General features: G+C 44.3%; 1 protein-coding gene across 1 annotated transcript; it reads left to right on the forward strand.

The window, feature by feature from the left end:
- Window positions 1-33,978: 33,978 nt before the first annotated feature.
- Window positions 33,979-235,277, forward strand: LOC138672002 (bile acid receptor-like). Its single transcript, XM_069760089.1, has 11 exons — window positions 33,979-34,113; window positions 156,048-156,177; window positions 199,789-200,151; window positions 213,393-213,533; window positions 214,986-215,125; window positions 215,404-215,511; window positions 216,439-216,538; window positions 223,474-223,599; window positions 232,757-232,873; window positions 234,251-234,364; window positions 234,473-235,277. Exons 2-11 carry the CDS (start codon window positions 156,084-156,086, stop codon window positions 234,709-234,711), a joined length of 1,542 nt encoding a protein of 513 aa, XP_069616190.1. The 5' UTR covers window positions 33,979-34,113; window positions 156,048-156,083; the 3' UTR covers window positions 234,712-235,277.
- Window positions 235,278-288,358: the final 53,081 nt, after the last annotated feature.

Consider the following 288,358-nt stretch of genomic DNA (forward strand, 5'->3'; position numbering starts at 1 on the left):
GTCAGACTGTTTGAGAGTGTGCACAGGTGTCTTTTTATACTGATAACAAGTTTAAACAGGTGCCATTACTACAGGTAATGAGTGGAGGAAAGAGGAGACTCTTAAAGAAGAAGTTACAGGTCTGTGAGAGCCAGAAATTTTGATTGTTTGTTTCTGACCAAATACTTATTTTCCACCATAATATGCAAAACAAATTATAAAAAAACAGACAATGTGATTTTCTGGATTTTTTTTTCTCAGTTTGTCTCCCATAGTTGAGGTCTACCTATGATGTAAATTACAGATGCCTCTCATCTTTTTAAGTGGTGGAACTTGCACTATTGCTGACTGACTAAATACTTTTTTGCCCCACTGTATCTCCACCATGTACCTTGTTCCAGGGGTCACTGTGTCCCGTGATCGCGCACCCCTGGGCTGCGCCTGCCCCTTGTGAGCTGGTTGATAGCGTTATTTGCACACTGCACATTGCACTTCAGTGGCGTGGCTTATCTACCTGATTGTGGCACATATTGTGCCCTGTAGGTACCTTGTGAGCTGGTTGATAGCGTTATTTGCACTCTGCACATCGCACTTCAGTGGTGTGGTTTATCTACCTGATTGTGGCACATATTGTGCCCTGTAGGTACCTTTATATTTGATTGATTTAGCACTTTTTGCACTTTGTTGTTATTACTTTTGTGGAAGCACACATTCATTTTGGGTATATATTTTTTGGTACTTATCTGCAACAATAATTAATTGATTTTTACGTGTGTTTTTATACTGTAGTGCACTTTATATGTTTTTATACAAAAATTTTTTCTTTATATATTTTTATGCGATGTTTTTTCATATCAACTATTTTTTGGCTATCACCAAATGAAATACACATATATCCATTAATAATTTTTCCAGAGGTCACCTATTTATATCCTACAAATTTTTTTCTTAATATATTTTTTATTGTCCTGTTATAATCGCGTACTATGAATTATTTTTAATATTGTGCCAATTGCCAACATAAATAAAGGCTTATGTTTAAATAATTCTCTGTGTGGGTACACATTCTTGGCTATCCGTGTTTAGGTTGTGGCTAAGTCCTCTACTTCTAGTGTTCAATCACTACTTATTGCACAAGGCACCACTTGGGTTTTATTAATATTTATGTGTATATATATTTATATATTTCATTGGATATCTTTTGGTGCTTTGTGTTATATAACAATATACAAACAACAATATATAAATAAAGAGAACATACATATATATGCAGTGTAAAGACAATGATATAATATAATAGGACTGATAAGGTGTAAAAGAACATGTGAACACAGTCCAAGTATCACATGTATGAAATACTATAAATAGCAATTATTACATACAAATGTTAAAAAACATAATACCGTGAACACATGTAATGCACATGGACACCAGCACAAGAAAAACAAAATAGACAATACCACTAATTATAGCCGTACACTAAATATATATATAACAAAAAAACAACAACTATAACGTAGCAGAAGATGTTGCGTTGTACAGTAATAACCACTGTGCCACAGGACTCCCAAGAAACCAGCAATGGCCCTAAAAAAGCAAAAAAAACACAAAATAAAAGGAACATAATGAGATTTTATTAATAAAACAATAAAACCAGCTAAAAACTAATAAAAACCACAAAATAACTGCACTATACTACCGCCATAACATATATGGTGAAAAAAACCAGGAGAATAGACTCAAAACAGAGAGAGAAAGAAGGAGAAGAGGGGGAGAGAAAACACATCCAATATGGCCAGAATGTCTAACATGGCTCAATTTGTTGAGACTAGGTGGACAAAAAAGGTGAAAAGCTATTATGATCATTGAGACCCATAGGTGTAATGGTATCTAGCCTATAAATCCACCTCGCCTCCTTCTGGGCAACATCTTTTTCCAGTTACCCCCTCTAAGTCCAATGAATACTCGGTCAATACCTCTAACAGACAGTCCCATAGGGTCACACCCATGTAGGGCCTTAAAGTGCCGTGGAATAGGTTTAAGTTTGTTAAAGTCGGCTTTTGTCGCAGCTCCCTCTATGTCTAACACATGTTCACGTACCCTCCGACGGAGTTCCCGTGTGGTCATCCCGATGTAGATAAGACCACACGGGCAGGTAGCATGGTAGATAACAGCCTTTGTTGTACACAAGATAGTATGTGTAATACGATAGACGTGATCACCCTTGGAATTCAGAGGCTGTCTGAATATTACGGCAAGCGACACATTTACCGCAGTTTGTACAACCCCACTTTGGGCCCTTAGCACCAAAAATAAGTTTAGAGTCAGATGCTTTGTGGTAACTATGCACCAACTGGTCCCTAAGATTTTGTGAACGTCTATAGGTGATAGAGGGATTACACCCAACACTTTTAGCAATGGTTTTGTCTATAAGAAGCACAGGCCAGTGTTTGGTGATAGCCCTCCTGATGTCCTCACTCCTTGAGTTGAAATCCAGAACACAACGTACCTGGTCTATGCTCTTATCCTTATCCCGTTTCTGCAAAAGAGCATTCCTTTGACAATGGTAGGCCTTTTGGTAGGAGCGGCAAATATTTTTCTTTCCATAACCCCGATCCTTGAACCGTAAGTATAAGTCCCGGGCCTGATTTTCAAACAAATCATCATTGGAGCATATCCTTCTGGCACGGAGGAATTGTCCCGTCGGGATATTCTTGATCAAGTGATGTGGATGCTGTGAGGATGAATGTAGGAGGGAGCTAACTGACGTTGTCTTACGAAACAAATCCGTATGGATAGATCTATCACTTCCAACCGTAATGGCGATATCCAAGAAATCAATTTTTTCGTTTTCATACCTATATGTTAGTTTGATGTTCTTGACATTCGAATTTAATACACTTATGAACGAATTCAACTCAACCTCTGTCCCTTGCCACACCATGATGACATCGTCAATATATCTCCACCATGAGACAACCCCATTGCTCAAAGGATGTGGATTGGTTTGAAAAATGTCCCACTCCCATAACCCCAAAAATACATTTGCATAAGAGGGCGCACAAGACGCCCCCATTGCAGTGCCTTGTAACTGAAGAAAAAAAGAATCCCGAAAAATGAAAAAATTATGCGTGAGAACAAAATCCAAAATCTTAATCAAAAAGGCACAAAAATCCTGATCCAAATCACTACTATAAAGAAAAAACGAAGTGGCTTCCAAGCCATCCTGGTGTCGAATCGAGGTATACAAAGACTTGACATCACAGGTGACTAGAACCATATTATCCTCTAGTTGTAGGCCATCTAACTTTCTCAGGACATTGGTGGTGTCTCTAAGAAAAGACGGTAGCGCCTCCACCAAGGGTTTCAAATAAAAATCAATGAGAATTGCGATGGAATCACACGAGCTATTGACCCCAAACACTATGGGCCTACCTGGAGGTGTGACTGGGTCTTTATGTATTTTCGGTAGAAGGTATATACTTGCTACCGTAGGATCATCATTCCACAACCCATCTCTCTGTTTAGATGTCAATACACCATTGGACACCGCCTCCTCGAGTAAGACCAAAAGTTCACTCCTAAATTTGGATAAGGGATTAAACGTAAGTTTTTTGTAACACAACGGATTTCTCAATTGTCTCATCATCTCTTTCTCATACGCAACTCTGGACCACACAACCACGTTGCCTCCTTTATCAGAAGGTTTAATAATTACCTCCTTAAGGTCTTTCAACTCTTTCAACGCTAGTCTTTCATCGTGTGTCAAATTGTCCATTCTGATGGTTTCTGAAATTCTTTCAATATCCTTCATGACCAACTGAACAAATAAGTCAATTGCCGGCACCGTATTAATCTGGGGAAATTTTTTAGATTTGGGAAGGAGATACTTAGGGTATTGCATGGAAGTATCCGCCTCCCTGGCTAACTCCTCTAAAATCTGGAGTACTTCTGTTTCTGTTTCTGTGGAAGACAAATCCGTAGATGGCTGTTGATAATACAATCGCTTAAAGAACAATCTACGTGCAAAAAGTAGCAAATCCTTCAAAATAGAAAAATGATCTGGAGCAGAGGAAGGGGAAAAGGTAAGACCTTTACACAAAACCGCCAAATGGGTTTCAGTTAACTCAACATTAGAGAGGTTAATTACCTTCATTTGATTTCTTAATGGTTCCTCATCCACCTCATCAGAATTGGCCATAAATCTCCTCCTAGTGTTATACCTCCGAGATCGATCATCCTTCCGCCTTTGACTGAACCGCATATGACCTTGTTCATCTATATTAACAGATGACATAGATGTCCCGGTACTCGATGTACTGGCCACTTCTGATGCAGGATCCCCTTTATCCTTCGTTTTAACGTGACTCCATCTGTATACTTTATTATCATTTTTATCCTGAAGGTCCCGTTGAAATTTTTTATTTTTATTTATTTCAAGAAATCCCTTGTCCACTATGCGTTCAAAGAGGCAGGCGGCAGACTTGCATAAACGGACAAGCAACGCGTCTTTCCAGACGGTAGCATGTCTATTTACGAAGCTTGGACGCTCAGTGCCCGCAGCATAAATTTCACATAGACTATCATTAGGGTATGTTTCCACTTTCATTATTTGCTGTGGATTGGATGCTGCGTACAGCCACAGTGTCGAATCCGCAGTGGCCAGATGTTGCAGCATACTGGAGGGGATTTTATGAAATCCCATATCTACTATGCGTGTACTGACGCCTCCAGCTTCCCTGCGTATACGCACATGCAGCACGTCTTTCTAGACCGCATCATGTCTATTTATCTTGTGGAGACGTTCAGTCTCTGCAAGATAAAAAGCACCATTCTATGTATAGAATGCGGTGATCCCGCATGTGTTCATTGAACACATATGGAATCACCACACGATCAAAAGCCGGCAGCACTTTGAACTGAGCGGGTATCTGCTGCGTTCAAAGTGCTGCCATTCTGGACCATGGAGACATAGATGCAGTAAAACTGCATCTAATTATTAGTCACGTGCGTATTATCTGTGGAAATGCAGCTTACTACGCATGTGTACTAATTTACATATGTTGAATCTTGTGTCACATCCGAAAGTATGTGACAGGCCTGTGTGACATTTGCGAGTGTGATGCGAGAAACTCACGTGAGTCTCTAGCATCAACACCCGGGCCGCTGGCACTCGGACCGGCGTGTGAGGCTGCATAGAAATACATGTACCCGCAGTGCCGGGTGTTGATGCAAGAGACTCACGTGAGTTTCTTGCATCACACTCGCAAGTGTGACACCAGCCACACAGGAAGTTCCTGAAAGCAGAGAGCGGTCAGTCATAAGTAATGTCCCTTCCTTTTTTATTTTTTTAACAAAATAAAAATTAAAAAAAAAAAAATAGCGTGGGGTCCCCCTTTAATTGATAACCAGCCAGAGTAAAGCAGACTAGTGGGACTGGTATTTCAGACTGGTAGGGATCCAATATTCATGAACCTTATCAGCCGTATAATACCAGGCCACAGCAGTCTGCTTACCTTGGATGGTTAGCAAAAATAGGGGGATCCCCTCCAAACAAATAGCGTGGGGTCCCCCTATATTTATTAACCAGCCAAGTAAAAAGCAGACTGCTGCGGCCTGGTATTTCAGGCTGGTATGGATCCAATATCCATGAACCTTACCAGCTGGATAATACCAGGCCGTTGAAGTCTGCTTGCCTTGGATGGTTACCAAAAACAGGGAGATCCCCTCCAAAAAAAAGACGTGGGGGCCCCCCCTATCTTTGTTAACCAACCAAGGAAAAAGCAGACAGTTGCGGCCTGGTATTCCCAGACTGGTGAGGCCCATGGCTTAAAAATAATAGCCAGCAGCCGCCCCACAATTGGCGCATCCAAAGATGACACTTTACCTGGCTCTTCCCACTTGCCCGGTAGTGGTAATATTTGTGGGGTTGATGTCACCTGTGTATTGTCAGGTGACATCAAGCCCGACTTAGTAATGGAGAAGCGTCTATAAGACACCTATCCATTACTAATCCAATAGTTGTTACATGCTAAATAAAGACACAACCAGAATAAAGTCTTTTATTGAAATAAAACACAACACAGTTTCCCATCTTTATTATACAGCTAATCCATCCAACGCCCTCGATCTCCTGTAATAAACATAAAATAATAAACCAACACAAATACTCCCTGGTCCGACGTAGTCCTAAATAACAAGTGTCCCATGACGAGTTGAGCTCTGCTACATCTGGATGCCTGTCTCAGCGTGTCATCCAGACAATAGCAGAGCTTGTAGATGACCACCGGAGATAACTCTCTGGCGGTCACCTGCACTGCAGTTCTCACGATAAGCTGACACTAAGAACTTACTTGCCTAATGACCGGAGATAACCCCAGCGATCACGTGCATGGCAGTTCTCGTGGTCAGCTCAGTCATTGCAAGAACTGCAGTGGACGCGAACTTCCGCTGGTCCCAAGGTAGGACATTATTTAAATTAGTACACATGCGTAGTAAGCTGCGTTTCCGCAGTTATTACGCATGTGACTAATAATTAGATGTGGTTTTACCACATCTAATGATAGTGTATGGGAGCGTCTCCACATCATAAATGGACATGCTGCGGTCTATAAGAATGCTCAGCATGTCCGTCTCTGCAGGTCTACCGCCTGCATCTCTGAATACATAGTAGAGATTTCATGAAATCCCCTCCACTATGCTGTAACATCTGGACACTGTGGGTTTAACGCTGCGGATGAACGCAGCATCAAACCCACAGCGCTTACTGACCGTGGAAACATACCCTAACAAAAGTTTCAACTTTTGTGTCTTGTTCAGTGGTAATCGGGTTTCAGTCATGTCATGTCTCTGACCACTGAACACTTTGTACTTCTGTGCTCTCCAAGGAGTTTGCAGTTCTGGAGTATAACGGCACTTCATGTTTGATTCTTCTCCCATGTTTTTTCTTAAAACGTTTTTCGCAAGCCTGTTGACTGTTTTCAACAAAACTTTTGTTGGTTCTGTGATCACACCCCGATATCTTATTTCAAGAATACTGTATCCCTCTATATGCCGTGTAACAATATTTTTTACTTTTCAGGGTCAGTTAAATCTCTTTTTTGACCCATTTTGCAGGAGGAAAATAAGTTGCCGAATAATTTTGCACACCTTGATGAAGAGTATTGATATCCTTAAGCCTCACCCTCCTTCATTACACAGATGCACCTCACCTGATGTGCTTAATTCAATAAACATTCAAGTTTATACAACTTGAAGTTGGATAATCTGCATAAAATGATGTAGTCAAAATACTTGCATATCTAATAATTCAGCACACTGTATATGTGTGCAGTGTTTGCTACCTGTATTGATATGTAAGTGGAGTGTGTGCATCATGTGTCTTACAAGTGGGTAGTGAGTATGTTTTTCTGGTATGTGAGTGATGTGTGTGCTCTGTGTCTCATGTTTGTGCTTTGTGTCCTATATTTGTCTGATATGTGAGTGGTGTATGTGCCACATATGGTAAATACGTGAATGACTTGCATGCTACTAAATCTGAGTAGATATTGTGTTGCAAATATCTCAGTTTTGAGTGATGTGAGTCCAATTTGTGTAAACAAGAAAAATAAACAAAAAATTTGCAAAACCGCCATTTTGCATATTATAAATGCTTTATTTTGTCAGTACACATAAATGGTTCATATGGAATTGTCCAGTCAAGACCAATTTTTGTTTATGTGCTTTTATTTTTTCCTAATCGTCTTACAAGAGCCATAACGTTTTTTCCACTTTTCACCTTACTAAATAAAGTGCTTAAAAAGAGGGAAAAAAAGTTTCATGAAATGGAAAGGGAAAAAAAAGCAAAGCCACAGTTGTGTTAATTGTTCAGTAAAAATCACCTAGCATCATGATTCTGCAGGCCAATATAAATACAGTGTTACCAAAAGTTTATAGTGTTTTTCACTTAAATAATTCAAACCAATTCATAAATTTGAAAATTTAAAAAAACATTTTGGCCACACTCTTTAGGCAAACCCACGTACCATTCATTTATACCCTTGCAAGAGGAGATGTCAGAGGGGGCTTGATGGCTCTGAGGGATATTCAGCAGACCTCTTGGGACAACAGACAGTAGACCCAAATTCAGGACAGTCCTTCTGTATCCAGAATTGTTGGGACCTATAGATTTATCTATTGTTTATTGGTCAGAGATTGTTTTTGCACAGTGTGGTGCAGAAAACTGGTGAAAATGTGTAGATAAAAAGTTGCAAAAAAAGCAGTATTTACTCTACATGTGAAGAGAGCCCCAGCATTACATTTTTATTACATTCAATCACGCTGAAAGTAATTACTATGTAACAAATTTTTTATTTTTTTTGGTTCCTGGGTACAAAGTGTATTTTCCTAACCTGTTATGCCTAAAACAAAGAGAAAATAGTTGTTCCGCAACTATGATCAGGACAATGAAATTTTGAAATTTGTCTGTTTTTGGGAAAATTCTCAATTCGTATTCAATACTGAGTAGTCTTCTAAAATATTATTGAACTGCTAGAATTGTGCAGAAGTTTCTTCAATTTTCCAGAATTATCTCAAAGTTTCTAGAAACTTTTAGAATTTTCCAGAACGTTCTCGGATTGTTCAATAGTTGTTATACAAGTATAAAAGCACAAGTGACTCAAACTAACATTACGATTTATGTTCTTGCTGAGTAAGAGAATAACGAATCATAGTTAAAGAGCATGTATTTATTTTAGATGGCATCAAGAGGTTGTTTGCGCCCAGCAGATGCATTTTACTACGTGTGTGGACAATTTATAAAGACAAGAGCGAGAAGGTATTCCATGAAAGCATGTCGTATGATGTGCGAGGCCTACGAGGCATATTTCGGCATGCCTGTCGAGGATCAAGACAAGCCCTGGGCACCTCATTTCACATGCGAATATTGCAAGAAAACTCTTGAAGGTAAGGTGAACAGTTGCTGCTCATTTAGATGGCAGTGCTTTATTTTTGTAAAATTTCAATGATTTAGATCTAGTGCAGTTTAAGGCGTTGCAATTGACAACATTTTCACATATGTCAATGCACTATAGTAAAATTCGTATTAAGAAATGTGTAAAATTTCCTGCTTTTAAATTTATATAATTAATTAAATCTGCTATGTTACAGGTTGGTACAGGGGAGAAAAGAGAGCCATGAAGTTTGCTATCCCGCGAATTTGGCGGCAACCGACCAACCCCTCAAGCAACTGCTACTTCAACATGGTGGATCCTGCCAAACGTCGCACAGGCAAAAATGCGCCTCAAATCGTTTATCCAGACATTCCTTCTTCCGTTTCCCCAGTACCACACTGCCCCAAGATGCCTGTTCCAACTCCCCCAAATAGGGATCAGCCATCTTCAGGAAAAAGCTGCAAGTCAGACAGCGAGGAAGATAATGGAGATCGAGATTACGTTTTCACAGATGCGGTTGAGGCCATACTTTCCTAACCAGAAAGACGTCAACGATCTGATCAGAGACCTTCCTCTTACCAAGTCCAATGCTGAGCTTCTGACATCCAGGCTCAAGCAGTAGAACTTGCTGGATGAAAGCGTGCAAGTTACAGATTAGAGAAAGTGTCACCAAACATTTTCCAACTTCTTCAGTCGGGAAGATGGGTTGTGCTTCTGCAACAATGTGGCCGGTCTTTTGGAGGTTATAGGTATCACCTGTAACCTGAGTGAATGGCACCTATTCATAGACAGTTTATCCCGGAGCCTCAAAGCCGTGCTGCTTCACAATGGAAACAAGTACCTATGGATGGGTGGTCATTGGAGAATTTAAAATGGTGTCATTCCTGATGGGCCTTTAAGGAGGTTTCACAAAATTTTCTTGTTTCCTTTGCCTCTGCGACAGCCATGACACTAAGGCGCACTATCACAGAAAGGACAATATCAGGAACCCAGCTGCAGACTTACAGCAGGAGTCTGCGCACATGTTCCAAACGGACCAAGAGTGTGTGCGGGGAGCTGCAGCTAACTTACCTGCCAGCGAGAAAGACCTGAAACCGGAGCCAGACTCTGAGTGGCGGCAGTGGCTGTAGATGCCAAAGAGTAGTCAGAAAGTTCCGAAGTCAAGCCGGGAGGACAGCGTAGTACAAAAGGGTGAGACATAAAGGGTGGTCAGGACATAGTAAGTGGTCAAGTATTAGAATAAACATGGCTGTAAGTATTCGGACAGAAATCCGAGAGTGGACCCTCTGGGTCGTGACTCTAGAGCCCCCGGGGTCGAGCGGACCAGATGGAATCACCCCCTATACAGGGAGTGTTAGGAGCAGGACCTCGGGGGAATGGAGACACAACAGCTAGAGCCAAAGGGATGACCAAAAATAAAGAAGGAAACCACAGGCTATAAGGATGGCAGGGAATAATAGGAAAACAAGACTTAACTGAAAGAATGTCTGGAACACGGAACGGCAGGACTCAGCAGGAACACGGACTGGCAGGATACAGCAGGAACACGGGCTGGCAGGACACAGCAGGAACACGGACTGGCAGGATACAGCAGGAACACGGACTGGCGGAATACAGCAGGAACACGGACTGGGAGGATACAGCAGGAACACGGACTGGCAGGATACAGCAGGAACACGGACTGGCAGGATACAGCAGGAACACGGACTGGCAGGATACAACAGGAACACGGACTGGCAGGATACAACAGGAACACGGACTGGCAGGATACAGAGACAAAGCAAGGACTGGGCTGAGAAAAGACACTGGTACAGGGGAGCCTAGGGCATAGGGACACTGACGGCAGACAGTGCACCTACAAAGCAAAGGCGTCTTACCTAGGAAGACGCCGGGAAGAAATACCCGATGGGCGCCGCCATGTTGGGGCGGAGCCACCGGGTCGCGACCTCCCAGAAGGCTCAGCGACGGGGGAGACGCGACCGCGCATGCGCAAAGAGAGCAGACGCCGAGAGCCGGCGAAGGAGGAGGCAGAGCGGCGCGGGACAGGATCGTGAGCGCGCCGAGGGATGGGAGAAGCCGGGTAAGTATGTGCGGGCGTGACAGTACCCCCCTCCTTAGTCCCCCTCCTTTTAAGGCTAGAAAGGAATCTTTTCATGATAAGGGGAGCGTTGATGTTCTCTCGGGGCTCCCAGGACCTCTCTTCAGGGCCAAATCCCTCCCAATCAATCAAAAAATAAGTTTTACCCCTAACTACTTTTTTGGCAAGAATATCTTTAACATTAAAGATTCCATCAGAAGTACAGAGCTGAGGAGAGGATGAGGTAGCGGAGTGAAAACAATTAAAGACTGCGGGTTTAAGAAGAGACACATGGAAGGCATTGGGGATGCGCAAAGAGGCAGGTAGCTTCAACTTATAAGAGACATCATTAATGCGACTCAAGATAGGAAAAGGACCAATGTAGCGAGGACCCAGTTTGTAAGAGGGAATTTTAAGCTTGATATAGCGAGAGGAGAGCCAAACTTTATCACCCGGAGAATATGGCGGAGCATCCAAACGCTTCTTGTCAGCAAACCTTTTCATATTAAGGCTAGCTTTCTCAAGAGCCACTTTGGTCTCATTCCAAATCGTAGAGAATTCCCGGGACAAGAAATCCGCTGCCGGTACCCCCGAGGAAAGAGAAACAGGAAGAGGAATGTTCGGATGTTGACCATAGACTACGAAAAAGGGAGATTTGGAGGAAGACTCGCTGGGAAGATTGTTGTAAGAGAATTCAGCCCAAGGGAGAAGAGAGACCCAGTCATCTTGGTGTGCATTGGTGAAGTGTCGCAGATATGTAGTCAGAACTTGATTAACTCGCTCCACTTGTCCGTTGGACTGAGGGTGATAGGCGGAAGAGAAGTCCAAGTTAACCTTTAATAGACTGCAGAGAGCTCTCCAAAAACGTGAGGTAAATTGTACTCCACGGTCTGAGACAATATGATGTGGAAAACCATGAAGACGGAAGATTTGGTGTAAAAAGATCTTTGCCAACTCAGGAGCGGAAGGCAGACCAGGCAAAGCGATGAAGTGAGCCATTTTAGAGAACCGATCTACAACAACCAAGATGACAGAGCAATTCAAGGAAGAAGGTAGATCAGTGATGAAGTCCATAGCGATATGACTCCATGGAACGGAAGGCACAGGTAGAGGATGCAGGAGACCGGAGGGAAGCTGCCTAGGGACTTTATTTTTAGCACAAGAAGGACAAGAAGCGATGAATTTGGTGATGTCTTGACGGAGAGATGGCCACCAGTAGTGCCGAGAGATAAGAGACAGTGTCTTCTTGACTCCTACATGTCCTGCAATTTTGGAGGAGTGACCCCAACGTAAAACTCTCTCCTTGTCTTGATTAGCCACAAGAGTCTTGCCAGGAGGAGTAGGAATCACTCTTAGAGGAGCGAGAGTGACGATCCTCGCAGGATCAATGATGTGAGCCGGAGAATCCTCCATGTCCTGAGGTTGAAAGGATCTCGAAAGAGCATCTGCTTTGACATTCTTATTTCCAGGTCGGAAATGAAGTTCAAACTCAAATCGTCCGAAGAATAAAGACCATCTGGCTTGTCGTGGATTTAGTCTTTGGGCAGACTGAATATAGGCCAGATTCTTGTGGTCAGTGTAAATGATGAATGGATGAAGAGACCCTTCAAGAAGATAACGCCATTCTTCCAAGGCTAGCTTGATAGCCAATAGCTCCTTATCCCCTATAGAGTAGTTACGCTCAGGAGCGGAAAAAGTTTTAGAAAAGAAACCACAGGTCACCAAACGTCCGGACGAAGATCTTTGCAAAAGTACTGCTCCAGCTCCAATAGAAGATGCGTCGACCTCAAGGACAAACGGTCTATTAGCATCAGGACGATGAAGCACAGGGGCCGTAGCGAAACTTTGTTTAAGGGACAAAAAAGACTCTTCAGCCTCAGGGGTCCAAAGGCTGGAATTGACTCCCTTGCGAACCAGGGCAGAGATAGGCTTGGTCATGGAAGAAAAATGAGGAATAAATTGTCTATAGTAGTTGGCAAAGCCAAGAAAACGTTGGATTGCTTTTGTTTCAAGAGGACGAGGCCAATTTAGGACAGCAGAAACCTTCTCTGGATCCATCTCTAAGCCAGATCTTGAGACAATATACCCAAGGAAGGGAAGAGAGGACTGTTGAAAGACGCACTTTTCAATCTTAGCGAACAGATGATTCTCTCTTAGCCTTTGCAGGACTCGGCGGACATCTCGCCTGTGAGTGGAGAGATCCGGAGAGAAGATGAGGATGTCGTCAAGGTAAACCACGACTGAGGAGTAGAGAAGATCCCGAAATACATCGTTCACAAATTCCTGAAAAACCGCAGGGGCGTTGCAGAGACCAAACGGCATAACCAAGTATTCGTAGTGACCGTCACGAGTATTGAAGGCGGTCTTCCACTCATCGCCTGCACGAATACGAACCAGATTGTATGCGCCACGTAGATCTAATTTGGTAAAGATTTGCGCACCCCGAAGACGGTCGAAGAGTTCCGGAATGAGTGGCAGAGGATATTTGTTCTTCACCGTGATGTTGTTTAGGCCTCGATAATCAATGCAGGGACGGAGGGAACCGTCTTTCTTCTTCACGAAAAAAAACCCTGCTCCGGCCGGAGAAGAAGACTTGCGGATGAAACCTTTAGCAAGATTTTCTTGAATGTACTCAGACATAGCTTGAGTCTCAGCAGGAGAGAGAGGATAGATTCTGCCCCTGGGCGGGTTAGTTCCAGGCACGAGATCTATGGGACAATCGTAGAGACGGTGAGGCGGAAGCTCCTCAGCCTCCTTCTTGTTGAAGACATCAGAAAAAGCGCTGTAGACAGAGGGTAAGGCGGGAAAGGAAGAAGAAGGAGAAGAATTAGAGGAATATCCCACAGGACGCACCGGCAGCAGACAACGTTCCCGACAAAGCTCACCCCAGCGCAAGATATTACCATTGCGCCAATCTAAAATGGGCTCGTGGCTCCGTAACCAAGGAAGACCTAAGAGCATAGGATGAGACAGACCCGCTAAAACATAAAATGCAATTCTCTCCTTGTGCAGAGCCCCAACCTGAAGTTCCACCTCAAGTGTCACTTGAGTAATGGTCTCCTGTAAAGGTTTACCATCCACAGATGCTAGAATCACAGGAGCCTCTAAGGTTCTGACTGGAACGGAGAATTTCAAAACCTCTTCCAACCTAATAAAATTCCCTGCAGCGCCCGAATCCACATACGCATCCAGAGAAACGCCCTTGCCCGCAATATGCAAAAGAACGGACAAAGTAAGGGGTTGAGAGGAATCACACACACCTAGGGAGGCCTCTCTTACCTGACCTAGGCGGAGGAGTTTTCCGGACGTTCAGGGCAAGAGCGCAATAAATGAACAGCACTTCCGCAGTAAAAACATAACCCCTGAGTGCGCCTCTCTTTACGACGTTGTTCGGACATTTTAAGACGGTCCACTTGCATAGGTTCCGGTGCGGACGCCTGAGAGGAGGTTCTAGGCTGTGAACTGAGTGGCTTACGGGTGGCAGAAGAAGGACGAAGAGACCTCCGCTCGCGAGCGCGTTCTTGGAACCGAAGGTCAATACGGGTCGCTAAGGAAATTAATTCCTCCAAAACCGTAGGGGTGTCCCGACCAGCTAACTCATCCTTTATGCGCCCAGAGAGACCCCGCCAGAAAGCACCCACCAACGCCTCATTGTTCCAGCCCAAGTCAGAGGAGAGGGTGCGGAACTGAATAGCGTACTGGCCTACGGATAACGATCCCTGATGGAGAGAGAATAGGGCTTCAGTTGTAGAGGCCAGTCGTCCAGGTTCGTCAAAGACAAGACAGAAAGTCTCCAAAAATTCAGACAACCGGGAGACTAGGGGATCGTCTCGCTCCCAGAGTGGATTAACCCATGCCAAGGCGTCACCCTCTAGATGGGAAATCAAAAACGCAACTTTGGACCGATCCGTCGGGTAATGCTGGGGCAGAAGCTCAAAGTGAAGACGGCATTGGTTTAGAAATCCTCGGCAGGACTTAGGATCCCCATTGTACCGAGGCGGTTTAGCCAAGCGGGGTGGAGGGTGGGAAGCAGGAGCAGATGTAGAAGCGGCTGTCTGGATGGAAAGCAGCCGATCGTCAATAGAAGACATATAACTAAGTATATGGGCTTGGGTGTCACGCTGCTGAGCTAACTCTTGCTGTAAGCCAATGAGTAGAGCGGCGTTGCCAGGATCGGAGGACTGGAGCGTGGACAAACGAGAATCCATAGCCTTCATAAAGGACATCATACGGGACTGATTCTCCCGCAAAAAGAGTAGCTCTTTTTGCGTAGCAGAGGCCCCAGCGGGGTCCATGGCCTTTGCTTCCTGTAAGTATTCGGACAGAAATCCGAGAGTGGACCCTCTGAGTCGTGACTCTAGAGCCCCCGGGGTCGAGCGGACCAGATGGAATCACCCCCTATACAGGGAGTGTTAGGAGCAGGACCTCGGGGGAATGGAGACACAACAGCTAGAGCCAAAGGGACGACCAAAAATAAAGAAGGAAACCACAGGCTATAAGGATGGCAGGGAATAATAGGAAAACAAGACTTAACTGAAAGAATGTCTGGAACACGGAACGGCAGGACTCAGCAGGAACACGGACCGGCAGGATACAGCAGGAACACGGGCTGGCAGGACACAGCAGGAACACGGACTGGCAGGATACAGCAGGAACACGGACTGGCGGAATACAGCAGGAACACGGACTGGGAGGATACAGCAGGAACACGGACTGGCAGGATACAGCAGGAACACGGACTGGCAGGATACAGCAGGAACACGGACTGGCAGGATACAACAGGAACACGGACTGGCAGGATACAACAGGAACACGGACTGGCAGGATACAGAGACAAAGCAAGGACTGGGCTGAGAAAAGACACTGGTACAGGGGAGCCTAGGGCATAGGGACACTGACGGCAGACAGTGCACCTACAAAGCAAAGGCGTCTTACCTAGGAAGACGCCGGGAAGAAATACCCGATGGGCGCCGCCATGTTGGGGCGGAGCCACCGGGTCGCGACCTCCCAGAAGGCTCAGCGACGGGGGAGACGCGACCGCGCATGCGCGAAGAGAGCAGACGCCGAGAGCCGGCGAAGGAGGAGGCAGAGCGGCGCGGGACAGGATCGTGAGCGCGCCGAGGGATGGGAGAAGCCGGGTAAGTATGTGCGGGCGTGACAATGGCACTCTGTGATGATATAGAAGTTGGTGCTCAAGTAGGGTATCCAGCCCGAACTATAATATCGAAGAATAACTTGGCACTCAATAGTTTATGAAATGAAAGTTATTGAATTTATTTTGTGTCCAGATGCCGAACCAGTAATTGTTGTTGAACGTTTTCGGTCCAAAATGGACCTTCCTCAGAACAGTTCAATTTATCTAATACAAAGATATTTACAAAACATAAAGACAAGAAAAATGTTAGTGTCTGTCTGGTATCACATATTTAAGCTATATGAGCAATATATTTATGAACTCATTATGGTCTATGTATGTCAAAATTAAATACTATACAAACAGCTATTGCAGCATTATACATGACCAAGGTGCAAGCAATACCTTGATCATTGTACAACCTGAAAATACGATTCAAGAAATCACCATAAACAGAACATAATCAAAGTGAAGCCGTAATAGAAAAAGGATATACGTGCTCCTTAAGGAAAGTGGTGAGGCTTCCTTGTGGACATAAATTCGAAGTTGTGGACGATTTCTTCCTTGTAATCTAGATATACTGTAGTAGTGCATAGTTTAATGTGCCTAAAGAGACAAATACAATTAAAGTGTATAAATGTGCCAAATTAAGTCCCTGCAGTTGGAAGAGAAAATATGGCTACAATGCAGTGATGACTGTAAAGGAAAGGGTGATACAGCATACATAATGTAAAGACCGTGTGTCCAAGCTAATGAATGTTACCATGTCATTTTAAGTCTACACAATTAAATTGGGGAACTATTATGTTCACCTGGAGTGCTGGGTTAGCCTGTGTAATCAGATCGGAGGTCCCTCTGATATTTTGAGTTATCACCGTAACTATTGCTCAAATATTTAAACAGGCAGAATGACAGTGAGATTTAATCAAAATAGTGGAGAAGCAACCACATGAATGCATCTATTCCGCTTACCGATATACGGGTTTGGGGCTGTTGGCATACTATGCCGCTTAGGAAAATGGTAACCCACACTGTATGTTATAAAGAAAGCAGACGATGTATGAGTGAAGTGTCCCCCGACAAACCCTTCAACCATTGTCCATTTTTTAGGGAGCAATCAAGGCCGGTCAAAAGGAAAACGAGGCGGGGAGCCAATACCACCGGGGACACCAGGACTCAAGTGACAACCATATCACAGGTAGGCAACTCCCTTTAGTCATTAAAATCTCCTTAAATTAGATTCCCACCAACTCTTGGTATTACAAAAGGGTCTTTCCTTCTGTCCAGCATACAAATTAATTTTTTTTAGCTCAATCTGGACCTGCAGAGATTTGTCCGTAATTTCAGACTTAAGGTACATTTCCAAGGTGTCCCGGGTACTTTTTCTCTCCGCGACAGTCCAGCTCTATTACAATTCAAGGCACTGGGCCTACACCGAGTTCCTTTATGCCACCTAGAAATAACCCCCTATCGAAACATTTATTTCCCTAGTTGAAAGGGTCATGGAGACATTCAATCATGAGGTTAATCAAGGAAAATTCCACCACCAAACTAATCTAACACCCATGGAAAAATTAGCAATTGACCAGTTATCATCCGATAAATCCCTCCTCATAAAACCAGCAGATAAGGGCGGAGCAATTGTTATCATGGACAAATCAGAATATATGTCTTAAGTACAGAGACAACTAAGCGACACTAATGTTTATGAGGTTATCCCACATAATCCTACCAGCAGTATAGCTAGCAAAATTCTGCCAGTTATAGATCACCATTTCCAAGAAGGCACTATAGACATGAAGCTGAGGAACTATCTATCAAATGTGACCCAATAACACTGTTTTTTATGTACTACCAAAAATAGATAGGAGTTTGCACAAACCACCAGGTCGCCCCATAGTATCATCTACCGACTCCATCCTTTCACCTCTAGCCATCACGTTGGAAAAAGTCTTGACACCATTAACCAAAAATGATAAATCATTCTTGCTCGACACAAATGATTTTTTGAAATTGATTAAAGCCTTAGGTCTGCTACCCACATCTGCCATTCTTGCTACTTGGGATGTGAGTAGCCTGTATACGTCCATCACACACACCAAGGGGATGGAGGCCACTGACCGACTTTTGGCAGAAGCAAATATTGATCCCAAGATCAGGCGGTTTTGTTCCAATATATTGAGCCTTGTCCTCAGGGAGAACCATTTTATGTCCCAGGACACATTCTATGTCCAACAGCAGGGGACCGCGATGGGCTCCAACGTAGTGCCACCTTATGCAGTGGCCTACATGGCGGCTTTTGAGGAAGATTTTGTATTTAATCATTCGTTGTTCAAGCAGCATACCAAAACATGACAAAGATTCATAGATGATATCTTCTGTGTCTGGGACGGGCCCGTTGAAACGCTTCTTCTCTTTGATTCCCATATTAACAACATTTGGCCTGAATTAAAATTCACTTTACATCATAGCATGGATAACATTAGCTTCCTGGACATGAGGGTATATAAAAATATTGATGGCACACTTTCCATTGATCTCCATACCAAGACCACTGACAGAAATAGTCTTTTACAATACAGTAGTTTTCACCCTACGGCCATAAAGAAATCTATCCCAATATCACAATTTCAGAGGGTTAAAAGGATAGTAACTGATGACATGAAAAATCAGAGATAAAACGAGATGGAAGAAAAATTCTCCAACAGGGGTTACCCTAAGAAACTTTTAACCTAAGCCAGACAATCTATTCCCAAGCCCAAAAATCCTGGGTCACGTATACCCTTTGTGAACACTTATCATACCTATTCCAGGCGGGTTCAGGCCTCACTCCATAAACACTGGAGTATTTGAATAAAAGTTATCCTAATGTTCCCAAATTTCAGCAGCCTTTCCTCTCCTGTTACCGTCGCCCCACCAACATTTAGGATAGGTTGGTAAGAGCGGACATAGGATCAAGCACCAGGGTACCTAGGCAGATATTTTTACGCACACAAAAACAGGGAACCTTCCCATGTCTCAATTGTCTACAATGTAATAACATCCAAAAAGGAGACCATATTTTCCACCCTCACACCGGAAAGGGTATCCCCATCAAAGGCTTCTTCACCTGCGAGTCCTCCTATGTGATCTATATGATCAAGTACCCCTGCGGCTTGGCCTACATAGGGGAAACAACTCAGGCCATACGCGATAGGATATCGCAACATAAATCAAACATACAGTGTAACAGGGACCACCTTCCCCTCCCACATCACTTTCGGAACATGGGACACAGTATTTCCCAGCTGAGATTCCAGGTTTTGGAACATATTGATCAAGGCAGAAGGGGACAAAACAGGGTAAAACTACTGAAAAAGCGTGAAGCATACTGGATCTTGACTTTACAGACATTGGAACTGAAAGGTCTTAATAGGGACTATGATATATCTAGTTTCCTTTAAAATCGTTGTCTTGGACTGTATATGGACATTCATTATTGAGATGTTAATACTGCCTATATGTGACAGAGGGCCGTTATTAATCCATGTTTCTTTTGTTTTTCCCTATAGAATCGTTAATCTTCTTCTCTATCTCTCATTGGGCACCCCGTGCTATCCACGGTATAGTATATATAGTATTGCGTAGTCCGTAGTGCACTCTATGTCTCATATGATTCATTATCTCTGTTCTAATCACCAGCTGGTACCCCTGTTTTATAAACTTGTCTATCTTTTCAAATGGACCAGGCAGTTTTTATACATTCCACCAGATATAGAGATTGAGTGTAAAATACCGCCGAGAGAAACATTTACGTTGACGTTTGCAACCCATATCCCACATACACACTATTCCTTTAGGGCAGGCTGCCAGGACTTCCCATGTCCGCACATAGCGCCATCTCAGCAGCACGCAATTCCTCATACATGTGACCGCAATGACGCGCAGTATCAAGTGACACACACTCCCGGATGCATAAACTCTGAAGTACACTCTGGGAACACAGTGTGTCTTCACTAGTGACACAGAACGCCACCAGCGCTGGAGTTGCCTGCACCGGTAAGAGGACCACTCATGTCCACGTCTGCCTTACCCGGCTATTACGGCTTCATTTTGATTATGTTCTGTTTATGGTGATTTCTTGATTTGTATTTTCAGGTTGTACAATGATCAAGGTATTGCTTGCACCTTGGTCATGTGTAATGCTGCAGTAGCTGTTTGTATAGTATTTAATTTTGACATACATAGACCATAATGAGTTCATAAATATATTGCTCATATAGCTTAAATATGTGATACCAGACGGACATTAAGATTTTTCCTGTCTTTATTTTTTGTAAATATCTTTGTATTAGATAAATTGAACTGTTCTGAGGAAGGTCCATTTTGGACCGAAAATGTTCAACAACAATTACTAGTTCTGCATTTGGACACAAAATAAATTCAATAATTTTAATTTCATAAACTATTGAGTGCCAAGTTATTCTTCGATAGCAAGAGGTCAGATAGCTGGAGATAGCGACACAGTACCAATGGGGCAGGCAGATGGGGAAAAAAGAGCACCAAGCCAAGAGTCAGAGCCAGAAATGGGTAACAAGGACAGAGTCACTAGGCAAATGCACAGAAAAGAAAACAGACTGGATAATACACTAAAAGGCAAACGGACGAAACAGTATGCAAGCACACCATGGGTCTGACACATAGTCAATAACGAATGTATCACTGACAAGGATCCCCAGACAGAGGCGGGTAAATATAGCCCTCCCCAAACCAAAAGGAGGCCATGCAAAATTAACCCTGAGAGGACAGGAAAGGTAATCCTGTCCACAACCATAACAACTGAGGTCTCTGTAGGGAAGAGCAATGTCAAGTGGGAGCTGTCTCTGAAGGTGTTGATGCCACTACTGCACATCAAGTTAGGCCTCATCAAGCAAGTTGTCACAGCTCTTGACAAGGAGACAGCAGCTTACAAGTACCTCCAAGATCTCTTTCCAAAGCTGTCCGAGGCAAAGGTCAAGGCTGGTATCTTTGTCGGACCGCAGACCAAGAAGATTATAGAATGTGACAAGTTCACCAAGCTGCTGAACAGGACGGAGAAAGCGGCTTGGAACAGTTTTGTTGCAGTGGTTCATGGCTTCCTGGGTAATCACAAGGCTGAAAACTATGTGCAGTTGGTTCAGACTCTCATAAAGAATTACGCCATAATGGGCTGCAGAATGTCTCTCAAAGTCCATATCCTTGACATTCATCTTGATAAGTTCAAGGAGAACATGGGAGTTTACTCAGAGGAGCAAGGCGAGCGCTTTCATCAAGATATATTGGACTTTGAACATCGTTACCAAGGACAGTATATCGAAAACATGATAGGGCACTACATTTGGGGGCTTCTTCGAGAAAGCGATTTGCAGTACACTCACAAATCTAGAAAAACTACTCATATCTGAACCTTTTTGATTGATTTTTGATTGTCTTTGTCTATTTACCATGCAAATGTTGTTTTTTATCAGACCGCATAAATGAAAATATAATAATTTCCTTTTTTTGTCATAATAAATACGAAATTTTTCTGGCCTGTTGTCATAAAATCCAAGTTTGTGCTGAATGTAGTCCTTTTGCCATAGTCTTTAAACATAACCAGTTGAAATATTACACTTGAGAGCCAGGAACAAAAATTGTGTTACATAGTGCATTTAGTTGTATCGATTCCAGAGATACATCTCTATGTACCAGTACAATGTGCCTGTGGAGAAGAAGATTCCAATTCACATTCAAGTAAAAAAATCTACAATACTTGCTTTTTATTTGGTGACTAAAAGGGATGAGTGCACACTAAAATGCTCGGATGCTTGTTACTCAAAATGAGCAACTCCTAATACTCAGATGCTCATTTCAAGTTACAAGGATAATGGACGTCAATGGGAAATCTGAACATATTTCCGGCAGACCCTACAAGGAAGTCTGGGGGGCAGTGAAAATGTTGAAATAAATGGAAAAAGTGCTGAATGGAAGGAGAACAGCACAAGGAAGAACCCTGGAAACATCTTTGACCCCAGATAGCTGTTGAGAACAATGGTGGCACACTTTTAAGAAAAGTTTTTATTTTAAAAAAAATAATTCAATTAAACCGAAATTGAAATCTTTACAAAATTGGAAATGTCAGTGTAATTTATGAAGTAAGCAATAACTGCCAACAATTTGATGGAAGATACACCCTGTATCTGTATAAAGGAGGGTGTCATACAGATTCTGCTCGCTCAAATTGTCATGTAATGGTACTCCTAGATTCAGAAAGGCTGTGCACTAAGTGCAAAGCCTACCAAAAAGTACAAGCAGAGTCATCCATACACACTTAAAGGCTTCAACTGGAGTGCCTCATAAAAAAATTAAGAAAGTGTAGTTGTTGAAATTATACACGCATAAAGGCTTGGAACACAGTACAAAGCGAGGAAAAAATTATAAGGAAGGTAATCCATAAACTCTTGAAGGCAACAACTGGTGGGCCTCATTCAAATATTTTGAAAGTGTAGTTGATGTACTTCCATAGTCATAAAGGCATGGTGCAAAGTGCAAAGCCAAGAAAAAATTATAAGGATGGTAATACAGCCATCCATAGACCCTTGAAGGCAACAACTGGGGGCCCTCATTCAAACATTTTGAAAGTGTAGTTGATGTACCCTGTGGTAGATCGGCTCTATTGGTTGCACACGGAGGTAGTCATGGGAACACTGTGTCTTTAAGAATGCACTTGGTTTATTAGTTACAGCATAAACCAGGTTTTAAGCAAAAAATAAACATTGCCCCCTGGGCAAAACAGTAAAACAAAATCAAAGTGGTAGCACTACATTCAGTCCTTGCATCAGTGGGGGTCAGCACACTCAGGGTTAACAATGTCCTTTAACAGGCACCAAGTGCAGAAATCACTCCCTAGAGTCTTTCCCTCCAGGCACTCAACAACCTAGACTACCCCTAGAGTGCAGCCATTTAAGCCCAGGTATAGGATTGGATTTTCATCCCCATCTATTTCCTGGGACAGCACAGCTCTCAAACCGACCTCGGAGGCATCCGTCTGGGGCACAAACTCTTCAGTCAAGTCTGATGCGACCAAGACTGGCCAAGTACTTTGCCTATTCTTTCCTGAGGGCGCACTTCTTTGGGTTTATGGTAAACCCTGCCTTCCTTAGGGCATGCAGTACCGCCTGAACTTTCTGCAGGTGACTTCCCAAATCCGGGCTGAAGATTACGATGTCATCCAAGTAAGCGGCAGCGTACTTGTGAGGGACCAGTATCCGGTCCATAGTGGAAGGTAGTTGTGGCTCCTTGTGGTTTGAACGGCATTCGGGTATACTGAAAGCAGCCGCCAGGTGTAGAGAAGGCCGTCATCTCCTTGGCACCAGGAGACAGGAGAATTTGCCAGTACCCTTTCATTAGGTCCAGGGTGGTGATATATCTGGCTGACCGTAGCTTCTCAATGAGCTCATCAACTTGGGACATTGGATATGCATCAAACTTGGATACCTCATTGAGCGTTCTATAATCGTTGCAGAAGCGCCACTCTCCATCCAGCTTCGGCACATGAACAATACGGCTGGACCTACCGCTCTCCACTCCTCAATGATGCCCAGGCTCATCATTCTCCTCATCTCCTTGGAGATCACTTTGCGGCGGGCATCAGGAATCTGATACTGCTATTGATTCACCCTCACACAGGGCCGGCGTCAGCACCAGGCACTCCGGGCAAATGCCGGGGCCCTGGGGAGAGAGGGGGGCCCACTTGTCATAGATACAGCTGGGAGAGCAGAGCAGGAGATAACATGCTCTCTCCGCCCACAAAGTCACTGCTGGCTGCCTTCTCTTAACCCCTATGTGCCAGCTCTGACACAAGCATCTTCTCACTTAGTCAGTGCAGCCAGGCAGGCACACATAGGGGTTAAGAGAAGGCAGCCAGTGTGACATTGTTTGTGGGCGGAGAGAGCACGTTCTCTGCTCTCCCCCTGGATGTGGATGGCTGCAGACAGTGCTGAAGTTTATCAGGCAGATTCCGGAGGAGCTCTGTCCTACCAGTGACTGAGTGAGTGTTATGGTATCCAGCAGTGGTTGCAGTTGTGGCTCAGTCTGCTGCTGTCTGTCTCCGCTGCCTAAAAATGTGGGTGATGTCTGGAGGAGCAGCTGGTGGGGTGCAGCCTGTAGCCACCCAGCTCACCCAGAACACATGCATGCTGCACCAAACCTGCACCAGTGGGATAGGAAGAAGCTTAACCCCTTCCCATCTGTATGAAGGTTATTGCTAAACCTTAAAGATAACAATCCGACCCGCATAAATGGGGTTAACCAGATGCCAGGAGGAAGGGGAGCTGCTGCCATGGATAAAACTGAGCTGTGGGCTGTATGTTGGGGCCCTGTGGCCCCAGGCTGGTGACTGGAGGGACTCTGCCCAGTGCTGGCATGTGGGTGATTTCTGCGTCTCAGCTTCTCTCCTCCACATCACACTGTGCAGTCACAGCAACATTGGTTGTGTCTGTCCAGGTCCCAGCAGCTGCCACTGCTCCCACCAAGGACATGGCATCACTTAACCCTTCCCCTGCAGCCACCGGCAACAAATCCACATTATTCCTTGATTAAATCAGGTTCCAACCCAATAGAGGAGCAGACATTTCCTGCTGCCGTTAGGGTCCGGGAGGGGGTGACCTGTGACATTGGCTGCCCTGCTACTCTGTAGTGGGGGGTGACAAGTGTAACATGGGGTAACGATGACGGAGAAATGCACAGGATAATAGTGAGCGAGACAGAGGGCAGTGTATGGTATGGAGCAGTCAGGGGGTGGGCTGCAGGATCCCCCCATACTGTACATGACTGCCCGGGACAGGGAGGCGTTTAATGAGCTTCTAATGACAGGGCACTAATTGGGTCATTAGGGTTTGTGGAAAGGATTCAGCATCAGGTCCCTCATTGATGCCGAGCCGCCTGTTACTTTGTAGCACAGATCTGTTAGGGCCGCAAAACCAAACAACGTTGTTTATGTAGAAAAGTCTTTGTTTCATAGAAAAACTCAAACAGAAAAGCACCTCTCCTGTATATATACACTGCACAGCACCTTTCCTCCTGTATATATACACTGCACAGCATCTCTCCTGTATATATACACTGCACAGCACCTTTCCTCCTGTATATATACACTGCAGAATTTACAATAGCTGTCACTCATGTAAGAAGTGAAATCTGGCATTGTACTATACATTTCTCTGCCGTATCTGTGCATCATAAATCGGGGTATGTGTTAAAGGGGGGGGCCCACTGAGACTCTTTCGCCCGGGGCCCTTGAAAACCTGGAGCCGGCCCTGCCCTCACATATGCTTCAGTCAGGATCTCATGCTCCACAACCTGTGTATAACCTGGTAGCTCGGTAAACAGGTCCCGGTTCCACTGAAGCAACTCATGGCACTGTTGTTTTTGCGTCGGCTTCAGTGTCTGTGCCACTGTGACATCCGAGACCCTGGCTTCAGGACAGATTCCAAGGTTCACAGCCTCCCTCGGTTCCCGGTCTTGCCACAGTTTGAGCATATTGATGTTGTACACTTAGCACGGCTTTCTTCTCCCTGGTTGGTGGACCTTATAGTTGATGTCACTCAATTTTTTGACCACCTCATATGGCCCTTACCACTTGGCCGGGCATTTACTTTCCACAGTGGGGAACAATACCAACACCCAGTCTCCAGGGCTAAATTGTCTTAGCCTTGCAGCTCCTCACCTTGGCTACTTGTGCTTGCAGGAGCCTCTCCTTCACATTCGGCATCACTGTTGTGAATTCTGCTTTTGGGCTCCCTCCGGTGGTTGTAGGTGGTAATGCAGTTGTCTCTGGGCTGCAGTCCTGGACAGGTGTATCTGCTGATTGCAGTTCTGACTGGGGTATTTAGGTTTGCAGGACTCATTAGTCCTTGCCAATTGTCAATGGCCACTCTAAGCTGAATGTGCTTACCCCAGTCAAATCGCTTTTTTGCTACAATCGCGCTAACGCATGGTACCATTGCGTTGGCATGCGTTAGCAATAGAGGTCTGTGCACAGCGAATGCATCCGTTCGCAGTGCGTTAGACCTAACGTCCCCGAAAACGCGGTAAACCGCGTTCGAGGGTGAGTCACAAAGTAACGCATCATTGCTTATGCATGCCGTTTTTTTTTTTTTGTTTCAATAATTTTTTATTTGAAAGATATCACAAAGATCTCCCAACATAGGAGTATTGAATGAACATAAATCACATAAATATCAACAATAACATGGTATTATATGAAGGGGTTATAAATGTTGATTAATTTAAGACGAGACAAAGACAAGACAGAAACAAAAGGGGTTATGCTCAAGATCATGAACAATATAAAACCACTCTACGATATTACAAAAAATTTCTCTCGTATCAACAAGTATCAGACGGACCTCAACACCAGCCAGATCAGGTACCCTCAGTCCACCAAAGAGGAAGAAAGGAGTCAACGCCTCATAGAGAAAGGGTGAGAGCCAACTTCATTTGATCATCCGGATGTAGTTCCAGCCATGGTGACCAGATTTGAAAAAAGGAATTCCAGTTATCGGTTCTCGTCGCTTGGATGCGCTCATATATCATGATAGTGTTCATTCTATCTTTGACAAGAGATATTGAGAGCGAAGGAGACCTCCATTTTGACGCTATATGTATTTTGGTCGCCATTCCCAACAGGACCACCAGTCTGTGTAAATTTTTGGATAAACCCAGCGGTTTTAATCCTAGGAGGAAGGTCAATGGGTTCATTGGTGTCTCTTTTCCATACATCCTATCCACCAAGAGCTTTACCTCCTGCCATAGATCAGACACCACCGGGCAGGTCCACCATATGTGACCCATATCTCCAGGTGCGTCACAGCCTCTAAAACATTTGTCAGAAACCTGAGGATATATGGCATGCAGCCTCGTAGGGACCAGGTATGTTCTATGTAGAACTCTGAGGGAAGACTCAACTAGAGATACCTGGTGGGAGCCTCTTGATAAGGCGTTACAACAGCCCTGCCATTCCCTCAGCGAGATGTCAAACCCCAGATCCTCCTCCCACTGTTGCATAAATCTAAGCTTTTTTTCCTCCTGTATATTAGGAAAGGAAGAGTATAAATAAGAGATTACTCCCCCCCCCCCCCCGCCCAGTGGATCACTTGAACATTTTTGCTCAAATCCAGTGATTCGGAAAGGCCTCCCACCCGGTACACACTTTCTAACAAAATCAAAGATTTGGTTAATACGGAATGCTTCTCGAACTGGCGGGTCATACTTTTGAATGAACTCCTGTTTAGATAGGACTATGTTTAACGGGGAGCAGAGATATTTTATTGTAGTTATTCCTCTCAGAATCCACCAGGAAAAGGGTTGGGGGTCAAGACCCGGGGGGAAGACTGGGTTGCAAAATAATGAATTTAGTGGCGTGTTCTTGGTTTGCAGCTCATTCCTAAACCTCTCCTTCCTCCAGAGGAGCAGAGACTGAGCCGCAAAAGGCGAGATATTAGCGATATGTTTAGGGAGCTTAGCTTCAGTCCACAGCAGGCCCATCAGAGAGTAAGGTTTCAATAGAAATGACTCCAGTTGGACCCACCTAGGTTTATCTACAGTTGAGCATATTCTGGTTAGCTGGGCAATCTGGGCCGTTTTAAAATAATTTATGAAATTAGGTAAGGAGAATCCTCCTTTTTTTCGGTGAATAAACATGATCTGTTGTTTGATCCTAGGCTTTTTCCCCTGCCATACGCATGCCGATTTTGACATGCGTTTGGATGTGTTACAATAATGTAAGTCTATGGGTGTGTTAACGGATCAGTTAGATTGCGTTAGTGTCGCTAAGTAACGGATCCGTTAAACGGATCGCCCTAACGCAATGTGAACCTAGCCTAACAGACCTACTTCACCATTTGACAAGGTACTGAAGCTTCCATTTTGGGAAATAGTAGTTGCTGAGCAGCTTTATCTTTAGCATCTGTACTGATATTGGTGGTATCAGTTCGACATTTGGTAGGCAAAACAGCAGAAGGAAATCCCAAAGTGTTGTGTGCTGGACTGCAGATAGAAGACCCCATAGAGTTTGCAGCAGGACTAGAAATAGTGGACCTATTATTGACATTGGAAGGACTCGAGAGAGAGCATCTTGTGTTTAAAATCCCCAGTGTCAAGTCCATTAAATATTGTAGTGAGGCCCAACGTATCTAGTCCTGGGAATATAAACACAAGATGCTCTCTCTCAAGTCCTTCCATTGTCAATAATAGGTCCACTATTTCTAGTCCTGCTGCAAGATCTATGGGGTCTTCTATCTGCAGTCCAGCACACAACACTTTGGGATTTCCTTCTGCTGTTTTGCCTACCGAATGTCGAACTGATACCACCAATATCAGTACAGATGCTAAAGATAAAGCTGCTCAGCAACTACTATTTCCCAAAATGGAAGCTTCAGTACCTTGTCAAATGGTGAAGTAGGTCTGTTAGGCTAGGTTCACATTGCGTTAGGGCGACCGTTTAACGGATCCGTTACTTAGCGACACTAATGCAATGTAACTGATCCGTTAACGCACCCATAGACTTACATTATTGTAACACATCCTAACGCATGTCAAAATTGGCATGCGTAAGCGATGATGCGTTACTTTGTGACTCACCTTTGAATGCCGTTTACCGCGTTTTCGGGGACGTTAGGTCTAACGCACTGCGAACGGACGCATTCGCTGTGCACAGACCTCTATTGCTAACGCATGTCAACGCAATGGTACCATGCGTTAGCGCGATTGTAGCAAAAAAGCGATTTGACGAGGGTAAGCACATTCAGCTTAGAGTGGCCATTGACAACTGGCAAGGACTAATGAGTCCTGCAAACCTAAATACCCCAGTCAGAACTGCAATCAGCAGATACACCTGTCCAGGACTGCAGCCCAGAGACAACTGCATTACCACCTACAACCACCGGAGGGAGCCCAAAAGCAGAATTCACAACACATCACCCTTGCAATCCGGTCCTGCATTTAGGCTACATGCTCAATGATGCTCCAGTGGGGTTTAACTTCACATCGCATGAGTTTCTCGCATTGCACTTGCAAGTGTGACACTGGCCTACCACTTCCTCTCTCAGTTTAGTGACTTGATATAGCAGCTCTCCATTTTAAGCAAAATGTGGAAACCTGGTGTCAGCCTCAGCTCTTGGGCAACCTCATTTATGACAGTCACATTTTCCAATGCCTCTTTTAGGGTAAGATCCCGCATTTAAGCAGTCCCCAAATTTTCACCAGAAACCCTCACTTCAAGAATCTCGGTCTCACTGGTCACCGTTTCATCCTCGTCAACAGCCAGGACACACCAGGGAAACTCGTCCACCTCCATCTGCGATGGAGTTTCATCAGGGTTGAGCTGGCTTCTGTCTGAGACACTTGGTATCTCTGTCTTCCCCCATAGTTACCAGAACAGGCTAAAGTCCCACCCTATTATCATTGGGTGTAGCAAGTCCTTAACCACCCCGTACTCATACGATTCAACCCCACAGTTAGTTTTCATAGTCCCTCTGGCAACTAGATAGTCTTTGAGTCTGTGTGGATACAGCGGACTCCCATGTTTCCCAGGGATTAACTGCTGGGGGACTGTGGCCCTTAGCCGGGTCTCCAAATTCCCTGAGTCCAAGAGTCCTGACACCAGCACTCTGTTTATTATCACGGAACACACCTAAGGTCCCTCACTGGGCTGATAGTCCACACTGCAGCGGGATAGGCATAGTAGGAGCAGCGCCTCCCTAGGCTGCAGTCCATCTCTTCGGAGGACAAGGGTCAACAGGCGGCTATGTATCCTGGACCACGGCATCTCCAGCAAAGCAAATCTTTAGCCATGGCATTTGACAACCCTAGGACTTCCCCAAGTGGTGGTTCTACTACCCCTCTTTTTGGGCTCAGGTTGCCTCTCGGTACTCCAGAATGGGGATGCACCACCCCCTGGCTTTCTTAGGCACTTCTCAACCAATCCACTAGGCCCACCAGTTCGTCCACAATTCGGGGATCTTCCTGAGCAATACAAGTCTGCACAGGTCTAGGAAGGGAGTGCACAAATCTGTCCATGACAATCCGCTCGACCATCTGGGCTGGAATGGAGGATTCCGGCAGCAACCACTTTTGCACAAGATGCAGCAGATCAAATATTTGGGATCGAGGCAGTTTGTCCCCATAATATGCCCAGTGGTGAATCCTTTGTGCTCAGCCTCTCACTGACATAGTCACTTCTGCACATGTCAAAATTTCAACTTTTAACTTCCCATATTCCTGCGCATCCTGTAATGCCAAATTATAATGGGCCTTCAGTGGCTTACCAGTCAAGTAGAGTCAAGTAGGGGGCCAGCACCTCTGCCTACTGGTCTGGTGGTAGCTTCTCCTCCACTACCCGCTCAAACACAGTTTAAAATGCCTCCACATCATCACCCATGGTCATTTTTTGCATAGATCATCTTACCAATTTCCGGACATACGTGTCGTCACCTGGACTTGGGGAAGGGGCTGCCAGCCTTCCACGAACTGCCTCTGCCAGAAAGTCAATCTGCTGCTGGTGTTGCTGGTGCTGCCACTGCATCTGCTGTATACACAACTTACTGGTCTCCTGTTGCGCCATCTGTAGCTGCTGTAATTGTTGTTGGTGTTATAGTTGCTGTTGCTGCTGCGCCTGTAGCAGATGTTTGAGCAGGTCCTCCATCTTGCCTGACATGTATGCTGGCTTGTGACCATCACACTTGGCAAACGCTGCCCGCACTTCTAACACCACTACACATGGAGGTAGTCACAGGAACAGTGCATCTTTAAGGATGCACTTGGCTTATTAGTTACAGCATAAACCAAGTTTTAAGCACAAAATAAACATGACCCTCTGGGCAAAATAGCAAAACAAATCAAAATGGTAGCACTACATGCAGTCCTTGCATCAGTGGCGGTCAGCCAACTCAGGGTTAGCAATGTCCTTTAACAGGCACCACGTGCACAAACATTGTCCTGGAGTCTTCCTCTCCAGGCACTCAACAACCCAGACTGCCCCTGGAGTTCAGCCATTTAAGCCCAGCCCATGTGATTCCTCACCCATGTGACTGATCACATCACTGTGACATCACACTGGTCCTGTCAGACATGGCAATGTTGGCTCTGCAGGTAGAGTGCTGGAGGAAAATACTCTGGCTTTATATCACTGATGCCATTAAGCAAAGTGACACATATCTCCCCTCCAGTACTTTACCAGTGACTCCATGACAACTCCTACACTCATAAAGGCTTTGCACAAAGTGCAAAGTCAGGGAAAAATTATATAGAGGGTAATAAAGTCATCCATAGACCCTTGAGGGTAGCAAATGGTGTGTGCCATTCAAATATTGAAGATTAAAAACTTTATATTCTGCTGTCATTTCGTGGTGTGGAAAAGTCAGGACTAATCTAGGCTTTGTTCATTTTTATCAAAGTGAGCCTGTCAGCATTTTTTGTTGATAGCCGAAAGCACTTGTCTGTTATCACCCCCCCCAGAGGCACTAAAAACCTGCTCAAGCAAAATGTTAGCAGCAAGGCAGCACAGCACCTCTAAGACAAAGAGGTACAGCTCATGCCAGTTGTCCAGCTTTGAGACCCAATATTTGTTGGTCACACAGGAATTAGGGAATATGCTGGTTTTGTCGGCCAGGTATTGCTTTGACCATTTTTAAAAACTTTTCTCTCCTTGTCAAAAATACCCAGTCATCAGAGCATGGATGCTGGGAGGGTGTCATGAAATTGGTCCAGGCCTTTGACACTGTACTCCTGCCTCAGCTGTAACTGGTGTGTGTCTCCCTCGCCTGTCCTCCTTGATAGGGCAAGGAAGCTTGACCCCTGCCACTAGGGTTGTCTGATGGGAGTTTTTTAAATATATATTCCACAATGGTCTTCTGGTATAGAAGGCAAGATGCAAAGTTTTCCATGTAGCATGGGTCTAGCAGGGAGTACAACCAGTACACTTTTTTGGCCAATATGAACGTAACGCGAGGGTCACAGGAAAGACAGAGGTACATAAAGTCAGCCATATGTGCCAAGTTCTCTACAGCCAACACTTCCCAGTCTCCACCATGATAACTACTCCCAATGTCCTCCTCCATCTCTTCCTCCATATTCCCCTCTTTAGCCCATCCAGGAGAGATGGGAAAAACATTGTGTGGGTACCAGCTTCTGTTGCGCTAGCCACCAGCTTCTGTTCCTCCTCCTCAGCCTCCACCGCCTTATTGTTACCCAATCTCTGCTGAGAAGATGAGATGACGCTGGGCTGGATAGTATCTACCTGTTTTATGTCTTCCTCCATCTCCACCTGGTATGCATACAAAGCTTCAGCTTTAATTGTGTGCAGTGACTGTTTAAATAGGCACAGCAGCAGTACCATTGCGCTGATTATGGTGACGTTGCCGCTCACCATCTTTGTGCAGTCCTCAAAGTCTTGGTGAATCGCAGAAATGTCAGACATCCATGGCCACTTTTCAGTTGTTATGTGCAGAGGCTACCCAGAATACCGATGGCCGTGTTGGAGCTGGTAATTGATAACTGACTTCTGCTGCTCCCAAAACCTTGCCAGCATGTGCAGTGTGGTGTTCCAGTGTGTGATGACGTCAAACACCAGTCAGTGAGCTGGCACTTGCATGTGCTGCTGTAGCACAGCCAGAGTGGTGGCAGCTGTACCTGACTTGTGGAAATGGGTGCTGATGCTGCGTACTTTAAGCAAAAGCTTTGGCAAATCTAGGTAGGTTTTCAGAAACCGCTGAAATACAAAGTTTAGCACATGGGCCAAGCATGGTACATGTGTGAGCTTGCCAAGCTTCACATCCGCCGCCAGGATACGACTATTATCAAACACTACCATGCCTAGTTGTAGGTTGAGCGGCTAGAGCCAATGATCAGTCTGGTCTGTTATACCATTCAATAACTCTGCGTCCGTGTCTCCTGGACAAAATAGTTCCGTAGAGCCTGTTGCCGCTTCACTGAGTCAGTGATGTAGAGCTTCCAGCTTCTGGTTGATGTGGATGACATGCTCTGAGATACCAAATGAGGAACTGGTGTAGGAGGTGGAGGAAACCCTGATATAAGTAGCCATCTTGCATAAGTGCTTTCAACAACAAATAGTAGCGCCCCCTACAGGGCTGTAGAGAAACTATTTCCTGCTGTCAGAGAGAACTATAATGATTGCTCATTGGTGGTTTGAAAAACTTGTATAAAAGCATGTAAAGAGGGCTTTAGATGAACAATAAATAGATTTATACCAACTTAACATTGAACCATCTGTTTGTATATAGTAAATATATAAATATTATTATTTATTTATATAGCACCACTAATTCCATGGTGCTGTACATGAGAAGGGGTTACATCAAAATACAAATAAAACTAACAATGACAGACTGATACAGAGGGAAGAGGACCCTGCGGGCTTACATTCTACAGTATATATAAATATATATATATATATGCAAGCAAACACCCAAAAAGTGATTTTTTTTTTGCTTAAGGCAGCTTATACTTGTAGATCTGTATGAAGTGGTTGCATACTTTTACCTATACAGTTGACTAGACCCAAAGCCATTACCTTTAACCATTATCCCTCCATAATATATTCATTCCTTTAGCATGTGGGTTGACGTTTTGCAATAATTGGGTAAAAGAGCATAACTATTTCTTCATTCTTAGCAAAGGGACTATGGGAATGTGTGACGCTTGCGTCCCTGTAGCTTCTGTCCCCAACCATCCACTTATTATTTGATTTATGTCTGTTTCGCTGCCCTTGCAGTGACCCTGAGGGAGGGCTGTGTGGGAAGTTGGTGTGTGAGATTATAGAGAGGGCTGATGAAGCTGTGGGCTCTGCCGAGGTCTGGAGCCTGAGTATATGCACAGAGACTGATAAATAGCCACCAGAAAGACATCAGGCTTAATTAGACTTCCAAACGTGCAGTGGTGCCTACATCTGGAGATACCAGGGCTCATCCAAGCTGTATGTGAGTACAGTGCTCGCTCTACCAATTACAACTTACATAAAATATATCTAAGTTTACTTGGTTACTCTTTTCATTTTAAACTAAAAACTTTTAAAAACTTTTTATTTATGTTTGAGATTTAGTTTTTACAAAAATTTAATTTCAGTTACAATTTATTTTTATTTATGTACTTTATTTCCTCTTACGCAATTAATATGCAATTTGCCTACATAAACTAGTTTTACAATATATAAAGTAATTCATACATTACTTTACGTAATAGTAGGACTTAATTTACTGCACTTTGCACTACAGTATTAAATGTAAGTAAATGCATATATATATATATATATATATATATATATATATATATATATATATATATATATATATATATATATATACACCCACAGTGGCCAATCAGCAAAAATCTACATTGGGCTTCTAAATAAGTCGAGTTCAGACTTATAAGTACTGGAGTATACTGTAGCATACATCACTTTTGAAATCCATTGCAAAAAAAATTATAGACATTTGTTGCATATTTTCTCTTACTGGATTCTGTTGTTTGTAATGGAGTGGTCAACAGCGCTGATATGTCCCTTACAATTGTATGTAGTAAATGTGCAAACTTCTGTTTTCTACATTGGATTCCTATGGCAATGTATGGCTTCCGTTCGAGGCACCTACTTAAGAGTACACATACTAGTATATAAATTAAAAGGATACCTGAACAAAACCTTATAATTGAATATTATAGTATATAAGACATTTTGTATTTATGGTTCAATTATTTTATATAATTGGTGTCTTGTGTGCCCTGAAATTTGCTAACGTCATTGTAGGCCTGTAAAGCCTTATTCTTAGAGATCCTAAATATTGTTCCATGATGTAACGCATATAAATTTACTTCGTAAATTCATCTTGTTTATATTTAAAATCTTAAGTTTCTTGAAATATATTTTTCTGCCACTTTTTCCATCACTAAATATATGAGTTAAATTGAAATGACTTGGTTTCCACATTTGGCATTTGATGCAGGTAAATGCTGAATATAGGAGTGGATGTACATAGTACAGTATAAATCCTGGGTTTGGCATCAAAAACTGTGTGAATCTACCATTAGGTTTGATTTGTGAACCATTATTAGTACTCAATGTTCTATATGTTTGGAATGCCAAGGAAATGGAATAAAGTATTCATTAATAGGAGGATTAGTGTGATGGCGTATTTACTGTCAAGGAACTTAACAAATAGTGAGAACATTCAGTTGCTTAAACTTAGGCATGACGTTATCCTATACAAAGAATTTATTGCTCCCGAAAAGGAACTGTTTAAAGTGAAATATATAGATTTTTTTCAAAGCCCTTACATACTGCACAACTGCTGCTGGAATGCATTTAATGTCATATAGTAAGGCATAGAGACTTGACATCTGGGCCAGGATCTTGCATGTAGAATACATAGTCATTCTGCTTGATGCCCAGTTTTGATTGTGGTTTTTATATTTTTGTTGTGCGTTAAAAAGTATTTTTAGGTTATTATAGATGGTTGAGGAAAGTAAATTATCTGCTTTCAGTTTTTTTGTTTGTTTTTTTAATTTATTTTATCCACTCCCCCTCCCAAAACCAAAACTGGTGAACCTATATTTTCAGTCGTGTTTGACCCTTGGAAACGCTGAAAGTCAATTGTAGAAGCACTTCCCTGTTTTCCATGGCTTCTTTCAAATCTAAACAACACAAAAATAATTTGGTTGAACTTTACACAGAAATATTAATTTTTCAGAGTATAGTGTAAAAGGTGAAAATTTAAAATCAAAGGTACTTTCAATTTTTTATTTCAACAATTAATTGAATTGAAGAACAAATACTTTAGTTCACAAATTATTTGGTTAACTTAACTACTCAGCAAACTTGGCCATCAAATATTCATATCCTATACCAGGTTGGTTTATGAGAATATGAAATAGCTTAAGCTAAGGCTATGTTCACACGTTACATTCTTGCTGTGTTTTTTGGCTGCTTTTTTTATGCAAACCTTAAGCATTTTACAGTACCAGCAAAAGCTATGAGATTTAAGAAATCTCATGCACACACATTGTTTTTTTCCTGACTGATTTGGAAAACTGCTGCGTTTTTCCGCATTTTTTCACCCATAGAAAACAATGGGTAAGTGCAAAAAAAGCAGGAATAAAAAAAGCAGGTTTCAGGTTTTGCTGCGTTTTTGGTGCCAAAAGTTGCATTATGATTTATTGGGGGGGCAATAAACTTTATCAGCATGCACAACAAAAATGCAGCAAAAAAGCAGCAAAACCTGCTTTTTGTAATCAGCTTCTTTACTGCCAAGAGAGCGGGTTTTGCCTGCAGGAAAAAATGCAACGTGTGAACATAGCCTAACACTTATTTTTATTTATTATTTATTTTTATACACAAAAATGGAGTAACATTTAGTAGATAAATACATATTTTGAGTGTAATTATTAGTTGAGATCCATCAGAAACAGGAATTATGATAGAAAAAAAAATGATACAAGTAATATTAATTTATAATATGACACTCATCCATTGAACGCCATAGTATGAAGATTTTAAAGGAAACTGTGAGGATGCCAGTATCCAGATTATCACCAACCACACTTTCATATATGTCAGAATATATAACTTGTCCTAAAAGTTATTGTTTGGAATAGGTTTTAGGTTGCGGGCATATGTGCGGCACCACATAAGTCTAAGGGTGAACACTTCCATACATAGGATTTGTACAGAATCTGACGTAAAAAAAAACTCTATGAAATCGAAAGCATGTTGAGTACAATAAAGTTGTCATGTACCTCATAGAAACAGAACGCAAAATACCGTCATGTAGGACTTAGGCTTGATGCTTAGGAAAAATGTAATACAAGTTTGAGATCCAACATGGTTAAGCTAGAAACATAATGGAGGAGTCTTGTGGTGAGAAGATGATATATACACGCAAGCTATTAAAGGCTGGAGAGATATAGTGGCTTGAAAAAAAGATCTACGTATAGTTCAGTCTTCTTAACTTACCGGCCAAAGATGCAGTTTTGAAAGGTAAAGAACATTTTTACAGTTAAGAAATTTCATCCTGGCCTGCTCTTTTGGCAGCAAGATAGATCTCAGGATCACATGTATATTTTCAAAGAAGACTTCAAAGCTTTTCATCCTCTCAGCTACTACAAGATCGAAAGGAAGCATGTTCTATAACTTTACCGCCCAAACAAGAAAGTAACTCTTTCAAAAGATACCTGTATCTGTAACGAGTGACCTCGTCTGGTCTGTGGAGGCCACAAATAAAAGGAATTTATCCAAAAGTGATATTTTGAAATATATGCTGTAGTGCACAATTAGAAAAGGTTTGTGCCAGAAAAGAATGGATTGAGTCATACCATATTCACAGAAATGTGCATGGATATGTTAGAATTTTAAGCAAGTGCTATTTATTTAGGAGTACACTCACCGAAAACCATTTAATGAGGTATATAACTATTTCTTCACAGATGGTGTCAGAGTAAAATACACAAAGTCAAAAGTTTATGAAGATACAACATTATAGGGTCCCATGCATCAAGGAATTTTAGGATATTTTCTGGCATAAAACCCTTGATATGTCGCAAAATTTTTGCACAATTCAATTTAGCAACTTTTCCTTGTCTTACACCAGTCCTGGACAAAGTTGTCAGTGGCTGAGTGGGACAGGGCATGGCAAGACCCTATCCAGCAAACTTATTCAAAATGTATGCCACTTTACTGGCGTAAATTACATCAGAAATGCACTCCAGTTCTTGACTTGTATGGCAGTTTTAAGATGCACCTAATTCATTAAGAGGCATGCGGTCTAACTCTGATTTTTTTTCAAAAGAATATCCAGCATGCTCTAAAACAATGAATAATAAGTCATATAGGGTCAACTTCCAAGCCTACTCTAGACCCCTGATGGTCTCCATACATACTATTTCAGCTAATCTGGCATGTGACCATTGTGGCCAATCACTAGATGCAGTTGCGACCAACACATCTCCCAAATTTTTGGGCTGAAAGTGCCCCTCTCGGCTTATACTCGAGTCACGGTGGGCGGCAGGGTCGGCGGATGAGGGGGAGAGGGTGCTGAGGCATACTCACCTAGTCCCGGCGCTCCTAGTCCCGGCCGCAGCTCTTCCCCTGTTCAACGGTCACGGGGGACCGCTCATTAGAGAAATGAATATGGACTCCACTCCCATAGGGGTGGAGCCACATATTCATTCCTCTGAGCGGTGCCAGTGACCGCTGACAGGAAGAGCTGCGGCACCCGAAGACAGTGTGACAGGCAGGGGCAGCGTCAGGAGCGCCGGGACTAGGTGAGTATTTTATATTCACCTGTCCGCGTTCCACCCACCGGGCACCGCTCTGTCTTCGCGTCCTCTTGCACTGACTGTTCAGGTCAGAGGGCGCGATGACGCATATAGTGTGCGCGCCGCCCTCTGCCTGATCAGTCAGTGCGGAGAGACGCCGGGAGCTGCAAGCAAGAGAGGTGAGTATGGCTTTTTTTTTTATTATTGCAGCAGCAGCAATGGCACAGCTTTCTATGGAGCATCTATGGGGCAAAAATGAACGGTGCAGAGCACTATATGGCACAGCTATGGGGAAAAAATGAACGGTGCAGAGCACTATATGGCACAACTATGGAGCAAGAATGAACGGTGCAGAGCACTATATGGCACAGCTATGGGGCAATAATGAACTTTGCAGAGCACTATATGGCACAGCTATGGGGCAATAATGAACAGTGCAGAGCACTATATGGCACAGATATGGGGCAATAATGAACGGTGCAGAGCATTGTATATGGAGCACAGGTTTATATGGAGCATCTATGGGGCAATAATGAACGGTGCAGAGCACTATATGGCACAGCTATGAGGCAATAATGAACGGTGCAGAGCACTATATGGCACACCTTTCTATGGTACATCTATGGGGCAATAATGAACGGTGCATAGCACTATATGGCACAGCTATGGGGCAATAATGAACTGTGCAGAGCACTATATGTCACAGCTATGGGGCAATAATGAACGGTGCAGAGCACTATATGGCACAGCTATGGGGCAATAATGAACTGTGCAGAGCACTATATGTCACAGCTATGGGGCAATAATGAATGGTGCAGAGCACTATATGGCACAGCTATGGGGCAATAATGAACTGTGCAGAGCACTATATGTCACAGCTATGGGGCAATAATGAACGGTGCAGAGCACTATATGGCACACCTTTCTATGGTACATCTATGGGGCAATAATGAACGGTGCAGAGCACTATATGGCACAGCTATGGGGCCATAATGAACGGTATGGAGCATCTATTTTTATTTTTGAAATTCACCGGTAGCTGCTGCATTTCCCACCCTAGGCTTATACTCGAGTCAATAAGTTTTCCCAGTTTTTTTGTGGCAAAATTAGGGGGGTCGGCTTATACTCGGGTCGGCTTATACTCGAGTATATACGGTATATAAAATTATAAAAATAAATTTTGCTTATGGGTGGAAAGTCACTTTAAAGTTTTAAATAATTTCTTAATTGCTTTGTCCACAATCCCCTGATCAACTACCCATTTTACTCAATGTTTTTTTTCCAGGCCTTTAAATAGAGTATATGATTTTTGGCATTTTTTGTGCAAAATAAAGCAATGGCTCTGCCTCTGTGTCAGTCAGCACATTCCAACAATCCCCTCTGCACTTTGTAATCTTAAAGTATTAACACACTCTAAATGTAATCTTTATTTTGTTGAGATGTTTCGGATTACTTACACCAATACCTCCTCACTGAAGCCATGATTGATTAGAGCCATATAATCACACATGCTGCACTGTAGTCCAGCCACTTGGTGGAATAATGTATTCTAGTGATCACTGTGGGTTCTGAAGGTGGTAGGTAGATGATAAATACCACTTATCCCAGGGACGGACACAGACAGAAGCTGGCTCCTGTTCAAAAACCATACATGGGACCTTTTCAGTCTAATAATAAGCACGCTTTTAGGTGCTTGCCTAACTGTTCAGCCCTGCGATGCAGCAGAAGTTGCATCAATGGTATGATTGACCTTGTCCTATCCCATGGATAGTTGATAAATGTCATTCATCAGAGAACCCATTTTATGGTTGTTAAAATTATTTTACTACTTGGGCCGTTACATTATATCACTGCATATAATAAATGACAATAGGCCTAAGTATCTACAAAGAGTTTAGTTTAGCGGATCCTTGTCAATTTCTGATATTGCTCTACTTCAGAATGTTTATTTCATTTACAACGCTATCATTCTTCGGATGAATTATTTGAATCTATTAAAATATTTTAATGTAGGATAAAAAAGTGAAATCTGATCCTAAATAGAAGAGTATCATAATTAAAGATTATTTATAACTTATTGGGAGCATGTTATTTTTTTTAAACTATTTTTCTATAGGTCTTTATTAGCAAATAAAACTTTGATCATCTAGGCATTTGGTATTTAAAAGGAAATTGTCAGCAGGATTTCACCTTCCCCCCAAACTATTCATATATGCATGTAGCTCATCAAAGACAAGTCAAGCAATACCTTTACCTGGCCAGTTGATTACTCTAGTACTGAGTAAACATCCGAATTGACATGCAAATGAACTGTAGATCTGAAGCCTCTGCCACTCCAGCTCTATTCTCCACTGCCTCCTCTTGATTAACTGATGGCTCCTGTGCCTGAAGTCACCCAGCATAGAGGCTGTGAGTCAAGCAGGAGGAGGTGACACTGGGCAGGGAACAGAGCTGGAGTGACAGAAGATTTATTTATATATCAATTCAATAGCTGACTAATCATGTAAAGGTATTCCTGGATTTGTCTTTGAATGAAACACATATAAATAGTTTGGGGTATGAAATTCTGATGACAAATTCCTTTTAAAGTAGTACTTGCATACATTTTTTGTCCCTCAATACCTGTTTAAATGTTAGTGACAAATTTAGTTAATCTGTAACAGTTTCATTTCAACTCTTTTGATATTAGAAAGTTTAAAAAAAAAATTAGGTCAATTTCTTATTGTTAAAGAAGCATTCCTGCTATTTTTTTTATTAACCTGTGCGAATGTTATTGAAGTGTAGTGTTTTTTTATATAATCTACAATCGCCGTCTTCTCTGCTACTAGCACCGTTCTGCTCCTCCTCGGAGTCACCTGGTAGCAATTCAGACTCTGGATCACACTGAGCTCTGTGGGACCTGGACGTGGCTTTTACACTGTAAGCCAATAAAAAATTTTATTGCAGGCCAAGGAGAACTACGGTCTCGCTCCTGTAATAAATGCATTAATGCACTATATATATAGATAGATGGAATACTCCCATAGAATTAGAAACACTAAAAGGATAGGAGTACGTAGAGCACCACAAAATGACTAAAATGTAAGAAATTTTATTAAGTCAATAGAATCAGTAAAAGCCATACATATTGGCTAAAAGGAGGAAAATAAGTGAAGAGACACACTGGTACAGCAAAGGAGATAAGCAAAGAATCATAAATAACCAGGGGTGTAGTAAGACAAAAACTCATAATAAATCCATATAATCAGCAGGATCAATGGGTGGATCACCCACACCAGAAACATGTACCGTAATTGAATCAGTTAGTCCTGCTCACCCATAATCACTGGCACAGTCCCTGCGTCTCCTTGCTGGCCCCCTGATGCGCACTTCGTGTAGATGCTTTCTCAAATAATTTTTTATTAGCTAAAGCTGTATAAATGTTAGTTTAGAGTTGTGTAATTATATTAACACTTTACTACACTAACAGATGAACAGGTTTAGCTAATGAAAAAAACTAACAAGAGTGCGTCTTTAAGAATAGGAAATTGACCTAGTATTGAAAAACACTTTCTAGACATTGCAAATTTATTCTAGACAGTTATAATACACCACAAAATAATCATCATTTCTCATGCTGTAACATTAATTTGATGAATCAAGAGGTTGTCTGAGTTCTCACCACCTATAGTTGGCTTACATAGTGTCAGAAAATTGGGTTTCAAATTTTGGCACATTTTTTGGAGCACGGCGTTTGTATATTAAGCATCACCGCTTTCCCATAAAGCTGTGTCCTCTGTCTGAACTGATGTGCTGAAAGTGTACAAAATATGTTAATATATACTTACCTTGTAATGTCTTCCCAACCTGTTCCGTCTAGATGTGTCCTCCGGATCCCAGAATTACAAGCGGCAGAAGTTCACCGAGCGCCATATTGGGACACCCAAGTGATGGGTGTCTCAATATGGAAACTGTTGGTGGTACCAGCCTCTTGTACGGTACCACCAGCAGAACACCATCGCACCACACACACACACACTGTATATGCCGTATGCACCACACACACACAAACACACACTGTATATGCCGTACGCACCACACACACACACTGTATACTTCGTACACACCACACCACACACACACACACACTGTATACGCCGTACGTAGCCTCTTGCTCGGTAACAGCAGTGGAACACCATCGCGAATACACCGCCTCCGGGATCAGTCGGATGATTCACTGACCGCCTCCATCTTTGTACAGGAGGAGCACATGGGCAGTTATAATGTGACCTCCACTATCTGTCTGCACAAAAATGGCGCGGTCTGATCCACTGTGCCTGCGTGAATTCTATGCAGGCGCAGTGAATCATTTGTCTGATCCCAGCGGCAGATGTGCGATGTGTCTACAGGCAGAGGAAGCCGGTCACATTAAAGGAGTTTTCCCACGAACGAAAGTTCATTTTAAAAATTGTCTGAGTCTGACCGTGTACAGAACATATCACAGCTCCTGGGCAGGGGAGGAAGCAAAAGACAATACTGACATTACAGCAGAGGCTCACAGTGGATTCATTTTGTGAGGTAAAATATTTCACTGACTGTTTTTAAACAATATTTAACCTCACAAAATATATCCTCTGCGATCTCCTGCTGTAATGTCAGCATTGTCTTTTGCAAGGGACAAGGGAGATAGCACATGGGTTAGGGTACCGTCACACTGAAACGACGCTGCAGCAATACGACAACAATGTCGATCGCTGCAGCGTCGCTGTTTGGTCGCTGGAGAGCTGTCACACAGACAATATATGTTTTGAGGGGAATGTAGAAAGTAATCTTTGAAACATAACTTGTACTATTTAACAGATCATGGGATTCTATAAAATATACAAGATAACGCTTAATTTACTTTAAATGTGTCAGGATTCCACCACCACTCATGGTGTCCTATGGACGCTGTGAATGACAGCTCTGCCACCCTATGGGATCGAGGACTTGCTAAGCTATCAGGATTGTGAGTGACAGCTCTAGCACCCAATCTGAGGCTGATGTTTGAGTATTGTGATTGACAGCTCAGCCATCCTCTCTGGCTGGGTCTGTGCCATCTTCTCCAGGTGTCATCCATTCTGGGTGATTACGGGACTATTTAGCACTTTGGCAGTGGTCATGCCATTGCCAATTGCAGCTTTGCTGAAGTGATGTGTGTTTGCTCTGTGCTCTGAGTAGTATTCTGATCTCTGTTGGATTTATCCTTGATCATCCGTTTGACTTACACCTTTGTCTTGATCCACTACCTTCCTGTTACTCTGACCTTGAATTGTGATCTAACTGCACTTTTGTCATTTCCCTTTGTCTTTTACGAGCCCTCTTGGCACTGACCCCAGACTTTTTGACTATCCAGCCTTACAGGAAGTCTGTGAGTACTGACTGGCGTCACATTGACTAGTGACTAGCATCACAAAATGGTTTGTCTAAGAAAATCTAATTCAGTTGCAGCTAGGATTAATCTGTAAATACAACTTGCAGTAACCACCGATCGACCAAACCGCTGCATGACCAGCTCTATCCTCACCTACTGTATTCTCACCCATCCCTTGCAGATTGTGAGCCTTCGCGGGCAGGGTCCTCACTCCTCCTGTACCAGTTATGACTTGTATTGTTTAAGATTATTGTACTTGTTTTTACCCCTCCTCACATGTAAAGCGCCATGGAATAAATGGCGCCATAACAATAAATAATAATAATAATAATAATTATAATAAATAGAATTCCTAGTAGTAGGAGGCTGAGCCTTTAAAATGTTAGTTACTTGAAGACACTGATCTGAGTAAGGGCCTCATACTTGCTTTTATTTTTAAAGGGAACCTGTCACCCCCAAAATCGAAGGGGATCTAAGCCCAAAGACATCAGGGGCTTATCTACAGCATTTCATTATGCTGTAGATAAGCCCCCAATGTATCCTGAAAGATGAGCAAAAGAGGTTAGATTATACTCACCTAGGGGCGGTCCCACTGCGCTTCTGGTCCGATGGGCGTTGCGTTCCGGTCCAGGGCCTCCCATCTTCATAGGATGACGTCCTCTTCATGTCTTCACGCTGCAGCTCTGGCGCAGGTGTACTTTGTCTGCCGGGCCTCTCTGACCATTCCCGGTGCCTGCACACTGCAGTACTTTGCTCTGCCCTCAACAGGGCAGGCAAAATACGCCTGCGCCAGAGCTGCAGTGTGAAGATAAGAAGAGGATGTCATCGTAAGAAGATGGGAGGCCCGGACCGGACCGCGACGCCCATCGGACCAGAACCGCAGTGGGACCGCCCCTGGGTGAGTATAATCTAACCTCTTTTTCTTATCTTTTAGGATACATCGGGGGCTTATCTACAGCATTACAGAATGCTGTAGATAAGCCCCTGATGCTGGTGGGCTTAGCTCAACTTCGATTTTGGAGGTGACAGGTTCCCTTTAATATGTACAGCTATAATCCACATTCTTCAACTCTCATTGCAATTAAAGTTTATTACCAAAATTTTACTGAGTATTGTATACTCAGGATTATTCCACTCCTTCATGACAAACATCTTTGGCACTTAGTAGAGTAGCTTTGGTTGCAAACATGATACATAGCCAGACACACGCTTCTAGCAACGTTTCTGAGGTATCTAATTGTAAATGACCTCTAGTTCACTAATATTTTATAATATTTTAATATATATATAATATTTTGGGTTTTTTTTGTGCTGTAACCATTCTTACACATATCACACCAAAACTTTCTATAGGTTTAAAGCAGGTAACCAAAAAGGGTAATATAAGTAATGAACCCAATAAAATGGGGGCAAATAAATGTATATGAATTGAATAGCTAAAGTTTGATAATTACTGATGTAAGTGGGAAGAAAAAATCCTATATCCCAGTTTATGATGATCGAATGTATATGAATCCAACTATGGATCATTATTACCATCTACTTTTTCTGATATTTGTTGTTCAATCTGACCTTTCCCTCCCACTATATATTTATTTGTATAAATGTACATTATAAATTCAATTCTTATACATTTGTTTGCCCATATTTTTCTCTTTTTTTCCTTCATTGGGTACATTACTTATATTACTATTACTGTCCCAATTGGAACATTCTTCTTGGCTTTATATATTGTGAGCTCAGAGGATTTATTTAATTTTGGAGACTCTATATAGGTTGGTAACTTTAACACCCTCTCTGGAATCTTCCAGGAGTTCTTCTGAAACTAAAGGTACCTTCACACTAAACAACTTCACAACGATATCGCTAGCGATCCGTGACGTTGCAGCGTCCTGGCTAGCGATATCGTTGTGTTTGACACGCAGCAGCGATCAGGATCCTGCTGTGATGTCGTTGGTCGCTGCAGAAAGTCCAGCACTTTATTTAGTCGCTGGACTTCCTGCAGACATCGCTGAATCGGCGTGTGTGACGCCGATTCAGCGATGTCTTCACTGGTAACCAGGGTAAACATCGGGTTACTAAGCGCAGGGCCGCGCTTAGTAACCCAATGTTTACCCTGGTTACCATCGTAAAAGTAAAAAAAACAAACACTACATACTTACCTTCCGCTGTCTGTCCCCCGGCGCTGTGCTTTCCTCTGCACTGGCTGTGAGCGTCGGCCAGCCGGAAAGCAGAGCGGTGACATCACCGCCGTGCTTTCCGGCCGCTGTGCTCACAGTCCATGCAGAGGAAAGCACAGCGCCGGGGACAGACAGCTGAAGGTAAGTATGTAGTGTTTGTTTTTTTTACTTTTACGATGGTAACCAGGGTAAACATCGGGTTACTAAGCGCGGCCCTGCGCTTAGTAACCCGATGTTTACCCTGGTTACCGGCATCGTTGGTCGCTGGAGAGCTGTCTGTGTGACAGCTCTCCAGCGACCAAACAGCGACGCTGCAGCGATCGACATCGTTGTCGGTATCGCTGGAGTGTCGCTTAGTGTGAAGGTACCTTAAGCCTTGATGGCCTTGAGGTAGGATTAGGATCAGATTATTCTGCTGTTAGAACATCCAATAACACCCAAGCTTCAGCTTCATCAGAGAAGTCATGATGTTTTCGTCTAGAATTTCCTGACGTTTGACTAAATCCATCTTGGCCTCCACATACTGCAGGTTTGCAGTGACAGAGATTGCAAAGCAGCCCTAAAGCACCAACAAGCCACCGCTATGCCTCTGTTTAAGCAGGGTGTTCTTATGAGCTTCATTCTTCCTCCTCCAGACATATTGGTGATCTATAGCTTCAGAGATGAAGATAGACATAAGTCCATCGAGTTCAAGCTATACCCTAACACGTATTTGTCCATAAAGTTACAGTTTGGTTTCATCACCCCATAGGACAGAATACCAGTTCTTCTGTGGATTATTTATATATTTTAAGCACATTGGAGCCAACATTTCTTGTGCTTTTGGGTCACAATTTGGGCATGGAGACCTTTGGCGTTTAGTAAGTGCCTTACTGTGCAAACTGAAACCTCAATGTTTGCCTTCACCAAATCTTGCTGCAGGTTTTTGAAGTCGTTTTTTTACTACGTGCCTCTTAAGGAATCTGGTGGCATCTGGTGATAACTTCCTCTTTTTACCACGTCCAGGTGTTCCTTTCAATTTTAACTTGTAACCTATGCTTCCAACTGTATCTCTAAGAACATTCAATACTATTTTTTTTACAATTTTCTTTGTTTATTCAAGGCAATAATTTATTCTTTGAACTTTTTGGACCTCTCTCTTGACAACCCAAGAATAGTACAAACTATTACCCATGAGAAATTGACTAGGATTCTTCAGTAACGCTGTCAGTCGCCGGTGTCTGGCTAAGCTATACGTTTGCAGCAGGTCATAGTCACCAAAATGACCTCTCCTAAATTCTAAGGCTGTTTGCCATCAAGGGATTAAATATCTATGACACTGCAGTAGTCATTATTTTTTGTTGCATTTGGTGAAACCCTTTGTTGTTTTAGATGTGTGGAGATATTTAAATTGTTTTTTTTCACTACTTTATTTAAACTGCAAAAGGTTTGTAAATGTTACTAATTTGCAATGGGGGATGAATAATTTGAATTGCAAATGTAATTATAATGTCGCCTCTCTTCTATCATCAATAGAGAGTTGATCTAAACATAGCTGTATAAGAAATTGGGACCATTAATATTAACTGGAGTTCATGAATCCAAATTTCAGTTGCCTTAGTGAGCCTTTAAAGTGATCTGAAAATGAAGGTACAAAAACATTGATTCAGTACTGATTCAAGTTGTGCCGGCTGCAGATTTCTAGACAGCTAGGTACTTGGGAATTCTGCTATGCAGGGATAGAGCAGAGAGGATCCACCACTGAATCAGAATTGCATGCCAATCATTCTAAATATCATTGGGCGTCCACTGGTCAGACTCCTAATGATATGTCATTGCTTTATGGGATATAAATATTCCTTTAAGTCCCCCTACATTGTAGGAGGAAAAACAATGCAACTGCCTCATGCAAATTTTCAGTTCAAAGCAGAGGTTATTACATCTACAACTCCCCCTAAGAGGGCATTCAGATGCCCATACAAATCGGTCCAAGGTCGGACCGCAATGTACGGACTGGCCACTGATCCCCCGACCCGAGTGTAATAACTTAATAGCAACATATGAAGCTATCGCACTCGGGTCTAGAGCAACCATTCTGTTCATTGCAGTCTAATTACGGACTGATTTGTATGGAGGTCTAAATGCACCCTAACCCTATATTATAAGAAAGCCTTATTATGGTTTCGAAGTTACAAGAACTTATTCCTCAGGAAAAATGTGGTCCTCCTTTTTCCTGAGGAAGAAGTTCTTGTAACTTCGAAACGTGTAGAATAAAGCCATAATTTATTATTTCCCCCTTTCCAATGTTTGGCGTAATAGTACGCCCACGTTGGAATCCTTCCCTTTGATGTGAGCACCGGCACTGAGCCCACATCTTTATTGGCACATGTCAGCTGGTTTGAACAGCTGACATATGCCTCTAAAAGCCACGGGTGGAAATGCGATCCATCAGCAGCTGTTAACGTATTAAATGCTGCTGTCAATCTTTGGCAGCATCATTTAACTCATGCTTATTGGAAGCGCGCCAGAAATCTCACCCATCGGTGACCGCGTCACGTGATCGCGGGTCACCGATGGGTTGGCATGACAACCAGAGGTCTCCGGCAGACCTCTATGGTTATCATAGCCTGATTGCTATGAGCACCGCCCGGTGCGATCTGATCATCGCCTGTATGTAGCAGAGCCGTTCGGACAACTGCAGCTTCTAGTCTTCCATTCAAATCACCCCCTTTCGCTCCATTCAAAATAAAACAATAAAAAAAATCAAATATACACATATTTGGTATTATATGTTCACAGTCGTACTCATGGACGACCTGGCGCTGCCGGCCCCACTACCGCAATCAGACTTCCCTTTTCATTCGGGTACCTGTCATTTGTGCATGCACCGATATCCCCAAGGACAAAGATAGTCCATAGATTTACACATATGGGTGGTGGCCTTTGAGCACTTCCGGTCTCCATACATTTCGTGCAGAGACTCAGGCGCCTGCGTTATGCACTTACGTACATAGTGGTTGTTCGTACGCCACTAAACACAGGAAGTCCTTACGCAGTTCTTCCGATCTCCGTACACTTTGTATGGAGATTCGGGCACCTGTGCAGTATATACACACAGATAGAGGAAGTCCGTACACCACCCTCCACAGGATATCCCTGCATGTAGCTTCCGGTCTCCGTACATTGTGTGAGGTAGAATCGGGCGCATGCGTGATATTGGTCGATCTTATTTTCCCCCAGCTGTTTGGCGGTATCTTGTTAATGTTGCCCAATGAACGGCGCACTATACGGTATATATACCGGTTAGCCCCCTGCCCTGACACGCCTCCAGAAGAAGCGAACGCGAAACGCGCGTCGGGGCAGAGGGACGCCGGGGCATTCACCCAGCACACACTACAAGGTAATTAGTCCATACCATCCTCTACATATATGTTATTTAGATCTGAGCCACTATTGTTGGGAGCATAAATACTAATCGGCTATTCCCGCTAGGGTGATTCACTTATCCCATTAAGCATTATTGTATTGCTTTCTATAGCTCTTAACAATGGGGAATTTTATATTGGCCTAGGCTGGTTTTGTAGATGGTTATCATTATTGTATGTGTCAGTGCATATTTGGGTTTTGAATTTGCCTATGGCAGTTTAGTCCCTCTTTTTGTGGATTTTGCACCTTTCTTGGCTTGTAGTGTAATGTATTTTTACATGTTTTATATTTGACCTTAATAAAATTGTTATATTTTTATCTAGTACCATAGTGTGGATCATTTCACTCTTCTGGTCACACTGTCTGTGAGGGACATATTTGGTATTGCCACATTCAAAATTGCCCAATCTCTCAATATAAAAAAAGAATTAACCCAATCACTAAACAGCATAACAAGAAAAAAAATCAAAACATCAGAATTACTTTTTTTGGTCGCCGCCACATTGCAAAGAAATGCAATAACGGGCAATCAAAAGATTGTATCTACACCAAATTTGCATAAATAAAAAAGTCAGCTCATCGTTCAAAAAATAAGCCCTCACTCAACCCTAGATCACGAAAAATGGAGACACTACAGGTCTTCGAATATGGCGCCTTTTGTTTTTTTACCAAGATTCGGAATTTTTTTTCACCACTTAAATAAAAAAGAACTTAGACATGTTTGGTGTCTATGAATTTGTAATGACCTGGGGAATCATAATGGCCGGTCAGTTTTAGCATTTCATGAACATAGTAAAAAAAAACTGTGGAATTTAACTTTTTTGCAATTTCCTTACACTTGAAATTTTTTTCCCCTTTTTCCACTACACAATATGTTAAAACTAATGGTGTTGTTCAAAAGTACAACTTGTCCCACAAAGAAACAAGCCCTCACATGGTCATTTTGGCTGAAAAAAAAAATGTTATGGCTCTGGGAAGAAGGGGAAAACGCAAAAATAAAAAATGAAGGGGTTAAACCACATATGGACCGATGTCTTCCCAATCATTCAGCAACGCAGAGCATTTCCACTAAACATTTCTTCCGCTATGATATACCGTATTTTGTGGATTATAAGATGCACCGGATTATAATACGCACCCCAAATTTTGAGGAGAAAAATAGGAAAAAAACCTTTTTTCTATAAAATGGTGAAGGTTCTTAGAGTTCTTGTGTCTTATTGCTTACCTGGGGTGGTGGCTGAGGTGAAGCGGGGTCCCAGGGTCGCCGCTGGAGGAGGCAAGAGTGGAGCATTGCTGCAGGCCGCAGGCTGGGATGAGGGGCTGCAGGTGTCCGATGCTGCAGGGGCTGTGGGCTTTCACAAGATGTTGGGAGAGCCCCCCGCAGTCTCATGGTTTCCTATGCAGTGGACAGGTTTCCAGGAAAATGGCTGCCAGCCAGGGGCAGCACATGCGCAGATGGAGATCTCAGCACCAAGATCGTGGGAGATGAGATCTCCATCTGCGCATGTGCCGCCCCCGGCCGGCACTTTCCCGGAGTCCAGTCCACCGCATACGAAACCATGTGACTGGGATGAGGGGCTGCAGGTGTCCGATGCTGCAGGGGCTCTGGGCTTTCACAAGATGTCGGCAGAGCCCCTGCAGCACCAGACACCCACAGTGGTTAGCCACACCGCATGGCCAAACACCCCCTCATCCCAGCCTGCGGCCGGTAAGGTATATCCGCATTATAAGACACACTCCCATTTTCCCCCAAAGTTTTGGGGAAAAAAAAGTGCATCTTATAATTTGAAAAATACAGTATATGTCCTAGTAGAGAATGTACATATATCATGTTATAATGAAAACCTTTTTTGGTCTTGCATAGAAAGGAAATGACAAGGAAATGAGAAAGCAAAAAAAATTGTAAATTCTAGCCACTTCTTGACCACTGCCATAGGCTTTCACTAAGCCACGTACTTGACTGTGCGCTAAACAGTTGTCTCCTACTTTGTCTATTAATGTTCATATTTATTGAACATATTTATCTCTTATCAAATACACGCACATGAAAAAAAATAAAAAATAAACACAGGGAAGGCATATAGATATATAATGGACAGAAATAGATCATGAAACGATGGATGATTTCTCCTTTTGTAAAAAATTCCATTTACTCGTCTCCAAAAAATGTAGACTTTGGACTTAACTTGCCGAACTGATCCGCGAGATAACGGTGATGTGATTCACTAACTAGCTTATGTTCCAAACCAATATTTGCTGTTAAAGATAACAGGATGCCAAAAAATCCATCACTTTCCCTTGCTACCTCCTATACTCCCACACTTTGCTTTGCAGGAATTGTAAATATGAAACAGTACAAAGTTCCTTGTAAATTGTAGTGTCCGGCTTAGATGCTAATTTTACTACTGTAGATTTATAGTAGTTTCCTAGTATGTCAGAAAAAAAACCTGTTTTCCACTGTTTGGCAACGGATAGCTTGTAAATAATTTGGCATATTTATAAATTTATGTGCAGGTGGATTTCCTAATTAAAATACAAAAAAAAAAATCTACAAAAAACATAAATTCTACACCAGTGATATAATCACACAAGAGTATGTAAAACACTTATAATATAATCTTTATTTATATATTGGAAAAGTTTTGCATCTTATTAGTGATATATAGTTTCAAACTCTTCTTTTTCCTGATTTTGGGACATAATGCGAAAATAAAGGAAATATGTTATTTTTATGATCATAAAGGACTGCTAAAATACATTTTACATTTTGTTCTACTTTCAGTTGTAACTATTTTTAGATATCGGACACATGGGATTTTACTTAACGAGACAGATAGTAACATCAACTAGGATCGGCAGCAACTTTGTTTGCTATTTATTTTCCTGCTTTTTTTCTCTTTATACAGTATTTTTTTCATTTATTTTACATATTGTTTCTCCAAGACCTTTTGAGGTATTTAATCACTTAATTACTTTTTTTAATATGAGTTTTTTCCTGTTATAATAATCCAGGTTACAGGGCAAATTCAGCCTCGTGGCTGCATAGCAGAGCAGACTGGGTCAGGGCCTAACACCTCCTACTCTCTACTTAACAGATTAAAGATCATTTATTTAAAACACGAACGTGTAAACAGCCCCATAAACTTTAATGAGTACGTGTTACCATTACCATAAAAATGCTTCTGTGGAGGTATACAATTATTTTTGAAGGAATAATACAATTTTTGAAGCTTGATGCTACCACTAGAGGGAGCTTAGAGGTTTGCTGCATACTGGTTTGCTGGTTTATCATTGAGTTTACTTAAGTTTGCATCAGGGCAACTGTATGAAAATCCAATATGTAACATAAGGGCCTTTGTCTGCAAGTATAAAGAGACAATCACTCCCATTTTCTATCACTGTCATAAATGCATCAGTACTCCACAATCAGATTAGGTCTTTTTTTATCTTTAAAGTAGAATGAGCTGTGCCCTCTGAGCTCTAAAGGTACCGTCACACTCAGCGACGCTGCAGCGATATAGACAACGAGCCGACCTAAACTAGATCGCTGGAGCGTCGCTGTTTAGGTCGCTGTAGAGACGTCAAACACAGCAACTCTAGAACGATGCAGGAGCGATCCAGTGACGTAACAGCGACTCACTTCTCGTTCTCGCTGGTTGTTAGCTCCATGTCAAACAGCCGGAGTGTACCGATCCGACACACATCTAGGGGCCCTATGCTCGTTGCTGGCGTCGTTGCTTTTGATGTCAAACATGACGATACACGCCGACCTGGCGACGAAATAAAGTTCTGGCCTTCTAGCTCCGACCAGCGATGGCACAGCGGGATCCAGATCGCTGCTGCGTGTCAAACACAACGAGATCGCTATCCAGGATGCTGCAACGTCACGGATTGCTGTCGTTCTCTTTGCAAAGTTGCTGAGTGTGACCTTTATCCCTACACTGTACAAGAATAAAATGATGCTTTTTGTCCAGCTCCCATCTATAATACCAGCTGTGATTGTCCTCCTGATTGGCTGCACTAAGCCATGTGATGTAATAGCTGCAGTGCAATATGGGGAAGCCCATGTTTGGTTATGTCTGACATCATTTGCCCACTTTCTGACTTCAGTGTGTGAAATGGCACCATCCATTTTTTTTGTCATCCTTGATAATCAATTTGCAAACTGTTTGAATATGTGTGTGGACAAGCGAATTTGGGGAAATATGATTCAAAGTCAGTACTCCGTGTCTTGATTCTCTTATCTCTAGATATCACAATATAACTCATCTGGATTCCAGCTTTAAAAGACGACATATCGAGTCAAAAGTGGCTAGTTTTTACTCGTATTGTGTTCTTGCTACCTCGAGGACTATTCCTTTTTTTTAAAAAAATCCGTCATACAGTTCCAGAGCTATAAACCTTTTTATTTTGTAAGAATTTTTATGGTCTTTACTAAGAAAAAGTTGTTCCCCAGGTAATAATACAGAGCAGCTTACAGACACACTAAAAGAGAATCTAGCGAGCAACACCCCCATGATAAAGTCAATAAAAATTAGCAGTGAATTAAAAGGTTCATATCTCTGGATCATATGACAGATTTAAAAAAACAAACAAGCAACAAACTAATATCAGATGAGCAATGAGAAAAAAATAAAAGTGAAAACTGACCACTTTTGACCTTTTGACTCTTTAAGTAGTAAGATAATGAATTTATAGCAACCACTCTATCTTAAAGAGAAACTGTCAGCAGGTTTTTGCCACCTCATTTGAGAGCAGACTGATGCAGGCAAAGAGACACTGAATCCAATGGTGTATCACTTAGTATACTGCGTGACACAATCAGAGTTTTTAAATTCAGCAATGCAGCAAAATTGAGAAAGCTGCGCCACCCACACCACAGCTAACCCCACCCACACCAGGATGTCAGTATATATAGCTATAGATCAGTGGTGGCGAACCTTTTAGAGACCGAGTGTGGAACGCCTGCAAGGGCCGTGGGGTACCCGGTGTCGGGTCCAGTATTCACAGGAGGATGTCACGGTGGCGACGACCCGGTCCGTGGCCCTGGGCACCCATGTTAAAGGGAATGTCCTTAAAGGGGTTTTGAATAAAGTTCCTGTTCATGACGCCACCTGTGGTATTCAGTCAGTGGGGACCGACGCTGCTTAAAGGGGTCCTCTGGGGTGATGTTATGGCAGCTAGATGGTATAACTTCCCACAGGTGAATGAGTGGTGCAGTAAAGAACGGAGGACACAGGTGTGCAGTCTCTTTACCTGGTTTACTGAAGACTTCAGGCAGCCACAGTCCAGGGCACCAGATCACAGATACAGGCAGGGTCCGGCCGGCTTGGAAGCGAATTCAGAGTCCCCTTTACTAGGTGGAGTTAAAAGCCTTCCTCATAGCGCGGTGGTGTTGTAGTCCCTTACTGCCTATGGCTTCTGATAAGGTCCTCACAGTTCTTTCTGTCCTCCATAAAGATGGGACACAAACCAGTATGACAGGTGACTCGAGCCTTTTTACAGGGTCTCTATCACGACCCGGTTCTATCTGCCACTGTGCCTCCTGGGTATTAGGGCAGACAGGTGATGTGTAATCCAGCTGTTCTGCCGGTTTCTGCTGTAAGTCTTAGAGTCCCTCACAACCTCGGTTTTCCGGCTACCGGTAGTCTGTGCTTCACAGGGAGATAGCTCACTCGCAGCTGTCCTCCCCAAATGTCACTTTCCTGTGCTTCGCTCTCCTACACGCTCACTAAACATCTTTCTCCAGGAGCTGTAGCTACTCTGGCTACGGCCCCTTTCAGTCCTTCTGACACTCAATGTCTGACTACTCTCTTCCTTTCCCTCCGAACTAAAATATAGGGAAGTTCCCCTTAATCTGGGTTCAGAGCTCCCCCTTCTTGCCTGGAGCGTGAACATCTTCTGTACCTGATAAAAGAGATCCTTCATCGCTTCCAAGCGTGATATCACTCTCCCCATGAGGAAAGCAATGCCACAGTGAGAACCAGGACCCTGGGGCGTCACAAGTGCCCAAACTGCAATCTAAAAAAACCACTTTTTTATCGCAAAGTGCCAACATGACAATTTAACTGGAATATTGAGGCTTTAGATTAGAAAAATAATGCCTACATTAGCTCACTGTAGCGTCTATAGCAATGAGCTGGTAAGCGCTGCACTCCAAGCTTAAAATACTAGCCAGCGATTGCAGTGACCCCTTCACAGTGTGATTCTCCAAAGGTAATCCCCACACAGCTTTCCATACAGTATAATGTGCTCAAAATGTCCTCCATACAATACAATGGTTCCACATAGTCCTCCATACAGTGTAATGGGCCTCACATAGTGCTCCATAAAGTGTAATGGACCCTACATGGTCCTGCATAAAGTGTAATGCGCTCCACATAGTACTCTGTACAGTATAACAGGACCCTGCATTGCGTTCCATACAGTATTATGGCCCCACATAGTGCTTGATACTGTATTATGCCCCCACATGATGCTCCATTCTGTATAATGGCCCCACATAGCACTCCATACTGTATCATGGTCCCACATAACGCTTCAAACTGTATAATAGCCCTGCATAATGCTCCATAGTCTACAATGGCCTCACATAGTCCGCCTTACAGTACAATTGCCCCACACAGTGCTCCATACTATAAAATGGCCACACATAGTGCTCCATACTGTATGATGGCCCCACATGACGCTCCATACTATATACTACTCACCTCTGCCCCTTCCAACGCTGATCTGGATCTTCATATATCAGTCCTACCTGTGGGCATGCACGCTATCTCAACAATAGCGCCGCCATTCTCCTCAGCCTGCGCGCCATCCCTGTCTTCAGCCCGTGCCAGATCCCCATCCTCGGGATGTGCGCAGGCTGATGGAACGGCACATGGCCTGATGGGAGAGTTAGGAGCAGAAGAGAGTGGCCGCAGCACTAGTGATGATGGAGATTACGAACGGGCTGAGGAGAGTGGTGGCGGCGCTAGTTTTGCCATAGGTTCACCACCACTGCTATATGCAGTGAGCTGCTTATCACTGAAAAGGGTGAAGTTGGATTTGTAAGCACAAGGCCAGCTAGTCACAGAAATGTTAATCACAAGGCGGTAAAACAGCACAGCCGGACATGTAATACATCACTGAATTCAGTGTTTTAACCTCTACATTATGCTGTCATCAGTTTACATAACAAAAACCTACTGACAGATTCACTTTAATGACTCGGCTATTTAACATAGAAAAGGGTGAAAGTATTCATATGCCAGCTGTTTAGGTATGTTCACAGATGGAGGATTTGATGTGGAACATTTTCACTGTGACCCATGTTGTATCAGCAGTAGAGTTGGGTAGATCATTTGAAACTTGAAATTGCCACCTACTCCAAATTTTCCATGAAAAATGTGTTTACTTACAGTTTAATATTAAAAATCTACTAATTGTCCAGAAAAAGGTGGGGGAGAGAGAGAAAGAGGCGAGATAGATGTATTCATCACAGGAATAAGAATCGAAAAGACTCTTTATAAAGGAATCACCAGGTTTTTCCAACCCCATCTGAGACCAGCATAATGAAGGGGCAGAAACCCTGATTCCAGCGATGTATCACTTACTTTGTTGGTTTCAGCAGTTTTAATTAACAAAATCCCTTTTTTATCTGCTGCTGATCTAGCAATTCTTTGAATGCTGAATTCTGTATAATGCTGGGGCCACACTTGTGAGTTCAATGCGAGAAACTCGCGCGAATCTCGGATCAAGTCCCAGCACTGCCGCCGGCACTCGGGACCAGAGCGTTCGGCTGCATGTATTTCTATGCAGCTGAACGCTCTGGTCCTGAGTGCCAGCGACTGTGCCGGGTATAGATGTGAGAGACTCATGCAAGTTTCTCTCATTGAACTCGCAAGTGTGACCCCGGCCTAACTCCACCGACATCATTGATTGACAGCTTTCTGTGTATGGGCAGAAATGTCATGATCCCAATGGCAGGGGATCACAAAAGGACAAGCACAAAAAACAAAACAAGCTCTAGGGTGATGGAAACTGAGCTGACCGCGATCCTGAACCTAAACACACAACTAGCTGTAGCCGGGGAACGTGCCTACGATGATTCCTAGACGTCTCGCGCCAGCCGAAGGACTAACTTCCCCTGTTAGAAGAAACACAGACCTCTCTTGCCTCCAGAGAAACACCCCACAGAAATAGCAGCCCCCCACATGTAATGACGGTGAAATGAGAGGAAAGCACATACGTAGTTATGAAAACAGATTCAGCAAAATGAGGCCCGCTAAAGCTAGATAGCAGAGGATACAAAAGTGAACTGCGCGGTCAGCGAAAAACCCTACAAAAAACCATCCTGAAATTACTTGAACTCATGTGCCAACTCATGGAACATGAGGAGTAATTTCAGCCCACTAGAGCAACCAGCAAAAAGGAATCACATATCTGCAAGCTGGACTAAGACAAAAATTAAGCAAAACGTGGAACAGGAAAATCAAAAACTTAGCTTGTCCTGAAGATTACAGAAGCGGGAAGCAGAGGAAACAAGACACACTGATTACATTGATAGCCGGCGAGGAAATGACAAGAAAGCCAGGTTAAATAGGAAACTCCCATATCCTGATAGAACAGGTGGACACCAGAGACCGCAGAGAACACAAGTCACCCAGTACCATCTGTAACCACCAGAGGGAGCCCAAAAACAGAATCCACAACAGTACCCCCCCCCTCGAGGAGGGGTCACCGAACCCTCACGAGAACCACCAGGGCGACCAGGATGAGCCCTATGAAATGCACGGACCAAATCAGCAGCATGAACATCAGAGGCAACCACCCAAGAATTATCCTCCTGACCATAACCCTTCCACTTGACCAAATATTGGAGTTTCCGTCTGGAAACACGAGAATCCAAGATCTTCTCCACAACATACTCCAATTCTCCCTCCACCAGCACCGGAGCAGGAGGTTCAAGCGAAGGAACAATAGGAACCTCATACTTCCGCAACAACGACCGATGGAACACATTATGAATAGCAAACGATGCCGGGAGATCCAAACGAAACGACACAGGGTTAAGAATTTCCAAGATCCTATAGGGGCCGATGAACCGAGGCTTGAACTTAGGAGAAGAGACCTTCATAGGAACAAAACGAGAAGACAACCACACCAAGTCCCCAACACGAAGTCGAGGACCCACGCGGCGACGGCGATTAGCAAACTGCTGAGCCCTCTCCTGGGACAACTTCAAATTGTCCACCACATGACTCCAAATCTGATGCAACCTATCCACCACCATGTCCACTCCAGGACAATCAGAAGGCTCCACCTGACCAGAGGAAAAACGAGGATGAAACCCCGAATAACAAAAGAAAGGAGAAACCAAGGTAGCAGAACTAGCCCGATTATTAAGGGCAAATTCGGCAAGCGGCAAAAAGGTAACCCAGTCATCTTGATCAGCAGAAACAAAACACCTTAAATAAGTTTCCAAGGTCTGATTAGTTCGTTCCGTCTGGCCATTCGTCTGAGGATGGAATGCAGACGAAAAGGACAAATCAATGCCCATCTTAGCACAGAACGTCCGCCAAAATCTAGACACAAACTGGGATCCCCTGTCAGAAACGATGTTCTCCGGAATCCCATGCAAATGAACCAGGTTCTGAAAAAACAGAGGGACCAACTCAGAGGAGGAAGGTAACTTAGGCAAGGGTACCAGATGAACCATCTTAGAAAAGCGGTCACACACAACCCAGATGACGGACATTTTTTGAGAGACAGGGAGATCCGAAATAAAGTCCATGGAAATGTGCGTCCAAGGCCTCTTCGGGATAGGCAAAGGTGACAACAATCCACTGACCCGAGAACAGCAAGGCTTAGCCCGAGCGCAAACTTCACAAGACTGCACAAAAGAACGCACATCCCTCGACAAGGAAGGCCACCAAAAAGACCTGGCCACCAAGTCTCTAGTACCAAATATTCCAGGATGACCTGCCAACGCAGAAGAATGGACCTCGGAGATGACTCTACTGGTCCAATCCGGAACAAACAGTCTTTCAGGCGGACAACGATCAGGTTTATCCGCCTGAAACTCCTGTAAAGCACGTCGCAAGTCTGGGGAGACAGCCGACAAAATCACCCCATCCCTAAGGATACCAGTGGGCTCAGAATTTCCAGGGGAGTCAGGCACAAAACTCCTAGAAAGAGCATCCGCCTTCACATTCTTTGAACCTGGCAGGTATGAAACCACAAAATCGAAACGGGAGAAAAACAGTGACCAACGAGCCTGTCTAGGATTCAGACGCTTGGCAGACTCAAGGTAAATCAGATTTTTGTGATCAGTCAAGACCACCACACGATGTCTAGCACCGTCAAGCCAATGACGCCACTCCTCAAATGCCCACTTCATGGCCAAAAGCTCCCGATTACCAACATCATAATTCCGCTCAGTGGGTGAAAACTTTCTAGAAAAGAACGCACATGGCTTCATCACTGAGCAATCGGAGCTTCTCTGCGACAAAACCGCCCCCGCTCCAATCTCGGAAGCATCAACCTCAACCTGAAAAGGAAGCGAAACATCTGGCTGACGCAACACAGGAGCAGAAGAAAACCGGCGCTTAAGTTCCTGAAAGGCCTCCACAGCCGCAGGAGACCAATCAGCAACATCAGCACCCTTCTTAGTCAAATCCGTCAAAGGCTTAACAACACTAGAAAAATTAGTTATGAAACGACGATAAAAATTAGCAAAGCCCAAGAACTTCTGTAGACTCTTAAGAGATGTAGGCTGCATCCAGTCACAAATAGCCTGAACCTTGACGGGATCCATCTCAATAGTAGAAGGGGAAAAAATATACCCCAAAAAAGAAATCTTCTGGACTCCAAAGAGACACTTTGAACCTTTTACAAACAAAGAATTGGCCCGCAGGACCTGAAACACCTTCCTGACCTGCTGAACATGGGACTCCCAGTCATCAGAAAAAACCAAAACATCATCCAAATACACAATCATAAATTTATCCAGATATTCACGGAAAATATCGTGCATAAAGGACTGGAAGACAGAAGGAGCATTAAAAAGTCCAAAAGGCATCACCAAATACTCAAAATGGCCCTCAGGCGTATTAAATGCGGTTTTCCACTCATCACCCTGTTTTATCCGCACAAGATTATACGCACCCCGAAGATCAATCTTAGTGAACCATTTAGCCCCCTTAATGCGAGCGAACAAATCAGTCAACAATGGCAAAGGATACTGATATTTGACTGTAATCTTATTCAAAAGACGGTAATCTATACAAGGCCTCAAGGAACCATCTTTTTTGGCCACGAAAAAAAAAACCTGCTCCCAAAGGGGACGAAGATGGATGGATATGTCCCTTTTCCAAGGACTCCTTAACATAATCCCGCATAGCAGTATGCTCTGGCACTGACAGATTGAACAAACGTCCTTTAGGAAATTTACTGCCAGGAATCAAATCTATAGCACAATCGCAATCCCTGTGAGGAGGAAGCGAATTGAGCTTAGGCTCCTCAAAAACATCCCGATAATCAGACTAAAATACAGGAACCTCAGAAGGAGTAGATGAAGCGATAGAAATCGGAGGTGCATCATCATGAACCCCCTGACATCCCCAGCTTAACACAGACATCGTTTTCCAGTCCAAGACTGGGTTATGAGTTTGTAACCATGGCAGACCAAGCACTAAGACATCATGTAAATTATACAGTACCAGGAAGCGAATCACCTCCTGATGAACGGGAGTCATACGCATGGTCACTTGTGTCCAGTACTGAGGATTGTTCATAGCCAGAGGTGTAGAGTCAATTCCTTTCAAAGGAATAGGGACTTCCAGAGGCTCCAGACTAAACCCACAGCGGTTGGCAAATTACCAATCCATAAGACTCAGGGCAGCGCCTGAATCCACATAGGCATCGACGGAAATGGCTGATAATGAACAAATCAGAGTCACAGACAGAATGAACTTAGACTGTAAAGTACTAATGGCAACAGAGTTATCAACCTTTTTTGTGCGTTTAGAGCATGCTGATATAACATGAGCTGAATCACCACAATAAAAACACAACCCATTTTTCCGCCTATAGTTTTGCCGTTCACTTCTGGACTGAATTTTATCACATTGCATTGTCTCAGGTGCCTGTTCAGAAGACACCGCCAAATGGTGCACAGGTTTGCGCTCCCGTAAACGCCGATCAATCTGAATAGCCATAGTCATAGACTCATTCAGACCTGTAGGCGCAGGGAACCCCACCATAACATCTTTAATGGCCTCAGAAAGGCCATCTCTGAATCTTGCAGCCAGGGCGCACTCATTCCACTGAGTAAGCACCGACCATTTCCGAAATTTCTGACAATATATTTCTGCTTCATCTTGCCCCTGAGAGAGAGCCAATAAGGCTTTTTCAGCCTGAATCTCTAGGTTAGGTTCCTCATAGAGCAAACCCAATGCCAGAAAAAACGCATCCACATTGAGCAACGCAGGATCCCCTGGTGCCAATGCAAATGCCCAATTCTGAGGGTCACCCCGCAGGAAAGATATAACAATCTTGACTTGCTGAGCAGGGTCTCCAGAAGAGCGAGATTTCAAAGAAAGAAACAACTTGCAATTGTTCCTGAAATTCAGAAAACTAGATCTATCTCCAGAAAAAAACTCTGGGATAGGAATTCTAGGTTCAGACATAGGAGCATGTACAACAAAATCTTGTATATTTTGAACCTTAGCAGCAAGATTATTCAGGCTGGAAGCCAAACTCTGGACGTCCACGATAAACAGCTGAGGTCAGAGCCATTCAAGGATTAAGAGGAGGTAAGACGCAGCCAGGCTGCAATTAAGGCTAGGCAGCAAACTCTGAGGGGGAAAAAAAAAAAAAACTTCCTCAGACTATTTTTCCTCCTACTTCAGCCAATACGATTACCACTTTTAGTCCGGCTATACTGTCATGATCCCAATGGCAGGGGATCACAAAAGAACAAGCACAAAAAACAAAACAAGCTCTAGGGTGATGGAAACTGAGCTGACCGCGATCCTGAACCTAAACACACAACTAGCTGTAGCCGGGGAACGTGCCTACGATGATTCCTAGATGTCCAGCCGAAGGACTAACTTCCCCTATTAGAAGAAACACAGACCTCTCTTGCCTCCAGAGAAACACCCCACAGAAATAGCAGCCCCCCCCATGTAATGACGGTGAAATGAGAGGAAAGCACATACGTAGTTATGAAAACAGATTCAGCAAAATGAGGCCCGCTAAAGCTAGATAGCAGAGGATACAAAAGTGAACTGCGCGGTCAGCGAAAAACCCTACAAAAAAAACCATCCTGAAATTACTTGAACTCATGTGCCAACTCATGGAACATGAGGAGTAATATCAGCCCACTAGAGTGTTATGTTTGCTAATGACAGGTGTTATGAAGGCAATCCAGAAACACAGTGTGCTTAGCGATCAGAGCGCACACAGTGATCTGACAAATACCCAAAAATACAAGAACGAGCTCTGAGACGTGGAAACTCTGTAGACTGCACACCTGATCCTATCCTAAACACAACTAAAAGCGGCTGTGGATTGCGCCTAACAACTACCTAGGCAACTCGGCACAGCCTAAGAAACTAGCTAGCCTGAAGATAGAAAAATAGGCCTGACTTGCCCCAGAGAAATTCCCCAAAGGAAAAGGCAGCCCCCCACATATAATGACTGTGAGTAAGATGAAAAGACAAAACGTAGGGATGAAATAGATTCAGCAAAGTGGGGTCCGATATTCTAGGACAGAGCGAGGACAGTAAAGCGAACTTTGAAGTCTACAAAAAACCCTAAAGCAAAACCACGCAAAGGGGGCAAAAAAAACCCACCGTGCCGAACTAACGGCACGGCGGTACACCCTTTGCGTCTCAGAGCTTCCAGCAAAACAAAAGACAAGCTGGACAGAAAAAAAGCAACAAAAAAGCAAAAAGCACTTAGCTATACAGAGCAGCAGGTCACAGGAACAATCAGGAGAAGCTCAGATCCAACACTGAAACATTGACAAGGAGCAAGGATAGCAGCATCAGGCGGAGTTAAGTAATGAAGCAGTTAACGAGCTCACCAGAACACCTGAGGGAGGAAGCTCAGAAGCTGCAGTACCACTTGTGACCACAGGAGTGAATTCAGCCACAGAATTCACAACAGTACCCCCCCTTGAGGAGGGGTCACCGAACCCTCACCAGAGCCCCCAGGCCGACCAGGATGAGCCGCATGAAAGGCACGAACAAGATCGGAAGCATGAACATCAGAGGCAAAAACCCAGGAATTATCTTCCTGAGCATAACCCTTCCATTTAACCAGATACTGGAGTTTCCGTCTAGAAACACGAGAATCCAAAATCTTCTCCACAATATACTCCAATTCCCCCTCCACCAAAACCGGGGCAGGAGGTTCAACAGAATCATAGGTGCCACGTATCTCCGCAACAACGACCTATGGAATACATTATGTATGGAAAAGGAGTCTGGGAGGGTCAAACGAAAAGACACAGGATTGAGAACCTCAGAAATCCTATACGGACCAATAAAACGAGGTTTAAATTTAGGAGAGGAAACCTTCATAGGAATATGACGAGAAGATAACCAAACCAGATCCCCAACACGAAGTCGGGGACCCACACGGCGTCTTCGATTAGCGAAAAGTTGAGCTTTCTCCTGGGACAAGATCAAATTGTCCACTACCTGAGTCCAGATCTGCTGCAACCTATCCACCACAGAATCCACACCAGGACAGTCCGAAGACTCAACATGTCCTGAAGAGAAACGAGGATGGAACCCAGAATTGCAAAAAAATGGAGAAACCAAGGTAGCCGAGCTGGCCCGATTATTAAGGGCGAACTCAGCCAACGGCAAAAAGGACACCCAATCATCCTGGTCTGCAGAAACAAAACATCTCAGATATGTTTCCAAGGTCTGATTGGTTCGTTCGGTCTGGCCATTAGTCTGAGGATGGAAAGCCGAGGAAAAGGATAGGTCAATGCCCATCCTACCACAAAAGGCTCGCCAGAACCTTGAAACAAACTGGGAACCTCTGTCAGAAACAATATTCTCAGGAATGCCATGCAACCGAACCACATGCTGAAAGAACAAAGGTACCAAATCAGAGGAGGAAGGCAATTTAGCCAAGGGCACCACATGGACCATTTTAGAAAAGCGATCACAGACCACCCAAATGACTGACATCTTTTGAGAAACGGGAAGGTCAGAAATGAAATCCATCGAAATATGTGTCCAAGGCCTCTTTGGGACCGGCAAGGGCAAAAGCAACCCACTGGCACGAGAACAGCAGGGCTTAGCCCTAGCACAAATCCCACAGGACTGCACAAAAGTACGTACATCCCGTGACAGAGATGGCCACCAGAAGGATCTAGCCACTAACTCTCTGGTACCAAAGATTCCAGGATGACCAGCCAACACCGAACAATGAAGTTCAGAGATAAGTTTATTAGTCCACCTATCAGGGACGAACAGTTTCTCTGCTGGACAACGATCAGGTTTATTCGCCTGAAATTTTTGCAGCACCCGCCGCAAATCAGGGGAGATGGCAGACACAATGACTCCTTCCTTGAAGATACCCGCTGGCTCAGATAAACCCGGAGAGTCGGGCACAAAACTCCTAGACAGAGCATCCGCCTTCACATTTTTAGAGCCCGGAAGGTACGAAATCACAAAGTCGAAGCGGGCAAAAAATAACGACCAACGGGCCTGTCTAGGATTCAAGCGCTTGGCAGACTCGAGATAAGTCAAGTTCTTATGATCAGTCAATACCACCACGCGATGCTTAGCTCCTTCAAGCCAATGACGCCACTCCTCGAATGCCCACTTCATGGCCAGCAACTCTCAATTGCCCACATCATAATTACGCTCAGCGGGCGAAAACTTCCTGGAAAAGAAAGCACATGGTTTCATCACTGAGCAATCAGAACCTCTCTGTGACAAAACCGCCCCTGCTCCAATCTCAGAAGCATCAACCTCGACCTGGAACGGAAGAGAAACATCTGGCTGACACAACACAGGGGCAGAACAAAAACGACGCTTCAACTCCTGAAAAGCTTCCACAGCAGCAGAAGACCAATTAACCAAATCAGCACCCTTCTTGGTCAAATCGGTCAATGGTTTGGCAATGCTAGAAAAATTACAGATGAAGCGACGATAAAAATTAGCAAAGCCCAGGAACTTTTGCAGACTTTTCAGAGATGTCGGCTGAATCCAATCCTGGATGGCTTGGACCTTAACTGGATCCATCTCGATAGTAGAAGGGGTAAAGATGAACCCCAAAAATGAAACTTTCTGCACACCGAAGAGACACTTTGATCCCTTCACAAACAAAGAGTTAGCACGCAGGACCTGAAAAACCATTCTGACCTGCTTCACATGAGAATCCCAATCATCTGAGAAGATCAAAATGTCATCCAAGTAAACAATCAGGAATTTATCCAGATACTCACGGAAGATGTCATGCATTAAAGACTGAAACACAGATGGAGCATTGGCAAGTCCGAACGGCATCACTAGATACTCAAAATGACCCTCGGGCGTATTGAATGCAGTTTTCCATTCATCTCCTTGCCTGATTCTCACCAGATTATACGCACCACGAAGATCTATCTTAGTGAACCAACTAGCCCCCTTAATCCGAGCAAACAAGTCAGATAACAATGGCAAGGGATACTGAAATTTAACAGTGATCTTATTAAGAAGGCGGTAATCAATACACGGTCTCAGCGAACCATCCTTCTTGGCTACAAAGAAGAACCCTGCTCCCAGTGGTGATGACGATGGGCGAATATGTCCCTTCTCCAGGGATTCCTTCACATAACTGCGCATAGCGGCGTGTTCGGGCACGGATAAATTAAATAATCGACCTTTAGGGAATTTACTACCAGGAATCAAATTGATAGCACAATCACAATCCCTATGCGGAGGTAGAGCATCGGACTTGGGCTCTTCAAATACATTCTGATAATCAGACAAGAACTCTGGGACCTCAGAAGGGGTGGATGACGAAATCGACAAAAATGGAACATCACCATGTACCCCCTGACAACCCCAGCTGGATACCGACATGGAATTCCAATCCAATACTGGATTATGGGTTTGTAGCCATGGCAACCCCAACACGACCACATCATGCAGATTATGCAACACCAGAAAGCGAATAACTTCCTGATGTGCAGGAGCCATGCACATGGTCAGCTGGGCCCAGTATTGAGGTTTATTCTTGGCCAAAGGTGTAGCATCAATTCCTCTCAATGGAATAGGACACCGCAAAGGCTCCAAGAAAAACCCACAACGTTTAGCATAATCCAAATCCATCAGATTCAGGGCAGCGCCCGAATCCACAAACGCCATGACAGAAAACGACGACAAAGAGCATATCAAGGTAATGGACAGAAGGAATTTGGACTGTACAGTACCAATGACGGCAGACCTAGCGGACCGCTTAGTGCGCTTAGGACAATCAGAAATAGCATGAGTGGAATCACCACAGTAGAAACACAGACCATTCAGACGTCTGTATTCCTGCCGTTCAACTCTAGTCATAGTCCTATCGCACTGCATAGGCTCAGGTTTAACCTCAGGCAGTACCGCCAAATGGTGCACAGATTTACGCTCGCGCAAGCGTCGACCGATCTGAATGGCCAAAGACAAAGACTCATTCAAACCAGCAGGCATAGGAAATCCCACCATGACATCCTTAAGAGCCTCAGAGAGACCCTTTCTGAACAAAGCTGCCAGCGCAGATTCATTCCACTGAGTGAGTACTGACCATTTCCTAAATTTCTGACAATATACTTCTATATCATCCTGACCCTGGCACAAAGCCAGCAAATTTTTCTCAGCCTGATCCACTGAATTAGGCTCATCGTACAGCAATCCGAGCGCCAGGAAAAACGCATCGACACTACTCAATGCAGGGTCTCCTGGCGCAAGAGAAAATGCCCAGTCTTGAGGGTCGCCGCGCAAAAAAGAAATAATAATCAAAACCTGTTGAATAGGATTACCAGAAGAATGAGGTTTCAAGGCCAGAAATAGCTTACAATTATTTTTGAAACTTAGAAACTTAGTTCTATCTCCAAAAAACAAATCAGGAATAGGAATTCTTGGTTCTAACATAGATTTCTGATCAATAGAATCTTGAATTTTTTGTACATTTATAACGAGATTATCCATTGAAGAGCACAGACCCTGAATATCCATGTCCACACCTGTGTCCAGAATCACCCAAATGTCTAGGGGAAAAAAAAAAAGTGAACACAGAGCAGAAAAAAAAAAAATGATGTCAGAACTTTTTCTTTCCCTCTATTGAGAATCATTAGTTGTGCTCCTTGTACTGTTATGTTTGCTAATGACAGGTGTTATGAAGGCAATCCAGAAACACAGTGTGCTTAGCGATCAGAGCGCACACAGTGATCTGACAAATACCCAAAAATACAAGAACGAGCTCTGAGACGTGGAAACTCTGTAGACTGCACACCTGATCCTATCCTAAACACAACTAAAAGCGGCTGTGGATTGCGCCTAACAACTACCTAGGCAACTCGGCACAGCCTAAGAAACTAGCTAGCCTGAAGATAGAAAAATAGGCCTGACTTGCCCCAGAGAAATTCCCCAAAGGAAAAGGCAGCCCCCCACATATAATGACTGTGAGTAAGATGAAAAGACAAAACGTAGGGATGAAATAGATTCAGCAAAGTGGGGCCCGATATTCTAGGACAGAGCGAGGACAGTAAAGCGAACTTTGCAGTCTACAAAAAACCCTAAAGCAAAACCACGCAAAGGGGGCAAAAAAAACCCACCGTGCCGAACTAACGGCACGGCGGTACACCCTTTGCGTCTCAGAGCTTCCAGCAAAACAAAAGACAAGCTGGACAGAAAAAAAGCAACAAAAAAGCAAAAAGCACTTAGCTATACAGAGCAGCAGGTCACAGGAACAATCAGGAGAAGCTCAGATCCAACACTGAAACATTGACAAGGAGCAAGGATAGCAGCATCAGGCGGAGTTAAGTAATGAAGCAGTTAACGAGCTCACCAGAACACCTGAGGGAGGAAGCTCAGAAGCTGCAGTACCACTTGTGACCACAGGAGTGAATTCAGCCACAGAATTCACAACACTAGAGCAACCAGCAAAAAGGAATCACATATCTGCAAGCTGGACTAAGACAAAAATTAAGCAAAACGTGGAACAAGAAAATCAAAAACTTAGCTTGTCCTGAAGATTACAGAAGCGGGAAGCAGAGGAAACAAGACACACTGATTACATTGATAGCCGGCGAGGAAATGACAAGAAAGCCAGGTTAAATAGGAAACTCCCATATCCTGATAGAACAGGTGGACACCAGAGACCGCAGAGAACACAAGTCACCCAGTACCATCTGTAACCACCAGAGTGAGCCCAAAAACAGAATCCACAACACAGAAAGCTGCCAATCAGTGGTGCAGGCGTGGTTGCCCTACATGGCAGCAGACTTATTAGTCCTCTAGTGGTAAGGTCCTGCTGATAAAACAGTGATTTTGTCAGAACTACAACCAGCAGCCCAGTAAGTGACATATTGCTCCAATCAGGCACTGTGTTTCAACATCATACTGCTCTTGGAGTGAGTGGCAATAATCTGGTGACATATTCCCTTTAAATTGTTCTTCTTGCAAGATACAGTGTCTCAGATCAATAAATCAGTCACACTGAGTGACTATGCAGGTATAGTAACTACCTATATCACTTGAATATTTGGATTAGTATTCACAGATTGAGACTACCATTTCCATTTCAAATGGGTTAAGCACTACAGTAGTACACCGCACAGGGCTGCCACTAGAAATTTCGGGGCCCCATACTGGCAAAATTTTCGGGGCCCCCTTGAGACTCCGCCCAGGCTCCACCCCAGCCCCGCCTCCAGCCTCCACCCCTCGAACTGTCCACAGTCCCACCGCTCTCTCTTGAAAAAACTCCACTTCTCACCTATCACACATTAACAGTTCCCATCACCAGATCACATACATAGCAGGCAGCTTTTGTTTTGGCCAAAAGATTTTTTAAGCCGCCACCATAACACGGTAGACACTTTTGGCCGGGCCCTACTCTACTGTAACCTATTAAATATTTGTTAAAATATGCAATACAATTTAGGTATATTTTTATTTATTTTTCAATTTTTAAAATGACCAATAATATCACATAGAAGGAACAAATACCACAACACCATGACCAGATGACATATTACCACCACAGTGATCGAATAATATCACATACAAGGAACAAATACCACAACACCATGTCCAGACCACATATTACCACCACAGTGATCGAATAATATCACATACAAGGAACAAATACCACAACACCATGTCCAGACCACATATTACCACCACATAGTAACTGAATACTACAATTCTGATCAGTAATTAAAAAAAAGCACCATACTATCACCATAAGTGCCATTATACACAGGAGATCTGTACTTAGTATGCAGTGTCTGTGTACAGGTAATATAGTGATCACTAGTGAAATTATACACAGGAGCTCTGTATACAGTGTATAGTGTCAGTGTATAGGTAACACATTGACTCGAGCTCCGCTTGCAGAACACATTACTTAATTTTTCACAACTTCTACATGACACCACATGAAGAAGACGACATAGTATCACTCTATACAGTAACAGAACCGCCCCCCATTTAAAACAGTATACTCAAAAAATAAAATAAATACATCACTGCAGTAATAATATCCCTAAATTAGCCCCTATGGTATTAATAATATCCCCCAGCCTGGCCCCGTGTGTCTCATTCCTGGCGTCAGCCAGATGTTCTCCCATCCTGCCCTCATGAGTATCCATTCTGCCCCATATGATCTCCCCATCCTGCCCCATATGATCGCCCCATGTGATCTCTCCATCCTGCCCCATCTGTCTCCATCATATCCATCCTGCCCCATGATCCTGCACGATCTGTCTCCAATTCTGCCCCCAGTGTCTCCAATCATGCCCCATGTCTCCATTCTGCCCCCTATGTCTCCAACCATGCCCCCATGTCTGCAATCCTGACACTTGTCTCCAATCATGCCCCCTGTGTCAACATACTGCCCCATCTGTCCCCAATCCTGCCCCATCTGTCTCCAGTCATGCCCCCATGTCTTTCATCCTGCCCCGTGTCTCCAATCATGCCCCGTATCTCCATTCTGCCCCGTGTCTCGCATTCTGCCCCAATGTCCAGCATTCTGCCCCTGGGTCTCACAGTCTGCCCCTGTGTCCAGCATTCTGCCCCTGTCACTGTGTCCAGCATTCTGCCCCTGTCACTGTGTCCAGCATTTCTGCCCCACTGTGTCCAGCATTTCTTCCCCACTGTCTCCAGCATTCTGCCCCACTGTCTCCAGCATTCTGCCCCACTGTGTGTCCAGCATTCTGCCCCACTGTGTCCAGCATTCTGCCCCACTGTGTCCAGCATTCTGCCCCACTGTGTCTCGCATTCTGCCCCAATGTCCAGCATTCTGCCCCAATGTCCAGCATTCTGCCCCTGTCACTGTCTCCAACATTCTGCCCCACTGTGTCCACCATTCTGTCCCACTGTGTCCAGCATTTCTGCCCCTGTGTGTCCACCATTCTGTCCCACTGTGTCCAGCATTTCTGCCCCTGTGTGTCCAGCATTCTGCCCCACTGTGTCCACCATTCTGTCCCACTGTGTCCAGCATTTCTGCCCCTGTGTGTCCAGCATTCTGTCCCACTGTGTCCAGCATTTCTGCCCCTGTGTGTCCACCATTCTGCCCCACTGTGTCCAGCATTCTGCCCCACTGTGTCCAGCATTTCTGCCCCACTGTGTCCAGCATTTCTGCCCCTGTGTGTCCATCATCCTGCCCCCCGGATCGCAGCTCTCAAAGAAAAAAAAAAACACGACTTCTTACCTGGCCATGCTCCAGCGCCGGGCGAAGATCCCCCCAGGCTCCACACAGACGCACTCGCCGGGCCCGGCGGCTGACAATGACGTCAGACGCCGGCGACGCCGGCGAGTGCGCACTGCGGCCCCATTCAGCTGCCAGCCTCAGACTGGCTGGCGGCTGTTAACTATTGACGTGCGGGCGCGGGCCCGCACGTCAATAGTGTGCCGCTGCCACAGCGCCTGCAGGGGGGGGCCCGGTGAGCAGATGAGACGGGGCCCGATGCGGGCCCCCTCTGCTCACCGGGCCCCATACGCCAGTCACGGCTGTCATGCCCTGATGGCGGCCCTGACACCGCAATTAGATTAGGCCTTTTTCTATCCCTATGTGGAATGAGCTATGCACCCTAATCTCCTATCTGTACACTGTAAAACAGGGGTCATTTGGATATTTATACCATCATTCGGGAGCAAACTTATCAACTTGAGAATCATCCTGCTATATTTGGTCAAACATTGAATTAACTCATGTGATGGATGGAACTGCTTTTCTTTGACGCACCATATGATGTTAGGCGTTATTGATAATGCTGCTACTTGCAACTGCTTTTCCAGATTTGTGTCGGTATGGAGAGCAGTCGGCACTTTGCGATGAATTTTGAAAAGAACTCACAGCAGTAAGTTAAGAACACAGATGTGTATTACACTGCAGGTTTCCTCTCAGGGTAAAATCACTGCTCACATTACATTGATAGAACTCAAGCAGTGGGGGGCCTGCAGTACATGCATCACATAGGAGACACCGAGACTGCTCAACATACATCATATAGGAGAAGCAAACCACCATTATACATTTTCCTCTGATTGTTCCACTCCTGGTTTTGCCTTACAAATACTGAGGTAAAATACTGACGAAATACTGCACGTGTGAACGTGGCCTTAGGCCATTTTCAACCATTTTCTCTGCATCAGATAAAGATGGTCTGATTATACTAATGAGAGTTTGATCACAGTGGGATCCGTTTTTCTCTGAGTTGGAGAAATAAAAAAAGTTTTTCTACCTTCTCCTATCAGTCAGTCTGTCAAAATCAGACTGCACTTGGATGACATCCGATGTTTTCCACAAACCCACAGATTTGTATTGCTGATTTCGATCTGACACTCAGATCAAAATTTGAAATGTCAATTATTATTTCCTCAGACCACTCAGTCCGGGAAAAAAAATTGGACATTTGGGCAGCCCCACAGAATAACATGGGGACAAGTACCACAGATCGCACTCATCGAATTTCAACATTAAAGTGCACAAGTCCTTACAAGCATTTTCCCACATAGGCATCAGATGAGGTCACATGAATTCATATATCGATCTGTATGAATGATTGTTCTGCTGTACATGGTCTGTACTTAGCTATGTGTAGGAGCTCTCAATTTTGTTTTGTGAAAAAAATCCTTACTGCCCAAAGCAGCTACATGAGATAAAATGCTTTAATCCTTTATTTACGACTTCCTAATTCCTTTGGTTTTGATGTCTATGATAATACTGCAGTAAGAACAAAAAATTTATTAGGCTGCTGATTGATTTAAATTTAATTGAATTAAGTGATAATTAATTTGCAGTATTTTATGTATTTGTATTTTGTTTAAAAAACTCATTTCATTTTTTTGGGGGGTACAGAAAATTATAAATTTAACTTTAGGAATTAATTCATGATGGACTTTTCTAAAGTACTATGAATATTGGGATACATTATAACGCTGTTAAGTATGGATAATATTCATCATACAAATTGTTACTTTCTTTGAAATGACTAACTGTGCCCATCACTACCTACTGGATCATTCTGCTATTGTAGATGCCCAATGGTGTCAATCTCATGGTTTGCCACCTCATTAGCTAGTTGTTACCATACAATAGCTGATAACTTGCTGATTGCTTGGTGTCCCAACATCTCCAACAGTCCTGTGAATAGGTTATAACCTGCTAATTGTTGGGGTCCCACCTCTATCTTCAGTACTCCTTGTGGATAGTTGATAACCTGCTCATTGTTGGGGATTCCTACTTCTATCTCCAGCAGTACCTGTGGATATATGATAACTTGTGTGATAACTTGTGATCATTGGAGCTTACACCTCTATCTCCAGCTGTCCTTGTGGATAGGTGATAACCTGCTTATTATTGGGTGTCACACTTCTAACTCCAGCATTCCCTGTGGATAGGTGATAACTTACTGATCTTTGATGTCCCACTGCTATTTCTGCCAGTCCCCAATGAATGAATTGATCTCACATATGCCCAGTAATCACTGAATTTCAGAAGCCAATTCTCAGGATCAGTAGGGATCCCAGTGTCAAAACCTGAAGCAATAATCAAGGTTTCACTTATCCTATGGATAAGTGATAAATTTCTATTAAGGAAGTAACTTTTTTGATCCCCTGCCGCTGCTCTTATTGTGCTGCCCAGTTTCTCCATCTCTGTGTTTAGCTTTATTCTCTAGCGGTGATAGATATGTAACTGCTGCAGACAATCACCGCACACATTGATGACTAACATGTCATTGCTCATCCAGTGGTTGTCTGCAGAGGTCACATGACAGTACAACAAAACAGAATTTATAGTAACCGGAAGTACAGAGGAAGCTTGGAGACAAACATGGGACCTAGGCAGCTCTACGAGAGGAGTGGGAGGAGAACAGATTTTTTTGACCGCCTTTAAACACAATAAAGGAAAAAATGATGACCCACCTGACAATTAATGTCCCATTGTATGAATCAGCAGTCCTGATGTCCAGGTTACTTTTCAACCATATCATCTGACACTCACCCACTGATGGTACAGGTGTACCTACTCCCTGGTGCTTCAGGGGGATCAACTGTCTTTCTGTCAATTAAGACTTCATCAGTTTTACAAATGTCATTTGACCCAGTACCTTCAAGCTATATGACCATGCAATGAAGGGCATCATAACCGTATGGGCCATCCAGGCTCTAGTACTATAACTCGGGATTTACCTAGCTACTTGTTTTCACCATAATTTATTGTTGATTGATTACTTTGTTTCTTCGGATTTTACCTCAGATAAGCATGTGTCATTATTGGCAGTCAGATGGAGAGTATAGCTTTTGCATTTGGGGTCTAGGACATCCTAGACATATATCTACATATCCTGTAGTAATTGAAATAGGACTACACCACTTTACACATTACTTTCCCTTAATCTTAACTAATTGATACCGATGAATCTGTAAACTGCTCTGCCCACATTTCCACATAAATTTAAGCTTATGAAAATCTTGGCAGACTGTTGTCCTTATCTGAGTACTGATACAGACCCACAGCACAGAATGTGCTTCTGGTAAAACATGATGTAGTGTCATGATTAATTCAATCAATTTTACTCACTGCCGCAAAGTAACTATTTTCTCTTGAGTAGACCATTTACACATACAGTGCTCTCTTGATGGTCTTCCACATTTTTGTTCATGTCTGAAAAAGAGGAATACTGTCAAGGAAGTGATCCATGTCCAAAGAGACCCTGTTGACTTCATTGAAGTGAATGGCTCTGTCAGGGTTCCAATTGGAATCCTGTCTTTCGGGGATCTTGCTTGGAGCCCCAGATCGAGGTAGATTAGCAGTAGTCTTGTAAGTCATCCATTTTCTTATTATTGCTCCCACAGTTAATTTTGCAGGGTGGAGAGCCAAGCTAACAGTCTCTTCTGCATATCTGGGCCGGAACCATTGGGGCTGTCACCAGTGTTTCAAGGGGAAGAGATTGTGGACCAGAGCAGTTTAGGCACGTGACTGATGGGGGTGGCTCCGACATAAATAGCAGTTTGTGCAGGAAGACAGGACATTTGGCAGGGAACGAGCTTGCGATCAGTAAGAAGGTTAACTCCTTCTTCACGGACCCACGATCGCTAGCTGTACCTGTACCCAGCTAGCCAGATTGCCGATGCATCCTACCCTCAGTCCAGAGAGACTTCCTCGCCGGGTAGTGAGCAGGATAGAGTACAGATCTTTGCTTCGATCACCACCGCGGAGGCACCGCTTTGTCCCATCCTTGTGGTGCCTGCTAAGGACCGTTCCATGCCTGTGTCCGCTGGACTGTGTGCTCCTACTGCGGCCTTGCTCACTGAACTTTCTGCTTCTTCTTCTGTGCCGCTGACCATCACCTCTGCCACACCGTGCGCACGGATCAGAAGATCGCATGCCAAATAACCCACAGGATTCGTCGTTGCAAGGAGAAAGTGCATCGCTCATCTGTGGGACAGGATTGGAGACATCTTGCACCACCTGAGGCATTGCTGTGAGATCTTCCAGCTACCTTCATCCAGCGCATAGAGACTGATAAGTTAATCCAATATATTCTATTGCATTTGACTTCCCCCCATCCTCCAATCACATTCGTTACCCCCTGCTTGTACCATTACTGTTCCTATACATAAAGAACCTGTTAACCCTTGTTCTGCCTCCGAGCCGAGAGGATGCCGCCCGGAGCCAGAACAGGTAAGGAAGAGTAGTGGAAGTCCCACAAGTTTAGTGTCAACATGCCCCCTGATATGGGCAGAAATGGACGGACATGCAGTTTGATACCTGGTGGACACGGTCTCGCAGGTGACAACGATGCCAGAGGCTTAGTAACGGAAACATTTTCCCTGGGCAAACCGGCCCGAATGGGCTCTCAGATAACGTGGTGAAATTCCATTATAAAATTGCCTACAGAAGGGGGGGGCAGAAAATACTCACATCAATGCCCTGTCCCGGAGGAAGAGTACCAGACCCGAGGGGGACAGAGACAAACAGCTAGAGGATGAGGAGGTCCCTAGATTCCGGAGGTTCATACAGATACATACCCCAGTCCAAGGTGTTGCGGATCCTACGACAGTGGGAACAACTACGGATGAAGAACGGCTTACTATATCAGACTGAACAACTGCGGACTGAACTGAATGTGACCTGGCAAGTCCTCATTCCAACAACGTCATTGTCTGAAATTGCTGTCGCTGCACACGAGCAAGAATCCCACTTTGGTTCAAAAAAGATCTTCCAATGGCTACAACGGTTCATCTTCCATCCTCAGTTGAAGGTGAAAGTGGACAAGGCCTGTAGAAAGTGCCGGACATGTGAGCTGCCTAAGCAACCAGAACAGAAGGCTCCTGTTCACTCCATTATAACCTCCACTTCTCTGGAACTCTTGACAATAGACTATCTAACCATCGCCCCAGCTCATCAGGGCTACGAACATTGCCTGGTAATGGTGGATCATTTTACAAAATTTGCCGTGGTGACTCCGACACGGGATCAGACTGCAGAGTCCACTGCCTATGCAATATGTAAGAACTTCATTCAACCCTATGGGTGTTCAAAGAGAATTCACTCCAATGTTTCTTGGGAAAGATAATGGATGAATTGCACCATCTGTACTGGATTGACAAATCCCGCACCACACCGTACCACCCTCAAGGTAATGGTGCATGTGAACGATTCAACTGTACACTGATTCAGATGTTAAGGACTCTAGAGGAAAATCGGAAGGCCCGGTGGCCAGAGTATGTTTCTGAACTGGTGTGGGTGTATAATAATCGAATACATCGAACCACGGGATATACACCTTACTCCCTTCTGTTCGGTTGAGACGGAAAAGGAATCACTGAGTTGGCGTTGGACCCAGAAGAGGACTACCCATGGACGGGGTGTCCTCCTGAGTTTGAGAACATCGACACCGCCTGCAGACCTTACACCAGTTGGTCCTGACCAGGTTACAGGAGCTAGAACATGCAGAGAGGACCTCTCTGTCTGGAGCAACAGAGTTTCGAACTGGAGACCGTGTCTTAGTATGGGAGAAGCTCCCTCAAGACAAGCTGGAAAATCGTTGGGCGAAATACCCGTATTGGGTGAAGAGAAGAGTTAGTATAGAGGAACCTGTCTATGAAGTTCAACCTGAAGGAAAAGAAGATGCCCCCACTCAAATTTTTCATTGGAACATGCTCCGACCCTGTTTCTCTGAGAACCCTGTTCGAGTAGAAGAGGAACCCGAGGCTCCTGAGATGGTCCATTCGCCAGTAGAAGCAGAGGACGAGGAAGGGGGTGAAGGATTAAGCTCCAAGAGGTTAGAACCAGAGAATGCAAGCTCCCCGCAGCCGGATTCGGCCTCACAAGAGGGCTCCATTACTTCTTCTGAACTGAGACTGTTATGAACAGGTAATTCAGAACCACAATGGACCTTGAAGTTCAGAGCACACAAAGTGACCTGACAATTACCAAAAACATAGGACGAGCTCTGAGACGTGGGAACTCTGCTGACCGCAATCCCTAATCCTATCCAACCACACTAGAGGTAGCCGTGGAGCGCTCCTGACCAGTCCTATGCGCCTCGAGCACAGCCTAAGAAACTAGCTAGCCCTAAGAAAGAAAAATAAGCCTAGCTTGCCTCAGAGTAATACCCCAAAGGAAAAGTCAGCCCCCCACATATAATGACTGTGAGTTGAGATGAAAATACAAACGCAGAGATGAAATAGATTTAGCAAAGTGAGGCCCAACTTACTGAACAGACCGAAGATAGGAAAGATTGCTTTGCGGTCAACACAAAACCCAACAAACAACCACGCAGAGGGGGCAAAAAAACCCTCCGCACCGACTAACGGTACGGAGGTGCTCCCTCTGCGTCCCAGAGCTTCCAGCAAGCAAGAAAAACCAATATAGCAAGCTGGACAGAAAAAATAGCAAACAAAAATAACACAAGCAAAACTTAGCTTATGCAGGAAGACAGGCCACAGGAACGATCCAGGAGAAAGCAAGACCAATACTAGAACATTGACTGGAGGCCAGGATCAAAGCACTAGGTGGAGTTAAATAGAGCAGCCCCTAACGACTTAACCTCATCACCAAAGGAAGGAAACTCAGAAGCCGCAGTACCACTCTCATCCACCAAAGGAAGCTCATAGACAGAACCAGCCGAAGTACCACTCACGACCACAGGAGGGAGCTTGGCCACAGAATTCACAACAGTACTTCCCCCCCTTGAGGAGGGGTCACCGAACCCTCACCAGAGCCCCCAGGCCGACCAGGATGAGCCACATGAAAGGCACGAACCAGATCGGCAGCATGGACATCAGAGGCAAAGACCCAGGAATTATCTTCCTGACCATAACCTTTCCACTTAACCAGATACGAGAATCCAAAATCTTCACTATATACTCCAACTCCCCTTCAACCAAAACCGGAGCAGGAGGATCAATAGATGGAACCACAGGTGCCACGTATCTCCGCAACAATGACCTACGGAACACGTTATGGATGGAAAAAGAAGCTGGAAGAGTCAAACGAAAAGACACAGGATTAAGAACCTCAGAAATCCTATATGGACCAATTAAACGAGGCTTAAACTTAGGAGAGGAAACCTTCATAGGAATATAACGAGATGACAACCAAACCAAATCCCCAACACGAAGTCGGGGACCCACACAGCGCCTGCGGTTAGCGAAACGTTGAGCCTTCTCCTGGGACAAAGTCAAATTGTCCACTACATGAGTCCAAATCTGCTGCAACCTATCCACCACAGTATCCACACCAGGACAGTCCAAAGACTCAACCTGCCCTGAAGAGAAACGAGGGTGGAACCCAGAATTGCAGAAAAACGGCGAAACCAAAGTAGCCGAGCTGGCCCGATTATTAAGGGCGAACTCAGCCAAAGGCAAAAAGGACACCCAATCATCCTGATCAGCAGAAACAAAACATCTCAGATATGTTTCCAAGGTCTGATTGGTTCGTTCAATCTGGCCATTTGTCTGAGGATGGAAAGCCGAGGAAAAAGACAAATCAATGCCCATCCTAGCACAAAAGGCTCGCCAAAACCTCGAAACAAACTGGGAACCTCTGTCAGAAACGATGTTCTCTGGAATGCCATGTAAACGAACCACATGCTGGAAAAACAATGGCACCAAATCAGAGGAGAAAGGCAATTTAGACAAGGGCACTAAATGGACCATCTTAGAGAAGCGATCACAAACCACCCAAATGACCGACATTCTTTGAGAGACGGGGAGATCCGAAATAAAATCCATAGAGATATGTGTCCAAGGCCTCTTCGGGACCGGCAAGGGCAAAAGCAACCCACTGGCACGAGAACAGCAGGGCTTAGCCCGAGCACAAATCCCACAGGACTGCACGAAAGAACGCACATCCCGCGATAGAGACGGCCACCAAAAGGATCTAGCCACCAAATCTCTGGTACCAAAGATTCCAGGATGACCAGCCAACACCGAACAATGAACCTCAGAGATAACTTTATTCGTCCACCTATCAGGGACAAACAGTTTCTCCGCTGGGCAACGGTCAGGTCTATTAGCCTGAAATTTTTGCAGCACCCGCCGCAAATCAGGGGAGATGGCAGACAAAATTACCCCCTCTTTGAGAACACCCGCCGGCTCAGGCAAACCCAGAGAATCAGGCACAAAACTCCTAGACAGGTCATCCGCCTTCACATTTTTAGAGCCCGGAAGGTACGAAACCACAAAGTCAAAACGGGAGAAAAACAGCGACCAACGAGCCTGTCTAGGATTCAACCGTTTGGCAGACTCGAGATAAGTCAAGTTCTAGTGATCAGTCAAGACCACCACGCGATGCTTAGCTCCTTCAAGCCAATGACGCCACTCCTCGAATGCCCACTTCATGGCTAGCAACTCTCGATTGCCAACATCATAATTTCGCTCAGCAGGCGAAAACTTCCTGGAAAAGAAGGCGCATGGTTTCATCACCGAGCAATCAGAACTTCTCTGCGACAAAACAGCCCCTGCTCCAATTTCAGAAGCATCAACCTCGACCTGGAACGGAAGCGAAACATCTGGTTGGCACAACACAGGGGCAGAAGAAAAACGATGCTTCAACTCCTGAAAAGCTTCCACAGCAGCAGAAGACCAATTGACCACATCAGCACCCTTCTTGGTTAAATCAGTCAACGGTTTAGCAATACTAGAAAAATTATTGATGAAGCGACGATAAAAATTAGCAAAGCCCAGGAACTTCTGCAGACTCTTCAGAGATGTTGGCTGAGTCCAATCATAAATGGCCTGAACTTTAACAGGGTCCATCTCGATAGTAGGAGAAAAAATGAACCCCAAAAATGAAACCTTCTGAACACCAAAGAGACACTTTGACCCCTTCACAAACAAAGAATTAGCACGCAGAACCTGGAACACCATTCTGACCTGCTTCACATGAGACTCCCAATCATCCGAGAAGACCAAAATATCATCCAAGTATACAATCAGGAATTTATCCAGGTACTCTCGGAAGATGTCATGCATAAAGGACTGAAACACTGATGGAGCATTAGAAAGCCCGAATGGCATAACCAGGTACTCAAAATGGCCTTCAGGCGTATTAAATGCTGTTTTCCATTCATTGCCCCGTTTAATACGCACAAGATTATATGCACCACGAAGATCTATCTTGGTGAACCAACTAGCCCCCTTAATCCGAGCAAACAAATCAGACAGCAGCGGCAAGGGGTACTGAAATTTGACCGTAATTTTATTTAGAAGGCGGTAATCAATACAAGGTCTCAGCGAACCATCCTTCTTGGCCACAAAAAAGAACCCCGCTCCCAATGGCGACGATGACGGGCGAATATGACCCTTCTCCAAAGACTCCTTCACGTAACTCCGCATAGCGGCGTGCTCAGGTACAGATAAATTAAACAGTCGACCCTTAGGAAACTTACTACTAGGAATCAAATCGATAGCACAATCACAATCCCTATGCGGAGGTAGGGCATTGGACTTGGGCTCATCGAATACATCCCGGTAATCAGACAAGAACTCTGGGACCTCAGAAGGGGTGGATGATGAGATAGACAGAAATGGAACATCACCATGTACCCCCTGACAACCCCAGCTGGACACAGACATTGATTTCCAATCTAATACTGGGTTATGGACTTGTAGCCATGGCAACCCCAACACGACCACATCATGCAGATTATGCAACACCAGAAAGGGAATATCCTCCTGGTGCGCAGGAGCCATGCACATGGTCAGCTGGGTCCAATACTGAGGCTTATTCTTGGCCAAAGGCGTAGCATCAATTCCTCTCAATGGAATAGGACACTGCAAGGGCTCCAAGACAAACCCACAGCGCCTAGCAAACTCCAAGTCCATCAAATTCAGGGCAGCGCCTGAATCCACAAATGCCATGACAGAATAGGAAGACAAAGAGCAGATCAAAGTAACGGACAAAAGAAATTTCGACTGTACCGTACCAATGGTGGCAGACCTAGCGAACCGCTTAGTGCGCTTAGGACAATCGGAGATAGCATGAGTGGAATCACCACAGTAGAAACACAGCCCATTCTGACGTCTGTGTTCTTGCCTTTCAGCTCTGGTCAAAGTCCTATCGCACTGCATAGGCTCAGGTTTATGCTCAGGTAATACCGCCAAATGGTGCACAGATTTACGCTCACGCAAGCGTCGACCGATCTGAATGGCCAAAGACATAGACTCATTCAGACCAGCAGGCATAGGAAATCCCACCATGACATCCTTAAGGGCTTCAGAGAGACCCTTTCTGAAAATAGCTGCCAGCGCACATTCATTCCATTGAGTGAGCACGGACCACTTTCTAAACTTCTGACAATAAATCTCTATCTCATCCTGACCCTGACACAGAGCCAGCAAGATTTTCTCTGCCTGATCCACTGAATTAGGTTCATCGTACAGCAATCCGAGCGCCAGAAAAAACGCATCAATATTACATAATGCAGGATCTCCTGACGCAAGGGAAAATGCCCAGTCTTGAGGGTCGCCACGTAATAAAGAAATAATGATCTTAACTTGTTGAACTGGGTCACCAGAGGAGCGGGGTTTCAAAGCCAGAAATAGTTTACAATTATTTTTAAAATTCAAAAACTTAGCTCTATCTCCAGAAAATAACTCAGGAATAGGAATTTTAGGTTCTAACATAGGATTCTGAACCACTAAATCTTGAATATTCTGTACATTTATAGCGAGATTATCCATCAAAGAGAACAGACCCTGAATGTCCATGTCCACACCTGTGTTCTGAACCACCCTGATGTAAAGGGGAAAAGAAAGACAGAACACAGTGCAAAGAAAAAAAAATGGTCTCAGAGCTTCTCTTTTCCCTCTATTGAGAAGCATTTGTACTTTGGGCCTCCAGTACTGTTATGAACAGGTAATTCAGAACCACAATGGACCTTGAAGTTCAGAGCACACAAAGTGACCTGACAATTACCAAAAACATAGGACGAGCTCTGAGACGTGGGAACTCTGCTGATCGCAATTCCTAATCCTATCCAACCACACTAGAGGTAGCCGTGGAGCGCTCCTGACCAGACCTATGCGCCTCGAGCACAGCCTGAGAAACTAGCTAGCCCTAAGAAAGAAAAATAAGCCTAGCTTGCCTCAGAGAAATACCCCAAAGGAAAAGGCAGCCCCCCACGTATAATGACTGTGAGTTGAGATGAAAATACAAACGCAGAGATTAAATAGATTTAGCAAAGTGAGGCCCAACTTAATGAACAGACCGAAGATAGGAAAGATTGCTTTGCGGTCAACACAAAACCCTACAAACAACCACGCAGAGGGGGCAAAAAGACCCTCTGCACCGACTAACGGTACGGAGGTGCTCCCTCTGCGTCCCAGAGCTTCCAGCAAGCAAGAAAAACCAATATAGCAAGCTGGACAGAAAAAATAGCAAACAAAAATAACACAAGCAAAACTTAGCTTATGCAGGAAGACAGGCCACAGGAACGATCCAGGAGAAAGCAAGACCAATACTAGAACATTGACTGGAGGCCAGGATCAAAGCACTAGGTGGAGTTAAATAGAGCAGCACCTAACGACTTAACCTCATCACCTGAGGAAGGAAACTCAGAAGCCGCAGTACCACTCTCATCCACCAAAGGAAGCTCATAGACAGAACCAGCCGAAGTACCACTCACAACCACAGGAGGGAGCTTGGCCACAGAATTCACAACATGAGACACTCCGAGTGAACAACAGCTGGCAAGCGCCCCAATCACTATGACCAAGAGAATTTCATCTGGCAACAATTTGCACAAAAAAAGAGAAGATGATCACACACTTCTCGAAGAGTCTCACCCGTGGAATGGTGAGGAAAAAGAGCGTGGGGAAGTGTAGGCTGGACAGCCAAGCTAACAGTCTCTTCTGCGTATCTGGGCCGGAACCATTGGGGCTGTCACCAGTGTTTGAGGGAGAGGAGATTGTGGACCGGAGCAGTTCAGGGCACCTGACTGATGGGGGCGTGTTGTGAATTCTGTTGTCAAGCTCCCTCCTGTGGTCATGAATGGTACTTCGGCTGGTTCTGTCCATGGGCTTCCTCTGTTGGTTGTGAGTGGGGCTGCGGCTTCTGAGTTTCCTTCCACAGGTGACGAGGTTAATTCGTTAGCTGGCTGCTCTATTTAACTCCACTTAGATCATTGCTCCATGCCACCTGTCAATGTTCCAGTATTGGTCTTGTTCACTCCTGGATCGTTCTTGTGACCTGTTTTCCCAGCAGAAGCTAAGTTCCTGCTTGTTTTTCTTTTGTTTGCTATTTTTCTGTCCAGCTTGCTATTTTGAATTTTGTCTTGCTTGCTGGAAGCTCTGGGACGCAGAGGGAGCGCCTCCGCACCGTGAGTCGGTGCGGAGGGTCTTTTGCGCCCTCTGCATGGTCTTTTTGTAGTTTTTTGTGCTGACCGCAAAGTTACCTTTCCTATCCTCAGTCTGTTCAGTAAGTCGGGCCTCACTTTGCTAAATCTATTTCATCTCTGTGTTTGTATTTTCATCTTTACTCACAGTCATTATATGTGGGGGGCTGCCTTTGGGGAATTTCTCTGAGGCAAGGTAGGCTTTATTTTTCTATCTTCAGGGCTAGCTAGTTCCTTAGGCTGTGTCGAGTTGCATAGGGAGCGTTAGGAGCAATCCACGGCTATTTCTAGTGTGTGTGATAGGATTAGGGATTGCGGTCAGCAGAGTTCCCACGTCTCAGAGCTCGTCCTATATTATTTGTAACTATCAGGTCATTCCGTGTGCTCTTAACCACCAGGTCCATTATTGTCCTAACCACCAGGTCATAACAGGGGCGGCTCCAACATAAATAGCAGTTTGAGCAGGAAGACAGGACATTTGGCAGGGACCGAGCTTGTGAGTAGTAAGACGGTTAACTCCTTCTTCCCATGCCTGCTAGCTGTACCTGTACCCCTAGCCAGCCAGATGCTGACAGGTCCTATCATCAGCCCCCAGGAAAACTTTCTCACCGGGTAGTGACCAGGATGGATAGAGTACGGACCTTTGCTCTGCTCACCACAGCGGAGGCACCGCTTAGTCCCATCCTTGTGGTACCTGCTAAGGACTGGCCCGTGCCTGTGGCTTTGTCCGCTGGACTGTTTGCTCCTACTGCAGCCTTACTTTGTGAACTTTCTGCTTCTTCTTCTGTGCCGCTGACCATCACCTCTGCCACATCGTGTGCACGGATCAGGAGATCACATGCCAAAGAATCCAGAGGATTCGTCGTCACAAGGAGAAAGTGCATCGCTCATCTGCGGGACCGGATCGGAGACATCTGGCACCAAATGAGGCGCCGCCATGGGATCTTCCAGCTAACTTCCTCCAGCGCACAGAGACTGATAAGTTAATCCATTATATTCTATTGCATTTGACTTTCCCCCATCCTCCAATCACATTCATTACCCTACTGCTTGTACCATTACTGTTTCTATACATAACCTGTTAACCCTTGTTCTGCCTTCATTGCATCCTACACACCTTTTAGCATCCTACAATTTCATCACACCAAGCTGATTGCCCATTGCTACAATTTTGTTTCTGGTGTTCTTCGACAGCCCTTTGGTCTTCACCGCAGTGGAGTTTGGAGTGTGTACCCCTTTAACAACCATCGGACCCGGTACCGAAAAACTCCTAAGCCCTAGCGGGCACTCCAACTACCCGTATATCTGCAGGTAAATAGCATTATTGTAGTTGACAGGTTCCCCTTAAAAAAAAAGTTCAATAGTAACCGCTTTTTAGTAAAGCCTAAAACTTGTCCTGGTCCTCTTTATTCTGTTACCTAATTGAATGTCCAGAAAACAGTCAATATTAATCTTTGTGTAAATAGCAACAAGAGAAATTTTAAAGAATTTCAGAATGTGATTTAGAGAACTGTGTACAGGGTATTTTACGTGGTTCCCATTTTGTTTTATTAGTACTCCCAAAAAATCCCTAATCTTTTAGGAACTGCTTGTAGATTTCAAGACAACAATGAGGACACTTTTCCCAGTTTGTCTATTAAGTTATTAATGTATTATCATCATGTTTCATATCTTTTTGTTGCAAAAACTAAAATAAGTAAAAGGGATATTCACAACTTGGCAAATTATCGCCCCTCAACCGGATAGGTGATAGTAACTTGTTGATTTGGGGGGCAAGGGAGGGTTCTACCTTTAGGATACCCACCTATCCTGAAACCAGGGCTCTGATATGCAGATCAGGATGGAATGGTGGTCGTGCAAGCTGCCGATGTTACAGAGAATTTCACCCATTGCATTCACGACAATTGCCCTGCATGAAACCTGAACCTCTTTTCACCACAGGGCAGATACTTTTGAGTTCTTTCCCTTTGACTATACCATCATTCCTCACTGATTTCTGTATATTTTAGTAGAAAAAGGAAAAAATGTATAGACTCTTGTTTGCTCTGTTTTACTGGAGTTTTATCTATGTGGTTTCCTTGCAGAAGTCTTTGGATGTGCTGACTCATATTTTACTACTGTAGACCCCCCACATTCACTCCATAGCCTCTATTCATCTTATTTAACCTTATTTCAATTAACGCCAATGACATCTTTTTTTTAACTCCATCTGCTTCCAGTAGGCCTGCATTCCTTGAAATAACTCCCATCCTCCAGGGACAAGTGACTGCAACTCTGCTCCTTGAAAAAACATTGTAACCCTAACTTCAACTGCTTTCAATATTCCTTAGGGATAATCTAATAAAGGGAAATGAAACAGCCAACCAGTGGGAGGCCTGAAGAATTCATTAGTGGGTCATCTGATTATTGAAGATTTTCCTGGTAGCAAAACATTCCTTGTTGTTTGTAAGGACTCCAAAACAAAACCAAAAAGAAAGACAAACAGCACGGGGTTAAAAATGATGCATATTGTGTTGCATAGAAATGGTGGTAATTAAAACAAATGGGCTGCGTTCATTTATCTAATTTCAGATGTCCATTTCTAAAACTTTTCTCATAGTTAAGCAACAGTAAATGATTTGTACATAAACATTCTCAGGGACCTTAGATATGATTGCTTACATGCATAAACAATATAAGAAGATAAATGCCGTTTGTTCCACCTTGTGTCCCCATCAGCTCGGTTTGATATATTTTAACTAATTTATTGATGCTTGCCACCCCTCTATGATCATCTTGTGAGTATCATTCTCAAAAGATTTCAGAAATTAAAGGGGTTTTCCACTTTCAGAAAAAGTGGACCAAAAATGCTTGCTGGCATATAAAATAACAAAAACAGATGGTACGCACCCACCACCACTTCATTGACGGATCTCAGCTGTAGCCCAGATCTCTATGTTTTTGCTGTAGCGGTAGCGTCAGATTGATATCGTGCAATACAGCAGCAGCCAACGAGTTTACCAATGAAGATGGCATGAGCTGCTAAACTCAGTGATTGCCTGCAACACAGATGCAACAACACAGGAACCAGAGCAATAGCTGAAAGCTGGTGCTGGAACGGTGGAGGTTAAGTACAATTTAGCTTCACTATTTATATGCCTGCAAGTGTTTGGGGTCGACTTTGCTGAAAGTAGAAAACGCATTTAACCCCTTTATCCCCAGGCCTTTTTAATTTTTATGCCCTTAAATCGGAGAGTTATGTCACACAAAACAGTTATTAAATAACATTTCCCACATGTCTACTTTACATCAACAACATTTTTGAAATCTAATTTTTTTCTGTTAGAATGTTAGAAGGGTTCAAATTTGGCCAGCAAGTTTTAATTTATACAGCAAAATTTACAAAACCATTTTTTTAGGGACCGCATCACATTTGAAGTGACTTTGAGGGGGTCTATATGATAGAAAATACCCTAAAGCAACACCATTCTTAAAACTGCACACTTCAAAGTACTCAAAACCACATTTAAGAAATGTATTAATCCTCCATGTGCTTCACAGGAATGAATGGAATGTGGAAGGAAAAAATTATCATTTTACTTTTTTTCACAAAACTTTAACTTTAGACTAGGGTTGAGCGACCTTTACTTTTATAGGATCGGGTCGGGTTTCACGAAACCCGACTTTTTCGGCCGATCCTATAAAAAAGTCGGGGTCGGGGTCGGCCGAAACTCGAAACCCAATGCAGTGCATTGGGTTTCCAATGGTTCCCAGGGTCTGAAGGAGCGGAAACTCTCCTTCAGGCCCTGCGATCCATATTTTAGTGTAAAATAAAGAATTAAAATAAAAAATATCGCAATACTTACCCTCTGACGCGCCCTGGTACTAACCGGGAACCTTCCTTCCTTAGAATCAGCCTTCCAGGACCTTGCGGTGACGTCGCGGCTTGTGATTGGCCGCGCGGCCGCCCATGTGACCGCTCGCGCGACCAATCACAAGCCGCGACGTCACCGAAGGTCCTGGAAGGGCTGATTCTTAGGAAGGAAGGCTGCCGGAAAGAAGCAGGGCGCGTCGGAGGGTGAGTATATACCTAATAGGAATATACTCACCCTCGGACGCGCCCTGCTTCTTTCCGGCAGCCTTCCTTCCTAAGAATCAGCCCTTCCAGGACCTTCGGTGACGTCGCGGTGACGTCGCGGCTTGTGATTGGTCGCGCGAGCGGTCACATGGGCGGCCGCGCGGCCAATCACAAGCCGCGACGTCACCGCGACGTCACCGCAAGGTCCTGGAAGGCTGATTCTAAGGAAGGAAGGTTCCCGGTTAGTACCAGGGCGCGTCAGAGGGTAAGTATTGCGATATTTTTTATTTTAATTCTTTATTTTACACTTAAATCTGAATTCCGATACCAATTCCCGATATCTTAAACATATCGGGAATCGGTATCGGAATTCCGATTCTAGATTCAAAAGATCGCCGACTTCATGGCCGACCCCACACAGGGGTCGGGTCGGGTTTCATGAAACCCGACCTTGCCAAAAGTCGGCGACTTTTGAATATTTTCGACCCGTTTCGCTCAACCCTACTTTAGACCCATTTTTTTATTTTCACAAGGGTCACAGGAGAAAATGGACCCCCAAATTTGTTGAGCAATTTCTCTCAAGTACGTTCATACCCCATATGTGGAGGAAAACTACTGCTTGGGGCACAGCAAAACTCATAAGGGAAGGAGCGGTATTGTACTTTTGGAGCATATGTGGGATGAAATTCCTTTTTGGGCGCATAGTAGGGTTCAGAATTGATGTTTTGGAATGCAGACTTTGATGGAATGACCTGTGGGTGTCATGTTGCATTTGGGGAGCCCAAGATGTGCCTAAACAGTGGGAAACTAGACACCACAAGAAATGTATCTAGATATGTGGTAAGCACTTTCAACCCATGAATGCGTCACAAAATTTTAAAACGTTGATCTGTGAAAATGAAAAAAATTATTTTTCCCCCCAAAATGATATTTTATCCCTGATTTTTTTTTAATTTTCACAAAGATAGCAGGAGGAAATGGACCCCAAATTTTCTTGCGCAATTTGTCTTGAGTACACCAATACCACATATTTGGTCGAAAACTACTTTTGAGGCAGAGTGCAAAACTTGGAAAGGAAGAAGCGCCATATTGGAGTTCAGATTTTGCTGGAATGGTTTGAGGGTGCCACGTCACATTGGCAGAGACTCTGAGGTGCCAGAACAGCAGAAACCCACCATAATTGACCTCATTTTCAAATTACACCCCGCAAATGAATTCATCTAGAGGTTCAGTGATCACATTGATACCAAATGTGCCTCACAGAAATGTTTTCATTTTTTCAAAGGGCTAATAGGAAAAAATGGACGTCAGTTTGAAGTTCACTAATGTCCCACATGTAAATGGGAAATTCTTTTCAGGCATAGTTCAAAGATCAGAAGGGACGGAGCGCAATGTTGTAGTGCAGATTTTACTGTTATGGTTTGCGTGTGCCATGATCCTTTGAGAGAGTCCCTGAGGTGCCAGAACAGTAGAACCCCCCCACAAATGACCCCATTTTACAAACTATACCTCTCAATAAATTCATCTAGGGGGCAGTGATCATATTGACACCACAGGTGTGTCACAGAATTTTATACCATTGGGCAGTGAAGAAAAAATAATTACATTTTTACCACCAAAATTTTGTTTTAACCACAGGCCAGGCTGCATAGATAGAACACAAACAAGACTGAGCATATTAAAGCAAAGAAAGGAAAAAGAGTATATTAACCATGATTAACAATTTTTATTGATACAAATATCTAAAATAGGTTAAAACAGAGTAGCACTACTAAATGCAGGACCACAGGGGGTTAACTGTATATGAGCAAGGCAAAAATTATTTCCAAATTAAATAAGACTGTGTCCACAGTGCCTCCATCGGCCTCATTTTAGGGAATCTTCTTCCTGGTTTGGCGCCTGAATCATGTATTTCAGAGATTTTCCCGCAAACCCCAGTGTAAGCACTCAGCATAGCACGCAAGATAAAGGTGAGCCGAGCATTACTGTGATCTTTGGGAGACATAATGAAAAAGTCAACAGCAGGTGAAGAATTAATTTTATTTATTTTTTAGCACAATCTCTCGTGCTGTATAAGTGATTAGGATACTTTATTCTTCGAGTGCGATTACAGCAATGCCAGGTGTTTTGCTGCTATCACACACTAAAAAATGCTTTTTGCAAAGTTTTTTTAATGCTTCACTGGCAATATAACACTACCGCTGGTGACAGAAACTCATGCACTAGTAAGTATTATTCCAGCACCCCCACTCAACAACTACTTATCCTGCTAGTCCCATAGTGGTTCTGAATTCTTCAAATTCGGCTCTTGGAAGTGGCTTTGTCATAGCATCAGCTGTCATCTGGTCAGTCTCGCAATAAACAAACTCAATTATGCCACGTTCTATCAAATCACGCATGTGATGATGTTTAACGTCAATGTGGTTCTCACATTGATCTTCTGACTGTATGCAAGTTTAATGCATCCTTACTTGTCTTTCTAAATCACTGTTGGTTAAGTTGATGGCTTAACAAGATCACCTAATAATAAGGCTAACCAAATGACCTCCTGACTTGTGTGGGCTGCAGATACATACCCTGCTTATGTGGATGACAAGGCTATAAACACCTGTTTTCTGCTAAACCAAGAAATTGAACGTTCTCCAAGCTTCTATAAATAGCCACTTGTCCATTTATGATCAGTTAAGTCACCAGTCCTGTCTGGATCCACATAGTTTATGAGTTTTAGATCTTCTGTTGCAGATATCCTTAAATGTATGTCTTGAGTCACTTTCAAATGTAGAAGAACTCTCTTAACAGTATTCCAGTCTTTTTGGCACATTTTTTTCACATATCTGCAGAGAATTCCAATTGTTGTTGCGTTAACCGGTCAAGTCATAGTTGCTACGTATACAAGTGCCCCCATGACCTATCTGTCTTTCTCATTATTAGGTAACAGAACATTTTCTCCTTCCAACTTTAGTTAGGATGGTTCCACTGGGGTTAAAAAACCTTTGGATTCAGACATTCCAAACTGATTCAAAATTGAGTTGATTGTTGTACTTTGGTTTAGAAGATAGCTATAATCAAATCGTCAACATATAAGAGAATATATATGCACTTTCACTGTTTGACCTCTTTTAAATCTGTGTTCGAATAAGACTGTTCATTTTGGTATTCCATGCTCTAGCCAATTGCTTAAGACCATGGAGAAATTTTTGTAGTTTGCAAACAAGATTCTCTTCGATCTCTTTAATATAACCCTCAAGTTGAGTCATGTAAAAGTCTTCCTCAATCTCACCATTTGAAAAGGCTTTTTTGATGTCCAAATGTCTGACAAACATCTTTTGTACAGGAGCTATAGCCAGTAATATCCTGAATGTGGTTTGCTTAGCAACTGGAGAAAATGTGGCATCATAATCTTCACCATATTTCTGAGAATTTTCTTTTGTGACGAATCTTGCTTTAAAACTGTGAACCTTGCCTTCAGAGCCATACTTGGTCTTAAAAACTCATTTACATTTGATTGATTTCTTGCCTTGTTGTAGTTTGGTGAATTTCCATGTTTGAAGTTGAAGAAGGGACTTCATTTCCTCATTAACAGCATGAATCCAATTCAGTTTTTCATAGACAGGTAGTTGTTGCATCTCATCCCATGACTGCAGCTCTGACTCAGGTAGTGTTTTGGCAAAGTAGGATAGATGCATAGCTTGTATACTCTTGTTTGATCTCAACAACCTCCTGCCTTCAGGTTCACCTGATTTTTCCGTTGCCTCTTCGGTGGTTGAAGAACCTAACCAAACGTGTACATTATTTTCCTTGTCATATTGAAATTGTGATTGAGATTGTTGTTGCTTCAGCTGGACTACTGGTGTGATGACATGAAACTTGAGCAACATGACAGCCTAAATCATTACATCTCTGCTTATTGTGACCTTGTTCATTTCTGGGTGCAAGATTCTTTATCCTTTCTGGATTTCACTGTAGCCCACCAGGTTACCCTCTAGTCTGTTTTGAAGACAGCAAGCTGTCATGATTTCTTCACCCCAATATGTTCCTGGCAAATCTCTATCAAATAGCATATTTCTTCCACTTTCACAAAGAGTCCAGTTCCTTCTTTCCGCTACACTAGTCAACCACTACGACCCCTACTCTTCTCCATCAATACCCTTGGCCTGAGACAACTCACAAAGTCCCTTAGCTTCCAGTATCATCTATATGCTGATAACACCACTTAAATAAAAAAGAACCTATACATATTTAGTATGTACGAACTCATAATGTCCAGGATAATCATAATGGAAGGTCAGTTTGAGTATTTATTGCACATGATAAAAAAAAACAAATTGTGGAATTGCCATATTCCCCTCTTCCCCAATGCCGAGGCGTGTCACATGGATGGCATCCATGTGTGTTATGCATATGCACATGTGCTGGATATTTTGTGGCCCGTGCTGACATTAAAAAATAGATATGTCAGCGTGTTTTGTCCCACAGACACACGGTCCATGGAAATACACTGACATGTGCACAGACCCATTTACTTGAATAGGCAAATAGCACTCCGTTCCTCCCGAGTCTCCCCGCATGGCTGCCCAATGGTATAAAATTCTGTGACACACCCATGGTGTCAATATGCACTGCACCCCTAGATGAATTCATTGAGAGTTGTAGTTTGTAAAATGGGGTCACTTATGGGGGGTTCTGCTGTTTTGGCACCTCATGTGCTATCCCAGTGGGTCATGGCATCTGCAAACCATAAATCCTGGAGCTCCTTCCCTTCTTAGCTCTGCCATGTGCCTAAGCAGTGGTTTACTCTCACATATGGGGTATTAGCGTTCTCAGGACAAATTACACAATAACTTTTGGGGTCCAATTTCTCCTTTTACCCTTGGAAAAATAAAAAATTGGGGACTAAAAGATCATGTTTGTGGAAAAAATATGATTTTTTCTTATTTTCACTCCCGGGCATTGTAAACTTCTGTGAAGCCGTTGGGGGTTCAAAGTTCTCACCACACACCTAGATAAGCTCCTTGGGGGGGGTCTAGTTTCCAAAAGGGGTCACCTGTTTAGGCACATCAGGGGCTCTCCAAACGCGACATGGCATCTGATCTCAATTCCAGCCAATTTTGAATTGAAAAGTCAAACAGCGCTCCTTCCCTTCCGAGCTCTGCCGTGCGTCCAAACAGTGGTTTACCCCCTCATATGGGGTATCAGCATACTCAGGATAAATTGCACAATAACTTTTGGGGTCCAATTTCCCCTGTTACCCTTGGGAAAATAAAAAACTTTGGGCCTGAACTAATTTTTTGGTGAAAAAAAGTTAAATGTTCATTTTTTTAAACATTCCAAAAATTCCTGTTAAGCACCAGAAGGGTTAATAAACTTCTTGAATGTGGTTTTGAGCAACTTGAGATGTGCAGCTTTTAAAATGGTGTCACTTTTGGGTATTTTCTATCATATAGACCCCTCAACGTTACTTCAAATGTGATGTGGTCCCTAAAAAAAGGGTGTTGTAAAAATGAGAAATCGCTGGTCAACTTTTAACCCTTATAACTTCCTAACAAAAAAAATTTGTTTCCAAAAGTGTGCTGATGTAAAATAGACACATGGGAAATATTATTTATTAACTAGTTTGCGTGACATATTTCTCTGTTTTAATGGCATAAAAATTCAAAGTTTGAAAATTGCAAAATTTTCGCCAAATTTATGTTTTTTACATAAATAAATGCATGTTATATCGAAGACTTTTAACTGCTAACGTGAAGTGCAATATGTCACGAAAAAAAATCTCAGAATCGCCAAGATCCATTGAAGTATTCTAGAGTTATTACCTCATAAATGGACAGTGGTCAGAATTGTAAAAATTGGCCCTGTCAATAACGTGCAAACCATCCTTGGGGGTAAAGGGGTTAAACACCAAAGAGCACCAGCAGTGTAGATTGCCAATAAACAATAACACATTTTATTAAGTCATTGAAAAACTATGCAAACCTTCAGTATAAACAATGTGACTGCTAGCCATGAGCAGGGACAGCAAACCATAAAATACAAAATGACACAAGCGCACACAATATCAAGTGAAAGCAAAGCCAACAGTACAAATATAAGTTAGTTATAAGTTAATAAGTTAATTAAGTAAATAAGTTATCTTCTCAAGTGATTAACAGTCGATGTAGTAAAAAATGTATGAAATAACAAACGATTAGATGATTGGCCAACCAATAAATGGCTGGTCCCTGCCAGATGTTCTGAATGATCACCATGTAATATATATATACAATATATAATCATTTCCTATTTTGCTCTCAATGGTCCAAAAGGGGATGCTCCCCATCTCTAAAGGTAAGTAAGTAGTTAAAAATCAGTCTTTAATCATAAAGAATTAAAAAAAATTGGGAAAGTGTTCACATTAGAAAAGAAAACCCATAATACTTACGCGACCCTTACCCGTAAGCATTATGGGTTTTCATTTTTAACATATGCACATTCTCCCAATTTTTTTTGCACTATGTGATTACAAGGGCTAAGTTTTAACTACTTTGCTTTGGTGCTGGAGAACATCTCCTTTTGAACCATTGTGAGCTATTTGACCTGAAAGCCAGACCAATGCATACTCTGTGCACCACACCCAGACCACAGACTGTCTACCATGGAAATCGGCTGAGATAATTATCTCTAACACATAAGCAGTGAGCCTAATTGACACTTTTTCAATTTTTTTATTTCCTCTTTTGGCCCATCCAATGTGTATGGATTGATTAAAAAAATTAAAATCAACTCCTTACACTGTGTATAGCCGTCTGTTACCTTACAAAGCATATCATGATCTACCATCTGTAAAATATGCACATTTGCTAATAAATTATCATTAGGCCTCTATGAAAAGGTTAAGACAGGGAGAAAAGGGCTTTCACAAAAAATGTAAAACATGATAATGTGTGTTGTTCTTAGGACACATTACCACTTCCTCCATTCTCCTGTTTCTCAAGCCAGAATTCCAATTCTCCTTGGCACAAACACAAAAATGTGTCTTTGACTCATGATCTGGAAGATCTTTACAGACTTTTAATATAATTGCAAAACTGTATTTTTAATGACCATCTACAGCCCCCACACCAAGGCAACAGCAACAAATCCCAGTAATTAACATCTGAGGATTCCCAGGCAGGCTTCACTTACATTAAAGGGTAACTACACTTTTAGAACTTTTTTATTATATATTTGAGAATCCTTTTAATTGCAAGTTGATTGTTGGGTGTCCAGGTTATGAGACCCCGAGGGAATGATCCAAAAAACCCAATAGGTGTGCAGCTCAGGCAACAGGAAAGCAAAGCTCCTGTCTGAGCGTGTACACAGAGCAGGGTATGGAGTCAATAGAATACACAGGCCTATGCTTTCTATGGAAACCATACTTTACTCTGTGAGAGCTTTTATCTTTAATGGAAAAAAGTGATCATATCAAATTTTAGCATTGCTACGCAAATCAAATAATTAGAGTATATATGAATAGATTTGAAGCTGATAAACCTAAGGTACCTGTGACAACATTTAATTTTAATTATCCAGATGTCTATTTTCAGTAAAACAGGAGGCATAGGCTGCAATCTTTATGTTGACTCTGCCTGTAGGTTGAATTGATTTTTCTTAAATTGATGAATGGTGGTTATTTACCTCTTATATCAGCTCCTACAGTTTACTGTACTGTTAGCTTTGCAAAACAGGGATGCAGGGTCACTAAACAATGATGTTTGCTGATATGATTATTACACACTAGATGGTGGCCCAATTCTAACGCATCGGGTATTCTAGAATATGCATGTCCACGTAGTATATTGCCCAGCCACGTAGTATATTGCCCAGCCACGTAGTATATTGCCCAGTCACGTAGTATATTGCCCAGTCACGTAGTATATTGCCCAGCCACGTAATATATTGCCCAGTCACGCAGTATATTGCCCAGTCACGTAGTATATTGCCCAGTCACGTAGTATATTGCTCAGTCACGTAGTATATTGCCCAGCGACGTAGTATATTGCCCAGCGACGTAGTATATTGCCCAGTCACGTAGTATATTGCCCAGTCACGTAGTATATTGCCCAGTCACGTAGTATATTGCCCAGCGACGTATTATATTGCCCAGCAATGTAGTATATTGCCCAGTCACGTAGTATATTGCCCAGCCACGTAGTATATTGCCCAGTCACGTAGTATATTGCCCAGTCACGTACTATATTGGCCAGTCACATAGTATATTGCCCAGTGACGTAGTATATTGCCCAGCTACGTAGTATATTGCCCAGTCACGTAGTATATTGCCCAGTCACGTAGTATGTTGCCCAGTCACGTAGTATATTGCCCAGTCACGTAGTATATTGCCCAGTCACGTAGTATATTGCCCAGTCACGTAGTATATTGCCCAGTCACATAGTATATTGCCCAGTGACGTAGTATATTGCCCAGCCACGTAGTATATAGCAGAGCCACATAGTATATTGCCCAGCCACGTTGTATATTGTGCAGCCACGTAGTATATAGCAGAGCCACGTAGTACGGTATATTGCCTAGTCACGTAGTATATTGGCCAGCCACATAGTATATAGCAGAGCCACGTAGTATATCGCCCAGGCATGTAGTATATTGCCCAGCACAGAGCCACGTAGTATAGAGACTTAAAAAAAAATAAACATATACTCACCTTCCGAAGGCCCGTTGGAAGAACTGCTATACTCACCCTCCGCCGCCTTTTCCGCTCCTCGGGACGCTCCCGGGATCGCTCAATTGCAAGCGGCAGCTTCCGGTGGTCCCAGGGCTGGTGTGAGCAGGACCTATGATGACGTCGCGGTCACATGACCGTGACGTCACGGCAAGTCCTTGTCGCACACCCGCCCTGGGACGGCACCGGAAGCTGCCGCTTGCAGTGGAGCGGTCCCGGGAGCGTGGCGAGGAGCGGCAAAGGCGGCGGAGGGTGAGTATAGCAGGTTTTTTGTTTTTTTATTATTTTTAACATGACCTATTTTTACTATTGATGCTGCATAGGCAGCATCAATGGTAAATAGTTGGGGACACACAGGGTTAATAGCAGCGGTAACGGAGTGCGTTACACCGCGGGCCGTTACCGCTGCCATTAACCCTGTGTGAGCAGTGAGTGGAGGGGATTACGGAGCGGGCGTCGGGCAGTGAGTGCAGGGGAGCAGGGGAGGGACTAATCGGACTGTGCCCGTCGCTGATTAGTCGCGGCAACCATGACAGGCAGCTGCCGAGACCAATCAGCGAACGAATAACCGTGACAGAAGGACAGACAGACAGACGGAAGTGACCCTTAGACAATTATGTACATAGATTAAACCCTTCACCCCGAAGCCTGTTTTCAACTTCCTGACCAGGCCATTTTTTTCAATTCTGACCACTGTCACTTTATGAGGTCATAACTCTAAAACACTTCAACGGATCCTGGTGATTCTGAGATTTATTTTCTAGTGACATATTGCACTTTATGATAGTGGTAAAATTTCTTCGATTTGACTTGCGTTTATTTGTGAAAAAAAATGGAAATTTGGCAAAAATTTAGAAAATTTTGCAATTTTTAAACTTTTAGTATTTATGCCCTTAAATTGGAGAGTCATATCGTACAAAATAGTTAATAAATAACATTACCCACATGTCTGCTTTACTTTAGCACAATTTTGGAAACATAATTTTTTTGTTAGGAAGTTATAAGGGTTAAAAGTTAACCAACGATTTCTCATTTTTACAACAAAATTTGCAAAACCATTTTTTTAGGGACCACCTCACACTTGAAGTGACTTTGAGCGGTCTATATGACAGAAAATGCCCAAAAGTGACACCATTCTAAACACTGCAACCTCAAGGTACTCAAAACAACATTCAAAAAGTTTATTAACCCTTCAGGTGCTTCACAGGAATTTTTGGAATGTTTAAAAAAAATTGAACATTTAACTTTTTTTTCCACAAATTTTTTACTTCAGATCCAATTTGTTTTATTTTACCAAGGGTAACAGGAGCAATTGGACCACAAAAGTTGTTGTACAATTTGTCCTGAGTACGCCAATACCCCATATGTGAAGGTAAACCACTGTTTGGGCACATGGCAGAACTCGGAAGGGAAGGAGCGCTGTTATGTTTGCTAATGACAGGTGTTATGAAGGCAATCCAGAAACACAGTGTGCTTAGCGATCAGAGCGCACACAGTGATCTGACAAATACCCAAAAATACAAGAACGAGCTCTGAGACGTGGAAACTCTGTAGACTGCACACCTGATCCTATCCTAAACACAACTAAAAGCGGCTGTGGATTGCGCCTAACAACTACCTAGGCAACTCGGCACAGCCTAAGAAACTAGCTAGCCTGAAGATAGAAAAATAGGCCTGACTTGCCCCAGAGAAATTCCCCAAAGGAAAAGGCAGCCCCCCACATATAATGACTGTGAGTAAGATGAAAAGACAAAACGTAGGGATGAAATAGATTCAGCAAAGTGGGGCCCGATATTCTAGGACAGAGCGAGGACAGTAAAGCGAACTTTGCAGTCTACAAAAAACCCTAAAGCAAAACCACGCAAAGGGGGCAAAAAAAACCCACCGTGCCGAACTAACGGCACGGCGGTACACCCTTTGCGTCTCAGAGCTTCCAGCAAAACAAAAGACAAGCTGGACAGAAAAAAAGCAACAAAAAAGCAAAAAGCACTTAGCTATACAGAGCAGCAGGTCACAGGAACAATCAGGAGAAGCTCAGATCCAACACTGAAACATTGACAAGGAGCAAGGATAGCAGCATCAGGCGGAGTTAAGTAATGAAGCAGTTAACGAGCTCACCAGAACACCTGAGGGAGGAAGCTCAGAAGCTGCAGTACCACTTGTGACCACAGGAGTGAATTCAGCCACAGAATTCACAACAGTACCCCCCCCTTGAGGAGGGGTCACCGAACCCTCACCAGAGCCCCCAGGCCGACCAGGATGAGCCGCATGAAAGGCACGAACAAGATCGGAAGCATGAACATCAGAGGCAAAAACCCAGGAATTATCTTCCTGAGCATAACCCTTCCATTTAACCAGATACTGGAGTTTCCGTCTAGAAACACGAGAATCCAAAATCTTCTCCACAATATACTCCAATTCCCCCTCCACCAAAACCGGGGCAGGAGGCTCAACAGATGGAACCATAGGTGCCACGTATCTCCGCAACAACGACCTATGGAATACATTATGTATGGAAAAGGAGTCTGGGAGGGTCAAACGAAAAGACACAGGATTGAGAACCTCAGAAATCCTATACGGACCAATAAAACGAGGTTTAAATTTAGGAGAGGAAACCTTCATAGGAATATGACGAGAAGATAACCAAACCAGATCCCCAACACGAAGTCGGGGACCCACACGGCGTCTGCGATTAGCGAAAAGTTGAGCTTTCTCCTGGGACAAGATCAAATTGTCCACTACCTGAGTCCAGATCTGCTGCAACCTATCCACCACAGAATCCACACCAGGACAGTCCGAAGACTCAACCTGTCCTGAAGAGAAACGAGGATGGAACCCAGAATTGCAAAAAAATGGAGAAACCAAGGTAGCCGAGCTGGCCCGATTATTAAGGGCGAACTCAGCCAACGGCAAAAAGGACACCCAATCATCCTGGTCTGCAGAAACAAAACATCTCAGATATGTTTCCAAGGTCTGATTGGTTCGTTCGGTCTGGCCATTAGTCTGAGGATGGAAAGCCGAGGAAAAGGATAGGTCAATGCCCATCCTACCACAAAAGGCTCGCCAAAACCTTGAAACAAACTGGGAACCTCTGTCAGAAACAATATTCTCAGGAATGCCATGCAACCGAACCACATGCTGAAAGAACAAAGGTACCAAATCAGAGGAGGAAGGCAATTTAGCCAAGGGCACCAGATGGACCATTTTAGAAAAGCGATCACAGACCACCCAAATGACCGACATCTTTTGAGAAACGGGAAGGTCAGAAATGAAATCCATCGAAATATGTGTCCAAGGCCTCTTTGGGACCGGCAAGGGCAAAAGCAACCCACTGGCACGAGAACAGCAGGGCTTAGCCCTAGCACAAATCCCACAGGACTGCACAAAAGTACGTACATCCCGTGACAGAGATGGCCACCAGAAGGATCTAGCCACTAACTCTCTGGTACCAAAGATTCCAGGATGACCAGCCAACACCGAACAATGAAGTTCAGAGATAAGTTTATTAGTCCACCTATCAGGGACGAACAGTTTCTCTGCTGGACAACGATCAGGTTTATTCGCCTGAAATTTTTGCAGCACCCGCCGCAAATCAGGGGAGATGGCAGACACAATGACTCCTTCCTTGAGGATACCCGCTGGCTCAGATAAACCCGGAGAGTCGGGCACAAAACTCCTAGACAGAGCATCCGCCTTCACATTTTTAGAGCCCGGAAGGTACGAAATCACAAAGTTGAAGCGGGCAAAAAATAACGACCAACGGGCCTGTCTAGGATTCAAGCGCTTGGCAGACTCGAGATAAGTCAAGTTCTTATGATCAGTCAATACCACCACGCGATGCTTAGCTCCTTCAAGCCAATGACGCCACTCCTCGAATGCCCACTTCATGGCCAGCAACTCTCGATTGCCCACATCATAATTACGCTCAGCGGGCGAAAACTTCCTGGAAAAGAAAGCACATGGTTTCATCACTGAGCAATCAGAACCTCTCTGTGACAAAACCGCCCCTGCTCCAATCTCAGAAGCATCAACCTCGACCTGGAACGGAAGAGAAACATCTGGCTGACACAACACAGGGGCAGAAGAAAAACGACGCTTCAACTCCTGAAAAGCTTCCACAGCAGCAGAAGACCAATTAACCAAATCAGCACCCTTCTTGGTCAAATCGGTCAATGGTTTGGCAATGCTAGAAAAATTACAGATGAAGCGACGATAAAAATTAGCAAAGCCCAGGAACTTTTGCAGACTTTTCAGAGATGTCGGCTGAATCCAATCCTGGATGGCTTGGACCTTAACTGGATCCATCTCGATAGTAGAAGGGGTAAAGATAAACCCCAAAAATGAAACTTTCTGCACACCGAAGAGACACTTTGATCCCTTCACAAACAAAGAGTTAGCACGCAGGACCTGAAAAACCATTCTGACCTGCTTCACATGAGACTCCCAATCATCTGAGAAGATCAAAATGTCATCCAAGTAAACAATCAGGAATTTATCCAGATACTCACGGAAGATGTCATGCATAAAAGACTGAAACACAGATGGAGCATTGGCAAGTCCGAACGGCATCACTAGATACTCAAAATGACCCTCGGGCGTATTGAATGCAGTTTTCCATTCATCTCCTTGCCTGATTCTCACCAGATTATACGCACCACGAAGATCTATCTTAGTGAACCAACTAGCCCCCTTAATCCGAGCAAACAAGTCAGATAACAATGGCAAGGGATACTGAAATTTAACAGTGATCTTATTAAGAAGGCGGTAATCAATACACGGTCTCAGCGAACCATCCTTCTTGGCTACAAAGAAGAACCCTGCTCCCAGTGGTGATGACGATGGGCGAATATGTCCCTTCTCCAGGGATTCCTTCACATAACTGCGCATAGCGGCGTGTTCAGGCACGGATAAATTAAATAATCGACCTTTAGGGAATTTACTACCAGGAATCAAATTGATAGCACAATCACAATCCCTATGCGGAGGTAGAGCATCGGACTTGGGCTCTTCAAATACATCCTGATAATCAGACAAGAACTCTGGGACCTCAGAAGGGGTGGATGACGAAATCGACAAAAATGGAACATCACCATGTACCCCCTGACAACCCCAGCTGGATACCGACATGGAATTCCAATCCAATACTGGATTATGGGTTTGTAGCCATGGCAACCCCAACACGACCACATCATGCAGATTATGCAACACCAGAAAGCGAATAACTTCCTGATGTGCAGGAGCCATGCACATGGTCAGCTGGGCCCAGTATTGAGGTTTATTCTTGGCCAAAGGTGTAGCATCAATTCCTCTCAATGGAATAGGACACCGCAAAGGCTCCAAGAAAAACCCACAATGTTTAGCATAATCCAAATCCATCAGATTCAGGGCAGCGCCCGAATCCACAAACGCCATGACAGAAAACGACGACAAAGAGCATATCAAGGTAATGGACAGAAGGAATTTGGACTGTACAGTACCAATGACGGCAGACCTAGCGGACCGCTTAGTGCGCTTAGGACAATCAGAAATAGCATGAGTGGAATCACCACAGTAGAAACACAGACCATTCAGACGTCTGTATTCCTGCCGTTCAACTCTAGTCATAGTCCTATCGCACTGCATAGGCTCAGGTTTAACCTCAGGCAGTACCGCCAAATGGTGCACAGATTTACGCTCGCGCAAGCGTCGATCGATCTGAATGGCCAAAGACAAAGACTCATTCAAACCAGCAGGCATAGGAAATCCCACCATGACATCCTTAAGAGCCTCAGAGAGACCCTTTCTGAACAAAGCTGCCAGCGCAGATTCATTCCACTGAGTGAGTACTGACCATTTCCTAAATTTCTGACAATATACTTCTATATCATCCTGACCCTGGCACAAAGCCAGCAAATTTTTCTCAGCCTGATCCACTGAATTAGGCTCATCGTACAGCAATCCGAGCGCCAGGAAAAACGCATCGACACTACTCAATGCAGGGTCTCCTGGCGCAAGAGAAAATGCCCAGTCTTGAGGGTCGCCACGCAAAAAAGAAATAATAATCAAAACCTGTTGAATAGGATTACCAGAAGAATGAGGTTTCAAGGCCAGAAATAGCTTACAATTATTTTTGAAACTTAGAAACTTAGTTCTATCTCCAAAAAACAAATCAGGAATAGAAATTCTTGGTTCAAACATAGATTTCTGATCAATAGTATCTTGAATTTTTTGTACATTTATAACGAGATTATCCATTGAAGAGCACAGACCCTGAATATCCATGTCCACACCTGTGTCCAGAATCACCCAAATGTCTAGGGGAAAAAAAAAAAAGTGAACACAGAGCAGAAAAAGAAAAAAAAAAATGATGTCAGAACTTTTTCTTTCCCTCTATTGAGAATCATTAGTTAGGCTCCTTGTACTGTTATGTTTGCTAATGACAGGTGTTATGAAGGCAATCCAGAAACACAGTGTGCTTAGCGATCAGAGCGCACACAGTGATCTGACAAATACCCAAAAATACAAGAACGAGCTCTGAGAATTGGAAACTCTGTAGACTGCACACCTGATCCTATCCTAAACACAACTAAAAGCGGCTGTGGATTGCGCCTAACAACTACCTAGGCAACTCGGCACAGCCTAAGAAACTAGCTAGCCTGAAGATAGAAAAATAGGCCTGACTTGCCGCAGAGAAATTCCCCAAAGGAAAAGGCAGCCCCCCACATATAATGACTGTGAGTAAGATGAAAAGACAAAACGTAGGGATGAAATAGATTCAGCAAAGTGGGGCCCGATATTCTAGGACAGAGCGAGGACAGTAAAGCGAACTTTGCAGTCTACAAAAAACCCTAAAGCAAAACCACGCAAAGGGGGCAAAAAAAACCCACCGTGCCGAACTAACGGCACGGCGGTACACCCTTTGCGTCTCAGAGCTTCCAGCAAAACAAAAGACAAGCTGGACAGAAAAAAAGCAACAAAAAAGCAAAAAGCACTTAGCTATACAGAGCAGCAGGTCACAGGAACAATCAGGAGAAGCTCAGATCCAACACTGAAACATTGACAAGGAGCAAGGATAGCAGCATCAGGCGGAGTTAAGTAATGAAGCAGTTAACGAGCTCACCAGAACACCTGGGGGAGGAAGCTCAGAAGCTGCAGTACCACTTGTGACCACAGGAGTGAATTCAGCCACAGAATTCACAACAGAGCGCCATTTGACTTTTCAATGCAAAATTTGCTGAAATTGAGATCGGACACCATGTCGCATTTGGAGAGCATCTGAAGTGCCTAAACAGTGGAAACACCCCACAAGTGACACCATTTTGGAAAGTAGACCCCCTAAGGAACTTATCTAGATGTGTGTTGAGAACTTTGAACCTCCAAGTGCTTCACAGAAGTTTATAATGTGGTGCCGTAAAAATTAAAAAATCATTTTTGCGCCCCAAATTTTTTATTTTCCCAAGGGTAACAAGACAAATTGGACCCCAAAAGTTGTTTTGCAATTTGTCCTGAGTACGCTGATACTCCGTGTGTGGGGGGGTAAACCATTGTTTGGGTGCGTGGCAGAGCTTGGAAGAGAAGGAGCGCAGTTTGACTTTTCAATGCAAAATTGTCTGGAATTGAGATCGGACACCATGTCGCGTTTGGAGAGCCCTGATATGCCTAAACAGTGGAAACCCCAACAAGTGACCCCATTTTGGAGAGAAGACCCCCTAAGGAACTTATCTAGATGTGCGGTGAGCACTTTGAACCCCCAATTGTTTCACTAAAGTTTAGAATGTAGAGCCGTGAAAATTAAAAAATCATTTTTTTTCCACAAAATGATCTTTTAGCCCACAATTTTTCATTCTCCCAAGGGTAACAGGAGAAATTGGACCCCAAAAGTTGTCCAATTTGTCCTGAGTATGCTGATACCCCATATGTGGGGGGGAACCACCGTTTGGGCGCATGGCAGAGCTCAGAAGTGAAGGAGCGCTGGGTTGGAATGCAGACTTTGATGGAATGGTCTGAGGGGGTCACGTTGCGTTTGCAGAGCCCCTGATGTACCTAAACAGTAGAAACTCCCCCACAAGTGACCCCATATTGGAAACTAGACCCCCAAGGAACTTATCTAGATGTGTTGTGAGAACTTTGAACCCCCCAAGTGTTTCACTACAGTTTAAAACACAGAGCCGTGAAAATAAAAAAAATATTTTCTTTTTCCACAAAAATTATTTTTTAGCCCCTGGTTTTGTATTTTCCCAAGGGTAACAGGAGAAATTGGACCCCAAAAGTTGTTGTTCAATTTGTCCTGAGTATGCTGATACCTCATATGTGGGGGTAGACCCCTGTTTGGGCGCAGGGGAGAGCTCGGAAGGAGCATTGTTTTACTTTTTCAGCGCAGAATTGGCTGGAATTGAGATCGGACGCCATGTCGCATTTGGAGAGCCCCTGATGTGCCTAAACAGAGGAAAACACCAACTCTAACTGAAACCCTAACCCAAACACACCCTTAACCCTAATCCCAACCATAACCCTAATCACACCCCTAACCTTAATCCCAACCGTAAATATAATCCAAACCCTAACTTTAGCCCCAACCCTAACCCTAACTTTAGCCCCAACCATAACCCTAACTTTAGCCCGAACCCTAACTTTAGCCCCAACCCTAACCCTAATTTTAGCCCCAACCCTAACCCCAACCCCAACCCTAACTTTAGCCCCAACCCTAACCCTAACTTTACCCCAACCCTAACCCTAACTTTAGCCCCAACCCTAACCCTAACTTAAGCCCCAACCCTAACCCTAATGGGAAAATTGAAATAAATTGTATTATTTTTCCCTAACCAAGGGGGTGATGAGGGGGGTTTGATTTACTTTTATAGGGTTTTTTGGTGGATTTTTATGATTGGCAGCTGTCACACACTAAAAGACATTTTTTATTGCAAAAAATAGTTTTTGCATCACCACATTTTGAGAGCTACAATTTATCCATATTTTGGCCCACAGAGTCATGTGAGGTCTTGTTTTTTGCGGAACGAGTTGACGTTTTTATTGGTACCATAATTGGGCACATGACATTTTTGATCGCTTTTTATTACGATTTGTGCGAGACAGAATGAACAAAAACCAGCAATTCCTGAATTTCTTTTAGGGGGGGCGTTTATACCGTTCCGCGTGTGGTGAAATTGATAAAGCAGCTTTATTCCTCGGGTCAGTACAATTACAGCGATACCTCATTTATATCTTTTTTATGTTTTGGCGCTTTTACACAATAAAAACAATTTCATATAAAAAATAATTGTTTTTGCATCGCTTTATTCTGAGAGCTATAACTTTTTTATTTTTCTGCTGATGATGCTGTATGGTGGCTTTTTTTGTGGGGCAAGATGACATTTTCAGCGGTACCATGGTAATTTATATCCGTCTTTTTTATCACGTTTTATTGCACTTTTTGTTTGGTAGTATGATGATAAAGCATTGTTTTTTGCCTCGTTTTTTATTTATTTTTTGCGGTGTTCACTGAAAGGGTTAACTAGTGGGATAGTTTTATAGAGCGGGTCGTTACGGACGTGGTGATACCAAATATGTGTACTTTTGGTTTTTTTAATTTACATAAATGGATTTATTGGAAAATATTTATTTATTTATTTTTTTCTTTTTTGGGGGATTTTTTTTTTATACATTCTATTTTTTTTTTTTACACTTTATAACATTGTCCCAGGGTGGGACATCACTATATTTCATCAGATCGCTGATCTGACACTTTGCATAGCACTGTGTCAAATCAGCGATCTGACAGGCAGTGCAGGAGGCTTTCCTGCTCAGAGCAGGCGCCGGCAAGCCACCTCAGTGAAGGACCCGGAAGGAGCCCCGCAGCCATTTTGGATCCGGGGATTCCTTCCAGAACACCAGAACAATGCGATCGCATCGCGTTGTTCTGGTGGGAGAGCGCAGGGAGCCCCCGACCCTGCACGATGCCCCTCTATGTCGCTGTCACTACTTACAGCAGCATCAGAGGGGTTAAATGCCAACAATCGGCGCTAGCGCCAATCGTGGGCATTGCTGCGGGGTGTCAGCTGTCACATACAGCTGACACCCGCACGCCATCGCCGCAGAGCTCACTGTCACTATCGTGCTGCTGTATTAGTACTGCGGTTTGCGGGAACTCGGTTCCCGCAGAGCAGTACTAGTACGGCGCATGTCGGGAAGGGGTTAAATCAAGCCATGCAGTTTGTTGACTTGCAAACATTGAAGGATAAACTATAAATATGTGAGGAATTCGTACTTGTTCAAAGCTCTATGGTCTCTATAAGGCAGGTTACAGCTGTACATGTGGAGCACCTCCGTAGGGCAGTGGAGTTCGTGACGCCACCTGTGGTATTCGGTCAGGATGACCGACGCTGCTTAGGGGTCCGCTGGGGTGATGTGATGGCAGCTAGATGGTACACCTTCCCACAGGTGAAGTGTGTCCCCAGGGCTTCCCAGAGTGTAGATGGTGGATGGTGTGAGGCGCAGTGAAGAACGAGAACACAAAGGTGCAGTCTTTTTACCTTTTACTGAAGGCTTCAGCGTCCACAGTCCAGAGCACCAGATCACAGGGCAGGCAGAGTCCAGCCGGTCCGAAGGCAAATCCAGAGTCCCCTTATCCAGGTGGAAATCAGTAGCCTTCCTCTAGCGCCTGGATGTTGTAGTACCTTACTGATGAGCCTCTCGTAAGGTCCTCACAACTGATGTTGGTGTTCTAGATGTTATTTCTTTCTCTCTGTCCCCCAGATGGATAGGGAAAACCCATATGACTTGTGGCCTGAGGCTTTTTACAGGGACTCTAGCACGCCGCAGCCTCCACTAGTTGCCACCGTGCCTCCTGGGTGTAGGTGCAGATCAGTAATGTGCATTTACCTGTCCTGCCGGTTTCTGGAGCACGGCATGGAGACAATTGCTCCCTCGGTGTTCCAGCTACCGGATCCTGCGCCTCAGAAGGAGGCAGCCTACTCCTGGCTGGTCTCCCTCTGATATTCCTCTCCTGTGCTCTGCTTTCCTGCACACTCTCTGCAATATGTTCACTTTAGTGTTCTCTTCCAGGAGCAGCAGCACTTCAGGCTCCAGCACTCCTTCCTCTCCCTCTGTCTTCCTGACAGGAACTGAACTCTGAACCCCTTTTCCCTCCAGATCAGGATGTTTTATAGGGGAGTTCACCTAAAACAGGCTTAGAGCTTCGCCTTCTGGTCTGGACTGTGAACATGTTGCATGCATTGTGTTTACCTGGTAAAGAGATCTTTATTGCCTTCAGACGTAACATCACTCCCCCTGGTGGAAGAATGACATTAGTGCAATGACCAGGACCCTGGGGCGCTGCATTATAAATTGTTGATCTTTTTCCTTTAGCATCCACTTGTGCACGTACAGCTGTAACCTGCCTTATAGAGATCGTAGAGCTTTGTACAAGCACAAATTTCCCACATATGCAGGTAATCGATTAAAACAGGTTCTATTCTTTGAAAGTGATATACTTTTATGTACCCTGACTCATAGCGCAAGCAATATATATATATTTTTTCCTTCTTGAGTTTTCTCTAAATTTTCTACGTGGTATAGGATTCTACTTGCAGCTGGTTCAGAGCACTATTAATAGCACCGCTATATTGCAGTTTTTTCTTGAACTATAAATAATCAAACAATGCAGGTAAACCTTATCACTCCTTCCCCTTGACCTATGTATGATGGCTTGAAGGATAACAGTTGTGAACTATTATAAGGGGATATGCTTCTGTAACACGACATCCAAAATATCCAGAGATCCAAGCTATAGGATAGCTCAGATCTTTATTATTATTATTATTATTATTTATTATTATAGCGCCATTTATTCCATGGCGCTTTACATGTGAGGAGGGGTATACATAATAAAAACAAGTACAATAATCTTAAACAATACAAGTCACAACTGGTACAGGAGGAGAGAGGACCCTCGCATCATGAGGGACACAGAGATTCAAAGAACCAGAGACTCTTTACAAAACCACATCCAGGAACAATCTACAGGATAGCTGCCAGATCATGGCTCCATCATGAGGGACACAGATTTAACATTCTACAGGATGCCAGCTTGGGAGACCACAGCCCCGGTTGAAAGAGTACTGATCGGGGGCGTGGTTTGCAGGGGACAGGAGCAGACGTGTTCATGCAGATCACCTGGGAATCCCCTATATGAAGCTACTATTGACATAAGTAAAGTGGAATTTATGGATTAAAAGTCTTGGAAAATCATCTGGCTCATGCCAGCAACTATTAAAATGAAGAATAAAGTGGATTTCGCAAAGAAAACAGGTTCTGCAGCTACTCTGTCTGTTGTAAGGCCACCAGGCAATATGGCTGCCACACAGGCAGACCTGAGAGGAAAACGCCACGGAGACCCTGTCACCCCCGGAACAAAAAGAGCTGGAGCTCTGAAGCATTTGGTCCCCACAAGAAAAGCTGCGCAGACCTGCGTGAAGAGAGCCCCTTCTGCTCTGGTGTCGGGAGGATCTCAGGAGTTCCCCCTGACAGCCGGGACTCAGGATGGAGAAAAGGCAGTGGCCGCGTTGAGTCATTGTCGGCTGCTGTGAAGGAGAGGTGCCGGGTGACGTCAGCAAAGACACACCGGTCGTGAGCGAGGACAAGAGGAACGGGATCCAGCGTGATGCAGAGATATCCTCACCGACTGCCAACTGCCGGTGAAGACAGATGAGGCCACGCAAGTACTGCGGCGTCGGCGATGGAGGAGAGCATCTCGCCGCTATGGGACCTGCAGGGGGAATTTCCCTCTGCTCCGGTGCAAAGGAGTTTCTTTGGGGCTCGGCCAGATCTCAGAGACTTGAGTGAAAATTTGCCTCATCATGAGGTGGCTGCAGTGGGGGAGTGAGAGGATCAGAATGGTGCAGATGTGCAGCTGCTGCTGGAAGTGATGAGTAGAATACCGCTACAGCGATATGATGCCAGACAGCCTCTTCCTATTTTAAGGAGGTGTGCCACCCTTAAACCTCCTCATATCACCCCAAAAATTACTGGGGAAATACATGGTGACCCTGACAATAAGGGGCAACCATGCAGAAGACCATCTGACAAAGGGGCTTTATTAATACACTAGGTGAGGCCCGATGCTATCGCATTGGGAGGGTGGTGACGTCCCGATGGGGGCAGGCTTTGCAGCACTGAGAATCTCTCGTCCCCAAGCGATGCTCCATACAAGATACGCCCCATATAATGCTTCATAAAGTTCAGGATGGGCCCCATAAGATGCTTCATACAAAAATATGCCCCATATAATGCTGCATAAAGGTTGATTATGGCCCCATAAGATGCTCCATAGAAACATTTGCCCCATATTATGCTGCATGATGGTTGATTATGGTCCCATAAGATGCCCTATAATAAAATATGCCCCATATAATGCTCCATACAGTTTATGATGGGCCCCATAAGATGCTTCATACAAAAATATGCCCCATATAATGCTGCATAAAGGTTGATTATGGCCCCATAAGATGCTCCATAGAAACATTTGCCCCATATTATGCTGCATGATGGTTGATTATGGCCCCATAAGATGCTCCATAGAAACATTTGCCCCATATAATGTGGCATAATAGTTGATTATGGCCCCATAAGATGCTCCATAGAAACATTTGCCCCATATGCTGCTGCTGCTGCGATAAAAACAAAAATGACATACTCACCTCTTGTCCTGAGCAGGCCCCCGGCACTTGCGATATTCACCTGTCCCCGTTGCACCGCCGGCACGGCTCTGTGTTCTGCATCCTCTGCAGTGACTGTTTGTTCAGGTAGAGGGTAGCGTGCACACCAAACACGTCATCGCGCCCTCTGACCTGAATGTTACAGGCAGAGGACACGGAAGACAGAGCGGCGCGCTGCGGTGGAAAGGGGACAGGTGAATATCGGAATGCTCACCCTCCCCTTATACTCACCTGCTCCCGGTGCGGTCCCTGCTTCTCACTGACAGATGGTCTCCGGGCGCCGGCAGCTTCTTCCTATGTTCAGTGGTCACATTGTACCGCTGAACACAGGAAGAAGCAGCCAGAGAAGCAGAGACATGCAGAGACGCGCCGGGAGCAGGTGAGTATGATATGACCCGCTGGTGGTACTGCGCAAGGGCCCAGTACCACCAGCGGGTGCCATATTGGAATGACACATCACTTGGGTATTCCAATATAGCGGTCAGCTACTTCCGGCACGGTGGATTGTGGTAGCGACACAATCGCCAGAAGCTGTGACAGAGCCGATTGACATCTATATTAGACTAGATGGTGGCCCGATTCTAACGCATCGGGTATTCTAGAATATGTATGTCCATGTAGTATATTGCCCAACCACGTAGTATATTGCCCAGCCACGTAGTATATTGCCCAGCCACGTAGTATATTGGCCAGCCACGTAGTATATTGCCCAGCCACGTAGTATATTGCCCAGACACGTAGTATATTGCCCAGCCACGTAGTATATTGCCCAGTGACATAGTATATTGCCCAGCTACATAGTATATTGCCCAGCCACGTAGTTCACGTACTATATTGCCCAGTCACATAGTATATTGCCCAGTCACATATAGTAGATAAGGAGTCTAAGGGGTTCATGGTGGACGTCAGAGGACGGGGCTGTGTGGCCGCCGCTCCCATCTGTCTGGGATCATTGATGATTAGCCACGGTCACGTGGTTACCTGGGGAGGAGGTGAAGTTCTGGCCGGCGCCGCTCACAGCCCGGATGTGGAAGTGTCGGACGGGCAGGGTGATGTCTGCCTGCAGCCCTGGCCCCCACACCAGGCTCCGCTCCGGGCTCACAGCCTCCAGACACCCGACAGCGCGGAGGCTCCCTGCACAGAACAACAGGAGCAGCAGCAGCGGCGCCATCCTCCTCCTGGTTGCATTGCGGTCTCGCGAGATGATGACGTAACGGTCTCGCGAGACCGTACGTCATCATCTCGCGAGACCGTAATGCATGCAGCGATCACCGGGGCGGAGCAGGAAAGGCCGGTTCCTAATCCGGGGGGCCACCAGAGGGTGAGTATGTAACTATTTTTTATTTTTCTTATTATTTTTAACATTAGATATTTTTACTATTCATGCTGCATAGGCAGCATGAATAGTAAAAAGATGGTCACACAGGGTTAATAGCAGTGTTAACCGAGTGCGTTACACCGCGGTTAACGCTGCCATTACCCCTGTGTGAGCGCTGACCGGAGGGGAGTATGCGGATGCTGGGCACTGACTGCGGGGAGGAAGGAGCGGCCATTTTCTACCGGACTGTGCCATGACAGGCAGCTGCCGAGACCAATTAGCGAATGAATAACCGTGACAGACAGAAGGACAGACAGACGGAAGTGACCCTTAGACAATTATATAGTAGATTGGAATGGCTGTGACCAGTCCTCTTATACAACAAGGGATTGTGCCTCCCCTAAAGCTGCAAATATTATCCCTAAAACTAAAGAAAAACAATACCAAAGTATGACCAATGACATGGGACTATGCAACAATTTGGCTGACTCTCCTACTGATAGTACTCAGCTACATACCAAAACCTTGGATTATAAATCTATGCCCTCCATAAATGAAAGAGACCCTTTTAACCCCTTCCCGACCTGTGACACAGCGTATGCGTCATGAAAGTCGGTGCCAATCCGACCTGTGACGCATATGCTGTGTCACAGAAAGATCGCGTCCCTGCAGATCGGGTGAAAGGGTTAACTCCAATTTCACCCAATCTGCAGGGACAGGGGAAGTGGTAGTTTAGCCTAGGGGGGGTGGCTTCACCCCCCCGTGGCTACGATCGCTCTGATTGGCTGTTGAAAGTGAAACTGTCAATCAGAGCGATTTGTAATATTTCACCTAAAAAACTGGTGAAATATTACAATTCAGCCATGGCCGAAGCTGCAATATCATCGGCCATGGCTGGAAACACTTATGTGCACCCACCCCACCCCACCGATCTCCCCCCAAGCCACCGATCTGTAGTCCGCTCCCCTCCGTCCTGTGCTTCGCTCCCCCTTCCTCCTGTCCGCTCCCCCCGTGCTCCAATCCCACCCCCGTCCTCCAATCCCACCCCCCTGCACTCAGATCCACCCCCGCACCCCGATCCACCCCCCGTGCTCAAATCCACCCCCGTGCTCCGATCCACCCCCCCGTGTTCCGATCCACCCCCCCATGCTCCGATCCACCCTCTGTGCTCCGACGACCCCCCCGTGCCCTGATCTCCCCCCCTTTATACTTACCTAGCCTCCCGGGATCCGTCCGTCTTCTTTCCTGGGTGCCGCCATCTTCCAAAATATACTACGTGACTGGGCAATATACTACGTGACTGGGCAATATACTATGTAGCTGGGCAATATACTACGTGGCTGGGCAATATATAGTATGTGTCTGTGCTGTATACTACGTGGCTCTGCGCTGTATACTACGTAGCTGTGCTATATACTATGTAGCTGGGCAATATACTATGTGACTGGCCAATATACTATGTGGCTGGGCAATATACTACATGACTGGGCAATATACTACGTGACTGGCCAATATACTACGTGGCTGGGCAATATACTACGTAGCTGGGCAATATACTACGTGACTGGGCAATATACTATGTAGCTGGGCAATAAACTATGTGGCTGGGCCGGCAGATTCGTTCCAATGTGAATTTTGATCACTGTGATAAAACCTATCACAGTGATCAAAATAAAAAAAACAGTAAATGACCCCCCCCCCCTTTGTCACCCCCATAGGGAGGGACAATAATAAAATAAATAATTTTTTTTTTCCCACTAAGGTTGGAGTTAGGGTTAGGGTTAGGGTACGGTATGTGCACACGTATTCTGGTCCTCTGCGGATTTTGTCGCAGCGGATTTGATATATCCGCAGTGCTAAACCGCTGTGGATTTATCGCGGATTTACCACGGTTTTTCTGCGCATTTCACTGCGGTTTTACAACTGCGATTTTCTATTGGAGCAGTTGTAAAACCGCTGCGGAATCCGCAGAAAGAAGTGACATGCTGCGGAATGTAAACCGCTGCGTTTCCGTGCAGTTTTTCTGCAGCATGTGTAGAGCGATTTTTGTTTTCCATAGGTTTACATTGAACTGTAAACTCATGGGAAACTGCTGCGGATCCGCAGCGTTTTCCGCAGCATGTGCACATACCTTTAGAATTAGGCTATGTGCACACGGTGTGGATTTGGCTGAGGATCCGCAGCAGTGTTCCATCAGGTTTACAGTACCATGTAAACATATGGAAAACCAAATCCGCTGTGCCCATGGTGCGGAAAATACCGTGCGGAAACGCTGCATTGTATTTTCCGCAGCATGTCAATTCTTTGTGCGGATTCCGCAGCGTTTTACACCTGTTCCTCAATAGGAATCCGCAGGTGAAATCCGCACAAAAAATACTGTCAATCCGCGGTAAATCCGCAGGTAAAACGCAGTGCCTTTTACCCGTGGATTTTTCAAAAATGGTGCTGAAAAATCTCACACGAATCCGCAACATGGGCACATAGCCTTAGGGTTAGGGTTGGGTTGGAATTAGGGTTGTGGTTAGGGTTAGGGGTGTGTTGGGGTTAGGGTTGTGGTTAGGGGTGTGTTGGGGTTATGGTTGTGATTAGGGTTACGGCTACAGTTGGGATTAGGGTTAGGGGTGTGTTGGGGTTAGTGTTGGAGTTAGAATTGAGGGGTTTCCACTGTTTAGGCACATCAGGGGGTCTCCAAACGCAACATGGCGCCACCATTGATTCCAGCCAATCTTGTATTCAAAAAGTCAAATGGTGCTCCTTCACTTCCGAGCCCCGACGTGTGCCCAAACAGTGGTTTACCCCCAAATATGGGGTACCAGCATACTCAGGACAAACTGCACAACAATTACTGGGGTCCAATTTCTTCTGTTACCCTTGAGAAAATAACAAATTGCTTGCTAAAACATCATTTTTGAGGAAAGAAAAATTATTTTTTATTTTCACGGCTCTGCGTTATAAACATCTGTGAAGCACTTGGGGGTTCAAAGTGCTCACCACATATCTAGATAAGTTCCTTGGGGGGTCTAGTTTACAAAATGGGGTCACTTGTGGGGGGTTTCTACTGTTTAGGCACATCAGGGGCTCTGCAAACGCAATGTGACGTCCGCAGACCATTCCATCAAAGTCTGCATTTCAAAACGTCACTACTTCACTTCCGAGCCCCGGCATGTGCCCAAACAGTAGTTTACCCCCACATATGGGGTATCACCGTACTCAGGAGAAACTGGACAACAAATATTGGGGTCAAATTTCTCCTGTTGCCCTTGAGAAAATTAAAAAATTCTGGGCTAAATAATTATTTTTGAGGAAAGAAAACGTATTTATTATTTTCACTGCTCTGCGTTATAAACTTCTGTGTAGCACTTGGGGGTTCAAAGTGCTCACCTCACATCTAGATAAGTTCCTTTCTGGGTCTAGTTTCCAAAATGGGGTCACTTGTGGGGGTTTCTACTGTTTAGCCACATCAGGGGCTCTGCAAACGCAACGTGATGCCCGCAGAGCATTCCATAAAAGTCTGCATTTCAAAACGTCACTGCTTCACTTCCGAGCCCCGGCATGTGCCCAAACAGTGGTTTACCCCCACATATGGGGTATCAGCGTACTCAGGAGAGACTGGACAACAACTTTTGGGGTCAAATTTCTCCTGTTACCCTTGGGAAAATAAAAAATTGCGGGCTAAAAAATCATTTTTGAGAAAAGAACATTTTTTTTTATTTTCATGGCTCTGCGTTATAAACTTCTGTGAAGCACTTGAGAGTTCAAAGTGCTCACCACACATCTAGATTAGTTCCTTTGGGGGTCTAATTTCCAAAATGGGGTCATTTGTGGTGGATTTCCAATGTGTAGGCACACAGGGGCTCTCCAAAAGCGACATGGTGTCCGCTAATGATTGGAGCTAATTTTCCATTTAAAAAGCCAAATGGTGTGCCTTCCCTTCCGAGCCCTGCCGTGCGCCCAAACAGTGGTTTACCCCCACATATGGGGTATCTGCGTACTCAGGACAAACTGGACAACAACATTTGTGGTCCAATTTCTCCTATTACCAGTGGCAAAATAGGAAATTCCAGGCTGAAAAATCATTTTTGAGGAAAGAAAAATTATTTTTTATTTTCATGGCTCTGTGTTATAAACTTCTGTGAAGCACCTGGGGGGAAGCTCCAATGCTTATGCACACAGGGGCTCTCCAAACGCGACATGGTGTCCGCTAACAATTGGAGCTAATTTTCCATTCAAAAAGTCAAAAGGCGCGCCTTCCCTTCCGAGCCCTGCCATGTGCCCAAACAGTGGTTTACCCCCACATATGAGGTATCGGCGTACTCGGGAGAAATTGCCCAACAAATTTTAGGATCCATTTTATCCTATTGCCCATGTGAAAATGAAAAAATTGAGGCGAAAATAAATTTTTTGTGAAAAAAAAGTACTTTTTCATTTTTACGGATCAATTTGTGAAGCACCTGAGGGTTTAAAGTGCTCACTAGGCATCTAGATAAGTTCCTTGGGGGTCCAGTTTCCAAAATGGGGTCACTTGTGGGGGAGCTCCAATGTTTAGGCACACAGGGTCTCTCCAAATGTGACATGGTGTCCGCTAAAGAGTGCAGCCAATTTTGCATTCAAAAAGACAATTGGCGCTCCTTCCCTTCCAAGCCCTGCCGTGCGCCCAAACAGTGGTTTACCCCCACATTTGAGGTATCAGCGTACTCAGGACAAATTGGACAACAACTTTCGTGGTTCAGTTTCTCCTTTTACCATTGGGAAAATAAAAAATTGTTGCTAAAAGATCATTTTTGTGACTAAAAAGTTAAATGTTCATTTTTTCCTTCCATGTTTCTTCTGCTGCTGTGAAGCACCTGAAGGGTTAATAAACTTCTTGAATGTGGTTTTGTGCACCTTGAGGGGTGCAGTTTTTAGGGGTGCACTTTTGGGTATTTTCAGCCATATAGACCCCTCAAACTGACTTCAAATGTGAGGTGGTCCCTAAAAAAAATGGTTTTGTAAATTTCGTTGTAAAAATGAGAAATCGCTGGTCAAATTTTAACCCTTATAACTTCCTAGCAAAAAAAAATTTTGTTTCCAAAATTGTGCTGATGTAAAGTAGACGTGTGGGAAATGTTATTTATTAACTATTTTGTGTCATATAACTCTCTGGTTTAACAGAATAAAAGTTCAAAATGTGAAAATTGCGAAATTTTCAAAATGTTCGCCAAATTTCCGTTTTTATCACAAATAAACACAGAATTTATTGACCTAAATTTACCACTAACATGAAGCCCAATATGTCACAAAAAACAATCTCAGAACCGCTAGGATCCATTGAAGCGTTCCTGAGTTATTACCTCATAAAGGGACACTGGTCAGAATTGCAAAAAAAGGCCAGGTCATTAAGGTCAAAATAGGCTGGGTCATGAAGGGGTTAAACAAATGTTGGCATATCAAAAATCCATAACAGATGAAACCAGACTTCTCTGTGCTAAAAGCTTTGAAGAATTACCGTATATACTCGAGTATAAGCCGACCCGAGTATAAGCCGACCCCCCTAATTTTGCCACAAAAAACTGGGAAAACTTATTGAATCGAGTATAAGCCTAGGGTAGAAAATGCAGCATTTACCGGTGAATTTCAAAAATAAAAATAGATGCTCCATACCCAGGGCCGGCTCCAGGTTTTCGAGGGCCCCGGGCGAAAGAGTCTCAGTGGGCCCCCCCTTTAACACATACCCTGATTTATGATGCACAGATACGGCAGAGAAATGTATAGTACAATGCCAGATTTCACTTCTTACATGAGTGACAGCTATTGTAGATTCTGCAGTGTATATATACAGGAGGAAAGGTGCTGTGCAGTGTATATATACAGGAGAGGTGCTGTGCAGTGTATATATACAGGAGGAAAGGTGCTGTGCAGTGTATATATACAGGAGAGGTGCTTTTCTGTTTTGAGTTTTTCTATGAAACAAAGACTTTTCTACATAAACAACGTTGTTTGGTTTTGCGGCCCCAACAGATCTGTGCTACAAAGTAACAGGCGGCTCGGGCATTAATGAGGGACCTGATGCTGAATCCTTTCCACAAACCCTAATGACCCAATTAGTGCCCTGTCATTAGAAGCTCATTAAACGCCTCCCTGTCCCAAGCAGTCATGTACAGTATGGGGGGATCCTGCAGCCCACCCCCTGACTGCTCCATACCATACACTGCCCTCTGTCGCGCTCACTATTATCCTGTGCATTTCTCCGTCATCGTTACCCCATGTTACACTTGTCACCCCCCACTACAGAGTAGCAGGGCAGCCAATGTCACCCCCTCCCGGACCCTAATGGCAGCAGGAAATGTCTGCTCCTCTATTGGGTTGGAACCTGATTTAATCAAGGAATAATGTGGATTTGTTGCCGGTGGCTGCAGGGGAAGGGTTAAGTGATGCCATGTCCGTGGTGGGAGCGGTGGCAGCTGCTGGACCTGGACAGAGACAACCAATGTTGCTGTGACTGCACAGTGTGACCTGGAGGAGAGAAGCTGAGACTCCAGAGCAGAAATCACCCACATGCCAGCACTGGGCAGAGTCCCTCCAGTCACCAGCCTGGGGCCACGGGGCCCCAACGTACAGCCCACAGCTCAGTTTTATCCATGGCAGCAGCTCCCCTCCCTCCTGGCATCTGGTTAACCCCATTTATGCGGGTCGGATTGTTATCTTTAAGGTTCAGCAATAACCTTCATACAGATGGGAAGGGATTAAGCTTCTTCCTACCCCACTGGTGCAGGTTTGGTGCAGCATGCATGTATTCTGGGTGAGCTGGGCGGCTACAGGCTGCACCCCACCAGCTGCTCCTCCAGACATCACCCACATTTTTAGGCAGCGGAGACAGACAGCAGCAGACTGAGCCACAACTGCAAGATACCTTTGCTACCTTTGCACTCAGGCACTGGTAGAACGGAGCTCCTCCGGAATCTGCCTGATAAACTTCAGCACTGTCTGCAGCCAGCCAGGGGGAGAGCAGAGAACTGCTCTCTCCGCCCACAATGTCACACTGGCTGCCTTCTGTTAACCCCTATGTGTGCCTGCTTGGCTGCACTGACTGAGTGAGAAGATGCTTGTGTCAGAGCTGGCACATAGGGGTTAAGAGAACGCAGCCAGCAGTGACTTTGTGGGGGGAGAGAGCATGTTATCTCCTGCTCTGCTCTCCCAGCTGTATCTATGACAGCTAAGTGGGCCCCCCTCTCTCCCCAGGGCCCCGGCATTTGCCCGCTGTGCCGGGTGCTGACGCCGGCCCTGTCCATACCGTTCATTATTGCCCCATAGATGCTCCATATACAACTGTGCTATATAAAATGCTCTGCACCGTTGATTATGGCCCCATAGATGCTCCTTATAATCCTGTGCCATATATGCTCTGCACCTTTGATTATGGCCCCATAGGTGCTCCTTATAATGCTGTGCCCCATATATGCTCTGCACCTTTATGGCCCCATAGGTGCTCCTTATAATGCTGTGCCCCATATATGCTCTGCACCTTTATGGCCCCATAGGTGCTCCTTATAATGCTGTGCCCCATATATGCTCTGCACCTTTATGGCCCCATAGGTGCTCCTTATAATGCTGTGCCCCATATATGCTCTGCACCTTTATGGCCCCATAGGTGCTCCTTATAATGCTGTGCCCCATATATGCTCTGCACCTTTATGGCCCCATAGATGCTCCTTATAATGCTGTGCCCCATATATGCTCTGCACCTTTATGGCCCCATAGGTGCTCCTTATAATGCTGTACCCCATATATGCTCTGCACCTTTATGGCCCCATAGGTGCTCCTTATAATGCTGTGCCCCATATATGCTCTGCACCTTTATGGCCCCATAGGTGCTCCTTATAATGCTGTGCCCCATATATGCTCTGCACCTTTATGGCCCCATAGGTGCTCCTTATAATGCTGTGCCCCATATATGCTCTGCACCTTTATGGCCCCATAGGTGCTCCTTATAATGCTGTGCCCCATATATGCTCTGCACCTTTATGGCCCCATAGGTGCTCCTTATAATGCTGTGCCCCATATATGCTCTGCACCTTTATGGCCCCATAGGTGCTCCTTATAATGCTGTGCCCCTTATATGCTCTGCACCTTTATGGCCCCATAGGTGCTCCTTAGAATGCTGTGCCCCTTATATGCTCTGCACCTTTATGGCCCCATAGGTGCTCCTTAGAATGCTGCTGGTGCTGCCATAAAAAAAATCACATACTCACCTCTCTTCTCAGGACGCCGGCGCTTTCAATAATTACCTGCTCCTCTGCGGCTCCGTCTCCAGCACTGACGCTCAGCAGAGGGTGCGCACTGACTACGTCACAGCGCCCTCTAACCTGAGCGTCACTGCTAGAGGACGCTGGAGACGGAGCCGCACCGGAGCGAGGAGCAGGTAATTATAGCGCTGCGCTCCCCTTACCTGCTGCGGCGCGGTCCCTGCAGTCCCTGGCTTCTCCGGCGCTGCAGCTTCTTCCTGTAATTGAGCGGTCACATGGCACCGATCATTTACAGCAATGAATATGCGGCTCCTCCCCTATGGGGGTGGAGCTGCCTATTCATTTCTGTAATGAGCGGTGCCATGTGACCGCTCAGTGCAGGAAGAATCTGCAGCGCCGGAGAAGCCAGGGACTGCAGGGACCGCGCTGGGAGCAGGTAAGTATGATTACACAGCCCCCGCTCCCCCTCCCCTGCTGACACCCGGGTATATGACTCGAGTATAAGCCGAGAGGGGGACTTTCAGCCCAAAAAAATGGGCTGAAAATCTCGGCTTATACTCGAGTATATACGGTAATTAAAAAATATCTCCTAATTCTACCAGTACTATGGACCCAGTTAATAAAAATAGCATCAACATAGATGATACAAATGGATCAGCTGGATTTAAATCATGACACAGATAATTCTTCTAATTCAATGGAATTGCTAGAGAGTGTCCACTCAGAAGAGTTTACTGAAATGACGGGTTCCTATGAATATGGGGATACTGATTTTACCAATGATACAGATTCTGACGAAATTTCATCCCAACATTCTTCCTCAGAGAATTCTATTTGTCATTAGATTCATGAGCCCATAGAAAAATCCCTACTTCAGCCAAATAAAATTAATTTGGATCAAGAGAAATTTGGCGTGGCAATATCTCTAATATTTCTTTATTTCTTTAATAGACAACATACCAGCTTCTGACAACTACCCATCAGAGTATTTTATGATTAATATCTGTAGAGCCCTTTTAACATCGGCATATATCTTGGGAAAGGGTACTAATATATTTGAAACAAATTTAAAATATCCGATCCTCAACAAACAAATACAGTAAAAGCCTTTGAGTCTTTTATCAAGAAGCTCTTTAAAGATACATTTGCTTTCATAGTTAAAGACTCTAACTTAAACTCTACCAAGGTCTCTGATGCCCCTCTTCAAGATCCAAAAATAACGGATTATGTATACAAAAATCATCAGACCTCGCCTTCTATGCTCAAAGTCTACCCATACTCTCGGATTCCCTGGGGAAGATTCAAAAAGACATCATCTAATCGGCTAATTCTGAAGATTTTAAAAGGAAAAACAACATAAAAATCAGGGGAATTCCGGAGTCGGTCCAGCCTTCACAGCTAAAGGACTATATTTCTATAATGATTTTTCACTTACTACCTAAAAATAAAGAAAAAAACCTGATTGAGAAGGTTTTCAGAATTCGCAAGCCGCTCTCTCTCCCCCTATTAAGGCTACGTTCACATTAGCGTCGCGTCGCTGTTGCGTCGGCGACGCAGCGGCGACGCGCCCCTATGTTTAACATAGGGGACGCGTGCGTCTTTTTGCAAGCGTTTTCCGACACGTGCGTCGTTTTGGACGCTAGCGTCGGACGCAAGAAAACGCTACAAGTTGCATTTTTCTTGCGTCCGATTTCGTCAAAAAACGACGCACGCGTCGCAAAACGCGCGCGTTTTTCCGTGCGTCGCGCGTTGCGTCGCCGACGCAGGGCGGCGCAACGCAAGTGTGAACGTAGCCTAAGATTGCTCGAGATGTTATTGTGTCTTTTTATCCTATTGAGTAAAGAACAATCTCCTTCTGTTGACAAGAGACTCAAAACTTCTTCCATCTTCGTCAGGGGCGGATTATCAGAGGGTCAATATGGGCGGTAGCCCAGGGTCCAGTGGTCTGGGGGGGCCCTGGGCTGCGGCACAGATTGACCCTCCACTAATCGCCTGTGAATGCCCACCGCCGGGCCGGCATGTACGTGCCCCCGGATCCGGTGGGCAGAGAGAGGGGGCCCGCATTGGGCCCCGTCTCATCTGCTCACCGGGCCCCTAACGGCGCTGCGGCGGTTTCCTATTGATGTGCGGGCGCGCGCCCGCACATCAATAGTTAACAACAACAGCCGCCAGCCAATTGGAGGCTGGCAGCTGATGTCGGCCGCAGCGCACACGTCGCCGGCGTCTGACATCATTGTCAGTCGCCGGCGAGTGTGCGCTGCTGGAAGGAGCTCGCCGCCTGGAGCGCGGACAGGTGAGGAGACTGTTTTTTTTTTTTGTTTTTTTGATAAGCTAACAGACACACTGGGGGGCAATGCTGGAGAACACACTGGGGGGCAATGCTGGAGGACACACTGGGGCAATGCTGGAGGACACACTGGGGCAATGCTGGAGAACACACTGGGGGGCAATGCTGGAGGACACACTGGGGCAATGCTGGAGAACACACTGGGGCAATGCTGGAGGACACACTGGGGGCAATACTGGAGACACTGGGGCAGATTGCTGGAGGACACACTGGGGGCAATACTGGAGACACTGGGGCAGATTGCTGGAGGACACACTGGGGGCAATACTAAAGACACTGGGGCAGATTGCTGGAGGACACACTGGGGGCAATACTGGAGACACTGGGGCAGATTGCTGGAGGACACACTGGGGGCAATACTGGAGACACTGGGGCAGATTGCTGGAGGACACACTGGGGGCAATACTGGAGACACTGGGGCAGATTGCTGGAGGACACACTGGGGGCAATACTGGAGACACTGGGGCAGATTGCTGGAGGACACACTGGGGCAATACTGGAGACACTGGGGCAGATTGCTGGAGACACTGGGGCAGATTGCTGGACACACTGGGGCAGATTGCTGGACACACTGGGGCAGATTGCTGGACACACTGTCTGGGGGCAATGCTGGACACTGGGGCAGATTGCTGGACACACTGTCTGGGGGCAATGCTGGACACACTGGGGCAATATGCTGGACATTCTGGGGCAAATTGCTGGACACACTGGGGGTAATATGCTGGACACACTGGGGGTAATATGCTGGACATACTGGGGGTAATATGCTGGATACACTGGGGCAGATTGCTGAACACACTGGGGCAGATTGCTGGATGCTGTCTGGGGGCAATGCTGGACATACTGTGGCAGATTGCTGGACACACTGGGGGTAATATGCTGGACACACTGGGGCAGATTGCTGGACACACTGGGGCAGATTGCTGGACACACTGTCTGGGGCAATGCTGGACACTGGGGCAGATTGCTGGACACACTGGGGGCAATATGCTGGAGTCAGACACTGGGACAGATTGCTGGACACACTGTCTGGGGGCAATGCTGGACACACTGGAGCAATATGCTGGACATACTGGGGCAGATTGCTGGACACACTGGGGGTAATATGCTGGACACACTGGGGCAGATTGCTGGACACACTGGGGGCAGGACTGGAGGCATGGGCAGAATGTAGACACGTGGCATGATTGGAGACACGGGGCAGAATGAAAGACATGGGGCAGGATTGGATCATGGGGCAGTGTTATGAAGGCAATCCAGTAACACAGTGTGCCAGTAATCAGAGCACATACAGTGATCTGACAATAACCCAAAAACAATAGAACGAGCTCTGAGACGTGGAATCTCTGTAGACCGCAATACCTGAACCTATCCTAAACACAACTAAAGGCAGCTGTGGATTGCGCCTGACACTACCTATGCAACTCGGCACAGCCTGAGGAACTGACTAGCCTGAAGATAGAAATACAAGCCTGACTTGCCTCAGAGAAATACCCCAAAGGAAAAGGCAGCCCCCCACATATAATGACTGTTAGCAAGATGAAAAGACAAAACGTAGGGATGAAATAGATTTAGCAAAGTGAGGCCCGATATTCTAGATAGAGCGAGGATAGCAAAGAGAACTTTGCAGTCTACAAAAAACCCTAAAGCAAAAAAAACCACGCAAAGGGGGCAAAAAGACCCACCGTGCCGAACTAACGGCACGGCGGTACACCCTTTGCGTCTCAGAGCTTCCAGCAAAAACGAATAGACAAGCTGGACAGAAAAAACAGCAACAAAAGCAAAGAAGCACTTATCTAAGCAGAGCAGCAGGCCACAGGAAAGATCCAGAAGCTCAGATCCAACACTGGAACATTGACAAGGAGCAAGGAAGACAGAATCAGGTGGAGTTAAATAACAAGGCAGCCAACGAGCTCACCAGAACACCTGAGAGAGGAAGCCCAGAAGCTGCAGTACCACTTGTGACCACAGGAATGAATTCAGCCACAGAATTCACAACAGTACCCCCCCCTTGAGGAGGGGTCACCGAACCCTCACCAGAGCCCCCAGGCCGACCAGGATGAGCCACATGAAAGGCACGAACAAGATCTGGAGCATGGACATCAGAGGCAAAAACCCAGGAATTATCTTCCTGAGCATAACCCTTCCATTTAACCAGATACTGGAGTTTCCGTCTGGAGACACGAGAATCCAAAATTTTCTCCACAATATACTCCAATTCCCCCTCCACCAAAACAGGGGCAGGAGGCTCAACAGATGGAACCATAGGTGCCACGTATCTCCGCAACAACGACCTATGGAATACATTATGTATGGAAAAGGAGTTCGGGAGGGTCAGACGAAAGGACACAGGATTGAGAATCTCAGAAATCCTATACGGACCAATAAAACGAGGTTTAAATTTAGGAGAGGAAACCTTCATAGGAATATGACGAGAAGATAACCAAACCAGATCCCCAACACGAAGTCGGGGACCCACACGGCGTCTGCGATTAGCGAAAAGTTGAGCCTTCTCCTGGGACAAGGTCAAATTGTCCACTACCTGAGTCCAGATCTGCTGCAACCTGTCCACCACAGAATCCACACCAGGACAGTCCGAAGACTCAACCTGTCCTGAAGAGAAACGAGGATGGAACCCAGAATTGCAGAAAAATGGAGAGACCAAGGTAGCCGAGCTGGCCCGATTATTAAGGGCGAACTCAGCCAACGGCAAAAAGGATACCCAATCATCCTGGTCTGCAGAAACAAAACATCTCAGATATGTTTCCAAGGTCTGATTGGTTCGTTCGGTCTGGCCATTAGTCTGAGGATGGAAAGCCGAGGAAAAAGATAGGTCAATGCCCATCCTACCACAAAAGGCTCGCCAGAACCTTGAAACAAACTGGGAACCTCTGTCAGAAACAATATTCTCAGGAATGCCATGCAAACGAACCACATGCTGGAAGAACAAAGGCACCAAATCAGAGGAGGAAGGCAATTTAACCAAGGGCACCAGATGGACCATTTTAGAAAAGCGATCACAGACCACCCAAATGACTGACATCTTTTGAGAAACGGGAAGGTCAGAAATGAAATCCATCGAAATATGTGTCCAAGGCCTCTTCGGGACCGGCAAGGGCAAAAGCAACCCACTGGCACGTGAACAGCAGGGCTTAGCCCTAGCACAAATCCCACAGGACTGCACAAAAGTACGTACATCCCGTGACAGAGATGGCCACCAGAAGGATCTAGCCACTAACTCTCTGGTACCAAAGATCCCTGGATGACCAGCCAACACCAAACAATGAAGTTCAGAGATAACTTTACTAGTCCACCTATCATGGACGAACAGTTTCTCGGCCGGACAACGATCAGGTTTATTAGCCTGAAATTTTTGCAACACTCGCCGCAAATCAGGGGAGATGGCAGACACAATGACTCCTTCCTTGAGGATACTCGCCGGCTCAGATAAACCCGGAGAGTCGGGCACAAAACTCCTAGACAGAGCATCCGCCTTCACATTTTTAGAGCCCGGAAGGTACGAAATCACAAAATCGAAGCGAGCAAAAAATAACGACCAACGGGCCTGTCTAGGATTCAAGCGCTTGGCAGACTCGAGATAAGTAAGGTTCTTATGATCAGTCAATACCACCACGCGATGCTTAGCTCCTTCAAGCCAATGACGCCACTCCTCGAATGCCCACTTCATGGCCAGCAACTCTCGGTTGCCCACATCATAATTACGCTCAGCAGCAGAAAACTTCCTGGAATAGAAAGCACATGGTTTCAACACTGAGCAACCAGAACCTCTCTGTGACAAAACCGCCCCTGCTCCAATCTCAGAAGCATCAACCTCGACCTGGAACGGAAGAGAAACATCTGGCTGACACAACACAGGGGCAGAACAAAAACGACGCTTCAACTCCTGAAAAGCTTCCACGGCAGCAGAAGACCAATTAACCAAATCAGCACCCTTCTTGGTCAAATCGGTCAATGGTTTGGCAATGCTAGAAAAATTACAGATGAAGCGACGATAAAAATTAGCAAAGCCCAGGAACTTTTGCAGACTTTTCAGAGATGTCGGCTGAGTCCAATCCTGGATGGCTTGGACCTTAACCGGATCCATCTCGATAGTAGAAGGGGAAAAGATGAACCCCAAAAATGAAACTTTCTGCACACCGAAGAGACACGTTGATCCCTTCACGAACAAAGAATTAGCACGCAGGACCTGGAAAACCACTCTGACCTGCTTCACATGAGACTCCCAATCATCTGAGAAGATCAAAATGTCATCCAAGTAAACAATCAGGAATTTATCCAGATACTCACGGAAGATGTCATGCATAAAAGACTGAAAAACAGATGGAGCATTGGCAAGTCCAAACGGCATCACTAGATACTCAAAATGACCCTCGGGCGTATTAAATGCCGTTTTCCATTCATCTCCTTGCCTGATTCTCACCAGATTATACGCACCACGAAGATCTATCTTAGTGAACCAACTAGCCCCCTTAATCCGAGCAAACAAGTCAGATAACAATGGCAAGGGATACTGAAACTTAACAGTGATCTTATTAAGAAGGCGGTAATCAATACACGGTCTCAGCGAACCATCCTTCTTGGCTACAAAAAAGAACCCTGCTCCCAGTGGTGATGACGATGGGCGAATATGTCCCTTCTCCAGGGATTCCTTCACATAACTGCGCATAGCGGTGTGTTCAGGCACGGATAAATTAAATAAACGACCTTTAGGGAATTTACTACCAGGAATCAAATTGATAGCACAATCACAATCCCTATGCGGAGGTAGGGCATCGGACTTGGGCTCTTCAAATACATCCTGATAATCAGACAAGAACTCTGGGACCTCAGAAGGAGTGGATGACGAAATAGACAAAAATGGAACATCAACATGTACCCCCTGACAACCCCAGCTGGATACCGACATAGAGTTCCAATCCAATACTGGATTATGGGTTTGTAGCCATGGCAACCCCAACACGACCACATCATGCAGATTATGTAGCACCAGAAAGCGAATAACTTCCTGATGTGCAGGAGCCATGCACATGGTCAGCTGGGCCCAGTACTGAGGTTTATTCTTGGCCAAAGGTGTAGCATCAATTCCTCTCAACGGAATAGGACACCGCAAAGGCTCCAAGAAAAACCCACAACGTTTAGCATAATCCAAATCCATCAGATTCAGGGCAGCGCCTGAATCCACAAACGCCATGACAGAATACGATGACAAAGAGCATATCAAGGTAATGGACAGAAGGAATTTGGACTGTACAGTACCAATGACGGCAGACCTATCGAACCGCTTAGTGCGCTTAGGACAATCAGAAATAGCATGAGTGGAATCACCACAGTAGAAACACAGCCCATTCAGACGTCTGTGTTCTTGCCGTTCAACTCTGGTCATAGTCCTATCGCACTGCATAGGCTCAGGTTTAATCTCAGACAATACCGCCAGATGGTGCACAGATTTACGCTCGCGCAAGCGACGACCAATCTGAATGGCCAAAGACATAGACTCATTCAAACCAGCAGTCATAGGAAAACCCACCATGACATCCTTAAGAGCCTCAGAGAGACCCTTTCTGAACAAAGCTGCCAGCGCAGATTCATTCCACAGAGTGAGTACTGACCACTTCCTAAATTTCTGACAATATACTTCTATATCATCCTGACCCTGGCACAAAGCCAGCAAATTTTTCTCAGCCTGATCCACTGAATTAGGCTCATCGTACAGCAATCCGAGCGCCAGGAAAAACGCATCGACACCACTCAATGCAGGGTCTCCTGGCGCAAGAGAAAATGCCCAGTCCTGAGGATCGCCGCGCAAAAAAGAAATAATAATCAAAACCTGTTGAACTGAATTACCAGAAGAATGAGGTTTCAAGGCCAGAAATAGCTTACAATTATTTTTGAAGCTCAGAAACTTAGTTCTATCACCAAAAAACAAATCAGGAATAGGAATTCTTGGTTCTAGCATAGATTTCTGATCAATTGTATCTTGAATCTTTTGTACATTTATAACGAGATTATCCATTGAAGAGCACAGAGCCTGAATATCCATGTCCACAGCTGTTTCTTGAAGCACCCTAATGTCTAGGGGAAAAAAAAGACTGAACACAGAGCTGAGAAAAAAAAATGATGTCAGAACTTCTTTTTTCCCTCTATTGAGAATCATTAGTTTGGCTCCTTGTACTGTTATGAAGGCAATCCAGTAACACAGTGTGCCAGTAATCAGAGCACATACAGTGATCTGACATTAACCCCAAAACAATAGAACGAGCTCTGAGACATGGAATCTCTGTAGACCGCAATACCTGAACCTATCCTAAACACAACTAAAGGCAGCTGTGGATTGCGCCTGACACTACCTATGCAACTCGGCACAGCCTGAGGAACTGACTAGCCTGAAGATAGAAATACAAGCCTAACTTGCCTCAGAGAAATACCCCAAAGGAAAAGGCAGCCCCCCACATATAATGACTGTTAGCAAGATGAAAAGACAAAACGTAGGGATGAAATAGATTCAGCAAAGTGAGGCCCGATATTCTAGATAGAGCGAGGATAGCAAAGAGAACTTTGCAGTCTACAAAAAACCCTAAAGCAAAAAAACCACGCAAAGGGGGCAAAAAGACCCACCGTGCCGAACTAACGGCACGGCGGTACACCCTTTGCGTCTCAGAGCTTCCAGCAAAAACGAATAGACAAGCTGGACAGAAAAAACAGCAACAAAAGCAAAGAAGCACTTATCTAAGCAGAGCAGCAGGCCACAGGAAAGATCCAGAAGCTCAGATCCAACACTGGAACATTGACAAGGAGCAAGGAAGACAGAATCAGGTGGAGTTAAATAACAAGGCAGCCAACGAGCTCACCAGAACACCTGAGGGAGGAAGCCCAGAAGCTGCAGTACCACTTGTGACCACAGGAATGAATTCAGCCACAGAATTCACAACAGGGCAGGATGGATACGATGGAGACAGATGGGGCAGGATGGGGAGATCATATGGTGTAGAATGGATACTCATGAGTGCAGGATGGGAGAACATATGGCTGGAGCCAGGAATGAGACACACGGGGCCAGGGTGGGGAATATTATTACCATAGGGGCTAATTAAGGGATATTATTACTGCAGTGATGTATTTATTTTATTTTTTTGATTATACTGTTTTAAATGGGGGGGCGGTCCTGTTACTGTGCAGAGTGACACTGTCGCCTTTTTTTCTTCGTGTTGTAATGTAGAAGTTGTGAAAAATTAAGTAATGTGTTCTGCAAGCGGAGGTCGAGATAACTGTGTTATTTCCTGCAGAAACGAGTCCTGGCTGGAAAAAATGATGGCGGTCTTTGCTGGATGAAAGATGAAGGACTTCACCTAGACACGTCACTGGTGAGTCAGTGTTACCTATACACTGACACTATACACTGTATACTATATACAGAGCTCCTGTGTACTATGTCACCAGTGATCACTGTATTCCATATACATTATATACAGAGCTCCTGTGTATAATACCACCAGTGATCTCTGTATTACCTCTACACAGACACTGCATACTAAGTACAGATCTCCTGTGAATACTGGCACTTATAGTGATAGTATTGTGTTTGTTTGTTTGTTTGTTTTTTTTATTACTGATCAGTATTGTAGTATTCAGTCACTATGTGGTGGTAATATGTGGTCTGGAAATGGTGTTGTGGTATTTGTCCCTTGTATGTGCTATTTGGTCACCAAGTGGTAATATGTGGTCTTGACATGGTGCGGTGGTATTTGTTCCTTGTATGTGATATTATTCGATCACTGTGGTTGTGATTTGTGGTCTGGTCATGGTGCGGTGGTATTTGTTCCTTGTATGTGATATTATTGGTCAAAATATACCTAAATTGTATTGCAGATTTTAACAAATATTTAATAGGTTACAGTAGAGTAGGGCCCGGCCATTTTTCTGGAATAATCTGGCTCGGGTATGTCACATGACCCCCGTCACATGACCCCCGGGCCCCGTCACATGACCCCCGTCACATGACCCCCATCACATGACCCCCGTCACATGACCCGGGGGCCCACAGTGTCTGAACAGCCCGGGGCCCTGGCTACCCTTAATCCACCTCTGATCTCCGTACAACAATTTATCTTTTTTCAAGGACTTGTCTAGAGATACCCTACAAAAACGAAAATCATTCTCTCAAACCACACAGGAACTCTTACACACTGGGATATCTTACCAAGGGACTATGTCTTCCAATCTACAAGTGAAATTCACATCGAAATTGTTCACTCTCTTATCTCAGGAGGAAGGAATTGACTTTCTGAAAAGAACAGGAATAACATCTTCTAATAATAATAATAATAATCTTTATTTATATAGCGCCAACATATTCCGCAGCGCTTTACAGTTTAACAGTTTCAAACACAACAGTCATAGGTAACAATGTTAACAATATAGTAATAAATCAAAATAAGACAAAATAAGACGACCCTGCTCATGAGCTTACAATCTACAATGAGTTGGGAGATACAAAGTACAGGTGTGTCCCTGCAGATCGGGTGAAAGGGTTAACTCCAATTTCACCCGATCTGCAGGGACAGGGGGAGTGGTACTTTAGCCCCCCCCCCCCGTGGCTACGATCACTCTGATTGGCTGTTGAAAGTGAAACTGCCAAACAGTGCGATTTGTAATATTTCACCTAAAAAACTGGTGAAATATTACAATCCAGCCATGGCAGATGCTGCAATATCATCGGCCATGGCTGGAAACACTGATGTGCCCCCCCCACCCCACCGATCGCCCCCCCAGTCCACCGATCTGTGGTCCGCTCCCCTCCGTCCTGTGCTCCGCTCCCCCGTCCTCCTGCCCGCTCCCCCAGTGCTCCTATGCCACTCCCCCGTGCTCCGATGCCCCCCCGTGCCCTGATCTCCCCCCCTAATACTTACCGAGGCTCCCGGTGTCCATCCGTCTTCTCCATGGGCGCCGCCATCTTCCAAAATGGCGGCCGGCAGATTCGTTCCATGTACATTTTGATCACTGTGATAAAACCTATCACAGTGATCAAAATAAAAAAAAGTAAATGAACCCCCCCTTTATTACCTCCATAGGTAGGAATAATAATAAAATAAAGACATTTTTTTTTCCACTACAGTTAGAACTAGGGTTAGGGTTAGGGTTAGGGTATGTGCACATGTATTCTGGTCCTCTGCGGATTTTTCCACAGCGGTTTTTATAAATCCGCAGTGCAAAACCGCTGCGGATTTATCACGGATTTACCGCGGATTTTCTGGTGATTTCACTGCGGTTTTCTATTGGAGCAGTTGTAAAACCGCTGCGGAATCTGCAGAAAGTGAAATGTGCGGAATGTAAACCGCTGCGTTTCCGCGCAGTTTTTTCCGCAGCATGTGCGCAACGTTTTTTGTAAACTCATGGGAAACTGCTGCGGACCCGCAGCGGCGGAAACGCTGTGGATCCGCAGCATTTTCTGCATCGTGTGCACATACCCTTAGAATTAGGCTATGTGCACACGGTGCGGATTTGGCTGCGGATCCGCAGCGGATTTGGCTGCAGATCCGCAGCGGATTGGCCACTGCCGATTCGTAGCAGTTTTCCATCAGCTTTACAGTTCCATGTAAACCTATGGGAAACCAAATCCGCTGTGCCCATGGTGCGGAAAATACTGCACGGGAACGCTGTGTTGTATTTTCCGCAGTATGTCAATTCTTTGTGCGGATTCCGCAGCGTTTTACACCTGTTCCTCAATAGGAATCCGAAGGTGAAATCTGCACAAAAAAACACTGGAAATCCACGGTAAATCTGCAGGTAAAGCGCAGTGCCTTTTACCCACGGATTTTTCAAAAATGTTGCAGAAAAATCTCACACGAATCCGCAACGTGGGCACATAGCCTTAGGGTTAGGGTTGGAATTAGAGTTAGGGTTGGAATTAGGGCTAGGGTTGGAATTAAGGTTAAGATTAGGCTTGTGGTTAGGGTTATTGTTAGGGGTGTGTTGGGGTTAGGGTTGTGGTTAGGGGTGTGTTGGGGTTAGGGTTTGGATTAGGGTTAGGATTATGTTTAGAGTTGGGATTAGGGTTAGGGGTGTGTTGGGGTTAGGGCTGTTGTTAGGGGTGTGTTGGGGTTAGGGTTGTGATTAGGGTTATGGCTAGAGTTGAGATTAGGGTTAGGGGTGTGTTGGGGTTAGTGTTGGAGTTAGAATTGAGGGATTTCCACTGTTTAGGCACATCAGAGGTCTCCAAACGCAACATGGCGCCACCATTGATTCCAGCCAATCTTGCTTTCAAAAAGTCAAATGGTGCTCCCTCCCTTACGAGCCCCGACGTGCGCTAAAACAGTGGTTTACCCCCACATATGGGGTACCAGCATACTCAGTGCAAACTGGGCAACAACTATTGGGGTCCAATTTCTCCTGCTACCCTTGTGAAAAAAAAACCTGCTTGCTAAAACATCATTTTTGAGGAAAGAAAAATTATTTTTTTATTTTCACGGCTCTGCGTTATAAACTTCTGTGAAGCACTTGGGGGTTCAAAGTGCTCACCACATATCTAGGTAAGTTCCTTTGGGGGTCTAGTTTCCAAAATAGGGTTACTTGTGTTTTTTTTTTACTGTTTAGGCACATCAGGGGCTTTGAAAATGCAATGTGATGCCCGCAGACCATTCCATCAAAGTCTGCATTTCAAAACGCCACTACTTCCCTTCCGAGCCCCGGTGTGTGCCCAAACAGTGGTTTACCCCCACATATGGGGTTCCAGCATACTCAGTGCAAACTGAACAACAACTATTGGGGTCCAATTTCTCCTGTTACCCTTGTGAAAATAAAAAATTGCTTGCTAAAACATCATTTTGAGGAAAGAAAAATTATTTTTTTTATTTTCACGGCTCTGCGTTGTAAACTTCTGTGAAGCACTTGGGGGTTCAAAGTGCTCACCACATATCTAAATAAGTTCCTTGGGGGGGTCTAGTTTTCAACATGGGGTCACTTGTGGGGGGTTTCTACTGTTTATGCACATCAGTGGCTCTGCAAACGTAACATGATGCCCGCAGACCATTCCATCAAAGTCTGCATTCCAAAACGTCACTACTTCCCTTCTGAGCCCTGACGTGTGCCCAAACAGTGGTTCCCCCACATATGGGGTATCAGCGTACTCAGAACAAACTGGACAACAACTTTTGGGGTCCAATTTCTCCTGTTACTCTTGTGAAAATAAAAAATTGCGGGCTAAAAAATAATTTTTGAGGAAAGAAAAATGATTTTTTATTTTCACGGCTCTGCGTTATAAACTTCTGTGAAGCACTTGGGGGTTTAAAGTGGTCACCGCACATCTAGGTTAGTTCCATGGGAGGTCTAGTTTCCAAAATGGGGTCACATGTGGGGGAGCTCAAATGTTTAGGCACACAGGGGCTCTCCAAACGCGACATGTGTCCGCTAACGATTGGAGCTAATTTTTCATTCAAAAAGTCAAATGGCGCTCCTTCCCTTCCGAGCCCTGCCGTGTGCCCAAACAGTGGTTTACCCCCACATGTGAGGTATCGGTGTACTCAGGAGAAATTGCCCAATACATTTTAGGATCCATTTTATCCTGTTGCCCATGTGGAAATTAAGAAATTCAGGCCAAAATAAATTTTTTGTGGAAAAAAAAAGTTCTTTTTCATTGTTACGGATCAATTTGTGAAGCACCTGGGGGTTCAATGTGCTCACTATGCATCTACATAAGTTCCTTGGGGGGTCTAGTTCCAAAATGGGGTCACATGTGGGGGAACTCCAATGTTTAGGCACACAAGGGCTCTCCAAACGCGACATGGTGTCCGCTAAAGATTGGAGCCAATTTTTCATTGAAAAAGTCAAATGGCTCCTTCCCTTCCGAGCCCTGTCGTGCGCCCAAACAGTAGTTCCCCCCCCCCACATATGGGGTATCGGCGTACTCAGGACAAATTGTACAATAACTTTTGGTGTCCAGTTTCTCTTTTTACCCTTGGAAAATTAAAAAAATTGTTGCTAAAAGATCATTTTTGTGATTAAAAAGTTAAATGTTCATTTTTTCCTTCCATGTTGCTTCTGCTGCTGTGAAGCACCTGAAGGGTTAATAAACTTCTTGAATGTAGTTTTGAGCACCTTGAGGGGTGCAGTTTTTAGAATGGTGTCACTTTTGGGTATTTTCAGCCATATAGACCCCCTTAAACTGACTTCAAATGTGAGGTGGTCCCTAAAAAAATGGTTTTGTAAATTTTGCTGTAAAAATGAGAAATCACTGGTCAAATTTTAACCCTTATAACTTCCTAGCAAAAAAAAATTTTGTTTCCAAAATTGCGCTGATCTAAAGTAGACATGTGGGTAATGTTATTTATTAACTATTTTGTGTCACATAACTCTCTTGTTTAACAGAATAAAAATTCAAAATTTGAAAATTGCGAAATTTTCAAGATTTTAGCCAAATTTCCATTTTTTTCATAAACACAAAAATTATTGACCTAAATTTACCACTACCATGAAGCCTAATATGTCACGAAAAAACAATCTCAGAACCGCTAGGATTCGTTGAAGCGTTCCTGAGTTATTACCTCATAAAGGGACACTGGTCAGAATTGCAAAAAACGGCCAGGTCATTAAGGTCAAAATAGGCTGGGTCATGAAGGGGTTAACAAAAAAGTGTGAAACAACTGAAATTATGTGTTATATTCTAGGTTCTTCAAAGTAGTCACCTCTGCTTCTGAGGATAAGTTTATCCGAGTCACCAGCCTCAGAAATCGCAGGTTAACAGCAGCTCAGATTAGGGACCAGGTCAATGCCACACAGAGTTCTAGCAGCAGACTCATCTCTACAACAACTGTAAAGAGGAGACTTTGTGCAGCAGGCCTTCATGGTAAAATAGCTGCTAGGAAACCACTGCTAAGGACATGCAACAAGGAAAAGAGACTTGTTTGGGCTAAACAACACAAGGAATGGACATTAGACCAGTGGAAATCTGTGATAGAAGAGTCCAAATTTGAGATCTTTGGTTCCAACCACTGTGTCTTTGTGCAACGCAGAAAAAGTGAACAGATGGACTCTACATGCCTGGTTCCCACCGTGAAGCATGGAGGAGGAGGTGTGATGGTGTGGGGGTGCTTTGCTGGTGACACTGTTGGGGATTTATTCAAAATTGAAGGCATACTGAACCAGCATGGCTACCACAGCATCTTGCAGCGGCATGCTATTCCATCCTAATTGCGTTTAGTTGGACCATCATTTATTTTTCAACAGGACAATGACCCCAAATAAACCTTCAGGCTGTGTAAGGGCTATTTGACCAAGAAAGAGAGTGATGGGGTGCTACGCCAGATGACCTGGCCTCCACAGTCACCAGACCTGAACCCAATCGAGATGGTGATGAAGGCAAAAGGGCCAACAAGTGCTAAGCATCTCTGGGAACTCCTTCAAGATTTTTGGAAGACCATTCCCTGTGACTACCTCTTGAAGCTCATCAAGAGAATGCCAAGAGTGTGCAAAGCAGTCATCAAAGCAAAAGGTGGCTACTTTGAAGAACCTAGAATAGAACACATAATTTCAGTTGTTTCACACTTTTTTGTTAAATATATAATTCCACATGTGTTAATTCATAGTTTTGATGCCTTCAGTGTGAATGTACAATTTTCATAGTCATGAAAATACAGAAAAATCTTTAAATGAGAAGGTGTGTCCAAACTTTTGGTCTGTACTGTATGTCCTTCGCAAAGAACAACCTTGCGTAAAAAATGTGTAGGTCAATCGGGATTTTTTTCTGACTGGTGCAGCTGTTGAGGAGGTTATAAAAATTATACTGTGTTTTGTGGTTCACTTGAGATACTAGTTAAAATCTATCAAGTGTGAACGGTGTACTTTGATTGTAAATGTAGAAGTGTACTTACTAGTGACCACGTTGGTGGTACAGCGTGCACTACAGGACCCGTGCAGGGGGTAGTGGATAGGCGGTATAATATTGCTGTGCCGGCTTTAGAAATGCTGCACTTCAGAGGTTTCTCACCTCACCGCTCTAAGCGGTAGCACTCCTCCTCACCGGCAGTTACTCCCCTATGCTCAGCAACTGCCTACCCACCACCTCTCTATTCCTGCAGTGCACGCAGTACCATTAACGGTACCACAAGTAAGTGGATCTCTGTATTTACTACCGCAAGTGCACCATAGTAGTCTACTTATAAATCTGACTCATCTTATATCAATCCAACTGCACTATAAGAATATTCTAATTTGTGCACAGCAAAAGCTTTTTGATTTGTGCACAACAAAAGCTTCTATTTTTTACCGCTAAAACGCGGCAATATTTTTCCTCATTGACAGCATTTCTAAAGCCGGCACAGCAATATTATACCGCCTATCCACTACCCCCTGCACGGGTCCTGTAGTACACACTGTACCACCAACGTGTTCACTAGTAAGTACACTTCTACATTTACAATCAAAGTATACCGTTCACACTTGATAGATTTTAACTAGTATCTCAAGTGAACCACAAAACACAGTATAATTTTTATAACCTCCTCAACAGCTGCACCAGTCAGAAAAATTCCCGATTGACCTAGACATTTTTTACGCAAGCAAGCGAGTACTAAGCAAACTTTATCTAATCCAATTTCGGTACTATTCACCTCTGCTGCATCCCTACTACAGTTCAGCTAGCGCGGCGATTATACACCATTTTTACTAGCAATACCCTTCTTTCAAAGAGGTATATACACAGAACTTATTCTAATCACCAGCGGCTTCTGAACCATTTTTCCCTACCCCACGGTGGTAAGCGCCAGTGCTATATTTTAGTTCAAGATATAATTTCAGTTGTTTCACACTTTTTTGTTAAGTATATAATTCCATATGTGTTAATTCATAGTTTTGATGGTCTTCAGTGAGAATGTACAATTTTCATAGTCATGAAAATACAAAAAAATCTTTAAATGAGAAGGTGTGTCCAAACTTTTGGTCTGTACTGTATGTATATTACTCATACATTTCATAATACTCTGTACTTTATGTAGATTTTGCATCTCATAATCTTTGTATGATTATTAATATCTGTTTTGATTTTAGGTGCTGAAATATTAAGCTACTCTTAGATATGTGTATTTCTGAAATGTATGTTTGCCTGTCTATTCCTTTTTTTTTCTCCTTATTCCTTTTTCACCTCTTTCCTCCTTCCCTTTTCCCCGTTTCCCCATGTTTCCCCTTCCCACCCTTTGAAATAAAAAATAATAATAATAAAAAATGATTGGAAAAGAAAGAATACTGATCTGCTCCATTGACCATCTCTGAACCGATGGATACTTTTGGGATGATCAGGATTTGCAATCAACGGTCACCTGGCTCCATGGAGATGTTCAGAGAAGCCAGGTTGTGACCCTCAGGTCACCTGGCCTTGTACTTTAATGGACTATCAGCTTCCTATAGTTGTCGTTGCCTCCTCTCTGTGCGTGCCACTGGTGAGGGTTGTCAGCCCTGGAAGTCACAGCTGGTTTCAATCCTGGCGAGTCAATGGAACGGTAATTTTGCACCATCTTGGGTATTTTGCTGGAACTGTTCTATGTGTTATTTGCCTGTTTTGTGGTTCATTATTGTACTGCCACACTGTTTTGCCCTCGCCCTGCATTGTCTGAGTGATATTATGCCCGCTTTAAAGGGAGAGCGTGCGTTTGGTGGGCTGAACCCTGGTCTATGCGGTTTCGGCTAGCGTGCTAGAGCACACTCTGTCCCCCTCCCCCTCAATATCTCCACAGTACCTAATAAGCTAACAGATGGAGTCCACTGTATTTAGCGTTTTTCCTGTGTCGGTACTAGGAGGCTGAGGTTTTATAATCTATTATAAAACGCTTCAATCATTCAAGTCTTTCTCAAGCTTAATAGATGGCTTAGGAGGGTTAATCCTACCGACAGATTCCCTTTAAGGAAACAGTGCTTGGATGCACTGATTGTATGTAAAAATGCAACGCTGAAGTACTGTGGATTTTGTGACTTGTGCAATTCACAAAGTATATTATAGCATGTCTATAAAATAATAGTCTGACACTTAATAATATATGTATGTGTAAAGTGTCTCATTTTTCCCATTAGACCTACTTATTTCAAGGTATGTCTTTTGGCATATGTTTTTGTGCAGCACGTTAGACTTACGGCACTTGCTTTGAGCTTTTGTTTATGCTAAACAAGAGAATAAATTATTACTCCCCTTCCCTTCTCTCTACTCTACTTCTACTCTAGAAGTATACAACAGACATGTCAGGACTCGGTGTGTTATCCTACAATTATTGTAAACAAGTCAATGAAAGTGAACCTTAAGGTCAGAGCCGGTTTTAGACACAGTGGAACCCTGGGGAAAAGTTAAAATCATTACCCAAACTGCTAACATATTGCACCTCATACAGAAACATTTAGGGTTTTATTCACACAACCCAATTTCAAACCTTTAAATGAGCAAAATCGACTATGTTAAATTTATCTGGCGCTTGTTTGCCTCTTTACACAGGCTGACGAATAATGATGAGCCCAAAACGATCACTAATAAATCATTCAGTGGACCATTCCCTATTATTACAAACCCTCTCATCCCTTGGCATCACAGACTTGGCCCTATCCTGGATCTCATCATACCTAACAGACCGGACATTCAGCGTCTCCCACTCACACACCACCTCCTCACCTCGCCCTCTATCTGTCGGAGTCCCACAAGGTTCAGTCCTTGGGCCCTTGCTCTTCTCCATTTACACCTTTGGCCTGGGAAAGCTCATAGAATCTCATGGCTTTCAGTATCACCTCTATGCTGACGACACACAGATCTACATCTCTGGACCAGATATCACCTCCCTTCTAACTAGAATCCCTCAATGTCTGTCCACTATTTCATCCTTCTTCTCCGCTAGATTTCTGAAACTTAACATGGACAAAACAGAATTCATCATCTTTCCCCCATCTCACGCGACCCCCCCAACAAACCTATCCATTACAGTAAATGGCTGCCCACTCTCCCCAGTCCCACAAGCTCTTTGCCTCGGGGTAATCCTTGACGCTGATCTCTCCTTCAAACCACATATCCAAGCCCTTTCCACTTCCTGCCGACTTCAACTCAAAAATATTTCACGAATCCGTTCATTCCTCAACCATGAATCTGCAAAAACCCTAGTCCATGCCCTCATCATCTCTCGCCTTGACTACTGCAACCTCCTGCTCTGTGGCCCCCCTCTAACACTCTCGCACCCCTCCAATCTATTCTAAACTCTGCTGCCCGACTAATCCACCTGTCCCCCCGCTATTCCCCTCTGTCAATCCCTTCACTGGCTCCCCATTGCCCAGAGACTCCACTACAAAACCCTAACCATGACGTACAAAGCCATCCACAACCTGTCTCCTCCATACATCTGTGACCTCGTCTCCCGGTACTTACCTACCCGCAACCTCCGATCCTCACAAGATCTCCTACTCTACTCCCCTCTTATCTCCTCTTCCCACAATCGTATACAAGATTTCTCCCGCGTATCACCCCTACTCTGGAACCCTCTACCACAACACATCAGACTCTCGCCTACCATCGAAACCTTCAAAAAGAACCTGAAGACCCACCTCTTCCGACAAGCCTACAACCTGCAGTAACCACCGATCGACCAAACCGCTGCATGACCATCTCTACCCTCACCTACTGTATTCTCACCCATCCCTTGTAGATTGTGAGCCTTCGCGGGCAGGGTCCTCATTCCTCCTGTACCAGTTATGACTTGTATTGTTTAAGATTATTGTACTTGTTTTTATGTATACGCCTCCTCACATGTAAAGCGCCATGGAATAAATGGCGCTATAACAATAAATAATAATAATAATTCTGAGTCCATACATATCATTATATCGGCCGGACATTTCCCATTTAAACCAGGTTATGTGCTAATGACAACAATGGTCCTGATTCACTAACTGACTTTGCTCACGCCCCTGGAGTAAAATGCACCTAATTCATTATAAGGCTGTTTGCACATGTTGCATTTTTTGCCATAAAAATGCGATAAAAACGCATAAAAACGCATACATATGCATCCTATCATTTAGAATGCATTATGCAATTTTTGTGCACATGATGCGTTTGTTTCGTGAAAAAAACGCATCGCGGTAGAAAACACAGCATGTTCATTACTTTTGTGTTTTTTTCGCATTTTTCCCGCTATATAATGCATTGGGAAAGCTCCGGAAAAAAAACGCGAAAAAAACGCATGCATTTTCTTGCAGAAAATGTCCGGTTTTCTTCAGGAATTTTCTGCAAGAAGTTCTTAAAGGGACTCTGTCACCTGAATTTGGAGGGAACAATCTTTAGCCATAGGGGCGGGGTTTTCACGTGTTTGATTCACCCTTTCCTTACCTGCTGGCTGCATGCTGGCTGCAATATTGGATTGAAGTTCATTCTCTGTCCTCCATAGTACACGTCTGCGCAAGGCAAAATAAACAGTCCATATTGTACTGTGGGTCCGCCTGCTCAGGTCAGTGTCTTTAACACACACACTGAAGGTATCCACACCTCCAGCCACAGACACTGAATGAGACATTTGGCCTCTATTTTTTTTTAGCCAAACCACGCCCCTGGGGTTGGGATATGTGAGCGGTCATTCCCACCCATCTTTTATGACTGCTCTTAAAACCCGGCCCTCGAAGGGCCAAATAACTCTCTCAGTACTATAAGTGCTAGAGCATACTTCTGAGCTCAGATCACTACAGCTAATAGCTGCAATTACACATATCTCCCCTCAAGGCCATCTTACAATATCTATACTGTAGGGAAAATAAGTATTTGATACACTCTCCCACCTGCAAAGAATTGAGAGGTCTGTAATTGTTTTCATAGGTATACTTCAACTGCGAGAGACAGAATCTAAACAAAAAAACAGAAAATCGCATTGCATGATTTTTGCATAATTAATTTGTTTTTTATTGCACAAAATAAGTATTTGATACAATAGAAAAGCAGAACTTAATGTTTGGTACAGAAACCTTTCTTTGCAATTACAGAGGTCAGACATTTCCTATAGTTCTTGACCAAGTTTGCACACACTGCAGTAGGGATTTTGTCCTACAAACCTAATACAGATCTTCTCCAGATCTTTCAGGTTTCGGGGCTGTCTCTCTGAGCAACATTGACTTTCAGCTCCCTCTGGAGATTTTCTATTGGGTTCAGGTCTGGAGACTGGCTAGGCCACTCCAGGATCTTGAAATGGTTCCTACTTCTTACTTCCTACTCCACAGCAATGGCTGTGTGTTTCGGGTCATTGTCATACTGGAAGACCCAGCCACGACACATCTTCAATGCTCTTACTGAGGGAAGGAAGTTGTTGGCCAAAATCTCGTTATACATGACCCATCCATCCTCCCTTTAATATGGTGCAGTGGTCCTGTCCCCTTTGCTGAAAAGCACCCCCAAAGTATGAGGTTTCCCCCACCATGCTTCACGGTTGGGACGGTGTTCTTGGGGGTTGTACTCATCCTTCTTCTTCCTCCAAACACAGCGAGTGGAGATGATACCAACAAGTTATATTTTGGTCTCATCTGACCACATGACCTTCTCCCATGCCTCCTCTGGATCATCCAGATGGTCATTGGTGAGCTTCAAATGAGCCTGGACATGTGTTGGAGTGAGCAGAGAAACCTTGCGTGCCTTGCAAGATTTTAATCAATGACGGTGCAGTGAATTATTAACAGTAATGTTTGAGACTGTGGTCACAGCTCTCTTTAGGTCATTGACTAGGTTCTCCCATGTAGTTCTGGGCTGATTTCTCATCTTTCTCAGAATCATCCTTACCACATAAGGCGAGATCTTGCATGGAGCCCCAGACCAAGGAAGATTAACAGGCATCTTGTGTTTTTTCATTTTCCAATAACTGTGCCAACAGTTGATGCCTTCTCACCAAGCTGCTTGCTTATAGTCCTATAGCCCATTCCAACCTTTTGCAAGTCTACAAATATATCCCTGGTATCCTTATTCAGCTCTTTGGTCTTGACCATGGCGGAGAGGTGAGGTGTAATTAATTGAGTGTGTGGAATGATGTCTGACTGTTATGAGTTCAAACAAGTGCAATTAATACAGGTAATGAGTGTAGAGTATGAGGGCTTCCTAAGAGGTCTGTGAGAGTCAGAATGCTTGCTGGTTGGTAGGTGATCAAATACATATTTCATGTAATAAAAAGCAATTTAATTATTTATAAAACAAACAATGTGATTTTTTTGCTTTTATTTTTAGATTCTGTCTCTCACAGTTGAAGTGTGCCTGTGATAAAAATTATAGACCTCTCTATTCCTATTCCTCTCTCATTCTTGGGTCCTCTACCAGAGGCCTGGGAGTTTGAGGGTTCTGCGCAGGACCTTAGTTGTTCCTAGCATTTCGCTTTTCTGGACAGAGAGTTCAGATGTTGCTCCTGGGATCTGTTGTAGCCATATTCCCAACTTAGGGGTCACTGATCCAAGTGCTCCTATCACCACTGGAGTCACTGTTACCTTCACCTTCCACATCTTCTTCAGTTCTCCTTTGAGGCCCTGGTATTTCTCCAGCTTCTCATATTCTTTATTTCTGATGTTACTGTCACTTGGCACTGCCACATCTATTATCATTGCAGTCTTCTGATCCTTGTGTACTATCACAATGTCTGGTTGGATAGCCAATAGAGATGAGCGAATTTGCTTGGGTCCCTGCTTATTTGGCAAGCTATAGCGCTTACCAAATAAGCTGCAGAGGCAACAAGCAGACTCTCCATGCATGTGTCATGATTGTCACACAGCGGGGACACATGCTGCTGCAGAGCCAAACAGATGATCAGCCGGTGCGATCCAGGAAGGCGGGTTTCCTATGCAGTTTACTTGGTAAGCGCTATAGCTTGCACATTAAGCAGGGACCTGAGCAAATTCGCTCAACTCTATTAGCCAACACCTGCTTTCCCTTCTGGATCTTGAAGTCCGACAGGATTTTAGCCCTTTCATTCTCCACCACTTTCTCTGTGGTCTCCCCCCAGGACTTTGTTGGTGTTTGTTGAGTCGTCCAATGGACTTACGGTCCACATACAGGGAGATTAGCTACAGTGCCATGGGTTGTAAACTTCTTGATTATGTTGCGCACCATGGGCAAAGGAACATCAATATTTCTGGAGGTGGACTTGTAACCTTGAGATTGTTGATATTGTCCAACAATTTTGGTTCTCAAGTCCTCAGACAGTTCTCTTCTCCTCTTTCTGTTTTCCATGCTTAGCTTGGCACCTACAGACACACAATGCAAAGATTGAGTTAACATCTCCCCTTGTTATCTGGTTTCAGGTGTGATTTTCATATTGCTCATACCTGTAACTTGCCACAGATGAGTTTGAATGAGCATCACAGGCTTGAAACAAACTTGTTTACCCACAATTTTTAAAAAGTGCCAATAATTTTGTACAACCCATTTTGGGGGTTTTGTGTAAAATGATGCCCAATTTGCCTTTTTTCTATGTATTTTTGTGCTGTTCCAATACATACAAAAAAATAAACATGTGTATAACAAAATATGTGCAATTGCAATAATTTTCTAAGGCAGTGCAGCTCATTCAAGGTGACACATCAATGTGAGCTGTGGCAAGAAGGGTAGCTGTGTCTGTCATTACAGTGTCCAGAGGATGGAGCAGATACCAGAAGACAGGCCAGTACACCAGAAAATGTGGAGGGGGCTGTAGGAGGGCAACAACCCAGAAGTAGGACCGCTACACCTCCTTTGTGCAAGGAGGAACAGTGCCAGAGCTTTGCAAAATGACCTCCAGCAGGCCACTAACATCCATGTGTCTGCTCAAACTGTCAGAAACAAACTCCTTTAGGGTGGTATGAGGGCCCAATGTCCAGAAGTCGTCAACACTGTGCAGGGTGATTGGCATTTGCCAGAGAAGAACAAGATTACCAGATTCAACATTTTGGAGTCCTGTGCTCTTCATCTTCACGGATGAGAGAAGGTTCACATTGAGCACATGTGACAGACGTGACAGAGTCTGGAGACACCGTGAAGAATGTTCTGCTACCTGCAACATCCTTCAGCTTTACTGTCTTGGCAGTGGGTGAGTAATGGTGTGGGGAGGCATTTATTTGGAGGACCGCACAGCTCTCCATGTGCTAGCTAGAGGTACTCTGACTGCCATTGGGCACTGGGATGAGATCCTCAGACCCATCGTGAGACCATATGCACATGCAGTGGGTCCTGGTATCCTTCTGATGAATGACAATGTTAGGCCTCAGGTGACTGAAGTGTGTCAGCAGTTCCTGCATGATGAAGGCATTGATGCTATGGACTGGCCTGCCCTTTCCCCAGACCTGAATCCAATTGAGCACATCTGGGACATCATGTCTCATTGCATCCACCAATACCACGTTGTGCCACAGACTGTCCAGGAGTTAACTGATTGTTAGGACTGGCGGAACGCACCAAGACAGATGATATAGATGCGTTCGCAGTCCGGGGTCCACCATGCAGGTGAAAACCTGCTGCTAGCAATTTGCAGACTATAAGGCGGTACACTAAAGTATACCTCACCCAGCGTGAAAGAAGCAATCCTGTTAAGTCACAGGACCGCGGTACAGCACCTAAAGCGCGAGCAAGTAGTCAGCGAACTCAACCCCAACTAGGATTGAAGTCCGATTAGACCCTTGCTGGCACAACACCGCAACTGGGTGTGTAAGGAAACTGAATAACAATATTAAGGCACAAGAGTGCATGCAGTGCCGCACTGACGAACGCCACTAACCACCCAGGCTTGGGTAAGGAAAGCACAGAGGAAGTGCACGGCGCCGTACTGGTGGTCAAAGCAACTGGACGCTGTAATGTGTGATTCGTGCTGTAGGATAAGTCGGGCGCTAGATAGCAACCATACACCTTCCGCGAACAGACATTCAATAGGGTAGGGTTATCCAAGGACGACTTGCACTCACAACATACACACATTAGCAATTGTTAGACAATACTAGCGCATGGCCGTGCGGTCATGCGCAGTTTATATAGTTGCAGCACAGGAAGTGGTTACAGCAGTTTTGCCCTTCCAAGACCTGCCAAGAGGACCAATGGAATGTGCTGCAGAGCCTGAGCACATGACCCTCGATCTCCAACGGGAGATCTTACCCTGGGCATGCTCAGTACGTGCAGACAAGGACTTAGTCCCAGAGAAGTCCGCTCGCTGCTGACCAGCACTGACTTTAATGGCAGAGACTGGAGAAGCAGCAGTAACTCTCAGAACAGAGTGAGAATGAGCAAGACGCTGGGACCGACGTCTTTGCTGAGCAGACTCCACTGCGGCTGGACAAGAATGGGAGACCGCAGCGGAGGTGGCTCGAGATTCCCCCTGTGCAGAAGCGGGAACTCGACCCCTAACACTGATGCTTTAATCTAGGACTGGAATGAGAGAGAACATCGACCGCCTCATCCCGGTCAAGTCACTAAGCCACCAAAGGTCTTTAGGCAGTCTTAACCTTAGAAGCTAAATTGATAATACAGAATCTGCATTATCACTGCAGCTTCTGCTAGAGACAACCATATTTTTGGTCCAAATGCCGTCTATTGAAGAAACTGACAGCCCTGGCACAAATGGGTTGTTCAGATGAACATTTTTTATATGAACCAAATGTTCACGTGAAAAAAATTGCTGAATGCACTCATCCATATTTTGGATGAGCCTCGTCTATTCACGTCTATGAGTATGCAAGAAAATATTGAATCCCATGATGATCAAACATATAACATCCGATTTTTAAGGATACCATGCCATTATCCACATAGGAAACTGTATTGGGTCTTGGAAGTTATATTCACTGCTGATATGTAAATTGAATGCCATACTGATGCCATGAGAATAAGAATAAAGATGAAAAATTGTCCACTTTTTCTACATGAAAATCGGATGTTTTTTATACAATTGTAAGATCTTAGCCTAGCTTGTATCTGCAAACCCAAAGACACACTTACACACTTTAACCATTATAGAAATATATTAAATATTCTATAAATTCATCATAGTTATGTATGAGTTGTAAAGTCTCGTGGCTACTTGTTTCTAGCTTTTCTTTTTCAGGGTGTGTGCACACGTTGCAGATTTGCCTGCGGATTTTTCTGCACTAAATCCGCAGGTCTTGGCAGAAAGCGCAGGTGCGTTTTTGATGCGTTTTATTGCTCGCTTTTGATTCGTTTTTTGCATGGTTTTGATGCATTTTTTGAAGCGTTTTTGAAAGCTAAATAAAGATGTATTATTGCGGAAAAAAAATTGTGATGTCATTTCTTGTCCAACCTCCTCTTTTACATTTGTCCAACCCATTCTCCAGACAGACAGACAGAGAGACAGACAGATAGATAGATAGATAGATAGATGGATAGATAGATAGATAGATAGATAGATAGATAGATAGATAGATAGATAGATAGATAGATAGATAGATAGCTGTTCATGATTTGAATGGAAAAATGCATGAAAAACCGGATTCGGAGGCCGAATTCATCATTTCACATCTCAGTTTCATACGCTTTTCGCCAGATCAGTCGCTGGGCGTTTTTTTCACCGGACAGAAAAAACCTTCCTCTGTACGTTTTCTCTGTCCGCCGGAAACAACTTTTTTGACGGATCAGGCAAAAAACTGATGAAACGTGAGGCAATCAGGCGCAATCCGTCTCTAATAAAACTATGAGAAAAAACGGATTAGGCGGAAAAAAAACGGATCCGTTTTTTTCAAAACTCGCCGGATTGTGCCTGACAGCAAAAACCTGATGTGTGAAAGTAGCCAGATAGATATATGGATATATACTGTAGATATAGCTATGTATCTATAGATATATATATAAATATATCTATAGATAGATATAGCCATAGATATATCTATAGATATATCCATAGTTATATCTATAGATATATCCATAGATATCCATCTATAGCTATATAGATTTATCCATAGATATATCCATAGATATATAATAGCAAGGCCGATGTTGATTAATGAACATGTTTAATTTAAAAAAAAAAAAAAAACGGAAAAAAAATGGCGTGGGCTCCCGCACACTTTTCTGCGCCAGAGGGGGAAAGCCGACGGCCGGGGGCCAATATTTGTAGCCTGGGAAGGGGGTAGCCTTTATTTTATAGCCAGAATGGCTACGCAGACAGCTGCTGGCTGATATTCATAGCCTAGAGAGGGCCCATGATTATTTGCCCCCCCCCGCTACAAATACCAGCCCCCAGCCGCCCAAGGTTGCTAGGGAATCCCCACATGTACTTATGCTGGCTAACAGATGTATATCACTCAGCTGCGGCAATAAAAACTAAATTTCCGAGCACTAAAAAATACTCGGAGGACACCCGAGCATGCTCAGGAAATCTCGAGTAACGAGTATATTCGCTCATCACTAACTGTATGTCTATATGTATGTACTGTATGTCTATATGTACAGTTATGGCCAAAAGTATTGACACCCCTGCAATTCTGTCAGATAATACTCATTTTCTTCCTGAAAATGGTTGCAAACACAAATTCTTTGTTATTATCTTCATTTAATTTGTCTTCAATAAAAAAAAACACTAAAAGAATTGTCCTAAAGCCAAATTGTATACAATTCCACACTAAACATAAAAAAGGGGATGGACAAAAGTATTGACACTGTTCGAAAAATCATGTGATGCTTCTCTAATTTGTGTAATTAACAGCACCTGTAACTTACCTGTGGCACCTAACAGGTGTTGGCAATAACTAAATCACACTTGCAGCCAGTTGACATGGATTAAAGTTGACTCAACCTCTGTCCTGTGTCCTTGTGTGTACCACATTGAGCATGGAGAAAAGAAAGAAGACCAAAGAACTGTCTGAGGACTTGAGAAACCAAATTGTGAGGAAGCATGAGTAATCTCAAGGCTACAAGTCCATCTCCAAAGACCTGAATGTTCCTGTGTCTACTGTGCACAGTGTCATCAAGAAGTTTAAAGCTCATGGCACTGTGGCTAACTTCCCTAGATGTGGACGGAAAAGAAAAATTGACAAGAGATTTCAACGCAAGATTGTGCGGATGTTGGATAAAGAACCTCGACTAACATCTAAGCAAGTTCAAGCTGCCCTGCAGTCCGAGGGTACAACAGTGTCAACCCGTACTATCCGTCAGTGTCTGAATGAAAAGGGACTGTATGGTAGGAGACCCAGGAAGACCCTACTTCTTACCCCAAGACATAGAAAAGCCAGGCTGGAGTTTGCCAAAACTTACCTGAAAAAGCCTAAAATGTTTTGGAAGAATGTTCTCTGGTCAGATGAGACAAAAATAGAGCTTTTTGGGCAAAGGCATCAACAGAGTTTACAGGAGAAAAAAAGAGGCATTCAAAGAAAAGAACAAGGTCCCTACAGTCAAACATGGCGGAGGTTCCCTGATGTTTTGGGGTTGCTTTGCTGCCTCTGGCACTGGACTGCTTGACCGTGTGCATGGCATTATGAAGTCTGAAGACTACGAACAAATTTTGCAGCATAATGTAGGGCCCAGTGTGAGAAAGCTGGGTCTCCCTCAGAGGTCATGGGTCTTCCAGCAGGACAATGACCCAAAACACACTTCAAAAAGCACTAGAAAATGGTTTGAGAGAAAGCACTGGAGACTTCTAAGGTGGCCAGCAATGAGTCCAGACCTGAATCCCATAGAACACCTGTGGAGAGATCTAAAAATGGCAGTTTGGAGAAGGCACCCTTCAAATATCAGGGACCTGGAGCAGTTTGCCAAAGAAGAATGGTCTAAAGGTCCAGCAGAGCATTGTAAGAAACTCATTGATGGTTACCGGAAGCAGTTGGTCGCAGTTATCTTGGCTAAAGGTTGTGCAACCAGGTATTAGGCTGAGGGTGCCAATACTTTTGTCTGGCCCATTTTTGGAGTTTTGTGTGAAATGATCAATGTTTTGCTTTTTGCTTCATTCTCTTTTGTGTTTTTTTCATTTAAGACAAATTAAATGAAGATAATAATACCAAAGAATTTGTGTTTGCAATCATTTTCAGGAAGAAACTGAGTATTATCTGACAGAATTGCAGGGGTGTCAATACTTTTGGCCATGACTGTATGTGTTGCATGTACTGGATGCATCTACTGTATGTCATATGTTGTATGTAATGCTGTATGTGCTGTATTTTATATGTGGTATGTACTGTTGTATGTTGTATGTACTGTTGTATGTTGTATGTACTGTATGTCATATGTTGTATGTACTGTTGTATGTTATATGTTGTATGTTCTGTTGTATCTTGTATGTTCTGTATGTACAGTATGTTGTACGTACTGTTATATGTTGTATGTACTGTATGTCATATGTTGTCTGTACTGTTGTATGTTATATGTTGTATGTGATGTTGTGTGCTGTATGTTATACATGTATGTTGTATGTACTGTTGCATGTTCTGTATGTCATATGTTGTATGTACTGTTGTATGTGCTGTATGTTATATGTTATATGTCCTGTTGCATGTTGTATGTACTGTTGTATGTTGTATGTACTGTGTGTTGTATGTTCTATTGTATGTTGCATGTACTGTATGTCATATGTTGCATGTACTGTTGTATGTTTTATGCACTGTTGTAAGTTATATGTTGTATGTACTGTTGTTTGTTGTATGTACTGTATATCATATGTTGTATGTACTGTTGTATGTTCTGTTGTATGTACTGTATGTCATATGTTGCATGTTCTGTTGTATGTGCTGTATGTTATATGTTGTATGTACTGTTGTATGTTGTATGTACTGTATGTTGTATGTTCTGTTGTATGTTGTATGTACTGTTGTATGTTGTATATTGTATGTACTGTTGTATGTTGTATGCACTGTTGTATGTTATACAGTATGTTGTATGTACTGTTGAATGTTGTATGTACTGTATGTCATATGTTCTATGTACTGTTGTATGTTGTATGTACTGTTGTATGTTATATGTTGTATGTACTGTTGTATGTTGCATGTACTGTATGTCATATGTTGTAAGTACTGTTGTAGGGTGTATGTTAAATGTTGTATGTTGTATGTACTGTATGTATATTGTATGCACTGTTGTATGTTCTGTATGTCATATGTTGTGTGTTGTACGTACTGTATGTTGTATGTACTGTATGTGTTTTTTTTTAATTCAACACATTAGCCGGATGATGGGACTACTACTGTCCCATCATTGGCTAATGTGTCAATCACTGTCACTGTAGCAGGCATAGCCCGATGGGACTTGTAGCCCCATCGGACGATGCCTGCACGCACGCACACACACACCCAAAGACCCGCCCGCAGACCCCCAGACAGCCCCACAGACCCCCGGACAGCCCACAGACCCCCAGACAGCCCCGCACAGACCCCCGGCAGCCCTGCAAGACCCCAACAGCCCCAGCAGACCCCCAAGAACCCCGCACAGACCCCTGACAGCCCCACACAGACTCCCGACAGCTGTTGCAGACCTCCGACAGCCCCGCACAGACCCCCGACAGCCCCGGCAGACCCCCACACAGACCCCCGACAGCCCCGCACAGACCCCCTACAGCCCCGCACAGACCCCCGACATCCCCACACAGACCCCTGACAGCCCCAGCAGACCCCCGACAGCCCCACACAGACCCTCGACAGCCCCAGCAGACCCCCGACAGCCCCGCACAGACCGACAGCCCTGGCAGACCCCCGACAGCCCTGCACAGACCCCCAACAGCCCCGGCAGACCCCCGACAGCCCCGCACAGACCCTCAACAACCACGGCAGACACCCGACAGCCCTGCACAGACCCCCGACAACCCCGGCAGACCCCGATAGCCTCGCACAGACCCCCGCAAACCTACTGACAGCCCGCAGACCCTGCCTGCACACACATACACACACAGTCACAGCCCACACTCTGCCCACACTCCACCCACACATTTCCCTCCTCCCGATCTGCAGCGTTTCACCCACAGCTAAACCGCAGATCTTTTTTACATCTGCGGTTTTGCTGCCGATGTGCCAGACTCAATGCAAGTCTATAGGTGCAGAAACGCTGTAGATCCGCACAAAGAATTGACATGCTGTGGAAAAAACAATTGTAGTCCCATCGGACGATGCCTGCACGCACGCACAGGGCGGCATAGCCCCACTGACCTCTTGGCGCCTGAATGACAGAACGGACTGGACTGTTTTCTTTGACTTGAGACATGAGACATCTCCGTCTTACCTAGGTATATTTGTTGGATACATACTGGTATGGAGCTTCTTGTTCTATGAACGCCTGGTTGTGATGATTGATTGTGATGGGTGCTTTATTATGTCCCCTTATGTAGCATATTGTAGCTTGTTGGGAATAGGATATTTTAGGGGGGATAAGAATCCACCAGTATCTCAGGTGGGGCCCCTCTTTCTCATGCTGGTGAACGTCTTACAAGGCTCCGAAGGTATATGTTATAGTGGGGACCCGCCTCTATTATCAAGTATTAATTATATAGGTTATTTTAACCATGTAAATAACCATTATCTGACCTTCTCAGGTGCCAAATTACATTCCAGGCAGTGGGATATGCTTTTTCCTTGTTGTCATTGTGGGTATTTGTCTGCCTTTTAATTGTTTTTAATGTTGATGCTTGCTTATCTTTTTCTAATAAATATTCATATTTGGTAATTATTGTTGTCTTGTTGATCTCCAATACATCATGTCTTGCTATATATGATTGCCTGAGGGTTTTCCATGTTGTGGTAGATTCGAGACATATTTGTATTGGATATATTAGTGGTGGTGCCCTCCATTCTTTAATACTGCATGCACGCACAGGCACACACCCACCGCAAGATCCCGACGCACAGCCGTGCAGACTCCAGGACAGCCCTGCACAGACCCCCGACAGTCCGCCACAGACCCCCGACAGCCCCAGCAGACCCCCGACAACCCCACACAGACCCCCCGACAGCCCCACACAGACTCCTGACAGCCCTGGCAGACACCCGACAGCCCCTCACAGACCCCCGACAGCCCCAGCAGACCCTCGACAGCCCCGCACAGACCCCCGACAGCCCTGGCAGACCCCCGACAGCCCCCCTACAGCCCCGCACAGACCCCCGACAGCCCCGCACAGACCCCCGACAGCCCCAGCAGACCCCCGACAGCCCCAACAGACCCCCGACAGAACCGCACAGACCCTCGACAGCCGCGGCAGACCCCCGATAGCCCCGCAGAGACCCCCACAGACCCACTGACAGCTCGCAGACCCCGCCCGCACACACATACATGCAAGGTCACAGCCCACACTCCGTCCACACACTTCCCTCCTCCCGATCTGCAGCGTTTCACCCGCAGCTAAACCACAGATCTTTTTTATATCTATGGTTTTGCTGCCGATGTGCCTGACTCAATGCAAGTCTATAGGTGCAGAAACGCTGCAGATCCGCACAAAGAATTGACATGCTGCAGAAACAACAATGCTGCGTTTCCATGCGTTTATTTCCACAGCATGTGCACAGCGGTTTGGGTTTTCCATAGGTTTACATGGTACTGTAAACCGCATGGGAAACTGCTGCAGATCCGCAGCGTCAAAAACGCTGTGGATCCGTGGTAAAATCCGCAACGTGTGCACATGGCCTCACAAGACCAGAATAATAAGCCTGAGCAGAAATAACCAATTTAGGACATTGCTCTGATTTCAAGATACGATGCCATATTTTTTAAAATTTTATTCTCACACGCTGCTTTTTTTTAAAGGAATTTGGTGGGATCGGTTTTCGGTCATATGGGCGGAGTTTTCGGGTGTTTGATTCACCCTTTCCTTACCCGCTGGCTGCATGCTGGCTGCAATATTGAATTGAAGTTCATTCTATCTTGCCTTGTGCAGGCATGTACTACGGAGGACATAGAATGAACTTCAATCCAATATTGCGGCCAGCATGCAGCCAGCGGATAAGAAAAGGGTGAATCAAACACCCGAAAACTCTGCCCATATGACCGAAAACCGGTCCCGCCAAATTCAGGTGATAGGTTCCCTTTAAGCAAAGTTGTGTTTTTTCTACTTATTTTTCTTTGTGTTTTGTGATGAGGGGACAGCCGCCATCTTGGGACAGGCATACTACAGATTGGCGTGGCTCCATTTTGTCTCCTGGTCACAGGTCGGCAGCAGGAGTGCTCCTGGCCCCCACCTTTTCTAATGAATAAAGTTCCTATTAGTATGCTAACGGGCTGAGCTCAGTGTAAACTGTAGATGGTATTTCAAAGCTGTGAGGAAACCACGCCAGCAGGGGGCTTGGAAATGCTTGGGGACTTAATTAAAACACGCATGCCAAGTGGCCACTGGATACACATCTATTATGGCAGCCCAGCCGAACCGTCTCCAACATGGAATTGTGAATTATGGACGCATCGTCCGAGGTACAGGCTCATAAAAAATATTCTCCTTGCCCTAAAGAAATTGTGCATCCAACAGTGTGACTCCCGTGACGGTGGAAGGTCTGAAACCCGAGATATAGGGATCAGCCTCCCACAGGGACCGAATGGGTCCAGGTTTGATCCCAGTACGACCGGCAGAACAAACCACAGGCGCTGGTACTGCCCGTGTGCTGATCCGATCATCCTGAGAGAAGTTATCCCATTTATTAGATGGGAATAAATCTTGCAGGGAGGCAGAGGGGGTGGAGATTGCTAAGCCCACCCAGCTGCAGGCAGGGGGGCTCAGCCAGGTATAAGAAGAAGCTGAGGTCACTGGGAGGGTCTCACTCCACAGAAGAAGACTATGATTATTTCTTAAGGAACAGGGTATGCCAGCCAGAGGGGGGAGCAAGCGCATGCTTTCTGGGGGCTGCCCGGCAACTAAGTTTTTGGACCTGCGGAATGCTATGCCCCCCCGGCTTCCACAAGCGACCTTCAACCTGGTAAATTGACATCCAGCTTTATACCTTTAAGCCTTGTGTTATTGTTGTTATATTGGACTCTGACTGTAACTCTTGATATATTGTGATTGCATATTTCTTGTAATTATCTAGTGCGCCCTTAAGGCAATTAAATCATAAATTAATTTTGGGCTGATCCTTTTACTCTGATTGCGAATCTTAGAATACCCAGGGTGGGTAACAGGGCAGTCTCCCCGGCGGCCATTTGCTCTAGGTGCAGTTCCTTTACTGACCTGAGAGACAAAGGGGGCGCCGGAGAGCTGGGCCTTTGTAGTGACGTCACGGATTGGGGACGTGGTAGGAAGGGGTAATCCTTCACATGTTTTTTAAATGCATACTACTGACGTCTCCATACAATTATATATATAGTTTTATGGTGACAACAGTGAGAGAGGAATTCAGTAGCTTCTCCTTCTCTTTGGTTTATAATTAAAATCCATTGTAAGTAGCCTGATATAGCTACATTTGAACAAATGGATCATTAGTAAAGTCATAGTAGTCATTGATTTTGTCTCCTTAACCCCTTCATGACCTTGGGATTTTTCGTTTTTCCGTGTTCGTTTTTCACTCCCCTCCTTCCCAGAGCGATAACTTTTTTATTTTTCCGTCAAATTGGCCATGTGAGGGCTTATTTTTTGCGGGACGAGTTGTACTTTTGAACGACATCATTGGTTTTAGCATGTCGTGTACTAGAAAACGGGAAAAAAATTCCAAGTGCGGTGAAATTGCAAAAAAAGTGCAATCCCACACTTGTTTTTTGTTTGGCTTTTTTGCTAGGTTCACTAAATGCTAAAACTGACCTGCCATTATGATTCTCCAGGTCAGTATGAGTTCATAGACACCTAACATGACTAGGTTATTTTTTATGTAAGTGGTGAAAAAAAATTCCAAACTTTGCTAAAAAAAAAAAAATGGCGCCATTTTCCAATACCCGTAGCGTCTCCATTTTTTGTGATCTGGGGTCGGTTTAGGGCTTATTTTTTGCATGCCGAGATGACGTTTTTAATTATAGCATTTTGGTGCAGATACGTTCTTTTGATCGCCCGTTATTGCATTTTAATGCAATGTCGCGGCGACCAAAAAAACGTAATTCTGGCGTTTTGAATTTTTTTCCCGCTACGCTGTTTAGCGATCAGGTTAATGCTTTTTTTTAATTGATAGATCGGGCGATTCTGAGCACGGCGATACCAAATATGCGTAGATTTTATATTTTTTTTATTGATTTATTTTGATTGGGGCGAAAGGGGGGTGATTTAAACTTTTATATTTTTTTTATTTTTTAACATTTTTTTCAACTTTTTTTTTTTACTTTTGCCATGCTTCAATAGCCTCCATGGGAGGCTAGAAGCAGGCACAACGCGATCAGCTCTGCTACATAGCAGCGATCTGCTGATCGCTGCTATGTAGCAGAAATGGAGGTGTGCTGTGAGCGCCGACCACAGGGTGGCGCTCACAGCCACCGGTCATCAGTAACCATAGAGGTCTCAAGGACCTCTATGGTTACAATGGAGAGACGCATCGCCGACCCCCGATCATGTGACGGGGGTCGGCGATGACGTCATTTCCGGCCGCCCGTTTGACAGCGGCATTTAACTAGTTAATAGGTGCGGGCAGATCGCGATTCTGCCCGCGCCTATTACGGGCACATGTCAGCTCTTCAAAACAGCTGACATGTCCCGGCTTTGATGCGGGCTCACCGCGGAGCCCTGCATCAAAGCAGGGGATCTGACCTCGGACGTACTATCCCGTCCGAGGTCAGATAGGGGTTAAAATTCCAGTACAAAATACAAATGAGGTGTAATGCAGCTGATAACAAACAAAGAGTAACCAAGATAAACTAAAGAAAATCCCAGTGACTAATAAAAATAATCTGATAATTATGTTTTCTTTTCAGGATTTCTCTACAGAAAAGTAAAACTAAAGTGGGTTAATGAGACAGTGGGAAGGCCTGGAGCAGACCATGGCAAACAGCTATGTAACAGTTCCAGATGCATACTGTCTTGCTGAACCTCTACCTTATTATGGTAAGTTAAGAGAAACAGATACCCCATTCAATAAATGTATTTTAATTATTTTTCATACATAGGAGGTCACTATTTTTTAATCCTTTAAAGGGGTTATCTGGCCTTAGGCTGCAAGTCTTGTGAATCCTCACATCACGCGCTTACATACTTGTGGTCACGTACTGACTAGATGGGAGCAGCCTTGCTCAATGCAAGTGTATTGAACAAGGCCGGACACAGTCTGGTTAAAATGTTGCCAAAAGTATGCAAATCGCATGGGCAGCACGGTGGCTCAGTGATTAGCAATGTAGCCTTGCAGCGCTGGGGTCCTGTATTAATACCACCAAGGACAACATTTGCAAGGAGTTTGTATGTTCTCCCGTGTTTGCGTGGGTTTCCTCCGGGTACCCTGGTTTCCTCCCACACTCCAAAGACATAGTGATAGGTGTAATGTATAAAAATTAGATCTGTCTCTTTAAGAAAGCGAGGGCGGGAGTTGAGTGTAGTTTCTGTTTCAGTTCTAGCAGGAGGAGGAAATCTTATGCTGCTGTTATGCTGTGTGCTGGAGGAAAAGAGAAGAATAAAATACAGTTAAAGCTTACTCTCTCTTAAATTCCTTACACCGTGTGGATACTACAACTGGTGACGAGGATGGGATTGAATCACCTGCTACTGTGAGTTCTGACCCCTGCTTTACTGCTTCACATGTCAGTGCCACTGAGAGACTCCATCATGGCTGAATACTTGCACATGTTCCCACAGTTTGATATGACTGATGTCACTAATCTCTTTCATAACTGGAGAAAATGGTTAAATCGATTTGAGAATTTCCTGGAAGCAATAGATATAAAGGATGAGAAAAGAAAGAGGGCTGTGTTCCTGCAGTGTGCGGGCACAGGAGTCTATGACATATTCAGCACATTACCGGCAGCTGAGAGAGACACGTACAGCAACTGCTCCAAAGCTCTCACTGACTACTTCAACCCAAAACAAAACATCAGATATGAAAGATACAAGTTCAGGATTGCTAAGCAGCTTCCAGAGGAATCCATAGACACCTATGTCACCCGACTAAAAGAACTAGAACATGGGTGTGCATTTACTGACGTAGATGATGAAATCCTAACTCAAGTAATTGTCACCTGCTCGTCTAATAACATAAGGCGTAAAGCTCTGCAGCAGGATCTCTCTCTGCATGATTTACTCAAGATGGCCCGTGCTATAGAGATAGCAGATCATCAGGCAACTGCAATGGAGAGTGGGGATAATTTACATGTGCATAATCTCAAACATAACAGTGCACAAGGCAAGCAGGCCCCGAAACAGAAGAAATGTTAAAGATGTGGACAAGATTTCCCTCACCACATGAACAAATGTCCAGCTATAGGACAAACTTGCAGTAAATGTGGAAAAGGGAACCATTTTGCAGTTGTCTGCAAATCAGCGCCCAACAAGTCTCCTCTGCCAATTACAAAGCCTGCAAATATAAAAATGGTAAATCAAGATATAGGAGAAATGTCTGTGGCTGAGAACCATGTGTTCACAACTTCTGTCACTGGCTCAGTGCAGTCTCTATGTATTACACTCACCATCTGCAACTCGGATATCACCTTTACCATAGATACAGGAGCTTCGGTGGATATCATAGACAGCAATACTTATGAACAGTTGAAAACAAAGCCAGTCTTACAGCAAGTGCATACTAAAATATTTCCATATGGATCTAAAACACCTCTAGTTACAATGGGACAATTTGATGCTGAACTTAGCTATATAGAAAATAGGCAGAAAACCACTTTTCACACATTACTAGGATCGGGAGGCTGTCTTCTCAGCTATCACACTGCCTTGAAGCTAGGACTCATCCAGATTGTTCATGCATAACCGACCCTGCGGACCTGGATGTACAAGCCATGGTGAACAGTTTTTCCTCCCTATTTAGTGGATTGGGGAAATTAAAGGACTCTCAAGTGCATCTTCATGTGGATGACAGTGTTCGTCCAGTAGCCCAGGCTCACAGGCGTATTCCATTTCACTTGAGAAAGAAGGTAGAAAAGGAACTCCAATTACTCATGGTTAATGATGTCATTGAAACAGTTTCTGGTCCCACTCCGTGGGTCTCTCCACTTGTGGTAGTTCCAAAACCAAAGACTCCAGAGCAGGTAAGACTGTGTGTTGACATGTGCCTGCCCAACACTGCTATTCAAAGGGAAAGACACATCTCACCCACATTTGATGACATTATTCATTTATTAAATGGAGCAACCGTTTTTTCAAAGCTCGACCTCAATAAGGGCTATCATCAATTAGAATTGAGTCCAGAATCCAGATACTTAACAACATTTTCCACCCATGTGGGTCTCAGAAGATACAAAAGATTGACGTTTGAGGTCTGCTCAGCAGCAGAAATTTTTCAAGATAGCGTCATTCAACATATTCCAAATGCCTTTAATTACAGTGATGACATACTGGTTTTTGGGAAAACTCAAGCTGAACATAATCGTGCTCTATATGATATCTTTGAATGTCTGCTCTCTGCTGAACTCACTTTAAACAAAGAAAAATGTGAATTTGATAAAAATTCATTGGAGTTCTATGGTCACATTTTCTCGGCGGAAGGAGTACGACCTGATCCCAAGAAAGTGGAATCCATCAGAGCAGCTTAAATTTCACAGGATGCCAGTGAAGTGCGCTCTTTTCTTGGAATGGCAAGTTACTGTGCTAGATATACTCCAAATTTTTCGACAATCAGCACTCCATTAAGGGAACTTACGAAACAAAATTGCGTTTTTCAATGGTCCCAAGACTGTCAGGCCTCTTTTGAAACAATCAAAAACTAACTCTGCTCAACAACCACCATAGCCTATTTTGATCCAGCTCTTCGAACCGAACTGATTGTGGATGCTAGTTCCGTGGGATGCTAGTCCCGTGGGACTGGGTGCAATTTTAGCACAATACAAGGATGACAATCAAAGTCCCCACATCATTTCTTATGCAAGTAAAAGCTTAACAAGCACTGAAAGAAAGTATTCACAACCTGAAAAAGAAAGCTTGGCAGTCGTCTGGGGATGTGAACACTTTCCCTTATTTCTCTATGGCGCTCCCTTCACTATTGTCACAGATCATCAAGCTCTCCTTACAATTTTTGGAAATCCCCGAGCTAAAATGCCAGCACGGATTGAACGATGGGGTCTACGTCTACAGGACTATAGTTACAAAATTGTTCACAAACCTGGAAAATACAGCAATCCGGCTGATTATCTCTCAAGACATCCCACGAATGATGATTTACTTGTGCATTCCTCCATTGAAGAATACATCCACTTTGTTGCAGCTCACGCCGTGCCAAAAGCACTTTCTGTTGATCAGTTTGTGAATACGACAACAAGTGACAAGACACTCTGTGCCTTAATACAAATTATCCAAAATAGAAGGTGGCATGAAATTCAAAAGAAAAAATTTCCTGAAGATGGGATTGATCTGAAAGAGTTAAAACTATTTTCAAATGTACGTGAGGAATTATCAGTCACTGAAGATCAACTCATCCTTCGTAGTACCAAACTGGTTGTACCTAAGGCCTTGCGCAACCTAGTCATACAGATAGCACACAAAGGTCATCTAGGAATTGTTGGCACAAAAAAGTTACTCAGAGAAAAAGTGTGGTTCCCAAATATGGATAAATTGGTGGAAGAGAAGATTAGACATTGCTCCACTTGTCAATTAATTACTCCATCATCAACTCTAGAGCCATTACAAATGTCTCAGTTACCCACTGCTGTATGGGAGGAAGTGGCAGTCGACATATATGGACCATTACCAAATGGCCAATACATTCTAGTAACAATTGATGAATATTCTAGATACCCTGTCATTTCATTCATCTCTTCAACGTCTGCTAATAGTGTCATACCAGAATTGGACGACATATTCTCTGCATATGGCATTCCAAGAGTGGTCAAAACAGATAATGGACCTCCATTCAATGGACATGTGTTTGCACAGTTTTCTGAATACTTGGGGTTCGGCCACAGAAAAATCACACCTTGCTGGCCGCAAGCTAATGGAATCGTAGAACGTTTCATGCGCACCATGGGGAAACGAATCAAGGCAGATAGCCTGGAGCACACCCCACTGAAACAGTCACTATACAAATTCCTGCGCAATTACCGCAACACGCCACATTCCACCACTAATGCTGCGCCATCTCATCTAATGTTCAGCAGAACTCTTCATACACGGATCCCTGATGTGACCAGTCATCCCTTACCAAATGACTCTTCAGTGCGATCAACGGATTTCTTTAACAAGCAAGCCATGAAACATTATGCAGACAGAAGGCGACGGGCACAGCCATGTGCCATCAAAAGAGGTGATATGGTTGTTGTGCGTCAAAAATCAACCAACAAAACCTCAGCTGTATATAGTCCTGCAAAATATAATGTTACTGAGAGAAAAGGCAGTATGGTCACGGCTGAGCGAGACGGACACTCCATCACTCGAAATGCCTCACATTTTAAAATCATACCGCAGAACAATGGTAATGAACTCCCACCAGTGGAAGATTTGATACCCGACGGTGGAGAGGACCAACAGGAGGTGGCTGATCCGTCAGCAATGGACACCCCCAATGAACCCAGACATTACCCTACACGGGAAAGAAGGGCTCCATCGAGACTTATTGAAGAGATATAGTTTAAAAAAAAGGGGAATAAGACAATACATACATATGGTTTTTCTTGGACATTTTCGTGTTGTTACATTGTCAATATTTGTTTTAGGTTGTTAATATATATATATATATATTAAAAAAAAAAGGGGGATGATGTAATGTATAAGAATTAGATCTGTCTCTTTAAGAAAGCGAGGGCGGGAGTTGAGTGTAGTTTCTGTTTCAGTTCTAGCAGGAGGAGGAAATCTTATGCTGCTGTTATGCTGTGTGCTGGAGGAAAAGAGAAGAATAAATACAGTTAAAGCTAAGGCTTCTTTCACACTAGCGTCGGAATCTCCCCGTCGCAATGCGTCGGGGAGAGATTCCGACGCTAGCGTTTGCTGCATTGCACAATGGGTGCAGCGGATGCATTTTTCCGGCGCATCCGCTGCCCCATTGTAAGGTGCGGGGAGGTGGGGGCGGGGTTCCGGCCACGCATGTGCGGTCGGAAAAAGCGGTCCGTCAGGAGAAAAAAACGTTACATGTAGCGTTTTTTTCTCCCGACGGTCCGCCAAAGCACGACGGATGCGATGGATGTGAAGTGTGGCAATCCGTCGCAAATGCGTTGTCAATAGAAGTCTATGGGGAAAAAACGCATCCTGCAAGCACTTTTGCAGGATGCGTTTTTTCTGCAAAAACGACGCATTGTGACGGATTTAAAAAAACGCTAGTGTGAAAGTACCCTTACTCTCTCTTAAATTCCTTACACCGTGTGGACATTACAATAGGGAATCTAGATTGTGAGCCCCAATGGGGACAGTGACGATAATGTGTACAAAAACTGTAAAGCGCTGCAGAATATGTTGTATATTGGCGCTGTATAAATAACGAGATTATTATTATTATGTGCAGTCGCATGACCACCTGACCCCAGCAAAGGATAATCATTACATAGAGTGACGGCAGACTTGTAGCCTAAGGCCAGACACCACCTTTAACCCCTTCAAGACCCAGCCTATTTTGACCTTAAAGACCTTGCCGTTTTTTGCAATTCTGACCAGTGTCCCTTTATGAGGTAATAACTCAGGAACGCTTCAACGGATCCTAGCGGTTCTGAGATTGTTTTTTCGTGACATATTGGGCTTCATGTTAGTGGTAAATTTAGGTCAATAAATTCTGCATTTATTTGTGATAAACACGGAAATTTGGCGAAAATTTTGAAAATTTCGCAATTTTCACATTTTGAATTTTTATTCTGTTAAACCAGAGAGATATGTGACACAAAATAGTTAATAAATAACATTTCCCACATGTTTACTTTACATCAGCACAATTTTGGAAACAAAATTTTTTTTTGTTAGGAAGTTATAAGGGTTAAAATTTGACCAGCGATTTGTCATTTTTACAACGAAATTTACAAAACCATTTTTTTTAGGGACCACCTCACATTTGAAGTCAGTTTGAGGGGTCTATATGGCTGAAAATACCCAAAAGTGACACCGTTCTAAAAACTGCACCCCTCAAGGTACTCAAAACCACATTCAAGAAGTTTATTAACCCTTCAGGTGCTTCACAGCAGCAGAAGCAACATGGAAGGAAAAAATGAACATTTAACTTTTTAGTCACAAAAATTATCTTTTAGCAACAATTTTTTTATTTTCCCAATGGTAAAAGGAGAAACTGAACCACGAAAGTTGTTGTCCAATTTGTCCTGAGTACGCTGATACCTCATATGTGGGGGTAAACCACTGTTTGGGCGCACGGCAGGGCTTGGAAGGGAAGGAGCGCCATTTGACTTTTTGAATCAAAAATTGGCTCCACTCTTTAGCGGACACCATGTCACGTTTGGAGAGCCCCCGTGTGCCTAAAAATTGGAGCTCCCCCACAAATGACCCCATTTTGGAAACTAGACGCCCCAAGGAACTTATCTAGATGCATAGTGAGCACTTTGAACCCCCAGGTGCTTCACAAATTGATCCGTAAAAATGAAAAAGTACTTTTTTTTCACAAAAAAATTTTTTAGCCTCAATTTTTTCATTTTCACATGGGCAACAGGATAAAATGGATCCTAAAATGTGTTGGGCAATTTCTCCTGAGTACACCAATACCTCACATGTGGGGGTAAACCACTGTTTGGGCACATGGTAAGGCTCGGAAGGGAAGGAGCGCCATTTGACTTTTTGAATGAAAAATTATTTCCATCGTTAGCGGACACCATGTCGCGTTTGGATAGCTCCTGTGTGCCTAAACATTGGCGCTCCCCCACAAGTGACCCCATTTTGGAAACTAGACCCCCCAAGGAACTTATTTAGATGCCTAGTGAGCACTTTAAACCCTCAGGTGCTTCACAAATTGATCTGTAAAAATGAAAAAGTACTTTTTTTTCACAAAAAAATTATTTTCGCCTCAATTTTTTCATTTTCACATGGGCAGTAGGATAAAATGGATCATAAAATTTGTTGGGCAATTTCTCCCGAGTACGCCGATACCTCATATGTGGGGGTAAACCACTTTTTGGGCACATGGCAGGGCTCGGAAGGGAAGGCGCGCCATTTGACTTTTTGAATGGAAAATTAGCTCCAATTGTTAGCGGACACCATGTTGCGTTTGGAGAGCCCCCTGTGTGCCTAAACATTGGAGCTCCCCCACAAGTGACCCCAGTTTGGAAACTAGACCCCCCAAGGAACTTATCTAGATGCATATTGAGCACTTTAAACCCCCAGGTGCTTCACAGAAGTTTATAACGCAGAGCCATGAAAATAAAAAATAATTTTTCTTTCCTCAAAAATGATTTTTTAGCCTGGAATTTCCTATTTTGCCAAGGATAATGGGAGAAATTGGACCCCAAATATTGTTGTCCAGTTTGTCCTGAGTACGCTGATACCCCATATGTGGGGGTAAACCACTGTTTGGGCGCACGGCAGGGCTCGGAAGGGATGGCACGCCATTTGGCTTTTTAAATGGAAAATTAGCTCCAATCATTAGCGGACACCATGTCACGTTTGGAGAGCCCCTGTGTGCTTAAACATTGGAGATCCCCCAGAAATGACACCATTTTGGAAACTAGACCCCCAAAGGAACTAATCTAGATGTGTGGTGAGGACTTTGAACCCCCAAGTGCTTCACAGAAGTTTATAACGCAGCGCCATGAAAATAAAAAAAAAAATTATTTTCTCAAAAATGATCTTTTAGCCTGCAATTTTTTATTTTCCCAAGGGTAACAGGAGAAATTTGACCCCAAAAGTTGTTGTCCAGTTTCTCCTGAGTACGCTGATACCCCATATGTGGGGGTAAATCACTGTTTGGGCACATGCCGGGGCTCGGAAGTGAAGTAGTGACGTTTTGAAATGCAGACTTTGATGGAATGCTCTGTGGGCGTCACGTTGCGTTTGCAGAGCCCCTGATGTGGCTTAACAGTAGAAACCCCCCACAAGTGACCCCATTTTGGAAACTAGACCCCCAAAGGAACTTATCTAGATGTGTGGTGAGCACTTTGAACCCCCAAGTGCTTCATAGAAGTTTATAATGCAGAGCCGTGAAAATAATAAATACGTTTTCTTTCCTCAAAAATAATTATTTAGCCCAGAATTTTTTAATTTTCCCAAGGGTAACAGGAGAAATTTGACCCCAAAAGTTGTTGTCCAGTTTCTCCTGAGTACGGTGATACCCCATATGTGGGGGTAAACTACTGTTTGGGCACATGCCGGGGCTTGGAATTGAAGTAGTGACGTTTTGAAATGCAGACTTTGATGGAATGCTCTGCGGGCGTCACGTTGCGTTTGCAGAGCCCCTGATGTGCCTAAACAGTAGAAACCCCCCACAAGTGACCCCATTTTGGAAACTAGACCCTGAAAGGAACTTATCTAGATGTGTGGTGAGCACTTTGAACCCCCAAGTGCTTCATAGAAGTTTATAATGCAGAGCCGTGAAAATAATAAATACGTTTTCTTTCCTCAAAAATAATTATTTAGCCCAGAATTTTTTATTTTCCCAAGGGTTACAGGAGAAATTGGACCCCAAAAGTTGTTGTCCAGTTTCTCCTGAGTACGCTGATACCCCATATGTGGGGGTAAACCACTGTTTGGGCACACGTCGGGGCTCAGAAGGGAAGTAGTGACTTTTGAAATGCAGACTTTGATGGAATGGTCTGCGGGTGTCACGTTGCGTTTGCAGAGCCCCTGGTGTGCCTAAACAGTAGAGACCCCCCACAAGTGACCCCATTTTAGAAACTAGACCCCCCAAGGAACTTATCTAGATATGTGGTGAGCACTTTGAACCCCCAAGTGCTTCACAGACGTTTACAACGCAGAGCCGTGAAAATAAAAAAATCATTTTTCTTTCCTCAAAAATTATGTTTTAGCAAGCATTTTTTTAGATTCACAAGGGTAACAGGAGAAATTGGACCCCAGTAATTGTTGCGCAGTTTGTCCTGAGTACACTGATACCCCATATGTGGGGGTAAACCACTGTTTGGGCACACGTCAGGGCTCGGAAGTGAGGGAGCACCATTTGACTTTTTGAATACGAGATTGGCTGGAATCAATGGTGGCGCCATGTTGCGTTTGGAGACCCCTGATGTGCCTAAACAGTGGAAACCCCTCAATTCTAACTCCAACACTAACCCCAACACACCCCTAACCCTAATCCCAACTGTAGCCATAACCCTAAACACAACCCTAACCCCAACACACCCCTAACCACAACACTAACCCCAACACACCCCTAACCCTAACCACAACCCTAATTCCAACCCTAACCCTAAGGCCATGTGCCCACGTTGCGGATTCGTGTGAGATATTTCCGCACCATTTTTGAAAAATCTGCGGGTAAAAGGCACTGTGTTTTACCTGCGGATTTTCCGCGGATTTCCAGTGTTTTTTGTGCGGATTTCACCTGCGGATTCCTATTGAGGAACAGGTGTAAAACACTGCGGAATCCGCACAAAGAATTGACATGCTGCGGAAAATACAACGCAGCGTTCCCGCGCGGTATTTTCCGCACCATGGGCACAGCGGATTTGGTTTTTCATATGTTTACATGGTACTGTAAACCTGATTGAACACTGCTGCGGATCCGCAGCCAAATCCGCACCGTGTGCACATAGCCTAATTCTAAAGGTATGTGCACACGCTGCGGATCCGCAGCAGTTTCCCATGAGTGTACAGTTCGATGTAAACCTATGGGAAACAAAAATCGCTGTACACATGCTGCGGAAAAACTGCACGGAAACGCAGCGGTTTACATTCCGCAGCATGTCACTTCTTTGTGCGGATTCCGCAGCGGTTTTACAACTGCTCCAATAGAAAATCGCAATTGTAAAACCGCAGTGAAATGCACAGAAAAAAACGCGGTAAATCCGCCATAAATCCGCAGCGGTTTAGCACTGCGGATTTATCAAATCCGCAGCCGAAAAATCCGCAGAGGACCAGAATACGTGTGCACATTCCTAACCCTAACCCTAGCCCTAACCCTACCCCTAACCCTACCCCTAACCCTACCCCTAACCCTAACCCTACCCCTAACCCTACCCCTAACCCTAACCCTAGCCCTAACCCTAACCCTAACCCTACCCCTAACCCTAACCCTACCCCTAACCCTAACCCTATTCTAACATTAGTGGAAAAAAAAAAAATTTCTTTATTTTTTTATTGTCCCTACCTATGGGGGTGAGAAAGGGGGGGGGTCATTTATTATTTTTTTTATTTTGATCACTGAGATAGATTATATCTCAGTGATCAAAATGCACTTTGGAACGAATCTGCCGGCCGGCAGATTCGGCGGGCGCACTGCGCATGCGCCCGCCATTTTGGAAGATGGCGGCGCCCGGGAGAAGACGGACGGGACCACGGCTGGATCGGTAAGTATGATGGGGTGGGTGGGGGGGGACCACGGGGGGGGGGATCGGAGCACGGGGGGGGGAATCGGAGCGCGGGAGGGGTGGAACGGAGCGCGGGGGGCGTGGAACGGAGCACGGGGGGGCTGGAATGGAGCACGGGGGGGTGGAACGGAGCACGGGGGGGGTGGATCGGAGTGCAGGGGGGGTGATTGGAGCATGGGGGGGTGATTGGAGCACGGGGGGAGCGGACACGAGCACGGGGGGGGAGCGGAGCACTGGACGGAGGGGAGCCGGAGCAGTGTACCGGCCAGATCGGGGGGGTGGGGGGGCGATCGGAGGGGTGGGGTGGGGGCACACTAGTATTTCCAGCCATGGCCGATGATATTTCAGCATCGGCCATGGCTGGATTGTAATATTTCACCCGTTATAATGGGTGAAATATTACAAATCGCTCTGATTGGCAGTTTCACTTTCAACAGCCAATCAGAGCGATCGTAGCCACGAGGGGGTGAAGCCACCCCCCCTGGGCTAAACTACCACTCCCCCTGTCCCTGCAGATCGGGTGAAATAGGAGTTAACCCTTTCACCCGATCTGCAGGGACGCGATCTTTCCATGACGCCGCATAGGCGTCATGGGTCGGAATGGCACCGACTTTCATGACGCCTACGTGGCGTCATGGGTCGGGAAGGGGTTAAGGACCAAATGGTTATTAGTTTATTTGATTTTGATTTTTCATCCCCTACTTCGAAGAGCCATAACTTTTTTATTTATTCATACCCATAGCTGTAGGGTATTTTTCCATATCAAGTTCTAAAAAATTCTAAGTGTGAAAAAAAACTGACCTGCCAATTTGATTTTTTTTAAGGCAGAATGATTAGGACAATACCAAACTAATAAGTATTTTTTATATATAATATTTTACTGGTTAAAAAAATCAGAACTTTGTGCAAAAACATTGGGATTTGTTTTGCCATTTGCTGAGACCCCTAACTATTTTTGTCTTCTGTTGATAGACCTATGTGAGAGCTTGTTTTTCTGCTCCTTTAGCTATACATTTCATTATGCAACTTATATGTTGGCAAAAATTTTAGTTATATTTGTGTTTTTTTTATCATTTTGTTCTATTTTCTCTAAAATACGTCCCTTAAGTGGACTTGGAGCTTCCATTGCTTGATCGCATATTCAATCTAATATATAAAGCTGAATGTATGTGTGTGTGTGTGTATGTATGGGTGTATGTCCGGGATTGGCATCTGCACCGTCGCAGCTACAGCCACAAAATTTTGCACAGTCACACGTCTGGACCCCGAGAGTGTCATAGGCTATGTTGTGAGGCGAAATTTTAACCCCGCGCTTTCCAATTCACCAATTTTGCCCCTATCTACATAATGGGGAAAAAGTGAAAGGAAAAGTGTTGGAGGAAAATTGACAGCTGCCAGATGTGAACAAGGGGGACTTAAAGAATGAGAGCGATGGCGCCAAAGAGTATATACCATACAGTTACTAAGGTGGGGCCCCGACATGGGATACTTACCACACATGGGGATATGAACACACACACAAAATGCGCCACACACTACCACGTGCTTGAACACATATACCACCCTCAGCACACATTTCACCACACATACACCAACCTCGCCACATAAAAGTCGAAACACAAAAGTCACCACTCAAAACTCGCCACGTTGAAAATTCGCCACATGCAAAACTAGGCTCACGCAAAACTAGCCACACGTGCAAAACTCACCTCATGGAAAACTCGCTACACGCAAAACTTGCACCCGTGGAAAAATTGCCACATGCACAAAAGTTGCAACACATGCAAAAGTTGCCTCACACAAAACTTGCACATACTCAAAACGTACCACACATAGTACTCGCCACACGCAAAACACGCCATGCGCAAAACTTGCTGCACACAACTTGCTACACTAACCTGTCACATGCAACTCGACACACAAAAAGTTGCTACACGCATGTCGCCACACAAAACTCATCTCACAAAAGTCGCTACATGCATGTCTCTACATGCAACTCAACACACATAACTTGACACATGAAACTCGCCCTAAAACACACACAAGTCTGGTATTATCCTTCAAAAACAAAAATCTGATTAATAAGCAGACAAACTACAAGAGCAACAAATGTACCATATAGGAAATACGGCAGCTGTCAGTCACATGACCTGTTTATTATGTGTATGTGTGAGCTAATATATACTGCCAGGGGGAGGGCTTCCTGTTGGCTGGGGATTTATCAGGCTGCCAATTTAGCTTACAAATACTGAGGGAAAAATACTGACCAAATAACGTGTGAACGAGGTCTAATACAGGAGGAGATGACATACAGGTACATACTATATACAGGGGAGATGACACACAGGTATATACTATATACAGGAGCAGATGACACACAGGTATATACTATATACAGGAGGAGATGACTTACAGGTATATACTATATATAGGAGGAGATGATATACAGGTATATACTATATACAGGAGGAGATGACACACGTATATACTATATACAGAAGGAGATGACATACAGGTATATACTATATAAAAGAGGAGATGACACACAGGTATATAGAGGAGATGACATACAGCAGGTATATACTATATACAGGGGAGATGACAAACAGGTATATACTATATACAGGAGATGACATACAGGTAAATGCTATATATAGGAGGAGATTACACATAGGTATATAAAATATACAGGAGGAGATGACATACAGCAGGTATATACTATTTACAGGAAAGATGACATACAGGTATATACTATATACAGGGGAGATGACATACAGGTATATACTATATACAGGAGATGACATACAGGTGTATACTATATATAAGGGAGATGACAAACATGTAGATACTGAGGGGAAAATGAGAGGTGTGAGGTGAAAATGAGAGGTGTGAGGTGAAAATGAAAAGGTGTGAGTGCAAAATGAGGAGTATGGGAAAATAGAGGAGTGATCGGAAAGTGACAGATGTGAGGTCGAAATGACAAGTGTTAGAGGGGAATGAGAGGAGTGAGGGGGGAATGAGAGGAGTGAGGGGGAAAATAAGAGGAGTGAGGGGGAAAATGAGAGGTGTGAGGGAGAAAATGAGAGATGTAAGGGGGGAAATGAAAGATGTGAGGGGGAAAATGAGAGGCGTGATGGGAAAATAAGAGAAGTGAAGTGCTATAACTAACCACAGATATTTACTATGCCCAGGCAACGCCGGGCTCTTCAACTAGTATACTATAATATTGTAATTTCATAGTACATTGTGAAATTGACAATCTTCTATTACTAGAAGACCAGCCATCAGCAACAATTTTTTTTTTACAAACTGCTACAAATGAACTAGTACTCACTTATTTTTTTCCTCACCTTCTTGGTCACATAGCCTTACAAACACAAATGATGGTCCCATTAAGTGAAAACCAGATGGGATGTCATATTATTGCAAAATGTTGTGGTAGCCATGCTGGGTAAGAGCTTTTTTGTGGCTAACACGCATGTAGACCCATCTGCTCACCTTTTTTGCATTTCACAAAAACATGGCGGTTAATATCGGTTGGAGGTAAAAATCTCAAATTTTAACTCATCAGATCATAGTACAGATCTTCACTAATGTAATGTCCTTTTTTTGCTTTCTACAGACAAATCTCTTTTAGTTTGCAGTCCTCAGTAGAGACTTCTTTACAATTCAACAGCTTATCACAGTCTCATGTGGACAGTTAATGTAAAGGTACCATCACATTTAGCGACGCTGCAGCGATCTAGACAGCGATGCTGATCGCTGCAGCGTCGCTGTGTGGTCGCTGGAGAGCTGTCACACAGACAGCTCTCCAGCGACCAACGATGCTGAAGTCCCTGGGTAACCAGGGTAAACATCGGGTTACTAAGCGTAGGGCCGCGCTTAGTAACCCGATGTTTACCCTGGTTACCAGTGTAAATGTAAAAAAAACCAAACACTACATACTTACATTCCGGTGTCTGTCGCGTCCCCCGGCGTTCTGCTTCCCTGCACTGTGTAAGCGCCGGCCGTAAAGCACAGCGGTGACGTCACCGCTGTGCTCTGCTTTACGCCTGGCCGGCGCTGTGTTTTTTTACATTTACACTGGTAACCAGGGTAAATATCGGGTTACTAAGCGCGGCCCTGCGCTTAGTAACCCGATGTGTACCCTGGTTACCAGTGAAGACATCGCTGAATCGGCGTCACACACGCCGATTCAGCGATGTCAGCGGGTGATCCAGCGACGAAATAAAGTTCTGGCCTTTCTGCTCCGACCAACGATGTCACAGCAGGATCCAGATCGCTGCTGCGTGTCAAACACAACGATATCGCTATCCAGGATGCTGCAACGTCACGGAGCGCTAGCGATATCGTTGTTAAGTTGTTCAGTGTGAATGTACCTTTAAGATGTGTCTACTACTTGGTGTTTGATCATCGCTAATGTGAACTGTTATCTGAAGTGCTGTCAATTTGTGTTTTCTGAGGCAGGTAAGGGTAGGCTCACATAAACATACAGTATAAAAAATCATTCAGAGTTTGATATTTTTTTAAAATATTAATTATTTACGAGAACATTTACAGTTTCTTATGTCACAGAATTGCAATGTATCCGTAAACCCATAGACTAAGGCTGGTTTCACATTTGCAGTTGTGTCCGCAGTGTTTCGGACACATACATCTGCATGTGTCTTGATTTCCTATCTTTAACATTGTAGACGCAGGTGCATGCGTTTGCATGCGTTAGCCCACATTTGCTTACGCAAGCGTATTTTCGCGGTGTGCGGCTGGGCGCTGCTGACACACCATGTTAGAATTTTATTGGCGGCAAATTTCCACCGCCATACGCATGTGGATGCTTGCGGAAGGAGTGCGTCAAATAAACGCATCACAGTCTATGGGAACGCATACGTAAACATGTCGAGGAACTTGTTTTAAGCCACCCCCCAAACAAACCTTATAAAAGTACCGTATTTTCCGGAGTATAAGACGACTGGGCGTATAAGACGACCCCCCAACTTTTCCAGTTAAAATATAAAATCTTAAAAGTCGGGTGTCTTCTTATATGCCATGTGTCGTCTTATAAGGCCGGTGACTAATGTGCCTTTTGGGGGGGAGGAGTGGTCCCGATGACGAAGAGGGGGCGTCTCACAGGAAAGTGTGAGTGGAGTATCCCCCAATTACCTCTGTGCTTGGGAGTGGCGGCGGCTGCTCCTCTTTGTGCCGCGTGGGTGCTGTGCCATGGGGCGGCGGCTCTTCTTCGTGCAGCATCAGGGCTCTGTGCTGTGGGGCAGCGGCGTATCTTATTGCAGAGTCGAGGCTCCTCCGGCATTTCCTCAAAGCCCAGAGGCACCGGTAGCTCCATTGCTGGAGGGCGGCGCATGCTCAGATTCAGATCTCGTCTCCTGAGATCTCGGGACGAGATCTGAATCTGAGCATGCGCCGCCCCCAGATGCCATTTTTCCGGAGGCCACTGCATCGCAGCAATGGAGCTGCTGGTGCCTCCGGGCTTTGAGGAATTGGGAAATGCCAGAGAAGCCCCGACTCTGCATGAAGATACGCCGCCCCACAGCACAGAGCCCTGATGCTGCACGAAGAGGAGCCGCGACCCCACAGCACAGCACCCACGCGGCACAAAGAGGAGCAGTCGCCACCGCTCCCCAGCACAGAGACCCCACGCTGCAGCTACAATGAGGTAATAGGGGGATACTCCACTCACACTTTCCTGTGAGATGCCCCCTCTTTCGTCATCGGGACCACTTCCCCCCACCCACTATATACACATTGGTCTGCACCCAACGTACAAAACGACACCCGGCATATAAGACGAACCCCAACTTTTAAGATTTTCAGGGGTTAAAAAGTCATCTTATACGCCGGAAAATACGGTAGGTGTGGGCAGTGGAAGTCCATTACTCTCAAGACTCTGTAAGCGATACAAGCATTGCAGAATCAAGTCTGGAAGACTATCAAAATGTAAGTATACAAGCTATATGTCTGCCTGTCTGTTTTTCTCCCTGCAGTCTGTAATCATTTCTGTCTCTCTTTTGCATTCCTCATCAAGATCCGAGCTCGTGCAGTGGACAGGAGACTGAAATGAATACATTTGCTGGTGATTGGTAAGTATTCACTGTCACTATTACACATGTGCAAAATATTTATTTTTACAGAACCCTTCCAGTGCAGATGATCAGGAGCAGCAGACTCAGACAGAAGCTCCGGTGGCAATACGGCATGTAAGTATTCTTGCCTTTTTTATTTATTTTTGGCTGTTTTTGGGACTCTTGACTTTCTTTTTGACTGTTTTTGTTTTAAGTGCAGAGAAACACAGTCGTATTTCTCGTGCGATAATCGCATCGCACTGCACGGACTGGCCAGCACCTCTCCTCATCCAAGCATGACAGCATGATGGATTACTATGCAGCTGTGAAGCTCAGGTCAGGAGAGACGACAGCCAGTACGAGTTTTACAATGCAATTCTCGCACGAGAAATACGGCAGTGTGTCTCTGCCCTAGTGTTTTATCTTTCCAACATTAATGTCTTTTTTTCATTTCTAGGTCCCACAATGGGAGGAGAATTTTATTGATAACGACCTCCTCATCACCCTGGTGCAGGAGCGAGTTCCGTTGTGGGATACCCGGGAGCAGCAGCACTCGGACGCTGTGGTGATTCGGCGGCTGTGGAATGAGGTGGCCCAAGCGCTGATGGATGACTGGGACGAGGCCATGTCACATGTCAGAAAGGCTTTTCGTAAGTATTGCAGTGTGGTCTGATGCGGCAGTGAACCTGAAGACCAGGATCACACAACCGTGTGTGATGCGATAAACTCCTGCGACTTTCTCGCATCACACACCTTTGTGTGATCCCGGCCTAAAGTGCATTGTTTAACAATTTTTTTTTCCCTAATCACAGTGATCAAAGTCAAAACCCATTGGCTTTCGATGAAGGATCGCTTCAACAAGGACATGAGACAGGAGATCCAAGTTTGCAGTGGTGCAGCAGCAAGGATAGGGAAATACAAGTACCACTGGCTGCTGGCTTTCCTGAGGTCTGTCCTTGCACAAAGAACGTAAGTATTTTTGTGTTGTATTCCATTGTGTTGTATTCACTAATCTGAATTTTTGTATTCCACAGGAGTTGGCGCTTCTACAATTGTTATTTTTTGGTAGCAATGTTTTACTTTTCTTTTCACAGAACCTGTAGCAGCACCCTCGAACTTGGATCGTCCTCTGGAGAGATCTCTTATCAAACAGCCACGGACCAGTCCCAGCCATCCACCAGCAAAGCAGCAAGTGGGCTGGCATCACAGGCTGGAGAACAGGCAGCTGGTCCTTCAGGTGTTCCCCTGTTCTAGTCCTCTGTGTCTTTTTTGGGGGGCTCTTCCCTCCAGCAGCAGAAGGCCTCGGACAGGTCACTATGCCTGAGTTTATTCACTTGAGCTCGGTCTTCCAGAATGGCTTAAAGGCACTGGGAGATAGACTGGAAAGTGGTCTGACCCATATTAACACACTTTTCCAGGATGTCAAACAACCCCTTAACAGTCTGGAAGCCGACCTCCAGAGACCAGCACATCATTTTTTTTAACAAGATAGAGCAGGGCATGTCGGAACACCTTACACCTGAACTCCAGCTCAATGTGATGCAGGCCTGCAATGCTGCTTACTTTAAGGCTATGCAGCAGACTCGGTACTTCCACCAGGCACAGGTGATATTTCCACCTGTGCCACCAATTACACACTTAACATCAATACCAAATTCTGCTGCAAACCACTGTACGGCCACCATCATGCCCAGTCCTGCCGCACAACACTACACTGTCTCCACCTTGCGTGGTTGCTGCTGCAATCCACTTCACCACCACCACCATGCCGAGTCCTGCTCCTGCATGGCTGCCCACCTGCATGGCTGCCTGAAGTACCTGCACGGCTGTCCACCACCACCACCAGCAGGCCACCTGAAATACCTGCACGGCTGTCCACCGCCAGCAGCACTAGGCCACCAGAAGAACCTGCAGAGCTATCCACCGCCACCACCAGGCCGGGTCAAGTTGATACATGCCCTGCTGACCCCACCACTCCCACCCTCCCAAGGAGACCCCAAAAAAAGGAGACTGTCACATAGAATTGGACAGAAAGCAAAAAGGACTAAAGGCAGCAGAAGTGTTGTACTACCTCCACCCTTACCTCCCAATATGTCTGTGTTGTCCAATTTTTCTCTCCCTTCCAATGTGTCTCTCCCGTCCCATGCTTCCACCCCTAATGTGTCTACTTCCATCCTTGACCTCCGAGACCCCACAAGTTTAGTTACCCCTTCCACTGGAACCCCTTCATCGTCCATCCATAGTCAATCATCCCAGCTCCACAACCCCCAGGTCCATAACATTTCCCCCTCATTTGTTAGCAAAAGATTTTTTTTTTTTGGAAATAAATTTGTGTTGTTTTCCCCCAATCACTGCTTGATCTTTATCTCTTTCGTCGCCGGTAACACACACCGTGCGCCATCAACACACATGTTGCCATATACACACACTGTGTTTTTGCCACCTCATAGCTCCATGACACACAATCTCCTGCTCCTTTATTTGCTTTACACAGCAGCTTTGCTTCTTGTGTGTGTAATGGAGCTATGAGGTGGCAAAAACACAAAGAGGACTGAAAATCCTCCAAAAATATATTAATACAGCAGAAAAGGTCAGGGGTCAACAATGCTCACCTGCCCAGGTGTCAGCACTAGTGTACTCAGGATGCAGTGTTTCCTGCATCCTGAGTGCACTAGTTCTGACACACGGGCAGGTGAGTAAAGATATGATGTGGATTAGCTCCATCATCTCTTCAGTCTGCAGTAATATATAGAAATAGAGACATGCAGACTGAAGAGACGATGGAGCTAATCCAATGTCACCTACCATAGCACTGACCTCAGAGAGGAGGTGTAGTGTAAAGCATGGGTAACATAACCCAATTTGGTTATAATACAATTCCTGTCTCATGCAATCTGCATGATACAGCAAGTGGACTATATAAAAACTGTAGTTGTGAACCGGTGATTACCTAATTAAACTTTAAAAATAATTATTCTAATATAGAGGACACTTAGAACAGGTGTTTAACTATAGGTGTTTTATTGTCAGCAAACATTAAAGTAAATTTAAATAATTACAGGTACATAACATTGCACAATATTACAAGAACACTACACCATGTCATCTTGCCAGGACATACGTCCACTCTCAGAAACAAAGTAGGACGCAAATGTATCCCTCATTTGGACAGCTTCAACTGTTGTCCTGAAAGGGTGATGATGGTAATACGGCAATTGTTTAGAACCAGGTTCATCAAGTTCAATGTTGGGTCACTCTTTAGCCATTATGTAGTTGTGCAGAACCACACATGCCTTGACCACCTCATGGACTGTCTCAATTTTGAGATAGTGGCGGTCCCTAAAATGCACAATTTTGAGACAAGGATACTAAAGGCACACTCAACAGTTCTTCATGCCCTGGTCAGTCTGTAATCAAAAATCCTTTCTGTGTGGTTCAAGTCCCGACTGGAGTATGGTTTCAGGAGGTTTCCACACATCTGCAAGGCCTCATCCCCAACCACAACAAATGGCATTCACGGGCCTTGAGTGTTGGGAAGAGGTTGTGGCAGGGGGAAATTAAAATGATTCCCATACAACCGTTGTCCCTTGTCCGAGCTTTTAAATGTCTGGGAGTCATTACCACAGCCAAAAGATCCAATGTCCTTGGCGACAAACCTACAGTCTGCAGCTGAAATCACCATGAGCACTATGGAAAAATATTTTTTATAATTAAAGCACTCAGATCTAGTACCAGCCGGTTTGGTAATCCTGATGTTTTCCATCCACTGCTCCAAAACAGTTGGGGAAATTACAAACTTCAAAAAATTGGTCTGCAATTTGCTGCCAGATTTCCGTGGTGGGTAGGGGGATAAATTCAGCATGGAGAACATCCCACAAAGCTCAGCAGGTATACGATAATCCCAGAGATTGTGGAAATTCCTATCTGGAACTGGAAATGGAGCGATGATAGGCTCTCTCCGGTAGCCAAGAATCTACCGAAGAGAGAAAGAAAAAAATAAATCAGAACAATAATTTTTATGACTTTGGGTTTTGCAAAACAGAGAAAGAGAGAAAAAAAGAGAAAGAACATGGCTTTTATAACAATAATATTTAGGACAGTATTTAAGAAAAGCAAAAAAAGGGAAAAATATTAAGTACCGTACATTGCAGAACAATAATACTTATGACAGGCGTTAATGTTTAAATATTACGTACCTTAGTGTCACCAGTAGATATTCCTCAGCAGGAATTGCTCTACGGAGCTGGGTGTCCTGCCTGCTGATGGCTCCTTGTACACGGTCCAGCAATTTCATAAAGCTGTCTTGAGACATCCTTGTGTACTCAAAATATTTCTCTGGGTTTTCATGGAGCTCACTGAATAAGGAGTGGTAGGCTCCACGGCTCTGTCATAATGCAAGAATCAGGTGCTGCCAAAAACGCCAACGCCGTCTTCTCTGTTTTTCGCTTTTTCCCTTCTTGCTCACAAGCAAATGCAATAGAAACAAGTTCACATCCAAATCCACATTCCGATAGAAACTCTCCATGCGAAGATCCATCCATCTTGACACAGGATACAGGAGCAAAATGTGAGGATTTCATCTGTACAATGGTTTATATAGAGAAATCCTGAAACAATTTTTCCTCTCACATAAAACATTTGAACGCATGCAAAAACACAGGCAAACGTGTGCAAATGTTGAGTTTTTTATCCATCATGCGTAAGTTGATGCGGGTAAAAAAGGCAGCATTATCATACATTTGCATGGGTTTTGCAATGCGTTTGGGGTTGCGGACGGTTGCGGATGAGAGGCTGACTCAACCGCAAATGTGAACCTAGCCTTAAAAAGGTGAGTCTCATCCAAATTACAGAAGAAACTAGTACATGCTGCAATTTCCCCAATGAATAATATTGGTCCTAGTGTTGTTCGTTTTTTTCATGTTCAGCACTCAGACCTAAAATAATCAAGGTTTTAGGAAATTTTAGTATCAACTAATCTTCATGTCTTGAAGATGCACTGTCATTTCTCTTCATTTAGTTGAATGGTATTTACCATATCCTGGTTCAGAACGGTTGTGGAATTAGGCACAGTGCTGTATACACACTTGATGGCCACAAATATTTTCTAAAGTTCAGTGATTCCCCAAAAGAACTCTTGACAAGGCATACTTGTTCATTGCAGCTATAATGTTAAAAACCAAATCTGTTGAAAGTTAATATATAGAGTAAAGGATATGAGTGCACAAATGGATGCTTCATATCCATAAAACGTGGCAAAATGAAAAAAAATGCACTCCAAACAGCATTAATATGCCATAAAGAAAAAAAAAGTACTGTATGCAATTTCTTTAGTTTAGTTGCAATAATAATTTCACATTTCGAACATTACCATATAAAGATGAAATGTCTTTAATCCTGGTTTGGCAATTGTAAACATTTTCTTTTGGCACAAATGCCTCCAGTATAATATCCGGACTATAGCAGACACAGAAGCAGTACATTCCAAATGCACTGAATTAGCCTACATTTTGGGGGAACTCCCCTTTCTCAAGAATTTGTGGCTACCTTCAAGGTTTTAGTCAATGTTAGGATTGACTAGCCTTCATGTGTGGATGAGAGAATATACAGACATTACAGCATGGGGCCATAGCTGATTATTTTCTTGAAGTAAAACATTGTTTAAAAACAGGCAGCCAGGGAAATATTTTACTTCAGAGAAAGAATAAGATGTGATCCCATGATGCCCTGCTGTGTACTCTCTTTTAATTCCCCCCTGCTCGGGAGATGTGGTATGATCAGACCATGTTCCTGAAAAGTAAGACACAGCAATTAAACAGTACATAGCAGGCGCACATTTATAAGATTATCTCAGCACAGGAACATTTTATTTAACCCCTTTACCCCCAAGGGTGGTTTGCACATTAATGACTGGGCCAATTTTTACAATTCTGACCACTGTCCCTTTATGAGGTTATAACTCTGGAACGCTTCAACGGATCCTGATTATTCTGACAATGTTTTCTCGTGACATATTGTACTTCATGATAGTGGTAAGATTTCTTTGATATTACCTGCATTTATTTGTAAAAAAAAACAGAAATTTGGCAAAAATTTTGAAAATTTTGCAATCTTCCAACTTTGAATTTTTATGCCCTTAAATCACAGAGATATGTCACAAAAATATTTAATAAGTAACATTTCCCACATGTCTACTTTACATCAGCACAATTTTGGAACCAAAATTCTTTTTGTTAGGGAGTTATAAGGGTTAAAAGTTGACCAACAATTTCTCGTTTTTACAACACCATTTTTTTTTAGGGACCACATCACATTTGAAGTCATTTTGAGGGGTCTATATGATAGAAAATAACCAAGTGTGACACCATTCTAAAAACTGCACCCCTCAAGATGCTCAAAACCACATTCAAGAAGTTTATGAACCCTTCAGGTGTTTCACAGGAATTTTTGGAATGTTTAAATAAAAATGAACATTTAACTTTTTTTTCACATAAAATTTACTTCAGCTCCAATTTGTTTTAGTTTAACAAGGGTAACAGGAGAAAATGGACCCCAAATGTTGTACAATTTGTCCTGAGTACGCTGATACCCCATATGTGGGGGTAAACCACTGTTTGGGCACATGGCAGAGCTTGGAAGGGAAGGAGTGCCGCTTGACTTTTCAATGCAAAATTGACTGGAATTGAGATAGGACGCCATGTTGCGTTTGGAGAGCCCCTGATGTGCCTAAACATTGAAACCCCCCACAAGTGGCTCCATTTTGGAAAGTAGACCCCCTAAGGAATTTATCTAGATGTGTGGTGAGCACTTTGACCAACCAAGTGCTTAACAGAGGTTTATAATGCAGATCTGTAAAAATAAAAAATCATATTTTTTCACAAAAATTATTTTTCGCCCCCAATTTTTTATTTTCCTAAGGGTAAGAGATGAAATTGGACCCCAAAAGTTGTTGTGCAATTTGTCCTGAGTATGCCAATACCCCATATGTGGGGGTAAACCACTGTTTGGGCGCACGGCAGAGCTCGGAAGGGAAGGAGCGCCGCTTGACTTTTCAATGCAAAATTGACTGGAATTGAGATGGGACACCATGTCGCGTTTGAAGAGCCCCTGATGTGCCTAAACATTGAAACCCCCCACAAGTGATACCATTTTCAAAAGTAGACCCCCTAAGGAACTTATCTAGATGTGTTGTGAGAGCTTTGATCCCCCAAGTGTTTCACTACAGTTTATAACGCAGAGTCGTGAAAATAAAAATTCTTCTTTTTTCACAAAAATTATATTTTAGCCCCCAGTTTTGTATTTTCCCAAGGGTAACAGGAGAAATTGGACCCCAAAAGTTGTTGTCCAATTTGTCCTGAGTACGCTGATACCCCCATATGTGGGGGGAACCACCGTTTGGGCGCATGGCAGAGCTCGGAAGGGAAGGAGCGCCGTTTGGAATGCAGACTTAGATGGAATGGTCTGCAGGCGTCACATTGCGTTTGCAGAGCCCCTAATGTACCTAAACAGTAGAAATCCCCCACAAGTGACCCCATATTTGAAATTAGACCCCCCAAGGAACTTATCTAGATGTGTTGTCAGAGCTTTGAACCCCCAAGTGTTTCACTACCGTTAATAATGCAGAGCCGTGAAAATAAAAAAATAATTTTTTTCCTACAAAAAGTGTTTTTTAGCCCCCCAAATTTTTATTTTCCCAAGGGTAACAAGAGAAATTGGACCCCAAAAGTTGTCCAATTTGTCTTGAGTAAGCTAAAACCCCATATGTTGTTTGGCGCATGGAAGAGCTCGGAAGGGAAGGAGCACTGTTTTACTTTTTCAACGCAGAATTGGCTGGAATTGAGATTGGACGCCATGTCGCGTTTGATGTGCCTAAACAGTGGAAACTCCCAATTCTAACTGAACCCTTAACCCAAACACACCCCTAACCCTAATCCCAACCACACCCCTAACCCCAACCACACCCAAACTCCAACACACCCTTAACCCTAATCCCAACCCTAACCAGAGCCCTAAATCCAACACACCCCTAACACTAATCCCAACCATAACCCTAACCACACCCCTAACCCTGACACACCCCTAACCCTAATCCCAACCGTAAATGTAATCCAAACCCTAGCCTTAACTTTAGCCCCAACCCTAACCCTAACTTTAGCCCCAACCCTAACCCTGACTTTAGCCCCAACCCTAACCCTAACTTTAGCCCCAACCGTAACTGTAGCCCTAACCCCAACCCTAGCCCCAACCTTAGCCCCAACCCTAGCCCTAACCCTAGCCCCAACCCTAGCCCTAGCCCCAACCCTTACCCTAACCCTAGCCCCAACCGTAACCCTAGCCCTAACCCCAAGCCTAACCCTAGCCCCAGCCCTAGCCCAAACCCTAACCCCAACCTTAGCCCTAACCCTAATGGGAAAATGGAAATATATACATTTTTTTTTAATTTTATTACACTGTGTGCAGAATTATTAGGCAAGTTGTATTTTAGAGGATTATTTTTATTATTGATCAACAACTATATTCTCAATCAACCCCAAAGACTCATAAATATCAAAGCTTAATATTTTTGGAAGTCAGAGTGTTTTTTTTTTTTTAGATTTGGCTCTCTTAGGAGGATATTTGTTTGTGCAGGTAACTATTACTGTGCAGAATTATTAGGCAACTTAATAAAAACCAAATATATTTCCATCTCACTTGTTTATTTTCACCAGGTAAACCAATATCACTGCACAAAATTTAGAAATAAACATTTCTGACATGCATTTCTGACCAATATAGCCACCTTTCTTTATGATGACACTCAACAGCCTTCCATCCATAGATTCTGTCAGTTGTTTGATCTGTTTATGATCAACATTGCGTGCAGCCAGGGCCGGCGTCAGCACCCGGCGTACCTGGGCAAGTGTCGGGGCCCTGGCGAGACAGGGGGGCCCTTTCAAGGCTGGCGTTAAGGGCAGGCAGCTGCCAGTGCCTAGGACCACCGCTCCCCCAGGGGCCCTCAGCTAGCGGCACATCACGGAGCAGACTCGGCAGGGGAGGGGGAGCGGCCTGGGGCTGTCTAATTATACTCACCTACTCTTGGCGGCTGGCGTGGTCCCTGCAGGTCCCCGACTCCCCAACTTCCTCCTGTACTGAGCGGTCACATGGTACCGCTCTTTACAGTAATGAATATGCGGTTCCACCTCCCATAAGGGTGGAGCCGCATATTCATTACTGTAATGAGCAGTAACAGTGACTGCTCAATACAGGAAGAAGCTGCCGGCGCCGGGAAGCAGGGACTGCACAGCGCCAGAGCAGGTGAGTATAACGGGTGTTGTGAGTTCTGTTTTTGGGCTCCCTCTGGTGGTTGCTGATGGTACTGGGTGACTTGTCTTTCCTGGGTTTCTGGGTTCCACCTGTTCCATCAGCATATGGGAGTTTCCTATTTAACCTGGCTTTGCTGGCATTTCCTCGCCGGTTATCAATGTATCCAGTGTGTCTTGTTACCTCTGCTCCCTGCTCCTAGAACCTTCTGGTCAAGCTAAGTTTGGATTTTCCTGTTTTGGTGTTTTGCTTTATTTGGTTTTTAGTCCAGCCTGCAGATATGTGATTCTTGCTGCTGGTTGCTCTAGTGGGCTGAAATTGCTCCTCATGTACCATGAGTTGGCACATGAGTTCAAGTAATTTCAGGATGGTTTTTTGAAGGGTTTTTCGCTGACCGCGCAGTTCACTTTTGTATCCTCTGCTATCTAGCTTTAGCGGGCCTCATTTTGCTGAAACTGTTTTCATACTGCGTATGTGCTTTCCTCTCATTTCACCATCATTATATGTGGGGGGCTGCTATTTCTGTGGGGGATTTCTCTGGAGGCAAGAGAGGTCTGTGTTTCTTCTAATAGGGGAAGTTAGATCTTCGGCTGGAGCGAGACGTCTAGGATCATCGTAGGCACGTTCCCCGGCTACTTTTATTTGTGTGTTAGGTTCAGGGTCGCGGTCAGCTCAGGTTCCATCGCCCTAGAGCTTGTTTGTATCTGTGCTTGTCCTTTAGTGATCCCCTGCCATTGGGATCATGACAAACGGGGAGGGGAGCGCTGCGCTGTGAGATATTCACCTGCTCCTCATTCCAGCCGCTGCTCCGTCTTGCACGTCCTCTGCAGTGACGCTGGGGTCAGAAGGCACAGTGACGTGGTTAGTGCGCGCCCTCTGCCTGAGCGTCAGTGCAGAAGACGCTGAAGAAGATGGAGCGGCGGCTGGAATGAGGACAGGTGAATATTGAAAGTGTCGGGGGCCTGAGCGACGGAGAGGTATGTGATTTTTCTTTTTTTTATCGCAGCAACAGCAAATAGGGCAAGTGTCTGTATGGAGCATCTTATGGGGCCATAACGTTTGTGCAGCACTATATGGGGCAAGAGTCTGTATGGAGCATCTATGGGGCCATAACGTTTGTGCAGCACTATATGGGGCAAGTATCTCTATATACTACATGGCTGTTCTATATACTACGTGGGCCGTGTTATATACTACATGGGCTGTTATATGCTACGTGGGCTGTGCTATATACTAGATGGCTGTTCTATAAACTACGTAGGCAGTGTTGTATACTATGTGGCTGTGCTATATACTATATGGGCTGTGCTTTATACTACGTGGTTGTGTTATAGGCTACGTGGGCTGTTATATACTACATGGCTGTGTTATATGCTACGTGGCTGTGCTATATACTACGTGGGCTGTGTTATATACTACATGGCTGTGTTTATATGCGATCATAAATCGTGGTATGTGTTAAAGGGGGGGCCCACTGAGACTCTTTTGCCCGGGGCCCTCAAAAACCTGGAGCCGGCCCTGCGTGCAGCAGCCACCACAGTATCCCAGACACTCTTCCGAGAGGTGTACTGTTTTCTCTCCCTGTAGATCTCACATTTTATGAGGGACTACAGGTTCTCTATGGGGTTCAGATCAGGTGAATAAGTGGGCCATGTCATTATTTTTTCTTCTTTGAGACCATTACTGGCCAGCCACGCTGTGGAGTAGTTGGAGGCATGTGATGGAGCATTGTCCTGCATGAAAATCATGTTTTTCTTGAACGATACCGACTTCTTCCTGTACCACTGCTTGAAGAACTTGGCTTCCAGAAACTGGCAGTAGGTCTGGGAGTTGAGCATCACTCCATCCTCAACCCGAAAAGGTCCCACAAGTTCATCTTTGATGATACCAGCCCATACCAGTACCCCACCTCCATCTTGCTGGTGTCTGAGTCGGAGTGGAGCTCTGTGCCCTTTACTGATCCAGCCTCTTGCCCATCAAGAGTCACTCTCATTTCAACAGTCCATAAAACCTTTGAAAAGTCAGTCTTACGATATTTCTTGGACCAGTATTGATGTTTTACCTTATGTTTTTTGTTCAAAGGTGGTCATTTTTCCACCTTCCTTACCTTGGCCATGTCCCTGAGTATCTCACACCTTGTGCTTTTTGTTACTCCAGTAATGTTGCAGCTCTGAAATATGGCAAAACTGGTGGCAAATGGAATCTTGGCAGCTTCAAGCTTGATTTTCCTCTATTCATGGGCAGTTATTTTGCGCCTTTTTTGCCCAACACGCTTCTTGTGACCCTGTTGGCTATTTGTCATGAAACGCTTGATTATTCGATGATCACGTGTCAAAAGTTTGGCAATTTTAAGACTGCTGCATCCCTCTGCAAGACATCTCACAATTTTGGACTTTTCAGAGCCCGTCAAATCTCTCTTCTGACCCATTTTGCCAAAGAAAAGGAAGTTGCCTAATAATTAAGCACACCTTATATAGGGTTATAATGTCATTAGACAACACCCCGCCTCATTAGAGATGCACATCACCTGATTTTCTTAATTGGTAGTTGCCTCTCAAGCCTGAACAGCTTGGAGTAGGACAACATGTAAAAAAAAGTATCATGTGATCAAAATACAACTTGCCTAATAATTCTGCACACAGTGTATTTTCCCTAACTAAGGGGGTGATGAAGGGGGTTTCCTTTACTTTTATAGCGGGTTTTTTAGCGGATTTTTATGATTGGCAGCTGTCGCACACCAAAAGACACTTTTTATTGTAAAAAAGTGTTTTTGCGTCTCCACATTTTGAGAGCTATAATTTTTCCATACTTTGGTCCACAGAGACATATGAGGTCTTGTTTTTTGCGGGACGAGTTGACATTTTTATTGGTAACATTTTTGGACATGTGACATTTTTTGATCACTTTTTATTCCAATTTTTGTGAGGCAGAATGACCAAAAACCAGCTATTCAAGAATTTCTTTGGGGGAAGGCAGGCGTTTATACTGTTCCGCGTTTCGTAAAATTGATAAAGCAGCTTTATTCTTCGGGTTAGTACAATTACAGCGATACCTCATTTATATAATTTTTTTATGTTTTGGCGCTTTCATACTATAAAAACTATTTTTTATAAAAAATAATTATTTTTCCATCGATTTATTCTGAGGGCTATAACTTTTTTATTTTTTCGCTGCTGATGCTGTATGGTGGCTCGTTTTTTGCGGGACAAGATGATGTTTTCAGCGGTACCATGGTTATTTATATCCGTCTTTTAGATCGCGTGTTATTCCACTTTTTGTTTGGCAATATGATAATGAGGTGTAGTTTTTTGCCTCGGTTTTTTTTTTTACGGTGTTCACTGAAGGGGTTAACTAGTGGGACAGTTTTATAGGTTGGGTTGTTAAGGACGCAGCGATACTAAATATGTGTACTTTTATTGTTTTTTTTATTTAGATAAAGAAATGTATTTATGGGAACAATATTTTTTTTCTTTATTTAGGAATTTTTTTTCTTTTCTTTTTACACATCTGAATATTTTTTTTTTACACCAGGGGTGCATCATGTTACAGGGTCTGATCGCTGATCTGACACTTTGCACAGCACTGTGTCAGATCAGCGATCTGACAGGCAGGGCTGCAGGCTTACCAGCGCCTGCTCATAGCATAGCATAGCAGGGTTCTCCCTGCAGAACCCGGAAGCAGCCCCGTGGCCATTTTGGATCCGGGGCCTGCAGGGAGAAGGAGGTAGGAGACCCTCGGAGCAACATGAGCACATCGCGTTGCTCCGAGGGTCTCAGGAAGCAAGCAGGGAGCCCCCTCCCTGTGCGATGCTTCCCTATAACGCCAGAACACTGCGATGATATTTGATCGCGGTTTTCCGGGGGTTAATGTGCCAGGAGCGGTCCGTGAGTGCGGCCGATCGCATATGATGTACTATCCAGTCGGTGGTCATAGGGGCCCACCCCACCTCGATGGGATAGTACGTCATATGTCAGAAAGGGGTTAAACACACTCAATTATGTAATTTATTATTATTCCAAGACCTATTGATTAACTTTTGTTCATGGGAAACCCCATTTAAAGGAAGAAGAAATCCAAACCTACAGGGCCCTGTATGTAAAAGTGATTGCTCTCCTCCCCTTAAAACATAAATTAATTGTGGTTTATCACATCTTTAGGAAGCTGAGCTGAGTTCAAATTCCCTAGCCACACCCAGACCTGATTACAACTACACCTGTTCTCAATCAAGAAATCACTTAAATAGGACTTGCTTGACAAAGGGAAGTAGACCATAAGCTCCACAAAAGCTAGACATCATGCCACGATTCAAAGAAATTCTGAAATGAGAAACAAAGTAATTTAGATCTGTCAGTCTGGTAAAGGTTATAAAGCCATTTCTAAAGCTTCGAGAATTCAGCAAACCACAGTCAGAGCCATTATCCACAAATGGCAAAAACATGGAACAGTGATAAATCTTCCTAGGAGTGTCCAGCCTACCAAAATTACACCAAGAGCACAGCGACAACTCATCCAAGAGGTCACAAAAGACCCCACAACAACATCCAAAGAACTGCAGGCCTCACTTGCTTTAGTTAAGGTCAGTGTTCGTGACTCCACCATAAGAAAGAGACTGGACAAAAATGGCCTGCATGGCAAAGTTCCAAGATGAAAACCTCTGCTGAGCAATAAGAACATAAAGTCTCAGTCTCAGTTTTGTCAGAAAACATCTTGATGATCTCCAAGACTTTTGGGAGAATACTCTGTTGGGTTGATGACTCAAAAGTTGAACTTTTTGGAATGTGTGACCTATTACATCTGGTATAGAAGTAAAGCCGCATTTTAGAAAAGGAACATCATACCAACAGTAAAATATGGTGGTGACAGTGTGATGGTCTGGGGCTGTTTTGTAGCTTTAGGACCTGGAAGACTTGATGATATGATTGAGATGCTGTTGCATGACCTTAAAAAGGCTGACTATGCTCGGAAATCCTCCAGTGTGTCTGAATTCCAACAATTCTGCAAAGATGAGTGGGCCAAAATTCATCCAGAGTGTTGTAAAAGACTCATTGCCAGTTATCGCAAACGCTTGATTGCAGTTTTTGCTGCTACGGGTGGCCCGACCAGTTATTAGGTTTAGGGGGCAATCACTTTTTCATACAGAACCCTATAGGTTTTGATTTCTTTTTCCCTTAATGACATAGACCTTCATTTAAGATCTGCGCTTTGTGTTTATTTGTGTTATCTTTGTCTAATATTTAAATTTGTTTGGTGATCTGTAAGATTTTCACACAACTCTGTATATAAACAAAGGTTCACTAGTCACATGTCATGTTTTTAATTATTGTAGTAAAAAAATAGCATCCCCTGTGTGAACCTGACTTAAATTTGTGTATCATGATCTTTAGGTATGAAATACTTCGTATATCCCATTAATTTCTGCCTGTAATGGAATGTGCTTATTATACTCTGCTTATCCATTTGAAACTGAAAATGCAAACTTTTAGCACAGATAAAAAAAAAATAAAACAAGACTTTGTGGTCTGGAGAAAATCATATTCCACATATAAAGTTCACAACGGAGTAAAAATTGTGGCTTCATGAGAAATGCTTTTCTCTTAATACATTGAAATTTTGCTTTGATTTTTTTAATATAAAATCTTAAACAGTTATGTATTAACTATAAATATCAACAAAATATCTAAATGCTCTTCATTAGGTCTTTAAAGGGTTTTCTGGTTTCAGATAAATCTTATGCTCAGGCGCAGTTTTTTGTTTGTTTTTTTAAATAAATAAACTGAGCTTTTCTCAGCTTCCCCAGGTCCTGCGCTGAGTCTCCACCACTGCTACCGGTGTCTGTTATTGCCTGCAGCACTGATGTCAAGTCAACAGCGTTGCAGCCAGTGAGAGCAGTGGCACTGAGCGGCTCATGCAGTCTACTCAGGCAGAGCAACTAAGCCCAGTAACTGGCTACAGTGATATCGATGTGATGTCTGCACTGCAGACAAAAAAACACTGAAAGCAGCAGCAAAGACTTTGTGATGACCCAATAATGGGGAGTAAAGCACAGTTTGCTTTTTCAAAACAAACAAATTACACCTTACTGAAATCGGAAAACTCCTTTAATGATCAGACTATTGTGGACATCTGTATGTGTCACTTTGTAAGGAGATGAATATACTGCCCCAGTTTCACCTCAAGTACTGCAATGGTGTATAATTTTTTTTTAATCGTATGAACATATTTTAACATCATATAAGAATGAAAAACGAACAATAAACAGTGACTGAAAGGGGACAAAGGAACAGAAATCAGAGTTGAAATGATGGAAAATATATTGACCAAGGAATGTAGATGTAGTTTGATTGTTTGGTCGTCAATATTTCTAGTCCTTTAGCGTTACCCAGGGTGCACCACGTGGAGGCGGACTAACGTTGCACCCCCTGGTGTATAATGATATGCTTTATTAATGTTGGTGTTGTGTTCTGCCTGACAGTAAGGAGAACTAGAGTTATTATTTGGGACTAGCCCAGAATAGGAGGGCTAAGGTGAAGAAACAGTTTCCTGTCAGGACATTAGATAGGGCCCAGTGTGCATCAGCTGCTGACCTAAGGTCTGGATAGTAAGCATGACGTGGGTGTCCCTAAGTGAGAGAAGACCAAGACAGTGGTTAGTGTGAACCAGAGTAAAAAGGAAGATAACTGACAGAAGGACAGAATGGTCAACTAGAAATGGGTCCTGTAAGAGCACGCCTAGCAGTATGGCCCCGAGTTTATAACTCACAGATGTAACGGGACAGAGAATGTGAGATGAAGAAAGTGTGCCTCTTTGCAGCCATTTTATAAGCCAAAACCACGAGTGGGAGAAAAATACAGAAGTGGTGACGTGTTTCTAATACACTTTTTCTTTGATTGTGTTACTCCAAGTTTTAGCTTACAAATAGCGAGGTAAAAATACTGACCAAATAACGTGTGAGCGAGGTCTAAAGGAGGAAAGTGTGATGCTGCAGAAGAAGTAGGATGTGTATATGATGCGCTTTATTGCAATTAGTGCAATTTTCCTCGGGATCAAGTGTTACCAATTGTATATGGAAGAGGAGTGTGAGGTGCTGCCGGAGGAGGTAACTATAAAGGAGAAAAGCTGTGCTGCAGAAAAATGCTGTATATAAAAGAGGAGCGTGAATGTTGTATATAAAGGAGGAGCGTGAGGTGCATGAGGAATAAGGCCCCTTAACTGCTGCCGTTAAAAGTCGTATCGGCAGTCGTTAAGGGGTTAATATTGTGTTTAAAAAACTTCTGCTTCTGCAAGACGCAACATAAACCGCGGAGCAGGATATACTATATACAGGGGGAGATGACATACAGGTATATACTATATACAGGAGATGACATACAGGTATATACTATATACAGGGGGAGATGACATACAGGTATGTATACATACAGGAGATGACATACAGGTATATACTACATACAGGGGAGATGACATACAGGTATATACTATATACAGGAGATGACATACAGGTATATACTATATACAGGGAAGATGAAATACAGGTATATACTGTGGGGAAAATGAGAGGTGTGAGGTGAAAATGAGAGGTGTGAGCGTCGGACTGGAGCACCTTGGGCCCACCAGAGAAAATCATTCTTGGGGCCCACTATGTAGCTACATAGAAATAAATTCAAGACCATCAATTGTGTGGTAAAACACGCTAATAATAATAACAGGGTATAATATAAGGTAGTACACGTCTTAATTATGTAGCAGGGGTTGGGGTAGCCCCCTAATAGAATATAAAGTTGTCCCCCTCATAGAATATAATGTAGCCTCCCTCATGTAATATAATGCAGCCCCCCTCATAGGGTATAATACAGCACTCCACAAAATATAATGCAACCCCATCATAAGGTATAATGCAGCCCCTCCATAGAATATAATGTAGCACCCTCATATAATATAATCCAGCCCCTCCACAGAATAAAATATAACCCCCTCAGAGTATAAATCATCCCCTTCATAAGGCAGCTCCCCATAGAATATACTGTAGCCCCCTCATAAGGCATAATGCAGCTCCCCTCTTATAGTATGATGCAGCCCCCTGAGAGAATAATGCAGCCCCCCACATATAATATAATGCAGCCCCTCCACAGAATATAAATGTAACCACCTCATAAGGCAGCCCCCCATAGAATATATTGTAGCCCCTTCATAGGCCATAATGCAGCTCCCCTCATAGAATATAATGTAGCCTCCCTCATGGAATATAATGCAGCCCCCCTCATAGGGTATAATACAGCACTCCACAAAATATAATGCAACCCCATCATAAGGTATAATCCAGCCCTTCCACAGAATATAATGTAGCCCCCTCAGAGTATAAAGCATCCCACTCATAAGGCAGCCGCCCATAGAATATACTGTAGCCCCCTCATAAGGCATAATGCAGCTCCCCTCATATAGTATGATGCAGCCCCCGGAGTGAATAATGCAGCCCCCCACATATAATATAATGCAACCCCTCCACAGAATATAAATGTAACCCCCTCATAAGGCAGCTCCCCATAGAATATATTGTAGCCCCTTCATAGGCCATAATGCAGCTCCCCTCATATAGTATGATGTAGCCCCCTGAGAGAATAATGCAGTCCCCCACATAATTATGTAACCCCCTCATAGGGTATAATGCAGCCCCCCTGAAAAGGTGTAATGCAGCCCCCCTCCACCACCATCATAGTTCTCCCCCCTCCTCACCCACCACCTCCATCATTGCCTCCTCCCCACCACTATTGTCCTTTCCACCACTACCATCTTTGTCCTTTACACCACAACAATCATTGCTTTCTCCCCCACCCCCCCATAACTGCCCATTCCAACACCTCCATCATTGCCTCCACCACCACCATCATCATTGTCCTTTTCACCACAACCATCATTGCCTTCTCCCCCACCACCCCATCATTGTCCATTCCACCACCTCCATCATTGCCTCCTCCACCACTATCATCATCATTGCCTCCCCCTCCACCATCATTGCCTCCACCACCACCATTATTGCCTCCCCCACCACCATCATCATTGCTTCCCCCATCACCACCATCATTGCCTCCCCCACCACCATCAACATCATTGCCTCCCCCACCACCCCATCATTGCCCATTCCACCACCTCCATCATTGCCTCCCCCACCACCATCATCATTGCCTCTACAACCATCATCATTGCCTCCCCCCTGTTGTGAATTCTGTGGCTGAATTCACTCCTGTGGTCACAAGTGGTACTGCAGCTTCTGAGCTTCCTCCCTCAGGTGTTCTGGTGAGCTCGTTAACTGCTTCATTACTTAACTCCGCCTGAAGCTGCTATCCTTGCTCCTTGTCAATGTTTCAGTGTTGGATCTGAGCTTCTCCTGATTGTTCCTGTGACCTGCTGCTCTGTATAGCTAAGTGCTTTTTGCTTTTTTGTTGCTTTTTTTCTGTCCAGCTTGTCTTTTGTTTTGCTGGAAGCTCTGAGACGCAAAGGGTGTACCGCCGTGCCGTTAGTTCGGCACGGTGGGGTTTTTTTTGCCCCCTTTGCGTGGTTTTCCTTTAGGGTTTTTTGTAGACTGCAAAGTTCGCTTTACTATCCTCGCTCTGTCCTAGAATATCGGGCCCCACTTTGCTGAATCTATTTCATCCCTACGTTTTGTCTTTTCATCTTACTCACAGTCATTATATGTGGGGGGCTGCCTTTTCCGAATTTCTCTGGGGCAAGTCAGGCCTATTTTTCTATCTTCAGGCTAGCTAGTTTCTTAGGCTGTGCCGAGTTGCCTAGGTAGTTGTTAGGCGCAATCCACAGCCGCTTTTAGTTGTGTTTAGGATAGGATCAGGTGTGCAGTCTACAGAGTTTCCACGTCTCAGAGCTCGTTCTTGTATTTTTGGGTATTTGTCAGATCACTGTGTGCGTTCTGATCGCTAAGCACACTGTGTTTCTGGATTGCCTTCATAACACCTGTCATTAGCAAACATAACAGTACAAGGAGCCAAACTAATGATTCTCAATAGAGGGAAAGAAAAAGTTCTGACATCATTTTTTTTTTTTTTTTTCTGCTCTGTGTTCACTTTTTTTTTTTCCCCTAGACATTTGGGTGATTCTGGACACAGGTGGGGACATGGATATTCAGGGTCTGTGCTCTTCAATGGATAATCTCGTTATAAATGTACAAAAAATTCAAGATACTATTGATCAGAAATCTATGTTAGAACCAAGAATTCCTATTCCTGATTTGTTTTTTGGAGATAGAACTAAGTTTCTAAGTTTCAAAAATAATTGTAAGCTATTTCTGGCCTTGAAACCTCATTCTTCTGGTAATCCTATTCAACAGGTTTTGATTATTATTTCTTTTTTGCGCGGCGACCCTCAAGACTGGGCATTTTCTCTTGCGCCAGGAGACCCTGCATTGAGTAGTGTCGATGCATTTTTCCTGGCGCTCGGATTGCTGTACGATGAGCCTAATTCAGTGGATCAGGCTGAGAAAAATTTGCTGGCTTTGTGCCAGGGTCAGGATGATATAGAAGTATATTGTCAGAAATTTAGGAAATGGTCAGTACTCACTCAGTGGAATGAATCTGCGCTGGCAGCTTTGTTCAGAAAGGGTCTCTCTGAGGCTCTTAAGGATGTCATGGTGGGATTTCCTATGCCTGCTGGTTTGAATGAGTCTCTGTCTTTGGCCATTCAGATCAGTCGACGCTTGCGCGAGCGTAAATCTGTGCACCATTTGGCGGTACTGCCTGAGGTTAAACCTGAGCCTATGCAGTGCGATAGGACTATGACTAGAGTTGAACGGCAGGAATACAGACGTCTGAATGGTCTGTGTTTCTACTGTGGTGATTCCACTCATGCTATTTCTGATTGTCCTAAGCGCACTAAGCGGTCCGCTAGGTCTGCCGTCATTGGTACTGTACAGTCCAAATTCCTTCTGTCCATTACCTTGATATGCTCTTTGTCGTCGTTTTCTGTCATGGCGTTTGTGGATTCAGGCGCTGCCCTGAATCTGATGGATTTGGATTATGCTAAACGTTGTGGGTTTTTCTTGGAGCCTTTGCGGTGTCCTATTCCATTGAGAGGAATTGATGCTACACCTTTGGCCAAGAATAAACCTCAATACTGGGCCCAGCTGACCATGTGCATGGCTCCTGCACATCAGGAAGTTATTCGCTTTCTGGTGTTGCATAATCTGCATGATGTGGTCGTGTTGGGGTTGCCATGGCTACAAACCCATAATCCAGTATTGGATTGGAATTCCATGTCGGTATCCAGCTGGGGTTGTCAGGGGGTACATGGTGATGTTCCATTTTTGTCGATTTCGTCATCCACCCCTTCTGAGGTCCCAGAGTTCTTGTCTGATTATCAGGATGTATTTGAAGAGCCCAAGTCCGATGCTCTACCTCCGCATAGGGATTGTGATTGTGCTATCAATTTGATTCCTGGTAGTAAATTCCCTAAAGGTCGATTATTTAATTTATCCGTGCCCGAACACGCCGCTATGCGCAGTTATGTGAAGGAATCCCTGGAGAAGGGACATATTCGCCCATCGTCATCACCACTGGGAGCAGGGTTCTTCTTTGTAGCCAAGAAGGATGGTTCGCTGAGACCGTGTATTGATTACCGCCTTCTTAATAAGATCACTGTTAAATTTCAGTATCCCTTGCCATTGTTATCTGACTTGTTTGCTCGGATTAAGGGGGCTAGTTGGTTCACTAAGATAGATCTTCGTGGTGCGTATAATCTGGTGAGAATCAGGCAAGGAGATGAATGGAAAACTGCATTCAATACGCCCGAGGGTCATTTTGAGTATCTAGTGATGCCGTTCGGACTTGCCAATGCTCCATCTGTGTTTCAGTCTTTTATGCATGACATCTTCCGTGAGTATCTGGATAAATTCCTGATTGTTTACTTGGATGACATTTTGATCTTCTCAGATGATTGGGAGTCTCATGTGAAGCAGGTCAGAATGGTTTTTCAGGTCCTGCGTGCTAACTCTTTGTTTGTGAAGGGATCAAAGTGTCTCTTCGGTGTGCAGAAAGTTTCATTTTTGGGGTTCATCTTTACCCCTTCTACTATCGAGATGGATCCAGTTAAGGTCCAAGCCATCCAGGATTGGATTCAGCCGACATCTCTGAAAAGTCTGCAAAAGTTCCTGGGCTTTGCTAATTTTTATCGTCGCTTCATCTGTAATTTTTCTAGCATTGCCAAACCATTGACCGATTTGACCAAGAAGGGTGCTGATTTGGTTAATTGGTCTTCTGCTGCTGTGGAAGCTTTTCAGGAGTTGAAGCGTCGTTTTTGTTCTGCCCCTGTGTTGTGTCAGCCAGATGTTTCTCTTCCGTTCCAGGTCGAGGTTGATGCTTCTGAGATTGGAGCAGGGGCGGTTTTGTCACAGAGAGGTTCTGATTGCTCAGTGATGAAACCATGTGCTTTCTTTTCCAGGAAGTTTTCGCCCGCTGAGCGTAATTATGATGTGGGCAATCGAGAGTTGCTGGCCATGAAGTGGGCATTCGAGGAGTGGCGTCATTGGCTTGAAGGAGCTAAGCATCGCGTGGTGGTATTGACTGATCATAAGAACTTGACTTATCTCGAGTCTGCCAAGCGCTTGAATCCTAGACAGGCCCGTTGGTCGTTATTTTTTGCCCGCTTCGACTTTGTGATTTCGTACCTTCCGGGCTCTAAAAATGTGAAGGCGGATGCTCTGTCTAGGAGTTTTGTGCCCGACTCTCCGGGTTTATCTGAGCCAGCGGGTATCCTCAAGGAAGGAGTCATTGTGTCTGCCATCTCCCCTGATTTGCGGCGGGTGCTGCAAAAATTTCAGGCGAATAAACCTGATCGTTGTCCAGCAGAGAAACTGTTCGTCCCTGATAGGTGGACTAATAAACTTATCTCTGAACTTCATTGTTCGGTGTTGGCTGGTCATCCTGGAATCTTTGGTACCAGAGAGTTAGTGGCTAGATCCTTCTGGTGGCCATCTCTGTCACGGGATGTACGTACTTTTGTGCAGTCCTGTGGGATTTGTGCTAGGGCTAAGCCCTGCTGTTCTCGTGCCAGTGGGTTGCTTTTGCCCTTGCCGGTCCCAAAGAGGCCTTGGACACATATTTCGATGGATTTCATTTCTGACCTTTCCGTTTCTCAAAAGATGTCAGTCATTTGGGTGGTCTGTGATCGCTTTTCTAAAATGGTCCATCTGGTGCCCTTGGCTAAATTGCCTTCCTCCTCTGATTTGGTACCTTTGTTCTTTCAGCATGTGGTTCGGTTGCATGGCATTCCTGAGAATATTGTTTCTGACAGAGGTTCCCAGTTTGTTTCAAGGTTCTGGCGAGCCTTTTGTGGTAGGATGGGCATTGACCTATCCTTTTCCTCGGCTTTCCATCCTCAGACTAATGGCCAGACCGAACGAACCAATCAGACCTTGGAAACATATCTGAGATGTTTTGTTTCTGCAGACCAGGATGATTGGGTGTCCTTTTTGCCGTTGGCTGAGTTCGCCCTTAATAATCGGGCCAGCTCGGCTACCTTGGTTTCTCCATTTTTTTGCAATTCTGGGTTCCATCCTCGTTTCTCTTCAGGACAGGTTGAGTCTTCGGACTGTCCTGGTGTGGATTCTGTGGTGGATAGGTTGCAGCAGATCTGGACTCAGGTAGTGGACAATTTGATCTTGTCCCAGGAGAAAGCTCAACTTTTCGCTAATCGCAGACGCCGTGTGGGTCCCCGACTTCGTGTTGGGGATCTGGTTTGGTTATCTTCTCGTCATATTCCTATGAAGGTTTCCTCTCCTAAATTTAAACCTCGTTTTATTGGTCCGTATAGGATTTCTGAGGTTCTCAATCCTGTGTCTTTTTGTTTGACCCTCCCAGACTCCTTTTCCATACATAATGTATTCCATAGGTCGTTGTTGCGGAGATACGTGGCACCTATGGTTCCATCTGTTGAGCCTCCTGCCCCGGTTTTGGTGGAGGGGGAATTGGAGTATATTGTGGAGAAGATTTTGGATTCTCGTGTTTCTAGACGGAAACTCCAGTATCTGGTTAAATGGAAGGGTTATGCTCAGGAAGATAATTCCTGGGTTTTTGCCTCTGATGTTCATGCTTCCGATCTTGTTCGTGCCTTTCATGCGGCTCATCCTGGTCGGTCTGGGGGCTCTGGTGAGGGTTCGGTGACCCCTCCTCAAGGGGGGGGTACTGTTGTGAATTCTGTGGCTGAATTCACTCCTGTGGTCACAAGTGGTACTGCAGCTTCTGAGCTTCCTCCCTCAGGTGTTCTGGTGAGCTCGTTAACTGCTTCATTACTTAACTCCGCCTGATGCTGCTATCCTTGCTCCTTGTCAATGTTTCAGTGTTGGATCTGAGCTTCTCCTGATTGTTCCTGTGACCTGCTGCTCTGTATAGCTAAGTGCTTTTTGCTTTTTTGTTGCTTTTTTTCTGTCCAGCTTGTCTTTTGTTTTGCTGGAAGCTCTGAGACGCAAAGGGTGTACCGCCGTGCCGTTAGTTCGGCACGGTGGGTTTTTTTTTGCCCCCTTTGCGTGGTTTTGCTTTAGGGTTTTTTGTAGACTGCAAAGTTCGCTTTACTATCCTCGCTCTGTCCTAGAATATCGGGCCCCACTTTGCTGAATCTATTTCATCCCTACGTTTTGTCTTTTCATCTTACTCACAGTCATTATATGTGGGGGGCTGCCTTTTCCTTTGGGGAATTTCTCTGGGGCAAGTCAGGCCTATTTTTCTATCTTCAGGCTAGCTAGTTTCTTAGGCTGTGCCGAGTTGCCTAGGTAGTTGTTAGGCGCAATCCACAGCCGCTTTTAGTTGTGTTTAGGATAGGATCAGGTGTGCAGTCTACAGAGTTTCCACGTCTCAGAGCTCGTTCTTGTATTTTTGGGTATTTGTCAGATCACTGTGTGCGTTCTGATCGCTAAGCACACTGTGTTTCTGGATTGCCTTCATAACACCTGTCATTAGCAAACATAACACCCCCCATCACCACCATCATCATTGCCTCCCCACCACCATCATTGCCTCCCCCCACCACCATCATTGCCTCACCTCACCATCACCATCACCTCTCACCATCACCATCATTGCATTCCCCCCACCACTCCACTCTACACCACTATCACACATACAGCACCACACGCAGACAGCAACACGACTCTCACACACAAAGCACCGCACCACACCACATACACACAGCCGCACACATGCAGGCAGGCAGAGACACACACACAGCACCCACTCACCTCTCTGCACGTTCCCAGCAGCTGCAGCACATCCCAGCAGCTTCCTCTCTGAAGCAGCTACGCTGAATGATGACGTCATCCAGCCGCTCTGAGTCAGACAGGAAGTGCCGGGCAGGCAGGCAGGAAGGAGGACGCATCGGATCCCTGCAGCTACGGTCCCAAGCTGTAGGGATCACAATCAGGGTTCGCCGCCCTTTAGGGGTCCACCTCCGGGGCCCCGATTCAGCAGCACCAGTGGGCAGTGTTAGCCTCAGCCTGAGGCTAACGCTGCCCGCTTTTAAAGTGAAATGGTATTCACTCCTCTCCACGTCCATGGGGGCATGGGGAAGCATGAATATTCAATTCTCTTTAGCAGCGGGGACAGGCTCCTCTCTCCAGCTGCTGCTCTCTGGCACCGGGAGGGCCCCCCTTGACTCAGGGGCCCCATAGCAGCTGGGTGTGCCGCTATTAGAGACAAGCCACTGGCTAGGGGGGCCCCTTGAGCAGTGGGGGCCCTAGGCAGCTGCTGGCCAATATGCCAGCAGGTGCCAATGCTTGGGCCCACCGGAGAATCCTCCGATTCTCTGGTGGGCCAGTACAACCCTGGGTGTGAGGTGAAAATGAAGAGGTGTGAGTGCAAAATGAGAGGAGTAAGGGGAAAATAGTGGAGTGATCGGAAAATTCCTAGGTGTGAGGTCAAAATGACAGGTGTTGGGGGGAAAATGAGATGAGTGAGGGGGAAAATGAGAGGAGTGAGAGGGAAAATGAGAGATGTAAGGGGTAAATGAGAGGATGTTGCATAATTTGGTTGCAGAAGAAACTTGGAAGAGTAGATTATATGGGGTAATTCAACTTTTATCTACACAGAACATGAGGTACATGCATCAGCTTCTTAATACAGCATAACTGGAAGTCTAAAAGACCTTTTACCAGAGAGAAAGTGAAACCAAAGTGCAACAAGTATATACATTACATTAACCTAAGCATATAACAGTAACAACATCGCCATCTACGGTCAGAAAAGTATAAACTCCTCCTGCACACAAATAAGTCTGTATCTGTTGCATATCTGCCAACAGAGGCATGATGGGAAAATGAGAGAAATGAAGTGCTATAACTAACCACAGTTAGTTACTATGCCCGGCGGCGCCGGGCTCTTCAGCTAGTAAAATATAAAGCAGTTTTTTAAATGAACAAAACTGTCCTATTATTTGGTGTCTAAAGCTCATGCATGAACTATGTCTCTGGACTAACAAAAAATTTTATGTAGTCTGAGCCTTAAATCATATTCTCTTCAATTTGTCCCCTACTTATTGCTAACTAATAGTCAATAGGTTAGCAAGGGACAGATGGAAATGAGTATTACCACAGGATCCGACTGAACAAGCTTTTCTTGTTGCTATGGCATCACATAGGCCTTCATAGGCACTGTAAACACATTACAACAGAAAATAAATATTGCTTTAAATATTATTATATTTTTTATACACCTTTATAAGTGTGTGTTTGAAATGTAGGCATCTCAAACAATGCTTCTGTACAACTACATGGTTTCTGGAACAGGCGGTAGCGGGCCGAACACCCTTGTGAGCGGAGTTGTCTCCTAAATAACACATTGGGCGAAGTGCGGAGCCGTGTGTACCCCCCCCCCTTCCCTCCCTTCGACTTTCCCTAGTCTGTTTGTTGACCCCTCCCCCCTCTTTTTTGTTTTTCATTTTTTCTCTAGCTATAACTTCCCCTCTCTCATCATTTGGGGTTATCTAGTTACAGAGTGGTAGTCCACTCGTATTGTATTTCCATGTTGAATTCTATGTTTTTAGCCTTATGTTTATCTTGATTGAGAGGTACTTTGCCTTAATTTGCAAATTGGAACGCTAAAATAGTTACCGTCTTTAATAATGGGCTTCTGTAATACCGGAAAGAGGGAGGTAATTCCTTGTACCTATGTTTGCATGTTAATATACTAATGTTGAAAATGTTTAATTGAAAATGTTTAATAAAAACAGTTTGGAAAAAAAAAGAAATGTAGGCATCATAAACTATATTTTGATAATTTCAGGCAGGTAGTTTTTTTTATTTAATATGTTACTTATTTTATTTTTATTTCACACTACTTTGTACATTTCTATTTTGCCAGATATTTTCATCATTTTAAAATTGTTGCAAAAATGTTCAGATTTCCTTTTTTACCCATTTCCTTATTTTGCAAGATTATTTATAATCCAATGTGGCTTATAAGTATAATATAAATATATACTGTATACAGTACATCATATGTTTGTAAAATCCACATGCAACTTGAGAATCTTTTGTGCTCAGATTATTTTAATTACCGTAACTGTATATTTATTGCTTTTGTCCATGTCCTTAATCTCTCTGATAGATTCAATACTTAGAGACCAATAACATTGCTTCAATGATGGATAGAAAGTTGTGGGCAGAAATTTAAGTTTGGCCATTCCCTGCCTGTTCAGCACAGAAAGCAATATATTGCTAAATGTTTCTTTGTTTGTTTTCACAGACGTTCTGCCAGATCACATTAATTATCAACTTCCAGATTCAGACTTCCAGGCGACCCCGTACTGTCAGTATACAAATGTGCCTTATTCTCCTGTGTTGCAATCCCCAACGTCACAATGCCATTACAGTGCATACAGTTTGGAGACCTCCTACAGTGATGGGCAATATGTCCTTAGCACATGTGACATGGGTAAACCACCCTCAAACATGACGCATTGCATGGAGGAGATGTATCCTGCTGTAAAAAGGACAAGAATTAGTCATTCTACCATTCGGATGAAAGGTCATGAAGAACTTTGTGTCGTGTGTGGAGATAAGGCTTCTGGGTATCACTACAATGCGCTTACTTGTGAAGGTTGTAAAGGTCAGTAAAATACTAGATTGTGTTCTTCTAATACTAGTCACATGTATGTCCATGTCAAACAATTTAACAACGTTATATGATCATATATTTCAATCATGGAAATTCTTTGAAACATAATTAAATCCAGTACATGCAGGGCACCATTTGTTGCCCCAAAAGTAGCAATTAAAAAAGAAAAGGTAATTGTAAAAGAGTCTGTCACCCCCAGGATGCTAACTAAATCACTAATACAGATATATGAAGGGGCTTCGGTCCACTCTTGGTGTAGTCAAGAACCCAATACATTGGAACTTCTCTTCAATTTTCATGCTGAGCATTGTCATATCTTGATTAACAAAGCTCAAGAGAGCCCTGCCGGAGCCATGCAGCTACGCTGACATGGTAGTATTGCTAGCTCTCACTTCTGGCTCCTGTCTGCAGCACAGTACCTAGCAGCAGCAGAAAGGAGCCAGTAATTATACTATGTGAGCGCTGCTGCAGTGTCCGTGCTGAGATGCTGTACCGCTGATTCTCACATCTTGATTGACAGTGCTAAACTCAATCAGTTTCACTGTATCTCCACATACACACTGCAGCATTCACATCGGCTCATAACTGGCTCCTCTCTGCGGTCACTACTCAGTGCTGTACCGCAGACAGGAGCCAACAATGAGAACCAGCAATTACACTATGTAAGCATGGGTGCAGCATTCGGACAATCAAGATATGACTAATTCTACAGTATGTAAATTAAAGGGGAACAACGGTGAACTGAGCTGCTGGAAACCCCAAGGGTGTGTAAAGTGCTGTAAAGCGGTAGTTGCGACCGAGTTGCTGTCCAGTTGTGCTGTGACATTTTACAGACAAGGGGTGTCCCAGTCCCAGTGTGCTGTAGGGTGAGGGGTGCATCACCCTCACTTGTAGGCCGCAGGCCTCCGCTGCCTCCACTCTTCCGTTCTCAGGAGCCACTGCACATACTGCATGGGACACCAGGTTCTTTTCAACAGTCAAACTTTTACTAAACAGTCCAAGTTCATCAGGTGCGTACAGATGGGATAGGGCACAGCAATGCACAGTTCCTTCCTCCTAAGCACAACTCCTCTTCTGTTCTGCCATTAGCTCATTCTGGAATATCCCCAAGACTCCATCAGCCCCAGGGATTCGTTGTCCACTTTGGCAGTTCACATGGATCCAACCACCTGCCCCTCATGTAACTATATGTCTCCTGACCTCGTGATGTCCGAAGGCCAGACCCGCTCCATAGTACCTGGCCCGAACCCTAGACTCCAGCCTCTATTGGAAAGGTCCATCAGGGATCTCCATTTGGCCGCCCACAGCCCTGAATGTTTGGCACATGCTGCCCCTAGCAACCCATCACCCCACCTGAACCGGAACTCACCTCCATATTTCACTGACTAACACTGAACGCCCTCTAATCAGGAAGTGCCCCCCTCAGTGTAAGGAGATGGACTATGTTCCCCCTGAAGATATCGATGCTGCTGTGTTGTAGAATGTGAATAATGATTTGTTCCTGATATGTCTTCTTGTGGTAACAATTTTTAATTTCTCTTTAGGCTGTAGTCCTAACTCACGATCACAACATGTTACTGTCTAGAACTAGGTAAAAAGTTAAGCTGGTATTCCCATTTTCAAGCCATCTCTAAGATCTCAACACAATATGTAGTAGGTGTAATAATAATAATATTAGCAAATACCTCCAATTACAAATGTAGCATAGTTTTTCTGAATCACTATGTCTCTTTCCTCATGTGCAGGAATTGCAGGACCTTAGGTATCCATGGTAATGACCACTAGCAACTAGCTAACTAACTGTCACTATATCAGTGGTGGTAACATTTATACCTAAGGTCCTGCAATGCCTAATATAATTATTATTACACCTGCTACATATTGGGATAGGATTTTGCAGATTGGAATGCCCCTCTAAGTTTTGCTAGCAACAGTGGAACAAAGACAGTGCGAAGGTTAAGGTCAGCCCATACTCATACTCCCATTGTGGGGAGGAGATTTGGGAATCTCCAGTTAGTGTGAGGAACAGAAAGTAGTGTTCAGTTAGTAAGTGGTTTGGACAAGGATAGAAGCAAGGACACCCCTCTGGTCTAAGTAATCCCCATGAGAGTGTGTATGAAAGAGGAGAACAGAGAAGCAGAGAATGAACTACTAAAGAAAGGTGATTGAGTGGTGACTGTGGAATACCTCTAGCAGGTGAGTTGTGGGAAGGGAACTTTGGGCCAACAACTTTGTTAGAGTGCGTGTGGACCTCCAGGAATGAAAAGTGTCAGCCAAGTACTGTTAACTGTGGTCCCGAGAAGAGACAATGCAGCGAAGCTGGGGGCACATACAGTAAAGAAGGTAGACACAGGCTCTTCATTTATGTGATTCCTGAAAAGTGGGCTGAAGATAGTGAGTACAGGAAAAGAGTATGTAAAGTGTCATAGCTGTCTAGGAAGCTTGCCACAACTCTGCTAGTGAGACGTTTCCTCAACTGTGTGCTTAAAATATTTGTTGAAGACATGCGACTGCTGTGTCACCCAAAGAAAGATGTTTTCATCTCCTGCTGTGCTTTGTTGATAAATAAAACGAACAGTAAAGTTGAACTTGTTTTTATACACTTTTGTGGTCTCCCGTTTGTGGGGTCGCAGGGAATCATGGCAATGCTAAGTGCGGCAAACCAGAGGAGTCAGGAGGTGTCCACAGTCACAACAGCAGCAAACACACACATCCAAAATAGGCCCCTGTTTCGTGCAGCGGTGTCGGACTCAGGACACTCACCCATGGCTACCACTCTGGGTACCTTTACATCAGCACTAGTGCCCACCCACAGGGCTAATCCTAACGTAAACCATTTCCTATCTACTTGATAACCTGTTCTATATCCTGTGCTATATTCTATGCTGTCCTAAGCTTACCCTTATTCTATAATCGCATTATGCATTAACACTTTATATCCTGTATATAACCATAGTAGATTATATCACATAATGCGTCTGGTGTCTTCAGGGGAAGGAACAGAGACAGAGACAGTCTACATCCCTACAAGTGCACCAAAGTCCCTCATTTGCATACAAATAAAAATTTTAATTCCAAAAGTCTATCTACATTTAGGATTTTTATAGGTGCAAAGTCCCCTACATACCCGTATAAATGGTTTAGTTAGCATTTGGGAGTGACAGACTCTTTTAAAAATAGCTGTCTATTTATTGTCCTTTTTATTTAAATAGCACTAACATATTTTGCAGCAGTTTACAATTTGAAGAGTTTGATGTTTTCCACCCTAGAAATTATTTCTGACATGGGCTGGTTAAAATTGATGATCCAGTATATAGAGTCCAAACATTATTAGATAGTACCTAAAGATTTGGGTTAACTGCTGACACATCAGTATTTTTAAATAGAATTTAAGAGGAGCTGGACTTTACATGCTTCCCAACATGTACAGCTCTGGCAAAAATTAAGAGACCACTGCAAAATTTTTAGTTTGTCTGATTTTTCTCTTTATAGGTATATTTTTTAGTAAAATGTAAATTGTTCTTTTATTCTATAAACTACTGACAACATGTCTCTGAAGTTCCAGCTTGATTCATACGTCCTTCGCAAAGAAAAACCTGCTCAATTCCAGCCTTGCTGAAGCATCCCAAGATCATCACTGATCCTCCACCAAATTTCACAGTGGGTGCAAGACACCGTGGCTTGTACGCCTCTCCAGGTCTCCGTCTAACCATTAGACGACCAGGTGTTAATCTGGGGATGCTTCAGCAAGGCTGGAATTGAGCAGGTTAATCTTTGCGAAAAACGTATGAATCGAGCTGCATAGGTGGTTATCCTGGAAAACAGTTGATTCCTTCTGCTCAGGCAATGTTCCCCAACTCTGAGGACTGTTTTTTCAAGCAGGACAATGTGCCATGCCACACAGCTAGGTCAATCAAGATGTGGATGAAGGACCACCACTGTTATGACCTGGTGGTGAGGACAATAATGGACCTGGTGGTTAAGAGCACACGGAATGACCTGATAGTTACTAATAATACAGGACAAGCTCTGAGACGTGGGAACTCTGCTGACCGCAATCCCTAATCCTATCACACACACTAGAAATAGCCGTGGAGCGCTCCTGACGCTCCCTAGGCGCCTCGTCACAGCCTAAGGAACTAGCTAGCCCTAAAGATAGAAAAATAAAGCCTACCTTGCCTCACAGAAATTCCCCAAAGGAACAGGCAGCCCCCCACATATAATGACTGTGAGTTAAGATGAAAATTACAAACACAGAGATGAAATAGATTTAGCAAAGTGAGGCCCGACTTACTGAACAGACAGAGGATAGGAAAGGTGTTGTGAATTCTGTGGCAGAGCTCCCTCCTGTGGTCACAAGTGGTACTTCGGCTGATTCTCTCTGTGAGCTTCCGTTGGTGGAGGAAAGTGGTACTGCGGCTTCTGAGTTTCCTTCCTCAGGTGATGTGGTGAAGTCGTTAGGTGCTGCTCTATTTAACTCCACCTAGTGCTTTGATCCTGGCCTCCAGTCAATGTTCTAGTATTGGACCTGTTTCCTCCTGGATCGTTCCTGTGGCCTGCTGCTCTGCATAGCTAAGTTCCGCTTTGCTATTTTGTTTGCTGTTTTTTCTGTCCAGCTTGTTTATTTGTTTTTTCCTGCTTGCTGCAAGCTCTGGGACGCAGAGGGTGTACCTCCGTGCCGTTAGTTCGGTACGGAGGGTCTTTTTGCCCCCTTTGCGTGGTTTTTGTAGGGTTTTGTGTTGACCGCAAAGTTACCTTTCCTATCCTCGCTCTGTTCAGAAAGTCGGGCCTCACTTTGCTAAATCTATTTCATCTCTACGTTTGTCTTTTCATCTTAACTCACAGTCATTATATGTGGGGGCTGCCTTTTCCTTTGGGGTATTTCTCTGAGGCAAGGTATGCTTATTTTCTATCTTCAGGCTAGCTAGTTTCTCAGGCTGTGCCGAGTTGCATAGGGAGCGTTAGGCGCAATCCACGGCTGCCTCTAGTGTGGTTGGAGAGGATTAGGGATTGCGGTCAGCAGAGTTCCCACGTCTCAGAGCTCGTTCTATGTTTTCGGGTTATTGTCAGTATGTGCTCTGACCTCTATGTCCATTGCGGTACTGAATTACCTTATCATAACAGTACTGGAGGCCCAAAGTACTAATGATTCTCAATAGAGGGAAAAAAGAAGTTCTGAGACCATTTTTTTTTCTCTGCACTGTGTTTTGCCTTTTTTTTCCCCTAGACATTTGGGTGGTTCAGGACACAGGTGTAGCGATGGACATTAAAGGTCTGTCTTCATGTGTGGATCAGCTCACGGCAAGAGTACAAAATATTCAAGACTTTGTGGTTCAGAATTCTATGTTAGAACCGAGAATTCCTATTCCTGATTTGTTTTTTGAAGATAGAACTAAATTTCTGAGTTTCAAAAATAATTGTAAACTATTTCTGGCTTTGAAACCTCGCTCCTCTGGTGACCCAGTTCAACAAGTTAGGATCATTATTTCTTTTTTACGTGGCGACCCTCAGGACTGGGCATTTTCTCTTGCGTCAGGAGATCCTGCATTAAGTAATATCGATGCGTTTTTTCTGGCGCGCGGATTGCTGTGCGATGAACCTAATTCAGTGGATCAGGCAGAGAAAAATTTGCTGGCTCTGAGTCAGGGACAGGATGAGATAGAGGTATATTGTCAGAAATTTAGAAAGTGGTCCGTACTCACTCAATGGAATGAAGGTGCGCTCGCAGCTATTTTCAGAAAAGGTCTCTCTAAAGCCCTTAAGGATGTCATGGTGGGATTTCCTATGCCTGCTGGTCTGAATGAGTCTATGTCTTTGGCCATTCAGATCGGTCGACGCTTGCGTGAGCGTAAATCTGTGCACCATTTGGCGGTATTACCTGAGCTCAAACCTGAGCCTATGCAGTGCAATAGGACTTTGACCAGAGTTGAACGGCAAGAACACAGACGTCTGAATGGGCTGTGTTTCTACTGTGGTGATTCCACTCATGCTATCTCTGATTGTCCTAAGCGCACTAAGCGGTTCGCTAGGTCTGCCACCATCGGTACGGTACAGTCAAAATTTCTTCTGTCCGTTACCTTGATCTGCTCTTTGTCATCGTATTCTGTCATGGCTTTTGTGGATTCAGGCGCTGCCCTGAATTTGATGGACTTGGAGTACGCTAGGCTTTGTGGGTTTTTCTTGGAGCCCTTGCAGTGTCCTATTCCATTGAGAGGAATTGATGCTACGCCTTTGGCCAAGAATAAGCCTCAGTACTGGACCCAGCTGACCATGTGCATGGCTCCTGCACATCAGGAGGTTATTCGCTTTCTGGTGTTGCATAATCTGCATGATGTGGTCGTGTTGGGGTTGCCATGGCTAGAAGTCCATAATCCAGTATTAGATTGGAAATCCATGTCTGTGTCCAGCTGGGGTTGTCAGGGGGTACATGGTGATGTCCCATTTCTGACTATTTCGTCATCCACCCCTTCTGAGGTTCCAGAGTTCTTGTCTGATTACCGGGATGTATTTGATGAGCCCAAGTCCGATATCCTACCTCCGCATAGGGATTGCGATTGTGCTATCGATTTGATTCCTGGTAGTAAATTCCCAAAAGGTCGACTGTTTAATTTATCTGTGCCTGAGCCCGCCGCTATGCGGAGTTATGTGAAGGAGTCCTTGGAGAAGGGGCATATTCGCCCGTCATCGTCGCCATTAGGAGCAGGGTTCTTTTTTGTAGCCAAGAAGGATGGTTCACTGAGACCTTGTATAGATTACCGCCTTCTAAATAAGATCACGGTTAAATTTCAGTACCCCTTGCCGTTGTTATCTGATTTGTTTGCTCGGATTAAGGGGGCTAGTTGGTTCACCAAGATAGATCTTCGTGGTGCGTATAATCTTGTGCGTATTAAGCGAGGCGATGAATGGAAAACTGCATTTAATATGCCCGAGGGCCATTTTGAGTATCTAGTAATGCCATTCGGACTTGCCAATGCTCCATCAGTGTTTCAGTCCTTTATGCATGACATCTTCCGAGAGTACCTGGATAAATTCCTGATTGTGTACTTGGATGACATTTTGATCTTCTCGGATGATTGGGAGTCTCATGTGAAGCAGGTCAGAACGGTGTTTCAGGGCCTGTGTGCTAATTCTTTGTTTGTGAAGGGATCAAAGTGTCTCTTTGGTGTTCAGAAGGTTTCATTTTTGGGGTTCATCTTTTCCCCTTCTACTATCGAGATGGACCCTGTTAATGTCCAAGCCATCCATGATTGGACTCAGCCGACATCTCTGAAAAGTCTGCAAAAGTTCCTGGGCTTTGCTAATTTTTATCGTCGCTTCATCTGCAATTTTTCTAGTATTGCTAAACCATTGACCGATTTGACCAAGAAAGGTGCTGATGTGGTCAATTGGTCTTCTGCTGCTGTGGAAGCTTTTCAAGAGTTGAAGCGTCGTTTTTCTTCTGCCCCTGTGTTGTGTCAACCAGATGTTTCGCTTCCGTTCCAGGTCGAGGTTGATGCTTCTGAGATTGGAGCAGGGGCTGTTTTGTCGCAGAGAAGTTCTGATTGCTCGGTGATGAAACCATGCGCCTTCTTTTCCAGGAAGTTTTCGCCTGCTGAGCGAAATTATGAAGTGGGCAATCGAGAGTTGCTGGCCATGAAGTGGGCATTCGAGGAGTGGCGTCATTGGCTTGAAGGAGCTAAGCATCACGTGGTGGTCTTGACTGATCATAAGAACTTGACTTATCTCGAGTCTGCCAAGCGGTTGAATCCTAGACAGGCTCGTTGGTCGCTGTTTTTTGCCCGTTTTGACTTTGTGATTTCGTACCTTCCGGGCTCTAAAAATGTGAAGGCGGATGCTCTGTCTAGGAGTTTTGTGCCCGACTCTCCGGGTTTATCTGAGCCGGCGGGTATCCTCAAAGAGGGAGTAATTGTGTCTGCCATCTCCCCTGATTTGCGGCGGGTGCTGCAAAAATTTCAGGCTAATAAACCTGATCGTTGCCCAGTGGAGAAACTGTTTGTCCCTGATAGGTGGACGAATAAAGTTATCTCTGAGGTTCATTGTTCGGTGTTGGCTGGTCATCCTGGAATCTTTGGTACCAGAGAGTTAGTGGCTAGATCCTTTTGGTGGCCATCTCTGTCGCGGGATGTGCGTGCTTTTGTGCAGTCCTGTGGGATTTGTGCTCGGGCTAAGCCCTGCTGTTCTCGTGCCAGTGGGTTGCTTTTGCCCTTGCCGGTCCCGAAGAGGCCTTGGACACATATCTCTATGGATTTTATTTCAGATCTTCCCGTCTCTCAAAAGATGTCAGTCATTTGGGTGGTCTGTGATCGCTTCTCTAAGATGGTCCATTTGGTACCCTTGTCTAAATTACCTTCCTCCTCTGATTTGGTGCCATTGTTCTTCCAGCATCTGGTTCGTTTACATGGCATTCCAGAGAATATCGTTTCTGACAGAGGTTCCCAGTTTGTTTCGAGGTTTTGGCAAGACTTTTGTGGTAGGATGGGCATTGACTTGTCTTTTTCCTCGGCTTTCCATCCTCAGACTAATGGCCAGACCGAACGAACCAATCAGACCTTGGAAACATATCTGAGACGCTTTGTTTCTGCTGATCAGGATGACTGGGTGTCCTTTTTGCCTTTGGCTGAGTTCGCCCTTAATAATCGGGCCAGCTCGGCTACCTTGGTTTCGCCGTTTTTCTGCAACTCTGGGTTCCATCCTCGTTTCTCTTCAGGGCAGGTTGAGTCTTTGGACTGTCCTGGTGTGGATACTGTGGTGGACAGGTTGCAGCAGATTTGGACTCATGTAGTGGACAATTTGACCTTGTCCCAGGAGAAGGCTCAACGTTTCGCTAATCGCAGACGCTGTGTGGGTCCCCGACTTCGTGTTGGGGATTTGGTTTGGTTATCTTCTCGTCATATTCCTATGAAGGTTTCCTCTCCTAAGTTTAAACCTCGTTTCATTGGTCCGTATAGGATTTCTGAGGTTCTTAATCCTGTGTCTTTTCGTCTGACCCTTCCAGATTCTTTTTCCATACATAACGTATTCCATAGGTCATTGTTGCGGAGATACGTGGCACCTATGGTTCCATCTGTTGATCCTCCTGCCCCGGTTTTGGTGGAGGGGGAGTTGGAGTATATTGTGGAGAAGATTTTGGATTCTCGTGTTTCAAGACGGAAACTCCAGTATCTGGTTAAGTGGAAGGGTTATGCTCAGGAAGATAATTCCTGGGTCTTTGCCTCTGATGTCCATGCTCCCGATCTTGTTCGTGCCTTTCATATGGCTCATCCTGGTCGTCCTGGGGGCTCTGGTGAGGGTTCGGTGACCCCTCCTCAAGGGGGGGGTACTGTTGTGAATTCTGTGGCAGAGCTCCCTCCTGTGGTCACAAGTGGTACTTCGGCTGATTCTCTCTGTGAGCTTCCGTTGGTGGAGGAAAGTGGTACTGCGGCTTCTGAGTTTCCTTCCTCAGGTGATGTGGTGAAGTCGTTAGGTGCTGCTCTATTTAACTCCACCTAGTGCTTTGATCCTGGCCTCCTGTCAATGTTCTAGTATTGGACCTGTTTCCTCCTGGATCGTTCCTGTGGCCTGCTGCTCTGCATAGCTAAGTTCCGCTTTGCTATTTTGTTTGCTGTTTTTTTCTGTCCAGCTTGTTTATTTGTTTTTTCCTGCTTGCTGGAAGCTCTGGGACGCAGAGGGTGTACCTCCGTGCCGTTAGTTCGGTACGGAGGGTCTTTTTGCCCCCTTTGCGTGGTTTTTGTAGGGTTTTGTGTTGACCGCAAAGTTACCTTTCCTATCCTCGCTCTGTTCAGAAAGTCGGGCCTCACTTTGCTAAATCTATTTCATCTCTACGTTTGTCTTTTCATCTTAACTCACAGTCATTATATGTGGGGGCTGCCTTTTCCTTTGGGGTATTTCTCTGAGGCAAGGTAGGCTTATTTTCTATCTTCAGGCTAGCTAGTTTCTCAGGCTGTGCCGAGTTGCATAGGGAGCGTTAGGCGCAATCCACGGCTGCCTCTAGTGTGGTTGGAGAGGATTAGGGATTGCGGTCAGCAGAGTTCCCACGTCTCAGAGCTCGTTCTATGTTTTCGGGTTATTGTCAGGTCACTGTATGTGCTCTGACCTCTATGTCCATTGCGGTACTGAATTACCTTATCATAACAGAAAGGTAACTTTGCGGTCAGCACAAAAAACTACAAAAAGACCACGCAGAGGGCGCAAAAAGACCCTCCGCACCGACTCACGGTGCGGAGGCGCTCCCTCTGCGTCCCAGAGCTTCCAGCAAGCAAGATAAAAATCAAAATAGCAAGCTGGACAGAAAAAATAGCAAACAGAGAAAAACAAGCAGGAACTTAGCTTCTGCTGGAAAGACAGGTCACAAGAACGACCCAGGAGCGAACTAGACCAATACTGGAACATTGACAGGTGGCATGGAGCAATGATCTAGGTGGAGTTAAATAGAGCAGCCAGCTAATGAATTAACCTCGTCACCTGTGGAAGGAACCTCAGAAGCCGCAGCCCCACTCACAACCACCAGAGGAAGCCCATGGACAGAACCAGCCGAAGTACCATTCATGACCACAGGAGGGAGCTTAACAACAGAATTCACAACACACCACATCATATTCCTCTTATGACCAGTCCAATCTCCAGACCTGAACCCCATTGAAAACCTCTGGAATGCAATCAAGAGGAAGATGGATAGTCAGAAGCCATCAATCAAAGAAGAACTGCTTAAATGTTTGCACCAAGACTGGCATAAGGTCAGCCAAAAGTAGTGTGAAAGACTGATGGAAAGCATGCCAAGAAAGCTGTGATTAAAAATCATGGTTATTCCACAAAATATTGATTTCCGAACTCTTCCTGAGTTAAAACATTAGTATTGTATTGTGAACTTGTGTTTTTTTTTGCATTATTTGAGGTCTGCAAGCAATGCATATTTTTGTTATTTTGACCATTTATCATTTTCAGAAAGTAAAAGCAAAATTTAGTGCTTGGTACTTCGGAGACATCTTGTCAGTAGTTTATAGAATAAAAGAACAATTTTACATTTTACTCAAAAATATACCTATATAGAGAAAAATCAGACAAACTGAAAATTTGGCAGTAGTCTCTTAATTTTTGCCAGAGCTGTATGTTAGTATTAGCATACGCTGACTTGGTTTGGACAGAATTTGTTGTTGTTAGCTTTGTATTATGAGCTGACATTAAAGGGAATCTGTCACCCCAAAAATCGTATATGAGATAAGGCCACCGGCAGCAGGGGCTTATCTACAGCATTCTGTAACCTGAACGGTAAGAAAAACAGGTTATATTATACTCACCCAGGGGTGGTCCCGCTGCGGTCCGGGTCCGATGGGTGTCGCGGTCCGGATCCAGCGCTTTCTATCTTCAAAGGATGACGTCCTCTTCTGCTGCAGCTCTGGCGCAGGCGTACTTTGCCTGCCCTGTTAAGGGCAGAGCAAAGTACTGCAGTGCGCAGGCGACGGGCCTCTGACCTTTCCCGGAACCTTTCTATTCTATTCTGGTGGGTCATGCTGTGAATTTACTGTACATGGCTGATGACATGTTTCCTATGAGATGAGTGCATAAAAATCGGACGGCACACACATAGTCTGTGTGCTGTGTGATTTTTTTTCTCGCACCCATTGACTTGCATTGGTGAGTCTCGTCCGATATACGAGACCACTCTCAGTATGCTGTGATTGTTTATTCTGTCCAATCCGAACTGAGAAAAAAAACACAGATGCACACAATCATTGAACAACATTAGTAAAAGTGCAATCCGATTTTTTTATCGGATTGCACTCGTCCATTTTAAACATAAATGAGTATGAGCCCTAAGACTTAGTGCACATTATGCGCTTTTGGTGAACTTTTGACACTGTTGTATTTTTGCTACATCAAAAAAAACAGCATCTAATTGTTCCAGCAAAGTGGATGGGATTTATAGAATTTTCATCCCCGCTGTGCTTTTTATATGCAGTGTCAACTAACCTGAAGTGCGTGTTTCAAGTCAGCAACATGTCAGTTTCTCTTGTGGTAACAATGAGTGTTATGTGCAGATTTTCACCAAACAAAACACATGTAAGCAGCATACAACTTTTGCCCAAGCAAAATACTAGGAAAATCAATAACAAAGCAGCTTTATTTAGATCATGACATACCAAAAAAAGAGAAAAACCACAGCATAAAAAAAACACACTCAAAAACACAATGAAACAAAACTGCATGGGGGACACTCAGAATGGCATCATGGGCCACATGTGACCACCATGCCACAGGTTGTACACTCCTGCTCTAGAAATGAAGCTTCGTTGTGGCTATGTGCACACAGCGTCTTTTAAACTCAGGTTTAATTTTTCAAGCAGAAGACATATCAGGAAACTGTCAGTATTTTTGCCACTGGCAGTATTTTGGTAGGTTTTCCCATGATTTTTGTGTAATCTTTTTACTGTTGTTTTGTGGTCATTTTTTCACTCCATTGAGTAATGAAGAAACCACTAGTTTTTTTTGAGCAATAATAATAGAAAATGTTCCAAATTATGTCCAGTTATCTGTCGAGCTTCTTTTGAACTTTCCTATTGATTTATATAGTGAATGGATATTTCACTTTTTAAAAAAAGATGAATATGTTTACTCTTTTGAATGCTTTTTGATAGTTTTTTTCATGCGATTTCTGTGGTGTTATCCACATGAAAAAGACATTGTGTGCACACACCCAATCATTGACTAAGGGCAGAGACAGACTGACGTATTTCTCGTCCGAGAATCGCATTGCATCACACTGCAAGCACTGGCCTGGCACCTCTCCTGACCTGATGTATTTCTATGCAGCTGTCAAGCTCAGGTCAGGAGAGCCGACGGCCAGTGCGAGGTTTACGATGCGATTCTCGTTCGAGAAATAGGGCAGTCTGTCTCTGTCCTTTGGGTAGAAATCCTGTATACTTTGAAGAACTGAAAAACAAAGTAAGTTAGAAGATAGCATAATAAAAAAATATATATATGCTGAAACCTGAAAAGGCCACTATAATGGTTTTGTCAGATCAAACGTCAGAAATGTGAAATGAACTCCTACATGGACAAAATAAACCTAGTTACCGTTAATCATTTTATTGAAAGCAGCTATGAAAACATTTGGAAACTTACTTAACGTTTTATTTACATACAATTGTGAACTCTAGTCTATTAACAGCAAGAAGAATATTCATTGTATATTTCATATATGATTAAATTATATAATACTTTATTATATTTTACAGGCTTTTTCCGTCGTAGCATTACCAAAAATGCTGTGTATAGGTGTAAGAATGGTGGTCATTGTGAGATGGACATGTACATGAGGAGGAAGTGTCAGGAGTGTCGGCTTAAGAAGTGTAAGGCTGTTGGCATGCTTGCAGAATGTAAGTTTAGTATAATTCACTTATATTTAACATACATTTTTTTTGGGAACCTACAGTTGTATCCTCCCCTAACTTATTTCTTAACTTGACATGTACAGTCTGGTAAAACCAAGATCAAATAATATGAGCTGATATGTAGTACCCCACAGCCGTCACTACCACATCTGAAGGCGTGGTGGTGTTCTGCTGTATACTGTTTTAAGTCCAGCTTCTGCCAAGCTGCTAACGACTAATTGGTGGGAGGACTGGGTGTTGGACCATCGCTAATCTGGTATTGATAACGTCGTTTGTTTGTGGATTGGTCTTCAAGATCAAAGTTATGGAAAATCCCATGAATAAAAAATATGCAAATCAAATACTGTAGATATCTCAACGGATCCCATCCATCAGCCATATGTCACCCAAGGAGATCCTATGTAAAATTGTATTGAATTTTTTTCATGACAAATTATACAAGTAAAGACGCTTCATAAAACAACCTCTGTCTAAACAGATTATCTGGGTGTCAATCAGAGGCCCTCCTGCTCATAACATTCCCTATGATTCAAAGCATAGTCACTCTGAGGGACTAGTCCTAGTGGGTGCCACGGAATATTTCAATTCCCTTGCAGCAGGGAATTATTTGAGAGCCCATGGTTTACCAATGGGAAATCAGCCGTTTCCAATCTTTAAGAGCCTATCACATATGGTAAAACCTCTTTAAAGGAAACTACTAAAAGATATGCATAAAATGCACTAAGGTGTATACATAAATAATCTACATAATAATATAATAATAAGATTTTTTAGAATCCATTCAAATGTTGTGGCAGCATTATGTTTTTTTAACCTTAATTATGATAATAGCACAGCACTTTTTCAGCGATTTTGGAAAATCGCACCAAAATTATGTGTTTTTGCTGAGAGTGTGGAAACAACACGCAACACAAACTGCAACGTGTGAACGTACAGCTGTAAGAAATAATGTTATAATAAAAACCTCTTCTAAACCACTTTAAATAACGTGAAAGCTACACACCTCCAATAAAAAATGTATAGATTCCTGACTAGCCTTAAAAATCACATTACATTTTTTCTGGTAAAAGAAAAACAGTGTGGACATACCCTTATAAACTGCATGGAGGTGCACCTATATGCAGGATTTGGGCCTCAGTCCTCAGTTCATAAACTTTGATCACATGTAAACTAATATACTTGTGTTGACTATGTAGTTGGTTACTGAAGTAGCAAAAGTATTACAATTTTTGTAACAGATTAGCTGATAATAAATGACTGAGCTTGATAAAGAAAATACCCTCTTCATTGCTCAGAGGTCTAATGCTACTCTGACAAAAGCAAAACCATTCAATGTGGTTTCCATTATATTCCATTACATCTTCCATTACCTTCTACAGTAAATAAGATAACCTATTTGCGTGATATTGCATTGATCGTGCCCTGTTTATTTGGCAGGTTTGTTAACTGAAGTACAATGTAAGTCAAAGAGGCTCAGGAAAAACTGCAAACAAAACAGCTCAATATTCTGCAACGTGAAAGTGGAAGAAGATGCAAATGACAGCAGACAAGTTTCATCAACTACAAAGTCAGCAAAAGTGAGTACAAGTTTTAGTCAACACGTGAACATGAAAAATGGTCTATACGTGCACACTCTGCATTGGGCGCAAATGTGGTAAAGTAACTTCAGTAAGCATGTCACTGAAAGTATTACTTTTTTCATATCAGTACAGTACATTGATACATATGAACCTTTTACATGGTGGTTGCTGGGTGTGGGACCCACACCGATTTGATATTGATGCCTTATCCTGTAGATAGATTGATATTATATACCTAGATGACCCCTTTAACTTGTCATTTCTATTGATTTCAGCAGGTAGTAACACGACTGGAATTGTCATCTGAAGACTACAAGCTGATTGATCATATAGTTACTGCATATCAAAAATGCAGCTCCCCAGCAGATGAGCACAAATTATTTGTAAGTACCCAATGTGGAATCGTTCACATTATTCATAACAATTATTAATAAAAAAAGAGAAAGGTAATAGAGGTGATCTAAAACAGTTGCAGAACCCTAATCCAATGGCCATGTCAGTAGGTCATTGCTGCAAGACCAGAGCCCTGAAAGCTGCCTCTTGCCTGCCAGTATACCTAGCACCTCTTCTATTTAGTAGGCCTGCCACAACGTCATGTGTGCATCGCACTGCTAAAAGACGTCTCTGAGCCAGCAAATTAAGAAGAGACAGCACTTAGGAGGTGGTTCGCAGGGTTCTGATATGCAATTTTTTTTTTATCCTCTCTAAAAAGTAACTTTTTCTGAATTGAACTACACCATGTCCTGGTCATGATAAAATGGAAAATTGAAAAGAAACTAGAAATATTTAAAACGAAGACTTGACAAAATCGACATCCACTGTTTATTCAATAAGATTGTAGTGTTGCATGGCAGCATTGCCAAAAGGGTAGCTTTGTGCACGGCACCAGCCAAAATACAACCGATGCAAAAAATACTGATTTTTGTTTGAAAGTTGGATGCAACTTTGACCAACGTCAATGTAAGCCACATATAACTCGTGGCTTACATGTGAACTGTGGTCAATTTGACAGTTCTTTTTACAGCCAAATCACACTAATAGCAAGTTACACAAATGCTTTTGGTTGTGGGACATGACAAAGAATTGCTGTCAGGCAAACAGAGATGCCATGTAACCCTATCCTTGAAAGGAAAAAATAACTACTGTGTCCAGTCTTCATGATTGCAATGGCCAATTATTTTCTTTGTCATTGTTTTTTGTGGGGTGCATTAGCATAGCCGTAATAAGGCCATATAGGCAACATCCGATCCACCTGTGATTAAGGATTTATTGTAACTTTAAAACATCTGCTTTTTTATCATTTGACTCAGTTAGAAGAGGCAGCAAACCCAGAAGAAATATTCTACCAAATTTCTGAAGCAGCTGTGATGCATGTGCAAGTTCTCATAGAATTCACAAAAAGGCTCCCAGGTATGATCATATTTATGGCTGGCAATGCATAGAATAGCATTTATGTTAGTCACAGAAGGAGAGAAACATCAGCTTTCCCTTTTGTGTATTTACTTTTTTTTACAAAATTGTAGCTGCATTGCTTTTTTATAGTGAATTGTAATCCTATTATACCAAACATATACTTATTCCAATTATTTTAGTTGGTAGGTTTCAAAATTAAAGCTATTATCAACACTAATCTCATTGGTCCCTTAGGGTACAATCATTTTGCCTCATTTAGACTTACCTGGTGAAACTATATTTTGCTTACAATGCCACTGACAAACTGATTTGTGGCCTTTGCAATAACTGACTGTCTAGAAGCTCCTATCTGCAATACAAGTAATGCTACTGTACTACTATGTATCTGTAAGAAGCAGATAACAAGCAGTGTACTACAAGGTAATTCTAACGGTGTTCTGTACATGAAATTCTTCCATGGACAGACTTTGCACAAATGACTCCATTTAGCAGGTTCCAGCGGTACCCACGCCTTCATACCGTAACTGTAGTTTATTGGGGATACAGGGATCTGGATAATAGGGACCCATGGGTTGTGTCTACAGTGGAGTGAGCTAGCTGAGGATGGAATGTAGTAAGCTAGGAGAGGATGCTGGATTAGTCAGGTCAAAACCAAAGAGGGGACAAACAGGGCAGAATCAGAAGACAGAGCTGAGGTCAAGGAAGCAGCCAAGGTCAGAACCAGAAGGACTGAGTCAGAGGCTGAATCATCTGGCAGGTAGATCAAGCCAAGGTCAGCAACAAGTATGAAACAAGAAGTAGCAAAGAGTCAGGAGTATTAAACCAGGATGAGTATACACTTATAACTGGCAGCTCACAGCAACGCAGCCTACTTGAACTTTAAATAGGGAGGAGTTCTACCTCATAGGCCACAGCAAAAATCTAGATGCACCACTTTGAAAAAACACTAACACTTCCTGGCTGGACAGCCAAACCGGAAAACATTTGGCTGAACCATGCCTGCATCATCCAGTGATGCTAACAACACCACCACCTCTATCACCAGTACCATCTATAAAGCAAGTGTGGCAACGCCTGGTGATGGAGATATAGGTCATTGGAACAGAACTGGACAAGGATGTAACAGTAATTGTATGTATCAAAATTCCAAATAAGTGCTCACCTGATGGAGTTGTACTGTCACTGGTAGGACTATAAGTTTTCTGGAGGGAATCAAGTGATATAAATACCTTTATTATACAGTATATGCTTTTCGGAGTGGAATTTACATTTCCACCTGGCCCTGTTGAGAGGGTTAATTCTACCTGAAATGCATAGTTTGCCTATTAAAGGTATTTTTAATAATGTGATACACAGCTGTTGACTGTATTCCTGTGTCAGGACAAGTGCCGCCTTTGGGCACAATGTACAGTCATGGCCAAAATTTTTGAGAATGACACCAAAATTATATTTTCACATGATCTGCTGCCCTCTGGTTTTTATTAGTGTTTGTCTGATGGTTATATCACATACAGAAATATAATTGCAATCATATTATGAGTACCAATAGGTTATATTGACAGTTAGAATGAGTTAATGCAGCAAGTCAATATTTGCAGTGTTGACCCTTCTTCTTCAAGACCTCTGCAATTCTCCCTGGCATGCTCTCAATCAACTTCTAGACCAAATCCTGACTGATAGCAGTCCATTCTTGCATAATCAATGCTTGCATTTTGCCAGAATTTGTTGGTTTTTGTTTGTCCACCCGTCTCTTGATGATTGACCACAAGTTCTCAATGGGATTAAGATCTGAGGAGTTTCCAGGCCATGGACCCAAAATCTCTATGTTTTGTTCCATGAGCCATTTAGTTATCACCTTTGCTTTATGGCAAGGTGCTCCATCATGCTGGAAAAGGCATTGTTGGGCGCCAAACTGCTCTTGGATGGTTGGGAGAAGTTGCTCTTGGAGGACATTCTGGTACCATTCTTTATTCATGGCTGTGTTTTTAGGCAAGACTGTGAGTGAGCCAATTCCCTTGGCTGAGAAGCGACCCCACACATGAATGATTTCAGGATGCTTTACAGTTGGCATGAGACAAGACTGGTGGTAGCGCTCACCTCTTCTTCTCCGAATAAGCTGTTTTCCAGATGTCCCAAACACTCGAAAAGGGGATTCATCAGAGAAAATGACTTTGCCCCAGTCCTCAGCAGTCCACTACCTGTACCTTTTGCAGAATATCAGTCGGTCCCTGATGTTTTTTCGGGAGAGAAGTGGCTTCTTTGCTGCCCTCCTTGAAACCAGGCCTTGCTTAAAGAGTCTCCGCCTCACAGTGCGTGCAGAAGCACTCACACCAGCCTGCTGCCATTCCTGAGCAAGTTCGGCACTGCTGGTAGTCCGATCCCGCAGCTGAAACAGTTTTATGATATGGTCCTGGCGCTTGCTGGTCTTTCTTGGGCACCCTGGAGCCTTTTTGACAACAATGGAAGCTCTCTCCTTGAAGTTCTTGATGATGCGATAGATTGTTTACTGAGGTGCAATCTTTGTAGCTGCGATACTCTTCCCTGTTAGGCCATTTTTGTGCAGTGCAATGATGGCTGCATGTGTTTCTTTAGAGATAACCATGGTTAACTGAAGAAAAACAATGATACCAAGCACCAGCCTCCTTTTAAAGTGTCCAGTGATGTCATTCTTACTTAATCATGACTGATTGATCGCCAGCCCTGTCCTCATCAACACCCAAACCTGTGTTAATGGATCAATCACTAAAACAATGTTAGCTGCTCCTTTTAAGGCAGGACTGCAATGATGTTGAAATGTGTTTTGGGGGTTAAAGTTCATTTTCTGGGCAAATATTGACTTCGCAAGTACAGTAATTGCTGTTAAGCTGATCACTCTGACATTCAGGAGTATATGCAAATTGCCATTAGAAAAAATTAAGCAGTAGACTTTGGAAAAATTAATATTTGTCTCATTCTCAAAATTTTTGTCCATGACTGTACTGTACATTGCACAAGACTCTAAAGAAGTTTCTTTGTATAGAAAGTAGTTCCTCAGACTCCACCTGCTTTTTCTGACTTTAATATCTTAGATCTTTCAATTAACAATACCATTATACACTGCTCAAAAAAATAAAGGGAACATTAAAATACCACATCCTAGATATCACTGAATGAAATATTCCGGATGTAAATCTATATTCATTATATAGTGGAATGCGTTGAAAACAGTAAAACGTAAAAATGATCAATGTAAATCACAACTAATATCCCATGGAGGTCTGGAGTTGGAATGATGTTCAAAATCAAAGTGGAAAATGAAGTTACAGGCTGATCCAACTTCAGTGGAAATGCCTCAAGACAAGGAAATGATGCTCAGTAGTGTGTGTGGCCTCCATATGATCTCCCTACAATGCCTGGGCATGCTCCTGATGAGGCGGCGGATGGTCTCCTAAGGGATTTCCTCCCAGACCTGGACTAAAGCATCTGCCAACTCCTGGACAGCCTGTGGTGCAACGTGATGTTGGTGGATGGTGCGAGACATGATGTCCCAGATGTGTTCAATCGGATTTAGGTCTGGGGAATGGGCTGGCTAGTCCATAGATTCAATGCCTTCATCTTGCAGGAACTGCTGACACACTCCAGCCACATGAGGTCTGGCATTGTCCTGCATTAGGAGGAACCCAGGGCCAACCGCACCAGCGTATGGTATCACAAGGGGTCTGAGGATCTCATCTCGGTACCTAATGGCAGTCAGGCTACCTCTGGCGAGCACATGGAGGGTTGCGCGGCCCTCCAAAGAAATGCCACCCCTCTCCATTACTGACCCACTGCCAAACCGGTCATGCTGAAGGATGTTGCAGGCAGCAGATTGCTCTCCACGGCATCTCCAGACTCTGTCAAGTCTGTCACATGTGCTCACTGTGAACCTGCATTCATCTGTGAAGAGCACAGGGCACTAGTGGCGAATTTGCCAATCCTGGTGTTCTGTGGCAAATGCCAAGTGTTCTGCACGGTGTTGGACTGTGAGCACAACCTCCATCTGTGGACGTCGGGCACTCAGACTATCCTCATGGAGTTGGTTTCTAACCGTTTGTGCAGACACATGCACATTTGTGGCCTGCTGGAGGTCATTTTGCAGGGCTCTGGCAGTGCTCCTCCTGTTCCTCCTTGCACAAAGGCTGAGGTAGCGGACCTGCTGCTGGGTTGTTGCCCTCCTATGGCCCTCTCCACGTCTCCTGGTATACTGGCCTGTCACCTGGTAGCGCCTCCAGCCTCTGGACACTATGCTGACAGACACAGCAAACCTTTTTGCAACAGCTCGCATTGATGTGCCATCCTGGATGAGCTGCACTACCTGAGCCACTTGTGTGGCTTGTAGAGTCCGTCTCATGCTACCATGAGTGTGAAAGCACAACCAACATTCAAAAGTGACCAAAGCATCAGCCAGAAAGCATTGTTACTGAGATGTGGTCTGTGATCCCCACCTGCAGAACCACTCATTTATTGATTGATAAATGCCAATAATTTCCATCTGTTGTCTATTCCATTTGCACAACAGCATGTAAAATTGATTGTCAAACCGTATTGCTTCCTAAGTGGACAATTTGATTTCACAGAAGTTTGATTTACTTAGAGTTATATTCTGTTGTTTGTGTTCCCTTTATTTTTTTGAGCATTGTATTACCAAAGTACTACAGATCAGCTCCTGTTAAAAGGAATCTGTCAGCGGGGTTTTGGTATCTCCTCTGAGAGCAGCCTGGTGTAGATAAAGAGAAGCTGAATCAAATGATGTATCACTGTATGTTTTTGGGTGCATCTGTCTTGACACAATCAGAGCTTTTAGATTTACCATGAAGCAGAGCTGAGAAAACAAACCCCGCCCACACCAGACTCTCTGTGTACAATATTCATAGTCAGTGAGTTGCCTAGTTACCAGCATAGTCCGGCAATGTTAATCTCTTAGTGATAAAACCTTCATAGTTAGTAATGAACAGCAACAATTTGACGAGTGACAAGTGACCTGAATTCTGTTTCACCCTCTATCTCCTGCTGTCTTCAGATTACATAGCAAAAACCTGCTGACAGATTCCCTTTAAAATAAATCGGACTATTCTGCAGTGTGAAGCAGATGTGATGTTCTGCTCTGTATACTGTTTACAACTGGCTGCTTCTAGAGCTGGTGTCAGATCTCCAACAAGAATATGTCATCCATATCATAGCATTAGTAGAAAACCCTTTTATCCAACAGAACATCTCTGGAGCGAGATAGGATGGGTTATTCAGTGGATGTCAGTATCACTATATAATTTGCGGCAACTGCAAGCTATCGTGTCTGCATAAGGCAATATTCCTACAAAACTAATTCAACACTTAGTGGAATCAATGCAATGCAAAATTGCTTAGGTTATGGAAGCTAGAGAATGTCCAACATGCTACTAGAAGTGTATCTCTAATGACGTGATTTTTATGAGTATATATGCTTGGTGGTCATACCAATAAAAATACCTACAATGTTCTGAGAAGATTTTCCATAAGATTTTGGAGTGTGACTGTGAGAGTTTCTGGCTCTCCATTGGTTTTACAGTTTATCCTAAAGGTCTTTGATGGGTTTGATGACAAGGTTCAATGCAGGCCCCTGGAGTTCCCCCTTCCTACCCACAAACCTGGCAAACCATGCCTCTATAGTTAAACCAAGATTTATCTATCAAACTTCTGCTTCTATCACTAACACAGGCTATCATTTCTGCCTTGCTCTATACGTTTATATGGTCTAACTTCACTTCCAAGTCAAAACAATAACACAGTTGATTTGGACAGATATACATATACAAATACAAACTGGTGGCAACCTCATAAATATATATACATTTATATAAAAACTGCACAGGTTTGGAACTTAGCTGAAATAGCCTAATTTGTTGAGAAAGGCACATTGTTCAGAGCCAAACACTCAGATTTTTCATAAATATAAGATAAGCTGTATTCAGCTTTTCCCAAATCCTCCTGGTTATTGATTCTTAGATCTTCAGACTTTACATAAATAAAATGACAATGAACACTGTAAAACATAAAAAACGCCAAACCAATTACTTTTATCCACTATTTCACCCACTTTGAATTTTTCTTTAATTTTACAGTACAATTTATGGCAATGTAAATGGAGTCATTCAAAGCTACAACTCATCCAGCAAAAAAAGCGCTCATGCAGCTATGTTAATGGAAAAATAAGAAAGTTAAAGAAAGTTATGGTACTTGAAAGAAGAGGTTGAAAAATAAAAAATAGCAAAATAGCTAAAGCCCCATGTTTTGAAAGGGTTAACGACACTAAGCTATTCAGTATGATTAAAGACTCATTTTGATGGAATTTTTTAGTTCTATGCTTGATTTTCATGGATAGAACTTGTACTTTAGTCTATGGTGCTGTTCACATGGTTGTATATTTTTGCAGACCGAATGGTCCGCACAAAATTACGGAGGGATGTCCAATTTTGATCCGAGTCTTGGCTCAAACTTGCCACCAATGCAAGTCAGAAATCAGAAAGCTCTCAGATGCCATCCTTTTGCTATCGTTTTTCACAAATTGTTTGGTATAAGAACCTTGAAAGTTAATTTTTTTTTACCTGAGAAAGAATAATGAAACTCTGACCAAACCTTGACGATAAAAATTGACACTGATGAAACTCTGGTAAAAACACTGAAAAAACTATATTGTTTATGAGAAAATCACTGACATCTGAATGACTACTACCAATGATGTGATCTGAGACTTTATTTTAAAACTACAAAATCAGCATTATCTTGCTTTCATGTTAGAAGGGTTGTTGTGTTACTTTCCAAAACAAATTAGGCTAGTGAACACATAACATTGTAATTTCCAAAATAATATTGTTCACTAAAAGACAGTGCATATAATTACATTCTTCATATAGCCTGAAGTTGTTTCTTTTTTCCAGGATTTGAAATTCTAGATCATGATGATCAAATTGCTCTTTTAAAGGGTTCCACTGTTGAAGCAATGTTTTTACGTTTAGCACAAATCTACAATCAACAATCAACAGGGGGCTCACAGCTACATAACGGTAATTCACTTTGTGGTTTACCTAATTCATGAGATCCAGATCAAGTAAACTACTTAGCATTGAATTTGCAACACCAAGAAGGAAAAGTCATGGAACTATGGAAATCAAATATCGATAGACATTTTAATAATATTCAAACAAAAAAATAGAAACAATTTTCAAAACATCTCGATTTATTAAACATTGAGCATTGCTTGGCTGCTATCAATGAAGTTAATAATGGTTGTCTCAAGACCTGCTGCTGGCAGCTTCCTTGGCAATGACGACCCAGAGGTGCTGAATGGTAGACAAGTCTGGACATGTAAGTCATGATAGCATATTTAGGCCACACAAGTTGCACACAGTAGCATGAGCAACATGTGGCCAGGCACTGTCTTGTTGAAAATGGCTTCCGGGACAGTTTAAAAAAATAACCATTCTACTGGTTCCACAGTTGATACATTTAGTTTTGCACATAAAACCTTCATTCCAGGTACACTAACAGCTTGGCTTAACATTGATTTGGTTGTGGAACCAGTGGAACAGTCATATCTCCAAACTGTTGCTCGTGCCACTGTGAGTAACCTGCATGGCCTAAGTGTGCTACCATGGCTTGCAGTATCTCCAGACTTGTCTTCCATTGATCACATCTGGAATGTCAATGGTCGGCAATTGCAAAGGGAGTTGCCAGCAGCAGATCTTAATTATTTGTGTGCCCAAATGCATTCAACATGGCAGAACATTCACCGGACAACCAAAAATAATCTCACTGATAGTAGCCAAGGCATGTAAGTACTGGTATTTCTGTGCACGGCGCCTATACTCGATATTAAATAAATTGAGATATTTTTGAAAATGTTGTTCCAACCATACAACAAATGGCATAAAATATATCCAGTCTGTTCCAACAATTTCCTTTATATTATATTTCAATCTTTACATCACATTAGAATCAATTCATAGAATCAATTACCATCATAATGACTAGAGTGAACAAAGGACACGGACTTCAATGCAAACAGTCCATATGCTCCAAACAGAGGAAGTAACGTAGAAGCAGATAGTGAAAGACGTTGTCTGACTATTCGAGGTCTGCACCTGCAGCGATGTTTCTGGGGTACGCCCCCTTTCTCAAGTCAGCAAAATTGTTGGACTAGACTGGATGTATCTTATGCCAATAAATACGATGAATTGGGATTTGGTAAGTCTATCTATTTTTTTTTAAATGCATTGTCTCTATTTTTCATCATTTGCAAATCATTAACAAGTTCATCGATTCAGTGACTTCCATAATTCCATGACTTTTTGTTCTAGATATTTCAATTTGATTGTTGAGTAGTATATATTAAAAGGGCTGCAACTGGGAATGTAATACATAAATGGGCTGAGGCTAGCAGAACAACAGCCACACATGTGAGGGATTCAATGACATCTTAATAAGGCATATGGATGGGTGTTGTTCTGAAATTGATATTTATACATACATCAATATTTCAATAAATTTATTGGTGAAAAGTAGATATTAAGACCTTTTCTAAATCAGGAGAATGTGAAATAATTTTATAAATACGGATTATTTAATAATCCAGATTTTCCATTGAAAGAAACAAACTGGAGACCTTTAGAGAGGTCCATACTAAAATCACAAACCTGATTGCTGTTAGTGTGTATTATTTTATTTCAAATAAGCTTTTACTACTTAAGGGCCAACTCATCAAAGTTGCCAAATATTGCGGCAATGTGGAGGTACTCTGAAATTGTATGACTTTGGTGTTTTCAGTTTGAAAAATCACTGCCAAAATGGCACATAGCTGGGGTGGAGACAGGGCATTACTATGCACCTCAAATTAATTAAAAGTGTCGACTTACGCCAGAAATGCTAATCTAGTCCTTGACTGGAGTAGCATTTCTGGCGAGGTGTACAGAGGCGTTGCTACAGAGAAGATCCATTAAAGGGACACTGTCACTTGAATTTGGAGGGAACAATCTTCAGCCATGGAGGCGGGGTTTTTGGGTGTTTGATTCACCCTTTCCTTAAGGTACCGTCACACTAAGCGACGCTGCAGCGATACCGACAACGATCCGGATCGCTGCAGCGTCGCTGTTTGGTCACTGGAGAGCTGTCACACAGACAGCTCTCCAGCGACCAACGATCCCGAGGTCCCCGGTAACCAGGGTAAACATCGGGTTACTAAGCGCAGGGCCGCGCTTAGTAACCCGATGTTTACCCTGGTTACCATCCTAAAAAGTAAAAAAACAAACGCTACATACTTACCTACCGCTGTCTGTCCTCGGCGCTCTGCTTCTCTGGTCTGGCTGTGAGCGCCGGGCAGCCGGAAAGCAGAGCGGTGACGTCACCGCTCTGCTTTCCGGCTGACCGACGCTCACAGCCAGAGCAGGAGGAGTGCAGAGCACAGCGCTGGAGGACAGACGGCTGTAGGTAAGTATGTAGTGTTTGTTTTTTTACTTTTAGGATGGTAACCAGGGTAAACATCGGGTTACTAAGCGCGGCCCTGCGCTTAGTTACCCGATGTTTACCCTGGTTACCAGCGAAGACATCGCTGAATCGGTGTCACACACGCCGATTCAGCGATGTCTGCGGGGAGTCCAGCGACCAAATAAAGTTCTGGACTTTCTTCCCCGACCAGCGACAGCAGAGCAGGGGCCTGATCGCTGCTGCCTGTCACACTGGACGATATCGCTAGCGCGGACGCTGCAACGTCCCGGATCTCTAGCGATATCGTCTAGTGTGACAGTACCTTTACCCGCTGGCTGCATGCTGGCTGCAATATTGGACTGAAGTTCATTCTCTGTCCTCCATAGTACACGTCTGCGCAAGGCAAGGTTGCCTTGTGCAGGCATGTACTACGGAGGACAGAGAATGAACTTCAATCCAATATTGCAGCCAGCATGCAGCCAGCGGGTAAGGAAAGGGTGAATCAAACACCCAAAAACCCCACCTCCATGGCTGAAGATTGTTCCCTCCAAATTCAGGTGACAGTGTCCCTTTAAGTAGCCTGAGTCTCTTAATGAATTTGGCGCATTGCACTCCAACAAGCCCTTCCTTAAAATTGGCATATGTAAGACTCATGCTGGTGTGGTAGATGGAGGCAGGTATATCTCGCCCAGGTGTTTGTCCTATGTGAATTAGGCCACTCAGTATCTTCAGGGTGCTAATGGGTTAATGATTGCAGGAATAAAAGATGACCAGCTGGGTGTTTCCAGTGTCTGCCTGGGGCACACAGATTGCCTGCCTGTGTGAGACAAACGTGAGTGAAGAGCTCTGCTCAAGATCTGTATGATGTTAGCTGGGTGGGAGAAGCCCCCCAGTTGTTGAGATAGCAACGTATTTGTTTAGTTAGTGCCGGACAGGCTAGGATTTATTTTTATGTTTTGTTTTTTGTGTTGCTTTCACGTTAATAAATCTGACCTGAGGTCAGCCTGCTCAGAAACCTGCTGTACGCCTCAGATTCAATGCACAAACCACGTGTCCTTTGACCCCAGCAAAGGCGATCCCAGAGTGTTTTGTCACATTGTGGTGGAGAACGCGGGCATACCGTGGCACAGGCGACAGCATGGAAGACGTGGTGAAAGCCTTAGTACAGTCCACTGCCGTACAGCAGCAGGCCACTGCCGCACAGCACGAAGCTAATCGCTTGATGGCCGCACAGCTGAAGGAGTTACTGGACATGACGGTTGCAGACCGCCAACTTCTCCAACAGGTGGCGCAGCGCCTGGTGAGCATGCCTGACGCTGACCCGGAAGCAGAGTCCAGAAGGATCCATGTGAGTCGATACTGGCAAAAGCTGACTGCAGAAGATGACGTCGAGGCATACCTGACAACGTTTGAGCGGACGGCGTTGAGAGAGAAGTGGCCGAAGGCACGATGGGCCGACTTGATTGCCCCGTTTCTCTCCGGCGAGGCCCAAAAAGCTTACCATGATTTGGACCCGGAGGTCGCTCAGGACTTTGAGAAACTGAAAGCTGAGATCCTGGCCCGGCTGGGTGTGACGACGGCTGTCCGGGCACAGAGGGTACATCAGTGGACATACCAGCAAGATAAACCGGCGCGGTCTCAGATGTTCGACCTGATCTACTTAACAAAGAAATGGCTGCAACCCGAGGTACTGACAATACCCGAAATAATCCAGCGGGTTGTCCTGGACAAGTACCTGAGAGTACTACCCCCAGCGCTGAAAAGGTGGGTAAGCCAAGGAAATCCCACGACAGCGGATCAACTTGTGGAGTTGGTCGAGCGTTATTCCGTGGCAGAAGGACTTCCCGACGACACCGCCAACCCCCGGTCTGTGCCTCCTCCTCGTGGAACCGGTAAGACTGTTCCAGGGACCACCGGTGAAGGAAAATCGCTTAAAACTGTGGGGGAGGAGTCCGGGACTGCTCGCACTCCGAGACCAAGAGTATTGGACGGTGGTCTCAGTAGGGGACCTGTTAGGTGTTTCCGCTGCCATGAGAAGGGTCATGTTTCTGCGAACTGTCCTGTTACCGCTGAACCCATGCAGTGCGACGTTATAGACTCTAGAAAACGCATGTCTTTGGTTACACAGCTAGTGAGTGTGAATGCGGGTCAAAATGATACAGTGAAACACCTGTGTGAATTATCTGTTGATGGGAAAAATGTTGTGGCATTACTAGACTCTGGAAGTGTGGTGACTCTGGTGAAAGCTAGTCTGGTGGCACTTCCGTCTGGTCCGTCTGACAAGTTTTCTGTGACGTGTGTGCATGGTGACACCCGCTCGTACTTAACAGCGGTCATATGGATTTCTACTCCCTATGGGTCAGTGCAGCACAAAGTGGGACTCGTTCCCGCATTGTTACAGGATGTAATCCTGGGAAGGGATTTTCCCTATTTCTGGCAATTGTGGGAGAATCAGTTGCTCCTTCACGGTAGCTGTACCCGTGAATCTTCTCCCATGCCATCTGGAGGTCCCGAGTCCCTAGAGGAGACCCCACAGGAAGAAGTTGCTGGGGAGGTTAGTGAATCTAACCTTCAGTACCCCTTCTCCGTCATGGCGGGGGAAACAGAGGAAACTGAGGAACCTCAGCGAGAGGCGGAGGCAGACAGCCATCCGGCACCCTGCCTGCCAGATTTGGGAGTCCAGGTGGATGGCTTCCACAGCGAGCAAATGAAAGATCCTACCCTGACTCCGGCTAGGAAAAATGTAAAAATGATAGATGGGGTACCCGTAGAACCTGACACTAGGCTAGCGTACCCGTATATGGTTCTTGAAAATAATTTGCTCTACCAGGTAGAAAAAAAAGGGGAAGACACAGTGCAACGGTTAGTGGTACCCAAACCTTATCGGCGGAAGGTACTGGATTTGGCCCACAGACATATAATGGGGGGACATCTGGGGGTACAGAAAACCACAGAAAGGATATTGCATTGTTTTGTGTGGCCTGGAATACATTGTGATGTGCGTAACTATTGTGAGTCCTGTCCAGAGTGCCAAATCGCGGCCCCTAAATCTCAGTTCCGTAGCCCTTTGGTACCCCTTCCTATCATCGGGGTCCCTTTTGAGAGAATTGGGATGGATTTGGTTGGGCCCCTTCCCCGATCCGCACGTGGGCACCAACATATCCTCGTCATCGTGGACTATGCCACTCGTTACCCGGAAGCCGTCCCTTTGCGTAACACAGCTACCAAGACGATCGCCAAGGAATTGGTACAAGTGTTTAGTCGGGTGGGAATTCCAAAACAGATACTCACCGACCAGGGGACTCCCTTTATGTCGAGGGTAATGAAGGAGCTCTGCAGGCTCTTACAAATAGACCCGTTGCGTACGTCTGTCTATCACCCTCAAACAGATGGCCTGGTTGAGCGCTTCAACAAAACCTTAAAACAGATGCTCCGGAAGGCGATAGACAAAGATGGGAAGAACTGGGATTACTTGTTACCCTATTTGCTGTTTGCCATTAGGGAAGTTCCCCAGTCTTCCACAGGGTTTTCGCCTTTCGAACTGTTGTACGCCCGTCGTCCCCGGGGACTGCTGGACGTCGCAAAAGAAACCTGGGAAGGTCAAGTCACTCCCTTTAAAACGGTGATCGACCATGTAACACAAATGCAGGATCGTATTGCCGCTGTCATGCCCATTGTTAGGGACCATATGTTACAGGCCCAGGGAGCCCAGAGGCAAAGTTATGATAGAGGCGCTAAGGTCCGTACATTTGCACCCGGCGATAGGGTGTTGGTCCTAATCCCTACGGTGGATAGTAAATTCCTGGCGAAATGGCAGGGCCCATTTGAGGTCCGAGAAAGAGTTGGTGAAGTGAACTATAAAGTGTACCAGCCGGGTAAGAGAAAACCGGAACAGATTTATCATGTGAATCTGATAAAATCCTGGAAAGACCGCTCTACCCTAACGGCGGATCTGCCCCGTCCGGTTTGTTCACCTACTGTACCAGAGGTGCAGGTTGCTGAGACTCTCTCAGAACGACAAAAATCTGAGGTTAAGCAATTTTTGTTACAGAACCGACAGTTTTTCTCCGAAAAACCTGGCCGGACTAAGTTGGTGAAACATGAGATTGTCACAGAGCCTGGCGTCACTGTTCATGTGAAGCCCTACCGGATTCCGGAAGCCCGCCGTGAAGCCGTCTCCCGGGAAGTGATGGCAATGTTGGACTTAGGAGTCATTGAGGAGTCACACAGCGCCTGGTCCAGTCCAATTGTGTTGATACCTAAACCGGATGGCTCCATCCGGTTTTGTAAGGACTTTAGGAAACTGAATGCAGTTTCTAAATTTGATGCGTACCCTATGCCCCGGGTCGATGAGTTGATCGACCGGCTTGGTAAAGCCCGATACATTACGACCCTGGATTTAACAAAGGGGTACTGGCAGATTCCTCTGGCCGAGGCGGTCAGAGAGAAGACGGCATTTGCTACACCGGAAGGTCTGTTCCAGTATGTCTATATGCCGTTTGGACTTCACGGAGCTCCCGCAACGTTCCACAGATTGATGGATCGAGTCTTGAGGCCTCACAGACAGTACGCTTCTGCCTACCTGGATGACATCGTAATTTACAGCATGGACTGGGAAACTCATCTCCAGAAGGTACAAGCGGTGATTGATGACCTGCGAGATGCAGGTTTAACGGCAAACCCCAAGAAATGCCACATCGGGCTTGAAGAAGCCCGATACTTGGGCTACGTGATTGGCCGAGGAGTGGTTAAACCCCAGATCGACAAAATACAGGCAATTCAGGGCTGGCCACAACCAGTGAACAAGAAACAAGTGCAGGCTTTCCTGGGGATTGCCGGCTATTATCGCCGGTTCATACCCAATTTTGCAGCCATGGCTACTCCCTTGACGGATCTTACCAAGGGGAAGGGTTCCGTCATGGTAAAATGGACCTCAGCTACTGAAGAGGCCTTCCACAGCCTGAAACGGGCTTTGTGCTCTCAGCCTGTACTAGTGACTCCTGATTTCAGCAGCGAGTTTGTGGTACAAACTGATGCCTCTGATACTGGTGTCGGAGCTGTACTTTCCCAGGTGAGGGACGGAGTCGAACACCCGGTCCTCTATCTCAGTCGGAAACTGAATGTACATGAGCAGAGGTATGCGGTGGTTGAAAAAGAGTGCTTAGCCATTAAATGGGCTCTCGACTCCCTCAAGTATTACCTGGCTGGTAGGAAGTTTAGGCTGGTCACAGACCATGCCCCTCTCAAGTGGATGCACCTCCACAAGGACCGTAATAGTCGGGTAACCCGGTGGTTCCTTGCCCTGCAGGCTTACTCTTTTACGGTGGAGCACCGACCTGGGGTGCAGATGGGGAACGCCGATGCCCTATCCCGAGTGCACTGTTTCAAAAGTGTTCTTGCTCGACCGGAGTGGTCTGAGCAAGGGGGGGGGATATGTAAGACTCATGCTGGTGTGGTAGATGGAGGCAGGTATATCTCGCCCAGGTGTTTGTCCTATGTGAATTAGGCCACTCAGTATCTTCAGGGTGCTAATGGGTTAATGATTGCAGGAATAAAAGATGACCAGCTGGGTGTTTCCAGTGTCTGCCTGGGGCACACAGATTGCCTGCCTGTGTGAGACAAACGTGAGTGAAGAGCTCTGCTCAAGATCTGTATGATGTTAGCTGGGTGGGAGAAGCCCCCCAGTTGTTGAGATAGCAACGTATTTGTTTAGTTAGTGCCGGACAGGCTAGGATTTATTTTTATGTTTTGTTTTTTGTGTTGCTTTCACGTTAATAAATCTGACCTGAGGTCAGCCTGCTCAGAAACCTGCTGTACGCCTCAGATTCAATGCACAAACCACGTGTCCTTTGACCCCAGCAAAGGCGATCCCAGAGTGTTTTGTCACACATATAAAACACCAATTATAATGAATCATCCCCTGCGTGTTAGACAGGCAAACCACACTTCACATGTGCAGAACAAGAAAGTTAATAAATCGTCTGCTCATAAACATTTAATGTTGTAGTCATTGTGCTGACAAGAAAGATGATTTTTAAGTAAGATTAAAAATTATTTCAGCCAATAAACAAGCTTTTTTCCTTGTTCATTAGGTGATTTTCAACCTTTTTACACTAGCTGATTATCAGGTATGAGCGTTCCTAAAAATACTTGTTCATGATGATCGGCTGGAGTAAATGCACCTTAATGCAATGTTCACACATTCAGTATTTGGTCAGTATTTTACATCAGTAGTGGGTGAAAGATACAGAAGTGGTGCATATGTTTCTATTATACTCTTCCTCTGATTGTTACACTCATGATTTTGGCTTACAAATACTGAGGTAAAATGCTGACCAAACACTGAGTGTATGAATGAGGCCTTACTCATAATATGACCTGTGGGTGCTGTCGGAATAAATTACTCCAGTAGGCCAAATGTAGCTCAGCCCGCATCACATGCAGAGAAGTGTAGTCTTCATACTATGACTGTACAAGAGCCCCTTGTGGTAACCATTATTATTTCAGATAACTTGTGAATATTTTCACAACTTTAGGGGAAAATGTACTACAACTCCAATAAAAAGGCATATGAAGGTTTATGAAGCAATGTTCTTCGAAACCTGAAATTAAGATATTTAATTTATTAGGAAACTATTTTTTTGTAAGTTATAAAAACTTAAATATTGCTGTCTGACTATTAAAAACTGTTTTACTTTAACATAATGAAATAAATTATTAATGCAAACATTTTTTTTCTAGGACTTGCAAAATACCAGAGTCACACAGGAGAATATTACCATGTTCAGGATTTTGACAGATGTCCTCTGTATTCTCTAGATCCTAATGCTCGGCAAAATACTCAAACAATTAATACAGGTCTGGTTGTTTTACTTCTAGGTATACAATTTGTAAACTGATTTAAATTTATGCACATTTTTGAATATTTTCCGATATCTATTGGGCATTGAAAAAAGTTTCTCTACAAAAGTGTTTTATGACATAATAACCCCTTCACAAATTATGATGTATATTTACGTCATTGGCCTCGTGCCTACCTTTGATGCGGGCTGACACACTGAGTCCGCATCTCTCCCCACACTTTATGGCTGATTTAATTAGCCATCAAGTGCCTCTATCAGGATCCCCTGTGGATCTTGGATCCACCCGCAGCTGTTAACTAGTTAAATGGCACTGTCAATGACTGACAGTGGCATTTAACACGCGCAGACAGGAAGTGGGGTGTTGATCTCGCCCATCGGCGTGCCTGTCTTGTGATCGTGAGGCGCCGAAGGGATTCATGGCCTCTGGGGATCTGCTGAAGATCCCATGCCTGTCATCATGATCCTCCTGTGAATGCTGGCCTGTGGTCAGTGTTCATAGGAGATTGTGATTTTTGCCATACATTGCAGTGCTGAAGCTGAAGCACTGCTACTGTATATGTAGCACAGTCAATTGGGTGATTGCAGATTCATATCTCCTAAGGTGACTGTTAAATAGAGTAAAAAAAAGTAAAAAAAAAAAAAAAGTTCAAATCACCCCCCCCCCCTTTTGCCCTATTAAAAATAAAACAATTTTTTTTAAAATTCCCATATTTAGTATAGCCGTCAAACAGCCCCAGATCCTGTAAAATGATAATGTAACGGATCTCGGAAAATGGTGGCAAAAGCTAATATTTTTTCACCAATTTCTGAATTTTTTTTTTCACTACTTATAAAAAAAATACTATACATGTTTAGTATTGGTGTACTCGTGATGACTTAAGGAATCATATTGCAAGATCAGTTTTAACACATATTGAATATGATAAATAAAAACTGAAAAAAACATTGCGGAATTGCAGTTTTTTGCAATTTCATTGCTCTTGAAATTTTTATTTACTCATTTTTAGCACACTATGTGGCAGAATTAATGGTGTCATACAAAAGAACAACTCGTGTCGCAAAAAACAAGCCCTCATAAGGCTAAATGGTTGTATAAATAAAAAAGTTATGACTCTTGGATAACGTCGTAAAATGGAAAATCACCTGGGAGTGAAGGGGTTAATGAGAGTAAAATGATTCCATTCATGGAATTGTGAGATTCTCTGTAGCTAGGATCATAACAAAGAGCAGCTTATGTTGCATGGCTTTTTGAGATGTAAAATGGATTTGCTGCCTGTAGTAACCAATGAGAGTTCATTCTTAGCTTTGCAATTACACTGGAAACATGAAACTTGACTGTTTCACTCATTAAATGTTGTGTTTTACGTTATAGATGTCACTGAGGAATTTATTACTCCGCTGTTTAACTTTTATAGAAGTATGGGCTCCCTTAATGTGACTGATGCAGAATATGCTTTACTCTGTGCAATAACCATGTTCTTCTCAGGTGCGTAAAGATATCTATCCTCTTACTTATTTAGCCTTATGCCAATGATATTTTTGTTTTACATTGATACTATTATTGAATAAGAAAAATTTATATTTTTAATAACAGATCGTCCATTCTTAAAGAACAAGAATGGTGTTGAAAAACTGCAAGAGCCACTTTTAGGAATTTTACACAAGTATTCAAAGATCTACCATCCAGAGGACCCACAACATTTTGCACGATTGACTGGACGCCTGACCGAGCTAAGAACCCTTAACCACAATCACTCAGAAGTACTGTTATCATGGAAAACCAGAGATGCCAAGCTTACCTCATTGCTTTATGGTGGTTGGGACTTCCATTGATATCTTCCCTGAATCGGAAACTCATGATAACCTAATTTATGGAAATCAGTTAAGATGTAGGACACTATTACTGACATATTAAAGTAGAGGATAAAGGACCTCTACATCCTTGTTTCATTTTATGTATTTTTGCATTCATTGTGTACTCCATGTGGAAGGAGAATTCTTTTCACTAAAAAAGAAACAGTGAAACTTTTTTTTTTACACTTTTACATTTTTTATGTCTTCATCGTAGCTGTTTAACAAGGCATACTAATACTGATTTAATCCCAGAATGAAAAGTAAATCTATAATGGTTTATGGCAACCTCATTCTTCATCCCAGTGGGTTGTTTTAACTTCTGATTGGTTGGCTCACTCGCTTCTCAAATAGCACACTGTCAACCGTGGGGCGTCTGTCACATTATAATACTGTTTGTTTCCTGTTTTGCATAGCAAACTAATATGGGACCCTCTGAATAAGCGACAATGAAAGGAAACAGTCATATGAGGGCCCACTTTTTGATTTGTTGGTCGCAACAGAATTAGTCTATAAATATGTTTACAATATTTCAAATGTAATTCTCTAAAAAAAAAACTATAACTCACTTTTATGGCCTTTTCTAAATCCCTTATCTAGTAGCAAAATAAATAATCTATGAACCCTCTAATCTAAATTGACAAATAATGAGCTGACAATAACAATAAGTTGACAAATAACAATAAGTTGACAAATTGGTAAGCGTCAGTTTCTATCTTCTATCTGTATCAAGACTCCAAAGACTCGATAGCAAAGGGGGGAACAATTCCAGTGAAAATATTACAGATAATCGGTGCCACATCTGAAAGCAGAATGATGTAGGGGTCGCAAATCCTAATTCCATTGATGTATCACTGGCTTATCTGCTGCAGATCTACCAGTTTTCTGAATCCTGTGCTCTGTATAAATCGATCCACACCAATGATTGTCAGCTTTATGTGTAAATTGTACATAGGCAGGGGACTGCCAGTCAGTAGTGGCTCTGGGGTAATATGGAGCTCATGAATATGGATGACAACATGGCAGGAGGATTACTAGTCAACTAGTAAAAATCTCCAGATAATAAAACAGTGATTTTACAAAAACTACAGCAGACATCATTGTATGTGATGTATCTCTGTCTAAACATTATGCTGCTCTCAGATTAAGGTGCAAAAACCTACTGACAGAGTCCTTTAATATTTCACCAAATTTAGCATGGTAATTTTTCCACATCTTGGAATAGTGCCTGCAGAACTGAATGAAATGTAGTTTTTCTTTTTTTTAGTTTCCATGTCTATTACTGATAAATTAGCTTGTAAAGTTTAGATTCTAATTTCTTTTCCAACCAAGGCCACGCAAGCAATTAATCTCTGGAGATGGGTACGTTTCCCCCTGAATTACTCTCATCAATCATAAGCAGGGAATAAAACAGAAGCTTAGACGAGGTTTACACTATGTGTGACATGTAATGACACCCAACCCTAAGCTCTTAGTGATCTCTTCATCTACTGTGTAGATCAGAGCTGTGTGTCATTACAAACACTTATTGGAACTTTCATGTCACAGCAGTCAGTGTGGGGGAAGGGGACTAGATCAGAGGTGAGAGTACCCTTGGATGAAAGGTGCATGTGTTGTTTGTAATGACACATATCTCTGCTCTACACAGTAGGTGAAGCGAATACACAGGAGAGCAGGTCTGTGAGGCTATTACATGGCTCACAAAAAAAGCCTATCCTGACCTTCTGGGGGCATGTTATTATTTCTCCTGCAGGTCTTATCATTGATCAACATTGTGCAGGGGAAAAAATGTACATGCCCCAGAGACAAATCTTTCCCTGCCCTCTTGGTTGAAGGAGAAATTAGGCTAAGTTCACATTAGCATTCCGGGGTTTTGCAGAGGGCTGCGAACATCCTCCGTTAAGCTCCACCTACTTTCAGCATACTTCTGCATGAGTCCTGCGTACCTATCTTTACAATTGGGTATGTAGGACATGCGGATGCGTCGTTTTGACACACCCACTGACTGCACGGGAACTCAACAAGTTGCGTTTTGTGCGGACAGCAGGCGCATCAAAATGACGCATCCGCATACATCCGCATGTCCTGCGTACCCAATGTTAAAGATAGGTATGCAGGACGCATGCAGAAGTATACGGAAGTAGGCGGCTCTTAACAGAGGACGTACGCAGCCCTCCGCAAAGCCCCCGAAAGCTAATGTGAACTTAGCCTTAGATGGAGATAAGAAATAAAACAAACACGTCTTGACTACAGCTGCTGAAGTACCTCTTATTTTCACTCATCTCTATATAACCGTCAGATTCGGAAATTTATGTTATATTTTTGCAAATAATAATAGTAATATTTTCTAACAAGAAGATTGAATTTTTTTTCATTGATGTAAATTATAAGCAATTGTAGTGTAGCTTTCATCACGTAATCCGCCGTTAAGAATTTAAAGGATTTTTTTTGGTACTATGCACAAGAAAGCCATGTTTCACCAACTTTGTTACTTGATGCTTGGTAAATAATATATTTTTATTCAATCTAACTGCAGAGATTCATGACGTATTAAAAATTTATGAAATCTATGAATAGCTGTTGCACTAAAATGTTTAAATATCAGTTTACTGTCTTATGCTAGTTAGTAATAAACTTACATCTCAAAATCGATACAGAAATTTACTTGCATAGTTTTTCATAGTACTCTGAATACTAGCTAATTAAAAGGTTTGTCTCCTTTCAGAAAATCTTTTTCCCCTTGCACAGTTTGTTATAATAAAACATACCACAGTTTACTACCTGTCCTTGGGTCCAGCGCTGAGTCTCTGGCGCTATTCCAGAATACGGTATTGGCATATCCACAGTGCGGTAACCAGTCAGTGAGCTTTTGACTATTGACACAGAACACCCCCTAGGAGCTGTTGCCACTGATTGGATGATGTGACCTCAGTGCCCCAGCCAATAAAGTACACCAGGAGCAGCACCAGAGACTCAACGCTGGTGAGTAAAGCCAGTTTGTTTGTTTTTAATCAAAACACCCGGAGAGCAAGATTTTCTGAAAGGGTACAAGCCCCTTAAAGAGTACCTATAGTTTAAATACGTCTATATCTTATTCCCACGTGCTACAGGTTGGTTGGAGCATGAATTCTGAGAATCACACTGATAGCTCAAAAGACAGCTGAGATGAGTTTCTAGAGTCTATGGAACCATATAAGCTCTGTATCTATCTACTAAGGGGCTGAGCTGTTCTGCTTGCTGAGCTGTGTGCTCCTGAGCATTTTTTTGAGAAGTTGATGAGGGTCTAAGGATTGGCAGGAAATTTAAGGGGGTATAAAAATATTTTACAGGATAGTTATTTTGTAAAGACTTGTCCCGTTAATTCATTTTTTATAATGATCATTAAGTCATGTGTTCAGCAAAACTTCACGGAAGCCCATTATATTAGTCCTGTTTCTGATAAAGTACTCCAAATCCAAGCAGCTAGTTTCTGTCATGGAATGAGTTGTAGAGTTTATAGGCAACTCCCGTTAGATTTGTATACAAATCAAGTCTTAAGTCTTATGATCAAAGCAAAGGAAATAGAGGTTGGAACCTTGAGTCATGTCATCTTTAGAAGAAAAGTGTAGAAGTAAAATGTTTAACTTCCCTTGTACAAAGGTTTGTGTACTTACCGCTCTGTATGGAAGGACATGTGAATGCTGCAGCCCATCACTGCAGCAGCCAGGTTTGTCCTGAAAGCAGAAAATAGTTAGAACATGAGCCTTGCGGTATGGAAGGACATGTGAATGCTGCAGCCCATCACTGCAGCAGCCAGGTTTGTCCTGAAAGCAGAAAATAGTTAGAACATGAGCCTTGCGGTATAAGTAAGGCAAGTATCACTAACTTTGTAACACTTTGCCAAAATGTGGAAAAAAATTCTTTTTACGTATTACCGTAAGGGACATGCATAAACACTCATCAAGGTAGGTTCTATTGTAACACATTCATACATATACTGTATTATACTAAATAACGGTTCAGAAATCAACTTTCATGAGCAACAAATGCAATTTGGGATTATATATGTGCTAATATGCTTGGGAATGTAATGTTCACAGAACTTTCATTCAGCAACACTCACAAGGGTAGTGCAATTTTGGCAAATATATATATAATTATCCTTCTGAAAATAAAAGGTATACCGCTTTTGAAGTGGCATATAAAAGTTTGGGTACCCCTGGTCAAAATTACTGATATTATGAACAGTTACGCAAGTTGAAAATGAAATGATCTCTAAAAGGGCTAAAGTTTAAGATTACACATTTCCTTTGTATTTTAGGCAAAAATATACACTGCTCAATAAAATAAAGGGAACACTAAAATCCCACATCCTAAATATCACTAAATTAAATATTCCAGTTGTAAATCTTTATTCATTACATAGTGGAATGTGTTGAGAACAATAAAACCTAAAAATGATCAACGTAAATCACAACTAATATCCCACAGAGGTCTTGAGTTGGAATGATGCTCAAAATCAAAGTGGAAAATGAAGTTACAGGCTGATCCAACTTCAGTGGAAATGCCTCAAGACAAGGAAATGATGCTCAGTAGTGTGTGTGGCCTTCCCATGCCTGTATGTCTTCCCTACAATGTCTGGGCATGCTCCTGATGAGGCGGCGGATGGTCTCCTGAGGGATCTCCTCCCAGACCTGGACTAAAGCATCCGCCAACTCCTGGACAGTATGTGATGCAACATGACGTTGGTAGATGGTGCAAGACATGATGTCCCAGATGTGTTCAACCGGATTCAGGTCTGGGGAATGGGCCAGACAGTCCATAGCTTCAATGCCTTCATCTTGCAGGAACTGCTGACACACTCCAGCCACATGAGGTCTGGCATTGTCCTGCATTAGGACGAACTCAGGGCCAACCGCACCAGCATATGGTCTCACAAGGGGTCTGAGGATCTAATCTCGGTACCTAATGGCAGTCAGGCTACCTCTGGCGAGCACATGGAGGGCTGTGCGGCCCTCCAGAGAAATGCCACCCCAAACCATTACTGACCCAGTGCCAAACCGGTCATGCTCAAGGATGTTGCAGGCAGCAGATTGCTCTACACGGCGTCTCCAGACTCTGTCACATGTGCTCAGTGTGAACCTGCTTTCATCTGTGGACGTCGGGCACTCAGACCATCCTCATGGAGTCTGTTTCTAACCGTTTGTGCAGACACATGCACATTTGTGGCTTGCTGGAGGTCATTTTGCAGGGCTCTGGCAGTGCTCCTCCTGTTCCTCCTTGCACAAAGGCTGAGGTAGCGGTCCCTGCTGCTGGGTTGTTGCCCTCCTACAGCCCCCGTCACGTCTCATGGTGTACTAGCCTGCCTCCTGGTAGTACCTCCAGCCTCTGGACACTACACTGACAGACACAGCAAACATTCTTTCCACAGCTCGCATTGATGTGCCATCCTGGATGAGCTGCACTACCTGAGCCACTTCTGTGGGTTGTAGAGTCCGTCTCAAGATGCAAAGAATGTGAAAGCACAACCAACATTCAAAAGTGACCAAAACATCAGCCAGAAAGCATTGGTACTGAGATGTGGTCTGTGGTCCCCACCTGTAGAACCACTCCTTTTTTGAGTGTGTCTTGATAATTGCCAATAATTTCCATCTATTGTCTATTCCATTTGCACAACAGCATGTTGTGAAATTGATTGTCAAACAGTGTTGCTTCCTAAGTGAATAGCTTGATTTCACAGAAGTTTGATTTACTTGGAGTTATATTCTGTTGTTTAAGTGTTCCCTTTATTTTTTTGAGCAGTGTATATATATATATACATATATATATATATATATATATATATATATATATATATATTCATCCTTTATATTTTTAAAATTACAAAAAGGAATATCGGCCGATGCAAAAGTTTGGGCACCTTGCAAGGTTAGTACTTAGCAGCACCCCCTTTTGAAAGTATCACAGCTTGTAAATGTTCTTTGCAGCCAGCCAAGAATCTCTCAATTCTTGTTTGAGGGATTTTCATCCATTCTTCCTGTGAAAAATTCTTCCAGTTCCATGAAATTCCTGCGTTGTCTTGCATGCACTGCTATTTTGAGGTCTAACCACAGATTTTCAATGACGTTCAGATCAGTGGACTATGAGGGCCATTGCAAAACTGTCAGCTTGCGCCTTTTGAGGCAGTCTATTGTGGATTTTGATGTGTTTAGGATTGTTATCCATTTGTAGAAGCCTTCCTCTTTTCAACTTCAGCTTTTTTACATGGTGTTATGTTTGCATCAAGAATTTGTTGAAATTTCATTGAATCTATTCTTTACTCTACATGTAAAATGTTCCTCGTTCTATTGGCTGCAACACAACCCCAAAGCATGATTGATCCACCCCCATGCTTAATATTTGACGAGATGTTCTTTTCCTGAAATTCTATGCCCTTTTTTCTCCACATATACCTTTGATCATTGCAACCAAAGAGTTCTATTTTAACCAACCTAATCAATCCACAGCATTTGTTTACAAAATGCATCAGGCTTGTTTAGATGTTCTTTTACATAATTCTGATGCTAAAGTGCATTGTGCAGAAATGCAGGAGAGGTTTTTTTTTTGCTGATGACTCTTCCATGAAGGCCATATTTGAGCTGGTGTCTCTGAACAATAGAACAATGTACCACATGTGACTCCAGAGTCTACTAAATCTTTCTTGAGGTCTTTTGCAGTCAAGTTGGGGTTCTATTTTGCCTCTCTAACAATCCTACGAGCAGCTCTCACTAAAATGTTGCTTGGTCTTCCAGATCATATCTTGACTTTCCCTGTTACTGTTAACTGCCATTTCTTAATTACATTTTGAACTGAGGGAAGGGCAACTTCAAAATGCTCTGCTATCTTCTTATTACCTTCTCCTGCTTTGTGGACCTCCACCATTTTCATTTTCAGTGTGCTAGGCAACCATGGCTATTGTTTTCTGGCACAAGGTTAGAGGATGCTGGGTTTTTATGAAGCTGGGAAATTTGCATCACTTCGCCTTTCCTAATGATCATAGTGAACAAGCCATAGCTCTAACAGGCTAATTAAGGTCTGAAACCTTGGACAAAGTTATCTGTGCACACAAATCTCTAAGTGTGCCCAAACTTTTGCATCTGCCCATTTTCCTTTTTGTAATTTTAAAAATGTAAAAATTTATAATATACATATTGTTTGCCTAAAATACAAAGAAAATCTGTCATCTTTAAGCTTTTTAGAGATCATTTCATCTTCAACTTTCTTAACTGTTGACAATAACAGTAATTTTGACCAGGGGTGCCCAAACCTTTACATGCCACTGTATACTCTAAAGAATATATCATGGTTTCAATATCTCTTCTTGCAATTATTCCATAAGCACTTTCTTGTCAGTGATGTAAAATCTATATTGTTCTGTGATGAAAAAACAGGACCTGGTAGTTAGGTTTGGGGATGCCCTGTACTCTAACAAACTCACCTCACCGGTGAGCTCTTCAGCTGCCATCTGGTCCTCTTCTTTCTGCTGTCGTGTACCACATCTTCAGCTTCACTATAGACCATGCTCCAGGCTGCGTCCAGGTCAGAGCTCACTGCGCTTCATAAGGTCACATCGTCTTCGTAATCTTACGGCATGCAGTAAGCTCAGGCATGGACATGGCTGGTCATCTTGGCTTAGAGCAGTGTTTCCCAAACTCCAGTCCTCCCGGACTCCAACAAGTCATGTTTTCAGGTTTTCCTTAGTATTGCACAGATGATGGAAGTATCGGAAGTTCTCTCACTTGTGCAGCACTATGGAAATCCTGAAAACATGAACTGTTGGGGTCCGTGAGGACTGGAGTTTGGGAAATACTGCCTTAGAGTGAAGAGACTGGGGATGCGGCACCCCTGACGAAGGAATGGAGAGGACAGGAGAGCAAGGATAGTATTAGCTAAATAAATCTTAATACTCACCTATCTGGCCTTTTTCTTTCTGATCTTGTGCGCATCCCCAAGGCTTTTGACTGTGTCCAAGCCCTGGAGGTGACCGTGAATCAAAAGGTCACAACGTTGACATCACAACATTATGATGCACAGTAATCTATGAGGTCTGGACGATATTTGGCCTATAGTGAAGAGGCCAGGAGATGCCAAGGGCTTGACTATGAACAGGAGGACTGCATGGTGGGCAAAGTGGTCAGTGGTATTAGTTTTTGTTTTTCCCAGCCAGGTTACAAACAAAGCTACAGAACATATCTAGCTTGTAACTTTTGATCTGCCTGTTGAATTATGAGCCCTGTGTGAATTGTGAATTTGTGTGCATCACATCAACATAAACAGATCTCATTCCACTAGAAGTAAGCAATCAGGGTTTCAACTAAAGAAAGCCATGCCTCGACCCCTTCACAACCAGAGGTATTTTAGTTTTTGCATTTTAGTTTTTGCTCCCCTTCTTCCCAAAGCCATAACTTTTATATATTTTCGGTCAATATGTGAGGACTTGTTTTTTGTGGGACATGTTGTACTATTGAAAGACATCATTGTTTTTAACATATCATGTACTGGAAAACGGGGAAAAAATTCAAAGTGTGGTGAAATTTCAAAAAAAGTGCAATTCCACAGTTGTTTTTTTTTTTTAAATCATGTTTACTAAATGCTAAAACTGACCTGCCACTTTGATTTTCCAGGTCATTCCGAGTTCATACAAAAGATCTAACCCCTGCACACTCCAAAAACGTGAAGACAGAACTGTTGCTTTCAAAGTTTTTTTTAATTTATCTTGTGCAAAAGAGAATGGTCTTTTGCACAAAATAAATGAAAAAACTTTGAAAGCAACAGTTCTGTCTTCACGTTTTGGAGTGTGTCGGGGTTAGATCTTTTGTATTGTCTTACTGTTTTACCCCTGAGCACCTAACAGTGGTTGAGCCTGATTCTATCTGCTTTTAATTCCAAGTTCATAGATCCAAACAAGTCTAGATTCTATTTTATTTACGTGGTGGAAAAAAAATCCACAGTTTGGTAAAAAACCAAATGGTGTTATTTTCTGAGACCTGTAGCGCCTCCATTTTTCGTGATCTGGGGCTGGGTGAGGACTTATTTTTTGCATGCCGAACTGCTGTTTTTATTGATATGATTTTGGTGTAGATACGATCTTTTTATCGCCGGTTATTACATTTTATTGCAATGTAGCGGCCTCCAAAAAAACTTAGTTCTGAAGTTTTGAATTTTTTTCTTGTTACGCCGTGTAGCGATCAGATTAATTATATTTTTACATTGATAAAATGGTCAATTCTTAACGTGGCAATACCAAATATGTGTATATTTGATTTTTTATTGTTTTATTTTGAATGAGGCGAAAGGGGGGTGATTTAAACTTTTATATTTTACTTTAAAGCTGCACTACTTTAATCTCCTCTGCTACACACAGTCGATGATCAGATCGCCTGTGTGTAGCAGAATTGCTCACTTGCTATGACCGCTGACCACGGGGTGGCGCTCATAGCAATCTGGCAATGACAACCATAGAGGTCTGTTGGAGACCTCTGATTGTCATGCCGACTCATCGGTAACCCGTGACCATGTGACGGGGTCACTGATGGGCGGGATTTACGACGAATATCCGGTAAGTGCGAGTTAAATGTCACTGTCAGAAATTGGCAAAGGCATTTAACTAGTTAACAGCCATGGGTGGATCACGATTCCACGATTCTGCGGCTGTTGCGGGCACATGTAAGCTGTATATATTAGCTGACATGTGCCTGGAAAGGTGTGGGCTCAGCGCCAGAGGCTGCATCAAACATGGGGAGTCCGACATTGGGCATAATAGTATACAGATGTCGGAAAGTTCTTAAAACCATATATTAAAAAAAGTGTAAATTCTATTTTTATCAGTACTTTTGTTGAAGCAAATAAACAATACAGAAATGAAATAAAGTGGGAACACAATCAATCTAATAAATAGAATACAGTCTACATTTCTGTCATAAAGTTAATGTCCCAACAATTTTAAAATTGTATTGGCCAATGCCAATATTAACTCTCTTCCAGTTTATTAATGTTAATTGTTACTATTATAATAGGCAATCATCGGAAAAACTATTCGTGTCTCCAAATGCTAAATTACATATATTAATAGTAGATATCACATGTAAGATGAGGAGCGCTTGAGAGAAGGAAAGGTAGTGAAAGGAGGAAAGAAGAGAAGAAGAAAAGAATAAAGATAAAGACAAGAAGATATATTATAGGTAATTGGGTACAGGGGAGCCGGATTCCCTCCCTCAGGTGAACCCCAACCCCATCCAACGGTGGAGAAGATGGTAAATTATTGAATTTGGTTTCAGAACATGGAAGCAGGTTAAATTAGATAAACAGTGTCCAGAATGTATAAACAACTGAAGCTATTATAAATGTAGATCAGCGTCTAGATAGCCATATATCTAATTCTGGAGTTTCTCTGAATGCAATCCATGGAGCCCAAGTATTGTAGAATTTAGTAGAATCCCCGGTAGTCTGTTTATCAGTTCTTTTTATTATACAATGAGTAACCTTTGTTTGCTGAAGAGGTAATGCCACTTTAACGATTGAGGAATAGGCTACTGACTTATGCCAGGTTGTCCTTGGTACATCACTGTTTTTTCTGAGGAAATAATGATGGAATTATTGCACATGAAACAATGTATACACATCACTCACATATTTATAAAACTGTATGTGAACATGTACTTTGAACAGTATTCCATAAAGGTAAAGAACCCCTTCATGAAATCTGTGTTGCATCTAAAAAATGCTAAAATGTCTCTGTACATTAAACTTTGATGTCACTGGCCATGCTTTTGGTCCACATATGTAAAGCCATATGTGTGCAAAAACGCAGGCAGTAAACAAAAAAATTATGTCTAGCTGGAAGGCCAGAAAAGTGTGTGGCCAGTCATTTTATTGTTCTTTGTATTTTTTTACTTCCATTTTTCCTCTGAACACATTCTTGGCCAGTGTAAATGATAATTTCAAACCCTTAGAAAAACAAACCCTTTAAGCAAGTGAATTTATTAAAAAAAAAAAAAAACATGATCCATTTGGCCAATAGCGACCAACTATGTGGAAAATTTTAGTGGCTTTGTACACATATTGGAAGATGTTTCTTGATTACCCGCAAGAACTGTATATTTTTGTTTGTTGAGTTTATTGTATAACTGTGAAATATTGAATTTTATAGAATTGGATTTTATGAGTAGTGTTTTTATATTTTTTGCTATTTTCATAAGGTAGCAGTTGTTTGGAAGTATGTGATTTTAGAAGGATTTGTATTGTATTTCATTTAGTTTATTTTGTATTATTTTGCAAAATGGAAATATAGCTGAAAGTTTAAAAACAAAGAATGTTTTTGTAATTCTTTTCATTGATAAGTTTGAAGGAAATGTGTTCTGCAAATTACACAAAAAACACTTATTTGCCTATTAATTTTGTTTGAGATATCAATACTTTATCGTTATTCTCTGTGATAGGTTATAATGTGAAGCTACAGTAGGTTGGTGGCATGTTTGCCGTAAACCTGCAGTACAGTGGTGTATCCAGGAAGGGGGCAGCCGGGGCATGTGCCCCGGGCGCAGCCGACAAGGGGGCGCCAGCGGGCTGCCTGATGATGCTGTGGTCCAAGGAGGCTCCTCGTCTGCGGCATTCTGCCGCCACACTGAGATAGTCACATTCTCTGAGCCGCCCCCACACTGAGATAGTCACATTCTCTGAGCCGGCTGTCAAATTGACAGCTGGCTCAGAGAAAGTGCTGCGTGTCGATTCCCAGTGGCATAACTACCCCACAGCAGAGCCCCTCCACGGCAGAGCCGCACACCACAGCTGTTGCTGCCGCTGCTCTGTACGCACAGGACATGTGAGGAGGTCACAGGAGGGGAGGAGTCAGGAGTCACATGATCAAGGGCCTCCGTGTAGTGCAGGGCACTGCTGGTTGTCATGCTGCTGGACGAGGGTAAGCTTTTGTGTGGAGTCAGGAGTAACATAGTAACATAGTTAGTAAGGCCGAAAAAAGACATTTGTCCATCCAGTTCAGCCTATATTCCATCATAATAAATCCCCAGATCTACGTCCTTCTACAGAACCTAATAATTGTATGATACAATATTGTTCTGCTCCAGGAAGACATCCAGGCCTCTCTTGAATCCCTCGACTGAGTTCGCCATCACCACCTCCTCAGGCAAGCAATTCCAGATTCTCACTGCCCTAACAGTAAAGAATCCTCTTCTATGTTGGTGGAAAAACCTTCTCTCCTCCAGTGGTTTGTGTGGATGTAGCAGAGCCGTGTGTGTACGAGGTGTACAGAGTAGAAGCCATGTGTGCAAGGTATATGGAGCAGAGCTGGGTGTGTAAGAGGTGTACAGCGCGGAACTGGGTGTGTGCAAGGTGTATGGAGCGGAGCCGTGTATGTGCGAGGTGTACGGAGCGGAACTGGGTGTGTGCAAGGTGTATGGAGCGGAGCCGTGTGTGTGCGAGGTGTACGGAGCGGAACTGGGTGTGTGCAAGGTGTATGGAGCGGAGCAGTGTGTGTATGAGGTGTACGGAGCGGAACTGGGTGTGTGCAAGGTGTATGGAGCGGAGCCATGTGTGTACGAGGTGTACGGAGCGGAGCCGCGTGTGTATGAGGTGTACGGAGCAGAGCTGGGTGTGTACGAGGTGTACGGAGTGGAGCCGTGTGTGCAAGGTGTATAGAGCAAAGTCATGTGTGTCTATGAGGTGTATGGAGCGGAGCTGGGTGTGTGCAAGGTGCATGGAGCAGAGCCGTGTGTGTACGAGGTGTACGGAGCGCCTCCTGAAGAAGACCAGCGAAACGCGCGTCGAGGCGGCAGGTGGGGACTCATCATACACCATCCACATCTCCATGTAAGTCCTACTAATTCATCATGTGCCAGTTATTTTTGCACTTAAGCACTTACGCGATATACAGATAGAACGCACTATTGCACTTTACTCTGGACTTAATTTGCAGCACTATCCCCTTACTTTTAGACTAGACTACATACTACATGGGAAACACTGCTGGTGCCGCAATTAGCCATATTGATTGTGCTTAATCCTTTATACTATAGGATTTCTTGTTGCAATTTATGTCACGTTCTGATACATTTTTATACGGTTATAATATATTAAGCTATAAATATTATGCTTAACAGGATCTCTACTGGTACAATGTTTTGCAATAATCGGATATTTACATATGGATATAATTTTTAAATATCCCCCTTATTCCTGCTAGTTAGTGTCACTCTGTTATCTATCTATTTTTTATCTTGTGATTAAATAAAATTTGTTAATTTTTTACATAAATACTCTTGAGCCTTTTTTCTACTATTTTATTATAGAAAGGGCTATACATGATTATGATATGTTCTGAGTATTAGTTGTTACTAGTTACTGAATCCGCTTTTGGGGATTATTTGATTCTAGTGTATGGTGCGGAGCCATGTGTGTACGAGGTGTACGGAGCGGAGCCGTGTGTGTATGAGGTTACGGAGTGGAGCCGTGTGTGTATGAGGTGAACGGAGCAGAGCTGGATGTGTACGAGGTGTACGGAGTGGAGCCGTGTGTGCAAGGTGTATAGAGCAAAGTCATGTGTGTCTATGAGGTGTATGGAGCGGAGCTGGGTGTGTGCAAGGTACATGGAGCGGGGCCGTGTGTGTACGAGGTGTACGGAGCGGAACTGGGTGTGTGCAAGGTGTATGGAGTGGAGCTGCGTGTGTACGAGGTGTACAGAGCAGAGCCGCGTGTGTACAAGGTGTACGGAGCAGAGCCACGTGTGTATGAGGTGTATGGAGCAGAGCCGCATGTGTACGAGGTGTACGGAGCAGAGCCGCGTGTGTACGAGGTGTACGGAGCAGAACCGCATGTGTACGGGGTGTACGGAGCAGAGCCGTGTGTGTACGAGGTGTACGGAGCAGAGCTGTTGTGAATTCTGTTGGCAAGCTCCCTCCTGTGGTCATGAATGGTACTTCGGCTGGTTCTGTCCATGGGCTTCCTCTGGTGGTTGTGAGTGGAGCTGCGGCTTCTGAGGTTCCTTCCACAGGTGACGAGGTTAATTCGTTAGCTGGCTGCTCTATTTAACTCCACTTAGATCATTGCTCCATGCCACCTGTCAGTGTTCCAGTATTGGTCTAGTTCTCTCCTGGATCGTTCTTGTGACCTGTCTTCCCAGCAGAAGCTAAGTTCCTGCTTGTTTTTCTCTGGTTTGCTATTTTTCTGTCCAGCTTGCTATTTTGATTTTGTCTTGCTTGCTGGAAGCTCTGGGACGCAGAGGGAGCGCCTCCGCACCGTGAGTCGGTGCGGAGGGTCTTTTTGCGCCCTCTGCGTGGTCTTTTTGTAGTTTTTTGTGCTGACCGCAAAGTTACCTTTCCTATCCTCTGTCTGTTCAGTAAGTCGGGCCTCACTTTGCTAAATCTATTTCATCTCTGTGTTTGTAATTTTCATCTTTACTCACAGTCATTATATGTGGGGGGCTGCCTTTTCCTTTGGGGAATTTCTCTGAGGCAAGGTAGGCTTATTTTTCTATCTCTAGGGCTAGCTAGTTTCTTAGGCTGTGTCGAGTTGCATAGGGAGCGTTAGGAGCAATCCACGGCTATTTCTAGTGTGTGTGATAGGATTAGGGATTGCGGTCAGCAGAGTTCCCACATCTCAGAGCTCGTCCTATATTATTAGTAACAATCAGGTCATTCCGTGTGCTCTTAACCACCAGGTCCATTATTGTCCTTACCACCAGGTCATAACAGTACAGGTGGCCTAAAGTATTAATGCATCTCAATAGAGGGATAAGAGAAGTTCTGAGACCATTTTTTTTTCTTTGCAGTGTGTTTTGTCTCTTTTTTCCCCTTTACCTCTGGGTGGTTCAGGATACAGGTGTAGATATGGACATTCAAGGTCTGTCCTCTTGTATGGATAATCTCACTGCAAGGGTACAAAACATTCAAGATTTTGTGGTTCAGAATCCGATGTTAGAGCCTAGGATTCCAATTCCTGATTTGTTTTTTGGGGATAGATCTAAGTTTCTGAATTTCAAAAATAATTGTAAATTGTTTCTTGCTTTGAAACCTCGCTCCTCAGGTGACCCTGTTCAACAAGTGAAAATCATTATTTCTTTGTTACGTGGCGACCCTCAAGACTGGGCATTTTCCCTTGCGCCAGGAGATCCGGCATTGCGTGATGTTGATGCGTTTTTTCTGGCGCTCGGATTGCTTTATGATGAACCTAATTCAGTGGATCAGGCAGAGAAAATCTTGCTGGCTCTGTGTCAGGGTCAGGATGAGGTAGAAATATATTGTCAGAAGTTTAGGAAGTGGTCTGTACTCACTCAGTGGAATGAATGTGCCCTGGCAGCAATTTTCAGAAAGGGTCTCTCTGAAGCCCTTAAGGATGTCATGGTGGGATTTCTCATGCCTGCTGGTCTGAATGAGTCTATGTCTTTGGCCATTCAGATCGATCGACGCTTGCGTGAGCGTAAAGCTGTGCACCATTTGGCGGTATTATCTGAGCATGGACCTGAGCCTATGCAATGTGATAGGACTTTGACCAGAGCTGAACGGCAAGAACACAGACGTCGGAATGGGCTGTGTTTTTACTGTGGTGATTCCACTCATGCTATCTCCGATTGTCCTAAGCGAACTAAGCGTTTCGCTAGGTCTGCTACCATTGGTACGGTACAGTCGAAATTTCTTTTGTCCGTTACTCTGATTTGCTCTTTGTCATCCTATTCTGTTATGGCATTTGTGGATTCAGGCGCTGCCCTGAATTTGATGGACTTGGAGTTTGCTAGGCGCTGTGGTTTTTTCTTGGAGCCCTTGCAGTATCCTATTCCATTGAGAGGAATTGATGCTACGCCTTTGGCCAAGAATAAGCCTCAGTACTGGACCCAATTGACCATGTGCATGGCTCCTGCACATCAGGAGGATATTCGCTTTTTGGTGTTGCATAATCTGCATGATGTGATCGTTTTGGGGTTGCCATGGCTACAGGTCCATAATCCAGTATTGGATTGGAAATCTATGTCTGTGTCCAGCTGGGGTTGTCAGGGGGTACATGGTAATGTTCCATTTCTGTCTATTTCGTCATCCACCCCTTCTGAAGTCCCAGAGTTTTTGTCGGATTACCGGGATGTATTTGATGAGCCACAAATCCAGTGCCCTACCTCCTCATAGGGATTGTGATTGTGCTATCAATTTGATTCCTGGTAGTAAGTTTCCTAAGGGCCGACTGTTCAATTTATCTGTGCCAGAGCACGCCGCTATGCGGAGTTATGTAAAGGAATCCTTGGAGAAGGGTCATATTCGCCCGTCGTCGTCACCATTGGGAGCAGGGTTCTTTTTTGTGGCCAAGAAGGATTGTTCTTTGAGACCTTGTATTGATTACCGCCTTCTTAATAAGATCACAGTCAAATTTCAGTACCCTTTGCCGCTGCTGTCGGATTTATTTGCTCGGATTAAGGGGGCTAGTTGGTTCACCAAGATAGATCTTCGTGGTGCGTATAATCTTGTGCGTATTAAGCAGGGTGATGAATAAAAAACAGCATTTAATACGCCCGAGGGCCATTTTGAGTACCTGGTTATGCCATTCGGGCTTTCCAATGCTCCATCAGTATTTTAGTCCTTTATGCATGACATCTTCCGAGAGTACCTGAATAAATTCCTGATTGTATATTTGGATGATATTTTGGTCTTCTCGGATGATTGGGAGTCTCACGTGAAGCAGGTCAGAATGGTGTTCCAGGTCCTTCGTGCGAATTCTTTGTTTGTGAAGAGGTCAAAGTGTCTCTTTGGAGTTCAGAAGGTTTCATTTTTGGGTTTCATTTTTTCCCCTTCTATTATCGAGGTGGACCCTGTTAAAGTCCAGGCCATTTATGATTGGACTCAGCCGACATCTGTGGAGAGTCTGCAAAAGTTCCTGGGCTTTGCTAATTTTTATCGTCGCTTCATCAGTAATTTTTCTAGTGTTGCTAAACCGTTGACTGATTTGAACAAGAAGGGTGCTGATGTGGTCAATTGGTCTTCTGCGGCTGTGGAAGCTTTTCAAGAGTTGAAGCGTCGTTTTGCTTCTGCCCCTGTGTTGTGCCAGCCAGATGTTTCGCTTCCGTTTCAGGTCGAGGTTGATGCTTCTGAGATTGGAGCAGGGGCTGTTTTGTCGCAAAGAAGTTCTGATGGCTCGGTGATGAAACCATGTGCCTTCTTTTCTAGAAAGTTTTCGCCTGCTGAGCGCAATTATGATGTTGGCAATCGAGAGTTGTTGGCCATGAAGTGGGCATTCGAGGAGTGGCGTCATTGGCTTGAAGGAGCCAAGCATCGCGTGGTGGTCTTGACGGATCACAAGAATTTGACTTATCTCGAGTCTGCCAAACGGTTGAATCCTAGACAGGCTCGTTGGTCGCTATTTTTCTCCCGTTTTGATTTTGTGGTTTCGTACCTTCCAGGCTCTAAGAATGTGAAGGCTGATGCCCTGTCAAGGAGTTTTGTGCCCGACTCTCTGGGTGTTCCTGAGCCGGCGGGTATTCTCAAAGAGGGGGTAATTTTGTCTGCCATCTCCCCTGATTTGCGGCGGGTGCTGCAAAAATTTCAGGCTGATAGACCTGACCGTTGCCCAGCGGAGAAACTGTTTGTCCCTGATAAATGGACTAGTAGAGTTATCTCTGAGGTTCATTGTTCGGTGTTGGCTGGTCATCCAGGAATCTTTGGTACCAGAGATTTGGTGGCTAGATCCTTTTGGTGGCCGTCTTTGTCGCGGGATGTGCGTTCTTTTGTGCAGTCCTGTGGGACTTGTGCTCGGGCTAAGCCCTGCTGTTCTCGTGCCAGTGGGTTGCTTTTGCCCTTGCCGGTCCCGAAGAGGCCCTGGACGCATATCTCTATGGATTTTATTTCGGATCTCCGTGTCTCTCAAAAGATGTCAGTCATTTGGGTGGTTTGTGATCGTTTCTCTAAGATGGTCCATTTGGTACCCTTGTCTAAATTGCCTTCCTCCTCTGATTTGGTGCCATTGTTTTTCCAGCATGTAGTTCGTTTACATGGCATTCCGGAGAACATCGTTTCGGACAGAGGTTCCCAGTTTGTTTCGAGGTTTTGGCAATCCTTTTGTGCTAGGATGGGTGTTGTGAATTCTGTGGCTGAATTCACTCCTGTGGTCACAAGTGGTACTGCAGCTTCTGAGCTTCCTCCCTCAGGTGTTCTGGTGAGCTCGTTGGCTGCTTTGTTATTTAACTCCGCCTGATTCTGTCTTCCTTGCTCCTTGTCAATGTTCCAGTGTTGGATCTGAGCTTCTGGATCTTTCCTGTGGCCTGCTGCTCTGCTTAGATAAGTGCTTCTTTGCTTTTGTTGCTACTTTTTCTGTCCAGCTTGTCAATTCGTTTTGCTGGAAGCTCTGAGACACAAAGGGTGTACCGCCGTGCCGTTAGTTCGGCACGGTGGGTCTTTTTGCCCCCTTTGCATGGTTTTTTGCTTTAGGGTTTTTTGTAGACTGCAAAGTTCTCTTTGCTATCCTCGCTCTATCTAGAATATCGGGCCTCACTTTGCTGAATCTATTTCATCCCTACGTTTGTCTTTTCATCTTGCTAACAGTCATTATATGTGGGGGGCTGCCTTTTCCTTTGGGGTATTTCTCTGAGGCAAGTCAGGCTTGTTTTTCTATCTTCAGGCTAGTCAGCTCCTCAGGCTGTGCCGAGTTGCATAGGTAGTGTCAGGCGCAATCCACAGCTGCCTTTAGTTGTGTTTAGGATAGGTTCAGGTATTGCGGTCTACAGAGATTCCACGTCTCAGAGCTTGTTCTATTGTTTTTGGGTTATTGTCAGATCACTGTATGTGCTCTGATTGCTGGCACACTGTGTCACTGGATTGCCTACATAACAGTACAAGGAGCCAACCTAATGATTCTCAATAGAGGGAAAAAAGAAGTTCTGACATCATTTTTTTTTCTCAGCTCTGTGTTCAGTCTTTTTTTTCCCCTAGACATTTGGTTGTTTCAGGACACAGGTGTGGACATGGATATTCAGGGTCTGTGTTCTTCAATGGATAATCTCGTTATAAATGTACAAAGGATTCAAGATACTATTGATCAGAAATCTATGTTAGAACCAAGAATTCCTATTCCTGATTTGTTTTTTGGTGATAGAACTAAGTTTCTTAATTTCAAAAATAATTGTAAGCTATTCTGGCCTTGAAACCTCATTCTTCTGGTAATCCTATTCAACAGGTTTTGATTATTATTTCTTTTTTGCGCGGCGACCCTCAGGACTGGGCATTTTCTCTTGCGCCAGGAGACCCTGCATTGAGTAATGTCAATGCGTTTTTCCTGGCGCTCGGATTACTTTACGATGAGCCTAATTCAGTGGATCAGGCTGAGAAAAATTTGCTGGCTTTGTGCCAGGGTCAGGATGATATAGAAGTATATTGTCAGAAATTTAGGAAGTGGTCAGTACTCACTCTGTGGAATGAATCTGCGCTGGCAGCTTTGTTCAGAAAGGGTCTCTCTGAGGCTCTTAAGGATGTCATGGTGGGTTTTCCTATGCCTGCTGGTTTGAATGAGTCTATGTCTTTGGCCATTCAGATCGGTCGACGCTTGCGCGAGCGTAAATCTGTGCACCATTTGGCGGTATTGTCTAAGATTAAACCTGAGCCTATGCAGTGCGATAGGACTATGACCAGAGTTGAACGGCAAGAACACAGACGTCTGAATGGTCTGTGTTTCTACTGTGGTGATTCCACTCATGCTATTTCTGATTGTCCTAAGCGCACTAAGCGGTTCGATAGGTCTGCCGTCATTGGTACTGTACAATCCAAATTCCTTCTGTCCATTACCTTGATATGCTCTTTGTCATCGTATTCTGTCATGGCGTTTGTGGATTCAGGCGCTGCCCTGAATCTGATGGATTTGGATTATGCTAAACGTTGTGGGTTTTTCTTGGAGCCTTTGCGGTGTCCTATTCCGTTGAGAGGAATTGATGCTACACCTTTGGCCAAGAATAAGCCTCAGTACTGGACCCAGCTGACCATGTGCATGGCTCCTGCACATCAGGAAGTTATTCGCTTTCTGGTGCTACATAATCTGCATGATGTGGTCGTGTTGGGGTTGCCATGGCTGAAAACCCATAATCCAGTATTGGATTGGAACTCTATGTCGGTATCCAGCTGGGGTTGTCAGGGGGTACATGGTGATGTTCCATTTTTGTCTATTTCGTCATCCACTCCTTCTGAGGTCCCAGAGTTCTTGTCTGATTATCAGGATGTATTTGAAGAGCCCAAGTCTGATGCCCTACCTCCGCATAGGGATTGTGCTATCAATTTGATTCCTGGTAGTAAATTCCCTAAAGGTCGATTATTTAATTTATCCGTGCCTGAACACGCCGCTATGCGCAGTTATGTGAAGGAATCCCTGGAAAAGGGACATATTCGCCCATCGTCATCACCACTGGGAGCAGGGTTCTTTTTTGTAGCCAAGAAGGATGGTTCGCTGAGACCGTGTATTGATTACCGCCTTCTTAATATGATCACTGTTAAATTTCAGTATCCCTTGCCATTGTTATCTGACTTGTTTGCTCGGATTAAGGGGGCTAGTTGGTTCACTAAGATAGATCTTCGTGGTGCGTATAATCTGGTGAGAATCAGGCAAGGAGAAGAATGGAAAACTGCATTTAATACGCCCGAGGGTCATTTTGAGTATCTAGTGATGCCGTTCGGACTTGCCAATGCTCCATCTGTGTTTCAGTCTTTTATGCATGACATTTTCCGTGAGTATCTGGATAAATTCCTGATTGTTTACTTGGATGACATTTTGATCTTCTCAGATGATTGGGACTCTCATGTGAAGCAGGTCAGAATGGTTTTCAAGGTCCTGCGTGCTAATTCTTTGTTTGTGAAGGGATCAAAGTGTCTCTTCGGTGTGCAGAAAGTGTCATTTTTGGGGTTCATCTTTTCCCCTTCTACTATCGAGATGGATCCGGTTAAGGTCCAAGCCATCCAGGATTGGACTCAGCCGACATCTCTGAAAAGTCTGCAAAAATTCCTGGGCTTTGCTAATTTTTATCGTCGCTTCATCTGTAATTTTTCTAGCATTGCCAAACCATTGACCGATTTGACCAAGAAGGGTGCTGATTTGGTTAATTGGTCTTCTGCTGCTGTGGAAGCTTTTCAGGAGTTGAAGCATCGTTTTTGTTCTGCCCCTGTGTTGTGTCAACCAGATGTTTCTCTTCCGTTCCAGGTCGAGGTTGATGCTTCTGAGATTGGAGCAGGGGCGGTTTTGTCACAGAGAGGTTCTGGTTGCTCAGTGTTGAAACCATGTGCTTTCTTTTCCAGGAAGTTTTCGGCTGCTGAGCGTAATTATGATGTGGGCAACCGAGAGTTGCTGGCCATGAAGTGGGCATTCGAGGAATGGCGTCATTGGCTTGAAGGAGCTAAGCATTGCGTGGTGGTATTGACTGATCATAAGAACCTTACTTATCTCGAGTCTGCCAAGCGCTTGAATCCTAGACAGGCCCGTTGGTCGTTATTTTTTGCCCGCTTCGATTTTGTGATTTCGTACCTTCCGGGCTCTAAAAATGTGAAGGCGGATGCTCTGTCTAGGAGTTTTGTGCCCGACTCTCCGGGTTCATCTGAGCCGGCGAGTATCCTCAAGGAAGGAGTCATTGTGTCTGCCATCTCCCCTGATTTGCGGCGAGTGTTGCAAAAATTTCAGGCGAATAAACCTGATCGTTGTCCGGCGGAGAAACTGTTCGTCCCTGATAGGTGGACTAGTAAAGTTATCTCTGAACTTCATTGTTCGGTGTTGGCTGGTCATCCTGGAATCTTTGGTACCAGAGAGTTAGTGGCTAGATCCTTCTGGTGGCCATCTCTGTCACGGGATGTACGTACTTTTGTGCAGTCCTGTGGGATTTGTGCTAGGGCTAAGCCCTGCTGTTCACGTGCCAGTGGGTTGCTTTTGCCCTTGCCGGTCCCAAAGAGGCCTTGGACACATATTTCGATGGATTTCATTTCTGACCTTCCCGTTTCTCAAAAGATGTCAGTCATTTGGGTGGTCTGTGATCGCTTTTCTAAAATGGTCCATCTGGTGCCCTTGGTTAAATTGCCTTCCTCCTCTGATTTGGTGCCTTTGTTCTTCCAGCATGTGGTTCGTTTGCATGGCATTCCTGAGAATATTGTTTCTGACAGAGGTTCCCAGTTTGTTTCAAGATTTTGGCGAGCCTTTTGTGGTAGGATGGGCATTGACCTATCTTTTTGCTCGGCTTTCCATCCTCAGACTAATGGCCAGACCGAACGAACCAATCAGACCTTGGAAACATATCTGAGATGCTTTGTTTCTGCTGATCAGGATGACTGGGTGTCCTTTTTGCCGTTGGCTGAGTTCGCCCTTAATAATCGGGCCAGCTCGGCTACCTTGGTCTCTCCATTTTTCTGCAATTCTGGGTTCCATCCTCGTTTCTCTTCAGGACAGGTTGAGTCTTCGGACTGTCCTGGTGTGGATTCTGTGGTGGACAGGTTGCAGCAGATCTGGACTCAGGTAGTGGACAATTTGACCTTGTCCCAGGAGAAGGCTCAACTTTTCGCTAATCGCAGACGCCGTGTGGGTCCCCGACTTCGTGTTGGGGATCTGGTTTGGTTATCTTCTCGTCATATTCCTATGAAGGTTTCCTCTCCTAAATTTAAACCCCGTTTTATTGGTCCGTATAGGATTTCTGAGATTCTCAATCCTGTGTCTTTTCGTCTGACCCTCCCAGACTCCTTTTCCATACATAATGTATTCCATAGGTCGTTGTTGCGGAGATACGTGGCACCTATGGTTCCATCTGTTGAGCCTCCTGCCCCGGTTTTGGTGGAGGGGGAATTGGAGTATATTGTGGAGAAAATTTTGGATTCTCGTGTCTCCAGACGGAAACTCCAGTATCTGGTTAAATGGAAGGGTTATGCTCAGGAAGATAATTCCTGGGTTTTTGCCTCTGATGTCCATGCTCCAGATCTTGTTCGTGCCTTTCATGTGGCTCATCCTGGTCGGCCTGGGGGCTCTGGTGAGGGTTCGGTGACCCCTCCTCAAGGGGGGGGTACTGTTGTGAATTCTGTGGCTGAATTCACTCCTGTGGTCACAAGTGGTACTGCAGCTTCTGAGCTTCCTCCCTCAGGTGTTCTGGTGAGCTCGTTGGCTGCTTTGTTATTTAACTCCGCCTGATTCTGTCTTCCTTGCTCCTTGTCAATGTTCCAGTGTTGGATCTGAGCTTCTGGATCTTTCCTGTGGCCTGCTGCTCTGCTTAGATAAGTGCTTCTTTGCTTTTGTTGCTACTTTTTCTGTCCAGCTTGTCAATTCGTTTTGCTGGAAGCTCTGAGACTGCAAAGTTCTCTTTGCTATCCTCGCTCTATCTAGAATATCGGGCCTCACTTTGCTGAATCTATTTCATCCCTACGTTTGTCTTTTCATCTTGCTAACAGTCATTATATGTGGGGGGCTGCCTTTTCCTTTGGGGTATTTCTCTGAGGCAAGTCAGGCTTGTTTTTCTATCTTCAGGCTAGTCAGCTCCTCAGGCTGTGCCGAGTTGCATAGGTAGTGTCAGGCGCAATCCACAGCTGCCTTTAGTTGTGTTTAGGATAGGTTCAGGTATTGCGGTCTACAGAGATTCCACGTCTCAGAGCTCGTTCTATTGTTTTTGGGTTATTGTCAGATCACTGTATGTGCTCTGATTGCTGGCACACTGTGTCACTGGATTGCCTACATAACAGATGGGCATTGATTTGTCTTTTTCCTCGGCTTTCCATCCTCAGACAAATGGTCAAACCGAACGAACTAATCAGACTTTGGAAACATATCTGAGATGCTTTGTTTCTGCTGATCAGGATGATTGGGTGTCCTTTTTGCCTTTGGCTGAGTTCGCCCTTAATAATCGGGCCAGCTCGGCTACTTTGGTTTCGCCGTTTTTCTGCAATTCTGGTTTCCATCCTCGTTTCTCTTCAGGGCAGGTTGAGTCTTCGGACTGTCCTGGTGTAGATACTGTGGTGGATAGGTTGCAGCAGATTTGGACTCATGTGGTGGACAATTTGACATTGTCCCAGGAGAAGGCTCAACGTTTCGCTAACCGCCGGCGCTGTGTGGGTCCCCGACTTCGTGTTGGGGATTTGGTTTGGTTGTCGTCTCGTTATGTTCCTATGAAGGTTTCCTCTCCTAAGTTTAAGCCTCATTTCATTGGTCCATATAAGATTTCTGAGGTTCTCAATCCTGTGTCGTTTCGTTTGACCCTTCAAGCTTCTTTTGCCATCCATAATGTATTCCATAGGTCATTGTTGCGGAGATACGTGGCGCCTGTGGTTCCATCCGTTGATCCTCCTGCCCCGGTGTCGGTTGAGGGGGAGTTGGAGTATGTGGTGGAGAAGATTTTGGATTCTCGTATTTCGAGACGGAAACTCCAGTACCTGGTCAAGTGGAAGGGTTATGGTCAGGAAGATAATTCCTGGGTCTTTGCCTCCGATGTTCATGCTGCCGATCTGGTTCGTGCCTTTCATTTGGCTCGTCCTGGTCGGCCTGGGGGCTCTGGTGAGGGTTCGGTGACCCCTCCTCAAGGGGGGGTACTGTTGTGAAATCTGTTGGCAAGCTCCCTCCTGTGGTCATGAATGGTACTTCGGCTGGTTCTGTCCATGGGCTTCCTCTGGTGGTTGTGAGTGGAGCTGCGGCTTCTGAGGTTCCTTCCACAGGTGACGAGGTTAATTCGTTAGCTGGCTGCTCTATTTAACTCCACTTAGATCATTGCTCCATGCCACCTGTCAGTGTTCCAGTATTGGTCTAGTTCTCTCCTGGATCGTTCTTGTGACCTGTCTTCCCAGCAGAAGCTAAGTTCCTGCTTGTTTTTCTCTGGTTTGCTATTTTTCTGTCCAGCTTGCTATTTTGATTTTGTCTTGCTTGCTGGAAGCTCTGGGACGCAGAGGGAGAGCCTCCGCACCGTGAGTCGATGCGGAGGGTCTTTTTGCGCCCTCTGCGTGGTCTTTTTGTAGTTTTTTGTGCTGACCGCAAAGTTACCTTTCCTATCCTCTGTCTGTTCAGTAAGTCGGGCCTCACTTTGCTAAATCTATTTCATCTCTGTGTTTGTAATTTTCATCTTTACTCACAGTCATTATATGTGGGGGGCTGCCTTTTCCTTTGGGGAATTTCTCTGAGGCAAGGTAGGCTTATTTTTCTATCTCTAGGGCTAGCTAGTTTCTTAGGCTGTGTCGAGTTGCATAGGGAGCGTTAGGAGCAATCCACGGCTATTTCTAGTGTGTGTGATAGGATTAGGGATTGCGGTGAGCAGAGTTCCCACGTCTCAGAGCTCGTCCTATATTATTAGTAACTATCAGGTCATTCCGTGTGCTCTTAACCACCAGGTCCATTATTGTCCTTACCACCAGGTCATAACACAGAGCCGCGTGTGTATGACGCAGACGGATTCAGAAACATTTTTCCACCATTAATACTGCGTCTGCAGATTCCAAGAAAGGCAAAGAACTTACCACGGTTGCATCACATTACCTTGCACAACATGCTGGTAGATGCTCTGGTACGAAGATTGTGGGTCTCGAACAAGTTAAGGGTTCTGGCAGAGGTGGTTCTCTGGAGAACAAACTTTTACAAACGGAGGCTCGATGGATTTATTTGTTGCGTTCGACCACTCCATGCGGTATGAACGAGGACCTACTTTTTACGGGTTTCCTTGGTTAGGGCGTTATCTGATAACATTTTTATATGTTCTCTTCTAGGAGGTTTCCATATTTATTCTGGTTTTACCTCAATTCCATCGGCTATATGAAGTTCATACAGATTGGACATAAAGCATGAACGATTCCCAGATTTTAGGATCTCGTAGTACGGTCTTGTACTGGACTGAAGACGCCCTATTAAGGAAACACTATGCATGGATGTTCAATCTATGGACAAGCATCGGAACTCTTTGCCTTTGAAGACACATATAGATGTTTTTGGACTCTCATGTATTATGAGCCTAGTGGTGGTCTTATTTCATCTTTTTAAGTGTCCACCTTTATAACAGTGCTCTATGTGTATATGCCTTTGTAACCTGGTGAACTTATTATAGGCCTGTGGGTACGTAACTCTTTGGATGTCCGTGCTTTGTCTATTCGCTACGGACCATATATCAGGATATTTCTCTACCTTTGTACATATATATTTTTTATACCGGTATGCCAGTGGATTCATATGGGCCTATCAATTTATTGATTTTTCTTTTGTCTATTCTTCCTTGGGGTGGCCGTAATGCCTATACTCATATGGTTTCTACACGTACCTTTGCAGGGTGGTCTTTTTGTGGATACTATTTTCTTTGGTCATCAGATGTGCCACTTGGTTATCATTCCTCGTGGCTCCCTTTACATAGATGCTTAGGTATGTGCTATGTTCCGGAACCACTATTCGGTCGAGGTTTCTGCATTTGTAGAATTCTTTTCCGTGCAGAGCAACATATAATTCTGGTTTATTCTTCAATAAACTTTGTGTGTGATATTCATTTTTTCACAATTTTCGTTCATATTTTGTTCTTATTATTATTTTCCTTTTCAGGCTGCTAGTTATGTGTACCCTTATCCTTATTTTATTATTTAGTGCACTTTTTCTTGTTTTCTGTATTTATGTACTTTCTATATTTTTTCTATATGGTTTTTGTTTCATTATTATTTATTATTTTCATATATATATATATATTTTTTTTTTTTTTCATAACCTTATATTTTAATTTTCAGGTGCATATATATGTGTTTTTTCTAATTGCTTTCTTCTTTTTATTACCCTGCTCCATATGGTCGGCATTTTGGATATGCTTCTCCACTCCCTCTTTGCCTTTGCCAACTCTGGTATTTCTATCTTGTGCTTATCTAGTAGCGCTACACCGTTCATTGTACGCAGCGCCGAATACTTTTTCGGCGCTTGCGCACTGTGTTCCTTCGGCAGGGACGCCTGCCTGCTCTCCGGCTTCTCTTGCTTAACGTCACTTCCGGTACGTCCTCCCGACTCGTTTGCGCGCTCGCCCAGGCTTACCTGCAGGTATTTAAACTCCTATTGTATGCGGTCAGTGCACCTTCCCCTGATGAAGCCGTCCTTGTAACGGCGACACGCGTAGGGTTCCACCCCACGCTGATCCTTGCCACCTCTATTCTCCCAGGTGACCGCTTGTTTGTTTTTCTGGGTCACATGTTTGGCCCAGGCGTTATGCTACAGCTCCAGTGGCAATTAGTCTTTCTGTGCTGGGACCTTTGCGGTCATTGCCGCCAATAGGTGATCTAACCATTTGTTTCAACCGGATTTCACATGATCTTCCATATGTCCTTTTTGCCTGCTGGTTCGCTTTTTTCTACCTGGCATACAGGTTGTAGCTTTCTTTCAGATAGAGGGTAGGTTATTACATTATGTTTTGATATATAGGCTGTTTTTCACCATACTATATATAATGTTGGTTTCCTCTCTGTTATATCATTAGTGATTTGGTCACCATATTTAGCCAAGACTATATATTTCATATTTGGCTGGGAGTTATACTATGTTTGCTGTTACCATACAGTTTCATGTTTAAATATGTCTGGCAGGATCTTCGGGTTTTTTTGTGGGGATATTTTAGATGTTTTTAATATTTTGCATCAATAAAAGTTTACCTTTTGTACATTTATATTTTGTGGTGTGCGGTCTTCTTAGAGTGGCTCTTTCTCCTTTTTTTCTGGTTCATGTTGTTTGCCACTTCTCCGCACCCCTGATACCATTTAATTTATTACAGTGTTGTGCGTCGACATTTGCTTCTTGTATGACGTGTACGGAGCAAAGCCACGTGTGTAAAAGCTGTATGGAGTGGAGCCGCGTGTGTACAAGGTGTATGGAGTGGAGCCACGTGTGTGTGAGGTGTACGGAGCGGAGCCGTGTGTGCAAGGTGTACGGAGCTCAGCTGCGTGTGTAGGAGTAACTAGGTGTGGCCATTATACTGTACGCAATATGTCTGTGTTTGTGCGTGCGTGCGTAGTGCTGCGGGTGAATGTGCAGAGACGTAAATGGTTTTGTGTGTGTATGTACGGGGAGGAGAGGTGAGGGCAATGATGGGGCTGACAGGGAGAGTGCAATAATTGGGATGGAGGGGGAGGAGAAAATGATGGATGTGGTGGAATGGGCAATGATGGAGGTGGAATGGGCAATGATGGGGGTGGGGGGAGGAAATGATGGAGGTGGAAATTCGAATGGGCAATGATGGTGGTCGGGGGAGAATGCATGATGGTGGGGAGTAGGAAATCATGGAGGTGGTGGAAAGGGCAATAATGAAGGGGGGAAGAAATGATGGAGGTGGTAGAATGGACAAGGATGGTGGTGGTGGAAAGCACACTGATGATATTGGAGGGGGAGAAAATGATGTAGGTGGTGGAATGGGCAAGTATGGTGATGGCGGCAGAAAGGACAATGATGATGGTGGTGGAAAGGGCAATGATGGGGATGGTGGGGGAAGAGAAAATGATGGATATGCTGGAAAAGGCAAAGGAGGAAATGATGGAGGTGGTGGAATGGGAAATTATGGGGTGGGGGAGAAAGCAATGATAGTGGTGGTGGAGAAGGCAAAGATGGAGGTGGTGGAGAGCAATGATGGGGTGGGGTAGAGGAAAATAATGGGCATATGTGAGGAAACAGTACAGGAGAATGGGGGGAATATCTGAGGAAACAGTATGGGGGATGGTGCAGACAGTATGAGGAGCGAACGGGGGAATGTATGTGGACACAGTATGAGTAGCGATGTGAAAAATGTATGTGGACAGAGTACGGGGAGTGAGGGTGATGGGATGTGTGCAGACACAGTATGGGGAGTCAGGTGAGCAGGCAGTATAGAAAGTGAGAGGGTAAATATATGAGGAGACATTATGTTGAACAGGAGGGATGTGAGAGGAGACAGTATGAGGAGGGAGGGGAAAAGTGTGAGGAGACAGTATGGGGGAGAAAAGTAAGTGGGCACAGAATAGAAACTGAGTAGTGGGGGTGTAGCATGGAGGGACAGTGGAAGGGCACAGCCAGGAGGGGACAGTATACCAAGGAGGGGGGGTCTGATGAGAGTACAGTACAAATACTGGGCCCTATAGGGGGGACACAGTGTGAGAGTACAGTGTGAAGAGGGGGGCCGGTATGGAAATGGAAAGGAGAGGTCAGTGTGAAGAGCATTTACCATAAGAGGGACAATGTGGGGTCATATTTTGAGCAGACAATATAGTGAGGGGCAAGTTTTATTCAGGAGCATTATGATGACACTTGTATGTTTAAGGACGTCATGTGGAGATTTTCTGCAAAAGAGCGGAGAAGATGGAAGTCTGCAGAGACGGCTGTGGATGAAAAAACTCATCATGGGGTCTGGACAAGATGAAGAAAAGGAGAACGACTCCAGACACGATGTCATCTATAAGGTACCTGGATGTAAATGTTATTTGTGATACTAACTAACTCTCATGTTTTTATTTATGTTAGGAGCATTTAAGGGGATATCCAGGTTTGTAATGAGTCTGCAGTCATTCTTTGTGACTGCAGACTTCTGACTTCTCACAGTGCGCCCTGCACACTGTAAGGATTCTCTCGTGCTGGCGATTTACATTAATGCGGTCACATGCTGACTAGACATGTGTGACCTCAGTCAATGAAAACGAACTGAGAGAGTCTATTCGGAATGTGGTCAGAAGTATACAAATCAAATACTTGTGCTGACATGACTGTCCACCGGCAAGGGAGAATCCTAAAAGTGTGTAGTCAATTAGTTGTGAGAATTCAGAAGCTGTGATGTCAGGATTCAGCTCTGCAGGTTCCAGTAGTCGTCACATGGACACTTCACTCATATGCGATTTTCATACTTATGGTCCTGTGACAACGAGCTTCTGTTCTGCTTCTCTTCTGCTTCTCTCAGTTTTCACTGAATATTGAGAGCATTAGGGAGAGGAGCTCGTGGGTACATGACTAAGTGTGCAGATCGCATATGTCCTGGGGGGGGGGGGGGGGCGCGCCAAAATGTATTCTTGCCCCGGGTGCCAGAAACCCTAGATACGCCTCTGCTGCAGTATACAATATATACAATTACATTCTTCTGGTTGATATAATTAATGTGCCTGTAGATGTTTATTAGCCAGATGTATGCTATAGTATCATAAGAACCTCTGGTGTCTTCCATTCTGCTTTCAAATAAGCAACAATCACACCTATCCTGAAGAAACCATTCCTTGACCCAACCTATACAACCAGTTATCACCCATATCGCTACTCCTGTTTGCCTACAAGCACCTCAAACAGCATGTCCACAATAAATTATCATCCCACCTCTCATCCAGCTCACTCTTCAACAAACTACAATCCTGGCATCTGTCTCCATCACTTCACTGAAACTGCCATAACCAAAATTACTAGTGCCCACTCTTATCCATCTATACCTTTGGCCTGGGACAACTCATAAAGTCATATGGTTTCCACAATTCCCTATATGCTGATGATGCTCAAATCTACCTCATTGGCTCAGACGTCACCTCCCTGCTGTTCAGAATCTCAGAGTGCCTATCAGCTATAACTGCCTTCTTTCATCGAGCTTCCTAAAACTTAATGTGGACAAACTCAAAATAATAATTTTCTCTCTACCCCACTTAACTCCCATGCCAAACCTATCTGTCCTGCCCTCAGCCGCGGTCCCAGTCTCTCATGGACAGAGAGACTGGCGCTCCTCATGCGGCGCTATTCACCTCACCCGCTTTGTCCCTGCTGCGGGTTCGGTCTGCACTGTGCAGGGAGACCATCGCCTATCACGCAGTTCCACTGGTACTGCTCAGCCTGTCTGTGGCTACAGACGATCAGCAGCTCCGTTCTCTGCTAGGAACCTGCATCCTCTTGGCAGGTCTCCTGAAAATGCTCTTAGGAGGTGCGCCCTGCTTCCTGCACATACTTAAAGCAGCAGGGCATCTGTTCTCTATTAGGGCTGTCTGTGCTGTGATGCTTTGTGCATAAAAGGCATCCTCCCCTAGAGGGAGGTGCCTGGGCAACATGCTTATTGTATAGGATCGTTGCCTCCGGCTCAGGCCACATTCTGCTGTGCTCTGAGATTTGGAGACTGTTGCTTTGCATTATACTAATACCTCTACCTCCACAGAATCCTCTGCTGGCAGTTCCTTATCCTGGATTCCTCTGGACACATCAGATCCCGCTCCAGGCTGACCAAGCCTCTCCTCGCTGAACCATCCAGACTCCACTACTGGTGGGACCAGCCTTTCCGAAAAACGCTTGCAAAACGCTAGTGTTTAGCGGGAATACGTATGCCAATTCTGCATGTGTATTTCCCGCAGCAAGGAGAGGCGGAATTTCCGTGGATATTTCTGCAGCAATTCTGAACGTGTGCACATAGCCTTAATTGGACGTATGGTGTCCATACCATGTTTATAACCGTTAGGTTTAAATCACCGATTGCTATTATTATTATCACTTTTTTGTATCAAATTACTTAAGGAGTAGCTATATATGATGTTTAGGTTTTGTAACCCCCATATTGGGTGGGAACGTCTGATGTGCCCAATGCGGGCTCGCATACTCCTGGTTTGAAATGTTTCCTACATAGTCTTTTTTGCACAGGCTTTTCCTCTGTTCATGTTTGTTATTTCTTTGCTAAGATTTTTTCTTCTCTAACCTTTTCCTCTCTATATCCCTTTGGTCATGAGGACCAGGCAGCTCGGCCATCTTCCATGATATCTATAGATGAAGAATCTCATATTGGTTATGAATGTGGGACCTAAATATCACTTCTCTGAATGTGAAAGGATTCAACATGCCTGAAAAACAGGCACAAATCCTTCACCATTTTCACAAGAGAAAGGTACATATTGTATGTTTCCAGAAGACACACTTTAAGACGAAACATGCTCCTACATTTGTACACAAATATTACACAATTTGGCACATTGTTCATAACCATGAATCTCGCTCAAAAGGAGTTGCTATAACAATTCACAAATCGTTAGCACATCAGGTCATCAACTGTGTAGTAGATAAGGAAGCGAGGTATATTATCTAATTGTTAGTTATAAATGGGCAGTTATTTACAATCATAAATGTGTATACAGTGGGGAAAAAAGTATTTAGTCAGCCACCAATTGTGCAAGTTCTCCCAAGTTCTTGTGCAAAAAAAAATGAGAGAGGCTTGTAATTGATATCACAGGTAGACCACAACTATGAGAGTCAAAATGAGAAAACAAATCCAGAAAATCACCTTGTCTGATTTGGCAACATTTATTTTCCAAAATATGGTGGAAAATAGGTATATGGTCACCTAAAAACATGCAAGATTTCTGGCTCTCAAGACCTGTAACTTCTTCTTTAAGAGGCTCCTCTGTCCTCCACTCATTACCTGTAGTAATGGCACCTGTTTGAACTTGTTATCAGTATAAAAGACACCTATCCACAACCTCAAACAGTCACACTCCAAACTCTACTATGCTGAAGACCAAAGAGCTGTCGAAGGACACCAGAAACAAAAATTGTAGCCCTGCACCAGGCTGGGAAGACTGAATCTGCAATAGGCAAGCAACTTGGTGCAATGAAATCAACTATGGGAGCAATAATAAGAAAATGAAAGACATACAAGACCACTGATAATCTCCTCGATCTGGGGCTCCACGCAAGATTTCACCCTGTGAGGGCAAAATGATCACAAGTAAGGTGAGAAAAAATCCCAGAACCACATGGGGTGACCTAGTGAATGACCTGTGTTGTGAATTCTGTGGCAAAGCGCCCTCCTGTGGTCACAAGTGGTACTTCAGCTGATTCTCTCTGTGAGCTTCCGTTGGTGGAGGAGAGTGGTACTGCGGCTTCTGAGTTTCCTTCCTCAGGTGATGTGGTGAAGTCGTTAGGTGCTGCTCTATTTAACTCCACCTAGTGCTTTGATCCTGGCCTCCAGTTAATGTTCTAGTATTGGACCTGTTTCCTCCTGGATCGTTCCTGTGGCCTGCTGCTCTGCATAGCTAAGTTCCGCTTTTGCTATTTTGTTTGCTGTTTTTTTCTGTCCAGCTTGCTTATTTGTTTTTTCTTGCTTGCTGAAGCTCTGGGACGCAGAGGGTGTACCTCCGTGCCGTTAGTTCGGTACGGAGGGTCTTTTTGCCCCCTTTGCGTGGTTGTTTGTAGGGTTTTGTGTTGACCGCAAAGTTACCTTTCCTATCCTCGCTCTGTTCAGAAAGTCGGGCCTCACTTTGCTAAATCTATTTCATCTCTACGTTTGTATTTTCATCTTTACTCACAGTCATTATATGTGGGGGCTGCCTTTTCCTTTGGGGTATTTCTCTGAGGCAAGGTAGGCTTATTTTCTATCTTCAGGCTAGCTAGTTTCTCAGGCTGTGCCGAGTTGCATAGGGAGCGTTAGGCGCAATCCACGGCTGCCTCTAGTGTGGTTGGAGAGGATTAGGGATTGCGGTCAGCAGCGTTCCCACGTCTCAGAGCTCGTTCTATGTTTTTGGGTTATAGTCAGGTCACTGTATGTGCTCTGACTTATGTCCATTGTGGTACTGAATTACCTTATCATAACAGTACTGGAAGCCAAAAGTACTAATGATTCTCAATAGAGGGAAAAAAGAAGTTCTGAGACCATTTTTTTTTCTCTGCACTGTGTTTTGCCTTTTTTTTCCCCTAGACATTTGGGTGGTTCAGGACACAGGTGTAGCGATGGACATTAAAGGTCTGTCTTCATGTGTGGATCAGCTCACGGCAAGAGTACAAAATATTCAAGACTTTGTGGTTCAGAATTCTATGTTAGAACCAAGAATTCCTATTCCTGATTTGTTTTTTGGAGATAGAACTAAATTTCTGAGTTTCAAAAATAATTGTAAACTATTTCTGGCTTTGAAACCTCGCTCCTCTGGTGACCCAGTTCAACAAGTTAGGATCATTATTTCTTTTTTACGTGGCGACCCTCAGGACTGGGCATTTTCTCTTGCGTCAGGAGATCCTGCATTAAGTAATATCGATGCATTTTTCCTGGCGCTCGGATTGCTGTACGATGAACCTAATTCAGTGGATCAGGCAGAGAAAAATTTGCTGGCTCTGTGTCAGGGTCAGGATGAGATAGAGGTATATTGTCAGAAATTTAGAAAGTGGTCCGTACTCACTCAATAGAATGAAGGTGCGCTCGCAGCTATTTTCAGAAAGGGTCTCTCTGAAGCCCTTAAGGATGTCATGGTGGGATTTCCTATGCCTGCTGGTCTGAATGAGTCTATGTCTTTGGCCATTCAGATCGGTCGACGCTTGCGTGAGCATAAATCTGTGCACCATTTGGCGGTATTATCTGAGCATAAACCTGAGCCTATGCAGTGCGATAGGACTTTGACCAGAGTTGAACGGCAAGAACACAGACGTCTGAATGGGCTGTGTTTCTACTGTGGTGATTCCACTCATGCTATCTCTGATTGTCCTAAGCGCACGAAGCGGTTCGCTAGGTCTGCCACCATTGGTACGGTACAGTCAAAATTTCTTTTGTCCGTTACCTTGATCTGCTCTTTGTCATCTTATTCTGTCATGGCATTTGTGGATTCAGGCGCTGCCCTGAATTTGATGGACTTGGAGTATGCTAGGCGTTGTGGGTTTTTCTAGGAGCCCTTGCAGTGTCCTATTCCATTGAGAGGAATTGATGCTACGCCTTTGGCCAAGAATAAGCCTCAGTACTGGACCCAGCTGACCATGTGCATGGCTCCTGCACATCAGGAGTTTATTCGCTTTCTGGTGTTGCATAATCTGCATGATGTGGTCGTGTTGGGGTTGCCATGGCTACAAGTCCATAATCCAGTATTAGATTGGAAATCCACGTCTGTGTCCAGCTGGGGTTGTCAGGGGGTACATGGTGATGTCCCATTTCTGTCTATTTCGTCATCCACCCCTTCTGAGGTTCCAGAGTTCTTGTCTGATTACCGGGATGTATTTGATGAGCCCAAGTCCGATACCCTACCTCCGCATAGGGATTGTGATTGTGCTATCGATTTGATTCCTGGTAGTAAATTCCCAAAGGGTCGACTGTTTAATTTATCTGTGCCTGAGCACGCCGCTATGCGGAGTTACGTGAAGGAGTCCTTGGAGAAGGGGCATATTCGCCCGTCATCGTCGCCATTAGGAGCAGGGTTCTTTTTTGTGGCCAAGAAGGATGGTTCGCTGAGACCTTGTATAGATTACCGCCTTCTAAATAAGATCACGGTTAAATTTCAGTACCCCTTGCCGTTGTTATCTGATTTGTTTGCTCGGATTAAGGGGGCTAGTTGGTTCACCAAGATAGATCTTCGTGGTGCGTATAATCTTGTGCGTATTAAGCGAGGCGATGAATGGAAAACTGCATTTAATACGCCCGAGGGCCATTTTGAGTATCTAGTAATGCCATTCGGACTTGCCAATGCTCCATCAGTGTTTCAGTCCTTTATGCATGACATCTTCCGAGAGTACCTGAATAAATTCCTGATTGTGTACTTGGATGACATTTTGATCTTCTCGGATGATTGGGAGTCGCATGTGAAGCAGGTCAGAACGGTGTTTCAGGTCCTGCGTGCTAATTCTTTGTTTGTGAAGGGATCAAAGTGTCTCTTTGGTGTTCAGAAGGTTTCATTTTTGGGGTTCATCTTTTCCCCTTCTACTATCAAGATGGACCCTGTTAAGGTCCAAGCCATCCATGATTGGACTCAGCCGACATCTCTGAAAAGTCAGCAAAAGTTCCTGGGCTTTGCTAATTTTTATCGTCGCTTCATCTGCAATTTTTCTAGTATTGCTAAACCATTGACCAATTTGACCAAGAAGGGTGCTGATGTGGTCAATTGGTCTTCTGCTGCTGTGGAAGCTTTTCAAGAGTTGAAGCGTCGTTTTTCTTCTGCCCCTGTGTTGTGTCAACCAGATGTTTCGCTTCCATTCCAGGTCGAGGTTGATGCTTCTGAGATTGGAGCAGGGGCTGTTTTGTCGCAGAGAAGTTCTGATTGCTCGGTGATGAAACCATGCGCCTTCTTTTCCAGGAAGTTTTCGCCTGCTGAGTGAAATTATGATGTTGGCAATTGAGAGTTGCTGGCCATGAAGTGGGCATTCGAGGAGTGGCGTCATTGGCTTGAAGGAGCTAAGCATCGCGTGGTGGTCTTGACTGATCATAAGAACTTGACTTATCTCGAGTCTGCCAAGCGGTTGAATCCTAGACAGGCTCGTTGGTTGCTGTTTTTTGCCCGTTTTGACTTTGTGATTTCGTACCTTCCGGGCTCTAAAAATGTGAAGGCGGATGCTCTGTCTAGGAGTTTTGTGCCCGACTCTCCGGGTTTATCTGAGCCGGCGGGTATTCTCAAAGAGGGAGTAATTGTGTCTGCCATCTCCCCTGATTTGCGGCAGGTGCTGCAAAAATTTCAGGCTAATAAACCTGATCGTTGCCCAGCGGAGAAACTGTTTGTCCCTGATCGGTGGACGAATAAAGTTATCTCTGAGGTTTATTGTTCGGTGTTGGCTGGTCATCCTGGAATCTTTGGTACCAGAGAGTTAGTGGCTAGATCCTTTTGGTGGCCATCTCTGTCGCGGGATGTGCGTTCTTTTGTGCAGTCCTGTGGGATTTGTGCTCGGGCTAAGCCCTGCTGTTCTCGTGCCAGTGGGTTGCTTTTGCCCTTGCCGGTCCCGAAGAGGCCTTGGACACATATCTCTATGGATTTTATTTCAGATCTTCCCGTCTCTCAAAAGATGTCAGTCATTTGGGTGGTTTGTGATCGCTTCTCTAAGATGGTCTATTTGGTACCCTTGTCTAAATTACCTTCCTCCGTTGATTTGGTGCCATTGTTCTTCCAGCATGTGGTTCGTTTACATGGCATTCCAGAGAATATCGTTTCTGACAGAGGTTCCCAGTTTGTTTCGAGGTTTTGGCGAGCCTTTTGTGCTAGGATGGGCATTGACTTGTCTTTTTCCTCGGCTTTCCATCCTCAGACTAATGGCCAGACCGAACGAACCAATCAGACCTTGGAAACATATCTGAGATGCTTTGTTTCTGCTGATCAGGATGACTGGGTGTCCTTTTTGCCTTTGGCTGAGTTCGCCCTTAATAATCGGGCCAGCTCGGCTACCTTGGTTTCGCCGTTTTTCTGCAACTCTGGGTTCCATCCTCGTTTCTCTTCAGGGCAGGTTGAGTCTTCGGACTGTCCTGGTGTGGATACTGTGGTGGACAGGTTGCAGCAGATTTGGACTCATGTAGTGGACAATTTGACCTTTTCCCAGGAGAAGGCTCAATGTTTTGCTAATCGCAGACGCTGTGTGGGTTTCATTGGTCCGTATAGGATTTCTGAGGTTCTTAATCCTGTGTCTTTTCGTCTGACCCTTCCAGATTCTTTTTCCATTCATAACGTATTCCATAGGTCATTGTTGCGGAGATACGTGGCACCTATGGTTCCATCTGTTGATCCTCCTGCCCCGGTTTTGGTGGAGGGGGAGTTGGAGTATATTGTGGAGAAGATTTTGGATTCTCGTGTTTCAAGACGGAAACTCCAGTATCTGGTTAAGTGGAAAGGTTATGCTCAGGAAGATAATTCCTGGGTCTTTGCCTCTGATATCCATGCTCCCGATCTTGTTCGTGCCTTTCATATGGCTCATCCTGGTCGTCCTGGGGGCTCTGGTGAGGGTTCGGTGACCCCTCCTCAAGGGGGGGTTACTGTTGTGAATTCTGTGGCAGAGCTCCCTCCTGTGGTCACAAGTGGTACTTCGGCTGATTCTCTCTGTGAGCTTCCGTTGGTGGAGGAGAGTGGTACTGCGGCTTCTGAGTTTCCTTCCTCAGGTGATGTGTTGAAGTCGTTAGGTGCTGCTCTATTTAACTCCACCTAGTGCTTTGATCCTGGCCTCCAGTCAATGTTCTAGTATTGGACCTGTTTCCTCCTGGATCGTTCCTGTGGCCTGCTGCTCTGCATAGCTAAGTTCCGCTTTTGCTATTTTGTTTGCTGTTTTTTTCTGTCCAGCTTGCTTATTTGTTTTTTCTTGCTTGCTGAAGCTCTGGGACGCAGAGGGTGTACCTCCGTGCCGTTAGTTCGGTACGGAGGGTCTTTTTGCCCCCTTTGCGTGGTTGTTTGTAGGGTTTTGTGTTGACCGCAAAGTTACCTTTCCTATCCTCGCTCTGTTCAGAAAGTCGGGCCTCACTTTGCTAAATCTATTTCATCTCTACGTTTGTCTTTTCATCTTTTTACTCACAGTCATTATATGTGGGGGCTGCCTTTTCATTTGGGGTATTTCTCTGAGGCAAGGTAGGCTTATTTTCTATCTTCAGGCTAGCTAGTTTCTCAGGCTGTGCTGAGTTGCATAGGGAGCGTTAGGCGCAATACACGGCTGCCTCTAGTGTGGTTGGAGAGGATTAGGGATTGCGGTCAGCAGAGTTCCCAGGTCTCAGAGCTCGTTCTATGTTTTTGGGTTATAGTCAGGTCACTGTATGTGCTCTGACTTCTATGTCCATTGTGGTACTGAATTACCTTATCATAACAGACCTGCATAGAGCTGGGACCACCATAACAAAGGCTACCATCAGTAACATAGCATGCTGCTACAGACTCAGATTCTGCAGTGCCAGATGTGTACCCCTGTTTAAGCCAGTACATGTCCGGGCCCATCTAAACTTTGCTAGAGAGCATTTCGATTATCCAGAAGAGTATTGGGAGAATGTCATATGGTTTGATGAAACCAAGGTAGAACCGTTTGATAGAAACAAAACTCATCGTGTTTGGAGGAGACAGAATGCTGAGTTGCATCCAAAGAACACCATACCTATTGTAAAGCATGGGGGTGGCAACATCATGCTATGGGGCTGTTTCTCTGCAAAGGGACCAGGACGACTTTGTACCTATCCGTGTATATGAAACAATGAATGGGGCCATGTATCGTGAGATTTTGAGTGCAAACTGCCTTCAATCAGCAAGGGCATTGAAGATGAAACGTAGATGGGTCTTTCAGTATGATAATGATCCCAAGCACACCGCCAGGGCAACGAAGGAGTGGCTTCATAAGAACCAAATGAAGGTCCTGGAGTGGCCTAACCAGTCTCTGGATCTCAACCCCATAGAAAACCTTTAAAGGGAGTTGAAATTCTGTGTTGCCCAGCAACAGCCCAAAACATCACTGCTCTAGAGGAGATCTGCATGGAGGAATGGGCCAACATACCACCAACATTGTGGGCCAACCATGTGAGGATTTACAGAAAACGTTTGACCACTGTCACTACCAACAAAGGATATATAGCTAAATATTGAGATTAACTTTTGTTAATGACCAAATACTTATTTTCCACCATAATCTGCAAAATAAATCTTGACAAATCAGACAAGCTGACTTTCTGGATTTTGTTTCTCATTTTGACTCTCATAGTTGTGGTCTATCTAGGATATCAATTACAGGACTCTCTCATCTTTTTAAGTGGGGAACAAGCACGATTGGTCGCTCACTACATGCTTTTTTTTCCCCACTGTATGTTGCCAGGCAGAATTGGACTGGGGTGTTTGGTGCCCACAGGGGGAATTGATCCTAGGGGCCCATCCCACAGTTATATGCAAAATATAAATATATATATATATATATATATATATACACACACAGTACAGACCAAAAGTTTGGACACACCTTCTCATTTAGGGTTTTTTCTGTATTTTCATGATTATGAAAATTGTACATTCGCACTGAAGGCATCAAAACTATGAATTAACACATGTGGAATTATATACTTAACAAAAAAGTGTGAAACAACTGAAAATATGTCTTATATTCTAGGTTCTTCAAAGTAGCCACCTTTTGCTTTGATGACTGCTTTGCACACTCTTGGCATTCTCTTGATGAGCTTCAAGAGATAGTCAACGGAAATGGTTTTCACTTCACAGGTGTGCCCTGTCAGGTTTAATAAGTGGGATTTCTTGCCTTAAAAATGGGGTTGGGACCATCAGTTGTGTTGAGTAGAAGTCTGGTGGATACACAGCTGATAGTCCTACTGAATAGACTGTTAGAATGTGTATTATGGCAAGAAAAAAGCAGCTAAGTAAAGAAAAACGAGCGGCCATCATTACTTTAAGAAATGAAGGTCAGTCAGTTCGAAAAATTGGGAAAACTTTGAAAGTGTCCCCAAGTGCAGTGGCAAAAACCATCAAGCGCTACAAAGAAACTGGCTCACATGAGGACCACCCCAGGAAAGGAAGACCAAGAGTCACCTCTGCTTCTGAGTTTATCCGAGTCACCAGCCTCAGAAATCGCAGGTTAACAGCAGCTCAGATTAGAGACCAGGTCAATGCCACACAGAATTCTAGCAGCAGACACATCTCTACAACAACTGTTAAGAGGAGACTTTGTGCAGCAGGCCTTCATGGTAAAATAGCTGCTAGGAAATCACTGCTAAGGACGGGCAACAAGCAGAAGAGACTTGTTTGGGCTAAAGAACACAAGGAATGGACATTAGACCAGTGGAAATCTGTTATTTGGTCTGATGAGTCCAAATTTGAGATCTTTGGTTCCAACCACTGTGTCTTTGTGCGATGCAGAAAAGGTGAATGGATGGATTCTACATGCCTGGTCCCCACCGTGAAGCATGGAGGAGAACGTGTGATGGTGTGGGGGTGCTTTGCTCGTGACACTGTTGGGGATTTATTCAAAATTGAAGGCATACTCAACCAGCATGACTACCACAGCATCTTGCAGCGGCATGCTATTCCATCCGGTTTACGTTTAGTTGGACCATCATTTATTTTTCAACAGGACAATGACCCCAAACACACCTCCAGGCTGTGTAAGGGCTATTTGACCAAGGAGGAGAGTGATGGGGTGCTACGCCAGATGACCTGGCCTCCACAGTCACCAGACCTGAACCCAATTGAGATGGTTTGGGGTGAGCTGGACCGCAGAGTGAAGGAAAAAGGGCCAAAAAGTGCTAAGCATCTCTGGGAACTCCTTCAAGATTGTTGGAAGACCATTCCCAGTGACTACCTCTTGAAGCTCATCAAGAGAATGCCAAGAGTGTGCAAAGCAGTCATCAAAGCAAAAGGTGGCTACTTTGAAGAACATATATATAAGACATATTTTCAGTTGTTTCACACTTTTTTGTTAAGTATACAATTCCACATGTGTTAATTCATAGTTTTGATGCCTTCAGTGTGAATTTACAATTTTCATAGTCATGGAAATACAGAAAAATCTTTAAATGAGAAGGTGTGTCCAAACTTTTGGTCTGTGCTGTATACATATATATATATATATATATATATATATACGGTATATATATATTGTAGCGATTTCACTCACTCAGCTGCGACGGCTGACACTCAGGAGACGTGTTCCTTTAAAGTTCACTGGGTTTATTGCTTCATAAACCATGTGGCAAAACAACAGAAAGCAAAATAGCCTTTGGTTCAGGCAAAGGAAAACAAGTGTCCAGTTCATCCGGCTCAGTCCTGAAGCCGAATACACTCAGGAGGGTTTCACCTCCACACATATCTGCTGTGTAAAGGATTAGCCAGTCTTATATAGGACTAACCACACCCAGTAATCTATCACATGATTAGCCATGTGGTCTGACATCACCACAGGTCCTGAAACACAAACATATGGTTATATAAAACAACGCAATATTCCGGGCTACATTACAGCAACAAGGCACTTATGTGGCACATACCTCCCATCGACTACACACCCTTTAGCCATGCTACATACCTCCCCCCTCTGCCTAAAGCCGTGGGGCTTGGCACTTTCTCCCACTAAACAAGGGATTCTTGATAGGGCATCCGCATTACCGTGCAGCTTTCCGGCCCGATGTTCCACATGGAAACTGAAGTCCTGCAGGGATAAGAACCAACGGGTGACCCTAGCATTTCTACCCTTCGTTTCCCTCATCCACCTAAGTGGGGCATGGTCGGATATCAGTCTAAATTTACGTCCCAGCAGATAGTACCCCAATGTGTCCACTGCCCATTTTATGGCCAAGCACTCCTTCTCAACGACTGAGTAGTTCTTTTCAGATGAGGACAGCTTCCTACTCAGATAGAGAACAGGATGCTCCTCCCCATGTAGTTCTTGGGAAAGGACTGCTCCCACCCCAACATCTGAGGCATCTGTCTGAAGAATAAACTCTTTCTTGAAGTTTGGGGCCATCAGAACGGGTTGCTTACACAAAGCGGTTTTCATTTCTTGGAAGGCTGACTCTGTTTCTTCGGACCACTTAACCATTACTGGTTTTGTCCCTTTTAGCAGGTCAGTCAGAGGCGCAGCCATCGTGGCGAAGTTTGGGATGAACCTCCTGTAATATCCCACGATTCCCAGGAAGGCTTTAACTTGCTTCTTGGAAACTGGTTTTGGCCACGTTTGAATTGCCTCCACTTTACTGATTTGGGGTTTTATTTCTCCGTGACCCACTATGTATCCAAGGTACTTAGCTTCTTCTTTACCCAAGGCACACTTCTTTGGGTTTATAGTAAATCCGGCCTCTCTTATAGCATCCAACACCGCTTGGACTTTCTCCAGATGACTCTCCCAGTCCGGGCTAAAGATGACGATATCATCTAGGTACGCAGCAGCGTAGGCCTTATGGGGTGCAAGAACTCTATCCATAGCCCTCTGGAAGGTCGCCGGAGCTCCCTGTAGGCCAAACGGCATCCGGGCATACTGGAAGCATCCATCAGGTGTCGAAAAGGCTGTCTTCTCCTTGGCTTCCTGCGCCATGGGGATCTGCCAATACCCCTTTGTCAGATCCAAGGTGGATATATATCTGGCATGCCCAAGCCTTTCGATGAGCTCATCAATACGGGGCATGGGATAAGCGTCGAACTTGGAGACCTCATTCAACTTCCGATAGTCGTTGCAAAACCTCCACTCTCCATCAGGTTTTGGGACCAGGACAATTGGGCTTGACCAACCGCTCTTGGATTCCTCAATGACTCCAAGCCTCAACATACGCTCCACTTCCTTGGAGATAACTTCTCGACGAGCCTCAGGAATACGATAAGGTTTCACATTCACCCGCACATGGGGCTCTGTTAGGACCTCGTGCTCTATGACCTTCGTGTATCCTGGCAATTCTGAAAACAGGTCCCTGTTTTTCTGGAGTAACTCCCGGCACTGCTGTTTCTGGGTTTTCGATAGCGTCTCTGCTATAGTAACCGCTCCAACCTCACCTTCTGGGTTGCTTAACAATGACGGAGTAACTGTCGGCTCTCTATCTTGCCATGGCTTGATGAGGTTGACATGGTAAACTTGGAATGGTTTCCGTCTTCCTGGTTGGTGAATTTTATAATTTACCTCACCAAGTTTCTCGACAACCTCATATGGCCCTTGCCATTTGGCCAAGAACTTGCTTTCCACCGTTGGAACTAACACCAGAACTCGGTCTCCCGAATTGAACTGCCTCACTCTTGCAGACCGGTTGTAGACCCTGGCTTGAGCTTCTTGTGCTTGGAGAAGGTGTTCTTTCACGATAGGCATCACCTTTGCAATCCTCTGCTGCATCAGGGCCACATGCTCAATGACGCTTCTGTGGGGCGTGACTTCGGCTTCCCAGGTTTCCTTGGCTACATCCAGGAGTCCTCGTGGATGTCGGCCATATAGAAGCTCAAACGGTGAGAACCCTGTGGAGGCCTGTGGAACTTCACGAATGGAAAACATCAGATAGGGTAAGAGACAATCCCAGTCTCTACCGTCTTTCTCTATAGCTTTTCTCAGCATGCTCTTTAGAGTCTTGTTAAACCTCTCAACAAGACCATCTGACTGGGGATGGTACACCGAGGTCCTCAACTGGGAGATCTTCAGGGCTTTGCATAACTCCCTCATCACCTTGCTCATGAAAGGTGTACCCTGGTCAGTCAGGATCTCCTTTGGCAGACCTGTCCGGGAAAAGACATGGACCAACTCGCGGGCTATGCTCTTTGAGGAAGAATTCCTCAAGGGAATTGCCTCAGGATAGCGTGTGGCATAGTCCAGGATGACTAATATATACTGATGGCCCCGAGCTGATTTAACTAAGGGACCGACCAAGTCCATGGCAATTCTCTCGAACGGTACCTCAATAATGGGCAGTGGCACAAGGGGGTTCCGGAAATGAGGAGTAGGAGCAGTTAGCTGACATGTAGGGCAGGACCTGCAATAGTTCACTATTTCCCGGTGACACCCAGGCCAATAGAACCTCTGCACAACCCGTTCCTGCGTTTTTTCCACCCCTAGGTGTCCACCCAAGATGTGTGAATGGGCCATGTCCAACACTTTCCGTCTATACGGACCCGGCACTATCAACTGCTCTACCAACTCCTCCCTTATTTTCGTGACCCGGTACAACAATTCCCCCCTCAACAGAAAATGGGGAAATCTTTTGTCTGCCCCCGGCTCCTGTACCACCCCGTCAATAACTGTGACATTATTAAAGGCTTCCCTCAGAGTGGGGTCCCTATGTTGGGCAGTCCCAAAATTTTCACCGGTAACCTCTAACTCCAGAATGTCAGATGTAGGGGATACTTCCTCCTCATCCCCAACCAGAACACAAAAAGGAAAGCTGTCTGCCTCTGGGTGTGGCGATACCGTTCCAGGGTTCACTGGTTCCCTGCCAGGGAGCTCAGAACCCTTTCCCCACAAATCCCAAAACAAACAGAAATCCCGGCCAATAATTATAGGGTGCAACAAGTCCTGAACTACGCCGACTATGTGGGATTCAGTGCCACATGCCGTTTCAATGTCCACCCTGGCCATAGGGTAGTCCTTTGCATCACCATGTATGCACCGCACTCCGACCTTCTTTCCTGGGAGCAGATGAAGAGGAAAAGTGGCCCTTACCAGGGTCACTAGGCTCCCCGAGTCTAACAGTGCCGTTACTGCTCGACCGTTCACCTTTACGGGACACGCTTGAGGTCCCTCGTTGGATGGAGAGTTCACACTACAGACTGGATACGCATAGTATGAACAACGGCGTCCCATGCTGCAGTCCATCTGCTCAGTGGCTTGGGAACAACGGGCAGCTATATGTCCTGGCTTGTGGCACCTCCAACAAATAACATCACCCGTGGGGACCTTGGGCACCACCTCCCCCGCCCTTTGTGACCTTGGACGCACCACCCCTTTTTGGGACTCAGCTGCCCTCTGGGACCCCCAGTACGGCATGGGCTGCCTCCCGAAGGAGCCTTCCAACCCTTGGTATCTCTCAACCAGTCCGATCAGCTCATCGGCATCCTGGGGATCACCCTGGGCAACCCAAGACTGTATAGGCCTCGGGAGGGAATGGACAAACCGATCCATCATCACCCGTTCTACCATCTGTGCAGGCGCAGAGGTCTCTGGCTGCAGCCATTTCTGGACCAGGTGCAACAGATCAAACATTTGGGAACGAGGTGGTTTGTCCCGGTGATAGCCCCAGGAGTGAACTCGCTGTGCCCTGACAGTCAGTGTCACCCCCAGACGTGCGAGAATCTCGGCTTTCAATTTGTGATACTCTTTGGCATCCTGCAAGGTCAAATCATAGTACGCCTTCTGGGGTTCTCCCGTCAGGTATGGCGCAAGTACCTCTGCCCACTGCTCTGGCGGAAGTTTTTCCCTCTCAGCGACCCTCTCAAACACCGTCAGGAAGGCCTCAACATCATCCCCGGGAGTCATTTTCTGCAATGCACGTCTTACCGTTTTCCGGACGTGGGTGTCATCAGCCAAACCTGGGGTTGGGGCGCTCGCCTTGCCCTGGATGGCGGTTGCCAGAAGCTGCATCTGCTGCTGATGCTCCTGCTGGCTCTGTTGTAACTGCTGCCGTTGCTCCTGCTGGCTTTGCTGCATCTGCTGCCGTTGCTCCTGCTGGCTCTGTTGTATCTGCTGCTGGCTCTGTTGTATCTGCTGCATCAACAGCCTGTTGGTCTCTTGCTGCCTTTGCTCCTGCTGGACCAAGTGTTTCAGCAGGTCCTCCATTTTCTCCGGCAATGCTTGCTGGCTTGCAACAGCCTTGACCCAGGACATTCAAAAATAAACTCACGTCTCCGCTGGGAACGCTGCTCGCAGGTCTCCACCAATTGTAGCGATTTCACTCACTCAGCTGCGACGGCTGACACTCAGGAGACGTGTTCCTTTAAAGTTCACTGGGTTTATTGCTTCATAAACCATGTGGCAAAACAACAGAAAGCAAAATAGCCTTTGGTTCAGGCAAAGGAAAACAAGTGTCCAGTTCATCCGGCTCAGTCCTGAAGCCGAATACACTCAGGAGGGTTTCACCTCCACACATATCTGCTGTGTAAAGGATTAGCCAGTCTTATATAGGACTAACCACACCCAGTAATCTATCACATGATTAGCCATGTGGTCTGACATCACCACAGGTCCTGAAACACAAACATATGGTTATATAAAACAACGCAATATTCCGGGCTACATTACAGCAACAAGGCACTTATGTGGCACATACCTCCCATCGACTACACACCCTTTAGCCATGCTACAATATATATATATATATATATATATATATATATATATATATATATATATATATACATATATAAACACACTTCTCAAAAAAATAAAGGGAACACTAAAATCCCACATCCTAGATATCACTGAATTAAATATTCCAGTTGCAAATCTTTATTCATTACATAGTGGAATACGTTGAGAACAATAAAGCATAAAAATGATCAATGTAAATCCAAATCAATATCCCATGGAGGTCTAAATTTGGAATGATACTCAAAATCAAAGTGGAAAATCAAATTACAGGCTGATCCAACTTCAGTAGAAATGCCTCAAGAAAAGGAAATGATGCTGAGTAGTGTGTGTGGCCACCAAGTGCCTGTATAACCTCCCTACATCTCCTGGGCATTCTCCTGATGAGGCGGCAGATGGTCTCCTGAGGGATTTCCTCCCAGATTTGGACTAAAGCATCCGCCAACTCCTGGACAGTCTGTGGTGCAATGTGACGTGTGCGGCCCTCCAAGGAAATGCCACCCCACACCATTACTGACCCACTTCCTAACCTCATGCTCAAGGATGTTGCAGGCAGCAGATCGCTCTGCACGGTGTCTCCAGACTCTGTCACGTCTGTCACATGTGCTCAGTGTGAATCTGCTTTCATCTGTGAAGAGCACAGGGCGCCAGTGGCGAATTTGCCAATCCTGGTGTTCTGTGGCAAATGCCAAGCGTCCTGCAAGGTGTTGGGCTGTGAGCACAACCCCCATCTGAGGACATTGGGCACTCAGACCATCCTCATGGAGTCGGTTTCTATTCGTTTGTGCAGACACATGCACATTGGTGGCCTGCTGGAAGTCATTTTGCAGGGCTCTGGCAGTGCTCCTCCTGTTCCTCCTTGCACAAAGGCTGAGGTAGCAGTCCTGCTGCTGGGATGTTGCCCTCCTTCAGCCCCCCACATCTGCTGGTGTACTAGCCTGTCTCCTGGTAGCGCCTCCAGCCTCTCGACACTACGCTGACAGACACAGCAAACCTTGTTGCCACAGCTCGCATTGATATGCCATGCTGGATGAGCTGCACTACCTGAGCCACTTGTGTGTGTTGCAGAGTCCATCTCATGCTACCACGAGTGTGAAATCACAACCAACATTCAAAAGTGACCAAAATATCAGACAGAAAGCATTGGTACTGAGATGTGGTCTGTGGTCCCAGCCTGCAGAACCACTCCTTTATTGATTGTGTCTTTATAATTGCCAATAATGTCCATCTGTTGTCTATTCCATTTTCACAACAGCATGTGAAATTGATTGTGAAACAGTGTTGTTTACAAAGTAGAGAGTTTGATTTAACAGAAGTTTGATCTACTTGGAGTTATATTCTGTTGTTTAAGTGTTACCTTTATTTTTTTGAGCAAAGTATATTCTTCATTATTTTATGATTTTTTTTTATATTCTTACAATTTGTTTTCTCCTTTTTTTTCCTTTGTCCCACTATGGGACTTTCACTTTTTGCAGTCTGATTGCTTGTAAAGTATAGCAAAGCAGTAGCATTCCTATGTTGCACTGACAGACAAACTTGCTACATTATGCTCTGAGCATGATCTATATCCATACGTCATAGGTCAGTAAGTACCAGCCGACCATGATGTATGGATACATCCAATATCGGGAAGTGGTTAATGTACATTCAAAGGGCTATCCGGCCTTAAGCTTCAAGTCTGCGGTCACTCTGTGTGACTGTAGATTGTGAATCCACAAATGGTGTGCACTGCATTGTGAGGATTCTCCGGGAGCAGAGGGCCTGTGACCACAAATATGCGATTTGCATACATGCGGACAAATGCTGACTAGATGTGTGGGTGGTAGTGATTAGTGATGAGCGAGTATACTTGTTGCTCGGGTTTTCCCTAGCACGCTTGGGTGGCTCCGAGTATTTGAGAGTGGGTGGCTTTGCTCTATGTAAGTGTATTGAGCGAGGCTGGACAAGTCTAGTTGGAATATGGCCAGAAGTAATCCCCACTCCCAAAACTGGAAAATCCACACAGTGTGCTATGCACATGGTATGGACAGAATATCAGGATTTAAAAATCGAATGGTTTGCAGTCTATGGAAAAGACTCAATACCATAAATTCAATATTCACGTTTAGCATGCACCCAGGAGTAAAATATGAAGTCCATATCATTCAAATAAAGGGATTTTTGTGGATGTTTTCTGAGCTGCTAGGTGAACTTGAGACATATAATCCAGTGAAATAAGTCAAAGGTTGTGGTCAATCCTGAGGAAGAAGGAATTTTGTACTTCGAAATGTGTCAAATAAACCACTACCTTTCGCTTATTTCACTGGATTATATGTCTCAAGTTCATCTGGCAGCTTGGAAACCATGGACAAATATCCCTTTATTTGATGTCTAAGGCCGCCGTCACACTTGCGAGTTTTACGGACATAAGGGCGCAGAAAATACGTCCGTAAAACTCGCAAAACAAACGGCACAATTATTCTTTATGCCCCTGCTCCTATCTGCCGTATTTTACTGATCAGTATCATACGGCTTTCTACGGCCGAAGAAAATCGCAGCATGCTGCGTTTGTCACCGTATTGCGCAAAAAAAACGCCAATGAAAGTCTATGGAAGCCCCAAAAATACAGATTACACATGGACCAGCAGTGTGACTTGCGAGAAATACGCAGCGGTGTTAGAGAGAAAAGCCGGTAATTCAGTGCGGTGTACAGTAAAATCACACTTGACAGCTTACATTAGAATAGGTAGAATAAATGTGGACACATAGAATAGGTATATATGTCAGTGAGACACATATATGTATATATATTATTACTTCATACAGCGCTAGATAGCTTTAAAGTCGGTAATTCAATTACCGGCTTTGGCTATCTCCTTCCTAAACCCGACATGATATGGGACCCGGTTTACATACAGTAAACCATGTCATATCATATCACCTTTTTTTTTGCATATTCCACACTACTAATGTTAGTAGTGTATATATGCAAAATTTGGCCGTTCTATCTACTAAATTAAAGGGTTAAATGGCGGAAAAAATTGGCGTGGGCTCCCGCGCAATTTTCTCCGCCAGAGTAGTAAAGCCAGTGACTGAGGGCAGATATTAATAGCCTGGAGAGGGTCCATGGTTATTGGCCCCCCCTGGCTAAAAACACCTGCCCCCAGCCACCCCAGAAAAGGCACATCTGGAAGATGCGCCTATGACATTGGTATTGTTCGATAGCTTAGTCGGATCCTCCCATCTTCAGGCCCCCTCCCAAGTACCCAAATAAACCCCAATAAAGACAGGATTCAAAACTTGGATAATAATTGGCCACAGTGGCCCTTTATTATAAACATACAAACATTAACGGTAAAGTAACGTGGGGAGGTCCTTGAAGCTCCAAACTGGTGGTAAAACATAATATATAGAGTGGACAGAAAAACCAGACCATAATTTACTCCCAGCCGCAACCACCTGGCTCGGGAGCACCAAAATACCCCGAAGGGCTACCATTGTCCACCTAACACCTGGGAATCCGGCCCACCGTTGCCAAGATCCCCCCAAACCACCAGACCCGAAACCAACTTTACACCAACTGAAGAATCCGTATCCCGACGGATCCCCCAGGCCAATTTAGTACCAACTCCAAGGACCCCTCCCACCGCTACCAGCCACCATGACCCGGAGCAACTTAGCCCCAAAAAACGCTCCAAAAGAGAAAAAACGGAAAAAACAGGGCGGGCGGGCGGGCAGGCGGGAACTCACTATTGGCCTCCAGAGCGGGAACTGGCCAACCCCACCCCCTACCTAGCCCTATAAACCCTCCCTAATGCATACTATCCTCCTCCCCTAAACATGTTCCCACCCCTTCTATCCTCCCTCTCCAAACCCCTGTCATGACGGCCTGCACGTACGCCGTCTTTGGGGGGGAGGGGACGGCTCGCTCCGGCCTGCTCTTGACATTGGTATTGTTCGATAGCTTAGTCGGATCCTCCCATCTTCAGGCCCCCTCCCAAGTACCCAAATAAACCCCAATAAAGACAGGATTCAAAACTTGGATAATAATTGGCCACAGTGGCCCTTTATTATAAACATACAAACATTAACGGTAAAGTAACGTGGGGAGGTCCTTGAAGCTCCAAACTGGTGGTAAAACATAATATATAGAGTGGACAGAAAAAACAGACCATAATTTACTTCCAGCCGCAACCACCTGGCTTGGGAGCACCAAAATACCCCGAAGGGCTACCATTGTCCACCTAACACCTGGGAATCCGGCCCACCGTTGCCAAGATCCCCCCACACCACCAGACCCGAAACCAACTTTACACCAACTGAAGAATCCGTATCCCGATGGATCCCCCAGGCCAATTTAGTACCAACTCCAAGGACCCCTCCCACCGCCACAACGAGAGGTACTTGAACACCTCAAGTAACCGAGGCCCCCCAAACTTGACCACTATGGCCCTTTCAATACCGCTCTGCAAACCGAGAGCCCACAAATCGATGCCCACCGCATTCAGATGAACACCATCTCCCAGGAGAAATTAATCTCCCCCTTTTTCCAATTCAAAATGACGGATGAACAGACCACCGTTTCTAACGACAAAACTAGATATAGCCCGATTCACCTTAATTCTGGCTTTGTCGATCCTTTCCACAGATCTGGCGTGTCGCCAGCACCTCCTCGGGACGATATCTGACCACACAACTAACAAATCCCGGAAAGACACCCACAGCCTCAGCAGATCGTGTTTTATATCCCGGATCAATTCGCGGCAAGGGCGAACCACCAAATCGTTGCCCCCCACGTGAAGAACTAAAATGTCAGGAGTTCTGTCCAACCCAATACCCTTGTGCACTTCCTGCATAACGCCACTCCAACACAAACCCCTAAAACCCAGCCACCTGACCACGGCCCTTGAAAAACCGAGTTGACGTCCGTCCCGCTGAACATCCACTCACCTTGCGCCCCAATAGACGAAAGAGTGGCCGACGATCCAAACCAACATGGGTGTTTGACCTAGAAAATACAAACAACTTAAAATCCAAAACAATGACACAACAAAATACAGGCGTACGATAAAAACAAACACAAGGCCTTCATGGTCTAACATAGCTCTTGTAACGCCCAGACTCCCATCTCCCTATCCTCTGAACCACTTCAGGGGCCAAACCCCCCAGAGCCGCTTCAGTCGCAGCCCCAATACGAAATGAGTGCGACGCAAAACGAGAAGCGTCCAAACCCAACTCCGACAAAGCTTTTCGAAAAACAGCAACAAACTGAAATTTGGATAAAAAGGAACCATCCTCGTGACACAACAAAGGACCATCCAAAACCGGCCGCAGGCTAGCAAACGCCTGAAAACAACGAACAGGGCACATGAGCGAACCACTGACCGAGCCCAACTCAACCCGTTTACCTTTTCCCGCCTGGTCAGTCTTAGACCGACGTATCCAGAAATGTAAACGACTCCCAATAAGCACCACATCCTTGGCCTAGAGCCCCCCTCGCCTAAACGTGGTGGGAGACACCAACTCCCCAACCCTCAAGGCCCCAAAAAATGCCAGGGAAAAGGCTAAACAAAAAAGAGCTATCTCAAAATTGGATAAACAAATGTCCCTCAAACACATGCCCACCTGCTCTAACACACCAAAAGAGACTGGGCGCCAAAGATCACCTCGCCCCACCTTTTTACGAAAACCTTTTATCGCCTGCCGTACCAAAAACAACTTCGTCAAATCCTGCAATCCTCGAAGCTGAAAACCAAAAGCCAAAGCCGCCCGAACTCTATCCACCTTTGAAGCCGACCACCCTTCTTCCGCGCCGCGTCTTAACCACAACAACAAAGCGCCCAGCTGATCCTCGCCCCCGTTAGTAGCCCCACAGGACGCCAGCCAAGATTCCCAATCACACCATACCGACCGATACGCCGACCACGTGCTGGGCGCCAAAGACGCGCGAATCAAAGGTCCTGCAGCCCGGATACCACATTCCAAAGCTCCGGCGGGCAGTCCAGACCCGTCTCCTCCGCGTCGGGGGCCAGAGACCGAAACCGTTCCCACTGAAATCGAGACAAAGAGTCAGCCACAGAATTCTCCACTCCGGGTACATGAGTCGCCGTAATGTACACATTGATAGACATGCAGAACAACACCAACTGACGGAGAACCCTGATAACCGGAGGAGAAGAGGCCGTCAAACCGTTTATGACACACACAACCGCCATATTGTCACAATTAAAACGAACCCTCCCATTGCGCAAATCCTCCTTCCACAAGTAGACTGCAACCAGGATAGGAAATATTTCCAACAAAGTGACGTTCTTCACCAACCCGGACGCGAACCACTCGTCCGGCCACCTAGTGGCACACCACCTGCCACCAAAAAAGGTGCCAAAACCAACACCGCCTGAAGCATCAGTAAACAAGTCCAAATCAGCGTTGCCGACCACGTCCTCCATCAACAATGAACAGCCATTGTACCGTGCCAAAAAACTGTCCCACACCTCCAAATCAGCCTTATGCTCGCTAGACAGGCGAACAAAATTATGCGGGGCCTTAACCCCCGCCGTGGCACCGGCCAGCCTCCTTGAAAAAACCCTCCCCATCGGGATGATCCTGCAGGCAAAATTCAATTTGCCGAGGAGGGACTGAACCTCCCGCAATGGCAACTTCTTTAAGCGACGCGCCCGAGCCACTTTGTTTCTCAATCCAACCACCTTCTCTTCAGGCAACCGAAATTCCCAGTTAACGGAGTCAATAATAATGCCCAGGAACGAAAGACTCGTGCAAGGCCCCTCAGTTTTTCCTGGCGCCAGCGGGACACCAAAACGTTCCAATACCCATATCACCGTCCTCAAGACCATGTCACAACTTCCGGACTGACTCGGCCCGATGCACAAAAAGTCATCCAAATAGTGAATGACCGAATCCAAACCCGACACCTCCCGAACGACCCACTCGAGAAAAGAACTAAAAGCCTCAAAGTATGCGCAAGACAACGAGCAACCCATCGGCAAACATCTGTCCACGTAAAATCCACCGTTCCAATAACAACCCAACAGCCTCACACTGTCCGGATGGATGGGCAATAAACGAAAAGCCGACTCAATATCAGTCTTAGCTAACAGCGCGCCCCTCCCACAACTACGCACCCAGCGCGCAGCCTCGTCAAAAGACGTATAAACCACGGAGCAAAGCTCCGGGTCTATCCCGTCGTTCACGGACCTCCCTTTGGGGTAAGACAAATGCTGAATCAACCTGAACTTGTTCGGTTCCTTCTTTGGCACCA

This window comes from Ranitomeya imitator, chromosome 3 (genome assembly GCF_032444005.1).
Source record: "Ranitomeya imitator isolate aRanImi1 chromosome 3, aRanImi1.pri, whole genome shotgun sequence".
In the NCBI taxonomy this organism is placed as follows: Eukaryota; Metazoa; Chordata; class Amphibia; order Anura; family Dendrobatidae; genus Ranitomeya; species Ranitomeya imitator.

Coding starts and splice junctions, on each gene's coding strand:
- LOC138672002 (XM_069760089.1), top strand. CDS start 156,084: ATGAGACAGTGGGAAGGCCTGGAGCAGACCATGGCAAACAGCTATGTA. Junction 215,512..216,438: donor CAGATGAGCACAAATTATTT/GTAAGTACCCAA, acceptor CATTTGACTCAG/TTAGAAGAGGCAGCAAACCC. Junction 234,365..234,472: donor AATAACCATGTTCTTCTCAG/GTGCGTAAAGAT, acceptor TTTTAATAACAG/ATCGTCCATTCTTAAAGAAC.